General features: G+C 41.5%; 1 protein-coding gene, 1 long non-coding RNA gene and 1 other non-coding gene across 3 annotated transcripts; 1 reads left to right on the forward strand and 2 right to left on the reverse strand.

The window, feature by feature from the left end:
- Positions 1 to 87,723: 87,723 nt before the first annotated feature.
- Positions 87,724 to 230,438, forward strand: LOC124777402. The gene is made up of 6 exons (XM_047252797.1): positions 87,724 to 87,912; positions 103,536 to 103,700; positions 136,232 to 136,390; positions 159,530 to 159,695; positions 192,098 to 192,124; positions 230,313 to 230,438. Exons 1-6 carry the CDS (start codon positions 87,835 to 87,837, stop codon positions 230,333 to 230,335), a joined length of 618 nt encoding a protein of 205 aa, XP_047108753.1. The 5' UTR covers positions 87,724 to 87,834; the 3' UTR covers positions 230,336 to 230,438.
- Positions 230,439 to 241,368: 10,930 nt separating this feature from the next.
- LOC124777171 lies at positions 241,369 to 252,147 on the reverse strand. The gene is made up of 2 exons (XR_007015692.1): positions 251,935 to 252,147; positions 241,369 to 241,924 (listed from the first exon to the last, which is right to left on the reverse strand). It is a non-coding gene; the product is annotated as an uncharacterized LOC124777171 (long non-coding RNA).
- Trnag-gcc lies at positions 251,354 to 251,424 on the reverse strand. Its single transcript has one exon. It is a non-coding gene; the product is annotated as a tRNA-Gly (tRNA).
- Positions 252,148 to 276,607: the final 24,460 nt, after the last annotated feature.

A 276,607-nucleotide genomic window follows, 5' to 3' on the forward strand; every position in this document is an offset into this window, starting at 1 on the left:
CATCGATTTTTGAGAGTTGTAGGTCAGTTTCAGAGGGAAAGGTGGATTCGTTGCGAAGTCTGAACTATCCTGACAGCCCAGTAAGGAGCGGTGAGGGGTATTCGACCCAGACTCTGCACCAGGTGGCCGCCCCAGCATCACCATCAAATAAGATGGCATGATGAGATGTACCAAAATTCAGATTAGCATAAAGTAGAACGGGGTTAGAGGTAACTGGAGTTGGTAATGGGTAGGATATATCTAGAAAGAGTGAGGGTGCTTGAAGTACGAACGTGTGGGCTGTGCCAGCTTAGACCATTGGGATGCAGAGTAGTATTCGGAAACTAGCAGAATACTGACATACACTACAGCAAGACGACTTCACCACTAGAAAATGATTAGGATATGTCTTTAAATAAGCGATTAATTATCGATGTTTATTAAAATAAAAAAAAAATCTGTAAAGCATTACATTTTTTTTTGAAAAGAACCTTAGCAGTAACACTGTTTAGATAAAAGAAAACAGTAAGGCACTTTTCAATTTTTTTGCACTAATCATGTGAAGTTTCAACTACAAGCAATTCATATTTTGTTATAATTTTCTACGGATGTATTTTGTAAACACTCATTGTAAAAGCACGGGACTAAAATATGTGCTAACGATTGTGCAGTGGACTATGGCATTTGAAGTGGAGTGACCGACCAGCTGATGTGACATCACATAATGGGCACATCAATTGCTGTCAGCTACCGGTGACCCATCCCCCGTCTCCCTCCCCCAAGGCGGCAGTGCTGGAAGCCGGCTATGTGACTACAGTCCAGGGCTCACAGGCGATAGAGGTGTGCACAGAGTCCCACTCATCCCTTTCACTTGCGCCAGTGTTGAGGGAAAAGAATGCCAGACGTTATGGCGCATCAGCAGGAGTGCCTCACCTGCAGCCAGCAGGTAACGGAGGCTCGCCTCTGACATCACGTGACCACCTGGGGCCACCACTGTTTGACGTAAGGGTTTTGAGTGAACAGACCTGAAGGCATTGCCCTTGCTGACGAAAATAGGCGGGACTAGAGAGTACTGAACCAAGCGATTTATGTCTCTGAACACTGACCAGAACAGCTGCTGGAGGACTGTCTTCAACAAGGGCTACAGTTTGTCAACTATTGCCCCATCCCTTGACTGTCAGTTGCCCAGATGCCTACCTGTTGCTGCCATAGACAGGCGATAGGCCCTGCCACACACACCACTGCCATCACTGATGATGTTAAGCAAAGGGGTAACTCTTCTCTTAGCACCAAGTCTTGCCCTACAACTGCCACGTCCAACCTGTTACATACCTCATGAGTCTAGTGCTGTGTTTATTTGTGTGACTAATGTAAAGTTAATTTTTGGACTCCCTAAGCACCCTTCAGAAGGGAGCAATAGGAGACTTATATGTCTGTGTTTGTTTTAATTCTCATTATTGTGTGCCTTGCTGTATTCATTTTATTAGGTTACACGTAATTTTCACTTTTCTATTCTGCTATACTACTGGCCATTAAAACTGCCACACCACGAAGATGACGTGCTACATACGCGAAATTTAACCGACAGGAAGAAGATGCTGTGATATGTAAATAATTAGCTTTCAGAGCATTCACACAAGGTTGGTGCCGTTGGCGACACTTACAACGTCCTGACATGAGGAAAGTTTCCAACCGATTTCTCATACACAAACAGCAGTTGACCGGCGTTGCCTGGTGAAACGTTGTTGCGATGCCTCGTGTAAGGAGAAGAAATGCGTACCATCACGTTTCCGACTTTGATAAAGGTCGGATTGTAGCCTATCGCGATTGCGATTTATCGTATCGCGACATTGCTGCTCGCGTTGGTCGAGATCCAATGACTGTTTGCAGAATATGGAATCGGTGGGTTCAGGAGGGTAATACGGAACGCCGTGCTGGATCCCAACGGCCTCGCATCACTAGCAGTCGAGATGACAGGCATCTTATCCTCATGGCTGTAACGGATCGTGCAGCCACGTCTCGATCCCTGAGTCAACAGATGGGGACGTTTCCAAGACAACAACCATCTGCACGAACAGTTCGACGACGTTTGCAGCAGCATGGACTATCAGCTCGGAGACCATGGATGCGGTTACCCCTGACGCTGCATCACAGACGGGAGCGCCTGTGATGGTGTACTGAACGACGAACCTGGGTGCACGAATGGCACAACGTCATTTTTTCGGATGAATCCAGGTTCTGTTTACAGCATCATGATGGTAGCATCCGTGTTTGGCGACATCGCGGTGAACGCACATTGGAAGCGTATTCGTCATCGCCATACTGGCGTATCACCCGGCGTGATGGTATGGGGTGCCATTGGTTACACGTCTCGGTTACCTCTTGTTCGCAATGACGGCACTTTGAACCGTGGACGTTACATTTCAGATGTGTTACGACCCGTAGCTCTGCCCTTCATTCGATCCCTGTGAAACCCTACATTTCAGCAGGATAATGCATGACCGCATGTTGCAGGTCCTGTACGGGCCTTTCTGGATACAGAAAATGTTCGACTGCTGCCCTGGCCAGCACATTCTCCAGATCTCTCACCAATTGAAAACGCATGGTCAATGGCGGCCGAGCAATTGGCTCGTCACAATACGCCAGTCACTACTCTTGATGAACTGTGGTATCGTGTTGAAGCTGCATGGGCAGCTGTACCTGTACACACCATCCAAGCTCTGTTTGACTCAATGCCCAGGCGTATCAAGGCCGTTATTACAGCCAGAGGTGCTTGTTCTGGGTACTGATTTCTCAGGATCTATGCACCCAAATTGCGTGAAAATGTAATCACATGTCAGTTCTAGTATAATATATTTGTCCAATGAATACCCGTTTATCATTTACATTTGTTCTTGGTGTAGCAATTTTAATGGCCAGTAGTGTATGTTGGTCATGAGGGACAACACTATTTTCAGATGCGCACTGGGGTACAATGTCACTCTCATCTAAAATTTAAGATTGACGAAGGATCACAGACAACAAATACACTAATATTCAAACCACTTTCTGAAATTGACTCATGTTTTTATTTTGTCTTTGTCATTTGCGTAAAGTCACATCATGTTTCGCATGTCATTTCAATGTTGTTTGTGTTAACACCTTTTACACCTTTGTACTAAAAGAACAGAAAGACACCTCACTATGAAATAAGGTTAAGAGATGACACAAGTCGTAAGAAAACGGTGTTGGCTTGCCTAGAATTTCTGAATGTTTGGCTAGAACTTGTCACGTTATTTGTCTCTACAGGAGATTGAATCATTGCGAATGCTTGGCCAGGGGTAACAAAATCTCAGACACAGAAAATGCTCAATACTCAACGATATTGTATTGTGGTTAGGGAAACTAATTATCTCTGACCTCAGTTTCGGTGTGAATGGGTTAGTTAAATGTCTGCACGACTTTTTAACCATTCAGTCATTCTACTTAAGAGTCCAGGATGTACAACAAAGACCTGAGGGTCCACAGGAACAATTCTAACGCCGAGAAAATCACATAACTTTTGCAGGCATGCAGCAGTGTGTGTGTGTGTGATCCCTGTTGAATGGGGTCAAGACTGGTTTTTGGTTGGCAGAGCTGTCATGGTCTGGCAAGTCTTTCTTGAAGAAATAATTTCTTTTGCTCAATATCACACTGACATCTTTATTGAATTGTGACTCTTCCCATGCAGAAATTACTGCGTAACGAGGAGGGGTGAGAAGTGGCATGACACTCTGACTGTAACAACAGTGTCAGTCAGATTAACGTTCATATTTTAGGACATGATCACAGTGTTCCCCGGTACTATATTTGCTATGTGTGGTTAATGAATTTTCCTACACGGAGAAATTGTGGGTAGAAAGTTCTTGTAACTATATGTGTAACCTTGTATCCAGGAGGCTGTAACGGAGGCGATCGAGAATAGCTAACGAGATGAACTGGGGACCATAAAAGCTGGATGCAGCAACCTGGCCATGCCGGTGATTCTGTTTCTTTTTCTTTTTTTTTATTGTGGAGGTACATGAATAGCTTCACTCAGACATACATTTATGATTAAAGCGAGCGACGGCTTGCAATATAACAATATACTGTAAATGTGCTGTTTAAATAAACTGTTTTGTTTTCTTTCTCGTAGTTGGTTTTAACTATGACAGCAGGGCATTTAAACAATTAGACAAATGTTTCGTATGGTCAGGTGCATGTTGCCCTTTCACGAACTGGTAGTTCAGAAGACCAGTTCATACTCCTGCCACACAGTATCCAAAAGACGAAAGATGTTTAGCAGGGGTTCTGTAATTTTACTGTGTGCAAAAAATTTAAAGAGACGCTTCAAAACAATAAGAATCAAAACCAAAATTGTGATGCATTGCCGGGTTCGCTAGAACGGTATAAAATCGAAGCGTACACTCACAATTATCGGTATTGCGCTTAGATCTAGGACTCTCTACACAAGTCTGACGGCTACGGTTAAGCAAGCATATAAATTGGGGAAATGCTGTATTTTTCTGTCGTTTCCACCTACATTCGGGTAAGTCGGCCTTTCTATTACGAAACTTCCTGGCAGATTAAAACTGTGTGCCGGACCGAGACTCGAACTCCTGCAAGGTTCGCAGGAGAGCTTCTGTGAAGTTTGGAAAGTAGGAGACGAGGTACTGGCGGAAGTAAAGCTGTGAGGACCGGGCGTGAGCCGTGCCTGGGCAGCTCAGTTGATGCCGGCACGGTAGCTCAGCGTGTTCGGTCAGAGGGCTGGTTGGCCTCTGTAATAAAAAAAAAAAAAACTGAGTGGAAGGATCAACAACGAACTTGAACGGATGTTATGTGACGTCCGCAACGACCAAAAATAATGGTAGAACACTTGCCCGCGAAGGCAAAGGTGCCGAGTTCGAGTCTCGATCCGGCACACAGTTTTAATCTGCCAGGAAGTTTCATATCAGCGCACACTCCACTGCAGAGTGAAAATCTCATTCTGGGCCGTTCTGTTGTTTTCTCCTCAGTAGAGTATGTTGCCTCTCCTGTCTCACATCGGTGTGCGTAGAAGTGTGTGTGAAAAACATTAAGAATTGCATAGTGCTGCAGAACAACTAAAACCTAGACCAAAATTACCAATGTCCAAGGCACAAAAACATCAACGATATGCTAGCAGACGGCATTTCCCGATGTAATGGAGAAATCAAGCGAAAATCACCACCACTGATGATGCTTTACCTCAAATAAAGCGCCGCGCGGGATTAGCTTAGCGGTCTAAGGCGTTGCAGTCATGGACTGTGCGGCTGGTCCCGGCGGTGGTTCGAGTCCTTAGGATAATTTAGGTGAAGTAGTGTGTAAGCTAGGGACTGATGATCTTAGCAATTAAGTCCCATAAGATTTCACATTTTTTTCAAATAAAGCGAAACGCGTCTGATAAAGAAAATCACGTACTTTTGTGAAACTTTCTGGTAGATTAAAACGGTGTGCCGGACCGCGACTCGAACTTGGGACCTTTGCCTTTCGCGGGCAAGTGCTCTACCATCTGACACGACTGACGACCCGTCCTCACAGCTTCAATTCTGCCAGTACCTCGTCTCCTACCTTCCAAACTTCACAGAAGCTCTTCTGCAGAATTCTTCTTGCAGAACTGATGCTGTGAGGACGGGTCGCCAGTCGTGCTTGGGTAGAGCACTTGCCTGCGAATGGCAAAGGTCCTGAGTTCGAGTCTCGGTCCGGCTCGCAGTTTTAATCTGTCAGGAGGTTTCATATAAGTGCACACTCCGCTGCAGAGTGAAAGTCTCATTCTGGCGCGTGGTTTTGTAGTTGCAACGACAGAACAAAAATACCCTCAAGATTCAAAATTTCTTTATCACACCATCTGATGATGCCCCGAAAGAGCGAAACGCGTTCTTGACGTTAAGCATCTTTGCATCCAAGACTGTTTTTATTCTGAAATAATTCAAAAGTGCGATTGCTGTACCATCCAGCTGCAATGGAATGGAATAAAATAGCTCCGTATGGAATCGTTTATCATTTAATATCCGTTATGTGACAAACATCTCCACAGAGGTTGACAGATATCGGCCTGATGCATCATGACGTCACATTTTCCATTTACGTCAGTTTGAATTCAGGCGTCTTTTACACGAATAAACAAGCAGCACTGGCGATGAAAATTTGTGCCACGACCAGGATTCAAACTGCTGAATTCCGAGTCGAGTACACCCGCACAGGTATGCACATTACACCTCGGCTGTGGAGGGTTGTTGTGCAGCAGTAAGACTCCTTTGCTCCCCTTCGTTTTTGACGTTTTATTGATGGCAGAACGGGCCAAGTGGTACGTGGCTCGTGGCGTGACAGGCGGATGGCTGCTCCGGTTGCCTCGCGCAATTCCCGATAAGGCTTATCAGCGGCCCTGCGGATTCCGTTACCGCGACAGCTGCAGGTCTCGGCCCACTAAACGAAACACCTTCGGCTTCCGCTGTTGACGCCGCAATTCTCCATTAAAGAGAGACTCTCGGCCGTAAAACTGCAGCAGAAACTGGGGCGAAGCGTGGAATAGCTGCGCGTCTGGGAATGCGGTATAATCCCCGTCAGAGATAAGCTAAGTACCGCAGCGTGACAGAGACCTAGATTGCCTTAATAGGAACGTCGCGAAAATTCTGAGAGGACGACACTGTCGTATTGTTGGGCAGGAAGAGAGTGCACAGAGACTGACGACAGATAATTAATAGCAGATCGTGCACCTGTAAGGCTAGATTCCTCCCTTTGTACAACGTTTGTTCTGCTCTGAGTAAATCTCTCCTTATATGGCGTGGAAAAGCAATCGAGTACGAAGAACTATTCGAGTTTTGTGACTTCGCGGTCCATAGCATTTCGTAGTGTCAAAAACTGTTAAGTCATATTCTTGCTTCGTCGTGAGAAACTGTTGACGCCGCAATTCTCCATTAAAGAGAGACTCGCGGCTGTAAAATTGCAGTAGAAACTGGGGCGAAGTCGCACTCTACATCATCACCAGGACTTGGAGGCGCATATAGGTTTTAGTCTTGAAACTTCCCAGCAGATTAAAACTGTGTGCCGGAGCGAGACTCGAACTCGCGACCTTTGCCTTTCGCGGGCAAGTGCTCTACCAACTGAGCTACCCAAGCACGACACACTCCCCGTCCTCACAGCTTTACTTCCCGAGTTCTAGTCTCGGCCCGGCGCACAGTTTTAATCTGCCAGGAAGTTTCATATCAGCGCACACTCCTCTGCAGAGTGAAAATCTCATTCTGGAAATATCCCCCAGTCTGTGGCTAAGCCATGTCTCCGCAATATCCTTTCTTTCAGGAGTGCTAGTTCTGCAAGGTTCGCAGGAGAGCTTCTGTAAAGTTCGGAAGGTAGGAGACGAGGTACTGGCGGAAGTAAAACTGTGAGGACGGTGCGTGAGTCGTGCTTGGGTAGCCCAGGTGGTAGAGCACTTGCCTGCGAAAGGCAAAGGTCCCGAGTTCGAGTCTCCGTCCGGCACACAGTTTTAATCTGCCAGGAAGTTTCATATCAGCGCATACACCGCTGCAGAGTGAAAATCTCGTTCAGGTTTTAGTCTTTTTCACTTAAAGCCCACAACTGCCAAAGTTTATATTATAAATACGAGGTCTGTTCAAAAAATTCCGGAGCTTTGATCACAATTTTTTTCTGCGCTTACCTTTTACTTATTGTGTACAGTTTCGTTCAAAATACTCTCCTCCACAATTGATACGCCGCTCCCAACGCTGTTTCCACTTCAGGAAGCAGTCTTGGTACACTTCTTGCAGGATCGCACGAAGCGCCGTTTACGAATTTTCTTTAATCTCGACTATCGTTTCAAATCTTCGTCCTTTCAACGGGGTTTTCGAATATGGAAGTAAAAAAAGAAGTCCTCAGGGTCAGATCTGGAGAGTACGGGGGATGAGGAAGCACAGTGATTTCGTCTTTTGTCCAATGATCAGGCACCATCAGTGATGTATTTGCAGTTGCGTTATCGTGATGCAAGAGCCATGAATTGTCTCGCCACATTTCAAGCTGTTTCCTTCTCGCAGGACTTCACATGATTGAAATGAAATGTTACATTCTTCTGCAATCTCTCCGACAATCAGTCTTCCATTGGCACGCGTAATTTCGTTGACATTCCTGACCTGAACGTCGTCGGTAGACGGCGAAGGGCGTCCTGAACGAGGGTCATCTTTAACTTCCGTCCGGCCATTTTTAAACCGTGTGAACCATTCGCAACATGGAGTGCTGCGTAAGCCCCGTAGGCTTCCTGCGGCGTTTGGAGTGTCTCTGTAAAGGTTTTCTTGAATTTCACGCAAAATTGAATGCAGACGCGTCGCTCCATTAAATCTGCCAGCTCGGAATTCGCAAACTGTGCGACACAACGCTCTACTCAGTACAGCACTGAATAATAATTAACAGACGTAAAACAATGAAACTTACGGCAGTTACACATTAAACACAGGTGTGAGGAGGGATACCAATCGCATTTAGCTCCAACAAACCATTGGCGCCAAATTACTAATGTTCCGGAATTTTTTGAACAGACTTCGCGTAATATAATATAATATAAAATCCTATTAATATATGCTATTTCGGTTTTCCAGCACACAGGAGATTTTTCGAAAATGCCTCGTTATGGGCACGATTTGTTGTAATAAAATATTGCTGGCTAAAGCATTTGTTTATTTGGTTGCATTCGTACCGTAACTTGCGTGTTATGAAAGTACGCTGTTTCAAGGCAACGGCCCACTGAAGATTTATGCTATTATTGCCACGATTCGTTATAATTAAATGCCGTTAATAACATATCGATGATTAAAGAGACCATAGCATAGAAGATATTATCATGAAAATTCTACGTAGTGTAGTGGATAGAAGCTACTTAGTAAATTGTTGCTGATGCACGTCCTCTATATATATATATTGTTCGATTTTGTGAATGTGCCAAGGAACATGGACCAACGAAATACAAGATTGTTTTCTTCATCACTGCCTTATTCGATCGCAGTACAGTATTTATTCACTCGTATTTACTCATCCAAGTAAACGTTCTAGACTTTCGGGACACACACACACACACACACACACACACACACACACACATTATCTACAACAGAGCTTGTATAACTTCCAGTAGGATATTTTCAGTTTCTTGTTGTCTTGTTTCCATTTGTTGCTGATCAGAAGAAGTGATCTAGTAAGAATCACCTTACGGTTTTACTAAAAATTAAAATGATGAAATAATTTTTAACTTATGTCAAAGACTATTGTAAAGTTGTGTCGCACTATTTGTAATGGAACAGTTATAAGCTAATATCCTTATTGACTGGACATGGAACCTTCTTTTCTGCCTTGTAGCATTTTCATGGATACTGAAATTTTATTGATGAACACTACAGACAGTATATCGTGACCAGCATATGGACAAAGAAGGAAATGTATGTTTTACTAGAGCTAACGTAGGAATTTTATGCCGTTCCATTTCTAACAAACTGTGTAATTTGCGAGCCAGATACAGCCGACAACTGCCGCTTGTGCGCGCTGCAATCGCAAATCAGGATGAGGAGCACGTTCCGCCTGATGCAACAACTCGTTCCTAAGTGTCCACTAACCACGATGTTATGCACGTCTTGCGTGCTTTACGATCAGATAGATTTTCCACGTTAGGATGGCTTAAACACGCGCCAACACCGATGAAAACCACGTCTAGAATGCTTAGTAATAAGAAACACTTCCTGTGTGAGGATGATTTAAGGGCCCACTATTTGGATCCGTTGTTTCCAAAGCGTGTCAATGGAATAATCCTGTATTAAGCTATTTTGTCATCCTACTGAAAACTAATTGCATGTGCTTGCTACTAGCACACTTCAGTACTCAATTTCTGCTGTTTCGCATACAGAATGCGTAACTCAGTGAAATAATGTCTTTTCAATTCAATATGTGTGAGATTTATCTATGTATTTCGTGACATACTACATACTAAATAAATAATGAAGTCGATACACTAAAGTTTACCTTTACTACATTTATTCCAACACTGAAACAGTCAAAAAGATATGCATGTAGCTGAAACCACAAAAACTGTTCTAACATTAATTTCGTTCGCTCGTGGTTTCAGCTACCTCCTTAAATAATACCATAACAATACAATACGTAAAATTTATTACTGGAAACATAACTTTTATGACTTTCCAATTAGTGGTTTTTAACTTTATGATCATCAAGCAGATATAAACTAATAATTACTGTGATAATAATTACTAGTGCTAATAATTTTATCAGTTGTACATACATAACAAGTTGAATTATATGAAGTTACTTTTGCTAATAATGACTTGTGGTAGTTTTAGCAATGTGCCTAATTCGTAACAGGATGCTAACAGTAATTCATAGTATTCATATTCCATACTTTTAACGGAACAGATGCTTCTTACAGTGGAAAAATTATATGATTAAATATCAGTAATGTTTATGTTCTTATAAAAATCATGTTGCTCGTTTGCAGTTTACATAAACATGACTTATTACAAACATTAATGATAACACTGTAACAGAGATATATGTGAATAACATTGACCGTTGTCTGCTAGTAACGATTACAATGGAGTATCTTATTCTCTGGTTGACGCGGTAACTATGTGTTCGTAATATGTGTTCCCATTCTGCTACATTACGTACTATTCATCGATGATATTAATGCCTCTTCGTAAGGGATAATGTAGGAAGATTAGGTTCTAACATCCTGTCGATGACTTGGTCATTAAAGACAGAGCCCAAGCTCGACCTGGAGATGGAAAAGGAAGGAAATCGGCTTCTACTTTTAAAGCAACCATTCTGGTAATTTTGGGGAAATTATTCGAAACCTAAATCTACATTGCCGACGGGGTTTTAACTACCATCAGCCTCAATGCGAGTCCAGTGCACCAACTCTGCGCCATCTCTTTCAGTTACATCAGATAGATTACATGTTTCTATGATTCTATTTTTATTATTTTTTCTTACTTCGGGTAGGCTATCTGAGGACCAAGTTCCACTTTCAGTTTTTTTCTTTGTACTTCTCTTTTCTTCCAGTATTCATCTCTTCGCTATGTTTCTTCTTTCTGGCTTCAGACCATTTTGGACCTGTCGTTTTAGTTACCCTGCCTTGGATTCCTTCCATTTTTAATACTTCTTCCCGAAAGGCTTCTCTGTTGTTTATATCTTTTGTTTTTACATTGTTTCTTGTTAAATCTTTTTTTACTTCGTTGACCCAGCTTGCTGTGGACTTCTTACAATCTTATTAGTTAACCCACTGTCTTGAATTCGAAATAAATGTCCAAAAAAACTTGAGTCTACTTTTTCTCATTACGTTTGAAATATTTTCTATATTTTGGTATATTTCAGCATTACTTCATAATTTCCAACCTTCTACTGTGTTTTGTGATTCTAATATTTTCCTTATAATCCGCCTTTCTAGTACATCCAATTTATCTAAATTACAGTAAATGCCAGGCATTCTGGCTTTACTACTGTGCTGTAATGCTTTATTTTTGGGTTTTTGGATAGTCACTTTTTGTTGTAGAGGTCTTTGGCGATACCATATACTCTCCCTTTTTATGCAGCCTTTCCTCTATTGCAGATTTTTCCAAAGCATTTTCTTGGGTTATCTTACCTAGATATTTATATTTTTTTACCCTCTCTGTTTGGCCAAAATCTTTTCAGGAATTTTGGAGCATGGCTAACATTTGTTACAAATTTTGTTTTTTCTGCAGAAATTCTTAAGCCAGTTCTGCTGGGCTTTTCCTTAAAGGTGTTGTCGCAAATGTAACATTTTTGGAAAGTACAGAAAAAACATCTGCAAATGCAAGACAGTTGATTTCGATCTTTTTGCTTCCTCTTCCTAACCTTATAGGAGAGATGTTTAGTTCAGTAATTGTTTCGTTCCAAATTCTCACTGTTTTCTCTAACACACTATTAAAAACACTTGGGGTAGGCCGTCACCTTGTCGTATGCCTGTTGTTATTTTCAGAAGCTGTGAAATTTCTCCCATAAATTTTATTTTACGAGCTGTATCTCTAAAAATTTCATGGATTAGGTTTGCCAGTTTAGACTTTACGCCAGATTCTCGAATTATATTACATATAGTTTCTCGGTCAACAGAATCAAAAACCCTTTTTTTTGAAATCCACAAACGTAACTACAACGTCCTTCGAATTAAGTAATCTGTGGCGAATTACTGACTTGAGATTAAATAGTTATTCTGAGCATGACCTCCCCTTCCTAAAACCACATTGATATTCACCTAAATTGCTGTACTGTGTTATTCCCATTCTGCTTAATAAAATCTTGGGAAATACTTTATGCACTACTGGAAGTAAAGAGGTTCATCTGTAGTTTTATACATCCTGTTTACTACCTTGTTTGTGGAGTGGACATATCAAAGCAACTTTCCATTACTCTGGGATTTATTTTGTTTTCCAGATTTCTTCTGACAGTAAATTTAGCTCATTTGCTAATTTGGCAAGAACCATTTCAAAAGTTCAGTTGTAATACAATCTTCTGCACTAGCTTCATTGATTCTGAGGGTTTTAATTACTTCTTCAGTTTCTTCCATAGATGGTGGTACATCTTCTTCCAAATTTTCATTAATATCTGAGAAATACAATTTACGACTTGGTTCAGAACAGTTCAGAAGCTGATGAATATATTACTAGCGTTTCACAATTTTCAGTATTGCTTAACCCAATTTTGCTGTTTTCATTTTTGAATCAGACATTTGAAGTTTGAAATCCCTTTAATTTGTTCTTACAAGTTTGACCAAAGTTATGAGTATTCTTTTTTAGAAAGTTTTTGTCTATTTCCAAAAGTTTCTCCTTTTCAAAAGGTCATTTGGCATTTCTGATTAACCTGGCTGTTTCCTTTCTTTGTTGAAACTTCCTGGCAGTTTAAAACTGCGTGCTAGACCGAGATTCGAACGTCCCGAGTTTGAGTCTCGGTGTGGCACGCAGTTTTAATCTGCCAGGAAGTTTCATATCAGCGCACACTCCGCTGCAGAGTGAAAATATCGTTCTGGAAACATCCACAAGGCTGAGGCAAAGGCATGTCTCCACAATATCCTTTCTTCCAGGAGTGCTAGTTCTGCAAGTTTCGCAGGAGAGCTTCTGTGGAGTTTGGAAGGTAGGAGACGAGGTACTGACGGAAGTAAAACCGTGAGTGAGGTCGTCAGTCGTGTTTGGGCGGCTCATTTGGTTGAGAACTTGCCCATGAAAGGTAAAGATCCCGAGTTTGAATCTTGGTCTGGCACAGAGTTTTAATCTGCCAGGAAGTTTCATATCAGCACACACTCCGCTGCAAAGTGAATATCTCATTCTTTTCTTTGAGCATTTCCATTTTTCCCCATTTTTTAGCCTTCTGTGCAATGGCTTCTTCGCATATTTCATTCCACCAAATTTCCTATTTTTATTGATCCAAATGTTTTCTATGAAGCATAAGTAATTACTTTAGATATTTCTTGCCAATTTCCATGTTTAACCACTTTAATTTCGTGTTGAGAGTTTTTAATTGATTCTTTTGTTATAGTAAGTCTGTCTGTATTACATTTTATTAACCTATATGATTTTTTTGTTCTTTATTAAGGAAGAGTTGGACTTTAATTTAGAGAGGTAATGATTAGATTCAAATTCATCATTCCTTACTACTTTCACTGTGGTGTCACCACCAGACACCACACTTGCTAGGTGGTAGCCTTTAAATCGGCCTCGGTCCATTAGTATACGTCGGACCAGCGTGTCGCCATTGTCAGTGATTGCAGACCGAGCGCCACCACACTGCAGGTCTAGAGAGACTTATTAGCACTCGCCCCAGTTGTACAGCCGACTTTGCTAGCGACGCTACACTGACAAATTACGCTCTCATTTGCCGAGACGATAGTTAGCATAGCCTTCAGCTACGTCATTTGCTACGACCTAGCAAGGCGCCATTACCAGTGTATATTGAAATGGAAATTATGTACAGTCAAGAGAGATGTACACCGATTGTGGATTAAAGTTAAGTATTCTACCAGTACCTCCTGTTTTGCAAGTCTTATTTCTCTGACCTGTTCCAGACCTCACGCCAGTCTGCGTGTAACTAAACGCGTGCATTTCGACCGCCTCTAGCATCACGGTGTTGGCTCTTCTGCCTACGCTTCATTCACATTCATAATTTCCATTTTACTTTTTTGCGAAGTAGCCAGACGATCTAACTGAAATTCTTCTAATTGTGGGTTGGGAGATATCCACATTTTAGCTCTTCTTGGGAGTTGGGAGTATTATTATTATTATAATATCAAATGATACGAAACGATGTGTTGTTTGTAACACACCTCCATCCACAAACCACTTAGATGGTTGTGGACATACCAGCGCATCGTCTACAGGTCGAACAAAATCCCACGTCCCTACGTATTGGTAATACGTTTTGCCATCCACAGTCCGTCCTTGTGTGCTCGACTCTCAGCCTGTATGCTATTGTAGATGACAGAACTTATTACCAATATCTGAGGAGACGTGGGATTTTGTTCGACCTGTAGATGATGGGCTGGTATGTCCACAGCTTTTATAAGTGGTTTGTGACTGGAGGCGAGTGGGCTGTGTTAAGGGCTCGTAATTTCCCGTGTTGGCTGAGGTTTTCCGACACCTGTTGGAAAGAAGCTTCTGAAACTCCTAGTAGGAAGAAGGAGTTAACAGAAACTCCTGTCAGTGCCAGAAAGTAATGGCCAACAGGAATTCCTGAATTCCATCTTTGAGGCTGATTCGCTGAAAAGACTCAACGTTAAATAGGTTTTTGGAATGGTGGAGCTCATGACATCGAGGAGTTGACCGGTCGGCTCTGCGAAGTTAGATGGCCAACCTTGTGCCCTCTGGGGCAGAGATGATTATTTATTTATTTATTGCTTATTTAGAAAGACCAGATTAGGGTCTTAACGTGCTCCCTCACAGCTGCCTAGGAACAACACACACAAAAATATTACATAACAATTACAATAATAATAATTTGCATTATTAGTAATAATAATTGGCAATAATAACAATAATAATAATTACCAAAAATTTTTAGCAAACTTTTAAACATGTACTTAAAGGGTAACAAAGGCTAAGTATTTGTTTCAAAGATAAAAATTACAAAACAGGATTAAATGACAAAGAAAATGTTGAAACACTAGCAAAAAATTTTGATAAGCTATTAAACTGTCCACTTACAACAATTGAAATTTCCGGCTATGTCACAAAATCTCGAGGAAGATTTCCCGCCAACAGAGCGAGAAATTCATGAAGCCATCAAAGCACTCACAAATAACAAAGCAATTGGGGAAGACTCCTTTACAGCAGAATTGTTGAAATGGTCAGAACCAAATATTATAAATGATCTACGACTGCTTTTTGAGAACATCTGGAAAACTGAAAAGATTCCAGAAGAGCGGAAAATAGCGTTAATCCACCTGCTACATAAAAGGGAGACAAAAAAGCCAACAATTACAGAGGAGTCTTACTTCTATTAGTGGTATATAAAACATTACCAACAATTCTGCTGGACAGAGTTTTAGAAACTATTGACGAACAATTGGGAGAATATCAGGAAGGTTTTTGAAAGGGAAGATCCTGTACAGAACAGATTTTTAACTTAAAATTAATAATTCGCCACAGGATGTTAAGTAGTAAATGTTTAACTGTATAGTTCATTGATTTCAAGAAATAATTTGATTCGGTAGACAGAGAACAATAGATAAAATCATTACATAATATGCTGTTGAAGCAAATTTAGCGGACATAATTCGTTAAACTTTTACAAATACAATATCTAAAGTTAAATTTATGGAAGAAGTATCACAGACATTTGAAATAAAAATTTGTGTTAGAGAAGGGGATGGTTTATCACCTTTACTGTTTAACTGCATTGTAGAAAAAATTGTAAGGTTCCAGAATTTGGAGTTAAAGAATCACAAAATTGAACCAATAATGCTAGGAAGGAAAACAAATGGAATAAAGGTAAGCTGCCTGGCTTTTGCAGACGATTTTGCAATGATTTTAAAAAACCTGACAGGCACAGTTATTCAAATAAATCTTCTGGAAAAACAACAAATAGGATTAGTCTCGAAGTTTCATCCGAAATGCAAAATTCGTGACATACTTTAAAATGCACCAAAATTGATAGAACGTATAGGTAAAATAGAGCGAGTAAGTAAATTCAAATATCCTGGAGAGACTATGAAACAGAATGGACAAGAAAAATCTGCAGTAGCTATAAGAGTTAACAAAATGGAGAGAGCGTATTGTTTGACAAAGAATATTTACAACAAGAAATGCTTACCAGTATCTAGAAAAACATAACTAAAATACAATCCCATGGTGGTGCAGTCAGAATGTTTATATGGATGTGAATGCATAACAATGAATTATAAGCTGGATGGAATAGAAGTACATGAAAGAAGGGTAGTTAGAAAAACAACAGGTGCAATACAAACTACAGATGGCTGGAAAATGAGAAGTAATGAAGAGATCTACAAAACAGTTTTTGATATTGTTGAGCAACAGTCATACAATATTTTTGTAGGAACACACCGCCATTTGACTGTTTTATTGTTTATTTAAGTACAAACCCGGTTTTGGTCATTTTATGTCATTTTCAAGTATTTGGTTTTATGTCTTTAACATATATTGCAGGACATTTAACACGTTGTCAAGCTCAAAGTTGGCCATAAATTAAGAAAAATATTGGCTCCCCACGAAATACCAGATGTAAAATCATCATCTTGTACTAGATCAGTAAATAATTGTAAGAGCACATCATATTTAGTAAAAACAGGCTTTCGTTGGTAAATAAAAGATGAGCACAGTTCCTTAAAACGTGATGATAGTGAAATCAAAGAGTATAAAAAGAGATGTACAAAAGTAAGCAGAAAATATTAGAAGTAATGGCTAAAAGAAAATTAATCTTTTTTGGACACCTCTACCAAATGAATGAGAACAGGCTCACGAAACAAATATTCCTGTATCTGGAAGAAGAAATCAACAACAGCAATGATTACCGAAATAAGGAAATATCTAGAAAGAAACAATATCAAAGAATCGGAAGAGCTGGACAGAAATCTTTTTAGAAATAAAATATTAAATTTAGAAGGTTTTCAACACAGAAGAAATAAGAACTCGGGAACAACATGGACAGAAGAAAGGAAAAGACAGCATGGGGAGAAGATGAAGGAATACTGGAAAAATATAAAACAGCAAGGAAAGAAAAGAAACTGAGGTTGTTACATGATCCTAATTCGTGAATTCGAAAATAAAAAATAATAACGATAACACTAGTAATAACAATAAAATAAGGGACACATTAAAATAATGTTGATTAGTTAGTACATAACATTCTCAGTAATAATAACTTGCATTATTAATAAAACAGAAAAAATTGTCAAAGGTAATAATAATAATAATAATAATAATAATAATATGGCTAATAATAATAATAATAATAATAATAATAAAGTAATGGAGACATGATGAATGATATTGATTAGTTTAGCACATTTGAAGTCTTCTTTGATATTAGGAGTGGAAGGAATAATGAAAGAGCAGTGAAATGAAAGTGACAATGGCTGTTAGGAAAGAAGAGAATTTTAACAGAGATCTCTTCAGACAAGACAGAGGGAAAAATGTTAGGCGATGGAGGGTTGATGAGACTGAACTGCAAGCAAACATGTGGAAGAGATAACTATTGTGATAGAAAGTGGGTCACTGGCTGTCTTTTAAAGTTTGAAAGGATTTCGATTTCTCTAACATTCAAAGAAGATTGTGCTAAAGGCGAGTTCCTGATACAGAAAATGATGTAGTGAGCATGGCAGTGTTGTGTAGTGGTGCATATAGGCTTTTATTTTGTTGAACATGGGTATTTCTAGTATTTCTGTTGTGTCGTTCAAGTAGTAGTGTAAGGGATAAATAAGAGGCACTGCAATAATAAAGGAAACTGTGGAGCATATACAGGGCCTCTATGCTCATCGGCATTTAACCATGATAATTATTGTTCATAGGCAACAGTGATATGGTTGAAATAATATATATCACAAATGTATTGTTCGCTAGACTTTATCGCCATTTCCAGCTGGGGTGAGCTATCATACGAAAGTCCTTGGAGAATAGGCTCACCGTAATCAAGGATGGGGAGTGTTAGTTCCTCTGAGTTTCTTTTTAAGTATGAGACGAAATATTTTTTATATTTCTGCAGTGAATTAAGTGATGCTGATACCTTCTTAATGACTGAAGTTTTGTGTTCAATCGAGAATTATCCCCAAGTTCTTTGCAGAAGAAGAAAATATTATTTCTGTGCTGTTTAAGGTTAAGGGTGTAAGAGATTCTCTGAACTGAGGGATAGTAAGTCATTTGTGAGCGACTAAGATTGCTTGCATTTTGGATGGGTTACATTCCAAACCTATGGTCTCCATCCATTTTGATAAGGATAAAAAGAGCATCTACAAGCTGGATTGTTGTGCACAGGTTTGTTGGCCTTGAGTTTTCGCATAGGTATAACTAAAGGTCGTCAGCATGTAACTGATATTTTCAGTGAGAGATAATTATCTACACAGGACTAACACATAATGTGAAAAGTAATAGGCCCAATACTGAGCCTTGTGGGAACCCTGAAACTACATTACTCCATTGTGAGCTTTTTGTTCCAACGATTGTTCACTGTCAGCGCGCTGTAAGATATGAGTAGAACCATTGTACAGTTCTTGAGGAAAAGTTTTAACATTCGAGTTTTTCGAGTAGAATATCAAAGTCGACAGTTTTGAAAGCTTTACCGAAATCCAAAAAGCATATAATTGTCGCCTCTTGTTTTTCTGTAGCTAGTTTCAATTCAACTTAGTTTAATGGTGTTTAATACTGCCGTTCAGGAATTAGTCATAACCACACAGGCCATTATGGAGGCGACTTGAGGTCTCATTTTTCCAATTTTTTGGAGAGGCAAGGCGCTATTACTCCTGGTGGCTTGGTGTGAGGATCCAACAAGTATGACTTCACATCATGGCTGGTAATAATTGAACGAAGTCTTACGGCACAACGGTATGTCATGCACGTCCTGCATATTCATGTGTTAACACTCATGCGACAGTAACATGTTGCCGTTTTTCAATAGGACAATGCTCGTCCACACTTGTCATGTTGCTCCATTAACTGTCTGCCTGATTTCGTTGTATTCTCATAGCCAGCAAGATCCCTACTTTTGCCACCGGTAGAACAAGTGTGAGACTAACTCTCACGTCAATTCTGCCGCAGTGCCAGCCTGCAGGACACTGAAGACCAGCTGCATCAGCTGGGGTCGAGCTTGCCTCACGAGAGGATACAATAGATTTATGATGACACACTTCCCAACCAAATCAGTAGGGGGATCCAGGCCAGAGAGGATGCAATGTTGTATTGAGAGGTGGTCTCATACTGCCAAGTTCTTTGTAAATTTGACTCCTTAATCACTGAAACAACATAACGTACTCTCTCAAACAGTAAAGTTTCCTTTCCTCCTCCGTTTTTGTGTGCTTCACTTTTTGCCAGTATTGTATTTGAACGATTTCATAATATTCTCATTTTCCATTCAATGTAAAATCATACAAGGAGAACAGTGTAATGAAACTGGAGTCATCATTTGGACAGTCACTCTTGTTTGTAAAGAGAAACCGTTTATACTGGGTAAGGACTAAAGCTCTGGTATCGTCTGTTACGTCGTTTTTTTGCGAGTGGTGTAGAAGACAGTATTGAAATATACGCTTTTCAATAATAACCGTTTGTTATTAACTGCTTCTGAAGACGAACATGATTACAAGTGAAACGTCAGTCCTTGATGATGCCCAACAGGTGTTCACTGTGAAGATGTCCATGGACGTCATAGTGGTGAGGAGCAGGGTAGTTAAGTAACGACAGAGTCCCACGACGTTGGAAGCTCATGGGCAGTCACATCACATGCAGATCCTACGAAGGGGTGCCCTCGGGAGAGGCATCGTACAGGGCTCGTGGTGACGGTGATATGACAGTTTGGGGTGGGCAGCAGCAGCGGCAGGCACTGGGTCCATAATGGAGACTCGTGGTGACAAATGGTCGGTCTGCACCAAGGAACTTAAGCAGGTCTCGAAGATCTCACTGGCGACCAAAGTACCGTCCGTGGAAGACTGGTAGTTCAGTGTCACGTAGATATATGACAACTCTATTGGAGATAGGCGTCTGTGACTGCAGTGGTGTGTACCACGACCTGCATGCCATGCATCGGCACGGCTCTTGCCCCTAGTAGAGTGACCAGCTTTCCCACATTTCCCGGAATCTCCCGTATTACTGAAGATTTTTTTAATACTCCCGACTCCCTTATCGTCCGCCTGTTTCAACCGTATATATGATCACTTATCACTGTTACAATAAATTATAATCACGCTAAGTTCTGTCGACGGTTCAATTTCCCTGAGCGATACATCTCGAAAAGTTTTGGTATAATACATCGATCCTACTGTCGACAAGTTTCTTTCTGTATATGCTTCTACAGAAAGAGAGCGGATTTGCCAAGGGAATGCAAGTAGTGGAGATAGAATTTCACAGCCTAGTCGTCTAGAGGTGTCGTGAAACGTGGAATATTTTTTTGTTTCCTGGCCAGTAAAGTAATGACCACCCACAGGTGCGCTCGCCTTGTACCGAACAGCAGCTATGGTACAAGTAATGCATGGAAGTAGCAAGGACCCGCGCAAGCGGTTTATAGAGATGCTCATATCAAAACACACTCATTATGTTATTTATTTCCCATTTAATTCATACCACAGAACAACATTTCGTTGCTCTTCGAAAGAGCCAGTCAGTCAACACTAAATGTTTGTGAAATCTTCTTTCTGTAATCATAACCACAACACTGTTGAGCATATACATGTGCCTTCATGTATACAAGAAACAGCAGTGGACCCATGATGGAACCTTGAGGAACACCACATGTGACCATGTAATTAATTCCGAATCAGATGAAGACTGATTGCTGACTGCAATGACACTCTTGCTGTTAGATAAGACTCAAAAAATTTTGCAGCATTGTCAGTGACACCATAATAGTCTAATTTACATAAGAGAATGCTGTGTTTCACACAGTCAATGGCTTTTGACAGGTCACAGAAAACGCCAGTAGCCTCTAATTTATTATTTAATGAATTAAGTACATTCCCACTGTAAGTGTAAATAGATTTCTCTATATCAGAACCTTTAAGAAATCCAAACTGTGACTTGGGCAACATATATATTGCAATCAGATACTTAAGGAGATGCTTGAACACAATCTTCTGTAATGTTTTTGAGAAAGCCAGCAAAAGTGAAATTGGCCGATAGTTTGATGGTATCTCTTCATCGCCCTTCTTATAAATAGGCTTAACTTCAGCATATTTTAGCCAATTTGGAAATGTTTCGCTGATAAGAGATTAGTTACACAAATAACTCTCATGAGAATTCTTTGATTAACTTTGTTGATATGTTGTCATACCCAACGAAATACTTTGATTTTAAGGATTTCATGATGGATGCTACTTCCCTGGGAGACGTGAGTGTCATTTCCATTTTACTGAAGTTATTTTTACAGACTGTTCTCATTTACTCCATTGCACTGTACATCAAACCTGATAACCACAAGCTGTCTGTAACAGAAATGAAGTACTTGTTTAAGAGGTTTGCAACACTGCATGGACTTGTTACAGAAGTTTCATTTATTTTTAGAGCTATCTGTTCCTCTTCTTTTTTGGCCCCACTTGTCTTTGTCTTCACTGTATGCCATACAGTTTTTATTTTCTTGCCTGAGATAATTATCTTTTTCTTCTTCGATTTCTGGATTACTTGCTTCAATATTTCGCAGTATTATTTGTAATACATTACAATTTTAACATCAGAGCTATTCCTAGATATAAGATACGGTCTCCTTTTTGTGCTGTATGATATGTTTATTCCCTGTGAAAACCACAGTTTATTTTGTGACTTCTGTGTGATTTGAATTACCTTTAGGGGAAAACAATTTTCAAAAGTGGGGGTAACTTTTCTAATAAATGCTTTGTATTTTCCATTTGAGTCAGGAGTACCGTAAACATCTATCCAGTTCATGTCTTTGATCAGTTTCCTGAATTTCTCAATTTTTGACTGATTTATTATCCTCCTGTACTCAGATTTAATGGATTTTTTATCCTGACAAGTTACAACATTTAACACAAGATGCTGCATGTCATGATTAGATAGCCCATTTACTGTTGGTTTGGTGATATGGCTTTTTACCTATATTTGTCTACAAAGATATTATCAATAGCAGTCTCAGAGCATTTTTATATCCTAGTTGCAAAGTTCACAGTAGTAACTAAATTGAATGATAGTGCTGCTGACTGCAATAATCGTTCACTGACAGAGATTTATGAAGATGTTAATATTTCCTGAACGTGGTCTGTAGGTAGCTACTATTGTAAAGGACTTACTATGAAATACTGCTTCTGTGGCACAAGTGCTGCTCTGAACAAAATTTATTAATATCAATATTCTTGAAATCAAAACAGTTTTTGACAAATGTGGCAACTCCTCCTTTCTCCACATTTTCCCTAAAGAAGTAAAAAGCTAACTTGAATACTGTAACATTTAACAAAAAAATCAAATGGCTCTGAGCACTATGGGACTTAACTTCTAAGGTCATCAGTCCCCTAGAACTTAGAACTACTTAAACCTAACTAACCTAAGGACATCACACACATCCATGCCCGAGGCAGGATCCTAACCTGCGACCGTAGCGGTCGCGCGGTTCCAGACTGTAGCGCCGGCTAACATTTAACATATCTATACTAGTGGTCACATTATGTTCAGAGAGGCAGACAATATCAACTGGCTTGCTCAACTCTAATTCTTCAACACAAATAAGCAACTCATTAAGCTTACCACTTAGTCCTCGGATATTCTGATGCAATAAGGATAACTGATTTTGTGCACTGGCCCCTAAAAACGGCTGATCTGTCACTTGTAACCGCTGGTACTTTACCACTTGTGACAGTGCCCCTCCTTAAGTTATTTGCTATTAGTCTAGACAGTTTTCCATTCCCTTTTCTGTTGAGGTGACGGCCATGCCTAGTATAGCCCCATCTGCTCATAACGTTAATATGAACCACACTGATATGAGGACCCATATCTGATCCAAGCAGCCATTCCACCTCCAAACTAACTCTCCTAACAGAAGAGATTAAATGAGGTCGGTCATGGAGTCTCAGAACAGACACAAGCTCAACACCAGTAGGTCTCGTTGCTGAAGCTATCTTTTACTTTAAAAGGATGAGAGATGAATAATATTTAATTTGTGTGTGTGTGTGTGTCTTAGAATGAATGACGAAGGGTTTCATGGTGCATCGCAAGTGCTACTCACAATTAACTATCCACAGTGAGGATAGATGTTACAAAATATGCTCTTCATGCATTATTACTCCTCGCCATTGCACGACTTGTTTGACCTGCACGCTGCAACCCCATTAAAATCAACCAAGTTGAAATGTGTGCACTATACTTAATGTTCGTAAATCACTTGATTCCTGCACTTCTTACTTCTGAACTGGTAGAAATTGGAAGACTTCAGGGTGTTAATGCTTTGTGTTTGACCACATCCACTCGTAGTATTAGTGATAATAATAATGTTTATACTGTGCACTGCACTATAGTAGCCTTTACGGAGTTACCGCTGTGTCGTGCTGTCAATGAATTCATTTATCTGCCTCGAAACGAGTAATGAAACAATTTCTGGACTACTGCAGTTACTAGCTACCACTTAGAGAATAAATTTTCTTGAGATATTTACCATTTTTACGTATACGTCTCACTTTTATCATCAGCGACGTGCGGGACAAACCACGATATTTGTGTAATGGGTCGTGTATGCGAGGAACCTGTTACCTCCACTGCATTAATACTACTAACTGAGAAAAAGTAGTTTCAGATAACGTCTCTATTCAATAGCAGAGTCTTACAAAATTGTGATAATAGTAATGATCTTCGGTAAATAATTTAATGTCTTGAGTGAAACAGAATATCTTTCTTCCGTGGGGATCTACAGCCTCTGAGTGTTTGCTAAAAGAATACACTGTCGGTCGTAAGCTGCATTGTGCTTTATTAATATTGTGCCATTACCTAATTTCGGTCGTGAGTCATTATCAAGCACATTTGCTATGTCATTGTGTGATGAGCCCGATGTGTAATACATGACGTAACAAATGTGCTTGATAAAGCTTCACTGCCGAAATTAGCTAACACGACGATTTTAATAAAGCATAATACAACCTACAATGGACAATGTATTTTTCGTGAAAGAGAATCGAATCGTTTAGCTTTTACCCCTTGATAAATTTAATTTCCCCTCGGGGTGTAATTAGCACCAGGTTGGGAACCATCGCTTTAAACGCTGTGGAAGCTGCAGCAGGCTCTTCTATTGGGAGACAACCTCCAAGGTGAAGCAGAAGCCAAACTGGCCCGCGAAGCATATCCGAGTGTGTGGTGGCCGAACACGCAGGGACGCAGCTCTGCATGCACCACGTCGTCTGCTTTTTTAAAATTAGATGTAACCGTACGGAGCAACCTGAAGTGGAACAACAACATAACACTCGCTACATGAAAAGCAGGTGCCAGATTGAGATCCATATGGAGAACCATAAGGAACTGTAATTGGCCTTTGGTAGGGGCAGCTTACAAGACAATCGTTCAATTGATTCTTGTGTACCGCTATCACTGTAGGACCCTTGCCAGGCAAAAGTAACATGCCAAATAGAGGAGATTCAAAGAAGAGCAGCGCGTTTCGTCACAGGTTCATTTAATCTGCACTAGATCGTCGTGGAGGTGCTCGCTCAACTCCAGTGGCAGACACTACGAGAGAGGCGTTGTGCATGATGGAAAGGTTTACTGTTAAATTGCCATAACGGAACATTTCAAGAAGAGACGGCACTTCCTCACACACACGTCTCGCGGAATGACCACGTCGATAAAATCAGGGAAATTACAATTGAGACTTACTGGCAGTCGTCCTTGTCACACAGCATTCGGAATGAGACAGAAAAGGAAGGATAGCGTTGTACCATGTTTTCTCTCTGTTACATTTCGTCTGTTGGCTGGCGGAGCGTACATGTAGATGAAGAATATGTTTTGGGACGGATGGAGTTAATTGGTTTCACGAGTAGTTTGATGCAGCCCGCTTGGCCACGAGTCCATGTCCTTTGCCAACTCTTCATCTCAGTGTGACAGCGTCCTCAAATACACTATAAGATAAAGAAACGACGCACCATGAAGGAACTATCGAATGAAACCGTAATCAGCAGATATGATATAAATGTACAGACAAACAAATGACTACAGTTTCAGAAAAATTGGATGTTTTCTTCAAGAGAAAGAGCTTACACAGTGAGTAACGCATTGGTCCACCTCTGGTACTTTTTCAAGCACTTATTCGTCTTGGCGTTAGTTGTTAAATTTCCTCCTGAGGGATATCGTGCAAAATTATGTCCAATTGTCGCACTGCATCTTCAAAGTCCCGAGCTGTTTGGAGGGCCCTGGCAACAATGTTTCAAACGTTCGCGTTTGGGGGGAGATCCGACGATTTTGCTAGCCAAGGCAGGATTTGGCAAGGACTAAGACAACCAGCAGAAACCCTTACCATGTGGGGGCGGGCATTATCTTGCTGCAGTGTAAGCCCAGGATGGCATGCCATGAAGGCCAACAAAACGGGGATTAGAATATCGTCGTCGTGTCGCTGTGCTCTTGGGGTGCCGTGGATGACAACCAAATGGATCCTGATATAAAATGAAATGGGAGGCAGACCATCACTCTTGGTTGTCAGGCCGTACGGCAGCCGACAGGTTCGTATCCCATCACTGTCCGGCGCATCTCAAGACACGTCTTCGGCCTGGAATCCCATTGTTTAGAGTACAATTGTCTTCAGCGATGAGCCTCGCTTCAAACTGAGCCCCGATGACCAGTGAAGACGTGTCTGGAGACGCCCTGGACAGTGGTGAGACTGATCAGACTGTCATCCGCCGTACGGCTTGACAACCATGAATGATGGTCTGGGGTGCCGCTTCTTTTCGTAGAAGGACCCCTTGGTTGTCATGCACCCTAACAGCATAGCTGTACGTCGACGATATTCTATGCACCGTTTTATTGTCCTTCATGGTAAGACATCCTGGGCTTACATTTCAGCAAGGTAATGCCCGACCACACACGAGCTTTATGGACAACGAACTCCAACCAGCTTGGGATTTTGACGATCTAACACGCCAGTTGCCAGATTTTTGCACAGTATCCCTATCGATCAATACGAAGTCGAATAATTGCTTGCCAGAGGTGCAGTAATGCGTTTTTGACTTGATCAATTTGTGAAGCTTTTGCTCTTGAATAAATCATCCAATTTATCTGAAATTGGAATCATTTACCTGTCTGTAAATTTATGTAAATTGATATCCCCCACCATGAACCATGGACCTTGCCGTTGCTGGGGAGACTTGCGTGCCTGGCCGGCCGGTGTGGCCGTGCGGTTAAAGGCGCTTCAAATTGGAACCACGTGACCGCTACGGTCGCAGGTTCGAATCCTGCTTCGGGCATGGATGTGTGTGATGTCCTTAGGTTAGTTAGGTTTAAGTAGTTCTAAGTTCTAGGGGACTGATGACCACAGAAGTTAAGTCCCATAGTGCTCAGAGCCATTTGAACCATTTGAACTTGCGTGCCTCAGCGATACAGACAGCTGTATCGTAGGTGCAACCACAACGGAGGGGTATCTGTTGAGAGCCCAGGCAAACGTGTGTTTCCAGAAGAGAGGCAGCAGCCTTTTCAGTAGTTGCAGGGGCAACAGTCTGGATGATTGACAGAACTGGATTGTAACATCAACCAAAACAGCTTTGCTGTGCTGGTACTGTGAGCGGCTGAAAGCAAGGGAAAACTACAGCCGTAATTTTTCGCGAGGGCGTGCAGCTTTACTGCATGGTTAAATGATGATGGCGTCCTCTTGGGTGAAATATTCCAGAGGTAAAATATTCCCCCATTCGCATCTCCAGGCTGGGACTACTCAGGAGGACGTCGTTATCGGGAGAAAAACCTGGAATGTCAAATCCCCTAATCGGGCAAGTAGGTTAGAAAATTTAAAAAGGGAAAAGGATAGGTTAAAATTAGATATAGTACGATTTAGTGAAGTTCGGTGGCAGGAGGTACAAGACTTCAGGTCAGGTGAATACAGGGTTATAAATACAAAATCAGATATGGGTAATGCAGGAGTAGGTTTGACAATGAATAAAAAATAGGAACGTGGATAAGCTACTACGAACAGTATAGTGAAGGCATTATTGTAGCCAATGTAAACACGAAGCCCACGCCTACCACAAGGGAAAGGAATACAGTAGAAGAGGAATGGGTAGCATTGAGAGATGAAATAGTGAAGGTAGCAGAAGATCATCCAGGTAAAAAGACGAGGGTTAATAGAAAACATTGGGTAATAGAAAAGATACTGAATTTAACTGATGAAAGGAGAAAATACAAAAATGCAGTAAATGAAGCAGGCAAAAGGGAATACAAACGTCTCGAAATTGAGATCGACGAGAAGTGCAAAATGGATAATCAGGGATGGCTAGAGGACAAATGTAAGGATGTAGAGGCTTATATCACTAGGGGTAAGATAGATACTTCCTACAGGAAAATTAAAGAGACCTTTGCTGAAAAGAGAACCACTTGCATGAATATCAAGAGCTCAGTTGGAAACCCAGTTCTAAGCCAAGAAGGGAAAGCAGAAGGGTGGAAGGAGTATATGGAGGGTCTATACAAGGGCGAGTTTCTTGAGGACAATATTATGGAAATGGAAGAGGACGTAGATGAAGATGAAATGGGAGATATGATACTGCGTGAAGAGTTTGACAGAGCACTGATGGACCTAAGTCGTAGACAACATTCCATTAGAACTACTGATAGCCTTGGGAGAGCCAGCCATGACAAGACTCTTCTATCTTCTGAGCAAGATGTATGATGCAGGTGAAATACTCCCAGATTTCAAGAAGAACATAATAATCCCAATTCCAAGGAAAACAGGTGCTGACAGGCGTAAAAATTACCGAACTATCAGTTTAAGAATTCACGGCTGCAAGATATGATACTAACACGAATCCTTTACAGAAGAATGAAAAAACTGGTAGAAGCCTACCTCAGGGAAGATCAGTTTGGATTCTGGAGAAATGTAGGAACACGCGAAGGAGTACTGACACTATGACTTATCTTAGAAAGTAGGTTGAGGAAAGGCAAACCTACGTTTCTAGCATTTGTAGACTTAGAGAAAGCTTTTGACAATATTGATTGGAATACTCTCTTTCAAATTCTGAAGGTGGCATCGGTAAAATACAGGGAGCGAAAGGCTATTTACAATTTGTGCAGAAAGCAGATGACAGTTATTAGAGTCGAGAGGCACGAAAGGGAAAAGGGAATCAGTGGTTGAGAATGCAGTGAGACAGGGTTGTAGGCTATCAACAATGTTACTCAATATGTATACTGAGCAAGCAGTAAAGGAGAGAAAAGAAAAATTTGGAGTAGGAATTAAAATCCAGAGAGAAGTAATAAAAACCTCGAGGTTTGCCGACGACATTGTAATTCTGTCAGAGGCAGCAAAGGACATGGAAGAACAGTTGAACGGAATGGACAATGTCTTGAAAGGAGGATATAGGATGAACATCAAGAAAAGCAAAACGAGGATAATGGAATGTAGTCTAATTAAATCTGGTGATGCTGAGGGAATTAGATTAGGAAATGAGACACTTAAAGTAGTAATTGAGTTTCGGTATTTGGGCAAAATAGCTGAGAATGGTTGAAGTAGAGAGGATTTAAAATGTCGACTGGCGATGGCAAGGAAAGCGTTCCTGAAGAAGAGAAAGTTCTTAGCATCGACGACAGTTTTAAGTATTAAGAAGTATTTTCCGAAAGAATTTGTATGGAGTGTAACTATGTATGGAAGTGAAACATGGACGATCAATAGTTTAGACAGGAAGAGAATAGAAGCTTTCGAAACGTGGTGCTACAGAAGCTAAAGATTAGATTGGTAGATCACGCAACTAATGAGGAGGTGCTGTATACAGTTGGCGAGAAGAGGAATTTGTGGCACAATCTGACTTGAAGAAAGGATCGGTTGGTAGCACACATTCTGAGACATCAATGGTTCACCCATTTAGTAGAGGACGGAAGTGTGGAGGGTAAAAATCGTAGAGGCAGACCAAAAGATTAGTACCGTAAGCAGAATCAGAAGAACATAGGCTGCAGTAGCTACTCGAAGATGAAGAGGCTCGCACAGGATAGAGTAGCATGGAGAGCTGCATCAAACCAGTCTCTGCACTGAATATCACAACGAACAAATTTACGTCACATCTAACGACCTCTATCCCACTCGTATAATTTGTTCGTAGACATATTTTTGTCTTACAGTGAATTTATTGGTTACGTTTTAATCTCTGTCTATGTTTACAGTTTTTCTCTCATAGCTCTCCCTAGTTGCATGGAAGATAATTCTCTGACGTCTGAACTAGTCTTCGTCTAGTGATTCTTTTTCACAAGTTTGTTACCTCGCCGACTCTGTGAAGAACCTCCTTATTTTTTATCTTATTATTAATTTTCAGCATTTTTCTGTCACACTGCATCTCAGAAGCTAAGATTCACTTTTTTCCTGTTTTTACATATCTTATGATTCACATCCACACAATGCCGGGCTGCGGAAGTATATATCAGAGCGCTCCGAAAAGTAATGCGCCTGAATTTTTTATGTGAAAGCTCTTAAAGCTTATTAAATAAAACGTACGTTATAAGCATTCTACATCTTTATTCTTAATGTTTACATATTCATTTCTCAACATACGCACCCTGGCACACACATTTCTTCCAACGAGAGACCTGTTGGTTCATACCGTCACCATGGAATGTTTGACATTGTTGATGGAGCCACAGCCTCACCTGTGCTAGTGCCGCTTCATCACTATCAAAGAGAAGTTCTCGAAGGTGTTCTTTGAGTTCTGGAAACAGATGAAAATCGGATGGCGCCAAGTCGGGACTATATGGAGGATAATCGATGACAGTGAACTCAATGTGCCTGATTGTTGCAGATGTCGCAGCGCTCGTGTGTGGTCTGGCTCTGTTATGCTGAAACGGACGGTACTCCATGTCGGCACGAACTCGATTACAGCAGGCTGTTTCTCAAAGACCGACATAGCTACGTTACAGTCTGCCATGTTACACGCTTCAATTCGGAGCCCTCTAGCGGCAGAGGGCTCCAAATATGTAGACATGAAGAATAAAGATGTAAAATGTTAATAACGTTTGTTTATTTAAAAATATTTAAGAGTATTCACACAAAAAATTCGGGGGCATTACTGTTCAGCACGCCCTCATACATTCTCAGAAATGTCTTCCTCAAATTAAAACTTATGTCTGATTCTAGTGCATTTGTTTTGGCAAGGAATGTAGGCTTTGCTATGCTACTCTGCTCCTTTTTTTGTTTCGTCCATAATGCGTTATTTTAGTAGCAGAACTCTTTAACTCCATGTATTTTATGCTTCCCATTTCTGCTGTTAAGTATATCGCTAATCGAATTCCTGGTACACATAACCCCTTCCGTCCCTTTTCAGCTAATCCTCAGTCCATAATCTGACTCCCTTCCACTGAGGGAACCAATATCATCAGCGAATCTTATCACCGCTATCCTTTGACCCTGACATTAATCTCACTCCTTAACCTTCATTTTATTTTCATCGTTGTTTCTTGGATTTACAGGTCGAACAGTATGAGAAAAATATGACACTCATTTAAGTGTTAGTCTTCCTTTTTTGTTTTTTTTGTTTCCATGCTGTTCTTGTACATATTAACCTCTTTCCGTAGACCTTTACATGTTTTCTTTTTTAAATTTTGCTTTAAATTTTTTGTTTTAAAAATCTTGCACCTTACTACGTTGCCGAACGCCTTTTCTAAGTTTAAGGATCCTACGAATGTGTATGATTTTTCTGAAATCTTCCTTCCATTGTCAACCGGAAGGTCAGAAAGGTCAGAACCTCCTCTCTGGTGCCTCCATCTCTCCTATAACCAACTGATCGTCCTATAACAGATCCACAATTTTCTTTTCCAGTCTTCTCTCTTCCATTCTTGACGGCAACTTCGGTGCATGAGCTCTTAAGCTGACTGAGCTATAATTCTCGCTTTTATCTGTCTTTGGTAACTTCAGTATTGTATGGATGATATTTTTCCGAGAGTCTGGTGGTATGCATCTACTCTCATAGATTGTACACACTATCTTGAATAATAGTTTGGTTGCCACTGCCACTACCGATTTTAGGAGAACTCCGAAGGGATGCTATCTATCTCTTCTGCGCTATTTGATCACAAGCCTCACTAAGATAGGACCTAAGAGCACGTGTAAATACGAAGGGACGCATTTCAGTCGCATGTAAAGAGTACTAACAGTCCGCGGTTAGCACGCTCGTGAGCAGTCGCCTTTGGAATGCAGACACCTGTCTGTTGTGAGTTTGCTAATCAGCAGGCAAACCGTTGCGACAGCTAGTTTTCGCAGTATGAATGGAGCAATTGTACAGCAGCGTGACACGTTGTTGAGAAAGAGGTATTGAGCGAAGCTCCAGCAAAGGCTGTGAAGAGAAAGTGTGCACCTCTGTTTGCAGAGAAATGTGGCTCTGGAGTATTGGACCAGTCTATGGGACAACTTCGACTATTATGGGCTTCGCATAGGAGATGTCGTCCGAGAAAGAATTTAAAAACAGAAGAGATTCGTTCTACAGTTTCCAGTACATACATCTATAAAATTCAACAGAAATCATCCCATCCCAAAGCTATAATAATTAAAAAAGAAAATGTAATAACCATCGGAAGGACAAAACTAACCTAGATCAAGGAGCAAAATATTGTCAAAGACTGTCCGATATCGTTTATACCGTAAAACAGTTCTACCCATGTATCTTGTTATTGCGGTTCTCTGTTCCTGCCGCTTCGTAATTAACCTCCTCATTTCAACTAACAGCTGCATTCAACTTTTTTTTCGTTCCGTCCCTGAATATAAAAAAAGGGAGGAAGGTTTATCTGTTTAGCAAGAGTAATAGAAGGCAGATTTCAGACTACCTAACAGATCAAAACGAAAATTTCTGTTCCGACACTAACAATGTTGAGTGTTTATGGAAAAAGTTCAAGGCAATCGTAAAATGCGTTTTAGACAGGTACGTGCCGAGTAAAACTGTGAGGGACGGGAAAAACCCACCGTGGTACAACAACAATGTTAGGAAACTACTACGAAAGCAAAGAGAGCTCCACTCCTAGTTTAAACGCAGCCAAAACCTCTCAGACAAACAGAAGCTAAACGATGTCAAAGTTAGCGTAAGGAGGGCTATGCGTGAAGCGTTCATTGAATTCGAAAGTAAAATTCTATGTACCGACTTGACAGAGAATCCTAGGAAGTTCTGGTCTTACGTTAAATCAGTAAGTGGCTCGAAACAGCATATCCAGACACTACGGGATGATGATGGCATTGAAACAGAGGATGACACGCGTAAAGCTGAAATACTAAACACCTTTTTCCAAAGCTGTTTCACAGAGGAAGACCGCACTGCAGTTCCTTCTCTAAATCCTCGCACAAACGAAAAAATGGCTGACATCGAAATAAGTGTCCAAGGAATAGAAAAGCAACTGGAATCACTCAATAGAGGAAAGTCCACTGGCCTTGACGGGATACCAATTCGATTCTACACAGAGTACGCGAAAGAACTTGCCCCCCTTCTAACAGCCGTGTACCGCAAGTCTCTAGAGGAACGGAGAGTTCCAAATGATTGGAAAAGAGCACAGATAGTCCCAGTCTTCAAGAAGGGTCGTCGAGCAGATGCGCAAAACTATAGACCTATATCTCTTACGTCGATCTCTTGTAGAATTTTAGAACATGTTTTTTGCTCGCGTATCATGTCATTTCTGGAAACCCAGAATCTACTATGTAGGAATCAACATGGATTCCGGAAACAGCGAACGTGTGAGACCCAACTCGCCTTATTTGTTCATGATACCCAGAAAATATTAGATACAGGCTCCCAGGTAGATGCTATTTTTCTTGACTTCCGGAAGACGTTCGATACAGTTCCGCACTGTCGCCTGATAAACAAAGTAAGAGCCTACGGAATATCAGACCAGCTGTGTGGTTGGATTGAAGAGTTTTTAGCAAACAGAACACAGCATGTTGTTATCAATGGAGAGACGTCTACAGACGTTAAAGTAACCTCTGGCGTGCCACAGGGGAGTGTTATGGGACCATTGCTTTTCACAATATATATAAATGACTTAGTAGATAGTGTCGGAAGTTCCATGCGGCTTTTCGCGGATGATGCTGTAGTATACAGAGAAGTTGCAGCATTAGAAAATTGTAGCGAAATGCAGGAAGATCTGCAGCGGATAGGCACTTGGTGCAGGGAGTGGCAACTGACCCTTAACATAGACAAATGTAATGTATTGCGAATACATAGAAAGAAGGATCCTTTATTGTGTGATTATATGATAGCGGAACAAACACTGGTAGCAGTTACTTCTGTAAAATATCTGGGAGTATGCGTGCGGAACGATTTGAAGTGGAATGATCATATAAAATTAATTGTTGGTAAGGCGGGTACCAGGTTGAGATTCATTGGGAGAGTGCTTAGAAAATGTAGTCCATCAACAAAGGAGGTGGCTTACAAAACACTCGTTCGACCTATACTTGAGTATTGCTCATCAGTGTGGGATCCGTACCAGATCGGTCTGACGGAGGAGATAGAGAAGATCCAAAGAAGAGCGGCGCGTTTCGTCACAGGGTTATTTGGTAACCGTGATAGCGTTACGGAGATGTTTAATAAACTCAAGTGGCAGACTCTGCAAGAGAGGCGCTCTGCATCGCGGTGTAACTTGCTCGCCAGGTTTCGAGAGGGTGCGTTTCTGGATGAGGTATCGAATATATTGCTTCCCCCTACTTATACCCCCCGAGGAGATCACGAATGTAAAATTAGAGAGATTAGAGCGCGCACGGAGGCTTTCAGACAGTCGTTCTTCCCGCGAACCATACGCGACTGGAACAGGAAAGGGAGGTAATGACAGTGGCACGTAAAGTGCCCTCCGCCACACACCGTTGGGTGGCTTGCGGAGTATCAATGTAGATGTAGATAGGGATGGACGGGCCTCATAGATCGTTTAACTTTATTGGGCCTGAGGCCAATATATTTTCTTTTCCTTTAGCTGATCACAATTTATCAGTTATAATCAGATTATTATAATATTTCGTAGTAACTTTTATTTTCTAACAGTTGTAAACTTATATCAAATGCCTAACGTGATTAGAGCTATTTTTTTGACGTGAATACGTCTATTCGCTCGTCGGTTAGGCTTCTTTGTGTGACAAAATAGAGTCAGAATTTAATCGCTAATAACAACGAGACTAATAGCGCATAAACAGTGGTTGAGTCCACAGCTGATAAATCACGTCTATACGTGTTTGTCGCGCAGTTTGACTGTGACGTCTTCGTACCAGCGTATGCGCATGCGTGTGTTTGTTACGAATTACGAGAGGCGTTCGATAAGTGATGCAACACTTTTTTTTTTCTTTTTTGTGCCGGTTTCTGTTGGAAAAAGTACTGAATTTGTTGTGAGACATCGTGGAACATTCCTTCTTCGGACCCTCTAGTTTCATGATGTTCCGGTAGGTGGCTTCGCTATATGTAGCCCTCAAAATGACGTCTACAACGGAGGTGCTTTCCAAGGAGGGAAGCGTCACTGAGTTTCTTTTGGCGGTAAACGAGAGCATCGCAGGTATCCATAGAACGTCTACGGAGACCTGGCAGTGAACAAAAGAACGGTGAGCCGCTGGGCGAGGCGTCTGTCGTCATCGCAATAAGTTCCGTAAAACTGTTCTACCACTCATGTGCCGGCCAGCCACACACAGCTCTGACTCCTTCAATGTTGGAACGTGAGGACACTTTCATTCAAGGTGTTAGTCGCCACAAAAATGAAAAAGAACTTCCGGTTCTCCACGACAACGCAACGGCTTACACAAGTCTGCGTACCCGAGACGAGCTAACAAAACTTCACTGAACTGCTTTTCCTCATTTACCTGACAGCCCGGATCTCAAACCTCCCATCTCTTTGGCCCAGTGTCGGATGCACTCCGCGGGAAGCATAACGTGAATGGTGGGGAGATTGTTGATTGGGCAGCACCGAGAGAGGTGGTGCAGTTGTTAGCAGACAGGACTCGCATTCGGGAGGACGACGGTTCAAATCAGCGTCCGGCCATCCCTACTAGTTTTTCCGTTATTTCCCTAAATTGCTCCAGGCAGATGCTGGGATGGTTCCCTTGAAAGGATACAACTGATTTCCTTCCCCATCCTTGATACCATCCGAAGTTGTGCTCCGTCTCTAATGACCTCGATGTCGACGGGACGTTAAACCCAACATTCCTCCCTTTCCAGCGTTCATTGATGCAGCAAGACGTTGACTTCGACTTCGACCAGTAGAGTAGTACCATGCGGGCATACATGCCCTCCTAGCAATGTGGCGCGAGGCCGTCGCATTGAACGGAGATTATGTCGAAAAATAGGATTTTGTAGACAAAATAATGGGGAGTACTATGGTATATTGGAATGCTGAATAAAACCAACATGCTTCCAGAAAAAGATGTTGCGTTACTTACTGAACACCCCACGTAGTTTTGGGGAAATTTATGAACTGATATAGCGTGAAAACCCGTTTAGGTAGGACACTAGTTGTCGTGTCATTTTGAAGAGCTTCTGGAGCACCTCTAGGACATAAATATGTATAATGTAAATATTCGCCGGAATATAACTGAAAATCGGTATTAAAGTGAACGTTAAAAATAATGAAAGATGCGTTTCATATGACTCGTAAATATGCTCGTAATTATAGAAAACGCAAGTCAGAGGGAAGCTCACGTCATAAGGAATCCAAAAATCGTAAAATGCCCAGCGCCAAGAGAATCCGAGATCCATGGCATCGTCAAAAATGAAATGAGAAAATGGCCCGAAGGGATTATGTATATATCGAGCAGCGACAGTACAAACTTGTGATTTATCTATTCTGTAACCATTACTCTGTGCAACGTTCGCATTAAGAGATCGATAATTAAATTACATATTAACACGAAACACTTCTTGTGATTTGATCCTGATTTTTTACCAAAAAGTCTACGGTGCGGACCTGAACTCCACACACAAAAGTTTTTTATTTATTTTCTCTCTTTACAATTAAAATTTACTAATTTACTTATTCAAAATAATACATTGTTTCAGATTTTCATAGAATGATTTTTGAGTATACAAGAATGCAACACAGTTACAGAGAGCAGAGTTACTGCAATACATTGGTGCTACCTGGATAGTGGATTAATTAATATTTATTTCTATTGGTTTGGTATGCAGCTTTTGGGTAGTTAATTTTTATGGATAGTACGGTGTAGAGCTAGACTTCACAAGTTTTTACTTTTTTTAGTACTGCCTCTGTCATTGTTGGTCTACTTGTGGTTACTTGTAGTATCCACTAGTTGTGTTTAGTTACGCTACTTGTAGTTTTAGCCAAGTGCCAGTAGTTGTCTGAGTTACTTCCACTAAGTTCCTTAACTCTCCTGTCAGCTCATTTTCGTTGACTTCTTCGGCGAACTGTTTTTTCATCTTTTGTGTTTTCGTCCTTGATGGAAAAATATATTTCTGTTTGTCTTTCGTCGTTCTTTGGGAGGCAGTGGTCGAAAGTTGGTTAATGTCGGGTCTATCTTTAAGTAGACGTCTTTCCTAATGTGCCCTTAGTCTGGCTAATCTTCTCCAAAATGGGGTGACCTGCGCTGCTTCTGCTCCGGATGTGATGGAGAGAAGTTTGATTATGCTGCTATACAGTACAGTAATTCCGCTATAGCCTCCGTCCTACCTGGTAGGGGAGCTGCTGCCTAGTCCAGCAGGGGTCTGATGAACGACTCGTAGATAATTATCCCTGGCTCGTCACTGTGCCCGTATACACTGATCTGCTAGAACATCACGACCACCGACCTACTATCGATTCAAACCCATCCAGGCGATAGCAGCCTCAACTGGCAAGGAATGACTGCTAGGCAGACGCACGCACGGTCGATATAGTATCAGTGAGCGCGCTGTCCTGGTGTAGGACGGGGAAGGCGCGGTCTGTCTGACTTTGACCGAGAGCAGCGTGTGATAGCGCAGAGGCTCAGCACGAGCGTTTCGGAAACTGCACGACTTTTTTTTTTTTAAAAAAAAAAATCTTTATTGATACATATAATAATTATACAAATTGACCCACTACCTAAAACTCATTAGTGGGTCCTAAATAATATACATTTATATTGAATTGTGCAGCTTTTTCTTAATTTAATAGTGAGCTACAGTTACATTAACAACAATGGGCATTTAATATCTATATCTACTGTTTGTTCTAGTTCCTATAACTAATTGAATTTATGTATTTCCTGCAGCGTCACATGTGTGCCAGTAAGAATATAAACCTACTTAATATGCCTTGTTCTTCGAGCTAACCCCGAAGAACATGCCCCTGGCACTGGGCAGGCCACGACGTTATTAATCGCTGCAGTACCTAATCTAATTTCCTATAACTAATTCCTACAAACTAACTTATCCTACGTCATATTCGGTGTGTCATAGTCGGTGATTGGTCCCTGCTCCCCCTAGTCCTGTACATGGCGGATTCCAACTCGGGTGGTGTTGGCCAGTCCACGCACAGGCGGTATGGGACCAGGGCTCTAGGTCACAATCGGTAATAATTATTTCCTTGCTCTTACTGTATCTCTCTTAAATATTCGGTTAAGACTTTTCGAGATACCTCGTTTGCCAAGGTGTTTAGTGTCTGAAAGGTTTCCTCACGTCTAAGCAGTTGATACGTGTCATGGTTAGGAAGTCTGTCTCGTAGTGTATTTGCAACATCATTGAAGAGAGGGCATTCGTAAACAACATGTTCGGGTGTACCCTCCGGATCGCCACAGTCGCACGCTGGTGTCGCCCTTTTCCCAAATCGACATAAGTATTTCGGGTAGGGTCCATGGCCAGTGAGGAAGTGAATCAGACCTCGTGTAGGCTCGAAGTACTTCATACCCAAACGTTCCCTCACATCAGGTAGGAACTGGAAGGTTCGTCGTCCAGCCTCTTCTACAGCCCAGGTCTCCTGCCAAAGTTCTTCCCCTCTTATCCTTATATCTCTTTTGTCGCCCAATCTGATACCCATAATATCTACAATCTTTTCATAATTTTCCCTTTTGGCCCAGTACCAGGCCGCTTGTTCCCTTATTTTGATGTCCAGAGGGCAGAGCCCCATTATGACTAACAGGGCCCCCCCTGGAGATGTTCTGTAGGCACCCACAGCTCTTAGTAGCATGCTTCTCTGGACCCTTCTCACTGCCATGGCGGGCACCACCCTCGTGAGCCTGTGTGCCCAGACTCCCGAGCCGTAACCCACGACTGAAGTTAAGATGCTGTTGTGGGATAGTCTAATTAAGTGTGACGGAAGGTGGAATCTTTTATGACCTATTGAGATGAGATTGTTTAGTATCTGAAGGGCTCTCTGGGTGACGGTATCAATGTGCTTGCCGAAACTCCACCTCTCATCAATGATGACTCCTAAGTAGCGTGTCTCACGTCGTCTAAGAACTGGTGAACCGTCTATTCTGACTCGGATTTCTAATGAGATATCCTTTTAGCAGGAGGTAAGTAGATTTGCTGGGCGATATCGTCATTTTTGTCGCGTGGCACCACTGTTGGAGTTTGTCTAGTGCTGTCTCTATCTTTGGTTCTATGTCTTCGCGGCTGCGGCCGCCAACCAACAGGAGGAGGTCATCCGACTGCACGACTTGTCGGTATTCGAGAAGTGCTGTGGTGAGTGTCTTCAAGACGTGGCGAAACCAAGGTAAAACCACGTTCAGACGCCGTGGGGTTTGGCGGCTACCCCTCATTACAGATGTAGGACATCATAGGCTGGGCAGACTGCTAAAACAGGACGGCGGTGAACTGTGGCAGATTTTAATGTTGCGTAGAGTACAAATGTGTCTGAACATACGGTAAACTGAACACTCTTAACAATGGGCCTCCGCATCCGACGACCCATGCGTGTGCCAATGTTAATAACACGACATCGGCACATGACCATAGGCACTGGAGGTTGGTGCAGCGGCAGACCATTGCATGGTGTGATGAATCCTGATACCTTCTTCATTACGCAGGTGGGAGGACACGAACTCGTATTCTTCCAGGGAAACAGCTCTTTGACGCCTGTAGTGCAGGACCGAGATGAGCCGGCGGCGGCTCCATTATGCTCTGGGAAAAATTGACGCGGGCGTCCATGGGTCCAGTGGAGCTCGCGCAAGGCACCATGATGGCCAAGGAGTGTCCTACACTGGTTGAAGATTACGTACGCCATTTATGGCTACCACGTGTTCCGACGGCAGTGGCATTTTTTGACAAGATGATGCGACATGTCACAAGACCAGGAATGTGATGAAGTCGTTCGATGAACACAGTGGCGAATTCCAGTCGATGAACTGGCTCCTCAGCTCGCTAGATCTGTACCTGATCGGACACATCTGGGATGTAACTGAACGTGGCGTCAGAGTTCTTCGTCCCTCATCCCGGAATTTATGCGAATTAGGTAATTTGTATGTGCAGATGTGGTGCCAACTCCCTCCAGCGACCTACCAAGGTCTCACTGATTCCCTGTCACGACGCGTCACTGTTGTTATCCGTGCCAGAGGTGGACATACCGGCTATTAGGTAGGTGATCATAATGTTCTGGGTGATCGCTGTAAATGTCCTTTTAAGTGTCTCATTAGGTTCTGTCTTTTTCTTACTTTTTCAAGTGTCTGTCTTATGTGTATGTCGAAGCATACGTACTAGTCGAGGTGGGTGTCAAAGTATTTAGAATCGCCTGTGAGGACGAATGATTTATCTCACACACGTGGCCAAAGTAAAACTCCGCAGAAAAATATTTACAATAACGCTGACGCGGGTCTGATCCTTGTTAGTGAACATCACAGAAGTTTATGGAAATGGGCGACGTTGACATCAGTGCAGCGCGGTGGGCGATTTTTCAAAGTGTGGGGACGCACTTAGCAGCTCTTCCTCAGGTGTAGCAGTAATAGCGTTTGCGTTGTTCTGCTGTAGCTGTCCTAGAGTGGTAGGGTTATTTGACTACACTTGACCGTTCTATTTGATCCTTACGTAAAAATAGAGAGATCAGGCAGGCGATTGAAGAAGTCACGGTATTTCACTACCTCTGCCGATGGTCCTCTCCTCAACGAACAGCACAAACAAGCGTGACAAGGCTGTCAAAGTGGTGTGTGCTGCGCCCGTCTTTCTGCAAGCACCTGTACTGTCGTTCATGTTCTGTGAGATGGTTTCTGGGCACTTCATTTAGCATTCATAGTTCGGTGGGGGTATCGTTTTACGGCGCGGAGAAAAGGCACTGTGCACCGAACACCAATCTTAAGAACAGGAACACGAGTGAAGAAATGAAAAAACTGAGCATTCAAAAGACCTAATTCCATTTCCCTCAGAAATCACCGACAGAACTTAGCACGCTAAGGTTAGTTCTGATGTTTTACCTCATGTACAAGAGTAAATCAACTAAAAAAGCATGCCGAATTTAAACGAACGCAAAATCCCCAAGATTGGCGATCTTTTACAGAAGTTTGAAATTTAGCGCGGACTTCAATGTGAGATGCTTATAATAGTTTCCACAACGAAACTTTGTCTCGGAACTTGGCAGAAAATACAAAGAGTTTCTGGTCATATGTAAAGGATGCTAGCGGCAAGGCACAACCAATGCCTCCTCTGCGCGACAGCAATGGAAATACTATCGAAGACAGTGCGCCAAAGTTGAGTTACTAAACACAGTCTTCCGAAATTCCGTCACCAAAGAAGACGAAATAAATATTCCAGAATTCGAGTCAAGAACAGCTCCTAACATGAGAAACTTAGCAGATATCCTCGAATTAGTGAAGCAACTTAAATCACTTACCACAAGCAAGTCTTCCCGTCCAGGCTATATACCAGTAAGGTTCCTTTCAGAGTATGCTGATGCAATAGCCCCGTACTTAACAATCACATACAACCGCTCGCTCGACGGAAGATCCGTACCCAAATATCCGTACCCCCCCCCCCCCCCCCGTACCGTTGCACAGGTTACACCAGTATTCAAGAAAGGCAATAAGAGTAATCCACTAAATTACAGGCCCATATCATTAACGTTCATATGCAGCAGGATTTTGGAACATATATTGTGTTCGAACATTATGAATTACCTCGAAGAGAACGCTCTACTCACACACAGTCAACACGGATTAAGAAAACGTCGTTCGTGTGGAAAACAACCAGTTCTTTACTCACATGAAGTGTTGACTGCTATTGACAAGCGATTTCAGATTGATTACGTATTTCTGGATTTCCGGAAGGCTTTTGACACTGTATCTCACAGGTAGCTTGTAATCAAACTGTGTTCCTATGGAATACTGTCTCAGTTACGCTACTGGATTCCTGATTTCCTGTCAGGGATTTCACAGTAACTGGGAGAAGGGCGTCGAGTGAAACAGAAGTGCTTTCTGGTGTTCCACAAGTTAGTGTTATTGGCCCTGTGAGTAGTAGGGAGGTCGGGTCGTCACTCCACTTTTGATATCAAATTCATAAGCATATTAATTAAAGTGATCAATTAATCACCCATACCCACCCCCGTTCCCGACCACGCCTACCCCCACCCCGAGGTGACGTCACCCGTTTTCTTAGCTGCATGTGTGTTCCAACCGCTTCCACTACCACGCCTCTCCCAACCTACCCTATTGGCGGGAATTTCTTCCTCCCAGGGCTGTGCTGGCATCGCAACCCACCTCCCGCCTGGGAATTGACGGGAAGTTACAATTGACAGTACCCTTTCCGGGACTCCAGCCCTGGTCCTCCTGGGCAGAAAGCTCAAGTGTAACCCCACCCCCACACCTCCACCAACACAATTAAATCCCCAGAGGCGCTTGGAATGGGCGGGAAATTAAAAATGGCTGTGCCCTTTCCCGGACTCGTCCGGACTCGCACGCTGTTTCTACTGGATGGAAAGCCCAAGTGCACCCCCTAACACATGGAAACTGTCCAGATGGTCGGAAAACTGACACAAAGATCGATTCTAATTATCTAATTAATCACAAAGATTGGGCCTAATTACACAATGTGCATTTCGCTACACAAGGACAGCATAAAAGCGCAATACAGCTCAAAAACTGACGATACCATACAACTGGTGTTATCCTGCTGGGAAAACATTTCGCAGTACCACTCGAAACTAGCGACAGACACACTCAAAATGTACCCTACACCTACAAGCTGGCAGAAAAAAGGCAGGGATGTAAGATACTAACTTTATTCTTTTTGGTGGAAAATACAATCAACTGACGAGATGCTGGTGATGGACAGAGAGGAATTTAAAAAGTGTATTACCTGTAAGCGTACAGTATCTATCGCTATTTTACATCAGAGTTCGCTACAGATACCTGCTCAAAAACCGTCCTGCAGCCCAGGTAATCGAAGCCAATACACGCTACCACAACTGATGGAAAAAAATACATCACAGTTCTAATTAAACTTCGAAATTGTCTTGAAAAAACCAGCTCTCGTAAAGAACATGTCGTAATGCAGCACATGTACTGGGGGAAAATCATCATCCTAAAAGACTGCAAAGTGCAGAGGGAGTGGTAGTTAATGTGCGTTCTTCACGATGTACAATCACAAACTGCCGAAAACCAAAGCCTTCTCACTTCCCCTCATGCCTCCCCGTCCCCCACTTTACAGTGCTCCGCCGAGCATCTCGTGCCCCTGTTACCACCCTCTAAGGCCTCTCTACATTAACCAATTTCATCCACCTTGTTGAACAAGCTGGAAGAAATTGCTTAGTATAGATTTTGTTTTGGAGTTTAAATTCTCTACATTAAAACAATGGAATCCGGCACTTTCATGGTTCGTGGTCTGTAGTACCATACATTACTGTGTATATCCGAGGCTTCACAAAATTATGTGTAGGGGTGACTATTTGTTCTGATAAGTTATTGGAGAATCTGGAAAGCCTCATCTGTATCTTATAAACCAATGTCGGCTGTGTTCTGCACCTACATTAGTAAAACGTTAAGAGGCAATAAAAAGCAGACCAGTAAGCCAAACCAGAGTCTCATTTCCCTGTCATCACCATATCTACGTCCTTTACCCTGACATCCAAGCCTCTCTGTACTGTCTCCACCCATCGAGACCAGAAAAATTTCACCTTGAACCCGTCGCCGTTTCAGTCGTGTATACAGCCTAGCGTGTATCACGAAACGGATGATCGCAAAATCTTGCGTCACCTCTGATCTGAGAGTATGTCACGAGTCACGTCAGGTTACTACAGATATAACAGAACGATACTGACCGACTTTGAGAGGTGTCAAGAGTGCCTGGAGGAACAAATTGAGGATGGGAAGCCACATCCGGAAACTTCGCACACCGACGCGACAGAGGGTCGAAGAGACGCGGGAGAAAACTCCTGCCGCTAGGCCACACGTTCGTCAGGGATGGGCCGCGGGCCAGTGTACTCGCGATGCGCCAGGGAGCATTCAGGAAGTCAGACGGCGGCTACAGCCACATTTACACCAGCGCGAATGCAAGCGAACACAGACGAACGGGCATTCGCCAACAATTCGCCAGTGTTCGCTATATTTTGCCTCCACCTGAGAACAAGCGTTTACACTGCAGGGAGCGGAAGACAACGCGAGATACGAGTATAGCGGTGCAAACACATGAACTAACAATGGTCACACAGGTCTCACTCGAAAAACAACACAAATGATAGTCGCGACGCAAACTTCCCTATTCAAATTCGATAATTAAGCATTTCGAGCGCTCTATTTTGCTGAAGCAAGCATAATAGGGCAGTTAAAGAAGAAAGTAGGTGCTTGAATTTGTAGGTAAGTTGAAAGGAGTCTACTGGGGCACCGCTTGTATGTGGCACCTGAATATGATAATAATATTAATGTAAACTAAAATGAATCTATTATGTTATAAACGATCTCTGATAGGCTTTATAAAGCGGATCGCTGATTGTGCACGACCGCAGAGCCAAAGATACTGTTTCCGGTCTGAGACTGTAGTGTTGGAGTAAGAGACCGCGTGGCGCACAGCGGTGAGTAGCCGTCTGTGAGCGAAAGAGGATGTAGCAGGCAATTTTTGGGCCGTGCTCTGTGAAGCCACCAAGTCTTACATTAATATAGCAATTACAAGAACATGTAAGCAAAGTCTTCTCGCAAGCAAAGTAAAGATGTTAAATAGTTATGATTCTCGTGTTGCAGCACGTTAGTCTAGATGAGTTGGCTGATAATTTGTAAGTGTTTAGTAACTGGTTTGATGAAGAGAATAGTTAGATATTTCCCTCCTGTAATGTTTCTAAGATATGTTAACAAGGGTAGGCCTATATGTAATTTGATGATTTGTGTTAATGCCCTGTTAGTGAAGTTTGATAATACTTTCTGTATAAATCTCATTGTTTGTGGATCAGTTAGTAAATATGATGTAATTTTCCTGAGTAATTGTAACTGCAATTGTCAGATGTTTCAAAAGCGAAACTTAGCTTGGAATATAATTTCACTAAAAATTCAGTGTCAGTAATTCACCACAATCCGTACCGCCTCCCTGTACAGGTCTTATTTTTTTCAAAGACGTTAGATTCTTCTTAAATGTTTTCATTTATCATCCAAAAGAATTTCATGTGCATTTCATGTATTACGGCCAGCATTGCACACCGCTGAGCCTGTAGATAGCACTTTTTTTTCATGAGAGACCAGAATATATGTCTTTCCACCGTTGCTGCTTTAGAGGTAAGAAATTTCATTTATTTGCTATGTGAACAGGGACCAAAGTTATCAGTATTGAACAGGGTCAGAGGATTCAGTGCCTAAGGGGCTGAATGTATTTTGCAGTGACTGTATTTCTTTATTGGCATTGGGAGTCGCATTGCCCAAACAGTTCGTATAAAGTTCTTGCTAACAATAACACAGAGTAAGCACACCGCTTGCACTTACAACACGCCAATCCTCAGCCTGGCATTCATTCAACATAATCTTAAAGCTTACTTTTAAAGAACGTCACGAAGTGTGAAACGCGTGGAGTCAGTGCACACTTAGCACGGAAGTGCAGCTCCAACTTTCCTTAGCGTTATTCCTAAACTTATATGTAGTGTGGCATTGACCACTAGATGTACCGAGAGGCGGCGCTCCCCCCCCCCCCCCCCCCCCACTTCACCCCCACCCCCCCGGTAGGAAAGGAGGCGGGCAGTATTGTGTTGTCAGTAAAGAAACGGTAACAGCAGAATGGGTCGTTCAGGGCTAACCATCGGATGTCACCTGAGAAACAGATGCACATGGGACAATTCAACCCTTCTAAAGCTGTCCAAGTCGACTGTTGTTGATGTGGCTGTTAGGTGGAAATGGGAAGGAACAAAAGCAAATGGTTCAAATGGCTCTGAGCACTATGGGACTTAACATCTGTGGTCATCAGTCCCCTAGACTTAGAACTACTTGAACCTAACTAACCTAAGGACATCACACACATCCATGCCCGAGGCAGGATTCGAACCTGCGACCATAGCGGTCACGAGGTTCCAGACTGAAGCGCCTAGAACCGCTCGGCCACTCCGGCCGGCCAGGAAATCACAAATGCAGTCACATAACTGAGACGATATGCCATAAGCACGCAATTTCACTACAAGCCGCTTGTGTGGTACAGTGTCAAAAGCCTTCCGGAAATCCAGAAATACGGAATCGATCTGAAATCCCTTGTCAATAGCACTCAGCACTTCATGTGTTTCACATGAACGATGTTTTCTAGACACATGTTGACTGTGTGTCAATAGACCGTTTTCTTCTGCTACTTACTAGGCAGATGCGCTGACAACTGCACCACCGGGACACAGTGATCGTTGCAATTGCACGGACCACCCTAGCCCGCCTCCCGTGAGAAAATTCTCATCTTATTCGTACACTACTAATGTAGCGCCCCTTGCCCATCACTCTCATTGCGCGCGGCATTTCACCCTTTCCCGTAAGAGTTCAAGCCTGGTGTGCAATTCCACTGAAGACCTGTCGTTGGCTATCGTCGTGTGTGTGTGTGTGTGTGTGTGTGTGTGTGTGTGTGTGTGTGTGTGTAGTGTCGGTTTTGTTGCACATGCCAGTTATTAGTTAATACGCCTGATAAATTCGAACAACTGTGATTTAAAATAACACGGTGTACTTATGAAGCAAACGTTATGGGGGCCATGGGAGGGGAGGGGGAGGGGTTACCTTCGGCCAATTCCGAAGGTCCACAGCGATAGTGAATCACGAAATTCGACAAAAGAAGCTCCCTTCCAGACCGCTGCCTCGACGGACTTTTATCTGCTTTAGCTGTTGTAGGAGGTAGCCTTAGCATGATGAACGATTAGTTGGACGATCCGAATAAGGTGCAGTTGGATAAATGTGTACATAAGCCGAAGTTTTTGGCTTTTTCAGTGGGGAATCAGTTTCCAAGGAGATGGTCGAGCACGCAGCTTCAGTAGTCAGTGACGCATGCAGAAATACGTTCATTTATAAACTGAAATTTTCCCAGTAAAGCAGAGTATACACATCAAAAGTTTCTACACAGTTTCAGTCATCCTCAGTCAGATATCCAGAACTTTCATAATAATTGATACATTTGATTCTGAAATGTGCATCCTTTTTCTGAAAATGAAAAGGTCATTTACGCAATAATAATGACGTAATTAATACAAATTTATTGAACATGCTAATAAACAACAGATTGTAAAAGTTTCCGATGCATACTGTCTTTCAATTACCTAATTTATTAAAAATTCCTTAAGCTGCTATTGGTCGCTTGTTTCACTGCTATGTTACTTTTGTCTATTTCTAACAAATGCCAATGAACTCTCTTTACCCATAAATGAAAATTTTAGTTTTAGACAATATTTAAATAATTAATGAATTTTGTATTGCTCTTCAGAGCAAATAAATTGGATCTCTTCGGATGACTGACAGATTGATTTGGAATACATCTGTCGTTCACAAAACAAATAAATTTATTTTTAATAATTCCTTAGAACTGTGTTCCACAGCCTGTATGCAATTATTAGTGACGTAATGTTTCCTTAATAAGACTGTATTTCTTAGTCTGAATCAGCGGATTTGGGTATGCGTGGCTATCTAGTCATCAACACGTTTAGATAACTTACAAAACTGCGTATTAAGTACAAATTACATCAGTAACTGTAGAGAAAAGCATCAGCTGACAGCACATACTCTGACAATCTTTTGCTAGTAAACAGTGCAGTTCTGTACTCAGTAAATTAAACATACACATGTTGGTGAAACAACGTTTACTAGCAAATGAATTTCAGATAACTTGTGGAAAGTTGATATATGTCTCTACAGTTATAGGATATGGGTTTAGCCTTTTTGCAAGCAAACAGTTTTTTTCTTTTTACTCGAACATGTTTCAGCACCTCTGTGCTATCATCAGCGGGCTTTTGTTTATTGAAAACTTGGAAAAGTGAACATATTTCGCGTTGTAAGTGATCTAACAAAAAGAGGCATAACGAAAGTTTTCGTTCGTTTTGCTTCTTACCGTAATTTTACATTTATGGTTTTGTGGGACCAACTGTATGGATTCCTGCATTGACAGCTTGTCATCTTCAAACCAAACTATGTAAATGTGCATTTCATCGGCGAATTAACACATCCTTTGATTTGTAAAAAACGTGATTTTGGCGTGTCAAAATGTTTTGCGTGTATATTTATCACTACTCACGTTTTGCGTAAATGTGTATTGCTACTCACGCATCGCTTTCTGAGGACACTGCGCACACACATTAATGTACTTCGTGTACTTTCGTCCTTTATAAACGCCTCTTTACTTCGCAAAACGCGGTGAGCACTATGTTGTACACTACCTGAAAAAAAGTGAAGTACCGAGAAGACATGGTCGGACATCAACATAACTGCGCACTTTTATACACCATCGGCGCGTGTGTAGACGTTTTATGCTGCAATTCCATGTGACAGATAGAACAGTACCAGAGTGCATTGGTGTTGTTAATGTTTAGAGTCGCTGCCAGGCCTGGTAGGGTGTAGAAAGGGGGTGAACAGCATCATCTACATCTACATACATACTCCGCAATCCACCATACGGTGCGTGGCGGAGGGTACCTCGTATCACAACTAGCATCTTCTCTCCCTGTTCCACTCCCAAACAGAACGAGGGAAAAATGACTGCCTATATGCCTCTGTACTAGCCCTAATCTCTCTTATCTTATCTTTGTGGTCTTTTCGCGAAATTTAAGTTGGCGGCAGTAAAATTGTACTGCAGTCAGCCTCAAATGCTGGTTCTCTAAATTTCCTCAGTAGCGATTCACGAAAAGAACGCCTCCTTTCCTCTAGAGACTCCCACCCGAGTTCCTGAAGCATTTCCGCAACACTCGCGTGATGATCAAACCTACCAGTAACAAATCTAGCAGCCCACCTCTGAATTGCTTCTATGTCCTCCCTCAATCCGACCTGATAGGGATCCCAAACGCTCGAGCAGTACTTGTGAGTAGGTCGTATTAGTGTTTTATAAGCGGTCTCCTTTACAGATAAACCACATCTTCCCAAAATTCTACCAATGAACCGAAGACGACTATCCGCCTTCCCCACGACTGCCATTACATGCTTGTCCCACTTCATATCGCTCTGCAATGTTACGCCCAAATATTTAATTGACATGACTGTGTCAAGCGCTACACTACTAATGGAGTATTCAAACATTACGGGATTCTTTTTCCTATTCATTTGCATTCATTTACATTTATCTATATTTAGAGTTAGCTGCCATTCTTTATACCACTCACAAATCCTCTCCAAGTCATCTTGTATCCTCCTACAGTCACTCAACGACGACACCTTCCCGTACACCACAGCATCATCAGCAAACAGCCGCACATTGCTATCCTCTACCCAAAAGGTCATTTATGTAGATAGAAAACAACAGCGGACCTACCACACTTCCCTGGGGCACTCCAGATGATACCCTCACCTCCGATGAACACTCACCATCGAGGACAACGTACTGGGTTCTATTATTTAAGAAGTCTTCGAGCCACTCACATATTTGGGAACCAATCCCATATGCTCGGACCTTAGTTAGGAGTCTGCAGTGGGGCATCAGATGTTGAGTGATCAGTTTGAAGGACGCGGAGATGTTCTGAGAAATTTTGAAAGGAGCCTGATTCTGCGTCTCCATTTTGCCATCTTCTCGATTCGTGAAATATCTAGTTTTGAGGGGCGTTCGGATATGGGAATCGCTCTGTGTTGGACTCCACGGGAACCTGAGGACAGGCAAACTCGCCGTCAAGGTTTGAGTCGGTCGTGTCTGACAACGACAATGGAGGGTCGCCGTAATATGCACCACGCACGTCATAAGCCCTTCACATCTGCGCCTGCCATCCAACATCATTCCATCGCAACATTCTGCGTCATCTCACGTGATTTGTCGGAGGCTAGCAGCAGCCACACTAGGGCATTACCATGTGATGTTTAGGCTGCCATTAACGCCATGACACATATGGCTGCGACTGGAGTGGTGCGCTGACCGGAAAGCATGCACTGTTGTTGAACGGCGTCGCGTTGGTTCACCAGTGGACCGTGGTTCCGTACTACCCCGGTTGACCGTCGTCGGTGAGAATGTCAGCATCCTGCGGAGAGGTCTCATCTTCCATTGTTTTGGAAAGGTTATTCTGAACGACGGACCCATTTTCAAAAATTCATATGTTTTCAAGTACAAAGCCAAAATGAACAAGCTTTATACAAATGAATAGAGGAAGTTTCAAAGTTTTTGACGGGCGGTGGCGCGCAGGAGGTAATGGTTTCAGAAGCGGCCGGTAGAGTTCGCGCAGCAGTAGGACCGTCATTCCGTTTCACCACAGTCTAACACAACAGCCGCAACACTTCGCCTTGATTTTGTTGCCCACTGCGCCAACAGCGCGCCAAGCGGCCAGTAAGTAAATCTGTTGAGTTCGACACGATCGTGAAAGCGAAAGTGAATAGTAGTTCTCTATGTTGGTTTTTACAATGGTTTTTCCAAACAGGAGCGTCTGTAGCGCAATAAATCGCGGCAACAACAAGAATAAGATAGCACATCTGTCTTTTTTTAGGTTTCCTAAGGATCGTGAGAGGTATGTACCGTCATGTTACTAAAGCGTATCGTCAGGATTCGCTTGCGAACTACATGTGTATTAACGATTAATGTTTTGTTTAAGGAGCAGAAAATTTGTACCCCACTGTGGCTCGAACCCGGATTTCCCACTCATTTATACTCTGTGAGAAGAAATAGATGAGTGTGTGACATATGGACATTTGGGTCAGTCCGAGGAACATGCTCGTCTAGCCTAAGTGGTAAGGCGACTACTCGCGATTAACGAGAGATCCGGGTTCGAATCCCAGTCCGACATAAATTTTCATATGTAGCTTTAAGTAGTACATCTGCCCTCGTGTGTCCAACCTTTTACCTTATCTGGGCCACACTGGAAGAAGACGAGTATTTTTGGGTAGCATTAAAACTTAACGCTTGAAAATGCGGGCTCTTTGAGGTATATAACTAACACATTTAAGTAATTTAGAATTTATTACTTTATGAATCTTTATTTTCTAAAAATAAGCAAGTTGGAATTGTTTTACCGATCGTGTGATAGATGCTCATTTCTTGGGTGGGATTGATACTTGCTGTCTGCAGCTCGTGGTCGTGCGGTAGCGTTCTCGCTTCCCACGCCCGGGTTCCCGGGTTCCCGGGTTCGATTCCCGGCGGGGTCGGGATTTTCTCTGCCTCGTGATGACTGGGTGTTGTGTGATGTCCTTAGGTTAGTTAGGTTTAAATAGTTCTAAGTTCTAGGGGACTGATGACCATAGATGTTAAGTCCTATAGTGCTCAGAGCCATTCGAACCATTTGATACTTGCTCTGGGCCGTATGTGACCCGCAGTCAGCGGATTGGACACCCCTGATCTATACCTGTAACAGTTAAGTTGACTGAAGCTGCACCACCAATGGCCAGTGCCTTGTTTTTCTCTTCACACAGCAACATCGCGTCTTCTCGTCCGTTGTGCCAACGCCACCTTTTGTGGCATTGTACGTCATTATAACTTTGGCTTTCTTTACTTCTGAGGTAACACCGTTTGGTTGGTCACGAAGAGAGCTCAGGACGGGAACAACATCGTTCTTCTTAAGAACATAAGAGGTTATCGTCACATCTGGCCGGAAACCAAATAATGTACAGCATTCTTTAGGTGTAAGAAAAATCGGCAGGCAGTTCACTTTTTTTTTTTTTTTTTTTCGGGCAGCATCGACTAGTGACAGATGTTTTTGGCAACAAATAATGAGCTGAATCAAGAGATGTAAAAAGAATTATCACAGGTGGCTTCAAGTCAAGGCTTTTCAGGTTCAATCACCAGGGTTTTTACAACATTCTCTTCAAGTTGCACAGCTCTTGTTTCATCTTTCTTCCCCAAATACACTTCCATCCTCTAGCAGCAGCCTGTTGCACTGTCACAAACTGCACACAACTTAATTCCGTATCTACCGGGTTTTGATAGCATTTAGGCCTATTGTCGAAATAGACAGCGACCTCGAAATGTGACCAATTGTTCACCTACGGTCATGCACCACCCTGGGAGTCGGCATCTCTCAGGGTAGTTTCCCACATCTCAAAAACTTCTCTACTTCGTTCCATCTTCTCAATTGACCCACGTTCACACGGGGCTGTTGCATTGTCAGAGTGCAACGCCCTCAGAATATCATGGAGGCAGTTTCAAGACAAAATTTCACTGAACTATGATCGGCCACTCTCAGCGCTCCAAAGTTGACTGATGTATTGATTTTTGGCTTGTAAAACAATCAGGATCAGAACACCAATAAACTCTTTCATTTCATGCAAATCTGTATCCACTCAGTCCTTATAAACGATTCGACCTTTTTTGTTGGTGCATATATATACTTTCTCACTGAGGGGTACGCGAAAGAACAACATAAAAAAAGCTGTTCATTCCCATAGTCCCTAACCGAAATAGGTCCCTGGTCCTTCTTTCATACATTGTTTTTGCTCCGCCTACCAGACATTCCAGCCTCGGGGACTGTAGGTCGTATTTCATTCCCATTACGAGAAAACCATGGCACACTTAACAGCATTTGCACTAAATTATTGTTCTTATACGTTAAGGGATTCCATATGATCATCATTATCTTCGTGTTGTTCTGAGTTTTCAGCGAGGCCTACCATATTATCATCATAAATAGAAAATTCAAATTCACTCGGAAGACTGCTCCAGGAAATTCCTTTATCTCCTTGTCTGATAGTCTTCTCATGTGTAACATTTTCAGTTTGTAGAACAGACAAGTGTTATGAAATAACGCTCGGAAATAAACATGTGCTTATCACAAAAACAAACACTGAAAGAATAACAACGCTAGTTTACAATAGCAAATGACGTAACAGACGCTGCACAGACAGATATCTGGTTGTTTAAAAACTCCTTCTAACCAGACGGGCTTGTGAGGCCCCTACGGGAGGAAACGTGAACCAACACTTTAAAAGCTATAGGTAAATTTTTACAATTATTTTTCAAAATTATGACTAACAAGACCAATTAGGAAAATCCTGAAATTTCATTAAAATAAAATGTATAGTTACTAACAGAGAAATTAATAAAAGTCGCATATGGTAGTTAAATGGTTAATTATACTTATTTTATAAAGTGGTTTAAGTACTTAAATTCAGAATTAATACTGTTGAGCCTCGAGATTAATCTAATTTTCTCTCAGTGTTAAATGAAACATTTTTTTAAACTATTTGTAACCTGGGTTGTCATCAATAAATTGTGCAACTAGCATCATGTGTCTTAAATTATGTCTAACACTGCTAAACTAATTATGAAAATCTGCTCAGAAAAGTAAGGAATCAATACTTTTCGTAATATGAATTTTGATTACATAACATGATGGCTGTATACTGCAACAGCGGCGAAGATCATACGAAAAATAGGCCCATCTAGGTCTCATTTGTTGAATTTCATTTAGAAGTGAACCTATGGCCGCCTGATGAACAGTTTTAATTCAGTTGTTGGACTACTTAAGTTTTGCAAGACAGACTGTGGAAACATTTCTGTGAGTAATAGTAATTGTATTATTTCACGATAGGAAACTTAAAAATAAATGTAGGAAGGCGTACGAAATACACTTCTGTGTGAATTAATCATATTACGGCATATACATGAGTTCCTACAAGACAGACAAACGTAAAAGATTATCCGTTTATGGAAGACAATTAACAAGAAATAGTTGGAGTTTTCATGGTGTTCATTCAAACAGTTCCATTTCATTTATCTGTGGAAACCATTATTTGCTCGGTACATAAACCATCATTTTTGTTGCAAAATTGAAGTTCGACCATCATAGTTTTATTTACAAACAGTTTGTTCGCAGGATACGAACTATTCAGTAACAAAACGTATTATAAAGAGTTTTTATAAACACTGTTTCCTTTTGTTAGAAGATTTTTTGAGAAATAGCGATGAATGAAAACTCCTCGTCTTTTAGTTATAGTAAAATCAACAAAAAACGTATTTTGGCAGAAAGTTTGTCGTAAGAGTGCGTGAAACTTGGGGCGAAGATGCCGTGAAATTGGGTGAGATCCGTCAAAATTTGTGCTCAACAGAAAAGAAGAATTAATAGAGAACTTTTTGTTTTTTAGCCATAGTTGTTCAGCTATTTGGTAGTGTGATTTCTTTTGAGCTCATTGAACAATCTGCGTTGTCAGAATCTGGTACATCACATCTGGGTGGAAGACTTCCACAATATTTTTTTAAAAAAAATTTGAAGAAACTATATCCATATTTTATTGATACTCGAGTAATTAAAAAAGAAAAGACCTACAGATAGACGAAAATGTATTAGAATTTCAGTTACAGCTCAGAAAATATTTAAATCGACGTGATAACGTTTAGTAGCAGATGTGATGACTGATATAAAACAAGCTTAAAATATAACCACACTACCAGTCTTATCACAATGATATGCAAAGTGTTTGTAATAGCAGCCTATATAATTGCTGCTTGACTGGCGTCACAGTGTCTGACGCCTGTCGACTTTGAGCAATGACGTCACAAGCTACCACAGATGGATGCAGTGCAAAGACGATGGAGGTAAAAAAAGAAAGGAGGTGTCATTACGTCACAAACTTGAAGCCGATGTCCGCCATCTTAACTAGCCCAAAACATTAGGTTCACCGCGGTAATACTTTCCCGTGACGTCACTCTGACGTGACCGTGCCCACTTTCGACACTTTTGGGTGCTTTGATTGTATGGAGACGTAGTTTTTTCATCAAAAATGTCCGCTTGCGTTTTTTACAGGTGTACTGATCGATCCAATCGCAGTCTAAAGGTAAAGGAATCACATTTCATTCGTAAGTGGAGCCGTTCAAACATTTTTTTGTATACATTGATTATAATTACAGTGTTTACTTTTAATTTAGTGGTTTTATTTCTGTCAATTGACTTTAGACTTGCCTTTCTTTATTCAGTATCCGTTCTTTCTCTTCTTCCCTATGTTTTTCATGGCCTTGCAAATCGCAAACGCTCCGACATCCGAGCCACAATGTATCAACGGTCTCGTCAACGCACAAGACACGGCTACGTGATCGCGCTGATTGTTGGGGCAGCATCTCCTCCCACCAATAGTTATTCATTGTTCACATTTCTTCCTACTTTAAAAAAGATTCTGGCTAGAACAGCCTGAAATAGCAGTCATGTGTGTGTGAGTTTTGTCTGTATGATTGTATGAATGCGTGTGTGTGAGCTTTGTTTCGTATCTGAAAGAAAGCTTAGGTCGAAAACTTATGTGAGCACACTTTTCGTCGTGCCTGCCTGCTGCTCGGCGTGTGTGATGCAGTCTAACGCTTCACAGTATAATTGTTCCCTTGTGATGTATGTTGCAAATAATCTGCTGCATTTCAACAGTAACCAGAAGAAGAAAAATGGCATTCATCAAGCCACGTTAAGGTTGTCTGTAGCAGAAAATGGATTTACAATGCTGCAACCAAAAGTTCTGATCACTTACCCATTGACATAAAATGCTTGACACACAGCGAATCAAAATTTTAAACCAAACTGAAAACGTTTCTCTTTGATAACTCCACCTATTCTGCGGAGGATTATGTATTACTGTAATGTGTCAATGGCGATGGGTAGGGATTACTGACTATCATATGCCTGTCTTTACTTATAAAACGTAAAAACTAATAAATGATCAGCGTTGAGGAATATTTATAAAAAGAATTGATGTTAACATACAATGACTCGTTCCATGTCATTAATTTATCGTGCAAGTGGTACATGAAACAGGAAACTGAGTAACTAACTATTGGTATATCATGAAGCACGGTATTGACTTATAGACTTTGAAAATCTCAAAATGAAATACAAAAATAAAATCAAGCAGATGATCAAAGTAGATACACATTCCAATTCTGCTATGTTTTTTTATTCCTGAAAAACTGACAAGATTTACTGGTGGTAAATGGTCCGGGAAGAAAACAAATAGGCTACTCTTGTAAAGGTAGGCATACGTCTTACACAGGTTAGGCTCGGATTATTAAAAAGTTACACACATACATGTTAAAGTAAAATAGCCATTGTAAGGGGTCTTACGCGTTTGCGACTATTCCCTTAACTACATTCATAGCATTCCATAGTGCTGGAAGATATTTAAAAATTATATCGTTCTTTTACCCTTTAAGTTGCTACAACTGGCCATACACAGAATGAGGCATCTTAGGTATGTTTTCAAAATGAGAAGATGGGTACACTACAACGAGACTAACGCACTGACAGTCTAATAAAACATGAGCTCTGTTCTGCATGGAAGTATACCTCTATGCAGTTCTCTTTCTTTGACATTTCAATAATCATTCACTTTGTTGACATGCACAAGATACGACAGAGTGCCTTGATTCTTTCCTCATTTCGCACGTTTATGGGCTAGCAAAGAACACGTAGGTAAGTTTTTGGAAACGTGAACACTAAAAATGTTGTGCATACGAGTTGAAAGCTGAAAATGTAACGAACAAGAAGCAGTACCGACAGCAGTAAGCAAACAAGCATTGGTTTCGGAGTTCGAGTTTCATTTGCTATCGATACAAATACAGGAAAAGTGGAATTGAATGGATTACAAAAGCATTCTTTCATATCTCTTCCTTCTTTTTCTGGTTACCCGAAACATATCAGCAAAAAACAAGTTACGAGGCCAAATGTGTCGTATCCTATTGCTAGAGTAAGTATGCATTCAAAAACAGAAAAACGTTCCTTCCTGACACTATTCACGTAGGTTCTGTAATTTTTACTATCTAAAACAGTTGTTGCGCGCACACGACATAAATAATGCCGTGCCGGGGAGCTAGGCGGTCTCAGGCGTCTTGCCACGGTTCGCGCTGCTCGCCCGTCGGAGGTTCGAGTCCTCCCTCGGGCGTGGGTGTGTGTGTTGTCCTTAGCGTAAGTTGTGTTGAGTTAGATTTAGTAGTGCGTAAGCCTAGGGACCGATGACCTCAGCAGTTTGGTCCCATTGGAACTTGCCGGCCGCGGTGGTCTAGCGGTTCTAGGCGCTCAGTCCGGAACCGCGGGACAGCTACGGTCGCAGGTTCGAATCCTGCCTCGGGCATAGATGTGTGTGATGTCTTTAGGTTAGTTAGGTTTAATTAGTTCTAAGTTCTAGGCGACTGATGACCTCAGCTCAGAGCCATTTGAACCCATTGGAACTTACCATAAAATTTTCCAAATAATGAACAAGCAGCAATCGTAAACAGTAGTCTGCTAATGTTTTGGGCTACTTACAATGGTGACAGGCCCCGCCCATTCTGGCTTCAAAACAACATACATCGTAAGACTGTAGTGCCACCTCCTTTCTTTTTTTACCTGCATGGTATAGACAAATGTTGAGAAACCAACGATTGTAGTACACAGAAAGAAGGTCGTGCGCGTGTATCATGTACATACATATTTCGAACGTAGTGTTACGCATATCGCTTTTTTCCCAGTAGAAAACTGCAACATAAAGCAATATGTGCTCATCGGCATGGAGTGTCTAAGTTGACATATATACAAATTTTACGTATGTCGGTTTTTTCGCCTTCGCTAGTACTAGTACCAGCTGAAGAATAGGATACTAGTAGAGGAAAGTACCCAAAAGTGGCCCCCTAATTTGTTTTAATTTTTTAAAAATATATAATATCTTTAATTTACGCTTTATAAACATTCTATATGTACTTCATTTAGTTGTCAACTTGTTTAAGTGAAATTTTTAAGTTTGAAATAATTTTCTTACTCTAAAAAAATTACAAAAAAAGCTAAGATTTTTTCTTTTTGGAAAATTGGTGCCTAATTCGGACCCCCTCGTAAAATATTTTAAATAGCAATGAAATTGAGTCACAGAGATGTCATAGTGAAATAAAATACATTTAAGGTTGTAAGTATTGCTTTAATGAAACCAAGCACATATTTTGAAGTAAAAAAAGTTACAAAATGAAAAAAAATCGAACAATTTATGAATACATTGCCTTTAGCGGCAGATGTCACAAATGTAATTGTCCTTTTCAGCCCCAGCGCACACTGTACGTGCCCACAAGCTACACGTCATGCACATGACCCACAACTCTCCTTTTGTGTCCTCTGAAAACTTCACAGAACAGAAGATGCACTCAGTGTCGTCATCATCTTGGGAAGGCATAACTCCTGGAATGACTTCTAATTCAGACGTTCTGCTAGAGATGCTGGCACATTCATCTTCATTGCTGTATTACTCGTCTTCTTTCTTGAAATGAAGTCGCTTTCTTACTGGTGCTTTTCCTTTTACTGAAGACCTGACTGATACGGAACCGTGACCGTGAACACGTCTGCCCTTTTGTCCTTGACCACGTCTCTGTTGCTTTGTCGCTTCTTTTTCTTCTTTAGCTTTCTGCATTTCAACCAGTTGTGTTTTGTAGGGCGAGGAATTGATCACAGTAGAACTACAACCTTTTCTTCCCCTAGTAGAGATCCGCCTTTTGATATGCGGGACCGGAAATATGTCAAATGGACTTTTTTTGGTAGATGAGTTATATTATGGTGATGCACCAGATGCTGTTGGAGGTAAGCCCTGATCTTACAAAAATGTTGATATCTTGTATGAATTGAATGCCTCTGGCTGAGCTGCTGAAGATGTCGATGGCTTATTTAGATCGAATGGCTCTGCCTGGTTTGCCAAACAAGTTGATGGATCGTCTGATATCAATGGATGTCTCTTAGCAGTTTTATAAAAAGAGGTTGTTTGCTTCGTCAATGTTTTCCGCATCTGAGAAAAGCATTTTGTTCAAGGGGTATATCCCTGTAAGTTTAACCATTGATAGCAATTTGAGATGTTTGACATTTGACATAAGTTCTGCCAAATAGCTCCATGAATTCACAAGCACAAGGAGCCTGTTGATTTTGTCTCAGCAACTTCCTGACTTCTTCGCTGTAGTAAACTTTCAAAGGACTCATAAACGTCCTACCCAATGGCTGCAATTTATGCGAGCTATGAGAAGGCAATGAAACTATGGTAACATGGTTTTTTCTCGCCAGATCAGTTAAGTCAATGTTCTGTGCATGGCTGAAGTGCCCATCCAAGATCAATAGCACAGGCTTTTCCTTTGTAGGATTGGTATTTTCAATGAAATGTTGGAACGATTGACTGAATAGATTGGTTTGGATCCAACCAGAAGAATGCACTGCAAATATTGTGCCTGGAGTGCCCCTTTCTTCAATTGGTCACTCGTATTTTTGTGCAGAAAAATTACCAGAGGATGTTCAAATGAACCAGCAGCATTCATCCAGCAGACTGTAGTTATAAGAGCTCCTCTTTCTGATGATGTTAAAGCAGCTATTTGTTTTTTCCCCTTCAGGCCGATTACTTTCGCAACTTTGGATTGTATGACAGTGATTTCGCTTTTGTCCACATTATAGATTTTGTCTGGGGTGAACTTTCCTCTATTGTAGACTTCCTCTAGAAGTTTGTAGAACTTCTGTGTGTTTTATTTGGTGAAACCAAAGGCCCTGCTGTAAGATGTACCAGTAGGTTTCCTTTCTGATAATTTAGCATGATGACGTTTTAAAAAAAGTCTGACCCACTTTCTTCCAGCGATGTCATTACTGAAAGGATGTTCAAGGCCATTGTTTTCTGCCAACTGACAGCCATTCTCCACAGGTCACTACGAGTAAGCCCGAAAAACGAAGCTTCCATTGCAAGACAATAATTGACAAGCTCATCTTCAAGGGTACTGCCTAAAACTGTATGTCTGCCCCTTTTAACATCCGCTGCTTCCTCTGAAGTGCCGTATTTCATGTTAGATAATCTCATTAGCGTAGTTTTCGGGACATTACACTGCTTACTTGCTTTTTTCGACCCCATCTTTTTACTTCTAATAGCATCTATAGCCTCTTTCATTTTGGTTGGACTCCAGCCCTTCTGCTCCGTTTTCACCATTTTATTCCCTTGGATTCTGGAACAGAAATCCAAAAGAATACATTAAAAAATAAGGGGTCCTATTTGGGAACCACAAAGGGGTCCGATTTGAGGCACCCATACTATCAGATTTATAATTAAAATAACTTTTTAGATAAATGTCCAAATAACGTAACTTAGATATAAACATAATCCCCAATCCTTCCCATTAAAGAATGTGTATAGATATTATTACTCACCTTCCAGTCTCCTAACGAAAGTATCAATAAATAGCACTGTCTCAAAACTTTGATTTCATGAAAACAACGTGTTGTCATCTGAGCAAGCGGCAGCTTGAGCGGATGATGCGAGTGCTTCACTACATAGTGGCACAAGCCTAAACTAATGTTTAGAGGGATTTCCACTAGAGTTCAGCACAATGCAGAGTCTGGGGCCTTAGGGGTGCGCTTTGGGGCCGGGGTCCGGATTTAGATACTTTCTTCTACTAGCGAAGGCCAAAAAAGCGACAAACGTAAAATTTTTATCTTGCACTTCATCTGACCTATACAGGTCAACTGAAGAATAGGATACAACCTTCGTGGTTCAGCTTAGGTACTGGAAGCCAGTGTTACGTATGTCGCTTTTTTTTTCTTTCAGTTAACCTACATGGTACAAGATACGAGCCGCTTAAAGAGGAAACAGAAATTGGAATGACTCATTTTCAGACAAAGGTACAATTCAAAACATCTACGCAAATGGTTTGAAATTACCATCAACGTCAAAAAGCGTGCACAATATCTAACTCTTAATAACACATTCATTTGTTTGTATTTACGATTATGACGCTTCGCCACAAAAGATAACCGATTTGTTACCTATGACTGGAAAACAAAAAATTAATGTAATGTCTCTGACTAAAATACATTGGTCAAAGCCGATGGGTTGTAACTCATTCTTCAGTTGACTCTGCTACTGAGAGTTTCTTTGTGGAACATCCTAAAATCTAGTGATGGGCTAAACTGCGATTTTCCGTTATCAGTGATTTCTGTGAACGCTACTTTTCAGTATCTGTTATTCTTAACTGTGATTTGTCGCAGTTCATGGACCTAGGTCGTGTATCCTTCCGCCACTGCTATTTCTGCGATTTCTGCTACTTCCGCGATTTCTGCGACTTCTGCTACTTCTGCGGCTTCTGTGATTTCTGCTACTTCTGCGATTTCTGCGACTTCTGCTACTTCTGCGATTTCAGTGACTCCTGCGATTTCTGCGACTTGCCACCGTATGAAAAAGTTACATCTGTCCACACAGAAAATTGCATCTTAACAAACCTGTCATTGGTAAGTATGTTTTACGTTTGTTCTTCCGTTGGCTTTAATTTTGTATTGAAGAAACAACTGTGAGAATATTAATAGTGTAATTAATATGTAAGTAGCCATACAGTAGCGTAATAGTTCGTGTTTATAAAATGAATTCTAACATATTGTTATGTTCACAGGTACGCTAACTACATTTTAGTCACTCAGTAAAGTGATAACTCAAAATATCATTGTCAACAGATCTGGAGAAATTGCCACTGCGTCTTTAGTCCGTTTTCGTCAGACGAGAGGTTGGTTTCTAAGTGTTTCGATGGACTTATTTACTTCAGTGAGATCGTTCTTGCAAATGTGAAATATACCCCATTGAGTGGCTTTCATTAGAGCAAATTTTAGCAATCTACTCTGTCAGTTATATTACTTGTAATTAGTGACAGCAAAAATTGTTTAATAATCCTTGTGATTTTGCGGACACAGTTCTGACTCTGATTACTGGTTGCTGTACGTATCTATCCACATCAAGGCTGTTGAGAGAGACTCGTGAAGATTCAAGACAGCTCTTAGAAGATTTTGGAGTTTAAAAGTGACATAATTGTGAAATAAGTGTGCAGATGAGTGATTAAACTGTGTTTTATTGAAGTTGTTGCGCGATTGTAAAGGAATAATAAATGTTAAATACAGTGAGTAATGAAAATCTCATTTCTCACATGTTTAAGCCGTCCTATACCCGTAATTTTCCGCCGCTTATTTACTGGTAAACACTAGTTGGAGAGTGAAATGCCCCCCCCCCCCCCCCCCGTCTCCATAATCTTGGTGTGACACTGACCTGTAACATTAACATGTACCAAAGTCTACAATATGCATTTTGAGGCTGTTGATATGAAAATGGGAAGTACAGATCTTACATTTAAATCAGGAATAGCTTAAGTGCATTACTTGAAAGTAACACAGGAAAAGCTTACTTATGTAGGTGGTAGTAGTGTCGGCAAAAAGTTCTTGTGTGTGAAGTTGCCATGTAGAACACCAGGTGTAAAATTTTTTTCCCGAATCTTGAACTGTGTCGGAACAAAAGTGAAGCATTCGTATGACCCAATAATACTGTTTTCATTTTACTACACTTATACAGATGTCTGAGTTCCTCTGTGTTAACATTGCAAAGTCCTGTAGGCATGTGGAGTATTAAGCAAAACTGTCATATTGGAAGCAGAATCAAACACATTTGTTACGTTACTTGATATTTTCAGGAGAAAAAGGCAATGTTGCTTCTTATTAATATAATACTTTCAGAGTCACAGCTGTGTTTGACCAACCATAACTGATGCTGAATGTGCATGTCGTCATATAATGTGAAGGGCTTATTTCAATAGTGGTACAAGTCCATTACCTCCACTTTTCTGTCTATAATGCTTCTGAAATTAATGATCCAAACAAACATAAATAAAGGTTCATCTCTAGCAAGAAGCCATATGCTTGAATATTTCTGGCATCTCAACTGCAGATTTTTCAGCGCTCATTTAACTTTACGACTCTGTATCTCAAAATGAACAAAAATGGACTTGTACCACTAATGATATAAGTCCTTCATATGCACACACAGCACACCGATCTCGTGAGGCACAAGGCTCTCATAACGAAGTACGTACGTCGGTCAACAGATAGCACTAGTAAAAGAATGTTAACTGCGCTTTTTAGTTGCTACTTGCGACTCTTAGTTGCGATTTGTCACAGAAATCGCAGTTTCTCGGTAGCGAATAGCGCAGTATGAACTTTGCACAACAGATGGCACTGCTAACTGCGCTTTTTAGTTGCTACTTGCGACTCTTAGTTGCGACTTGTCACGGAAATCGCAGTCGGACTCGACTGCGAATCGCAGAGACGAGCGTAGTACAAACTTTGGCCAACAGATGCCACTGTTAACCGCGCTTTTTGGTTACTACTTGCGACTCTTAGTTGCGACTTACCACTGAAATCGCAGAAAGCAGTGCTAAATTCGACCAAAATATGGCTGACGTCTTTGAATGTGAAATACTGCTTGCGACTGCTAACTGTGACTGAAATCGCAGTTAGATTCTGTAAAGTTGTTATTGTGATACCTGCGACTTCTCAGTCACTGTGATTTCTAATAGATACGCGATTTCCTGCCCACCACTACTAAAATCACAATGGAGAGGTTGATTAGTTTATGCTTATTTTTTTTGTTCTCACAGGTGATGAAATAATGGCGAGACATACTCTTCATCCTTGGAAGGTTATCCATTCTTTTACTCTACGTGCTGTTGTTCGGCAAGAACCTATTACTGTGTTCTTTCTTTTCCAATCCAGTGAGACCAATTCTTTAATCGAGAGAACACAGTCGTCCGTCAACAGCTTGAATTTGCTAGAACGATGACAAATAATGCAGTCTTGTTGTCTCAATCAAAGGCGTCCATTGTTTTGTTAAATTGAAGGAAAAATACGCACTCCTTAGAAGCTATTGTCAACTTGCAAATGTTTTATTTTCAGTGTCACATCACATCACATCACGCATAGGACATCTGTTCTGATAAATACTTGGTTGGTCAACTCTTGACGAGTCTCATGCAAATAAATAAATAAATAAATAAATAAATAAATAAAATTCACATGGTACTGTAGAGAGCTTTTAGTCATTAATTTCCTTCTGTTGCCACAGCAAGTGCTGCTATCTCTTCTTTTTGTACTGTGTTCCGACGATTATATTCGCAGGTTTCTGCGAAGAGAAGCTGTGAGCAGATTCATGTATTAGAGGAAGGGTAGGAAATTAGAGATACGTTACGGCTGTTTTCAGAACTTTCGGTGCTCAAGAGAAAGTGAAAAATTATTTACTTGAAGATATAGAAGCAAATTTTGAGACTCACACAGCACTTTGTATTCTTCCTCTAAGTACACTACAAAATGCTACCGTATTTTACGGACTGTAAGACGCACTTTTTTCTTCGAAAAATTGCCTCCAAAATTCAGGTGCGTCTTATACTCGAAATTAATATAAAAGTATTCCGTGTTTGATTTAAAATTCCCGCCAGTCTTCAAAGTGGCCATATATTCGATGCAACGGGAAACCTATCTCCATCTGTCAGCATTGGATTCAACTGGCAGCAGAAGTGCACCGATGCGGCACACAAAAGTTGCGGAGATTCACAAGCTTGCTAACACTGTCTACCTCCCATCCCGCAATCGCAAACCCAGAACACTGTCTGGTCTATAAAGGGTCACTGCAGTCTACGGTGCCAATGAACTTTAACTTAAAGTGATTTGTGTAGTCGGTTACAGTATAATATTTTTGTTAGTATCTAGTTTCGTAATGGAAAAAATAAAAGTTTCGGTTGAAACAGAGCAGCTGAACGGCTTATTTAGCTCTCCACCAACTGAAAAGAACCATTCGCAATTGAAAATATCGTCGCGAAAAATGCCTTCTACTGTCACTCCATAAGACACTACGGATAACTGCTGACTGTGCTTAATGTGGAGCATACGGGGTCACCTGCGCTCCCCTTTGCGACCAGACACTGGGGATGTAATCGTCACGTCCGTCAATATTCGATACATCTACATGTCCACATTGCGACATTCAGCATCCTTGAGCGTCGAGACACGTATATTCGAGACAATGCGAACGAAAACATTCCTAAATGTGTTTTCCCATCAGGACATCTCGACTTACACATTTCTCTTATTTTTGCTGTTGTAAACACGCTTTAACCCTCTATAGCGTCCCCAGTGCCAAATTTTTATCATGTAGCCGTAAAATAATAATTTCTCTGTGTAGGTTTAGATTGCAAAGAAATAATTTATGACAGAATGATCTAAAGAGACGACAAGATACGCTCTTTTGTTAATTTTTTTCAGTCGACTTCACTTCTTCTTTTGTCTTGAATGTGTCTAGAGGGACATCTTGCGTGTGCTGACAAATGTAAGCATATTTGTATGAGTTAAGCATATAATATACCGATTTAATATTATTGTGCACTTTTAATTTGTAAGAGGTGATCCCGATTTCATGTCCGCCTTCCTTGAATTAACCTGCATTCAAGTAATTTACAGCTCAACAATCGCAGCGGCCGATGCAGCCAACGACGCCATTACGTGGCGATATTAACTTATGAAAATTTAGCGGAAGCTGAAAACTCGCCCGCTATTAGCATAATATTAATTTTTCTCCACAGCCGCACGAAGTTGCAGAAATACTCTCAGCTTTAAGATTCTTATTTTCAGTACCATAGCCGAGACCCAGAGCCAGGACTCCGACTACAATACAATGGTTAACGGAGGTAAGAAAAATACTCTCGCGCGTGTGTGGGCCGCAATTTTAATGAATAACTAAAGATTTCTTGCTTTAAAGTGAACTGACTAGCCGAGGAAATTCATATGAAAAGTTTATTACATTGTTCAACTTAAATATAATTTTTATTAAGGCCCACCACGTAAGTCGGCAACAATCAAAAAATAATAATAACAATAATAATGTATATATTAAATTACGACGGCCGACGGACGCGAGATTGGCGCCGCAACTTTGGGGCCCGATTAATATGATTCTATTGTACTGAATGTAATTATGTATGTGTCTAATTGTTGTAAAACATTAATGCTTGTATGAATTCTTTTACATGTACAACAACAAAACCACACCCTGAGGAGATCTGGAGAGGAAAAAGTGTAGAAAAAAAAAGGATTGCGAGAAAGAAAAATAAGTAAGGTAAGGCCTATTGTGCAAGCATCCTGTGTAGCTCTGTGCGGAATATCGAACCCATGTGCACATGAGATACCTTCGGTGTTTTGTGTATTTATGTGTTTATTTTTGGAGGGGATAATTATTCGTTTTGTTTATTTATATGTTTATTTTGGGGGGGGGGGTAATTATTCGTTTTGTGTATTTATATGTTTATTTTTGGAGGGGATAATTATTCGTGTGTGTATCAGTGTTAAAGATTTGTCAGTGGCTTAAAGTGAATTTAGTATGGGTAAGATAGGACAGCCTAAAGCATCCGTACCAGAAGAACAAAATTCTGTTAATATGGAAAGTGAGGATCATTTGCAATACGTAAACGAATCCCAAGCCACCGCCTCGGATAACATAATTTCCGGAGCGGGGGGCGAGGATCTGTGGACGGTGAATGACGCTCCACAGCAGAATGGGAATAGAGTAACAACTCCACTGCCTGGGCAGGGGGGCCAATCGAGTGCTAGATTAAGCGGGGTACCAGTATGCTCACCGATTGCAGACCCATTTGCAGAATTTCTGCGCCGGTTAGAAGAAAGAGATAGGGAAAGAGATCAGAAACTGGCTCAGATGCTCTATGAGCAAGAGCAACAAAGAGAACAGAAAGAAAGGGAAAAAGAAATAATGTCAGAAAAGAGGGAAAAAGAAAGAGACGAGAAACTGGCTCAGATGCTACGTGAGCAAGAGCAGCGCAATGAAGCGAAACTAGATAGTATCCAAAGTGAACTAGCCGAGATGCGGGACGCGTGCAAAGAAATACCCGATCTTGTGCAAAGCTTAGCCGGCGAAATGCAAAAATTACAGATATCGCAGGCTAGGCTTGAAGACAATGTCCAGACTTTAACCAACCGCGTAGATAATGTGGAGATAGATGCACGGAAAAGTATTGACGCATATTTGGAAGTGCAAGCTCAAAAAGTAGAAAAAGAATTAAATGAATGGCTAGAAGTAAAGGATCGCGAGATATCTGCAAAGATTGAAAGCGACGTAAAAACAGCTGTAGAACAAGCGACTGCGGCCGCGAGTGTAAATATTGACGCTAGTGCTGCCGCACTACATGCCGAATTAGCACAGATCAAGTCCCGTGTGACAGCGGAGTTGCCAAATTGGCAACAGGAGGTCGCGCGAAGACTGTCTGCGTTGGAAAGCAATGTAAACAGTGGCGGACAGATCATGAATCCAACTCCGCGTACTGATTACTGTAATAACGCTGAGGGTGCGAGTGCGCAACCGCAACCTAATGCGAATTATGAGCACGAACAACATGCGATACCGTGCAGCGCACATCACGAAGTAATGAATGTCCCAGAATGTAGCAATCAGATATGCAAAAAAGAGGACAATGTAATAAAACACAGGACATTCCAACCCTTCAATAGCGAAAAACGAAATGTCCACCCTGTTGTATTTATTAAGAGCTTTAGGAATGTGTTTCCCAGGACATCGACGGAAAGACAAAGAATACAGCTCGTGGTCTCCTTTATTCAAGGTGACGCGGCACTGTGGGCCACCGACGTGTCCGAAAAATGTCTAACGATGCAACAGTTTGAAGGTGCATTCTTGCAAAAATTCTGGTCCGATAGCGTCCAAGAAAGACTACGAAAGGAGTTGTACAGTCAAGAAATGTACAATCCTAAGATGGGAACGTTACGCAAATATTTCGAAAAGTATATAAACAAAACCAGGTACTGGGACGAGCCAATGTCCGATCGTGACATAATCAGATTGATAAAAATGAAGTTGCCCAGTGAAATTAAAAGATATTTCATCAATGTACCGGAATACGATATAGAACAATTCATGGAAATAGTGGATTCTGTTGACTTATTGCTCGAAGATATGAAAATCTAAAACAAGTGGAACCATGCAAGCTGTAATCAACAAAAAGCCGATTACAATAGCAGCCACAGTAACGGTAGTAACTTAGTACCAAACGGTAACGGGAATAGGCAAGAGCACCGGCAACAGAATCGAGGCACAAACAATGGCAATGGTTATAACGGCAACGGTTGTAATCGTTAAAAATCGAAAGAGACATCATGATGGACGCATGAGTAATGGATATAATGGTAACGGCATTCCGTAATGGCGGAACAACCGAAACCAGTGGCGTGGTCGTAACGAACCGACACCACAGTGGCAACAAAACACAGCGCCACAATGGAACGCCAACCCAGGTCCGTCACAGAACATGTCAGGGAGTTACAACCGACCACCGCAAAACCAGAGCCATACACAATATCAAAATACACCATCGGGGAGGCAGGGCGGCCAACCCAACAGTAGCAACGACAACAACCAGAACCACAATGTGAGGTTAGTGGAAGTGACAGACAACTGTCAACCCACTAATGCTCATCCGTTAAACTAAAGACAGCCACAATACGCTCTCCGTTGTTGGCTGCAGGATGGTGTAGTGAGGGCACATTCACGGATGACAGCCATAAACTTTGTATGCTGAGATACAATGAGCGAACAAAAATAGAAAAGAAACTTGTAGACATACCGCAGAAATGTAACCGAACCGACAAAAGTGTTGTGCAGGCTATATTGCAAGGAGATATGTATGGAGCACCAATACACATAATACTCGATACCGGTGCGTCAACCAATGTCATGAGCGCAAATTTTTACAAGTACTTGAGTCAAAATAATAGAATACCAGTATTGCCAGTGAAGAATTGTCGTGTTACAGGTGCAATAGGTGCACAATCTCATATCATAAAGCACCAGGTGCAAGTCGAGTTTACGGTAGGAAATGAAGCAATGAAAAGCTCGTTCCTAGTAGTTAAGGGATTAGGTGTTGCTTGTATCCTGGGGATGGAATTTTTACGCCAGAGGGACGCAAAAATCGACCTCTTGTGCGGGGAAGGAAGCCTTATGAATGAGGATAGACGTGTAATTTTGCCATTGTTGAGGACACGGGAAGTGCACGGTAAATATTGCCGGAACTTTCAATCGAGATTCGAAGGAATACAGGTAATGAATTTATATTCTGACTTAAGTACAAGACAAGCATGCTTTAAAGATTTTATTACTGAAGACAAAGAGGAAAAAAGGAAACTGATAGCCATGAAAGTTAGGGAGTCAGAACATTTGACTGAAGCACAACAAAACGAATTGACTCAGCTACTTACAGGTTATGAGAATGTGTTTTCGGAAAAACCTGGTGTTATCGAGGACTACACCTATAACATCGAAGTGGTACCTCACGTTACTTTCTGTCACGCAAACTACACCATCCCGTGGTCGAATAAGGAGGCAATTACGAAGGAAACAAGAAAAATACTTACAAAGACTTAAAGAAGTTCGCTCAGTAGAGCAACGTTTACATTTGTGTGTAGTAGGTTAAGTTTATAGTGTATTTGATTTTTGTGTGTAAATGTTAAGATTTTAGTGTAACATTTAAAGACAATGAGGCACACAAGATTAGTGCGATTCAATTTTGTAGATGTTAAGGAATAATAGTATTTTTAAGCAATTGCATTTTGAAGAAAAAAAATGAACGTAGGTTTAAGAATATGTTAAAAATTTCATGTTGAAAAATTCTTTAAAAAATATTTTTAAAAAAATTCAATAGCATGTAATGATGAAAGAATTTTTCATTAGTGTGTGATGGATATTTTTGAACTGTAGTAGTAATGCAACTTATGAAATTCAATATTATAGTGTATAAGTCGTTTCATGTATTCATGTCTATACCGATCTTGAAATATGCTCAATCATAATTTACTAAACAACATGAGTGCAGGGTGTACATCACCCAAGGTACCTCATGTGTTGTGGTCAAGGTACAAAGCGAATCAGTAAACGCGACTACCGCTAAGCACTGTTAAAATATATTGCCTTCTGCTAAGGCAGAGATTTGCACGAATTCGTAGTGTAAACAAAAGTCACAAATCTAACATTAATCTAGGAACTTGCACGCTAGGCCTAGATTATAAAATGTGTACAGTATTGCGAGAGGCAAAGTTTTGTAAAGTCGAGCCTGGCTCTGGAGGGCAAGTACGCAATGAGTAGGCAGACATGACATGGGGACTTACCTCAGATGAGACGGAAATACAATCGTATAGTCAAAAAATCTGAAGGCAAGTACGACTCTAAATGGAAAATGAGAAGAGACAATTAGTGCGAGAGACTGGTAAAATCCAGCACGAACCAAAATCTAGTTCAGACTGAATGAAATACATTAGTGTTTGTGAACTTATCGAAACAGTTACTTTAAACAGTGTGAAAAACTGTGAGGGTGAAACTGTGATACGGACAGTGAAGTGCTAGTATTGAACGTTCAACAGCGGTAAAGACGCCAAACGCCAATATTACGCACGAAAAACTGTGAATTTGCTTATACATGTGAACTGTTAACGTGAAGTGAACCCACAGTAAATATTTTTGCGACAGACTGTAATTTCAGTGAATACAACAATGCGAGATTGGAATGCGATGCGTGGACTGTTGCAAAACAGCGACCGCAGAAACGGCGAATGTTTGTGCTAAGCTCGTATTGGGACACTCACCAGTGCCTGCGAGTGCGGCGAAAACAAATAATTTTGTCAAGACAAAAACTGGCGTGTAATGGAAACAGTATTGCATCAAAACTGCATTCACGGGAGAAGGTCCATGTCATGTTTTCTGCAAGACAGTGCTAGCTTGACACTCGGAAACTGGCGAAAACTTAACAACAACTGCCGCACTAATAAATTCTTCTTTCCCACTAGCGTAACCATCTGCAGCGGGAAACAAATATTACGTTGGTTGTGTGTATGTTTCATGTGCTACGTCGGAGATGCGTAGCAGAGCTGACTCCTGCCAACAAGAGCGGGGGGCGAATATCATCCCACTCCGCCACGCCCGGGCGAGACAGAAGCGCATCGCCAACGGTGCAGCCGATCAGCTGATTCTGACGTTCCGCGACGGCGAGAGACACGCTGGCGTCGAGCGGGCGTTGACCTCTCCGCAGCCGCCGCGACCGCCGAGCACCGAACACACCAACGGACGCCGTCGCGAGCTAAACGTCGCGGCGTAGATCATCAACAACACCGCAATCAAGTGTTATAATGACCTTATTCCTTTGCATAGTGCAACAAAAATATTTGTATGCACATCCTGTACTCCAATGACATTCCAGAAACAATTAAGTGAAAGTGACCAAAGCAGTTAGTCTGTCGCTCCGCCGAGGTTTTCCCCAGGTTTCCCTACGGCCGCGCCAAATGGGGAGCGAACAGTTGACACCCCTGGGACTTCAAGTTTATGGACTAACTCGTGATTGTATTCCTTTGAACACTGCAAAAGTTGCAACCCTAAGAAGAAGCAGCCAAAATAAAACTAGTTGTATTCTATGTCCTTTTGTACATGACTGTATACGTAACCAATTGTATATTATATTGTTATGTAGATAACTTCATCTGTATTACACTTTGTGCGCAACGCACCTCAGTAATTACAACATACGATGTGACATATGTAAACTGTGAAAGAAAAATCTGCGTGTGGACACTGTGGACATGAAAGCGGAAATATTTATGTCAAAAAACACGAACATTTTTTATGACATAAACATTTCGGGGGGCAATATAGCGTCCCCAGTGCCAAATTTTTATCATGTAGCCGTAAAATAATAATTTCTCTGGGTAAGTTTAGACTGCAAAGAAATAATTTATGACAGAATGATCTAAAGAGACGACAAGATACGCTCTTTTGTTAATTATTTTTAGTCGACTTCACTTCTTCTTTTGTCTTGAATGTGTCTAGAGGGACATCATGCGTGTGCTGACAAATGTAAGCATATTTGTATGAGTTAAGCATATAATATACCGATTTAATATTATTGTGCACTTTTAATTTGTAAGAGGTGATCCCGATTTCATGTCCGCCTTCCTTGAATTAACCTGCATTCAAGTAATTTACAGCTCAACAATCGCAGCGGCCGATGCAGCCAACGACGCCATTACGTGGCGATATTAACTTATGAAAATTTAGCGGAAGCTGAAAACTCGCCCGCTATTAGCATAATATTAATTTTTCTCCACAGCCGCACGAAGTTGCAGAAATACTCAGCTTTAAGATTCTTATTTTCAGTACCATAGCCGAGACCCAGAGCCAGGACTCCGACTACAATACAATGGTTAACGGAGGTAAGAAAAATACTCTCGCGCGTGTGTGGGCCGCAATTTTAATGAATAACTAAAGATTTCTTGCTTTAAAGTGAACTGACTAGCCGAGGAAATTCATATGAAAAGTTTATTACATTGTTCAACTTAAATATCATTTTTATTAAGGCCCACCACGTAAGTCGGCAACAATCAAAAAATAATAATAACAATAATAATATATATATTAAATTACGACGGCCGACGGACGCGAGACCTCCTAGTACCAATGGGGTAAATATGACCCCATAATTACATTGGAAATATATATCTCCTTCGTTTTCAAAACTGTTCTGTCCAAAACGCATGACGTTCTCCCTTAGAATCAATTTTATCCATCGATATTTCATTCATTTTCATGCTTATACCACATTAAAATTTATTCATAGCTTTTTCATTCAGTATCACTGATGTCAGTATGAGCCCAAATTAAATTCTTTCTTTATGTGTTGAATATAACATTTATGTAAATAGAAAGATAAATGTTATGTTGAAAAGCTGTTGCACGAAACTCCTGAAACTATGAAACTATTACTTCCCGCTCATTTTTGTACCCATTATTAGGGTTCATCCACCAACTATTTTTGTACCCTTCCCAGGAGCACTGGGGTAAATATGATGCCATAAGAACAATGGCAAATCATTTGTCCCCAGCTTCCAAAGCTATTTTTTCTCAAAATATACGGCTTTCTCTCTCTGAGTCAATAGAATTTTGTTCAGTATAATATTTACAGTACATTAAAATCTGATCATGATGTTTTACGTTGAGTATCACTGGGAGGTACTGAATAAAATTAGGGAGAAGATGAATTTATGGTACAACTTGACTAGAAGAAGGGATCGGTTGGTAGGACATGTTCTGAGGCATTAAGGGATCATTAAGTTAGTATTGGAGCGCAGCGTGGAGGGTAACAGTCGTAGAGGGAGACCAAGAGATGAATACACTAAGCAGATTCAGAAGGATGTAGGGTGCAGTAGTTACTTGGAGATGAAGAAGCTTGCACAGGATAGAGTAGCATGGAGAGCTGCATCAAACCATTCTCTGGAATGAAGACCACAATAACAGCAACAACAACAAAAATCACTGAGATCAATATGACCCAAATAAAAATTTCTTCTAGTTTATTGAACGTAATATTTATGAAATAGAATCATTACTGCTACATTGAACAAGTGAAATGTATGGTCTCATGTTAGTTTGTTAAAACACTGGCAATGTATCCAGAGCAAATTACTTGGTGTCTATTGACCCAAATAGTACTGAGTGAGACAAAAATGCCCTCATAGAGTGAGGGCTAAGAGAAAATATGTTGACGGAAAAAATTCGCAGCACCAAATAATAACTAATGTAGAGTAATGAAATTTCGAAAATGTATGTATCTAGGTAACATCTTTAACTGATTAACACTGTGAGATCGCAGGTTAATGTAGGAGAGAAATAAGCCACTGTAAATGTAAGATGCTGGTACATGAATAACTGATGTAATCTCCAGAATGTTGAATGCAAGCACACAAACATGCATGCATAGTGTTGTACAGGTGCCGGATGTCAGTTTGTGGGATGGAGTTCCATGCCTGTTGCACTTGGTCAGCTAATGCAGGGACGGTTAATGCTGGTTGTGGATGATGCTGGAGTTGTCATCCAATGTTGTCCCTTAGGCGCTAGATTCGAGACACATCTGGAGATCGAGCAGGCCGAGGCAACATGTTGACACTTTGGAGAGCATGTTTGGTTAAACAGTGATATTTGGGTCAGTGTTATCCTGTTTGAAAACATCCCATGGAAAGCTGGTCATGAATACCAGCATATCTACATCTACATACATACTCCGCAATCCACCATACGGTGCGTGGCGGAGGCTACCTCGTATCACAACTAGCATCTTCTCTCCCTGTTCCACTCCCGAAAAGAACGAGGGAAAAATGACTGCCTATATGCCTGTGTACGAGCCCTAATCTCTCTTATCTTATCTTTGTGGTCTTTCCGCGAAATACAGGGCTATTACAAATGATTGAAGCTATTTCATAAATTCACTGTAACTCCATTCATTGACATATGGTCACGACACACTACAGATACGTAGAAAAACTCATAAAGTTTTGTTCGGCTGAAGCCGCACTTCAGGTTTCTGCCGCCAGAGCGCTCGAGAGCGCAGTGAGACAAAATGGCGACAGGAGCCGAGAAAGCGTATGTCGTGCTTGAAATGCACTCACATCAGTCAGTCATAACAGTGCAACGACACTTCAGGACGAAGTTCAACAAAGATCCACCAACTGCTAACTCCATTCGGCGATGGTATGCGCAGTTTAAAGCTTCTGGATGTCTCTGTAAGGGGAAATCAACGGGTCGGCCTGCAGTGAGCGAAGAAACGGTTGAACGCGTGCGGGCAAGTTTCACGCGTAGCCCGCGGAAGTCGACGAATAAAGCAAGCATGGAGCTAAACGTACCACAGCCGACGGTTTGGAAAATCTTACGGAAAAGGCTAAAGCAGAAGCCTTACCGTTTACAATTGCTACAAGCCCTGACACCCGATGACAAAGTCAAACGCTCTGAATTTTCGGCGCGGTTGCAACAGCTCATGGAAGAGGATGCGTTCAGTGCGAAACTTGTTTTCAGTGATGAAGCAACATTTTTTCTTAATGGTGAAGTAAACAGACACAATGTGCGAATCTGGGCGGTAGAGAATCCTCACGCATTCGTGCAGCAAATTCGCAATTCACCAAAAGTTAACGTGTTTTGTGCAATCTCACGGTTTAAAGTTTACAGCCCCTTTTTCTTCTGCGAAAAAAGCGTTACAGGACACGTGTATCTGGACATGCTGGAAAATTGGCTCATGCCACAACTGGAGACCGACAGCGCCGACTTCATCTTTCAACAGGATGGTGCTCCACCGCACTTCCATCATGATGTTCGGCATTTCTTAAACAGGAGATTGGAAAACCGATGGATCGGTCGTGGTGGAGATCATGATCAGCAATTCATGTCATGGCCTCCACGCTCTCCCGACTTAACCCTATGCGATTTCTTTCTGTGGGGTTATGTGAAAGATTCAGTGTTTAAACCTCCTCTACCAAGAAACGTGGCAGAACTGCAAGCTCGCATCAACGGTGCTTTCGAACTCATTGATGGGGACATGCTGCGCCGAGTGTGGGAGGAACTTGATTATCGGCTTGATGTCTGCCAAATCACTAAAGGGGCACATATCGAACATTTGTGAATGTCTAAAAAAACTTTTTGAGTTTTTGTATGTGTGTGCAAAGCATTGTGAAAATATCTCAAATAATAAAGTTATTGTAGAGCTGTGAAATCGCTTCAATCATTTGTAATAACCCTGTATAAGTTGGCAGCAGTAAAATTGTACTGCAGTCAGCCTCAAATGCTGGTTCTCTAAATTTCCTCAGTAGGGATTCACGCAAAGAACGCCTCCTTTCCTCCAGAGACTCCCACCCGAGTTCCTGCAGCATTTCCGTAACACTCTCGTGATGATGAAACCTACCAGTAACATATCTAGCAGCCCGCCTCTGAATTGCTTCTATGTCCTCCCTCAATACGACCTGATAGGGATCCCAAACGCTCGAGCAGTACTCAAGAATAGGTCGTATTAGTGTTTTATAAGCATAACAGATCGAATCACCAGACTGACGTACAGATTTGCTGTTAGGGTACGTGGGATAACTACGAGACTACACTTCAGGTGTAGGTGCGGTGTGGATAGTACACAGACAGGTTGGTTGCAGGCTTTCAATTGGCCTCCTTCTAACCAAACCGCGGCTATCACTTGCACCGAGGCAGAACCAGCTTTCATCAGAAAACACAACAGTCCTCCACATTGGCCTTCACTGAGCTCTCACTTGACACCAATGAAGTCGAAAATAGCGGTGGTTTTGGTAGCTGTAATGCACACTACAAGGTGTCTGGATCGGAGCTGTCCTTGAAGTAATCGATTTGTAACAATTCGCTGTGTCGCTGTGGTGACGACTTCTGCTCATGTTGCTGCTGTAGATGTAGATCTTCTGCAGTATCACAGCAGAAAGATCCAGCTTCTCCTAGCCCTTTTACGCGATCTTTTTTGCATTAAACCTAGAACGGTCAAGCTGGGTCTGTGAGGCGCACTAGCTTTTGTGTATTCTTATAGTTGCTGATTTCAGACGAGCGCTCTGCTAGCTTCCGGAAACATCCGAGAGAAAGCGTTCACGTGAATGAGGTTTTGCTTTGTTTATTCATTGTTTGGCAGTCTGCCAAAAAGCGTGAACGTCTATCAGACCCAGCCCGGCCATTAATGTTACTAATTTCTGCCAATGCGATCCCATTTTTATTTTGGTGTAGGCCTAACACTGAGCTACTTTGCCAACTATTTGCTTTGTCTTAAAACTGAATTATCATTGTCAGTAGTTTACAATATAAAATGGCGAGAGAAAATCTTTCATACAGCGAAATTTACAGAATTTTGTATGATGATGAGAGTGAAGAAGACAATTCTGATTATAAAGGAAGGAACAGAGCAACTAAATGGAGAAGAAGTTGTTTCCCACAAAGCGTTCGAACAAGTCATCACAACATAGTTACGGTGCGTTTGCTTGGAAGTATTTGAGCTGTGACGGATGCAAATTCACCATTAGAATCATGGCAGTCATTTTTTAACAATCCATTGATTGATTTAGTTCTTGAATCTGTGGTTATCACATAGGTTCGGTTGGAGATAACACATATTAAGTATCGAGTATGCATTCATTAATCACTGGTACATAACACAACATGGCAGTTGAACAAGTTACGCGCCGAAAACGAGCGCTAGAACAAAGCAGTCCAAAGAATCAAAGTCACAAATATAGGGCGCGTCAGCTGAAGGCAGGTTTTGGCAGAGTCGGGGGGCAGGTCGGTGTGTGACCACAGTTTCAGTCGATTAACAGACGCTGTCTGTGGCCATTCATGTAGGTGGATGACGAACGTGATCGTACCGCGACGTAGCTGCAGAGCTGGTCGCATAGTGTCGTCCTGCAGCATCACAAAGGCGCACGAAGCAAGGTCCTTGTGGACAAACACAGGCTGGGTGGTGTGGGAGTGCGGAGGTGTGCAATGTGTATACAAACCCGCTCGACCAGGGCGGGGAGATCCTCGGTTGTGGCTGAAGGTGAATCCTCAACGAACTCGGCGGGAAGAAGGAGGGGTTCGCCGTACAGAATCTCAGCGAGTGAGGCATTCAAATCTTCTCTATGGGCCGAGTGAATACCCAGCAGGACCCATGGGAGGGCCTCTGACCGTAGGCCACCGTGGCACATTAGTGCGGCCTTGAGTGTGCGGTGCCACTGCTTCACCAGCTCATTCGCCTGGTAAGCCATAGTGTGAAATTTGGCTACGCTGCAGAGTTCGTAGAGTTGTGCAAAGAGGGCGGACTCAAACTGGCGTCCCTGATCGGTGGTGAGAGACAGGGGACAGCCGAAGCGAGCAACCCACGCCAAGACGAAAGAATGGGCAATGGTCATAACCGTGATGCCAATATGTGGGACTGCCTCAGTCCATCGGGTCACAAGGTCGATGATCGATAAGATCTATCTATAACCCTCGGAAGGGAGCAGGGGACCAACGACGTCGATATGGACGTGCTGAAAACGCCCCTTTGGAATGTAAAACTTGCCCAACAGAGGCTGAGCGTGACTGCCGACCTTGCTGCGCTGGCACAGGACGCATGCACAGCTCCAAGTGCGGCAGTTGAGATTCACGCCAGGCCAGACGAAGTGCTCCATAACCAGCCACATCATGGCTTGCATTCAACGGTGGGCTAAGCCGTGCAAGGCAGTAAAGACCCTATGACGAAGGGCGGTAGGGAACAGGGGGCAGAGTGTGCCTGTAGAGGTGTCACAATGGACAGGGGTCGTCGACCCATGTAGTATGTGGGGCTGGACAGAGAGCGATGTTTCGCTGCCTGATATTATTCACTGTACGTCATCGTCGTCGGCTTGTAGTCAGGCGAGTTCCTCCAGATTCAGCGGTGCAGTTAGCACGCAGATGTGGGAAAGGTAGTCTGCCACAATGTTCTCCACACTGTGGATATAGCAGGTGTCTGAAGAGTGCTGACAGATGTAGTCCATATGGTGGAAACGCCTCAATGGAAGTAACTTAGCTGGATTACGAATAGCATTCATGAGTACCTTTTGATCTGTATAGATCGTGAAAGGTCGCCCCTCGAGGTCAGTACGGAAATGTTTAATAGCCTTGTACACAGTGAGGAGCTGACGGTCGAAAGCCGACCTCTTGCACTGGCTCTTAGTCAGTTTCTTGGAAAAGAAGCGGAGGGGTTGGGTGGAGTCAGATGCGTGCTGTTGTAAAACAGCGTCCACAGCTGAATTACTGGCATCAGTCGTGATCGAGACACTGGCGTCAGACTCAGAGTGGGCGAGTGTGATGGCTTTGGAGAGGGCAGTTTTAAGGTTGCCAAAAGCGTCAAGCATGGGTTTGGTCCACTCCAACTTCCGTTTCCTAGTGGTGTTTTTTCTGGAGAGAGCGTCGGTGAGGGTCACTTGGATGGAGGCAGCTTGAGAAATATGGCGGCGGTAAAAGTTTGCCATACCCAGAAAACGACAGAGTTGAGCATAAGCCTCAGGGAGGGGTAGATCATGTATGGTTTCGACACGAGAACTCGTCGGTCGGAGGCTATCAGCAGAGACAGTATGGCCTAGGAAGGTAACTGATGTGGAACGCAGTTGAGATTTATCATGGTTGATCACCACGCCACCGAGCGATGTGGCGCAGTGGTTAGACACTGGACTCGCATTCGGGAGGACGACGGTTCAATCCCGTGTCCGGCCATCCTGATTTAGGTTTTCCGTGATTTCCCTAAATCGCTCCAGGTAAATTCCGGGATGGTTCCTTTGAAAGGGCACGGCCGACTTCCTTCCCCGTCCTTCCCTAATCTGATGAGACCGATGACCTCGCTGTCTGGTCTCTTTCCTCAACCAACCAACCAAACTGATCACCACGCCGTTGGCAGCGAGGGCCAAACGGACTGCATCGAGGTGAACTTGATGCTCCTCAGCGGAGGAGGAAAAAATTAGTATATCATCTAAGTATGCATAAGCAAATGGCAGAGGAAGCAAAATGGAATCAATGAACCGCTGCCATTCCTGCGCAGCATTTTTCAATCCATAAGGTATGTAACAGTATTCAAATAGGCTGAAGGGTGTGATGATGGCCGTCTTCGGAATATCCGGTGGATGCATAGGAATCTGATGATATGCCTTGGAACAATCTAAAATGGAGAAAAAGTTAAAACCATGAAGTAATTGCGTGAAATCCTGGATATGTGGGATGGGGTAGTTATTGATAATGGTGCAAGCATTAAGGGACTGGTAGTCCCTGCTCATGCGTAAAGTGCCGTGCTTTTTGGGAACAACGTGAATAGGCGAAGACCAGTTGCTATCGGAGAGGCGAAGGACGCCCGAAGCCAAGAGATCCTGAACGATCTCCTTCGAGCACAGAAGTTTGGAAGCGTTAAGGTGCCTGGCCTTATAACGAACAGGTGGGCTATCGGTGGTGTTGATCCTATGACAAGTGCCATTACTGAAGGCTGATACTCACGTAGGAGGGTCGGCAATAGGGGTCAAGAAGCTATCTGCAGGCAAGGTCGGTTCACTGACCTTGGTGAACTGGGGCAGAGTAGGCGGGGCGTCGGCTAAAGTCGGCGATGGAAGACACGATGCAGGAGCGAAGCCTGCAGATGCGTCTTGTAGGTTCGTCTGCGGCAGTGAGAAAACAACGGCAGGTGGTGGAATGCTCGACACAGGAGCAGATTTATGAGAAGGCGCTGTAGAGGTGTGTGATGGACCGCCTCGTTGCGGGTCTGCAGATAGACGATGTATGATATGCTGCGCAAGTGACAATTCAGCGGAGGCAGAGGTGATGCGGGTGTATAAGGCATCATTCTGGGAGCGGAGCTCGTCGATTTGCATGCGCAAGTCCGACAGGTCAGAGGGACGTGTAGTAATGCACTCGACCAGGGATGCACATGTGGAGAGCATAGCGAAGGAGGCGGAGAGCGAAGTCGTACAGAATTCGTGTGAGCACAGTAATGTAGAACCAGACGGGTGGCAGAGCGCGTCGACCTGCAGGTCTGGTGAAAGTTTCAATCAAATTTACTTTTGTTTCCAGTTTACGTAAATTTAGTATTACAAAGAAATATATTTCAAAAAGTTGAAATAATATCACTATCGTATTTAGTACTGCCGGAACAAAAAATTCGTCATTTGATGTAAATATACTATCTGACACTTGAGTTGAAATAATATCAGTATCGCATTTAGTACTGCCGGAACAAAAAATTCGTCATTTGGTGTAAATATACTATCTGACACTTGTCATAAGCCGGTTATAGGCGCTACAGTCTGGAACCGAGCGACCGCTACGATCGCATGTACGAATCCTGCCTCGGGCATGGATGTGTGTGATGTCCTTATGTTAGTTAGGTTTAATTAGTTCTAAGTTCTAGGCGACTGATGACCTCAGAAGTTAAGTTGCATAGTGCTCAGAGCCATTTGAACCATTTGTCATAAGCGTTTTATTTACTGGGTCTCACTGACCCAGCCTGACCGTTCTTGACGCTATTTTTCGGCCGATCGTTATAGGGTTAAAGGCATTCTTGACTAACTTCAGCTCACCACTTTCAATCTCAAAGGCAGCTAGCGCTCACTACCGTTACAGCGTTTATTTGAAGGAAAGCTGATTTGCTTCCTTGTAGTGGTTCTTCCAGATATAGAAACACGCCTGCCATGTTTCGTTTATGTCGCACAACTCCTTCTTGGTGTTGAGATTTTTTTCCATCAGTGTATACACGACGAACCATGAAGACAAGCATGAGGGCGCAGGTTACTTGATGACTGATGGAAGAAACTTTGTGTTCTGCCTTAGGGGCAGGTTTTGTCATGGGGAGCCTCGTTAGAGAGGTCCATCGCATGATCGTCTTGGGAAGTGATTCCAGTGGTGGTTTCCCACTGCCTTCCACTGATGAGAATGAAAATGATAATGAGGACAACATAACAGCCAGTCCCTGAGCGGAGAAAATCTCCAACCCAGCCGGGAATCGAACCCGGGCCCCTTAGAGTGACAAGCCGCCACGCTGACCACTCAACTATCTTTTTTTTTGTCGTTGTGGACATCATATGACATCCGGTCAAGTTCGTTTGTTGATCCTTCTACTCAGTTTTTTATTACAGAGGCCAACCACCTCTCTGACCCGAACACGCTGAGCTACCGTGCCAGCAACTATCGGGGCAGACACTGATGGAAGAGCAGGGCTGGAGAACTTTCAAAAGAGGCTGCTACTCCGGAGACGGTAGACGTTGGTCGCTTCAGATGTAGTGAGGGTAGGAGCAGAGAACGACAGCAGTGATGTAGTTGGCTGTTGCTGACGCTACTGCGATGACTGTCGAGAGTTTCGTCAAGCATGTCGGGATCCCCACAGTTGCGGGAATGCGGTGGACACAGTTCGTGTGCTCTGGAACACTGCACGTACATTGTTCGCTCCTGAATTAGCGAAACAATTACAGTCACGTGTCTGCAGACAACGTTAATGGTTTATTGTGCACCGCGGAAGGTCGTGTGGCGGACTGAATTAACACGCGAACCCGATGTATGTCGCGTCAGTATGTGTTTGCGTTTCCGGGTACGCGTCCTGCACAATGTACGCATGCTTTGTAGCATGTAATGTAGATTACTTACTCCTGATTGACCGAAACAATAAAACCACGTGCGTAGATAAGGTTGGCGGGTTATTTAGCGGTCGCACTGAATTAACGAGCGAGGTCAGGGCTTGGGGTCAGAGCGACCTCACGCCCAACCTTGGAGCCGCCGCTTCCCACCATCACGAGGCTGAATGCTTACCGTTCCAGTTCATCGACCGAGGGAAAATAAAGGCGGACTTATTTCCGGCATTACCTCGTTTGGATTGCAATGAATTGCAAAAGTTTCAGACTATCATTTGTGTACCTGTGCGTAATAGCGATGTTTGTTTGGAACACACCTTCAGTTAAACCTGTTGTGGTGTGTACCGTGTCGTGGGGTGAAAATGTCTGTCTGTATGAATCGTGTTATTGTGTTAATGTATTGTAGAGACATGCACACGCTGTGAAATGTATCGTACTTATCTGATAAAGCTCGGTTGTGTATAATAAATTTTTGGATGTGGGCCTAGTTTAGTACTGTTTGCGTACTATATTACGTGAAACTTTCATAATATACACTCAAAACAATTTGCGAGGATCCTGAATGTATTAAAACTCAGGTAGCTAGCTTTACCTCTGAAATTTCCTTTAAACTGAAGCAGCATGCACATATGTAATAGCAGTTCTCTTTGGTAGTAAGGTCCTATTAATTGTTCATCTGCTTTATCAGAAAATACATCTCACCTACAAGCAAAAACTACAACCACACAGTATTAAACTGTCTCTTGCGGGTAGAGCTAAAAATTACGGCTGGTAAGCTCTCAGGGCTATCTTTTTATTAAATACCAACTGTAGTTCTTTAATAAAATATCCAGCTATCATAGTATGAACAACTGCAGGTACCATCTCGTAATATTTGAAACCTCTCTGGATAAATATCTGCTTTCTTTTTGATAAAACATCGTCTTTGCCACAGATTCTATCACACACACAAGCACGATGTTTTTACGTAAAATTCCTTCAAATTAAGCAAAATACCTATCCATTCTGAAGGAGTGTTATTAGTATTATTTTTTAAACAGTCCGAGTTAAATATTATTAATCATTTCAGAAGTATAGTGAAATAATGTGATCGGCCTTAAAAAGGCCGACAACAATATGAATAGCATCTGCCTCTCTTGCGCGTTATTTAAAATATTCACAAACACTTCTTAAAGGGTAGGCCGGTGGGTTTACCAAATACTACAATAAGAAAGTACAAAATTAAGTAAAATAAATTTTATCTATTGCTTGAAATTACAATACTACACTTACATCAACCACGTCCGGTCTCCAACACGCACAAGATACATCAGAAATCGAAGAAGAAGAAGTGAGAACAAAGAAAAAGTCATCAAAGCATTTGTTCTAAGAATGACAATGATCATAGATATTAGTTTCGCATATAACTGTTCTTTGTAAGTCATGGCACATTTAATTAGTATTCTTCCTAACATTTTTGTAAAGAAAGTTCGTCACTATCAGTTTTTGACACTTTATAACTAGAAACGAGCGCGCTGCTGCTGCGGTCGCAGGTTCGAATCCTGCCTCGGGCGTGGATGTGTGTGATCTCCTTAGGTTAGTTAGGTTTAATTAGTTCTAAGTCTAGGGGACTGATGACCTCAGATGTTAAGTCCCATAGTGCTTCGAGCCCTTTGAACCATTTGAACTCGCAACGAAGTTTTTCGTGACAAATAAAGTTCACTTTCACGAAAGTTTATTGCACAAGTGTCTGCTCCAGGAGGCAAGCACTGCATTGTCCCCACTGGGACACGTTTCTTGTCGAGAAGCAATCGATAAGTTGTGTCCCTCGTGCTGGTAGGGGGAAACCTATTATGACACCATTTGTGTGACCTGACGCTGAAAGCATAGCTGAAATAATCCGAGAATTTGGTATAAGGTCTGAATCACCAAATGTAACTCGTGAAACATTTACAGTTGCAGTAACAAAAGTTACATTTATGGGAGAAATACATACTAAGACAAAAAAAAGTACCGCGAAGGAATTATCCGAGTGGGACGGAAATCGGTAGAAAATTTTTAAATTTGTGGTAAGGTCTTATGGGACCAAACAGCTGAGGTCATCGGTCCCTAAGCTTACACACTATTTAATCTAACTTAAACTAATTTACGCTAAGGACGACACACAGACCAATGCCCGAGGAAGGACTCGAACCTCCGACGGGGGGAGCCGCGCGGACTTTGACAAGACGCCTTAGACCGAGCGGTGAAATCGGTAGATGTAATGTAGAAGTGCACACAAACAAATGACGACAATTTTTAAAAAATGGTTGATTTATCAAGCTTCAACCAATTGAGCAAGTCAATAACGCGTTGTTGCACAGCCCTTATGGAAGCAGTTATTCGGCTTGGCATTGATTAACAGAGTTGTTGGATGTCCTCCAGAGGGATATCGTTCCAAATTCTGTCCAATTAGACTATCAGATCGTCAAAATCCCGAGATCGTCGGAGGGCTTTGCCCATAATGTTCCAATCTTTCTCAATTGGGGAGAGAACCGGCGACCTTGGTAGCCAAGGTAAGATTTGGCAAGCACGAAGACAAGAAGTAGAAACTCTCTCCGTGTGTGGGCGGACATTATCTTGCTGAAATGTAAGGCTGGGATGGCTTGCCATGAAGGGCACCAAAACAGGGCTTAGAATATCGTAGACATACCGCTGTGCTGCAAGTGTTCCACGAATGACAGCCAAAGGGTCCTGCTATGATATGAAAAGGCACTACAGACCATCACTCCTGGTTCGCGGGCCATATGGTGGCCTACAGTCAAGTTGGTATCCCACTATTGTCCTGGGCGTCTCCAGACACGTTTTGGGCCTGGAATATCATTGACTGCTTCGAACTAAGCGCCCTGGGCAGCGGTGGGGTACCAGCCTGCCTGTCGTTCGCCATACCGTCTGACAACAACGGTTGGTTTGCCATTTCTTTTCATACCAGGACGCCTTTTTACCAGGTGTGGAAGTATGAAACAGGAATTTCCCTATAGATGATGCTAGTCGTCAATGTAGGACCCGTGAGACCGAGTCTGCAGCGCCATCTGCTTCCTGTAACGGCTGACGACCAATGTCAACAGACAGTAACCTAAGTTGCATACATCGGTATCTGTTTCAAACCCATAAACGTGTCGAGTTTTGTGCCTGCGAAATAAGATTTGAGGACAGCGTTGGTTTTCTGTTGTCATCTGAAGGAAACTGCTGCAGAATCGCATCGAATGCTTCTCGAAGCTTTCGACGAACATGCTGTTGGGAAAACACTGTGCTTCGAATGGTCCTAAAAATTCAAAAGTGGTGATTTTGACGTGAGAAACGACGAGGATGGGAAAAGACCTAAAGACTACAAAGACAACGAATTGCTGGTCTTATTGGGTGAAGATGATACTCAAACTCAACAGGAACTCGCGGAACAATTGAATGTGACGCCGAAAGCCGTTTCTTTTCGGCTGGAAGCTATGTGAAAGATACAGGAACTGGGAAAATGGGTTCTGCATGAACTGATTGAAATTTTGCAAAAACAGACATAATATATGATAGGATAGCCGCAATCAGAGATTTGACAATGTAACTTTTAATCCGTCTTGATTGCAAAATGTTTACTCGTATGACCGGTTTCGGTTCCTCTAGAACCACCTTCAGATCTGATATTTCGGTTACAGTAGTAACCCGTCCAAATACAGCAACTTTCACATGCTGCGTCACCGAAACCGGTCATATGAATAAACATTTTGCAATCAAGACGGATTAAAAGTTACATTGTAAACTGAATGAAAGACAGAAAGCAAATCGAAAGACCTCTTGTGAAATGCTGCACGCCAGATACAACAGAAAGTCGTTCCTCCATCGAATAGTGACAGGTGATGAGAAATGGATATATTTTGAGAATCCTATGCGTCGTAAATCATGGGCGAATCCAGGCAAACCATCGGCATTCACTGCAAGACCAAATCGCTTTGGAAAGAAAACAATGCTTTCTGTTCGGTGGGATCAGAAGGGTGTCATCTATAATGAGCTGCTAAAACCTGGTGAGACTGTTAACACTGACCGCTACCAACAGCAAATGATCGAGCGTTACGTGAAAACGACCGGAATATGGAAAAAGGCAACACACAGTCATATTGTACCATGATAACATTCCATCACACACAGCAAAACGGGCCTGGTAAACGATCAAGGCGTTCAGTTGTGAAATATTAGGGCATGCAGCTTATTCTCCAGACTTGCCTCCGTCCGATTATCATCTGTTTGCACCACTGGGACACGCTCTCGCTGAAACACCCTTCAGTTCGTATTGTAACGTCCTTCGGATCTTCGGTCTTGGTTAACACTCAGCGGTAGAGAAATGAGATTGTTCTTTCTTATGTATCGGTATCGACGTTACAAACAGAACATTGATGAACTGAACTCGCGAATTGTGCGAGATATTTACTTCACCAAATGTAATTAAATCTTTTATAATCGATGGTTTATCAGTTGCTATTTAAATGTTAATGATAAGTTCAAATTAGTTCCAGTGACACCAAATTCCCTATAGACCGGTTTAAATCTCAAATCTATAATCAGTCGTAACAGTGTTATTAATTCCTAACGACAAGGAGATTCTATATAAGCACCGAGCGCTTCAGTCAAATAATATCGCAGCACGTTATCTCTATAAATAATATTGTAAAACTTGAATAATAAATGCGTGAATTGACACGATATGCTGGTTTATTACACAATATTAGTCACTTCCTAACGGAACCGTGAGGAAGAAGCTTTCCCAGGTGTTGGGGGGAATTATAAATTACATGCTTCGTAACTATCGCCATAGTCCATTAGTTATTACGAATGAAATTGTCTATCTGTGTTCACTTCCTAAATAGTGTAAACTTCAGGTTATCTAATTAAAAGTCACTTCTGTCTAATACATGCAAGTCCTCTATCTGAATTCTAAATGACGTAATTTCTGAAGTGAAAGTATCATTTCACTGCGTCATAGTAGATCGCAATAATCAATTCTGAAAAAAACAATGTAATTGCGCCTACATATACGAGCATTGCAAAGTATGACCTGCTTCGGCTAACTCTCGTAACGTAGTGACAATGGATTGAATTATCCTTAGCCATTACCCACGAATCTCAGAGTGTACTCACAAGGAGTATTCTTTGGGAACGTTGGTTCTACTTTGCGAATTTTAATTATAATGATTATGCGATTTACTGTGATTTTGAATTTTGAGTTTGATTTTACTGGAATCCTATCTTTCTCTCGTATGTTAATAAATTACTAAGTATTAAATTCACGATTCAATTACTGGTTAATATCCTAATAATAGTGTTCGCTTGTTCATTTTTCATGGAATTTGGGACTTGTTTTGGGGAAATCCTTGGGAATTTTGGAGCTAATTTTTGATTTTCATTTCTCGTCCGATGAAGTGGCATTACAGTATGAAAGTGTACGAAAACAGCTCGCCGAGTGGTTCGCTTGAAAAAAATAACTGTGTTTTTGGCGTGACATTCATAGCCTGCCGGAGAAGTGGGAGAAACTTATAAATAGCGGTGGTGATTATTTTGAATAAAATATTGTTTATCAGTTTCAAACAACAGACGTATAATTATTGCAACCAAATTCCGGTTTCATACTTCTGCACCTGGAAAATTGGAATCCTAATCAGAAAAGGAAAAATTCTTCCTAAAGGAACAGTGCGATGCCGTAATTTCAGTTTGACAGGCTCGTGTGTCGATAGTAATGCTTTTGGAGTGCAAATTCCGCTTTCATACTTCTACAACTGGTAAATTGGAATCCTAACCAAAAAAAGGAAAAATTCTTCCTAGAGGAACAGTGCGATGCCGCAATTTCAGTTTGACAGGCTCGTGTGTCGGTAGTAAGGCTTTTGGAGTCCAAGTATTCATCTGATCTGCCAAGGTAGAGTAGTCGCCGAGCCCGACTTCCCAAATTAGAAAAATAAAGTAGAGAAGAGGGTCGGGAAATGAAATGGGGAACGCCACATCGCTAGCAAACGATGCTGACTTCGTACGGCGAATTATGCTCCTACAGCTGACAGGTGCTGCAAAACAGGAAGACCAGGAGGACCGGCTGGCACAGGTATGGTGGACGAGGGATGGGGGAGAGATGGTATCGGCGGTGAACAAGCGCGCAGTGGAGAGGGAGTGCTTTGTGACGTGTGGCGGCGCGTTTACAAAAGAGCAGGACAGCCGGGGACGACAGACGGCGCTGGGTCGCAGAACCGCGACCACGGCAGCGCAGGACAGAGCAGAGATCGGGGTGGTGGTAGGGGTAGAGAGGCGGAGCTAGAGAGGCGAGGTAGTGGGTGATCATCCAGTGGCGCCCAGCATGGGACCCGCAGCGCTGCTGAGGCTGCTGGTGGCGGCGGCGGTGGCGGCCATCACCAGCGCCAACATCGCCCTCGGCGTGAGTATCCGCACTGCCTCTTCTCTCCGTCAACCGCTGAACCTACTGCATGTTTCCCTGTGGAATTTTACGCGACCTCATCCTCCTATGGCTCATCAGCACAGTTCTACGTGATCGCCACTACCGGAGCTTATGCAAACACACATGATGGATGGGTGGGGGGAGGCGCAGGGGGCCCGCCCCTGCCCTTATACGGGCTACAACAGAATCTTTTTAGTACCAATGCCCGTTTATTCCGCGCACCGTTCGAGAGTGGAACGGTACAGAGAAAGCTTGAATGTGGTTCATTTAATACTCTACCAGGCACTTTATTGTGAATAGCAGAGTAATCACATAGATTTTGATAGATGTAGACGTTTTTAATATTATTCATTGTTGATGACGACTAGACCCGCCAGGTTAGCCGAAAGCGCTAACGCGCTGCTTCCTGGACTCGGGTAGGCGCGCCGGCCCCGGATCGAATCCGCCCGGCAGATTAACGACGAGGGCCGGTGTGCCAGCCAGCCTGGATGTGGTTTTTAGGCGGTTTTCCACATCCCGCTAGGTGAATACCAGGCTGGTCCCCAAGTTCCGCCGCAGTTACACGCGTCACAGACATTTGCAACACGTCTGCACTATTTCATGCTTTACACTAGATGCAGTACACTGATTCCGTCCTGGGGGGTACGAGGTGGCGGCAGGAAGGGCATCTGGCCATCCCTCAGCTAACATTGCCAAATCCATTGTAACCACGCCGACCCTGCGTTCGCTGCAGGACTATGGCGTAAGCGAAAGAAAGAATTGTTGATGACGACTAAATGTCAAGTGAGTTTTAGATGTAAAGAAGTTGATGAATAACAGCAGAGGGAGATTCACGAAACTATATGAGGCTTCAACTCTTGCAACGCAGAGTAAATGGTGAACAGATTCATAACATTACTAAATCTGTATTTGCGTAAGTATTTCTTTGTGGATGAAGTTAGATCAGCTGAGGACAGTTTTGAGCTAATTAGCTTCCTCTGTCTCGAGTCTCAGTGTCTTAGACATACAAGGAAAAATTTAGGTCCAACATGGCCGCGTCTGGGCTATTTCGGAACGGGAAAGAATAGACTCCAGGTTAGTACCTTTGTTCCAAAACTTGTATAAAGTAAATAGATGCCTTTCGCGTAGAAAAGAAATAGCGAATGATTTTAGCAGGAAGCGTCATGTGGAGTGAAATAGACCTACAAAAGAGAGAGCGGTCTTCAAGGCTCTGTTCAATCATATCAACTACATAAAAAAGTGAAGAATTTAGCTCGGAGTCACTTAATTAGGGATTTTTTTTATTGATCAACTAATAAGACAGTTTTCGATAAAGTTAGCTACTGAAAGTAAATTTTCAGTTTGTTCGGCGTAACGTGTGTGTGTTATCAATGAAGAAGGCAGATTTGCAATCCAGCACATTCAAGGCGTCAGATTGTTGCAGATGTCGCCGCCCTCGCGAGTGGTCTATCTTTGTCATTCTGAAGGAGAGGGTTCTTCACGTGTGGACTAACTCTTCGAATTTGAAACTCGATTATAGCACGCTGTTTCTCGCGCACTATCGTAGTTATGTTACACACAGCCATGTTACACGTTGCCATTTGAAGCCGTCTAGCGTCGGAGGTTTGCGACTTGCGTCCTCGAAGAGGCGAAGCCGACATAGTAAAGTGCATGACATGTAATACCACAACCGATACTGAGATAAGATTACAAAATTCGGAGGAAATACATTCAGCACGCTCTGGTAATTATTTATTGTGGGATTCTTTGATACAGTTTCCTCCAGCTGAAAGAAAGACAAATGTTCAGCCTCAACTAACATGACTTGGTCTCCTTAATCTCAGGATCCCTCCGCATTTTCGTCCAGACTATTCCGTCCATTATATCGGTGGGAGTCGCCAGAAGAACATCTGCGAATGTACAGTGAAACGAAGCATTATTCTGTGGCGATGGGCGCACGGACAGTCTTCTTGACTCTTCGGTTTTTGTTAGTATTCTTTGTATTGACTTAGATTTTTCAGTTGATTGGTGTTCGAGCTTAAGGAAAGAAAAGGTTATTGCCCGACTACTCCAGGAGCCGGATTTCTTGTTTCATTATGCAGCTGAAGTAGATGTTGGCTCGTCGAGCATCTGTCGAGGTAAGCAGTGCATTAAAGGCATCTGAGGACAAGGTTCTCTGCCCATGTTCGATGACAGACAGGGATTGACGCCACACGTAAAAAATTGTGAATCCGTGCCGTGTGCACAGACAGTTAAGCACAACACGTCCCATCACATCAGCTTTACACTCGGTCAACCAGTATCTTAGCACCCACGCCAGTTAGCTCCTGATCGTTTTGCCTCAGCGAAGGCAGTATTCGAAAAACTGTTGCGCTCGGGAGTCGTCCGTAGATCCGACAGCCCTTGGTTCAAATGGTTCAAATGGCTCTGAGCACTATGGGACTTAACATCTTAGGTCATCAGTCCCCTAGAACTTAGAACTACTTAAACCTAACTAACCTAAGGACATCACACACATCCATGCCTGAGGCAGGATTCGAACATACGACCGTAGCAGTCACGCGGTTCCGGACTGAAGCGCCTAGAACCACCGCTCGGCCACCGCGGCCGGCGACAGCCCTTGGTCATCACCACTTCACCTAGTAGAGAAGAAAGACGGGACCTGGACATCATGTGGAGACTACCAGGCACTCAATACCTATACTACTCCTATCGCTATCCGATACCACATATCAGAGATTTTACGCAAACGCTGGCAGGCGCGACCATTTCTAGTGTCATTGATTGCCAGGAAGCAGGTAGCGCCTGCTGATATACCGAAGACGGGCTGTCACGACACCATTCAGCTTATTCGAAACCTCCGTATTCCGTTTGGTTTGAAAACTGCGACACAAACTTGGCAACGGTTTGTCGACGAAGTACTGTTTATCGTACTGCTTAGCATATCTCGATGATATCCTGGTCTTTTAGGCGTCCGAGAAGTTGCACGAATTGCATCTGAAGACTGTTTACCAACGCATTGATGCATATGGTATTTCGGTCGATGAATGAAAGTGTTTGCTTCGACGACGTCAGGTGCCATTCTTGGGATACTCATTGTCAACAGCCGGCATCAGCCCACTGCAAGATAAAATTGCCATTATCGAAGAGATGGCTCGCCCAGTCGATTATCATCAACTACGCCGGTTCCTTAGAGCAGTTAATTTCTACAGACAACATCTGCATATTGCGGCGGCCATCCAGGCACCTTTGACGTCAGCACCAGCCGGGAAGGACCCAGCGGCAAACGACCTTTGCAGTGGACACCAGAGATGTTGATGACATTCGATAAGACCAACGTCAGGCAGTAACCTTCTATTTCCTAAAGCTCGAACACCTCCGGGAATGTAGGGTATTTCTATTTCTTCCGACTTCAAGCTCTCGTGTGTACTGCAGACGGTGCTTGAGCTTCTTCAGCCTCCAGTGCTGGCAGTGACGGTACTACTTCAGCTTGTGGTGCCGAGACGGTGTCGTCCGCGTCCATTAGTATGGAAGGTGGCACTTCGTGTTCAGCGAGTACATCCTCTTGCTCGTCAGCTTTGCCTCTGGTTTTGTTGGACCTTTGTATAGTATTAAAAAGCAGATTTAGGAGGATCCAATGCAGAATTGGTTTATGGTGAACCATTAAGACTGCTCGGAGAATTCTTCGCCGATCAAACTGGGGCACGACAGACCGAATTGCCTTATGTACTGCAAACGGTGCGGGAGACTTCGTCCATCCGCTGTCTCGAGACATGGGGCGGTAACTACGTTCGTACACAAAGATTTACTGTCGTGTACACACGTAATGCTAAGGACAGACGCTGTCAAGTTGCCGCTGCAGCCCCCATATTCTGGGCCCTACAGAGTTCTCTCTCGGTACGAACGTACCATGCATATAGACCAAAATGGGAAGTCCTAAGTGGTATCGCTGGAACGAGTCAGATCTGAACATTTGTTACCGACCCAAGAGGATGTATACGCTGAACACGAAGTGTCACCTTCCACACAACTGGACACGGACGCCACTGTCTCGGCACTACAAGAGGAAGTCGTACCGTCACTGCCAGCACTGGGGGCTGAAGAAGTTCAAGCACCGTCTTCAGTAGACATGAGAGCTGGACGTCCGGTGACATGTAAATACCCCTATATGTCCTGAGCCCTGCTTTCCCGCGGGTGGGTGGGGGTGGGGGGGGGGGTGGAAGTTGCCAGAAGAACCATTTTGCTTGAATTTCGTTTTACTTATAAACCCGTATTTCACTTACATTTTCATCTGCGTTATTTTGTCCGTAGTGCAATAGGTATTTAGGTTATGTTTTAAATGCTTGTATGACGATTAACACGCAAAAAAGGAAAAGAAATTGGACATCTGGTAACAGAAATACATTTTTCGCACCACTGCACAAATATAAATAGATTATTTGTTTTTTAACTACTAGATCGGAATTTTCAAATAATTGAATATTATAACAGATAAATAAAATTATACTCATATTCATAAAAATTCCAATTGAAAAAAGAGCGATATAAGGAAAAATGAAACAAATGAAGAAGTTCATACGGTGATTAAAATGAAGTGACAAAGGAATAGAAATAAAAAATAATTTTTAAACTAATTAACTGAATAAAAATAATGGTTAACGTAATTTCAATAAAGATTTAAAATATAAAAAAATTGTACATGTGACGAGAATCAAACCGACAACGTCCTGCACATGGAGCTGTTATTCTATGCGTTACACCACGCAATCACACCATACAACGTAAATTTTTTAAGGTTATTAAGTGTCACACAAAATTCCGATATTTTCTTTCGTCAGTTAGTATCAGACGAGGGCCCACCAGGGTGAATGGCTCCAGTGTGTGATACCTCGGATCTTAAACTACATCTTTGCGTAGATAGTTTCAACGAAATTGTTCGCACCACTGGGTGGTTCTCCTTGTTAGTATGAAATACTAGTTATTGTTAATTGTATTATGGTACATATTTTCGTGCCATTATTTCACTGTAATTCTCGAAAACTTAATTGATATCAGTTTCATTCGAAACATTTCTTTCAGCCGATAAAAGGTCAGACTGGTTAGTCGTTCTTGATTCAACGTAGAGCGGAGATAACTTTATATTAGATCCATTTTAGAAAAATTTCTCTCGCATGATGCGACTGAGACAAAAATAGTCATGTAGTACTGGTTCATTAGTGTTGTACTGGGTAACGAGTCACGGAAATCTCCAGTGCTACAGCCATAGCGTCATCGGAAGTTCCAAGAACAAATTTTGTTACCGAAAGTTTGGAAAATTTGCATGATTTCCTTCATTGCCGTCTGTCGTTGTTACGGTTTTTGTACTGTATAGATCGATCTGCGTATTCAAACACTGATCGACGAACTACTTAGTCTACTGTCCGATAATCTTACGCCATGGGCTAGTTCTCCCGGTATTGTTTTACTTGCCCTCCTTTCTCGATAGGTCAAAGTTAATGTCCATATCACTGCATTTTTAGCGCCAAAAGTAACAGCGTTGTGTATAATTGTAGTTCGTTCCGTGACTAAAATCTCAACTGGGACTATTAATTTAGCGAGTCCTTAATTGAAAGTCGTTTTTGGAGACTGTAGACATTGTTGGACTAAATTTAGTTCCTCCAGTAACGTGTGCCAAAAGTTGATGTAGGTGAACAAGGTAAAATCTCATAGAGTTGTAAGTATCATGCTTGCTGCATATCTAGTATCAAGGTTTGCCTTGCATTAATCTTGCATATCTTCCAGAATGCTTTCAAAGGTTTCGACGTTTTATTATTATGATTTAAACTGCATTGTGATCAGCATTCCAGCGATTATCAGTCATTTCAAACCTTATCCAATTATTTTTTATTTTTTTTTAATTTCTAAGTGATTCTCATGTATATGTTGTAGACGAGAAGAAATAACATAACTTTTCTACAGTTCCAAAACAGATCACATATGGATGCATGAACTGCACGAAGATTTAAGGAATGATTAGTGTACGGAGTGAACAGAGTTTTTGGACTAAGTTTTCGAATATTTGTTGTTGTGCTCTCGATGAATAGCCTTCATTTATGCGGCATTGTCATAACCTTGAGCGCTACACAACGCAATATCCAGCAGATCTTTTTCCATCTGCAGGTGAGTATCTTCTCATATATCTCTGCAGTGTTGCCCGACGTAAGAAAACCTACGATTACTGCTCAGCTGTGTACATGATATAGGTATGAAAAAACGTTTCATGCAGAATAACTGCGTCTGACAACGGGTTATCTACCAGGAAGCAGCGGTATAACAGCTGTAAATTGTCGTAGCTGTGTTGAGAAAGTACCAGAGTTCCAAGAGCTGATAGAAAGTACTGATGCTCAAATCGTTATAGGCACTGAAAACTGGCTAAAGCCGGAGATAAGTGAAGCCGAAATTTTTGGGAAGGACATAACGGTGTTCAGAAAGGATAGGCTGAACACAGTTGACGGTGGCGTGTTTGTTGCTGTTAGAAGTATTTATCTTGTAGAGTAACTGAAGTAGATAGTTTCTGTGAGTTAGTATTGGTAGAGGTCATTCTTGGCAACCGAAATAAGTTAATAATTAGATCCTTATATCGACTTTGCAACTCAGATGATTGAACTGCTGGAAGGTTCAAAGAAATCTTGAATCTAATTTCAAACACTTACCCGATTCATACAATTATAGTCGGTGGTGACTTTAATTTACCATCGCTGTGTTGACGAAAATACATGTTTAAATCCGGAGCTATGCATAAAATATCAATTGAAATTGCCTTGAACACATTCTCTGGAAATTATTTCGAGCGATTAGTTTGTAAGTCCATTCGAATAGTAAGCGGTTGTGGAAACACACTGACTTCTTAGCAACAAATAATCCTGAGCTAGTAAAGACCATCAAAGCAGATACAAGGATTAGTGAACAGAAGGTGGTCGTAGCGAGACTGAATACCGTACCTGCCATATCCTACAAAAATAAACTATAAATGTACATATTCAAAATAGCAGATAAAAATTCCGTTGACGGCTTCCTGAGAGACAACCTCCTCTCCCTCCAAGTAAACAACGTAAATGTAGACCAGATGTGCTTGCACTCAAAGAAATAGTATCGACAGCAATTGAGAGATTTATACCAAATAACAACAAATGACTTGGTACTCAAAATAGGTCACAACACTGTTGCAGAAACAACGAGAAAAGCGTGCCACATTTAAACGAACGCAAAATCCACAAGGTTGAGGATCTTTTACAGAAGTACGAAATTTAGCGAGGACTTCAATGCGAGATGTTTACAACAGTTTCCACAGTCAAACTTTGTCTCGAAACCTGGCAGAAAATCCAACGAAATTCTGTTCGCATGTTAAGTATGCTACCGCCAAGACACATAAATGCTTTCTCTGCGCGATAGCAACGGAAATGCTATCGATGACACTGCTGGTAAAGCAAAGTTACTAAATACAGCCTTCCGAAATTCCTTCACCAAAGAAGACGACGTAAATATTCCAGAATTCGAATCAAGAATAGCTGCTAACAAGAGTAACATAGAAATCGATATCCTCGGAGTTGTGAAGCAACTTAAATCACTTAATAAGAGCAAATCTTCCGGTCCAAACTAGTACCAGTTATGTTCCTTTCAGAGTATGCTGAAGCAATAGCTCCAATCTTAACAATAATATACAACCGCTCGCTTGACGTAAGATCCGCACTCAAAGACTGGATTGTTGCACAAGTCACGATAATATTCAAGAAAGATATTAGGAGTAATCCATATTACAGTCCCATATCATTAACGTCGATATACAGCACGATTTTGGAACATAATATTACCTTTGAACATGATGAATTACGTCACAGAGAACGGTCTATTGACGCACAGTCAACATGGATTTAGAAAACATCATTCTTGTGAAACACAACTAGATCTTTACTCACACGAGGTGCTTCCGTATTTCTAGATTTGCAGAAGTGTTTTAACAGTGTACCTCACAAGCTGCTTGTAATCAAATTGCGTGCTTATGGAGTATTGTTTCAGTTATGCGACTGAATTCGTGATTTCCTGTCAGAGAGCTCGGAGTTCGTAGTAATTGACGGAAAGTCATCGAGTAAACCAGAAGTGAATTCTGGCGTTCCCAAAGGTAGTGTTATAGGCCCTCTGCTTTTTCTTATCTATATAAGCGATTTAGGAGACAATCTGAGGAGCCCTTTTAGGTTGTTTGGAGATGATCCTGTCGTTTATCGTCTAGTTAAGTTATCATAAGACCAAAACGAATGGCAAAACGATTTAGAGAAGATATCTATATGGTGCGAAAATTGATGTTTGACCCTAAATAATGAAATGCATGAGGTCATCCACATGAGTGCTAAAAGGAATCCGTTAAAATTCGGTTACACCATAAATCAATCAAAACAAAAGGTCGTAAATTCAAATAAATACCCAGGAGTTAAAATTACGAATAACTTAAATTGGAAGGAACACATAGAAAATATTGGGTGGAAGATGAAGCAAAGGCTGCGATTTTTGGCAGTACACTTAGAAGATGCAACAGATCTACTAAAGAGACTGCCTACACTACGCTTGTCCGTCCTGTTTTGGAGTACTGATGCACGGTGTGGGATCCCTACCAGATACGATTAACAGAGTTCAAAGAAAGCAGCACGTTCTGTATTATTGAGAACCAGGGGAGAGAGAGTCACGGATACGATACAGATTTTGATGTGGACATCATTAAAACAATAGCGTTTCTCATTGCGGCTGGATCTTCTCACGAAATTTCAATCACCTACTTTCTACTCAGAATGCGAAAATATTTTGTTGACGCCGAGCTACATAGGGTTGGGGGGGGGGGGGGACGATCATCCGAATAAAAAAGGGAAATCAGAGCTCGCACGGAAAGATACAGGTATTCATTTTCTCCGCACCGTGTTAGAGTGTGGACGAATAGAGAATTATTGTGAAGGTCGTTCGATGAACTCTCTGCCAGGCACTCAAGTGTGATTTGCAGATTATCGATGTAGTTGTAGAAGTACCTATATCTATATAAGTACTCCGGAAGTCACCTTATTGTGTATGGCGGAGGCTACTTCCTCCCACTAGTAGTCGCTTCCTTTCCTGTTGGTCTCATAAATGAAGCGAGGGGAAGACGATTGTGTGTACTCTGTGCGGCTTATCACCCTGTTCCTTACACGAAATGTGGCGGCAGTAGAATACTTATGCTGTCAGCTTCAAATGCTTATCATTCGGTAGCTTCTAAGTTTCATGCAACGTTTCACAAAAAAATTAAAAATTCTAAATACTCGACTGACAAGCGCAATGGTCTGATAATGGAGCCTCTAACTCCAGACTGCACCTTATTTACAGAACACTTTTTGACATTGTTTGGGATTTTATTAGAAACTGTCCTGTCCTGGGGGCAACGTGGTGTACATGGGTCCAGAATTTTCTCTAATTCTCGGGGAGATCTTTCGCTTACGTCAGACGGCGGAAAATTTTGTACGCTTCGCGCTTCGATATTTTTAAGGATTCAAGAATGTCTTCTAAATTTCGCCTCTCGACATTTGCATGTCCTTTTCTGAACCGAGAGTGCAACAATCTCTGCTTTCTCAGTATTTTCCGAATTTTGTTATAGAACCACGATTGGGTTCGTATCCGTTCTTAATATATTTCTCGGCACATAATTATCCAGAGCGCGATTTACAATCACTTAAAATTTTGCAGTAGTTTGTCTGCTTCCATTATATTAGAAATAAATGATTTCCATTCACTGTCTAAGTAGGCAGCTAATAGCCGCTCATCTGCCGTTTCCAGCATACATACTCCCCTAGTCTTCTTTATGAACTTTAGTAATTATCAAATCTATGATGACATCATTATCACTAATCTCTATACTGCCACTGTCGTTCAGGTCAGGCCTGTCTGTAACTACAAGCTCTAAAATAATTCCATTACATGTGGGCTGCAGAACTAGCTGCTGAAGACCATTTTCGGAAAACTTGTTCAGAACTACACTGCGCAACGGAATTAAAGGATCACTCTTACGAAACCCCGCAACTGCCTCCGACTGCAACGCGCAAGTTTGAAATGTGGCTCAAAGGTGTCTATAGCCTTCCTTATAATGGAGCAAAAGCGTCGCACCCTGCTGCATCACTACATCTACATCTACATTTATACTCTGCAAGCCACCCAACGGTGTGTGGCGGAGGGCACTTTACGTGCCCCGGTCATTACCTCCCTTTTCTGTTCCAGTCGCGTTTGGTTCGCGGGAAGAACGACTGTCCAAAAGCCTCCATACGCGTTAGAATCTCTCTAATTTTACATGCGTGATCTCCTCGGGAGGTATAAGTAGGGGGAAGCAATATATTCGATACCTCATCCAGAAACGCACCCTCTCGAAACCTGGCGAGCAAGCTACACCGCTATGCAGAGCGCCTCTCTTGTAGAGTCTGCCACTTGAGTTTGCTAAACATATCCGTAACGCTATCACGGTTACCAAATAACCCTGTGACGAAACGCGCCGCTCTTCTTTGGATCTTCTCTATCTCCTCCGTCAACCCGATCTGGTACGGATCCCACACGGATGAGCAATACTCAAGTATAGGTCGAACGAGTGTTTTGTAAGCCACCTCCTTTGTTGATGGACTACATTTTCTAAGGACTCTCCCAATGAATCTCAACCTGGCACCCGCCTTACCAACAATTAATTTTATATGATCTTTCCACTTCAAATCGTTCCGCACGCATACTCCCAGATATTTTACAGAAGTAACTGCTATCATATAATCACACAATGAAGGATCCTTCTTTCTATGTATTCACAATACATTACATTTGTCTATGTTAAGGGTCAGTTGCCACTCCCTGCACCAAGTGCCTATCCGCTGCAGATTTTCCTGCATTTCGCTACAATTTTATAATGCTGCAACTTCTCTGTATACTACAGCATCATCCGCAAAAAGCCGCATGGAACTTCTGACACTATCTACTAGGTCATTTATATATATTGTGAAAAGCAATGGTCCCATGACACTCCCCTGTGGCACGCCAGAGGTTACTTTAGCGTCTGTAGACATCTCTCCATTGAGAACAACATGCTGTGTTCTGTTTGCTAAAAACTCTTCAATCCAGCCACGCAGCTGAACTGATATCCCGTAGGCTCTTATTTTGTTTATCAGGCGACAGTGCGGAACTGTATCGAACGCCTTCCAGAAGTCAAGAAAAATGGCATCTACCTGGGAGCCTGTATATAATATTTTCTGGGTATCATGAACAAATAAAGCGAGTTGGGTCGCACACGATCGCTGTTTCCAGAATCCATGTTGAGTCCTACAGAGTAGATTCTGGGTTTCCAGAAATGACATGATGCGCGAGCAAAAAACATGTACTAAAATTCTACAACAGATCGACGTCAGAGATATGGATCTATAGTTTTGCGAGTCTGCTCGACGACCCTTCTTGAAGACTGGGACTACCTGTGCTCTTTTCCAATCATTTGGAACCTTCCGTTCCTCTAGAGACTTGCGGTACACGGCTGTTAGAAGGGGCGCAAGTTCTTTCGCGTACTCTGTAGAATCGAATTGGTATCCCGTCAGGTCCAGCGGACTTTCCTGTGTTGAGTGATTCCAGTTGCTTTTCTATGCCTTGGACACTTATTTCGATGTCAACCATTTTTCGTTTGTGCGAGGATTTAGAGAAGGAACTGCAGTGCGGTCTTCCTCCGTGAAACAGCTTTGGAAAAAGGTGTTTAGTATTTCAGCTTTACGCGTGTCATCCTCTGTTTCAATGCCATCATCATCCCGGAGTGTCTGGATATGCTGTTTCGAGCCACTTACTGATTTAACGTAAGACCAGAACTTCCTAGGATTTTCTGTCAAGTCGGTACTCCCGGGGTCGACGACGTTTCAGACAGCAACCTGTCGACACAAGTGGAGAAAAAAGGGCCAGACCTCAGAACTTCATGTGACGTGTAAAGAATGTTAATGATCACACATTGACACAAGATTTCCCCATAATTCTGCCCAACGCCCCCGTGGAAGTGTCACACGATAGGAAGATCATTAGAGCCCCTGTTACCCATAGTTCACCCCCCATTTTGATGTCTCTCCGATGGAGGTCAGAACCGCGTCGCACAGCGTTAAAAATCGTGCGATTTTATTATGAGTGGCCGAGAAAAACGATTCAGACACAGAGCCGCTCAGAATCGAAACGAAAAGACCTCAGGATGTGGCATAAAAGGGCGTCAATGAAACCACCTCTTTCCTTGGGACGTTGATTCCCACGCATTTTGCGGTAGAAAACGACAGCTAGATAGTCTCGACAAACTTGGACACTGCTGCCACCCTCGGAAGTTTGAAACGTTTTGTACAGAAACAGTGGGGTTGCGTCGCCATAGAACTTGATCGCATCTCTTTGGACTACAGTGCCACCGCAGTTTTCGCCCTTGCGTATAGAATGGAGCCACTAGACACTGTTCAAAACCACTCGACGAAATTTGGACACGATCCGAAGAAGCAAAGGATCCTCACACTTTTTAAGTTCTACTGTTTTGTGTGCTCCTGTGGTATAACAATAGAGGAGTGCGACATTGACACACATGAGAATAAAATGGCAAAAGTGCCGAGAGCCACAATTTCGGAAAAACCCTCAAGGGCGCCAACCAACATTTATTGAATATTTAGAAATGTGTCTTTACAGAGAAAAGCCTGTGAAATACTCCCAGGGCCTACAGGCAGGCAACTGGACTTCGAGGCGCGTCACGTGATTGCCTGCCTGCAAGTGCCTCAGGCTACTTCACAGATTTTCTCTGATAAGGTATGAGGGTGGTTCAATAAGTAGTACTCCACATATTTTCCTCAGAACATATTTATTGTTAAGAGACAGAATTTGGTGACACTATACATCAACATGTCTTGTCCACATCCTATTTTTCTACGTAGTCTCCATCATATTCTATGGCCTTACGCCAACGTTGTGGAAGAGCATGTATTCCCTGCTAGTAAAAGCTCTTGTCCTGTAGGCATAGCCATGTTTTCAGTGCAAGACTGACACTCTCGTCATCTTCTAAGTGTGTTCCCCGTAGAGAATCTTTAAGCTCCAACAACTCAGATGAAACGACTTTTCTTTGAATCTTTGTTCCGCTGTGAGCATCCGTGAAAACCATCGTGAGCACCCGTTTGAATATCCGAGAGTCTCGATCATTGCAGACGGGCTTCCAATGCTGACCGACAACTGTAGAAATAATTGTCGAGTTTTGATGCGCCAGTCGGCACGAATAATGGCATCCACACGATTCAGCATGTCTGGAGCAGTTGCTCTGACAGGACGTCCCGAGCGTGGCTGATCATGGAGCTCTTTTCTGCATTTCCTGAGGCTGTAACTTTCTTTACCCATCAGCCAGCTGTACTCCTATCAACTGCAGCATCGCCGTACACTGCACACAAGCGCTCGTGGAAGTTCACTACTGTCTCTTTTTCTGCACACAAGAATTCAATAACAGCACGCTGGTTGTATTGTGAGTCGTATGTAGGTGCCATTTTGACGCTGTACTATGGCTCTGCCATCTGCCAGAACGATTAGAAACGTAACTGGCGCACGGAACAAACAGCAAATGTGAAGCACCAACAAGGACGTTTGTCTATTATATGAATGGCTTTTTAAAAAAATATGGGGCGTTACTAATTACGAACCTCGTACATTTTTAAAACTCCGAGTAAATGTGAGAAGGTGCCACCGACGGTTTTGCCACACTGGGGAAGGGGAGAGGGGAGGGGTCTTGGAGGGATCCATTGGCGTTTTATCCTCTCATGAGTCACTGTCTCACTCCTCTATTATCAGGCCACAGGAGGGTGCGAACAGTAGACCTGAAAAAGAAGAAGGATCCCTCGCTTCTTCGGGTCATGTCCAAATTTCGTCGAATGTGGCTCCACCCTGTACACAAGAGCGAAAAATGCGGTAGCGCTCCACTACAAAAGGATACGATCAGGTTCAATTGCTTTGCAGCCCACAACGTCCATAGAAGCGTTGAAACGTGTGAGGTGGTCAGCAGTGCCAAAGTTTGCCAAGAATATCTTCCTGTCGTTTCCAACCGCAAAATATATGGGGAAAAACGTCCAAAGGAAACGGGGTGGTTTCATTGACGCCCTGTATGCCACCCCCTCAGGTCTTTTCGTTTCGATTCTAAGCGGCGGTGTGTCTGAAATGTTTCCCTCGGCCGCTCACAAGAAAGCCACGTGATTTAAACGCTGGGCGACGCGATTGTGACCTCCATCGCAGAAACATAAAAATATGGGGTGAATTGTGGGTAAGAGGGGTTGTGACGACCTTCCTATCGTGTACCACGTCCACGGTGTGGTTGGGCAGAATCGTGGTGAAATTCGGTGCGAATGTGTCGTCATTAACCCACTTTGCACGTCACATGAACTTCTGAGGTCTGGCCTTTATTCAACAAGAGTCGACAGCTTGCTGTATGAAGAGTCTTCGAGCCCTAGGGTGATGTCGCTATTGCATCATTACAGAAAGAAGACTATAGGCAGCTTTGAGCCACATTTCAAACTTACGCGTTGGAATCGGAGATGGTAACGGGGTTCCGAAAAAGTAATCCTTCAATCATATAAATAAACGGGAAACAGTCTTGATCGCATAAATTTTTCAATGTGGTGACAGGTTTCGATCTTATTATAAGATCACCTTTAGACCATAAATGTCTGCCGGAGGCTGTGGCAGATGGCAACCCTCTTGCTTTTGGCTGGTGGTTTGCTGGCAATCTGCGAGGACCTTTTGGATCGCGCAAATCAGAACGAGATGTCCTTAAGAGATTCGTAACTGGTGATGAGACTTGGATTTACGGTGATGATGTTGAGACCAAGGTTCAATCTTCACAATGGGTTGGGGAAGATTCTCAAAGACCAAAGAAAGCTGGTGATGTCAAGTCAAACGTCAAAGCGATGCTAATAGGTTTCTTTGGCTCTGAAGGATTTGTTCACCATGAATTCGTGCCACAGGGCCAAACTGTTAATCATTGGTACTATCGGGACGTGTTGCGACGCATTCGAAGAAATGTGTGGAGGAAACGGCCTGAAATGCTGCGAGACAATTGATAATTCGTCCATCACGATAGCACACCCGCACATTCATCCCTGTTTGTGCGTGACAGTTGCATAAAAAAGGAAATAACTGTGCTGCCTCACCCTCCGTACTCTCCAGACCAGGCACCTGCGGACTTTTTTATTTCCAGAGTCGAAAACGCCGTTGAAAGGTCGAAGATTTGCAATGATAAACGAGATAAAAGAAAATTCACAGACGGCGCTTCACACAGTCCAGCAAAAGGCGTACCGAAACTGCTCCCGGAAGTGGAAATTGCATTGGGAGCGGTGTATCGATTATGAAGCAGAGTATTTCGAAGGAGACAATGGAGAGTAAGTAAAAGACAAGCATAGAAAGATTTTATGGACCAACTTTTATTGAACAAACTTCATTCATTAATGCAGATAAAGCATTAACGTTTTCTTTTGTTAACGCTGAGTTTCAGAACAACATCGGTTGTGTTGACACCATTCTCCTGGTCCTCTGGTGAAGACCTCTTGTGACGTATTGTTTGTGCTTTGCAGGGCCCATACGCTTTGAAGGTGGTGGACTTTGGCGCCTGCGACGACGGGGGGGAGTACCCGGGGATGCTGGTGAACATTTCGCTGATCTTCGACGAGGCGGCGAACGAGACGGCCTACTCCGGGGACTTCGTCTACAACTACGACTACTTGGCGGACGACTGCGTGGTGAGCACCGACGGCAGCTCGGCTCTCTGTCTTGTGTCGCTCAGCTCTCGACCACACGCGGTTTTCGATATACGGGGCGATTCGGCTAAGCTCCGGTGCTGTTGATTAAATATCGATACATCGATATCGATACGGGAATATCGACAGCCGATATTTTTATTTTATATCATATTTTTTCACAATTTTCCGGTAAATATTTGAAACTGTTCTTTTCGAATTATAGCAGAACGTAATTTTACTTTCTCTGTGTGAAGAAGTCTTACTGTTTTTTGAGCTTACATCACTGCCAGTCTTTCTCTTTGACTGTGTGAAGCATTATATGTGACACAAAAGAAGAACTCTGACTGCCTACTCCGGGGCGGCGGTGTGATTGAAATAACAGTATTTCCAATGTCAAAAATCAGCTCAGCATTTTGCATTAAAAAAACAATTTTTCAGACAACTAGTGTGCTATTTCTTCACATCGGCATTCTTAAGACAGTTGCTGAAAATGATGAACAAAAATCTATATGACAAGTGTGGTCGTCGCGGTGTCGGAGACGTGTGAGGGGAAATGTTGACGTAATCGACGCTCGGCGCTACCAGCAGAAACTGAAACGTTTAGCTTTACCACGCAGTTTTGACGCTACAATTGCTGGGTCAATGGCGTTTGCAGAAATGAGACAACAGCCAAGTCGACATGAAGTGTTCCGGACAAATCCGATACGTGACTAAAACGAATGATGGACTCATGAGACTCCTTTTATTGTGCCACTTACATGCAGTTACCAATATTAGCAAAGTCCTTATCGCCAAGCGTGAACGTGCATCATTCTTCTTTCAGTTCTTGCTATAAGGGGAATATTCAGCCTGCTACCTTGCTGATGTACAGAATATTTAATAATAAATCGATACTTAAATATACAGTTCTAAAACCGGCAGTATATTTACAACGTGCAGCCGGTATTTTTATAGGCAGGTACGTCGATACTTCTTCCGCCGGTATATCGGTACTTTCTTCGAGATATTGGGTGCGGATAATCACGCTCTTTTAGGTATCAGTATATCGGATTCGCGATATTTTTAAAAATATCAACACTCCCACTACACTCTGCACCTCAGATGTTTGCGGAGCCGTTTACAGTGTCCTAATATCGTTTTCAACGGGTGAATTGCGTGGAAGTACTCACTAAGCGGCGTATAATGTATTTTGGTAGCTAATTAATTAAAGAGAAATCGGTCTCGAGTTTGCTTTTTTTAAAAATGGGAACAGTAGTAATTTCTCAGAGTTCTATCGTAGTTCTAAATAAGACGAGTTCGGCAACATTGCTCACTTTATTTTCCCGATGCAATTTTTGGAGTAGTTACAATATTTATCTGGTTCCTCTCGAAGTCGTTTGCTGTCTTAATGCGGAACTCGTGATTTCTTATCCAGGTAAGAGATACGTCACGGGGGTAGGAGGGAACGGAGTTTATTAAAAGACATCTTCAGTACACCATGAGCTGCACTAGAAGTGTTTTATTTGTCAAAACTGGTTTTCGTATTTGTAGCACATCATCAGTGGCATTTGATACAGAGGAAGAAACAAGTGTATGTGCACCGATTTCTACAAAATTATAACTGTACATCTATAGCAATAATACAAGTCTACTTACATTATGGACTTTGTTGAATTGTGTGTTAGAAATTGTTAAACTGATTCATACTGTCATTTAAAATGGCTCTGAGCACTATGGGACTTAACTTCTGAAGTCATCAGTCCCCTAGAACTTAGAACTACTTAAACCTAACCATCTAAGGACGTCACACACATCCATGCCCGAGGCAGGATTCGAACCTGCGACCGTAGCGGTCGCGCGGTTCCAGACTGAAGCGCCTAGAACTGCGTGGCCACCACGGCCGGCTACTGTCATTTAAGAGTAGGTTATTTTCTACAAACCATGAACTTAAGACATGAACTGCACTACTTGAAACTGAGCGAATGTTGCACACAACATCCTTTACTACCAAGCTAGTGTCATCGGCAAACAGAAATATTTTAGAGTTAGTTGTAATACTAGAGCACATATCATTTATATAAGTAAGGAACAGGAGTGGCACCAACACTGATCCTTGGGACAACCCCCACTTGACTGTACCGCACTCAGACCATACAACACAGCCATTCTCAACACTGTTAATAATGGCCTTTTGTTGTCTGTTGTTAAAGTAAGAGATGAACCTGTTGTGTGTTACTCCCTGTATCCTATAACAGTTCAACTTCTGGAGCAATATTTTGTGATCAATACAATCAAATGCCTTAGTTAAATCAAAAAATTTGCCTAGCGCTCGAAACCTTTTGTTTAACCCATCCAATACCTCATAGAGAAAAGAGAATATAGCATTTTCAATTGTTAAACAACTTCTAAAGCCAAACTGTACATTTGATAGCAAATTATATGATATAAAGTGATAAATTATCCTTACACACACAGCATTTTCAATAACTTTAGCAAACACTGATGGCATAGAAATAGGTCTAAAATTATCTACATTATCCCTTTCTCCCTTTTTATAAAGCGGCTTTACTACTGAGTACTTTAATCGCTCAGGAAACTGACAATTCCTAGAGGAAAAATTACAATTATGGCTAAATACAGGGCTACCACGTGCAACACAGTACTTTAATATTCTGCTAAGTACTGCATCATTACCATGAGAGTCCTTAGTCTTCAGTAATTTAATTACTGACTCAGTCTCCCTCATGTCTGTATCACAGAGGAGTATTTCAGACATCAACCTCAGAAAGGCATTTACAAAGAGAGTTATATGATTCCCTGTGGAAACTAAATTTTTATTTAATTCACCAGCAATGCACAGAAAATTATTCTTAAATACTGTAGATATATCTGATTTATTAGTAACAGAAATATTTTTACTATGAACTGACATTATATCATCTACTTGTGTTGCTAACCAGACACTTCCTTCACAACTGACCATACAGTTTTAATTTTATCCTGTGAATTAACTATCCTATTTGCATAGCATATACTCTTTGCCTTCCCAATAAAATTTTTAAGCATGTTACAATACTGTTTGCAATGGGCGACTGTATCTTGATTGTGATTACTTCTAACATTTTGATATAATTCCTGCTTCGTTGTAAATGATGTGCTTATCCGTATAGTCAGCCACTCAGGCTGCCTTTTACTGTTAGTACCCGTTTAGAACGTTATAATGGAAAGTAATGCTCAAGGGCATGAGAAATGTGTTAAATAAAGCATTATACTTGTCATCTGTGTTATTTTCACTATAAACATCCTGCCACTCTTGTTAGCTGATGAGGTTTAAAAAACTCTCTGTTGCTGTTGGATTAACTTTCCTACATAGTTTGTAATTATATGTGACATTTGTTTGATTATGAAAGCCTTTTAGTGTTAAAATTTGTACATCATGGTCTGAAAGGCCATTCACCCTTTTACTAAGAGAATGCCCATCTAGCAATGAAGGATGAATAAAAGTATTGTCTATGGCTGTATTACTGTTCCCCTGCACCCTAGTTGGAAAAAAACACAGTCTGTATCAGATCATACGAATTTAGGAGATCTACCAACAACCTTTTTCTTGCATAATCATATACAATATTGAAGTCACCACATATTCCAAATTTCTAGTACTTCCTACAAAGTGAATTATGAACCCTCTCTAGCTTAAGAAGAAATTCTCCTAAGTCAGATTTATTAGACCTATAAACAACAATAGTTTCACTAAATTCAAGTGACCTTGTACAACACTTAATTAATTTTATTGCAATATTTCACTAGAAACAATAAGAAATGTCAGATGAAAACTAAAGCACGAAATTTACTAAACGACTTCAACAGACAGAAAACTCTAAAAAACACAGTGAGTGAACGTTTCCAAAAGTTCATTAAACCGTTATTTCGCTACAAATAGCACGGAACATCGCTGAAAACTATTAAACTTAATAAATGTATAACAGTGCATATACAACTTTGTCAGTAATTAGCTTTATAACCGCTACAGCTGCAACTGCACGCCACATAATATTAGCACACTACTGAGGCCTAAGACTCGGATGAACGACGTAAGCACACTCACTAACAGCGGACCACTCTAGTTAATAACACAGAAAGAAGTATTGAGATTAATGTAAATCCACTAATAAGTCACTTTTAAAGCAAATATTAACAAAAAAACTTTAAAATATGTAACTGAAGACTAAAACTTCAGAAAATATTGACAGGCAACAGTCCATGGGTGGTAGTCCCATTTCAGTACCCCGCTCCCCCCTACCCCAGGGACGTTTTACTAATCAAATGTTAGTGAAACGCTTTTCTACAATCCTGAAGGTGGAATGTAGAGAAATAGGAACAAGAATTACGATCCAGTACCCAGAGATGTACTATGAAATATAAGTGAAAATAACAAAAATAGTACAATACAGATGGTGTGAAGCACCAAAATTCATCAATTATGTAAGAGAAATCAAGGGTAATATGTGTAACACTCGAAACATATGCATTTATGAAGGTATAGCATTAATAGTGTGTAACACTTTACAAAAAAACAATTTGAAATATAAAAATTTACAATGGTATGAGGTATCAAGCCGGCTAGAGTGGCCGTGCGGTTCTAGCCGCTACAGTCTGGAGCCGAGCGACCGCTACGGTCGCAGGTTCGAATCCTACCTCGGGCATGGATGTGTGTGATGTCCTTAGGTTAGTTAGGTTTAATTAGTTCCAAGTTCGAGGCGACTGATGACCTCAGAAGTTAAGTCGCATAGTGCTCAGAGCCATTTGAACCATTTTTTTGAGATATCAATTACAGAAAAACATCCTAAAAGCATATATAAGACACTCCCAAGGTGTGAAAACTTAGCATTCCTGTATAAGTAATACAAGATTTATTTTACACATTCATTTCGAAATTTGATTTTCCTGTGTAGGTTATTTCTTATGGTGGGATCTCCAACGTCTACACTGTCTTCCCAGTACCTGAAACCACACACCATATGTTTCCATTCTAATCAATGATATCACACACAATAAATAAAAAAAATGGTTCAAATGGCTCTGAGCACTATGGGGCTTAACATCTATGGTCATCAGCCCTCTAGAACTTAGAACTACTTAAACCTAACTAACCTAAGGACAGCACACACAACACCCAGCCATCACGAGGCAGAGATAATCTCTGACCCCGCCGGAAATCGAACCCGGGAACCCGGGCTTGGGAAGCGAGAACGCTACAGCACGAGCACGAGATGCCGGCAATAAATAAAAGTTCGTGTCACTAATGTACATTTATGATTCCGATTTTGTATTTAACTCATTTTTCCCTACAGAATGTAGTTCTTGAAATGGGTCATTTGACCACAATACAAGACAAAACATGTAGCAGAAATAATATACATGTAACAGTATCAAGATCTTGACATAGATGAGCATAATCACCCTATAGTACATCACTTAATATCCTAAGACTGGATAGTTTTCCTCCTACTGTATATATAGAATTTCAAAGGCAACAGACAATTCTTGTATGAAAGCAAACAGGTAGACCAGCATCGACCTCACAGGGGTCCAAACAGGAAATTCCCATGAGGCAAAATGCTTGCTTAACCCTAAAACTACCTAAGATCTCACGTGTGACTCTAGGCCAACAATATTTGGAAGTGTAAGATCAAAAATCATATGCAATGACAGTATAAAGTATTTGGACCAGAATTATCATCTTTGTGTTATATGAGTACAGTCTCAACGTATGTATAGCCATCTTTAATCTGCATCACGTGATACAAAGCATCACAGCTCCTTGAAGTTTCTTGCAAAATACATATTTTTAGAAGAAAAGCAGTAAACTTAACTTTGAATTCCAAATTTCCCATGTAGTACTTCGAATCCAGTAAGTTCATATATATTATGGTACAAAACTGTGAGTTACTTAATCTAATCTTGGCCAAGTGTGTCATTCAATTAGCATGCAATTAATCAGTAGTTACGTAGTTGAGCAAGAAGAAAATCATCACAGTGGGTATTCACAAATAAATGAAACAAAGTGTTAGCACTTAGTCTAAATGGGTCAAGAAGAATCACATAAATATATACAACTGAAAGGAAATCAAGTTGTCGATTTGCTTACCAGACCATTCCTGAAATATCAGGTTGAATCCAACATATGACACAGATACTCAGCAGGGCTTCAGCGATAGAAACATATGCATATGGAAAAGAGGTAAACGGGTTGGGTGATCGTCACATGGATAATATTGTATAAAAGATAGAAGAAAACTTATGGCATGTTAGGAATGAAGGAAAACAGAAGACAGGGTCCCTTTATATTACCCCAAATACCACCCTCCACGTCAATGGAGGTGATACCCAGATGTTGGTGTTGCCATATAGCAACAAACAATAGCATAACAAAAACTAGTATAATAGGCTGTATAACATAACATAGATGGAAATGAGCATTTGGCGTCATTGGCCGGGAGGCCCCTTGCGGGGCAGGTCCGGCCGCCTTGGTGCAGGTCTTATTAGATTCGATGCCACATTGGGCGACCTACGCGCCAGATGGGGATGAAATGATGATGAAGACAACACAACACCCAGTGCCTGATCGGAGAAAATCTCCGACCCAGTCGGGAATCGAACCTGGGCACGTAGGACGGCAATCCACCATGCTGACCACTCAGCTATTGGGGCGGACACGTAGTATAGATGAGGTAATGTACATGAAAATTAAACAAACTAGTCCTAACATGCAACTGAAAATAGAAAAGAAACTTAAGCAGCCTTGTGTTTACTCAAGGAAAAGACCATGATCCAGTTTAAGATACTTTCACAATCATAATTCATAGCACAGGATACAAATCCGAAAGTCAAAATCACAAAACAAGATACCAGTACCAGGAGTCAAGTAGGACAAAAGCACATACATAAGTATACAGAACAATCGTTCCAGATGTCATCATCAGTTAATTTGAAGCATGTCACATCAAACATCAACTCAAAATCCCATCTCGCTAAATCACATTTCTGCTGCATGGAACAGGATTGGTGAACAAACACCCAAGGTCATCAGCCATACAAAACATGTTCGAAATTTCAAGAACTTCCCACAGTGAAGCCAGAAACAAGGAGAATTTAAGCAGGACAAGAGTATCATTAAATACAAGTAAATAGCGAAGAGCCAAGTATATATATGTATTGTACAATCCAGTAGCGTTAAACGTCATGTGTAATTGAGCAAGTTCGTGGAGTCATGAGTAAATATTAATAAAGAATGCCAGTAAAGAATACAATGTATTGCAATTAGGTATATTATCTGTTGTCAAACTAGAACAAAACAGAAATCTGAAAGGACAAGTCAGAGAATAATTAGGCAAATTTTCTGTTGTCATGCTAGGACACTGCAGAAGGCAATTAAGTAAATTGTCTGTTGTCACAGTAGGACAAAGCAGAAAGCTGAGAAGCATAAAGGTCAAGTCAGAGAACACACTACCAAACACACAGCAGAGTGATGGAGTCAATCATAGAAACAAAACCATTAAGTTCATATCTTCAACATAAGACTTCAATAGAATGACAGAAACCCATTAAATACTTTATAGAGTCAGACCACAAAGCGCAACTGCATCAAAATCTACAGAATAATAAATATGGTGCATCACCTACTTCTCAAAGCATCATCCAATAAATGTAAAGTGTAAGACATTCAATACAAAAGTGTATCATATGTGTAATGACTGTCAATTTATGCATCACAATAGTCATTCAAAAGTATCATAATCATTTATGTGAAAAGCTTGAAGGCATATTAGTGAAAAAGCATAATAAGCAAGTGTCAATCATGAGCATTATCAAAGCATGAGCATCATAAGTATCTCTCAGGAGCTTTATATTCATGTATATGGGTATATTCCCAACGACTGTGTAACAGGTGTAAGGTAATCTTAACTACCCAGTCCTCCATAGCTCTACTGACAGTCCATAGTATCAAGCATCATAACGAAATATTTGTGAATTTCGTGTAAAAGGAGTGTGCTATTGGTGTGTAAAACTGTAGAAGCAAATACCACATTTGCTGGGGACTTTGCGTTTCCCACACACATGATGTACAAATAAATAAGCAATCAACTCAGGCCGCGGTGGTCTCGCGGTTCTAGGCGCGCAGTCCGGAACCGTGCGACTGCTACGGTCGCAGGTTCGAATCCTGCCTCGGGCATGGATGTGTGTGATGTCCTTAGGTTAGTTAGGTTTAAGTAGTTCTAAGTTCTAGGGGACTGATGACCACAGCAGTTGAGTCCCATAGTGCTCAGAGCCATTTGAACCATTTGAGCCAATCAACTCAAATATCACTTCACTGTTCTTCAATTAACAAATTTCAATCTTTCAATGCCTATATCTCTCAAATTAGTAAGAAAAATGTGTAGATTTGTGTGTGAAGACTGTGGTATGATGTGTAAAACTGTAGAAGTAAGTACCATATTATCTAGGGACCTTGGATTTGCCACACATACGATGCACAAAGCGTGTATATCCCCCTGAGGGTGCAAGTTATGTAAGGTTTCAACTGAACAATATTTCTCAAACCAAATATTTTCCTTGATTTTGAGTAAATAAGAAGATAAGCATTAGGATGTGGTATCTCAGGAAGTTCAATAGATCCAATGCAAATGTCATAAAATTTCTTAATCTCATCAGAAGCTAACTGGCCATCAGTTGACCATTCCCATATTGTGTTTTGCTTTAAAAGATGATGTAAACTACGTGCATTTAAAGCTCGAGTCCTGATGCATTTGCGATAGAAATTGCATAGACCAATTCCTTCTTATTTCTAGGTTTAGGAAATTAAGCAGTAGCCTTAATTTTGTCTGAATCATATCATATTCCTTCTTCACAAATTGTATGTCCTAAAAAGTTTAAAGTTCTTACACCAAATTCACACTTAGCTAACTTAAGTGTGATGCCTCCCTACCTGAACTTATTAGCTACCTCTTCAATTGTGTTGACATGCTCGTTCCAGGTATTGCTCGTTACGTGTATGTCACCAACACAAATCACCAGTTTAGAACGCATTTCACTACCCAACACAAGATTAACAAATTGTTTTGAATCAAATAGTACTAACAGCATTTCGGTTTGCTCTCAAGTAGAGCTATTATTTTAGATGATCAAAATGAATAAACATCGTAGCTTTTCAGGAATAAGGGAGCGGTAAATTTTCAAGAAGATGTGGTGCAACATGACCACACAGTTCATTTCACGAAATTTCAAAGCTGGATTATTCACAAACGGCTTGTTCCCCTTAGTGGCTAATATAGACTGGGTAGTATATTAACGTGAAATTTAATCTGAGATAGTAAACTCATTTGTACTAATTTTTTAAATGGGACTAGGTATGGACATAACAGTATAAAGTCCAGAAAGTTAAAAATTCGAGCTAAAATGACCTCAGAAGATGTTGACATGAGGAAGGAATTTCAGATAGGGACGGGGGATAGTTGCATTTCGGAAAGAGTACATGGGAAAATAGAATATTAGCTTGGATACAGAAGATCGGTAGAGCCATCGAGGATGGTAAGGAAGATGAAAATAGCTAGCAATCCCGCACCCACAATATAACCTATATCAACTGGACAGTGTAAAAAACACTTTTCAGAATTTGCGTAAGAAAAAATGAGTAAGAAGTCCACAACAAATGCAGTACATAAGATAATATAGAACCTATACAAGAGGAAGAGTAAAAGAGATACAGAAAAAGGCAAGAAATGGAAAGACAAGAGGCCTGGGAGAAATTGTGATGGAATTGTGGAACTATTCCCCCCCTCCCAAATATAAATTGTTCAGTCACGTTGTGGAAGGAGAGGAAATACCAAGAGAGTGTAACTTCTGAAATTTTTCCGGCGTATTTCTTCTTCTAATGATTTTCAGGTGTGCAGCCGGGTCCCATCGACATTCTATCGCATTTCGGCCATCTTCAGGTGAGCAGACAACTACTGAAAAGCCCAGGTGCATTCACGATATTTATCTAGCGCTAGGACAATGTGTTGGCGTCTTTCGGGGCTTGCGTCAGGTGATGACACGCGCGGGACAGCCGGGTTGTGTGTGCTGCCCTCGGTGCTGGAAGTGAGAGATAATCTAATCATTGAGTATCGAATGACCCCATAGATTCTGCTGTGACAGGATAATTTTAATTATAGTATTCCAATTTTTATCCATCTGAAAGCCATTGTCACGCTTTTTAAGATTATCGGCAAGACATATTTCCATCGATTCTTTGATTACCGAATCTCAAAAACCAAAAGCTGGAGTTAAAATTTTAGTTCTGTTGTACTTCATCGAGTGTCACATGGAAATACAATGTTCTGCTACTGCTGAAGACGTGTGTATCTTTCGTGTTCTGTACAACGATTCTGGACAGGTCGTGTTGTCTGGCCTATATACACTGAAGCGACAAAGAAACTGGTATAGATATGCGTATCCAAATACAGAGATGTGTAACACCTATATAAGACAACAAACGTCTGGCACAGTTGTTAGACCGGTTACTACTGCTGTTACAAAGGCAGGTTATCAAGATTTAAGTGAGTTTGAACGTTTTGCTACATTCGGCGTACGTGCGATCGGACACAGCATCTCTGAGGTAGCGATGAAGTGGGGATTTTCCCGTACGACCACTTCACGAGTGTACCGTGAATCTCAGGAATCCGGCAAAACATCAAATCTCCGACATCGCTGTGGCCGGAAAAAGATCCTGCAAGAATGGGACCAACGACGACTGAAGAGAACCGTTCAACGTGACGGCAGTGAAATCCTTCCAAAAATTGCAACAGATTTCAATGTTGGGCCATGAACAAGTGTCAGCGTGCGAAACATTCATTGAAACATTATCGATATGAGCTTTCGGATACGAAAGCCCACGCGTGTACACTTGATGACCGCACGACACAAAGCATTAAGCCTCGCCTGGGACCATCAACACCGACATTGGACTGTTGATGACAGGAAAGATGTTGCCTGGTCGGACGAGCCTCGTTTCAAATTCTATCGAACGGATGAACGTGTACCGGTATGAAGACAACCTCATGAATCCATGGACACTGCATGTGGGCAGGGGACTCTTCAAGCTGGTGGAGGCTCTGTAATGATAACGGGCGTCTGCAGTTGGAGTGATATGGGACCCCTGATACGCCTAGATATGACTCTGACAGGTGATACGTACGTAAGCATCCTATCTGATCACCTGCATCCATTCGACGGACTTGGGCAATTCCAGCAAGATAATGCGACATCCCACACGTCCAGAATTGCTACAGAGTGGCTACAGGAACACTCTTTTGAGTATAAACGCTTCCACTTGCCACCAAACTCCCCAGACCTGCATTTGACAATTCAGAGGCTCCCTTCACCAGCAAACAGATTAGCTGGCTGTTCTTCAAGGAGTTCCTTGCGGGGTGGGTGAGTGGCCATGTACGTAAAAAACAGTATTCCATTTGAGTCCACAAACGTATCACGGTACTGCACTGAACAGATATTTGAATGTTGTACAAGGCCACTTGAATTTAGTGAAACTATTGTTGTTTATAGGTCCAATAAATCTGACTTACGAGCATTTCTTCTTAAGCTAGAGAGGGTTCATGATTCACTTTGCAGGAAGTACTAGAAATTTGTTACATGTAGTGACTTCAAAATTGTATATGATTATGCAAGGAAAAGGATGTTGGTAGATCTAAATTCGTATCATCTGATACAGACTGTGTTTTTTTTCAACTAGGGTGCAGGGGAACAGTAGTACAGCCATAGACAATACTTTTATTCATTCTTCATTGCTAGATGGGCATTGTCTTAGTAAAAGAGTGAATGGCCTTTCAGACCATGATGTACAAATTTTAACACTAAAAGGCTTTCGTAATCAAACAAATGTCACATATAATTACAAACTATGTAGGAAAGCCAATCCAACAGCAACAGAGAGTTTTTTAAACCTTGCAGGGAACAAGAGTGGCAGGCTGTTCATAGTGCCAATAACATAGATGAAAAATACAATGCTTTCCTTAATACATTTCTCGTGCTCTTTGAGAGTTGATTTCCATTAGAACGTTCTAAATGGGGTACTAGCACTAATAGGCAGCCCGGGTGACTGAGTAGTCAGATAAGGATATCATGTAGAACAAAGTAGGAATTATATCAAAATGTTAGAAGTAGTCACAATCAAGCTACAGTAGCCCATTACAAACAGTATTGTAAGATGCTTAAAAATGTGATTAGGAAAGCAAAGAGTATGTGGTATGCAAGTAGAATAGCTAATTCACAGGATAAAATTAAAACCATATGGTCAGTTGTGAAGGAAGTGTCTGGTCAGCAGCACAAGATCGACGATGTAAAGTCAGTTCGTAGTAAAAATATTTCTGTTACTGATAAAACGGATATATTTACAGTATTTAACAATCATTTTCCGAGCATTTCTGGTGAATTAAATAAAAATTTAGTGTCCACAGGGAATCATATAAATTTTTTTCTGAAAATAGTGTCTGAAATACTCCTCTGTGATACAGACAAGGGGGAGATTGAGTCAATAATTAAATCACTGAATACTAAGGACTCTCATGGTTACGAAGGAGTGCTTAGCAGAATATTAAAGTACTTGCTGCACATGTTAGTCCTGTATTTAGTCATATTATTAATTTTTCCTTTAGGAATGGTCAGTTTCCTTAACGATAAAAGTACTCGGTAGTAAAGCCACTTTATAAAAGGGAGAAAGGGATAATGCAGACAATTTTAGACCTATTTCTATGCCATCAGTGTTTGCTAAGGTTATTGAAAAGGCTGTGTGTTAAGGATAATTGATCATTTTATAACACACGATTTTCTGTCAAATGTACAATTTGGCTTTAGAAGTCGTTTAACAATTGAAAATGCTGTATTCTCTTTTCTCTGTGAGGTACTGAATGGGTTAAACAAAAGGTTTCGAACGCTAGGCATATTTTTTGATTTAACTAAGGCATTTGATTGTATTGATCACAAAATATTGCTCCAGAAGTAGGACTGTTATAGGATACAGGGAGTAGCGCACAACTGGTTCATTTCATACTTTAACGACAGACAGCAAAAGGTCATTATTCACAATGTTGAGAATGGCTGTGTTGTATGGTCTGAGTGGGGTACAGTCAAGTGGGGGTTGCCCCAGGGATCAGTGTTGGGGCCACTCCCTTATTTATATAAATGATATGTGCTCTAGTATTACAACTAACTCTAAAATATTTCTGTTTGCTGATGCCGCTAGCTTGGTAGTAAAGAATGTTGTGTGTAACACTGAAAATAAACTAATGCTAAATGACAGTATGACTCAGTTTTTACAGTCTATAATACACAATTCCAGAAAACCTGGCATTTTAATTTCACAGAATGGGCATATCTTTAATGAAACTGAAGTGTTCAAATTTCTAGGTGTTCAGATAGACAGTAAACTGTCGTGGAAAGCCTACATTCAGAATCTTGTTCAAAGACTTAATGCTGCTATTTTTACTATTCGAATGGTATCTGAAGTTAGTGGTCGTTCGACATGAAAATTAGTCTACTTTGCTTACTTTCATTCGCTTAAGTCGTTTGGTATTATACTTTGGGGTAACTCTTCCCATTCTATAAGCATATTTTTGGCTCACAAACGGGCGGTTCGGTCTATAAGTGGAGCAAGTTTACGAACCTCTTGGCGACCCCTATTCACGAGTCTGGGTATTTTGACATTGGCCTCTCAATATATATATTCCCAACTGTCATTTCTTGTTAACAATATTAGCTTATTCCCAAGAGTAAGCAGCTTTCACTCAGTTAATACTCGGCAGAAATGAAACCTGCACTTGGATTAGACTTCCTTAACTCTTGTGCAGAAAGGTGTGCAATATACTGCTGCATCCATTTTCAATAATCTACCTCAAGAATTCAAAATCTTAGTAGTAATCCATGCGCTTTCCAATCAAAACTGACGAGTTTCCTCATGGGTCACTCCTTCTGTTCTGTTGAGGAGTTCCTGAAAAAATTAAGCTTATTCTCGTTGTATTGTTGATTGCGTTTTCTTAAACTTACGGGCTGACTTTTTTCGGGTTCATAAACATTTTATTTTTATCTGTTATTATTTTTATGTTGTAATTTCATGTACTGACACGTTCCCTAACTTTGCAGATTTGCTCCTGAATTTGGTCCTACGGAACTTGACGTGTAAACAGAATAATTAAAAAAAAAATGATGACAACAGCTAGAGACAGCGTCTGCCATAAAACATCTAGGCATAACTACCCAGAGCGACCGTAAGTGGAATGACTATATAAAACATATTAGGAAAAACGGACACTGGACTCAGGTTTATCGGAAGAATCTTAAGTAAATGTTGCTCATCCACGAAAGAAGGGGCTTATAAAGCGTTTGTTCTCCCGATTCTTGAGTATTGTTCATCTATCTGGGATCCCTATCAGGTAGAACTGACAGAGCAGATAGAGACGATCCAAAGAAGAGCGGCACGTTTCGTCGTGGGATCGTTTAGCTGGCGAGGGAGCGTTACGGAGATACTAAATAAACTCCACTGGCAGACGTTACAAGAGAGGCGTTGTGCTTCATGGAGAGATTTACTATTGAAACTTCGGGGAAGTACTTTTCAGGAGGAGTCGGACAACATATTACTTCCCCACACATAATCTCGCGTATTGACCACGAAGAGAAAATTCGAGAAATTAGAGTCAATACAGAGGCTTACCGACAATCTTTCTTCCCACGCATTCTTCGCGAGTGGAACAATGTTGGAGGGATCGGATAGTGTTGCCGAAAGTACCCTCTGCCACGCACCATTAGGTGGCTTGTGGAGTATGATACAAATGTGGATGGTAGCCACAAGCAATCCTTGAATGGTCGCCTCCATGAAGGAAGAAGGCCAAGATTAACATGGAGAGCCGAGAGTAATTGGAGTGGTGAGGAAGAGAGGTCTGGCAGAGGAAGGCTACCGTGGTGGTAAGGCCAGGCGAATGAGAATACAGGGCAACTGCTGAAGAGTGGAGAGGCCTTTGAAAGTAAAGATGAAAAGTAAGTTAAACAATTCAGGAAATGTTTGAAATGACAAGATTAGCTCAGTTGCGCTGCATGCAGAACGAAAACCAGCCATGGAAATTGGAATTTCAGATCGGCAGTTCCCGTGTCACTCGGCTACCTTCTTCTTCTTCTTCTTCTTCTTCTTCTTCTTCCTTATTCAGCCTCCAAACCCTCCATCACAGTCCACCTTACAACCTCCAATTTTTCCGAATTTGGCGAGCTCCTTGGGTGTCATTTCAAAAAGGAAAGAAACTATCTTCTGACATCTTCGTCTGTTATTCTGTCGGAGACTAGCTAATAATGGCAGTTAGCCTAGTAAAGAAATATAACAACTCGTGTGACGACATAGTTCCTCTCGTATAACCTTCCCTCAACTTTGCAGTGTAAGTATATATATGAGGAGTACGTAGCGCACAACATATAAAAAGAAAAATTTACTTCTAAAATTAAAATTTAAGCTGCATATATTACAATAGAGCGTTTATTAAAAATGGTAACCGGTTTCCGCCAAATAGCGATCCACATTAGACCACATGCAACGCCATCATCTATCGTTATGGTGCATATGGCCTGAAAATTGTCGCTATTTGACCGAAAGTGGTTGCCCTTTTTAATGTACATTCTGTTGCGATTAAGATTGTTTTAATTTTAACATATTCCACTGAGATCACTATTTTATCTACCTAAAAAAGCTTTCAAGAATTTTCTGTGTGCTGAAGGTAGTTTTCATTTTCATGCCAACACACAACTTATATTTTTAAATTTTCAATTTTCTTAAAAAATTTCTTTGTTTCTTACTTATTACACTTTTCTATTCATTTACTCGATCAGAGGATGCTGATGAGGAAACAAAGAACGATTTCTTCCTTGAACTAGAGAATGTAGTAGACAGACTACCAAGACAGTCAATTCACTTGATAATGGAAGACTTCAACGCCCAAATGGGAAGAGAAGTACAGTATCGTCCAACGATTGGTCCTGACAGTATCCACGAAACGAGCAACACGAACGGTATAAAACTAATAAACTTCGCCTAGATAAGGAGAATGACCATTAGAAGCACATACTTTACCCGAAAAGTAGTACATAAAGTTACCTGGGTATCCCCAGATGGAAGTACGAAGAATCAGATCGACCATGTTTCTGTTGACCGAGGACACCATGGTAGTGACGAACATGTGCGATCCTTCCGCAGAGAAGATATGAATTCCGATCATTTCTTGGTGGTAGTGAAACTACGTTTGAAACTGTCTACCAAGTGGCGAAGAAATCCTGAAAAGATAGCCCGCTGTGACGAGGATAAGTTGGAAGATGTTGATCTGAGACAACGCTATCAAGATAAAATTGCAGAAAACTTCACAGTAGAAGAAGCAAAGTCATCACCCTCGTTTTTCCAGGCCTCAAGATTTGCCAGCGGTGTCTACCGACAACGTACATTTGTTATAACGAATGAGACGGGTGAAGTGGTACCGCATGAAGAGCGGGCAAACCTATTTAAAATACATTTTGAGAACCTATTGAGTCTGGACGTTCCATTGACGGTGACAACTTAGACGGGACCCCGTTTTGATAGAGTACAAGTCCCTGAACCAACAGAGGAAGAAATTAGTGTTGTCCTAAAACTACTCAAGAACAACAAAGCCCCAGGAAGTAGTGGAACCACAGCTGAGATGCTCCGCTTGGGAGGACAACCACTGATGGATGCATTTAAACGATTAATATCCATCATCTCGGCGGCAGAAATAATTCCTGAAGAATGGAAGGGAGCAGTTATATATCCCATCTTCAAGAAGGCTACCAACTATCACCACCTTTCACTATCCAACTATCGAGGAATTTCACTTCTTGAAATTGGATGCTAAGTCTGGTAAAACGAATTAAACCACTGGCTGAAGGAATTGTAGGCACATATCAATGTGGGTTCGTCCACGTACGGTCTACCATTGACCACACATTTACTTTGAGGTGTTGTTGTTGTCTTCAGTCCTGAGACTGGTTTGATGCAGCTCTCCATGCTACTCCATCCTGTGCAAGCTTCTTCATCTCCAGTACTTGCTGCAACCTACATCCTTCTGAATCTGCTTAGTGTATTCATCTCTTGGTCTCCCTCTACGATTCTTACCCTCCACGCTGCCCTCCAATGCTAAAGTTGTGATACCTTGATGCCTCAGAACATGTCCTACCTTCCGGTCCCTTCTTCTTGTCAAGTTGTGCCACAAACTCCTCTTCTCCCCAATTCTATTCAATACCTCCTCATTAGTTATGTGATCTACCCATCTAATCTTCAGCATTCTTCTGTAGCACCACATTTCGAAAGCTTCTTTTCTCTTCTTGTCCAAACTATTTATTGTCCACGTTTCACTTCCATACATGGCTACACTCCATACAAATACCTTCAGAAACGACTTCCTGACACTTAAATCTATACTCGATGTTAACAAATTTCTCTTCTTCAGAAACGCTTTCCTTGCCATTGCCAGTCTACATTTTATATCCTCTCTACTTCGACCATCATCAGTTATTTTGCTCCCCAAATAGCAAAACTATTTTACTACTTTAAGTGTCTCATTTCCTAATCTAATTCCCTCAGCATCACCCCCCTTTCAAGAACCTGTCCATTCCGTTCAACTACTCTTCCAAGTCCTTTGCTATCTCTGACAGAATTACAATGCCATCGACGAACCTCAACGTTTTTATTTCTTCTCCATGGACTTTAATACCTACTCCGAATTTTTCTTTTGTTTCCTTCACTGCTTGCTCAATATACAGATTGAATAACATCGGGGAGAGGCTACAACCCTGTCGCACTCCCTTCCCAACCGCTGCTTCCCTTTCATGCCCGTCGACTCTTATAACTGCCATCTGGTTTCTGTCCAAATTGTAAATAGCCTTTCGCTCCCTGTATTTTACCCCTGCCACCTTTAGAATTTGAAAGAGAGTATTCCAGTCAACATTGTCAAAAGCTTTCTCTAAGTCTACAAATGCTAGGAATGTAGGTTTGCCTCTCCTTAATCTAGCTTCTAAGATAAGTCGTAGAGTCAGTATTGCCTCACGTGTTCCAACATTTCTGCGGAATCCAAACTGATCTTCGCCGAGGTCGGCTTCTACCAGTTTTTCCATTCGTCTGTAAAGAATTCGCGTTAGTATTTTGCAGCTGTGACTTATTAAACTGATAGTTCGGTAATTTTCACATCTGTCAACACCTGCTTTCTTTGGGATTGGAATTATTATATTCTTCTTGAAGTCTGAGGGTATTTCGCCTGTCTCATACATCTTGCTCACCAGATGGTAGAGTTTTGTCAGGGCTGGCTCTCCCAAGGCCGTCAGTAGTTCCAATGGAATGTTGTCTACTCCCGGGGCCTTGTTTCGACTCAGGTCTTTCAGTGCTCTGTCAAACTCTTCACGCAGTATCTTATCTCCCATTTCATCTTCATCTACATCCTCCTCCATTTCCATAATATTGTCCTCAAGTACATCGCCCTTGTATAGACCCTCTATATACTCCTTCCACCTTTCTGCTTTCCCTTCTTTGCTTAGAACTGGCTTTCCATCTGAGCTCTTGATATTCATGCAAGTGGTTCTCTTTTCTCCAAAGGTCTCTTTAATTTCCCTGTAGGCAGTATCTATCTTACCCCTAGTGAGATAAGCCTCTACATCCTTACATTTGTCCTCTAGCCATCCCTGCTTAGCCATTTTGCACTTCCTGTCGACCACATTTTTGAGACTTTTGTATTCCCTTTTGTCTGCTTCATTTACTGCGTTTTTATATTTTTTCCTTTCATCAATTAAATTCAATATTTCTTCTGTTGCCCTCGTCCTTTTACCTGCTTGAGCGTCTGCTGCCTTCACTACTTCATCCCTCAGAGCTACCCATTCTTCTTCTACTGTATTTCTTTCCCCCATTCCTGTCAATTGTTCCCTTATGCTCTCCCTGAAACTCTGTACAACCTCTGGTTTAGTCAGTTTATCCAGCTCTCATCTCTTTAAATTCCCACCTTTTTGCAGTTTCTTCATTTTTAATCTACAGTTCATAACCAATAGATTGTGGTCAGAGTCTACATCTGCCTCTGAAAATGTATTACAATTTAAAACCTGGTTCCTAAATCTCTGTCTTACCATTATATAATCTATCTGATACCTTCTAGTATCTCCAGGATTCTTCCATGTACACAACCTTCTTTTATGATTCTTGAACCAAGTGCTAGCAATGATTAAGTTATGCTCTGTGCAAAATTCTACCAGGCGGCTTCCTCTTTCATTTCTCTCCCCCAATCCATATTCACCCACTATGTTTCCTTCTCTCCCTTTTCCTACTCTCGAATTCCAGTCACCCATAACTATTAAATTTTCGTCTCCCTTCACTACCTGAATAATGTCTTTTATCTCATCATACATTTCATCAATTTCTTCGTCATTCGCAGAGGTAGTTGGCATATAAAATTGTGCTACTGTAGTAAGCATGGGCTTCGTGTCTATCTTGGCCACAATAATGCGTTCACTATGCTGTTGGTAGTAGCTTACCCGTACTACTATTTTTTTATTCATTATTAACCCTACTCCTGCATTACCCCTATTTGATTTTGTATTTATAACCCTGTATTCACCTGACCAAAAGTCTTGTTCCTCCTGCCACCGAACTTCACTAATTCCCACTGTATCTAACTTTAACCTATCCATTTCCCTTTTTAAATTTTCTAACCTACCTGCCCGATTAAGGGATCTGACATTCCACGCTCCGATCCGTAGAACGCCAGTTTTATTTCTCCTGGTAACGACGTCCTCTTGAGTAGTCCTCGCCCGGATATCCGAATGGGGGACTATTTTACCTCCGGAATATTTTACCCAAGAGGACGCCATCATCAATTAACCATACAGTAAAGCTGTATGCCCTCGGGAAAAATTACGGCTGTAGTTTCCCCTTGCTTTCAGCCGTTCGCAGTACCAGCACAGCAAGGCCGTTTTGGTTATTGTTACAAGGCCAGATCAGTCAATCATCCAGACTGTTGCCCCTGCAACTACTGAAAAGGCTGCTGCCCCTCTTCAGGAACCACACGTTTGTCTGGCCTCTCAACAGATACCCCTCCGTTGTGGTTGCATCTACGGTACGGCCATTTGTATCGCTGAGGCACGTAAGCCTCCCCACCAACGGCAAGGTCCATGGTTTGAGGCAGCTGATAGAAAAATTCTGTGAGTTCAGTCGGGAAATACACCTCATCTTCAATGATTTTCGGCAAGCTTATGGCAGCATTGACCGCGTCACATTATGCGAAACGTTAGAGGAACTTGGCATCCAACGGAAATACATCCGTCTAATTGCAGCTTGCTACTCCCAGTCAACTTCTAACCAATAGTTGGCAACCAACTATCACAACCTTTCAGTATCCAAAACGGATTGAGAGAAGAAGATCCATTGGCGCCAATGTTATTCAAATTTGGCTTGGGAAAAGTAAGCCGTGACACTTGCCGAGCCAGAGAAGTGGAGATGGTGGGAGCGGACACAATTCTGGAATTTACTGACGATGTTGTGATCCTTGGTGTCACTCTGGAGCAAATGTGTGCTGATACTTGCCGATTCCGAGTACAAAACTAAATATCTTTGAGTATCACGTCTTCGAGTTCTCCCTCCTTCCATTGCTTCGAATGAGTTGAAGAGTTCAAGTACCTCGGCTCAATATTAACCAACAAAAGTGAAGTGACGAAAGAAGTACATCAACGCATAACAAGTGCTAATCTCGTTTTATTTAGTCTGAACAATCTTTTTAAATCTGGTCTGATATTTCAGAAGAACGAAGTCCATCTGCGCAAGAGAATGGTGAGGCTAGTTTTTTTATACGGCTGTGAAACTTGGGCGACATGAGCAACGACAGAAGATTCAATATGTGCGTTTGAAAGAAAGGTACTTCGGAAGATCTATGGACCCGTCTACAATAACATGGAAAGTAAATGGGAAAGAAGAAAGAAAGAAGACCTGTACCAGAGGTCTGGAAAGCCACACATTGGACGAATATTGGGACAGGGGTGACTTCAGTGGTTTGGCCACATCTTACACGCGGATGGATCCCTTTCTGAGAGAGTCCACCACTCTCAACTCACGGGAAAAGCCCGAGAGAGTCACAAGCAGTGACGACGATCCTTCAAGAAGTAGAACCGCCGGCCTTGGAGGATGGTGCTAGAGACCGTTCCTTTTATTTGGGTTGATGTGTTTGTAATGTTTTTTCCCTATTGTTCTTCTGCTGTAGGCCTCAAAGGCCCGTTAATGCAATAAATGATGATGATGATGATGATTTACTTCTTTCGGATAGTATTACTTATAGTGAAAAACGAAAGTGTTTTCCTTTACTATAAGTATTGAAAATAATCTCAATTCTTCATTTATGACGAAATAAACTGAAAGAAATAAAATTTTGAGTCATCCCTTCTTCTTAGATCGAATACGCAACATAAAAGTGTCCGTTCTCTAGTGCCACAGTATTGGAAGCTGATTTTTACTACGACACTGTCCTTGCAGTTCCTTCTACCTGAATAAACCAAATTCTGTCCTTCTCCGTCTTCCTCTCTTTTATCTTTTTTATTTTTCAATAAAATATAATCGTAATAGTCAACACAATATGGCTCTCAAATATAAGTAAGCGTGTTGCGAAAAAAAATCAGTCTCTAGTGGAGAGCGATATTAAGTCTGCGGTGTGTTTGCGAGATGATTTTACATCCACTCCTTATCTGTAGGTTTTCATGACAACTGAAAGTGTTCTGTCTCTAGAAATTGGATAAAATCTACCAGTTAAAAGTCTCCCTTTGATATCGGGTAATAAACCCATTGTCCCAGCATCCAAGTCACGCTATCAGTCTTCGGTTGGGATGCCAAATCAAGTCACCTTTGATATTATGATCGATGTTTACTTGCGATTCTGTGGTTCTGATTATGGTTGCCGCTTTCTTCCTTGTCCATTTCCAAGTTCGGTCTCATCTCTGTGTACTAAACCTGCTCGGTAGAGAACCAACGCATTCACATTGTAGACATAACGGGCTTGGAGTTAAACGGATTTTAATTTTTCCCTAATGGGAATGGTGGTTCGTGGTAAGTCGATTTCGTACTTCTTGCAAATAACCAAGTTCCAAGAAATATCGTCCCACATAATACAGTTTCGCTGATTGGGGCAGGCTGGCCGCTGGTTCTAACAATGTAAACAAGCATTTTTATGACACTGTAGTTTTTATGCAACATTTTACGACTTTCTTTTAGAAAAGGAGCTGTTACTCGTGGGATGACGTCTTTGATCTCTAAGCGACCTCCGATCCAGTTTAAAGTGGCCCTGTTAAAAGCAGTCTTGAAAATATTAGCTCACCAGACGTACCAACACGCTATACTGCGGATTTCCTAAGCAATTGTTGTTTGTTTTGGTAAGACAGCTGCTAGGTAATAATTGATATTCCTAACGACATACATGTTAACGAAATCCGTATCCCGCCCGGCTAGCCGCGTGGTTTAACGCGCTGCTTCCCGAGCGGGAACGCGTGCCGGTCCCCGGCACGAAACCGCCCGGCGGATTAGTGTCGAGATCCGGTGTGCCGGCCAGCCTGTGAATGGTTTTTAAGGCGGTTTTCCATCTGCCGCGGCGAATGCATGCTGGTTCCCCTTATTTCGCCTCAGTTACACTATCTTGGCGATTGCTGCGCAAACGCTGTCTCCGCGTACGCGTACACCATAACTACTCTACCACGCAAACATTTGGCGTTACACTCGCCCGGTATGTGACGTTCCCGGGGGGGGTGTCCACTGAGGGCCGAACCGCACAATAACCATGGGTTCGGTGTGGGGCGGCGGAGGGGCGGGTCACTGAGGGCTACTGCGGGACGAAGCCTCTCCGTCGTTTCTAGGTCCCCAGTTCAATACACACAATAACGAAATCCGTCATTCAAAAGCTGCCTAGCGTCCTCGCTTTATGTTCTTTAACTGTCGCTCGAAGTACGTAAAGCTTGTGTGTCCAGTTATCGGTGCTTACGTCTTTGATTTCGGCTGATATTTTCAATCCCTCGACCTAGTTCCAGTGGTCGTGATTTCTGGAAGTTGATATTTGCCCCTACAGCGTGACAACTGTCTTTGATAATGCATTTGGCCATCTGTATCTCGTGATTATCGTTCACAGTGAAACTAATGTCACCCGCATATGCGTGACATACCGTCTTGGTGTTAAAAATTTACACCCTTTTCAGTCTTAGGACGATACATGGCGCATACTGGGCTGATTTTGTGTAAAATAGGAGTGAAAAAGTGCTTGTGTCCCATCCGTAACGGCGAGAATCGGAATAACAGGAAGCAGAGTAGAGAGGCAGCTGCAGCATCCAGTTTGCTGTCGGTGTCTTAACTATACACTGACTGAAGACTTAAATATGTATTATACCTTCTGAAGATGGGTGAAAGCCCGAAATGCCTATTAGCTAAAATAAAAATACATAAAAAGTGGCTGGTTGCTACGTTTATTCAAATAATATAATCCACAGCCACGCAGTTCAACAGACAGGAAATTGGGTAGGTTTTTTTTTTTTTTGTGCGTGGATCGAATTTTCGTCTGTGACAGAGATCGAACTTTCCTGTATGTGTAACCTTGTCTAGCATAGTAATACACCTAAGAGGACGTGGAATGTACACTCCTGGAAATTGAAATAAGAACACCGTGAATTCATTGTCCCAGGAAGGGGAAACTTTATTGACACATTCCTGGGGTCAGATACATCACATGATCACACTGACAGAACCACAGGCACATAGACACAGGCAACAGAGCATGCACAATGTCGGCACTAGTACAGTGTATATCCACCTTTTGCAGCAATGCAGGCTGCTATTCTCCCATGGAGACGATCGTAGAGATGCTGGATGTAGTCCTGTGGAACGGCTTGCCATGCCATTTCCACCTGGCGCCTCAGTTGGACCAGCGTTCTTGCTGGACGTGCAGACCGCGTGAGACGACGCTTCATCCAGTCCCAAACATGCTCAATGAGGGACAGATCCGGAGATCTTGCTGGCCAGGGTAGTTGACTTACACCTTCTAGAGCACGTTGGGTGGCACGGGATACATGCGGACGTGCATTGTCCTGTTGGAACAGCAAGTTCCCTTGCCGGTCTAGGAATGGTAGAACGATGGGTTCGATGACGGTTTGGATGTACCGTGCACTATTCAGTGTACCCTCGACGATCACCAGTGGTGTACGGCCAGTGTAGGAGATCGCTCCCCACACCATGATGCCGGGTGTTGGCCCTGTGTGCCTCGGTCGTATGCAGTCCTGATTGTGGCGCTCACCTGCACGGCGCCAAACACGCATACGACCATCATTGGCACCAAGGCAGAAGCGACTCTCATCGCTGAAGACGACACGTCTCCATTCGTCCCTCCATTCACGCCTGTCGCGACACCACTGGAGGCGGGCTGCACGATGTTGGGGCGTGAGCGGAAGACGGCCTAACGGTGTGCGGGACCGTAGCCCAGCTTCATGGAGACGGTTGCGAATGGTCCTCGCCGATACCCCAGGAGCAACAGTGTCCCTAATTTGCTGGGAAGTGGCGGTGCGGTCCCCTACGGCACTGCGTAGGATCCTACGGTCTTGGCGTGCATCCGTGCGTCGCTGCGGTCCGGTCCCAGGTCGACGGGCACGTGCACCTTCCGCCGACCACTGGCGACAACATCGATGTACTGTGAAGACCTCACGCCCCACGTGTTGAGCAATTCGGCGGTACGTCCACCCGGCCTCCCGCATGCCCACTATACGCCCTCGCTCAAAGTCCGTCAACTGCACATACGGTTCACGTCCACGCTGTCGCGGCATGCTACCAGTGTTAAAGACTGCGATGGAGCTCCGTATGCCACGGCAAACTGGCTGACACTGACGGCGGCGGTGCACAAATGCTGCGCATCTAGCGCCATTCGACGGCCAACACCGCGGTTCCTGGTGTGTCCGCTGTGCCGTGCGTGTGATCATTGTTTGTACAGCCCTCTCGCAGTGTCCGGAGCAAGTATGGTGGGTCTGACACACCGGTGTCAATGTGTTCTTTTTTCCATTTCCAGGAGTGTATTTCAGAGAAGCAAATCGAGCAACTTCCATGTTGATTTCAAGTTTTATGAAGCTAACATGTCACATTTGGTGCTTCTCGTAGTTGTACTTCCGAATTACAAAAGTATGTAGTTTGCGTGTTGTGTTGCATTAGAGTTACCTCGAAATCGCATCATTTTAATATGGTTTGTTGTGACAGGATGCCGGAGATTGCAGCGTCTGTGGCTAGACATATACGTTGGTCTACATCTACATGGTTACTCTGCAATTCACACTTAAGTGCCTGGCAGAGGGTTCATCGAACCATTTTCATACTACTTCTCTACCATTCCACTCTCTAAAGGCGTGTGGGAATAAGCAACACCTCAATCTTTCCGCTCGAGCTCTGATTTGTCTTATCTTATTATGATGATCATTTCTTCCTACGTAGGTGGGTGACAACAAAATATTTTCGCATTCGGAAGAGAAAGTTGGTGATTGAAATTTCGTAAATATATCTCGCCGCAAAGAAAACAGCCTTTGTTTCAGTGACTGCCACCCCAACTCGCGTATCATATCAGTGACACTCTCGTCGCTATTGCGTGATAACACGAAACGAGCGGCCGTCCTTCGCACTTTTTCCATGTCCTCCGTCAATCCTACCTGGTAAGGATCCCATACCGCGCAGCAATATTCCAGCAGAGGACGGACAAGTGTAATGTAGGCTATCTCTGTAGTGGGTTTGTCGCATCTTCTAAGTGATCTGCCAACAAAGCGCAGTGTTTTAGATTAGATTAGATTAATTATTCATTTCATAGACCCACCCCTTCTGGGTGTGCAACATGTCAGATAAACACATTACAAAAATTTAATTAGAAAAACTTGAGTTTCATTAATTTTAATGATCCTCGGTCAATAAACAGTAAAATTATGTACATGAATTAAAATTAAACTTATAATATCTACGGGTTTAATACTTACATCTGCTTTCCATACATCCATCATTCACACAACCAAGTATTGTCAAAAATTAAAGAATAATAAATTTTCATTAAAATGGTCTACTGCACTTGTTGAGAAATTCATGGATGGAATAGAAGGAGTTGGCCATCAAAAATTCTTTTAAATTATGTTTGTTTCGCCTTCTCCACAATATTATCTATGTGGTCTTCCCAATTTAAGTTGCTCGTAATTTTAATTCCTAGGTATTTTGTCGAATTGACATCCCTTAGATTTGTGCGATTTATCGTATACCATAAATTTATCGGATTTCTTTTGGTACCTATGTGGATGACCTCGCACTTTTCTTTGTGTAGTGCCGATTGCCACTTTTCGCACCATGCAGAAATACTCTCTAGATAATTTTGTAATTGGAATTGATCATCTGATCATTTTACTAGACGGTAAATTACAGCGTCATCTGCAAACAATCTCAGGGGGCTGCTCAGATTATCACCTAGATCATTTATGTATATCAGGAACAGCAGAGGGCCTATGACACTACCGTGCGGAACGCCAGATATCACTTCTGTTCTACTCGATGATTTACCGTCATGACTACGAACTGTGACCTCTCTGAGAGGAAATCACGAATCCAGTCACACAACTAAGACGATACTCCATATGCACGCAATTTGATTAATAGTCGATTGTGAGGAATGGTATCAAAAGTCTTCTGGAAATCTAGGAATATGGAATCGATCTGAGATCCCTGGTATTATTTAGTTGTTTATGAAAAGCAAAGGAAACTTTTTCAGAGAGCGTTGGAACCATAATCTAATGTCGCCACAGCACTCCTCAAAGGTTCGTTTTTGTAGCACCAGCGGAGCACATCAAGCAGAGTCTTGGTCAAAACTAATAAAAAAGCTTTATTATCCAGTCAGCAACGTCAGTTATACAACGTCAGAAAAAAATTAGTACACCCTTTTGTAGTTTTTCAGTTATCTCAAGATTTATTGTTGCTTATGGAGTATGAAATGATTACATTTTTATTAGTGATCAATAGCACAAACGGTTCAGGGGCACCAAGTATCGGCCCATGCTGAAACCCCCCTACTAGAAAGTGATGTAGCTTCCACGGGCAGCAATGCAGGCACTGGTTCTGGCATCCAGTTGATCTTACAGATGGCGAATAATGTCCTGGGGGTACGTTATTCCACGCCTGATGGACCTGTTTACATAGTTTTGTGAAGTTGTTGGTTGACGAGACTCACGAGTTACTTCTCGTTCCGTCATATCCCACACGTGCTCGATTGGAGACAAGCGCGGAGATCGCGTTGGCCAGGGAAGGTGCTGCACGTCTTGCAGAGCACGTTGAGTTTCACAGGTTTGTGTGGGTGAGCATTATCCTGTTGGAACAACACATCGCCATTCTGTTGCAAGAACGGCAAAGGAACGGGTCTAACAACATTCTGCACGTACTGAGCGCTGGTTAGCGTTCCCTCCAGAAACACCAAAGGTGAACGAGAGTTGTAGCTTATTGCATCCCACACCGTAAGGTCTGGGGTGGGGTCAGTACGTCTCGTACGAATGAACTCTACGAGACAGTGCGCACCAGGTCTACAGCATACTTTCAGACGACCGTCACTTGCGTGCAGCCAGAATCTGCTTTCATCGCTAAAGACCACGGCGCATCATGCCATCTTCCAAACGGTATCAGTCGAGCCGTACACGCCGATACTGTGCCGTGAGTGGAAGACGGGCTAGAGTTGTGCGTGCTAATAATCGGTTCGCAACTGTATGTGTTGACACATCTGGCTACCTTGCTGCAAATGCTGATGAAACTGTTCGCTTTTTCTGGTAACGAAGCTGCGTTGGTCTTCTGAATGCTGACAAGATGGCGGGTCTGGGCTACATACTGATTAACTGTTTCGTTTTAATGACTGGTAAAGCCTGAGCTGTGATTGGTATTCCACAGTGTGTTTTTTTCGCCTTAGAAGCTCTCTGCTTAGCCTGTTTCCAAGAAAATGGAGTGACTTCAGCAGCTGTTGAAAAATGTGATTGGACGGTGTTATCTAGGCTAAGATCTGAAGTTCTAAATATCTACCTGTAGGAGCAGAAGCTCTCTGATGGGCCTGTTTTCAGGAAAGGGACTTGGCTATGGGGAGGGGAGATGCATGATGACGTCATCCTACGCAAGCCTCCGCAGCACTGCCGTCAGCTACACTCGCCACTGTCTGAGGAATGGCGGGTATGCATGTGTGCTGCGCTCCTGCTCACATGTGCCCACGCTTACTTACGTGTAGCTTGACACAAAGAAGTAGAAGTAGACTTCTACAAGAGGAATTGACGAAAACGAACTGAAAAATTCGAGAAATATTTTTAAAATAAGTGTTGGAAAGATGTTGTTGTTGTGGTCTTCAGTCCAGCGACTGGTTGATGCAGCTCTCCATGCTACTCTACCGTGTGCAAGCTTCTTCATCTCCGAGTAACTATTGCACCCTACATCCTTCTGAATCTGTTTAGTGTATTCATCTCTTGGTCTCCCTCTACGGTTTCTACCCTCCATTGTGCCCTCCAATACTAAATTGATGATCGCTTGATGCCTCAGAACATGTCCTACCAACCGATCCCTTCTTCTGGTCAAGTTGTGCCACAAATTCCTCTTCTCCCCAATTCTATTCAGTACCTCATTAGTTAGGTGATCTATCCATCTACTCTTAAGCATTCTTCTGTAGCACCATATTTCGAAAGCTTCTTTTTCTTCTTGTCTGAACATGACTACACTCCATACAAATACTTTTAGAAAATATTTCCCGACATTTAAATTTATACTCGATCTTAACAAATTTCTCTTCTTCATAAACGCTTTTCTTGCCATTGCCAGTCTACATTTTATATCCTCTCTACTTCGACCATCATCAGTTATTTTGCTCCCCAAATAGCAAAAGCTCTCTACTACTTTAAGTGTCTCATTTCCTAATCTCTCAGAATCACCTGATTTAATTAGACTGCATTCCATTATCCTCGTTTTGCTTTCGTTGTTGTTCATCGTATATCCTCTTTTCAAGACACTGTCCATTTCTGTCCATTCCGCTCAACTGCTCTTCCAGGTCCTTTGCCGTCTCTGGCAGACTTACGATGCCATCGGCAAACCTCTAAGTTTTTATTTCTTCTCCATAGATTTTAATTCCTACTCCAAATTTTTCTTTTGATCCTTTAATGCTTGCTCAATATACAGATTGAATAACATAGGGGAGAGGCTACAACCCTGTCTCACTCCACTTCCAACCACTGCTTCCCTTTCATGTCCCTCGACTCTTATCACTGCCATCTGGCTTCTGCGCAAATTGTAAAAAGCCTTTCGCTCCCTGTATTTTACCCCTGTTACCTTCAGAATTTGAAAGAGAGTATTCCAGTCAAAACTGTCAAATGCTTTCTCTAAGTCTGCTGATGCAAGAAACATAGGTTTACCTTTCCTTGATCTATCTCCTGAGATCAGTCACAGGGTAAGTATTGCCTCACCTGTTCCAACATTTCTACGGAATCCAAACTGATCTTCCCCAAGATCGACTTCTGCCAGTTTTTCCATTCGTCTGTAAAGAATTCGTGTCAGTATTTTGCAGCCGTGATTTATTAAGCTGATAGTTCGGTAATTTTCACACCTTTCGACTCCTGCTTTCTTTGGAATTGGTATTATTATATTCTTCCTGAAGTCTGAGGGTATTTCGCCTCATACATCTTGCTCACCAGATGGTAGAGTTTTGTCAGGGCTGGCTCTCTCAAGGATATCAGTAGATCTAATGGAATGTTGTCTACTCCCGGGGCCTTGTTTCGACTTAGGTCTTTCAGTGCTCTGTCTAATTCTTCACGCAGTATCGCATCTCCTATTTCATCTTCACCTATGTCATCTTCCATTTCCATAATATTGCCCTCAAGTGCATCGCTCTTGTGTAGACTCTCTGTATACTCCTTCCACCTTTCTGCTTTCCCTTCTTTGCTTAGAACTGGTTTCCCATCTGAGCTCTTGAAATTCATACAAGTGCTTCTCTTTTCTCCAAACGTCTCTTTAATTTTCCTGTAGGCAGTATCTATCTTACTCCTGGTCATATATACCTCTACATCTTAAATTTGTCCTCTAGCCATCCCTGCTTATCCATTTTGCACTTCCTGTCGATCCCATTTTTGAGACGTTTGTATTCCCTTTTGCCTGCTTCATTTACTGCATTTTTATATCTTCTCCTTTCATCAATTAAATTCAATATTTCTTCTGTTACCCAAGGATTTCCACTAGCCCTCGTCTTTTTACCTACTTGATCCTGTGCTGCCTTCACTATTTCATCTCTCAAAGCTACCCATTCTTCTTCTACTGTATTTCTTTCCCCTGTTCCTGTCAATCGTCCCTTACGCTCTCTCTGAAACACTCTACAACCCCTGGTTCTTTCAGTTTATCTATGTCCCATCTCCTTAAATTCCCACCTTTTTGCAGCCTCTTCAGTTTTAATCTACAGTTCATAACCAATAGTTGTGGTCAGAGTTCACATCTGCCCCTGGAAATGTCTTACAATTTAAAACCTGGTTCCTAAATCTCTGTCTTACCATTGTATAATCTATCTTAACCCTACTAGTGTCTCCAGGCCTCTTCCACGTATACAACCTCTTTCATAATTCTTAAACCAAGTGTTAGCTATGATTAAGTTATGGTGTGTGCAAAATTGTAGTAGGAGGTTTCCTCTTACATTCTTTATCCCCATTCCATATTCAACTATTACTTTTCCTTCTCTTCCTTTTCCTACTATCGAATTCCAGTCCCCCATGACTATTAAATTTTCGTCTCTTTTCATTATCTGAATAATTTCTTTTATCTCATCATACATTGGGAAGATATGCAGTATGTATCTATGTTAAATTGAAAATATAATGTATTTTGTTACACAGTCACAAGCTACATTTACAAAAGTGTACTTAAACGATTAATCTTCATCAACTGATAATATGCTTCCTAATCCTGGCAGCAAGTGGTAGAATAATATAACAAAAACGTTGACAATGTTGTACTTAACATCAGTCAACGCTAGTGGTTACAAAGTGATTTCACAATGCAACCTCTAGCCACTGAAGTGTACGCATTTCCAAGACGAGATTAAACTCCTCTAATAATGAAATCCTATGTATTTGCAAGAACCTAAAAATAAGATACAAAGAAAATGAGAAAAGACATTTAAAATTAAATGACAAATATTATTAATGGTACATGAATAACATACTGTATTTTAACGTAACTTAAAGATTTCGGTTGGAGAACACTTTCCGTCCCAAAGGAAAGTTTTTTCGAAGCGATTCTCAAAATTAGTATATTTATTGTTATAGCACAATATTGCCTAATTACAATAGTGCCTAACTTTAGTACAATATTGCCTATATTTAGTTTATCTATTGTATTTGACTTAAATAAAGGGCCTGTTTTAGCTTCTTTCTGTGTACCAGTTGTCTCATATCTTGGACCCAATTTGTGAGTCGTAATATAACTTGAAGAAGCAGACTGTTCTCCTATCTCGTTGGTATTTACCATGCTGACAAAAAATTGTTCAAATGTGTGTGAAAGTGTGAAATCTTATGGGATTTAACTGCTAACGTCATCAGTCCCTAAATTTACACACTAGTTAACCTAAATTATCCTAAGGACAAACACACACACACCCATGCCCGAGGGAAGACTCGAACATCCGCCGGGACCAACCGCACAATCCATGACTGCAGCGCCTGAGACCGCTCGGCTAATCCCGCGCGGCGTGCTGAAACAGACGACCAGTCATTTTCTAACGCCATACAATGTCAACAGATTTTTCTCTTCAGGCAGTTAACTACTGTTCAAGTCAGTTGACGAAAGGCTTCGAATTATTGAAAAGTATTCCTTTACAGAGTGAAATAAGTTTTCCTTCCAAATTATTTTAGATATCTGAGAATTATCGATCATATTTCTCTTTTCTGATGAATGTCTGCAGACAACTGAAGCCGCACAATAGGGGACACATTTCTGTGTCTTGGCTGAAGAAAGTATAGTCGAAATGGAAATCGTTTCTTTTCGCTTATTGATTGATACAACAGTATCTTTAAACCTACTATTTCCTTTTTCGCTGTACGTAATCCGGCGTTGTTTTGAAAGAGCTTAAAATTTTTGTGCTTGATCTCATTTCACTGGATTCGCATTCGGGCGACGACGGGTCAATCCTGTGTCCGGCCATCCTGATTTAGGTTTTCCGTGATTTCTCTAAATCGCTCCAGGCAAATACAGGGATGGTTCCTTTGAAAGGGCACGGCCGACTTCCTTCCTCGTCCTTCCTTAATCCGATGAGACCGATGACCACGCTGTCTGGTCTCCTCCTCCAAACAATCCCATCCAATCTCATTTAATTTTCTCCAAAATTGTCTGCTAGTGGTTTGCACCGAGAGAGTTTTCGTGAACAGTTCTCTGATTATTTTCTATGATATCGTTGCAGATGGAGATCATCGTTTACAAGTGGGGCAGTACTGGTGGATGGGGTAGATTTTACAACTTGACCTTCACCAGACCATTTGACTACTTGGTGACCAACTTCCCGGCCGTCATGGAGTCTATCTGGTTCCCGATGGGGATCACAAAGAAGCCTGTGGCTCCGGCAAGTATTCAATCAGTACCATGGGCGGAGTGTCTTTCCAGAAGCATGAATAAAAAATAGCATGCAAATTATTTTTTTAAAATTTTGCTTAGAAGTCTGCTACTGGTTCTGGGACATGTATAAACGCTGCACATTGTTTTATTTAACATGATGCTTTGTGAAACTGTACGATGACTTTAAAAGACGGCAATAAGAAAAAAAAAATCTTCGAAATGAATCACTTCGACGGGTTGTGAGGAGGATAACAGTCTTTCCGGCGTTAAACACCTCTTGTGAAAATTGATTTCAACTCCAATATGGCTCTTACGACACACATCCTAAGAGTGAAGATGGAGGCACTAGCTAATGTGTAAAAAAAATGTCAGTTTCAACTAGAGAAGAAATATCACCAGGAAAAAACCATTATCAATTACAACCTACTTGTACCAGCTGAAGTTTGTGTGTCCTTTCTTGAATGAAATAAGAGGTTAGTTTAATTACTTTCATGCTCTGTGCATTGTAATTTTGACTTGTCGCTGTGATGTGGATGGAGTCAGTTTTGTAATTGTAATGCATGTTCTCTGCGAGAAACTCGACAATGTGCTGACCGTTTACACGATTGTCAAATTGTGTTAATACACTTTTTTTGTATTCTCTATCTCCCTCAACTTAACTAACACAACACAGACATACAGACACACACGCGCGCGCGCGCGCGCGCGCACACACACACACACACACACACACACACACACACACAAGGATTTTTTTAACAAGTGAAGCAGATATGGTTTCAGACAAAGTTTGATGTTAATTCTATTTCCTATCAAATTCTTTACATTACTTGGTAGGAGCTCAAACACCTCATTCCTTTCCGTGGTACAATATGAGTAAATGATGGGTATTGTAAGTCATTTCTCCTTCTGCTACTCTATTTATGAAGGGTTCCGTTATTTCTGAGACGTGACTGTTTACGGTAAACAAACTTCAAAAGTTATAAATGTGCAGTTAGTCTCTTGTTGGTGTGCCCAAATCAACTGCAGAAAGAAATGCCTCCGAGATGGCCGCTTTTCCTGAGAGGACGAACCACGTATCTCTGGGTTATGTCTTTCTACAATGCCACTGGTCGTTTTATTCTCGAAGGTTGTGTACTTTGTGACAACAGTCTTGTGCAGCAAGACTGAGGCTTCTGTTATTTACCCTTAAGGAGATTTTAAGGACATTTTGCGTTGGAATGTGAACAGTTTGTTACCTGCAGATGTGACTATACTGTCATGCCAGTAGTCGTGACTAATAAACTACTCTGATGCAGCTGTTTTAATCCTTTGAAATGTATCATTCCAGCAACGGTTGTCCCTCACACCAAGTGATTTGTAGTGTATAGTACTGCCTACAGTAAACTGCTCTAATTAAATTGTCCACTTACAATGTGTGAATATTGGCAAACAAAATATTTAATTTAAAGTTATCTGACTTCCTGCTAAGAATAAATGAACACAGGAATGACTTACTTTGCACAACGGTTAATCAAAGTGCTCTATTGAATATTTAACTGCACTTTAACAAAACAGTTTCCTGTCACTGACTCCATCGTTTGACTTACAAAATGTATACCCATCTTGTAGACGAAGCATGTGTTACGGACATGCTTGGTTCGCGACTGCTTTCAGTACTTTCTCACACTAGGATTGAGAATGTTGAATAACAGAATGACGCTGAGTGGATACTCGTTTGTCGTAACCTGCTTCGAAAATCCCGATACAAACTTACCTCCTGCAACCTGAAAGATTCGTGCAAAGTACCTACTAGTAATCTTGTGCTCAATAAAGGAGTATCGACCGTGCAAGCAACTTTCAGTGCAACACTGCGTCTGCTGAAGGCAAAATAATCCGGGTAGAGTACCCACTTCTGTGTCATTCATGAAGTCCATGATCACACGGACTGTTGAATACATTCGTTAAATGAATGCTATCAGTTTAATAATGGCAAGGAGCATAAACAAATTAAGAGAAATCGTGTATAAATCACTGATTGTTTCAATTGAAAACACAGCTTGTACGAGGGCGTTCAGTAACTAATGGATCTTATTTTTTTTCCTCGGCCAATTTCGGTAGAAAAATTGCAGAATTTGTTGTGGGACATCATGGAATATTCTACCCTCAGCTCGTATGGTCTAGTGAAGTTTCGATAAGTGGCAGCGCTATACGTAACCTTCAAAATAGCGTCTGTAAATGAGGTGCGTTCCAAACATACAGGTGTCATTGAGTTTCTCTTGGCGGAAAACCAGAGCATCGCAGGTATTCATAGGCGCTAGGTCTATAGAGGGCTGGTGGTGAACAAAAGCACGGTGATACATGCGATTTCAGTCTTTCTCGGCGTATTCCACTGATACTGGGAAACGTTGCGTTAAGACGACGCCGCCACTCAGCTGATAACCCGAGAAGAATTCATCAAAAGCACGGTGAGTCGTTGGTCTAGGCGTCTCTAAAATGGCTCTGAGCACTATGGGACTCAACATCTTAGGTCATAAGTCCCCTAGAACTGAGAACTACTTAAACCTAACTAACCTAAGGACATCACACACACCCATGCCCGAGGCAGGATTCGAACCTGCGACCGTAGCAGTCCCGCGGTTCCGGACTGCAGCGCCAGAACCGCACGGCCACCGCGGCCGGCGCTAGGCGTCTCTCTTTACCGCAGTAAGATCATGCGAAACTTTCAGGACTCCGCGTGCCGGCCAGCCGCATACATTTGTGACTCCTGCAGGGTTTCCTGGCCACAAAAATTCAAACGGAGTTTTCCTTCTCTACGACAACGCAAGGTGTCACACTTGTCTACGTCTGCGAGGTTGGTGAGGAAGCAAGATGTTGGCTCCCACGTCTATCAGTAGAGACATGCAGGCGTACAGGCTCTCCCAGTAAGGCGGCGTAATGCCGCCGCATTAAACGGAGATTATGTTGAGAAATAGGATTTTGTTACCAAAAGAGTGGGTCATAATATTGTGTACTGGAATCTTGAATAGTATCAATCTACTTTCAGAAAAAAACGTGTTGCATTACTTACTGAACGACCCTCGTAGGATGGGATATGGCACGGGAACGTCCTTACTTTAAAAAATCAAAAAAGAAAAGTATTGGAGATGTTGGAATAATCCTCTTTTCTTTACATTTCTCTACATACTCTGAAGGTGGCCGGCGCGCTCTGCTCAATGCATTTAGAGAGTCTAAATCGAAGTTTCGGTCCACTTTGTCCAGCATGCCTCTGTGTTGGCAACATTGGCACGAATATTGTTCCGCAGCTCACCCAGGGTCCGTGGCCGATTGCTATACACCAAGGAATAACATAGCCTCATAAGGAAAAGTCGCAGCGGGCTAAATGTGGCGACGTTTCTGTTGTGTGATGTGCGGCGCCGTCTTGTTGGAATCTGTCATCCTTCACACCCATTTCTTCAAGTTATGGAAGAGAAACCTCCTGAATCATCTGATCATAACGCTCAAAATTGGTCGTAACTGCTGTATCACTCTCTTCCTGAAACCGTGATCCAATAATAATGCCTGTTTTTTATAATGCACACCAAATTGTCACAAGTTCTGTACGCATGGGCTGCTCATAAAGTTCTTGGGAGCTCGTTCCACTCCAGTATCGCATGTTCTTTCTATTCAAGCATCCAGCCAAATGAAAATGTGCCTCGTCGCTGGGGAAGACGAAGGTGTCATGAGGCAGGTTTTCGACCAAGGCTTCATAAGCATTTTTTTGCCAAACAAGATCGCGTTCATTAAGAGTGTGCATCATTCTCAGTTTGTATGCATGAATTTTCAAATCTCCATGAATATTTCGTCTCGCTGTGCGATCAGGAACAGCAAGAGCAGCTGCATGCGTCGCTTCAAGGAGTTCAGAATCGTCAGCCTCACATTCACGACACTTACTGGTGTCCTGGTAGTTGTTGAAGGTCCTGGTTTCTTTTCCTGTACACCACCAGGATCCACAAATATGTCCACCCACATTACAACCGATTTTCGATCAGGAACACGACCTATAGGCGCGATATGAAACAGCAAGGTTGTACCAGGAGACCTATCCCCGCTGACAACAGTGTTCGCAGCTTGTCTGAGACAGTTGTTTCAGGAAGCAGGAAATCGTAAAAGACGGACCCGAAGTGTTAGGACACCAGACTTCGAGAAAAATGTGATTAATACTGTGGAAGGCAACAGCTGTGTCCGTACCAGGCAGTTGCCCGTCAGTACAGGGTAAGTCAGACGACCGTGCGGAACATTCTTCCTGACAATTGTTACTACCCTAATCACTTACAGCGTGGGCAGGGCTTACTAGCGACAGACTTTCCACAGTGGGAACTGTTGCCACTGGTTTCTTCACCAGGCAACCATGATTCCGGGATCTGTGTCATCCATTCTACAGTATTCGCAGATGACGCCAACTTTACAAAAAGTGGTGTCTTCAACTCTCATAACAGTCATCTGTGGGATAGTATGCGGGACCCCTATGGTATAGCGACAGTGAATCATCAGCATCGGTGCAGCCAGAATGTGTGGGTCGAGAGAACTGGCGACCGTATTTTGGGACCAGACTTGCCTAATAGGCCGGCACTATCGATGTTTCTTGCGGGTGACTTTGTCTCCGCTGCTGGAAGAAGTGCCGTTGATGATTCGAAGGGTTATGTGGCTGCTACATGATGGTGCTCCAGCTCACTTCGCCGTTAACATCCGGACGCATCTCAGTCGTATCTTTCCTGGTCGATGGATGGGACGAGGGTGCCCAGTTGCACTGTCTGCTCGTTCACCGGATCTCAAACGGTGCGATTTCTGGTTATGGGGACATGTCAAAAGTTTCGTGTATGCAGAGCCCATTCCAAATCTGGAGGCAGTGGAGCAGCGTATTCATGCTACCTTTGACACTGTTCGGATGCAGCCTAGCCGATGTGAACGTGTGAGACAGAACACTGTACAACGCGTACACACATGCGTTGAGGCACTTGGAAACCGTTTCCAGCTCGTACTGTAACTGTGGCTGCATGGTTCAGCATGTGTAAACACCACAGTCTCTACAACAATGTTGTTGTTGTTGTGGTCTTCAGTCCTGAGACTGGTTTGATGCAGCTCTCCATGCTACTCTATCCTGCGCAAGCTTCTTCATCTCCCAGTACCTACTGCAGCCTACATCCTTCTGAATCTGCTTAGTGTATTCATCTGTTGGTCTCCCTCTACGATTTTTACCCTCCACGCTGCCCTCCAATGCTAAATTTGTGATCCCTCGATGCCTCAGAACATGTCCTACCAACCGATCCCTTCTTCCAGTCAAGTTGTGCCACAAATTTCTCTTCTCCCCAATTCTATTCAATACCTCCTCATTAGTTATGTGACCTACCCATCTAATCTTCAGCATTCTTCTGTAGCACCACATTTCGAAAGCTTCTTTTCTCTTCTTGTCTAAACTATTTATCGTCCACGTTTCACTTCCATACATGGCTACACTCCATACAAATACTTTCAGAAACGACTTCCTGACACTTAAATCTACACTCGATGTTAACAAATTTCTCTTCTTCAGAAACGCTTTCCTTGCCATTGCCAGTCTACATTTTATATCCTCTCTACTTCGACCATCATCAGTTATTTTGCTCCCCAAATGGCAAAACTCCTTTACTACTTTAAGTGTCTCATTTCCTAATCTAATTCCCTCAGCATCACCCGACTTAATTAGACTACATTCCGTTATCCTCATTTTGCTTTTGTTGATGTTCATCTTATATCCTCCTTTCAAGACACTGTCCATTCCGTTCAACTGCTCTTCCAAGTCCTTTGCTGTCTCTCACAGAATTACAATGTCATCGGCGAACCTCAAAGTTTTTATTTCTTCTCCATGGATTTTAATTCCTACTCGGAACTTTTCTTTTGTTTCCTTTATTGCTTGCTCAATATACAGATTGAATATCATCGGGGATAGGCTATAACCCTGTCTCACTCCCTTCCCAACCACTGCTTCCCTTTCATACAACAATGTGTGATTGAATAAATGGTCTCTGGCATGGAAACATTTCACTTACGGACGTAAGCTCATTAGACCTTTTTTGGTCCATATCCTCTCATCGATCAGTCGCTAGAGTTTGTAATCGGCGGAAAAAATTATCCTCTATATATAAAACGATAAATAAATTGGAATATTTCGTGATAGGAAACCCATATTGCCAATAAGTCTTATATCTACTACTTAAAAGATCCAAAAGAAAAGGTATAACACTACCAGCTACTATGACTATCGGGAATCGAACCAAGGTTCTAATAGTTATAAAGCAAAATGTAATTACATGGAGGAAAACGGTCGCTATACTAATTAGGCAGACTGGTATCAAGTGTTTTTATAATTCATTAAGAATTCAACCACTAGGTTAGGCTTTACTTCGCACTAAACCTAGTTTTACAAATGAGACACGAAACAGCAGCACAGTCTAGCAAGCGATGTGTCATCAGCAACACAGGTGTAAAACTAGATTGTTCTCAGAGCAAACAGTCTCTCCCTTAAAATATACTTTCTGTATTCAAAATCAGAAAGCATCCGGTGGTTCCTTGTTTCTGTGTTCATTTCTAAGTTTTGTTTTGATATTATTTCATCTTGCGGCGTGGTACGATATTTCGTCACACCTTCACTTATTGTCGTTGTCTCAACATATCTTACTTTCGAACTACCCTCAGAATCTGACCGCTCTGGCTCACTCTTCGGTTCTAACAGAAACGCTTTCCTTAGACAATTATTAATTTCTTCATCTGACCCATTGTCTGGTCCTAAACACTCTGTGTCTTGACGTTATTAGTTCTTTTTCTTTCACAGCTGACTCTTCGTCTGAACTGACATCTTAATCTGCTCCAATGAGGTCAATTTACACTTCGCACATTGTGTAACGACCTTGGACTTCGATAATTCGCTACCAATCGTCCGACTCAACCTCTCCTTGCCTACTGACAACAGTTCGACCAACAGGCGTTTCGGTAGGCAGGATTGCTTGATCTGCAAAGCTCATTATTTCTCCCTCCTCCACTCTTCTCCTGTTCGTAACCATACTTTTTCCCTAGTCTCAATCTCTATATTATTCGCTGTTTCGGCTACTTTTCGTAGCACTCTTTGTCTCAGTACCTGTCCCCTCTTTAATATTTGCTGCTCACGAACCCTGCATGGCGCTTTTTACTTCAACTCTCTTCCTACTGCCTGGGAAAACCATCTAGCCCTCCTCCGCTGCTCTTTAAGCTTCTGGTCACATAATTACTTGTGAAATCGATTCATGTCCATTGTGCATTCCGACGGACTTGGGTAATTCCAGCGAGGCAATGCGACACCACACACGTCCAGAGTTGCTACAGAGTGGCTCCAGGAACACTCTTCTGAGTCTAAAAACTTCCGATGGCCACCAAAACTCACCAGACATGAACTTTATTGAGAATATCTGGGATGCCTTGCAACGTGCATGCTCAGAAGAGATCCCCACCCCCTCGTACTCTTACGGACTTATGGACAGCCCTACAAGATTCATGTTGTCAATTCCCTCCAGCACTACTTCAGACATTAGTCTAATCCATGCCACGTCGTGTTGCGACATTTCTGCGTGCTCGCGGGGGCCCTACACGATGTTAGGCAGGTGTACCAGTTTCTTTGGCTCTTCAGTGTAGCTTGTTAGTACGTCTTTGGAACGAAGTACGTACATCACTGATTCTGTGAATCAGGGAACCGACAGTTTGTTGGTAGGTTTGTGGAGGTATGTGACATCAGATGTATACGCACAAGTCGCGTAATTCGCGTAAATAACACTACGCTGATTTATGTACGCGGTAATGGCGCCCGATAGCGAACCAGTTGCGTTCCATAGGATTTTCATCATGGGAATATAGTCGCTGAGACATCAACGTGAGTTCAGTATAATGCTCCTCAAACCACTGTAGCAATGTTTCTTGCTCTAAAACACAGACAATTATACTGCTGAAAGATGACATCGCCATTGATGAAGACATCAACCATGAAGGGATGCAGGTGGTTTATAGCTGTTGGCATGGCTCCGATTACCACCACAGGACCCATGCAAGCGTAGGATAATGTCTCCCATAGCACAATACAGCCCCCACCAGCCTGCGATCGTGGCGCGCTCCATGTTTCGAGCTGCCGTTCACCTCGATGACGGCGTTTGTTGAGACGACCATCAACTTAGTGTAGCGAAAATCAGATTCATCCGGCGAGCCAACACTGATCAACGATCGAATTCCGATCGTCCCGTGCCCACTGCAGTTGTATTTGACGACATATGAACACGTAGGGGTGATCTGTTGGGAAGCTCCATGTTCAACGCTGTACGACGAACGGTGTGCTCTGAAACACTTGTGTATGCACCAGCAATCTGCTCTTTCTTCAGAGATACCACAAGTCACCATCTACTTTCCTTACAGACCAGATAAGCCTCCGAACCCCAAGTCCTGTGAAGGGTCGTGGACGTTCAACTATTTAGCGCCTAGTGGTTGTTTCACTGTCCTTTTACCTCTTTCTGTAGACGCTCACGACAACAGCATGTGAATATTCGACCAGCTTCGCCGTTTCCGAGATACTCGTTCACAGGCTCTGCGTAATAATAGTCTGCCCTTTGTTAGAGTCGCTTGTCTCAGTCGATTTCCCCATTTGCAGCCCATATCGTGTGTAGGATGATCCCCCGTCTTTGTCTGCTCCATGTACATGGTTTTGTTAGCGCTTCACATGCCCACAACGCCAACAGATGGCATCAAACGTTGCGATGGGCAATGGTAATAATAATCAAAATATCCTCGGGTGTACTGCCGGTCTACAGTGTCCAACGGGCACAATATTTCGGCGATCATACATGTCGCCATCATCAGGTGAACTGATGGACTGAGCTCCTGTGAACGTGCCGGCACGGAGATCCGTACGCTATGGCTGCTCAGAGGGAACTGGGTTCGGTTGCGGCCACGGCCGATTTAAATACCCTCTGCCCGCGGCGCGCTCCCTCCGCTGTCCGCGCCCCGCGCCACAGTCGCGCGGTCGAACAGATTGCGACGGCGTCTGAGATGACGTCGGAGTGATGGCTCTGTCCGCGGTGGTCGCCACAACTATACGTTTGCTCGACTTACTCTTGATTAACCCAATCGCTGGTTCCCAAGCCTTGCTAAGATTATAGCCACAGTCACGGTTTATGAGGTCGTCATTGGTGCGAATTTCGATGGCCTCTCTAACAACGCTGTCCCAGTATCTCGACGTCTGTACCAGAATCCTCGTGCGTTCATACTCCATAGCGTGATTTTCCGACAAACAATGTTCAGCGACCGCCGACTTGCTCGGATACATCAGTCGGGTGTGCCTATGGTGTTCTCGGCATCGATCCTCGACGGTACGCATCGTCTGACCAATATACGACTTGCCACATTGACACGGAATCTGGTACACGCCGGCCTTCCTGAAACCGAGGTCACCTTTGGCGCTCCCCACCAGTGCACGAGTTTTATTCGGAGGACAAAACACAGTTCCGACCCGGTGTTTATTCAAAATGCGGGCGATTTTCCCCGAGAGTGCGCCTGTATATGGAATAAACGCAGTGTCTACCTCCTCCCTCGTGATTTCATCCATCTCCACAGGTTGTGCTGTAGTGGTTGGGCGGAGAGTACGTTGAATCTGCCACTCTGAGTACCCGTTTTTTCGAAATACAGTTCTCAGATGTTCCAATTCCTGGGGTAGACTCTCTGCGTCAGAGATAGTGGGCGCCCTATGTACTAGAGTTTTAAGTACCCCATTCCTCTGTGAAGGGTGGTGGCAGCTGTCTGCGTGCAAATACAGATCAGTGTGCGTTGTCTTCCGACACACCCCATGACCTAGGGTGCCGTCAGCTCTTCTCTTGACCAAGACGTCAAGGAAAGGTAATTTACCCTCCGTTTCAGTCTCCATAGTGAATTTGATGTTGGGGTGTATGGAGTTTAGATGTGTAAGGAAGTCAAGGAGTTAATCCATACCATGTGGCCAGATGACGAACGTGTCGTCCACGTAACGGAAAAAGCAAGCAGGTTTCCATTCGGATGACGACAGGGCTTCCTCCTCGAAGTTCTCTATGTACAAATTCGCTACCACCGGTGAGAGTGGGCTACCCATGGCGACTCCCTCCGTTTGTTCGTAGTATTCTCCATTAAAAAGAAAATACGTGGAAGTCAAGACATGCCTAAAAAGTTCAGTGGTCTTCTCGTCAAACTTCTGACTAATCAATTCTAGTGACTCTCGCAGGGATAGCCTCGCAAACAAGGAAACGACGTCAAAACTCACCATGATAACTGACTCATCCTCTTAGCAAGGCTTGGGAACCAGCGATTGGGTTAATCAAGAGTAAGTCGAGCAAACGTATAGTTGTGACGACCACGGCGGACAGAGCCATCACTCCGACGTCATCTCAGACGCCGTCGCAATCTGTTCCACCACGCGACCGTGGCGCGGGGCGCGGACAGCGGAGAGAGCGCGCCGCGGGCGGAGGGTATTTAAATCGGCCGCCGCCGCGACCGAACCCAGTTCTCTCTGAGCAGCCATAGCGTACGGATCTCTGTGCTAGCACGTTCACAGGAGCTCAGTCCGTCAGTTCACCTGACGATGGCGATATGTATGATTGCCGAAATATTGTGCCCGTTGGACACTGTAGACCAGCAGTACACCCGTGGATATTTTGATTATCAAATACGCCGGGAGAAACTCAAGAATCGGTGGTAATAATGTTTAGGCTTATTAGCGCATGTGCTGTGCCCGGAACTTATAACGTTGATTTCTGATGTTTTGCAGCGTTTGGGGCATGAGAAGCTGTCGTCGTTAGTTCGGCCCGCAAGATGGGCACTCTTTACTTTTTAGGGCCGTTGCTATCGTCGTAATGCCTCCACTTCAAGAGGCTGAATACTTTCACCTCTGTATCTTCCCCGTTGACCCATTTTAATGCGATATCTGTCGCCGTCATTCTTTTTATTGTCATTTTGGTTATTGTTGTTACTGTTATGACGACAATCACGATTTCTTCGGTAGTTATCTTCATCCTCAACTCTTTCCAGGAATGCAGAAAGGTTATTTATGATTGTGCCCACATATATCTTCGTATACTCCAGCAGCTTTTTACATAGCCTCTTAAATAATTTCGGATTCGGATCGCCTTCTCCTTATGTGAGTCTGCTTCTCAAGGATTCGCAGAAACCTTTCATGGAGATTCTGCCTCTTTGTCATACTCTCTTGTTATAATAAATCTCGCCCCAAACAATTCTGTTTTTACTCTGGCCAGTATTCTTCGGTAAATTTTAGTTTGGCATCAGTAAGTGTAATCTGATCTTTGTGCAAATTTAGACCCCATATTTTGCCATAGTTATGTTTTACAACACTCGCAGTTTTACGGAATATCTTCTTGGCTTAAGTATTTTGCAGATAAACACAGAAATATGTGTTTCAGTTCCAGTAGTCTGCCGCACTAATGCGCTAATTACCACATTTACATTTTCCTGGTCTTCAGGAAAAATTCTTTCGCAGTTTTTTAGGAAGTCCAGCGGATGCCAACCATTATTTTGGCAGGATCATAGCATTCCTCACCATCTAATACTTTACTGTAATACACTATATCAGACACCTCACTGGGGTTAACTCTAATTTTGCCCTGAATTTACGATCTTTTTGGATCACACTTTTGTTCGCAATTAGTTACCCTTTTACCTAAATATTTTTCAGAATCTGATACTGTTTTTCACAAATGTGATATTCCATTCCAACATTCGTCAACAATTTCAGACATAAAAACTTTTTCATCCACTTTCGTTATGACTAGAAGTTCCAGACTTTCTTGTATCTGTACGATTTCTGAATCGAATCTCTCATACATCATTAATCTCTCCCTGCATAGTGACAACACTGGCGTTTATGTTCACAATTTCTATTTTCAGGTTCTCCGTTTTATTATTAAAAAAGCCGACTTTTACGTCTACTTTTTCATTGTGTTTACTGACTTTACCTCTTTGTCTTAATGGCATCAGCTTGTGCCTTATGTTGATTAATGAGGTTACTTGCCTGTACTTTCATTTGATTGTCAAGACCACTCATGCAATTTTCCCATGTCTTGAGTTGCTTCTAAACTCTACTATTTTGAACCTCGATGTTACTACTGTGCCCCTTAATTTGTATAGATAAAAATTTTAACAGACCGTTCTTGCTAAAAGGTTTTTTACTGTCAAGCTATACCATATCCACATGGTCCGATTCTGCTCAAAATGTTTCTATTGGTTCTCTATTTGCGGCGAACTCAACATATCAACCGCTTGATTTAATCGTAACTTCGCATAGGCTTCCTCATTTGTTCCACCCCTTGCCTCCTGTTTTATTTGCGGACAGAACGCAAAAAAGCATCAAGCAGCAAGTTTTGGAGGAGCAGTGTCATGAGCAACACAGATATAAACATAAATTGTTCTGGCAAACTAACATATACTTTCTGTATTCAACACCAGAAACTTAAGGTTCATTACACAGTGAAAATACACAAGGGAAGAAGCGCAACTAATTTGTACATGAGAGGCTTCTACGATTTCATTACAAAAAACACAGACATAAGATAGATCTTTAAATGCTTATATTAACTGATCTGTTTACAATAAGTTTTCTTAGGAAGCATTAAGTAGATCGTAAATGAAACATGGCCTCACTGAATCTGTTATGGTCTGAACAGCTGCAGCTGGCTTTCCAATCATATAGCGTCCAAATGACGTGATCACGAGCCCAGGAGAGGCGCTGCAGGCAGTGTGTGGTTTTAGTAAAGGCACTCGCGTCGATCGTCTGCTGCCATAGCCCACAAACGCCAAATTTCGCCGCACCGTCCTATGGATACGTTCGTCGTATGTCCCGCATTGATTTCTGCAAGTGAAGTCTGTCGGCCACTGCATTGTCCTTGGTAATAGGTAAGGCCTGAAATTTCGTATTCTCGGCAGATTCTTGTCACTGTGGATCTCTGAAAACTGAATTCTCCAACGATTTCCGAAATGGAATGTCCCGTGCGTCTAGCTCCAACTACCATTCCGCGTTCAACTTCCTTTAATTCCCGTAGTGCAGCCATAATGACGTCATACACTTTTTCAGATGAATCATCTGAGAACAAATGACTGTTCCACCAATGCACTGCCTTTTTATGCTTTGTGTACGCGATAGTACCGCTATCTATACAAGGTGGAGAAAAGTTGTGTCATGAAATTTTAAACCTGGATAGCTGATGCCAGTAGGAACCGAATTTACTAATGTTGTGTACGGTCGCAGGTTCGAATCCTGCCTTGGGCATGGACGTGTGTGGTGTCCTTAGGTTAGTTAGGTTTAAGTAGTTCTACGTTCCAGGGGAGTGATGACCTCAGAAGTTAAGTCCCATAGTGCTTACAGCCATTTGAACCAATTTTTTGAAACTTGGTGCCACGCGCTCCGATTGGTAGCGGAATTGCCCTGTTGCCGGATGCTCTGGACAACGCATGACAGCGAATGCTTTGCCTGCCGGAGATCGCGACGTATCGAAGCCCACCAACCTTCCACTCCGGATCCGCCAGGGTCCCGACACGTCCATTGTAGTTTCATGATAAGACGTACCGGGAACAAACCCATCAACAGCTGTTAGTTCGTGTTTAGCAAGTCTTTTACAAATTGTGTCGGCACTGAAAAGGCCCTTCTTTGTAGCTAGGACATTGTTTACTTAAAACAGGTGCTCGAACTGGCGATCCTCTGATGCGACACAAGCATGGTAACCTCGAACGGCGTTTTCCCGAACTCTTTCAAAGATTCCTGGCATTGCCCTGATGTGATTGGCGGTATGCTGAATGCAATCCATTAATTCCTCTTCGTTTCTAGGTGGTTCGCGTCCGGACGGTTGAACTAGAACCTTGAAGAATCCTCGCAGGGAAACGTCCGGTGGCTTGAGGTCAGGTGATCGCGGAGGCCATGTCCTAGGAGCACCTCTGCCATTTATACGGCCGTCGAAGAGTTGATTTATATCCGCGCACAGCACGACTGTTATGTGCTGGCGCCCCATCATGCTGCAACATGTGTAGCCTTATGTCCAGGGGAACATCTTCCAGCAGGCCGGGTACAGTTTATTGCATTAAGTGAAGGTAATTTGCCCCGGTAAGTCGAGGAGGTAGACGGGCCGGCCCAATCAGATGGTCACCCACAATGCCTGCCCAAATGTTGAGCGAAAATCGTTTCTGGTGTCCGTGGACGTACATAACGTGAGGATTTCCCCTTGCCCGGTAATGAATGTTTCAAATGTTGTAAAGGCCATCCCGGTGGAAGGTGCACTTGTCGGTAAACAACACAATGGAGGGGAAGCCGGGATCTCGTACAACACGTCGCAGAAACCACAGGCTAAGCCCTAGCCTGTGTTCATAGTCCACCACAGAATTTAGGCTCAAAAATGTTTCAAATGGCTCTGAGTACTATGGGACTTAACATGTGAGGTCACCAGTCCCCTGGAACTTAGAACTACTTAAACCTACCTAACCTAAAGACATCACACACATCCATGCCCGAGGCAGGATTCGAACCTGCGACCGTAGCTGTCGCGCGGTTCCAGACTGAAGCGCCTAGAACTGCCGGCCACATCGCCCGGCTTCTAGTTTAGACCGCATCCGTCTCCCTCTTCGTTTGTCAGACGTCATATTGTTACCTCCCGAACTTGTTTGTTTCTGAATGAAATTTATCCCAAATTTACCTCTCACTCCAAAAGTCTAAGTATTACCAAAATAATGTCCCCAAATACTGTTATCCAACTTAAACTCGTGTGCTAACCTTTGACTAAACAGAACCTAATTTGAACTGAACTGTATCTGATCGCAGTGCAACTTGTTATACGAGGGTAATCCCAAAAGTACAGAATTCTGTTTGTGTGGCAGGTGGTCACACTGTTATGAAGAGTGCTTCACGCGCTGTGTGTAAACATGCGCACGCCGCGCTGAGGCGCTCAGTCTTGGCTTGGCAGCAGTTGAGAATGTAGCTCCCGTTGGATATTACCGCCAAGTGCGAATTGCGCGCAGTTATTCGGTTTTTGAACGCAAAGGGCACTGCGCCAATGGAAATCCATCGCCAACTGACGGAAGTGTAGGGTGAGTCGTGCACAGATGTCAAAAATGTTCGTAAGTGGTGTAGAGAGTTTGCAGCTGGTCGGACCGAAATTAACGACGAACAAAGGAGCGGGAGACCGTCAGTTTCTGAGGAGACAGTGTTGAAGGTTGAGCAAAGCATGCGTGATGATCGGCGGATCACCCTGGATGATCTCTGCACGTTGGTTCCTGAGTTTCCCGAAGCACCGCTCACAGAATTTTAACGGAAACATCGAACTACCGGAAGGTGTGCGCAAGATGGGTGCCACGCATCTGACTGATGACCACATGCGGCAACGAGTTGATGCTTCCCGCGCGTTTCTTCACCGCCTTGCAACCGAACAGGACAACTTTCTGGACTCAGTTGTCACGGGGGACGAAACCTGGGCATACCACTTTACACCTGAGACCAAGCAACAATCACGCCAGTGGTGGCATCCTTCTTCGCCAAAGCCGCGGAAATTCAAACAAGCACAGTCTGCCGGTTAAGTCATGACAAGCGTTTTTTGGAATCGGAAAGGGGTATCGTTGGTCGACTTTATGCCTTCTGGGACCACAATTAACGCTGACAGGTACTGTGATACTCTGAAAAAACTGAAACGTGGAATTCAGAACCAGAGAAGAGGAATGTTGAGCAAGGGCTTACACAATTTCATGACAACGCTCGCCGACACATCGCTCGGCAAACAGTTGCTCTCCTGCAACAGTTTCAGTGAAACATAATCACCCACCCACCCTATAGTCCTGACTTGGCGCCCAGTGGCCATCACCTGTTCCCTAAGTTGAAAGAACATTTGGCCCGAAAGCGAATCAGCTCCGGCGACTAGGTGAAAGAAGAGGTTCAGTCTATGTACTTATAAAAAAAAGGATACCTTGCTTTTGGGATTACCCTCGTATTAAATGCATCCTACCCCATGAACCACGGACCTTGCCGTTGGTGGGGAGGCTTGCGTGCCTCAGTGATACAGATAGCCGTACCGTAGGTGCAACCACAACGAAGGAGTATCTGTTGAGAGGCCAGACAAACGTGTGGTTCCTGGAGAGGGGCAGCAGCCTTTTCAGTAGTTGCAGGGGCAACAGGCTGGATGATTGACTGATCTGGCCTTGTAACACTAACCAAAACGGCCTTGCTGCACTGGTACTGCGAACGGCTGAAAGCAAGGGGAAACTACGACCGTAATTTTCCCCAAGGGCATGCAGCTTTACTGTATAGTTAAATGATGATGGCGTCCTCTTGGGTAAAATAGTCCCCCATTCGGACATCCGGGCGGGGACTACTCAAGAGGACGTCGTTATCAGGAGAAAGAAAACTGGCGTTCTACGGATCGGAGCGTGGAATGTCAGATCCCTCAATCGGGCAGGTAGGTTAGAAAATTTAAAAAGGGAAGTGGGTAGGTTAAAGTTAGATATAGTGGGAATTAGTGAAGTTCGGTGGCAGGAGCAACAAGACTTCTGGTCAGGTGACTACAGGGTTATAAACATCAATATCAAATAGGGGTAATGCAGGAGTAGGTTAAATAATGAATAGGAAAATAGGAATGCGGGTAAGCTGCTGCAAACAGCATAGTGAACGCATTATTGTGGCCAAGATAGATACGAAGCCCACGCGTACCACAGTAGTACAAGTTTATATGCCTACTAGCTCTGCAGATGACGAAGAAATTGAAGAAATGTATGATGAAATAAATGAAATTATTCAGATAGTAAAGGGAGACGAAAATTTAATAGTCATGGGTGACTGGAATTCGTCAGTAGGAAAAGGGAGAGAAGGAAACGTAGTAGGTGAATATGGATTGGGGGTAAGAAACGAAAGAGGAAGCCGCCTGGTAGAATTTTGCACAGAGCACAACCTAATCATAGCTAACACTTGGTTCAGGAATCATAAAAGAAGATTGTATACATAGAAGAAGCCTGGAGATACCGATAGGTTTCAGATAGATTATATAATGGTAAGAGAGAGATTTAGAAACCAGATTTTAAATTGTAAGACATTTCCAGGGGCAGATGTGGACTCTGACCACAATCTGTTGGTTATGAACTGTAGAATAAAACTAAAGAAACTGCAAAAAGGTGAGAATTTCAGGATATGAGACCTGGATAGACTGACTAAACCAGAGGTTGTACAGAGTTTCAGGGAGAGCACAAGGGAACAATTGACAAGAATGGGGGGACGAAATACAGTAGAAGAAGAATGGGTAACTTTGAGGGATGAAGTGGTGAAGGCAGCAGAGGATCAAGTAGGTAAAAAGACGAGGGCTAGTAGAAATCCTTGGGTAACAGAAGAAATATTGAATTTAATTGATGAAAGGAGAAAATATAAAAATGCAGTAAATGAAAGAGGCAAAAAGGAATAAAAACGTCTCAAAAATGAGATCAACAGGAAGTGCAAAATGGCTAAGCAGGGATGGCTAGAGGACAAATGTAAGGATGTAGAGGCTTATCTCACGAGGGGTAAGATAGATACTGCCTACAGGAAAATTAAAGAGACCTTTGGAGAAAAGAGAACCACTTGTATGAATATCAAGAGCTCAGATGGAAACCCAGTTCAAAGCAAAGAAGGGAAAGCAGAAAGGTGGAAGGAGTATATAGAGGGTCTATACAAGGGCGATGTACTTTAGGACAATATTATGGAAATGGGAGAGGATGTAGATGAAGATGAAATGGGAGATATGATACTGCGTGAAGAGTTTGACAGAGCACTGAAAGACCTGAGTCGAAACAAAGCTCCGGGAGTAGACAACATTCCATTAGAACTTTTGACAGCCTTGGGAGAGCCAGTCCTGATAAAACTCTACCATCTGGTGAGCAAGATGTATAAGACAGGCGAAATACCCTCAGACTTCAAGACGAATATAATAATTCCAATCCCAAAGAAAGCAGGAGTTGACAGATGTGAAAATTAGTAGAAGCCGACCTCGGGGAAGATCAGTTTGGATTCCGTAGAAATATCGGAACACGTGAGGCAATACTGACCCCGCCACTTACCTTAGAAGCTAGATTAAGGAAAGGCAAACCTACGTACCTAGGATTTGTAGACTTAGAGACAGCTTTTGAAAATGTTGGCTGGAATACTCTCTTGCAAATTCTGAAGTTGACAAGGGTAAAATACAGAGATCGTAAAGCTATTTACAATTTGTACAGAAACCAGATGGCAGTTATAAGAGTCGAGGGACATGAAAGGGAAGTAGTGGTTGGGAAGGGAGTGAGACAGGGTTGTAGCCTCTCCCCGATGATATTCAATCTGTATATTGAGCAAGCAGTAAAGGAAAGAAAAGAAAAAATCGGAGTAGGTATTAAAATCCATGGAGAAGAAATAAAAACTTTGAGGTTCGCCGATAACATTGTAATTCTGTCAGAGACAGCAAAGGGCTGGGAAGAGCAGTTGAACGGAATGAATAGTGTCTTGAAAGGAGGATATAAGATGAACATCAACAAAAGCAAAACGAGGATAATGGAATGTAGTCTAATTAAGTCGGGTGATGCTGAGGGAATTAGATTAGGAAATGAGACACTTAAAGTAGTAAAGGAGTTTTGCTATTTGGGGAACTAAATAACTGATGATGGTTGAAGTAGAGAGGATATAAAATGTAGACTGGCAATGGCAAGGAAAGCATTTCTGAAGAAGAAAAACTTGTTAACATCGAGTATAGGTTTAAGTGTCAGGAACTCGTTTCTGAAAGTATTTGTATGGAGTGTAGCCATGTATGGAAGTGAAACATGGACGATAAATGGTTTGGACAAGAAGAGAAAAGAAGCTTTCGGAATGTGATGCTACAGAATAATGCTGAAGATTAGATGGGAAGATCACATAACTAATGAGGAGGTATTGAATAGGATTGGGGAGAAGAGAAGTTTGTGGCAGAACTTGACTAGAAGAAGGGATTAGTTGGTAGGACATGTTCTGAGGCAGCAAGGGATCATAAATTTAGCATTGGAGGGCAGCGTGGAGGGTAAAAGTCGTAGAGGGAGACCAAGAGGTGAATACACTAAGCAGATTCAGAAGGATGTAGGCTGCAGTAGGTTCTGGGAGATGAAGAAGCTTGCACAGGATAGAGTAGCATTGAGAGCTGCTTCAAACCAGTCTCAGGACTGAAGACCACAACAACAACAACATTAAATGCATAACTGAAGTAAGACAATTATCTGGTCCTAATCAAAACTTCCACTTACCTCGCGTCTTGACAACATTGTCGCAAATTTCTCGAGAACACAAAAGCAAACAGCAAGCAGGCAGCGGCTAAGCTAGATTTCTGTTTCTAAATAAAATTTCCAAACTATATTCAAACTGTTAGATGTGATAATGCGTAATGATAAACAGTGGGATGGGAAGAGTAACTATTCCTATGAAATGATATTCCAAGACAATGATTTTAGAAAGAAGCATATAGTCAAAACGACGGAGTAAACTTTCGCGTGATGTTCACACGTAACACAGGTCTGAATAATACTATGCTTAACAAAGTGAGCAATGATTTAAAAAGGGTGAAATATTAAAAGAGAATTTCTATATAAACCGAACATCTTAATCAGTTAATATGTTAATGCATGACTCATGGAAGTGGGGTGGTCTTTCTCTCAGCTCTGAGCAAGTGAACAAAGTTAACTATTATTATTGTTATGTAGTATTCTGCCTAGTGGCAGGTCCATGTCTTCGTAGAGAGAATTTCTGATTCCAGTGTTCCCTGTCTTAAGTTCCTTCCTTCAGTCTGTTGTATCTCCTTCCATCTTTCATGTCGTCCAGATGTTGAATTCTTCTTCTTCCTCGTCCTGCGTTTCCTCTGAGTTTCCCTTCGATGACATCATGTATGAGTCCCTCGTGTCAAAGTACATGTCCAATCCAGTTGGCCTTTCTCTGAAGAATCGTACGCAGAATACTTCTTATCTCTCCTACTCTTCGCAGTACATCGTCATTTTTTATGCGATCTGTCCACCTGATCTTTTCCATTCTCCTCCAGCACCACATTTCAAAGCTCTCTAGGTATCTTTTCTCCTTTTTTCTCATGGCCCATGTCTCTGCTCCATACAGTGCAATGCTCCAAATGTAGCACTTTATCAGTTTTTTCCTCCATGCCAAACTCAACTTGCTGGTCAGCAGAGTCCTCTTCTTGTCGAAAGCAGCTTTGGCCATGGCGATTCTTGCTCGGATTTCGTTGGTGCAGTGGGCATCCTTTGTGATAAAACTTCCCAGGTACTTGAACTGATTCACATTTTCCAGTTCTCTATGGTCAACAGTTATCTTCAAGTGTTCCTCACGTTTGGTATGCGCATCACTTTTGATTTTTCGATTTTGATTTCCATGCCGTATTTTCTTCCCGTTCCCACCAAATTGTTCATCATGTGTTGCTGAGTACTGCAGTCTCACCTCAAGCTTCTCGTCATAAATAAATAAATTACATTATAAAAAATTTACATTCTCCTCGCTTTCTAATACATTCATTTATTCATCCTTGCTGTCCTTTACAACCAATCTTTTGCATCTAATAGATACAATTACAAGTCAGCACAGCATTATTGAATACGTCCGTCACCTACCACACTTCAACTAAGAATGTAATCAGACTGCGCAGAGTCAAGGAATGTGTGCACGACAAGACCAAGGATTGCGTAACAGCAACACAACTCTCTCTCTCTCTCTCTCTCTGACGTGCACATCGATAACATACGAAACTCAAAATGACATGCCCACTTTACGTTATACGAAATCGAGGATTAGGACCGTCGTGAAGTAGACAAAATCACAGATGCGTCTTTTATATAAACCGTATGAAACCACACTACAATCCTGAGGCGTATGTTGACGGTGGGACTTCTCGTTTGAAGGAAATTTAATACGTGCTTAACGACCTCGGAGCTTCGACAAGAGGGGCTGCCTTCGAAGCTCAGGATGAGAGGATACGCCGACACGACATTGACACCAAGGGCTGTGCGTGCTGCCATTTAGAGGACTGCTGACGGGGTCCAGACTCGGGGCTTTGCATTCGGCTCCAGTGGGAATTCCTGAGAGCCAGGTCACTGTTTCTAGAGGAGATGGAGCAGAGTCGCGGGCTGTGCTGCATGATTGATGTGCTGTTCAGTCTCGACGATCCGCAGTTATTTGCCATTTAGTGCTTATCATTTCTGGAAGGGTCTCGAAATTTGTTATGCATGTCTGTAATACATGTATCATCTTGAATATTCGGTGTTTGTGTAAATGGCAGCAGGACCCGTCCAGGATTTCATTTCTGTTCTGGCTGTACTTTGGTCTTCCTTGAATATACGGAACCGTGTTCACAGGACAGCATGCATTCGTTGCTGATGTGATGAAGACTCAGAAACCCTTTCACATGTCGCCCGTTAAGGGGGACGGACAGGGTGACGGTCGAAAAAAAACCTCGAAATTTTTTATTGCGGGATTCGAATATACATACATTGAAGAATTATTCCCCAAAGTATTATGCGCGAACTCCAAAAAGTACGATTCTGTGAGCGTTTGAAGCCGCGCCATCACCCCTGTTTTTACCAGTTTGAGTAAACTCGATTTGCTGGAGCGTTGTTTGGGCGATTTTACTGAAAAAGTGAACGAAAGCTTCAATAATCTCATTTGGAGATAAGCTCCAAAAACAACACCCGGCCGAAGCGAAATGGTCAACATTGCTTCAAATTAGGCCATATGTCTATTCAATGTAGGCCAGACTGCATTAATGCACCTGGCAAATGCCCTTCTAACCAAAATCGGCGATGAAATGCGACGGTTATGTGAAGATAGAGATACCAGCGGCGATGCGCACAGCGATGGAAAGGGCTTTGAGGACGAAAATGAGGCCTTATCAGTTCAAAGTAGCACAAAGCGGCCATCCACTAGCCGGGGCGAAAGTTATTATGGACCAGGCATCGATGATATTCCATAATTTTCAGGCTTTGTCCCTTTTTTTAATATGATAAATACTCGTCAACTTTAAATGCGTTTTTCTCGAAACCAGGTATGTCGGCATGGTTGTCGTCGCCCACGCTACAATTTTCATCCGTTTTGATGACTTTTGGTCTCCCTTGAAGCAAAATGAATTCTCTTCAGTTCATCGTAGCCGATTTTTTTATGTTTATATTTAGTATTCTTTTCGGCCAAACAAGAGAGGTCCAAAAATGGTCATTTTTTTCAAATATCTATAATTTCTCAAAAAAAAATTGTTCTGCGAATCCCTACGATGAACTAAAATTACATCTGTAAGAGTCAGGGTGATACGTTAATTTCATGTTTCAGATAACTACAACGGAGTTACTACGACAACCGTCGATCTACCTCCTTTCAGAGCTATTTGGGGAAAATCCCAATTAAATGGTGAAGATGTTAATATTTTTCAGTTACAAAAAATACCAATAAAACTTCCTCGTATGCTTTATTCTTTGCAGTAAACCCCAGTTGTCTACTACGTTGCACCACGGAAAAAAAATCTGAATTTGAGTAATATTTTCGTCCGTCACCCTGTCGTTTCGCCTTAAATCACTTAGTCTTAAACCCGCAGAAAATGTGGACTCTCTTTTTCGCCACATCGAGTTCTATATCAAGACTGGGAGCGTCGTGACGCAATAACAGTGTCGTATCTTTGTGGAAATTGCATCTATTTTTTTGCCACTGTGATTATATTTCTTAATTTCACACGTTTTAGGCGAAAGCCTTGAGATTTCGGGTTTCTTGTTTCCGCCTTTATCATTGCCACCGGTTGCTGTGTATCAGGATGTTCACCCACTGCTAAGCAAACTATTGGACGGTGAATTTCAACACCTTTCGTTATTTCCTTAATTTATGCGTGCCAACATATGATGGCAAAAACACAGTACGCGCGTTTAAGATGTGAGAGGAGCTGAAAAAACCGACAGAAAGAAAACGAGAGAGTGATAATCGTATACCTTCGATTAGTTCTTCTCTTCCTGGCTGAGACTTCTACATCTGATACCCAGTTAATACTCCGAAAAACAATAATGCTCTTCGGCGAAATTTTAGTTCAATCACAATATCTGTGTTGTGTAGTTACTTCGCTACGTCTGTTGACAGGGCACCTACTACATGAAGCGACTCTGGACACGACCGATCACCCTAAAAAAATTCCCTGCCTTACCTTACGGGAAATTCAAGTTGTACATGAAGGGTGTGAAGGACGGCAAAAGACAAGTTTGTGCCCAGATGATCGTCGATATCTACGAAGTCGGAGTTTTCCGAGGTGAGTATCTGAATTTTGAGTAACACTTGTTCAGTAATAATTGTTTCAGTACAGTTATTAAATTCCGCAACCAAAGGCTTCATGGTCGTTGCAGAGATGGAGATAGCAAGTAAGATTCCTGCAGGTAAAAGTTTTCATCATAGTCATTTAGGCGAGAAGTGAAAAGGAGCTGGCGGCGCACAATTCCCGCCCACCACTGCCTCGGACCGAATCTCAAGCTTGTCTCAGCGCCGTCTCACGGAGAAACAGTGCGCGACACGGCTGATGCCTCCCCCTCGAAATTGGGTGCAGTATCCCGCAGTCAACTGCAATTCCCGCCCACCACTGCCTCGGACCGAATCTCAAGCTTGTCTCGGCGTTGTCTCACGGACAAACAGTGCGCGACACGGTTGATGCTTCCTCCTCGAAGTTGGATGCAGTATCCCGCAGTCAACTGCATGTACATGAATGGTATATCTGATGATTTGAACAAATTTATGTTCGTACGTTCCAAGCACATAAAAGACGACAAAAAACTTCGCGTCATGGTAATTGCAACAGTGTGGCGTTCGCTGTGTTATTCAGTGGTTTGGTATTTAACTAATTTGTAAATGAAAATGATAATCTTATTTTATTACATTGAGTAATTACTAAATAATTTTTCTCCCGGCTGAAGATTTGGTCAAGTTGCTAAAGAACTCCAAGTTAACGTCGTGTTAAAGTGTTGTCGGTAAGTTGTGTAAGTGTCACTAAATCACAGTTCATACAACAGATTCTAGTTATCTTCAGCAAAATGATCATTAAAACCACCGAATATCAGCCGCTCACAACACTGACGTATGTTACCTGAAACAATATTCTTCGCAACTCGTGCGTAATTAATTTCGGCTCCATACATCAGCTAGAAAAGTTTCTTATAAGGATCGTGCTATGAGCACTGTTTTTAAAGAACCAATCTGATTCGAATCATTTTCATTAAAATGAGTTCGGGACCACCGGTGCACATTTATTTTTACACATTTGTATTACGTTCGGCATTTATATCTGCAGAGTTTCGTAATTTGAATTTGCAGCTGAGATAATTGTTAAGATGGCGGCAGACAATTGATACAGACTTTCTATTGTTAGACCAAATAAGTAAGTATTTGAAATACTTATTAAACTCTATAAACTCTACTTTCGTATTGTGCACTATTTAGACTTCATCAAGCAAACATTTGATTTGTTTCTAACGAAAACACAGACAAAAACGCGATACAAATCGCTATCATCAATGGCTGCGCTCGTTGCAGTGGAAATAAATAATTAACACAGATAATGCTTACTGAGAGAGGAATTAAAGCTACAAATAATTATTCACTCATATTTATAATAATAATGAACTCCATTCTCAAGTAATAATTAACAAATAATTACAATTTCTTACCAGACCTCAGTTTGATATGCGTCCGCAACCTACAAAAGCCAACCAACAAAAGGTAAAAACAAAGGAAGACAAACGCAGATCATAAAAGGAATTTACAATTATCATTGTCTTTGTATGATACACATCGATATGTCCAATTACATCATAGAATATTATATAAATAATTAATATTTATCATCGTTTTCACTGTTTTTTTCATATGTCGAATAGATAATGTTTATAACTGTTACAGGCATAATTTCCCCTCGTCCCTCTGTAGGTAAAATTTATCTCGTGGATGTTACAATGCCCCTTGGGCTGAGAAAAAAAATTAATTTATCTATTGTATATTTTTTATCAGTCCACGTAATCCACGTAGATTTGCTACTCTCAAGATGCAAATGTTTAGTTTCAATGTTGTTTCAGACATGATAAAATTATAGTTGAATCGAGTACTTTAAATGACTTCAGTGACTGTATTATCTCGGAAATTGCTGCGGATACTTCCCGGATTAACTACCCCCCCCCCCCCCCCCTCCCCCATTTGGGTTCACTGGACTCGGAAAACCGGGAATAAAACCGTCCAAGGGGCTTCAAGAAAATACAGACACCTACTTTTAACAGTTAGGCTTGACAAGATTGTCATAAAATATGCTGGAAAACGCAAATTTATGACTCTGTTGTAAGCATATGAGATAATGAATGTTTTCTCATGGTGGTATATCATAAAATTTCCAAAGTCACTCATTTATCGAATGTCATAAGAATTTGCCGCTGACGTCGTAAGACCGCCCCCGTGTCGAGCCGTTGGACCGCAGACAGGTAGTGGCTGCTGCTGGACCGCCCCCGTCCGAGTTGGTAGGGCGTCGGCTGCCGTCGGCTGCATCGTGGTTTGGATCTGCTGCTGGCTACTAGTCGCGCTGCAGCAGGTCCTATTTCTCCTTTCCCACGTCCCTCAGTTTAAGATGAGTACATGAAATGTCAAAATATAAGCATCAGTGACAAGATAATTACTATTCTCATTCTGTGGAAAAGTTTATTAGTGTCCATTTCACTCGCATTCACACGGATGGAATTAGACTGTTTTTGGAGTATGTTCTGTATTTTGACACTGTTCAACACAATGTAGTGATTCACATGTAAGTTTATCACAATATGCACATTTTGAACACTGCACCGTTAATCATACAAGTGTCCGTAGTGTGCTTCGTTTACTTAAGCGGAATGTAAATATTTTCGCGACGCGCTGCGTAGCCAAAGTTGCATTATTGTTTTGCCGCGTGGCTGGCTGTACTGTCTGTCACATTAAATTTGGCACGCGAAGACGCTTCGTATCAAACTACTAAAGGTCATCAGTTCAAGTTAATTATTAATACAGTCAACAGTACTCAACGTTCATAGCGTTGCAGCTAACTTTGACACTCCAAGAGCGTTCATAAGGTTACGTGATCACAGTTTTTATCACTGTTCATCATTATTCAGAATATAAATCACAGTTCTTCACGCGTCCACTAGTGCTGTCAGTAGTTTCCCACAGTACTTAACAGACAATCTATATGCAAATGACACTTTTCAAGTAATGAGGTCTGGTACACTAGCACATAAGTTCATATTACCATGACTGAATAACAAAATTTAAAATTTTACACTGTCACATAAACATGAGACAATATAAAACTTTCAGAATGTGCTACATTATCTTGACCATGAGATCATTACTGAACTGTCCAGATAACAGTACATTTCCATTTTTATTACAGATACATATATTTATATATTTCTAATTTTTTTATTGGGATTGTTATTTACCATGTTTTTAGGACAGATGTCCATGTTCGGTTTATCTAACCGGAATGTTGCTCACAAGAGCATTTTAAATGACTTCGTAATGAATCCGTGTACGTAAATCAGTACACATTCAGATTTCGCTTCACTAGTGGTGAAAGCAGTTTATTTTATTTTTTATTTATTTAGTTTTTTTTTCAGTCACACAGCTCACACACCACCAACATACGCTACGTGTGTGGGACTACATGACTGAATCTTATGAAAATATTTTTGTTATATCCATTCTACGAACAAATATATTATTTAAGCATTTTAATCATTTCTATGATACGTATAGAAAGGTAAAATTCCTCACATTTAATGCAATAACACTCAAGTCTTTATCAAGTTATTGATCCATTTTAGAGTAACAAATACATTTATTATGGGGATTCTCTACTCCTTGTTCAAATAATTCAAGAATATTACAGTGTAATACTTGACAGAAAACCTTATAAACTAATACATACATAATATTATCATATTATTACTGCTAATTATTTTACCATAAACATTATATTTACAGTTATAGGATAGTGCACTTGCACTTCTGATTGGTCCATTGTATCTTCACTTCGTTTTTCCTAGTCCAGGAGACAGAGTAAGATGCTCTGCAATAGGTCTTGTGCGGATATACTTTCATATTATACTGGTAATCTTTTATGATTCCAGGGCGTTCAGTGACTACTTCGAGGTATCCGGATAATAATTCTGTTAATTGTCTAGCCTCTGAAGCATTAGCCCTTTCAGACCTGATTTTTTATTTACTTATAAAATAATACCTGACATCATTTTTACATTGAGGTGAGTTTCCTGGCAACATTTTTCTAAAAAAAAAGTTCATATGATCTCTAATTTTCAAGATATTTAGAGTACACAATTGTGTTCATCAGGTCTTGAGCTTCCTTGTCATACATTAAGGTGGTTAACACTACAGATCAAGTATGCCCTATTTATTTCACTTTAAAACAGAAGAAACAATAAAAATATTTCCAAATTACAATTCTTATTTAAACAACAATGGTCAACACATTGATTTTAAGATTTAGTATGGAACTGCAAAAAACAATTTTTGTCCTTTTGGAGACAAATGTACTTTACATTTTCTGCACCGAATTCTAGAATGCCCTGTACATTTTGGAAATTTGCAGCGACCTGGAGCTTCTACATCATGCGAAGGCAAATGGTCAATGGAATCAAACTGTTTCTTTGTAGCTGGTCGTAATTCTCCTCTTTCTCTTGGTATGACTCTCCAGACCTGAAGTCAGTCCTTCATCACACGGATGCCGCCTCTTCTTTTCAGTCACTTTCTTCTGGCACAGTATCAATCCTGCTACCCTGATACGAAAGGAAAGAAGGTCCATTTGCTTCTTTTTTGGGATAGACAGGTTGTCTGCATCTCATCTGTATTCCAACCAACTCTGCACGGTGGCAAAGTCAACAGCACGAAAATTCATATGCAAAGGCCATTATTGAGATCTGATGAAAACTCTGTAGTAGCTTATCATTTGATCAAATAGATCCACACCACCGACTGCATGATTATATCTCCTCATTATTTCACGTATTTCTAATTTCACTTATTTACAGTGTTTTTTTGTCCCAACACTCAATTACACCCACTGAGCCTTTACCAACAAAGTTTGAACACAATACAACTGGTCTATTGTCTAGCCACTTACACATGGTAACGTCATCAGCACTAGTGAGAAAATCCTAAAACAGCAGGACCTAATCCAAATTTTTTGCACAATGCGGTATTTAGTTCAGTTGAAACACCTTGATACAAAAGGAAATCATGCACTATTCCGCTCTTTCCTCACTACATGAAGACTTTGATTCCCCTTGGACTTGGTTTCCCCTTGACATACTGCTTTGCACAAAAATCCCCAGTGAAAGGAATAATTCCTTCATCCACACAAACATTCTCTTCTATAGGAAGTTCACTGCAGAATTTTCGAATGGCTGTGTGAATTGGCCTGACTGTAAAATTTACCTTTATTTTCAGGTGTCTTCTCGAGATTGTTCACCAAATGTAAATTTGTCCCTGATTCTAAAAATCTGTCTCGTGACATGTTTTCCCAAAACACATTTACCTTCAGACTTGTATCCTAATACATTCATAATCTGGGAAATTTCAAGCGCCACTCAATATATGCAAGCCAAATAGCACCTCTAGTTCTTGAGGCGTTGTCTGCTTGAATGAGGATTTGCCTTGTTGTAATGCAGAAATATAAGTATGTGCTGCCAAGCTAGTGAACAGATCATCTGGTATATCTGTTTTGAAGTATTGTATTGGAGAACCCAAGACAGATTCTTCAAAATTTGGATCTTTGTATGTTTCTGCAATGGTACTTAGAGGTTTGCGTTTGCATTTTATGGATTCTTTAGGTGTGACAATTATGTTGCCGCACAGGTTATTCAATTCTGGGTTGTTTTCATTGCATAAAAGTTCATTGCATCATCCACCACCTCTCCATCATCTTCAGATATGGTGTCTCTACACACATCACTCACGCCCACTTTATCTGATCCAACACGTTTCACTATTTGTCAGCTTGCCTTTCAATAAGTGGTACACTGTAATCCTCATCTCCACTCAAACTAATGTCAGAAACGTTACCAATTTCAGTTATATCCATAAACAAGTCCCTATCTTTCTCCACAGAAAGGTATTCCTTATCCATATTTGTAAGTCAAAAGCTAGCAATATCAAATAAAATCATATGTACAGGTCAGTTATTCTCCTCCTTGCTGCTGGCACTGAAATTAATGAAAAATACCCCGCAGAACTACCATAGCCATGCAAATACAGCTGAGATACATTTTAGGTTTTGTTTCCTATTTTACACCATTAAGGATCCGCTGTTCACAACTGTGTACATTAAACTTACCTGATACATAACACAAATATGGACTGAATGAAATTGCTGAAAATTCCACTGAAAGTATGTCTAATGTTTCCAAAAGAAGGAAACCACACTAAACATTCATAAACAAAACCCACAATGTGACTATTATACCAATAAAATCACCGAGTAATGGCTTCCCACAGAGAGACAACACCAGAGAGTGTATTTTACTATGTGGTTCACAGACTGCTCACAAGAGAGCAGCAGCTGCTGGAGCATGGATAAAAGAAACATACACAAATGTGCACAGTGGGTTTGGATGCACCTGACATTTCTTGTCAGTGAAATATTAGTGAACAAACTTTATGTACACAAATGTGACCACCAGATCTGAAAGGGTTAATGCAAGTTGCCTCCTGTACTTTCTCTTCTATTGTTGTGACGATGTCACTCACGTTGCTGGGTGCATCGTTATTTCGAGTTTTGTGACACATCTGTGGGTGCTTATGATCCAACACTAACAACTTCTGTTTGCTGACAGAAAGATTCATTTTTCTCATCGGCAGAAGGTTCGCACCTAACTCCCGATTCAGCATTAATGTTATGGGTCGCTGTTGGTACTTAAGAGCACATGCCCCACGGGCGAGATCAATTACAGCTTCCCTTTCCCGAAGGAACTCAAGACCCAGAAGCACCGGTATGGACAAGTTATCCATTAGTAGGAACGTGCATAATAAGCGATCATTTCCCAAGGAAACTTCCACCTGTGTCTGGTATTTTATACTCTGTGCCTTTTTTTTCCAGTGCCCCTATAACCTTACAATTTGCAACCAGCAAAATCGGCAATCTTCTTATCTCCGATACCTTCTTGAAAAACTGCGTGTTCATAGCTGATACATTCGCACCTGTGTCAAGCAGAATAGTAGTTGTTACACCATTTACAGCTCCGGTGACACTTGCTTGGATATTTTCCCTTTGTGGCTTATCAGAGACAGCAGGTTCCTGATATAGCTCATCTTCGATCCTGTTGCCATCCTGATGCCGTATCATGTTTATTTTTTGTTCCGTCGACCTATTGCCTTCATTGTTGGCCTCGGTCACCTGGCGAAGGCCTACAGGGACCGAAATTAGTTTGTTGGCTTCTGAGTGTTTTGTTTTGCTTCCGAAGGTACCTCCACTATTCTAACATTTTGTGAGTTTTCAGTCGGAGGAGGCCTGCTTGGATCCCACCACGGTGGATATTGATTGCTTGGTATAGGTATAGTCTGTACATAATTTATTGGCTGACCTGAATTGATAGAATTTTGCTGCGGCTGCCAATGACTTGGCCCTGGCTGTCGCCAATATTCACTGTCACCTCGCATATTTTTAGGCTTGTCTTTATATGGACTGTCTGACCTGTTGTCATTTCGTCTCTTTCGGTTGCTATTGTTATTGTTTAGGTTTTCATTGTGGTACTGCCTCTGATTACCATTCGATTGTTGGTGTTCTTCGGCCTTTTGATAATTACTGTTATTATTATTAGGATAACCAAAATTTTGGTTGTATGGATTCCTACTACTATTATTATTATTGTATTTTCCGTTGCTATAAGCTTTATTTTTATTTTTCTTTGGACTACCTTCGCCGCTATTTCCATTATTTCCATTCCATGAATTTTTTCTATTAGGACTATTATCATTGCTGATCACGTCAGAATTTTTTCTGGCGTCTTCTTGCACTAGATCCAGAGAATCAATTACAGATAGAAATTCTTTCAGATCGGTGTCTGTTAACATTAAATAATTTTTCTCTAGAATATGTGTGGGTAATCTAGCTTTTAACACTCGCAATAAGTCTCTGGTGGTTACTGGCTCATCCCAGTACCGGGTCATGTTAATATATTTTTCAAAGTACTTTCTTAAGGAACCTGACTTCGGATTGTACATTTCAGCATTGTAAACAACTTTACGGAGTCGCTCTTGAGTAGACGCTGACCAGAATTGATTAAGGAACGCCTTCTCAAAGTCGTGGAAAGTCTTGCAAATTTCTGCTGCATTTAATGCCCAGAGCGACGCATCACCAGAAATATGTGAAACCACAAACTGTATTTTCTGTTCTTCCGACCATGATTTTGGAAGAACACTTTTGAAGTTTCGAATGAAAACTACTGGATGTATGTTTTTCTTGCTTTCCTCGTTAAATATTTGAAACTTTCTATGCTTAATCAGGCTTTCTTCATGCATCAAAGTAGTTAAGTGCATGGAATTGCTATCATTCGCAGGTGGTGTGGTTACTTTATTACAAGTACATTCTATTTCACTATTATTGTTCCTTGGTGTCACATATTGCTGTGGTAATATAGGTTGATTACCAAAATTTGGTCTTCCTTGTGCTGCATTAAAATTCGCCGTTAGATTATCTCCGATCTTTTGCCTGTCAGTACCGGTGTTGTCATTACTGCATACTGTCAGATTTTCAAAGTTTTGATTTTCAGAGCTCAGCACACTGGCTACTTCTGTTCGGACTTGCTTTTGGATTTCCGAGGGAATGTCTTCCTGCATTGTTTCCACAGCGGTAGCCAAGGCTTTGAATTAGTTCTCTGGTCTCTCTACTTCAGTTTGAAGACTACTGACCTGAACTGGAATGTTTGTCAAGGGTTCAATAGTGGTTTTACTGCATCGATCTCCTGCTTAAAATGGGTAGTAATAGCATTATCACGATCGACCAAAACTTGGTTTATCCTACGGACAATTTCTTTATCTCTTCCTAGAAAAATATTGTTTATATTTTCCATATTTCTTTTCCTTTTCTTGGTCCCTGAGCTCCTGTTACTGTTTTTCTATAAGCTTTTCCTGTCTACGTTTTTCCTTTTCCTGCTGATGTTGTCTTTCACGCTCCCGCTCTTTAATAGTAAACTTTTCAAAAAATGCTGTTAGCATATCCTGTATCGACATAGCTTGAGCATTGCTAACTTCTGCCCCTTTCCCAGAACAAATATTGTTATTAATTCCTAACTGGTTGAATGCAGGAGTGTCAGTTTGTTTTGGCAGCTCCTCAGTTTTACTATCACTCGGAACATCAGTTACTAAATTATCATTCATAATTAAATTTTCTAATAATCCGACAGAAATATGGGTAGATTGTTCTACCTCAGACTCTGATGTCATCTCTGCGTCAGTATGCTCATTCGCTTTATTTTGTTTCTTTTGTTTTACCATTCTAACGCCAATACAGCACAACAAATATATAAATCACTGACAAGCACCAATTGACACAAAATAATCTTATAACTAACACATATACACAAATAACACTTAAAAATATAATTCTCGCAGCCAGAATATTCAATTATTACTACTTATGGCTGGAGGTACTGATTGTGCGACCTTGGAAGAAAAAATCGATCTGTGTGGAAAGATTTTAATGTGACAGAAACAAATTCATGCTTTTCCAATCCGCAGTATGAAAATAAACGAATCTGGGTGTTTTCAGATGTTCCGCATTTGCTTAAATTAATGAGGAACCATTTTCTGGATGACGAGCTAAAGCTTCCAAGTGGGAAAATTGTTAATAAATCTGTTGTAGAAAGACTGCTCGCATTAGATAGGAGTGAAATAAAGTTGTGTCCTAAACTGTCGCAGCTTCATCTCAGTGTCAAGGGGAGAGAGCGTCAAAGGGTTTATTTGCCAATGCAACTTTTTTCGAGTATCACAGCTAAAGCCATGAAGTACCTAATGCCTGAAGAAGAGGAAGCAGCAAATTTTTTTCAGTTAGAAACGACGCATTTGACGTTCTGAATGCTCGGAGGTACAATAAGAATGCGTTATCATGTGGTTATGGGATACATAATGATGTTCAAGAAAGAATATTGAGAAAACTGCATATGTGTGCCGAAAAAATGCGCGTAGGAAATGCAAATCACTTGCTCCCATTCCAGAAAGACATTATGACAACTGTTCGGTCATTATTTGGACAGTTTTCAGGTCTTCAGCCACTACAAATAACATGTATTTTAACTGCAAGATTGAACCAGAATGCACTGGAAAAATTTTTCTCACAGATCAGAGGAATTGGTCATTTCCATTTGAACCTTTCTCCAACAGAAGTAAAATGTCGATTACGGCTGTTACTGCTGGGACACAATGCTCATGACATTCCTCTGTCAAGTGACACATCAGTAGAGGCACATGAGTGTGACGGATTTTTGACGTCACATCTGTTCACAGGAATTTTGCCTGACATGAGCGAAGCACTGCAAATGATAGATGGTGAAAAAGAGATACGAGACATTAACTTTCCTCTTCAACCTGCACCAGAAGAATCTGCTGTCAAAGAGGGATGTGACTGCTCTGCAGAAGGATTCCGTTACCTGGCTGGCTACATTGCATATCGTGCAAAGAACTGTGACAAGACACTGGGAACGCCGTCTGCTGATATTTTTGAGTCCTCCAACAAATGAAAATTATGGTTGGATTGAATTTCTATCTCGCGGTGGGCTTACAGTTCCAACAGATGAGTGGCTATGACAGGTGTCTCAGTTTGAACTAATTTTTAATGAATTTAGTGGATTGGATAGTATTTCCAAGGAAAAAATATATAGTGAAAATAATATGCACTGCTGTCCAAACTAAATATCCGAAATTTTTGTCACACGTTATAAAACTGTATGTCAGAACACGACTTTTCATTCGTATGCGGTTCATCAATACGAAGCATAAAATGCAGAAAGCAGCAGCAGCACAGAAGCAGAAATCGAGACAGTGGCACTCTTCTTCTACTGAAAACATCTAAACAGAGGAGGTAGCGGTAGGAGGAGGGGGTAGAGGAGGAGGAGGAGGAGGGGGCAGGGACAGGCGGGGAGACATCCATGGCATCATGGGTGGGGGAAGGAGGACGAGGCGGAGCCTTTTTGGAAGCAGAGGAAGCAGGGGTGCCACTGGGGCGCACAACATTCATTGGTATATGTTAAAAGTTCGCACATACTGACGCGAATACAGAAAAAAAAACTTTTACATGTTAAAAATCGCAGTGATAAAGGCTGTAATGCCACATGTCGCGCGAGAATACTTGAGCGCAGTGATAAAGGCTGTAATGCCACATGTCGTGCGAGAATACTTGAGCGGGTGTATCTCATTTTTGCAATGCTGGTATTGGTGCAGCCTGTTTCGCGCAGGGGTTCATAGAGCTGTCGTTCCTCACTATTTTTCAGACAGAGAGGAAGCGTAGCAGCCACTCTTTTTTGGGATAAAGAGATCTTTAAAATGGCTTCTCGGCTTGCGAGGAGACAGGAGGCGCCTTAGCTCCCTTGCTTGCGGCTGCCACCACGGAGGGGGGCAGCTAAGGCGGGACATATGCAACATGGATTACATCCATTAGTAATTATCATGAGACAGATGCAGATGATAACCGAGAGCATGAATAAACAGCTGCGGAACGGGAGGTCCTTGGTTCAAGTCTCCTCTCGAGTGAAAAGTCTAATTTTTTTATTTTCAGACAATTATTATCTGTCCGTCCGTCCGTCCGATGCGAGGTAACTACGCCGTAGTATGGGGACGCTACACCTAAACAAATATCGAAACACACGACGTCAGTCGACTACAGCGCACGGAAGAGAGAATATTCCTGCCATTAAGAAAGTAGACACAGAAGTACTCTTGTGTGATGGGAGTTACATATAGTGATACTAGAAGGGAGATATATATAGCGACGTCTTCGAAGAGGCCGACGAGGTAGGCCTCGCTGGCCTCCTGCAGGGCCATGACTGCGGAGCTCTGGAAGCGCAGGTCGGTCTTGAAGTCCTGGGCGATCTCGCGCACTAGGCGCTGGAATGGCAGCTTGCGGATGAGCAGCTCTGTGCTCTTCTGGTAGCGCCTGATTTTTCTGGTCATTTCCATTTGAACCCTTCTCCAACAGAAGTAAAATGTCGATTACGGCTGTTACTGCTGGGACACAATGCTCATAACATTCCTCTGTCAAGTGACACATCAGTAGAGGCACATGAGTGTGACGGATTTTTGACGTCACATCTGTTCACAGGAATTTTGCCTGACATGAGCGAAGCACTGCAAATGATAGATGGTGAAAAAGAGATACGAGACATTAACTTTCCTCTTCAACCTGCACCAGAAGAATCTGCTGTCAAAGAGGGATGTGACTGCTCTGCAGAAGGATTCCGTTACCTGGCTGGCTACATTGCATATCGTGCAAAGAACTGTGACAAGACACTGGGAACGCCGTCTGCTGATATTTTTGAGTCCTCCAACAAATGAAAATTATGATTGGATTGAATTTCTATCTCGCGGTGGGCTTACAGTTCCAACAGATGAGTGGCTATGACAGGTGTCTCAGTTTGAACTAATTTTTAATGAATTTAGTGGATTGGATAGTATTTCCAAGGAAAAAATATATAGTGAAAATAATATGCACTGCTGTCCAAACTAAATATCCGAAATTTTCGTCACACGTTATAAAACTGTATGTCAGAACACGACTTTTCATTCGTATGCGGTTCATCAATACGAAGCATAAAATGCAGAAAGCAGCAGCAGCACAGAAGCAGAAATCGAGACAGTGGCACTCTTCTTCTACTGAAAACATCTAAACAGGTAAATCAACTGTTTTAAATAATTTCCTGAGAACTTATTGCTGTTATAAGTAGTTGCTTGTCCTTAGTAAGAGTCGCTTGATGCGCTAGCCACTGCCTCGCTTTGCTCCTACAGTGACGTCACTGCGCCAACCAATCACAGCCGATTTAGCTTTGGGCCCAACCTCCCTTTTAAATAACCTTGGTTGTTTGTGTGCTGCTATGTAATTACTGAACATGAAAAACTGTTCCTACCTGTATTGATTGAGAGTGGTGGGCTGCACTGCTAACATGAAGTTACTGTCGCACCGGCGTAGATACAGATTCGTACAGCAGTTCGGAAGGAAGATGTCAATGCTCATGAAAAAAGTAAATAAACAATGATTAATAGTTTGTTTTGGTACTCCGTACATGTAATAGATCACAATTTCAATTATTAAAATGAATAAATGTGCATTGGTGGCCCCACGTTGGGCGCCAGTGTGGCGTTCGCTGTGTTATTCAGTGGTTTGGTATTTAACTAATTTGTAAATGAAAATGATAATCTTATTTTATTACATAGTGTAATTACTAAATAATTTTTCTCCCGGCTAAAGATTTGGTCAAGTTGCTAAAGAACTCCAAGTTAACGTCGTGTTAAAGTGTTGTCGGTAAGTTGTGTAAGTGTCACTAAATCACAGTTCATACTACAGATTCTATACAACTATTGATTATGATGGAAATAGTTATCTTCAGCAAAATGATTATTAAAACCACCGAATATCAGCCGCGCACAACACTGACGTATATTACCTGAAACAATATTCTTCGCAACTCGTGCGTAATTAATTTCGGCTCCATACATCAGCTGGAAAAGTTTCTTATAAGGATCGTGCTATGAGCATTGTTTTTAAAGAACCAATCTGATTCGAACCATTTTCATTAAAATGAGTTCGGGACCACCGGTGCACATTTATTTTTACACATTTGTATTACGTTCGGCATTTATATCTGCAGAGTTTCGTAATTTGAATTTGCAGCTGAGATAATTGTTAAGATGGCGGCAGACAATTGATACAGACTTTCTATTGGTAGACCAAATAAGTAAGTATTTGAAATGCTTATTAAACTCTAGAAACTCTACTTTCGTATTGTGCACTATTTAGACTTCATCAAGCAAACATTTGATTTGTTTCTAAGGAAAACACAGACAAACACGCGATACAAATCGCTATCATCAATGGTTGCACTCGTTGCGGCGCGGAAATAAATAATTAACACAGATAATGCTTACTGAGAGAGGAATTAAAGTTACAAATAATTATTCACTCATATTTATAATAATAATGAACTCTATTCTCAAGTAATAATTAACAAATAATTACAATTTCTTACCAGACCTCAGTTTGATATGCGTCCGCAACCTACAAAAGCCGACCAACAAAAGGTAAAAACAAAGGAAGACAAACGCAGATCATAAATGGAATATACAATTATCATTGTCTTTGTGTGATACACATCGATATGTCCAATTACATCACAGAATATTATATAAATAATTAATATTTATCATCGTTTTCACTGTTTTTTTCATATGTCGAATAGATAATGTTTATAACTGCTACAGGCATAATTTCCTCTCGTCGCACTGTAGCTAAAATTTATCTCGTTGATGTTACAACACATACAGTTCTTTTGTATCGTTGAGGGAGAAAAGCGTAAGGAGCAGGTGCAAATACACTAATTTGTTCTGAAGCGATAATGCAATTATTCTTCCGGTTAAACCATAGTTTCTAATGTTTTCCATGAACCACGTACCTTACCGTCGGTGAAGTGACTTACGTGCCTCAGATATACACCTAGCTGTACCATAGGTGCCACCACAAAGGACGGATATTTCTTGAGATCGTGTGGTTGCTACTCAGGAGGATGTCGTCACAGGAGAAACAAGACATGTTCTATGGATAGGAGCATGGAATGTTAGCTACCTTAATCGGGCAGGTAGCGTAGAAAATTTAAAAAGGGAAATGGATAGGTTGAAGTTAGACGTATTGGGGAATTAGCGAAGTTCGGTGTCAGGAGGTACAGGACGTCTGATCGGATGAATAAAGAGTTATAAACAGAAAGTCATTCAGGCGTAATGCAGGAGTGGGTTTAATAATGAATAATAAAATACGAATGCAGGTAAGCTACTTTGAACAGCATAGTGAATGCACTATCGTAGCCGAGATAGATATGGAGGCTACACTTACCACAGCAGTACAAGTTTATATGCTAACTAGCTTCGCAGATAATGGAGAGACTGAAGAAATATATGAGGAGATAAAAGAAATTATTCAAATAGTTAAGGGAGACAAAAGTTTAATTGTGATGGAGGACTGGAATTCGATAGTAGGAAAAGGAACAAAAGCAAAAGTAGTAGATTAATATCGACGGGGGAAAGGAAAGAAAGAGGAAATCATCTGGCAGAATTCTGCACAGAGCATACGTACTTTAATCATCGCTAACATTTTGTTCGAGAATCGTGAATGAAGATTGTGTTTCTGGAAGAGACCTGGAGACTCCGAAAGGTTTCAAATTGATGTGGACTCTGATCACATTTTATTGGTTATGAACAATAGATTAAAAATTAAGAAATTCCAAAAAGGTAGAAAATTAAGGAGATGGGACCTGCATAAACTGAAAGAACCAGAGGTTGTTGAGATTTTCAGAGGAAGTATTAGGCAATGGTTGACTAGAATAGGGGAAAGGACTACAGTAGAAGGCGAATGGGTAGCTTCAAGAGGTGAAATAGTGAAGGCAGCTGAGATGAAACAGATAAAGACAAGGCCTAGTGGAAATCTCTTGGATGATTGATGAAAGGGAAAAATATAAAAATGCATCAATGGCAGCAGGCGAAAGAGAATACAAATGTGTAAAAGATGAGATTGAAAGAAAGTGCAAAATGGCTAGAGGATAAATGTTAGGATTTAGAAGCGTATTTCACTAGTGGAAAAATGTGCCTCCTACGGAAATTTAAAGAGACTTTTGGAGAAAAGAGAAGCAACTGTATGAACATCAAGAGCTCAGCTGGAAAACCAGTGCTAAGCAAAGAAGGGAAAGCTGAAAGGTGGAAGGAGTATAGAGAGGTTCTGTACAAGGGAGATGAACTTGACGGAAATATCATAGAAATGGAATTTCTTAACTTCGTCTACTTCGCGGTCACCAGTTTTGATGTTAACTTTATTACTAATCTTATTTTGCTACTTCTCATTATTTTTGTCTTTTTCCACTTTATTCTCAGTCCTTATTCTGTACTCAGTAGACACCATTCCGTGCCATTCAGCAGATCTTGTAGATCTTCTTCACATTCACTGAGGAAAGCGATGTCATCCCTTACGCAGAAGAAATTGCATGGTTGTGCGTCCATTGATAATACTCACCTTGAGTACAATGAAGATCGCTGCACGTAGTCTGCCTGGATATTGCCAGCGTGTACTGAAAAAAAATTTATGGATGGTCATTCCTGATTTTCAAGATGGGTCGTAGAAAGATGCACACAATCGTACGCCTGTATCGTTGACGTCAATCTGTTGTAGAAATATGAAACATGAAATTCTTCTAGATAAGCTTAAGTATTGTGGTATGAGTGGGACAGTGCACAAATGGTTTAATTCATATTTAACTGGAAGAATGCAGAAGGTCGAACTTAACTGTAACGATAGTCTGCAAAAATCAGCAGAGTCCTAGTAATCATCAATGCTTAGTTCTTTTTGTGATGAGCGTTGAACGTCTTTGGCCCTACACTTTGTGTGTTGTGTCTCAGCTTCGAGACTGTACGTTTTTTCCCTCAGTCCTTTGAATTTGGTAATAATCTCCGATGATAACTGATCTTTCATTAAACCCACTTTCTTCTTACTTACGTGTGCGATGTTATAAATGCTACTATTATGGTAAACCAAAGTGTCATGCTAAATATGTACATCACATGTAATAAAATCGTGAGTAGTTGAGGTACTTAATATATATATATTGCGCTATCTGTGTCTCTGTAAATCTTTTTAACAATTGTAGCTAATATTTATTGAACATGTACCCATAATTGAAATTTACTGGCAGTGTCTTAGAAATATAGAAAATAGTCATTCATATAGCGACAGGTTCATCGAAAACAATGTTAAGTCTTCTTAATTCAAGAGCAACCAAATTTTCATTAAATATAGTACTGCACTTGAAATTCGGTTTTGCAGTCAGAGCAGCAACTTCACATCTGTCTTCACAAACTGTTACAATCTTCAAGTCACACATTTTTACCATATTGTGCATAGCTTTCTAAAAACCCTGTTATTCATAAATTCGAATAAATCGTCTTTGAAATCGTTTTTGCATTCATACGCTTCTCAACAATAATATCAACACATGGTTTCATCGTTGGAGCTTGACAGAATGACAATAATTGGTGGATTTTAGTAAAATAAATTTCTTTAGTGATGAAGATGATGTTTGGTTCGTAGGGCGCTCAACTGCGTGGTGATCAGTGCCCGTGTCCCATCTTTTTCACAGTCCAATTTTTTTTACAGTCCAATCTAGCCACTGTCACGAACGATGAGGACGATGGTGAAATGATGAGGACAACACAAACGCCCAGTCCCCGGGCAGAGAAAATCTCCAACCTGGCTGGGAATCGAATGCGGGACCCCGTGATCCAGAGGTAGCAACGCTATCCACACGACCACGAGCTGCGGACCAAATTTCTATAGTAAACCACATAATTTTTCTTGATTACAATGTGGAAATCATCTTCTTTGAAACTCCTGGCCTGTTGATGTTAGGTGGTGATATATTTTTCTCTGGACATAATTATAGATCAGAACGATGTTCCCATAAATTATCTAGATATTCAAGATCTTCTTATAAACAGTAACCTACATCTACATCTACGTGATTACTCTGCTATTCACAATAAAGCGCCTGGCAGAGGCTTCAAGTAACCACCTTCAAGCTGTCTCTCTACCGTTCTACTCTCGAACGGCGCGCGGGAAAAACGAGCACTTAAATTTTTCCGTGCGAGCCCTGATTTCTCTTATTTTATCGTGGTGATCATTTCTCCCTATGTAGGTGGGTGCCAACAGAATGTTTTCGCAATCGGAGGAGAAAACTGGTGATAGAAATTTCATGAGATGATCCCGTCGCAACGAAAAACACCTTTGTTTTAATGATTGCCACCCAAATTCACGTATCATATCTGTGACACTATCTCCCCTATTTCGCGATAATACAAAACGAGCTGCCCTTCTTTGTACTTTTTCAATGTCATCCGTGAGACCCACCTGATGCGGATCCCACACCGCACAGCAGTACTCCAGAATAGGGCGGACAAGCTTAGTGTAAGCAGTCTCTTTGGTAGACCTGTTGCACCTTCTAAGTGTTCTGCCAATGAATCGCAGTCTTTCGTTTGCTCTACCCACAATATTATCTATGTGATCGTTCCAATTTAGGTTATTTGTTATTGTAATCCCTAAGTATTTAGTTGAATTTACAGCCCTCAGATTTGTGTGACTTATCGCGCAATCAAAATTTAGGTGATTTCTTTTGGTACTCATGTGAATAACTTCACACTTTTCTTTGTTCAGGTTCAATTGCCACTTCTCGCAGCATACAGATATTTTATCTAAATCATTTTGAAATTCGTTTTGCTCATCTGATGACTTTACAAGACGGTAAATGACAGCATCATCTGCAAACAATCTAAGACGGCTACTCAGATTGTCTCCTATGTCGTTAATATAGATCAGGAACAAAAGAGGGCCTATAACACTTCCTTGGGGAACGCCGGATATTACTTCTGTTTTACTCGATGACTTTCCGTCTATTACTACGAACTGTGACCTTTCTGACAGGACATCACGGATCCAGTCGCACAACTGAGGCGATACTCCGTAGGCAAGCAGTTTGATTAGAAGACGCTTGTGAGGAACGCTATCGATAGCCTTCTGGAAATCTAAAAATATGGAATCAATTCGACATCCCCTATCGATAGCACTTATTACTTCATGAGTATAAAGAGCTAGTTGTGTTTCACAAGCACGATATTTTCTGAATCCGTGCTGACTATATGTCAATAAATCGTTTTCTTCGAGGTACTTCATAATGTTGGAATACAGTATATGCTCTAAAACCCTACTGCAAATCGAGGTTAGTGATATTGGCCTGTAATTCAGCGGCTTACTCCTACTTCCCTTTTTGGGTATTGTTGTGACTTGAGCAACTTTCCAGTCTTTGGGTACGTATCTTTCTGTGAGTGAGTAGTTGTATATAATTGCCAAATATGGAGCTATTTTATCAGCATACTCTGAGAGGAACCTGACTGGTATACAATCTGGACCGGAGGCCTTGCCTTTATTATGTGATTTAAGCTGCTTTGTTACACCGAGGATATCTACTTCTATGTTTCTCATCTAGGCAGTTATTCTTGATTGGAATTCAGGAATGTTTACATCGTCTTCTTTCGTGAAGGAGTTTCGGAAAACCGTGTTTAATAACTCTGCTTTAGTAGTACTGTCATCAGTGACTTTACCGTTGTCATCGCGCAGTGAAGGTATTGATTGCGTCTTGCCACTTGTGTGCTTTATGTATGACCAGAATCTCTTTGGGTTTTCTGCCAGATTCCGAAACAGAATTTCGTTGTGGAAGTTATTAAATGCATCTCGCATTGAAGTACCCGCCATATTTCGAACTTCTGTAAAACTTTGCCAATCTTGTGGATTTCGCGTTCCTTTAAATTTGGCATACTTTTTTCGTTGCTCCTCCAACAACGATCTGACCCGTTTTGTGTAACATGGGGGATCAGTGCCATCACTTATTAATTTATGTGGTATATATCTCTCAATTGCTCTTGATACTATCTCTTTGAAAACATTCCACAACTTTTCTACACTTACATGTTCAGATCGGAAGCAGTGAAGACTGTCTCTAAAAAACGCATTAAGAACATTTTTATCAGCTTTTTAAATCGATATACTTTGCGTTTCTTTTTGATGGTTGTAGGTGTTACGGTATTCAGCCTAGCAGCAACTGCCTTGTGGTCGCTAATCCCTGTATTCGTCAGAACACTCACTATTTATCCAGGATTATTTGCTGCTAAAAGGTCAAGTATGCTTTCACAACCATTTACGCTTCGAGTGGGCTCATGAACTAACTGTTCAAAATAATTTTCTGAGAAAGCATTCAGTACAATTTCGGATGATGTTTTATGCCTGCCGCCGGCTTTAAACGTATAATTTTTCCAGCATATCGAGGGTAGATTGAAGTTACCACTGACTATAATTGGATGAATGGGGTACTTATTTGAGATGAGACTCAAGTTTTCTTTGAACTGTTCAGCAACTATCTCTTCTGAGTCGGAGGGTCGGCAAACGATCCAATTAATAGCTTAGTCCGATTGTCAGGTATAACCTCTACCCATACTATTTCACATGAACTATCTACTTCAATTTCGCTACAAGGCAAACTGCCTCTGACAGCAATAAATACTCCACCACCAACTGTATTTAATCTATCCTTTCTGAACACTGTTAGATCGTTTGAAAAAAATTCGGCTGAACTTATTTCCGGATTTATCCAGCTCTCTGTACCTACAGCTATTTGAGCTTCAGTGCTTTCTATTAGGGCTTGGAGCTCTGGTTCCTTCCCAACACAGCTACGACAATTTACAACTACAATACCAATCTTTTGATTAAAGTTCAGTCTTGATCACATCATGTATGTTTTAATGATAGAGATAACCGAAACCGGTTACCTATATCATTAAAACATACATGATGTGATCAAGACTGAACTTTAATCAAAATATTACAATTAATTGATCACTGCTTTCCAAAAATGTTTACCAAAATTGTACAATACCAATCGTTTCTACAACTACCTTACTGTGTTTTACGTGCCCACTTTCTGACGGACGCACCTTCTGTGGTTCCCTGAGACCCTCTAACCTAAAAAACCGCCCAGTCCCCTCCACACAGCCCCCGCTACCCGTGTAGCCGCCTCCTGTGTGTAGTGGACTCCTGACGTATTAAGCGGAAACCGGAAACCCACCACCCGATGGCGCAAGTCTAGGAATCTGCAGCCTACACGGTCACAGAACTGCCTGAGCCTCTGATTCAGACCCTCCACTCGGCTCTGCACCAAAGGACCACAGTCGGTTCTACCGACGATGCTGGTGATGGTGAGCTCCGCCTTAATCTCGGAAGCAAGACTGGCAGTCTTTACCATTTCCGCTAGCCGCCCGAAACCAGACAGAATCTGCTCCGATCCAAAGCGAAACACGTCTTTGGTACCGACATGAGCCACCACCTGCAGTTGGCTGCACCCTGTACTCTTCATGGCATCCGGAAGCACCCTTTCCACATCCGGAATGACTCCCCCCGGAATGCACACGGAGTGCACACTAGCTTCCTTCCCCTGCTTGGCAGCCATGTTCCTAAGGGGCCCCATTACGCGCCTAACGCTGGAGCTTCCAACTACCAGCAAACTCATCATCTGTGAATGCCCAGACCTTGCGGGCCGAGAAGCTTCCTCTGGAACGGGGTGGACGACTGCATCCGGCTCAGAGACATCGTCAGCCACAGATAACGCCCGAAACCTGTTCGTCAAACGAACCGGGGAGGTCCTACGATCGGTCCCACGGAAAGTTTTTCGCTGCCTGCCAGACTTTGGAATGATCTCCCACTCGACCACGGGTGAGGGCACAACCTCAGTGCAGGCAGTACCCGGGGAGGTCACAGCTGTGGACCGATCGGAGGACACGTGGGACGTGCTCGACGTCCCTCGCATCCCCGCGTCCGATCCCCCACAGTGACGCCCCTTGGCAGCAGCCTCAAGCAGCCTCAGCAGTCTGAAGCTGTGAGTGAAGGGTCGCCAGCTCAGCTCGCATCTGTACACAACAATCACAGTTCCTATCTATTACCGCACTCCTCCTGTTTGAAGCTCGTAAAAATATGTAAAAATCGAGCAGTGCACTCGCCTTATTAGTAGCAGGAACTAGCGGTCCGCTCTCGCTGACGGTCTAACCGACTCTGAGCTGTTCTATCCAAACAAACAAAAGCCTGCACGATACGAGAGTCGATACAACGGTCGATAGCAACGGCGGTACTGTACACTACACTGTTATTGAAATAAAAGGTTGTGCCTAGTAAGCACTCGAGCACGCAAGAAACTACGAAAATTAACTAGTAACTACACAGATAATTGAAAATAAGTCGCTCCTGTTTGAAGCTCGTAAAAATATGTAAAAAGCCAACGGTATACTCGTCTTAGTAGTAGCAGGAACTAGCGATGCGCTCTCTCTGACGGTCTAACTGTCACCTATATCTGAATCATCTGGTATAGTCATTACATTAGGACCGTACACAGATATCTGTACAAAATATAAGTGTAATAGCTGTTACAGCGCAGCCCATCTGTGGAGACTATTAAGATTGAGCTGTATGATATATGACTCATTACCATCACTTTCATTACAATCAGCAGTGAACATATTTTTTGCAAACTGCATGTCCATGTGATGAGTAAACTATACCACCTCTGACACCATGCTCAGCCGATTGAAACTGTCTGTGTCCGAAATAAGTTATGGTTTTACATTAGTATTTTCCAGCAAAGTGTCCCATGCTAAGCCAGGTGAAATCATATAATGGGCTGGGTCCAGTTCGTATATTTTTAAGAAAGAGTGTGTGGAAATTTTTAAAAACAACAGCGAAAAGCAAGGCTTCGGTTTTCAAATACAAGTCGTATAATTTCCTAATTCTTTGCAATCTAATACGATCTTCACTGTGCATGCTGTTTCGTATTCTCGTTCTTTGGCTGTTGTTTCATCGCTCGCCAAACTTTTGAACGCTTTATTTGACGGTATCTGTTTCTCCAACACAGAGGATCTTCGGTTACATAATCGTATGAAAACACACTTTTCTTACTGGTCAAAACAAGCTACTTGCTGTTGGGAAATACTTTCCTGTTATCTTCAACTCGTCATGATTTAAACATGGGACACGTTTTTGTAGAGAGCACACCAGAGAGTTAAAGAAATCACGTCACTGTGATAGATTTAGTGGTGTTGTGTACTTTTACATGAATTCTTGTCGAGTTATCAGCCGAGTGGTGGCATCGTCTTGTCGCAACGTTTCAATGAGTTTCTTCTGGCGAAGATGATGTGTACGAAACATTTCGCCAGAAGATGATGGGTACGAAACTCATTGAAACGTTGCGACAAGACGACTCCACCACTCAGCTGATAACCCGAGAAGAATTCAACAGTGGAATACGCCGATAAAGACTGAAATCGCATATACTTTTACATGTTTGTCGCCTGGATTTATTATTGCCGTTTCATTATAGTCAGTTCCTTCCACTCAAGCACATAAGTTCATTACTGTAAAATGACCTTTGTAATTCGTCAGACTGTGAAACACAACGTGCACCGTAAATGTAGATCTGTAATTTAAATTACAGGTATCATCCGCGAAATGTGCAGTGATATTCATTTTTCACATCATTTTGTTTCAAGTGTTCCTTACAAATGTGACAAATTTATGTTGTCCAAATCGCTTCTTCCTCTTTGGACCTAGTTGACACCTGCTTGTTTTGCAACAAGTATTTTTAAGGACTCAGTTATCAGACATAACTGTTTGCTAAACTGTTCTGTACGGACAGAACCTCAGTGACAATGAAGCTCTGAATATTCTGTGCTGTAACTTCAGTGTACATAGAATGCAGTACGATGTGGTCTGTGTACATGAATTTCGTTACTAACACCCGGTTACACTAAGCATTCGATATCTGGCTGTTAACAAACGGTAGCTTTAATCGTTTTTCATACAATTCGACTTTTATTTACTCTTTTTCTGCTTTGTGCTTGGTACTGTTGACCCAGTTGTGATCAATAAAATAAATGTGCAGCCAACTGCTCTTGACACTGAAAATAGCACAAAAAGCGATCACTTACTACAGTTGAATGGCGATGAGCAGCAATGTCACTGGTTCCTAACCTCGAAGGGTGCTTATATAACAGAAACGGGTCATTATGCGTTTTTGGCAGGCAGCATTGACAGATTCTCATGTTTTTCATATTTGTGGTATTTCAACACATCCAGTGGAATCACTTTGAGATCGTTTCTTGTATTTTCGTCCACCCTTCCTACAACCATGCATTCGTGCTCATAATACCGAATGTTGTACACATTAACAGAAATATTTTCATCGTTTTTCTCTAACATTTCTACATGCTTCAATTCAGTACGGAATGAAATGTTTGCAAATTTGGATGTGAATAAGGAAGATAACTAGACGTCCAGTACACACTACCATTTGTTTTGTACAAATCGGCAATAACAGACCACTGAAAGCAGTAGTCATTGATCGTTGAAATAAGGTTTAAAAGAGGCAACTGAAACTGGGTAGGCAGACCATACGATTAACACATACAACCGTTTTCCTCTTAGCAGGACATGGAACCCTGTACTATTCGGCATCAAAAAATAACGCTTTTCGGCCGAGAGTTCTAAAACAGTCTCTGAGTGCGATATATCGTTGTCACTGGTGGTCTACTAAGAGCGGCGCCACTAGCACAGTATTTGAGGACTGGCGCCGTGTACGGTCCGCAGGCCTGTACAGGAAGACTACCAGTTTTCAGCGGGACTCAAAAGCAACAGCGTACTCCTGAAGATGGGGGACAGATGGATCACCGGAATATCGAGACACGTTGATTTTTAGGATCGAGCAGTGAACCCAAGGAAACTATCAATATTTATCGTGGCATATTTCGTTGCCATCTTCTTGGGTAATTTCGTGAGCATTCCTCTGTAAAATCCTTCATTTATATTCACTATAACGTTAAGCTTTAGAAGTCTTTAAACGCCCGACTGGAGTTGTGAGACTGGAAACTTTCCGGATTTTTGGCGATTTATTTTGGTTTGAATACATAACTAGCAGCTTTTTTATTTTTATGTGAAGATAGTAACTGTTCCCGAAAGAACAGATACCATTGATGACCGTGCAGCTTCTCTAGAATAAATGATAATTAATTGAAACCCTCAGCTGCCGACAGGTGTTGTTGATATACCTCGATGGGGACAGCTGAAAATGTGTGCCCCGGGCGGGACCCGAACCCGGATCTCCAGCTTACATGGTAGACGCTTTATCCATCTTTTTTTTTATTTAATTTTGTTCGATGTAGTTCGTTGCGTTTAGTCTGGGCGGACGTCACAAGACATCCGTTCAAGTTGATTCTTGATTCCTTGACTCAGTTTTTTTTATTCCAGAGAGCACGCAGCCCTCTGACCGAACACGCTGAGCTACCGTGCCGGCGATCCATCTGAGCCACCGAGGACACAGATGAATAGCGCGACTACACCTATCGGCAACTGAGGGTTTCAATTAATTATCATTTATTCTAGAGAAGCTGCACGGTCATCAATGTTATCTGTTCTTTCGGGAACAGTTACTATCTTCGATACATGCTACCCAGGTAGGGAACCATCACCTTAGTTGGCGCGAGTATTGATTGGATGGGCAGATATCTATTAGGAACATTACGTATGTAGATTGTGGACAGTTGGGAAGGTGGGTCTCACGGGAAGCGTGCAAGGGATAAGTCCCGGCAGTCGCGCTATTCATCCGTGTCCTCGGTGGCTCAAGCAGGCACGGTAGCTCAGCGTGTTCGGTCAGAGGGCTGCGTGCTCTCTGGAATAAAAAAAAACTGAGTCGAAGAATCAACGATCAACTTGAACGGATGTCTAGTGACGTCCGCCCAGACCAAACGCAACGAACAACATCGAACAAAATTAATTAAAAAAAAAGATGGATAAAGCGTCTGCCATGTAAGGAGATCCCGTGTTCGAGTCCCGGTCGGGACACACATTTTCAGCTGTCCCCATCGAGGTATATCAACAACACTTGTCGGCAGCTGAGGGTTTCAATTAATTACCTTTTTTATGCGATTTAGATGGGTAGATCATGTAACTAATGAGGAGGTGCTGAATAGACTTGGGGAGAAGAGGAATTTGTGGCACAACTTGTCTAGAAGAAAGGATTGGTTGGTAGGACATGTTCTGAGGCACCAAGGGACTACCAATTTAGTATTGGTGGGCAGCGTGGGGGGTAAAAATCGTAAGGGAGACCAAGAAATGAATACACTAAGCAGATTCAGAGGGATGTAGGGTGCAGTAGGTACCTGAATGAAGAAGCTTGTGCAGGATAGAGTAGCATGGAGAGCTGCATCAAACCAGTCTCTGGACTGAAGATCACAACGACAACAGCAACGATTTATTGGGCCATTAACCAGATTCTGGCCCACTGCTAGCTAATCATCAGATGCAGGTTTTACAAGAATATTATTTCGTTGACCAAGTGTGAGCAGACGCTGTGGTGATGGTACTGGCGAAACTGACGGAAATTTAGTTCGGTGACGGAACGTTTATAAAACGGAAAGTTTGTGATGTTTTGAGTACTTACAGCCCACTGCATCGTGATACCCATAATAAATTAGTACACATAATGTATACTATCAGCTAGTATACACAACTATACACAGCATTTAGCTGTTCTTGGTTTTACACTTATTCACAATAGGTAAACACTGGATGTAGTTGCAAAGGATATGAATATGACAAATAAAATCACTTTGCAACATTATGATCTTTGGCGTGATATGCATTGTGTTAAAGAACAAGTACTTACAAGTAGAGTTAATGCGCTTATGTGAATCTTGCTACCTGCAGACAAGTTCTTACATTGAAAATATACGTGCAAAATGAACTAAAAAGTTATACAAAAGATAAACAAATAGAGTGAAATATTCACTATGTAATTAAAGAGTGAATGACTTACAGAATTCTACAATTGTTACATGACTAAGAGAATGAATATTTCTTATAATTTGGCTCTGTGTTGTTATGATGCCATGATGTCTAGATATAGTGGCACCAAAATACCAGAAAAGACAAGTGAGACATTTATCTTAAGTGGCCATTTGAGGTAACGAACTACGTTGTTGAAAACAAAGAGGTAAGCACCAAGTGAGCATTAGATAAGCAGAGGAAAACAGGCGGAGGGAAACAGGGGACGTCCCACATGTGTTAATTTCCCTTTTCTTTGGGGTTCATACGCAAGACGTACGTTCCAGGCAGCAGCATCGTTCACCAGTCTATCGCAAATGTTGCTTCTCAATAGCATTTTGCTTCTTCTGCCCTCCAGGGATTCCCGTTACCGTAATACTCTTGTATAGGTCGTCGGTAGCGTTAACAAATCTAGCAGTACGATTTACAATTGCTCCCGAACAATCGTGGCCTAGTGACACATTCCTTGAATCCTCCGAGGCTCACGATTCGCCTTGCTCGCTTTAGAGCACTGCACCAAGTTATTTAATCGACAAGACCGTGTGAAGCAGTACACCACTAACACTGGAATATTTTTTCGTCTGAGCACACTGCTCAACGGATTGGAAGCTATAATTTCGTTACGTGACTTCATAGGTATTAACCGCTCTCCAATTGTCGATCAAAGTAACCGATTATACGTGGTGGCTGTCAGTAGCACTGTGTATATGTTGTGAATGTGCTGTAGAAATTAATGCATGCAACATGACATATATATATATTGCGATTCATGTGTTACTATTATACTTACGGTATCTTTCACGCTACACTGTGTGTAGCCATTTCTATATTTATAAAAACGTTGTGTGCGTGTCTAGATCATCACGTATTCAACTGCTCAGTGTCTGTAAAGGTGACACACAGAACTTTGTCAAGTACTCGACATATACTAGATAGTACATAGCTCGCCCAGATTACTTATACTTTCAAATACGACAAAACAAATATTGATTACTGATTTTTGATGCGGAAACAGTTGAACAGCAAATCTTTTTTCTCAGAAAACGTTAAAATACGGAACAAATCTACCAGCTGCTTGTGACACCTGGAAGTTTAACACATATTTGTTTATGTTTGTATCGCTCACAACAGCTGTATTGAAAACAGGAAATCCAGCGAAGAGGCAGGATGCAGACCTCTGCGTATATTGTGCCCCGGCCCTTGGACTCTGACAGGTTTCATAAAGTGAAACGCGTTAAGAGCAAACTTCAAAAATAGTTCGAACATTTAACACTTAGACTGAGAATTGAATGATGTTAAACACTCAACTTTTCTGTAAGCTACAAACGTTCTCACTGGAGATCTCCAAAAGTGGTGCTCTCGACATTGTGCAACTAACAACAGAAAAGTCGTTTGCAGAGCATATAATTGCTACGTTTATCAAACATTCGACAGCAAAAAAGTAAACGTAAAGTTCTATACGCAAATTCCGTTAGAATATGTTGAGAAACTCTGCTACAGTATTGATCAGTTTGCGCTACGAAACAGTGATGTTTTCATGATGAGGAATCATTTTTGAGAAGGCAGCTGAGGGCACAGTAGTTGTTTTTTGGAGTAAAATGCTGTCTTTGGGGATGAAAGTGAAACTGTAGAGTACATGTTGCTTTATCATAATACAATATAATTGTAACGGTAAAGTTGGACATGAAAATTGCTTGTGACACTTTTAGCGTCCGCAGGCATATTTTAGACACCAAGTGCATCTTAACCTGTAAATTACACTACTAATGTCAATATCTCTACGTACTTTTTATAAATGTTACAGACCATTTAGATGTGAGAATAACATTGTGAGGTATAATTTGAGAGATAAATTATGTTTGCACCAAGGGAACTAAACTATCAGATGTAGTCGTTGACAAGTGGGGTACTCATTGATTGACTGTTTCGCTTTAATGGTTGGGAAAATAATGGGCTACGCTTGGCTGATTCGTTTTAATGGCTGATGAAATATTGAGCTATTAGTGGAAAATTGATGTGAATGTGTGTGTGTGTTCATGTGTGTGTGTGTGTGCGTGTGTGTGTGTGTGTGTGTGTGTGTGTGTGTATGTGTGTGTGTCACATTTGTGCTATGACGCACCCTCTGTCATGCAACATTGGATAGATGCATCTGCAACCATGCAACATCAGTAATATGCAACACTGGTAAGAAGAATCCTCCAAGATTTATGACTTTGTATGTTGGCGCCTGCTGTGAGACTATGTTTGAGCATTTAGCTAACCCCTGACACATTGACAAGATCTGAACCCAGTGACCTATACAGTCAACAAATCATTCCACATAACATCTCGTGAAATGTTAAGGAAAAGTAGGACAGCAGAAATTATTGAACATCTGAATTTAAACAGCGGTGGCCCAATTAAACATGAAATACGGAAAGTATAGCTTAGATAGGTATAATGAGTAGGGGTTTCATCAAAACGTGGGATGAATATAAAGGTCACCATAAAATTCTGTTTATTACTATAAGCATTAACTTGATTTCAACCACTGAGCAGACAGTTTAGCTAATTATAAATTGCAAAAAGCTTCTAATGAACTGCTAAAAATATACGATAATATCCTGGCACAGGTGGATGGAGTGGAAACTGAAATGATACAGTTAGCCATGTCCACATCAATGGTTCCTGCATTATTTGATACATCAAAGAAAAGGCACAGAAAAATAGATATAAGCACCAGTTCCCTTGTCAAAGCGCATGCTGGGCTCAACTAGCTGACTTCTAGAATTAATTCAAAGTGACAAAACTCTAACTGAAAATGAACGACTTTGTGGTCACTTTTTCACGACGTACACCAATGTGGCTCATGCTTACCATCGTTCTTAAACTCAGGTGCAGTAGATGGCTGCAGTGGTAACTTTGAGTTATAAGTTCAGACTCGGCGTCTGCGCTCAGTTCTCGGACGAAGTCCTCCCTCTCTACAGCTCTAAAGCAAAGACATCACCCCCTCTGATGATTCAAGACGAAAGATTCTCCCTGCAGTTCTAAGAAAAAGTGTGTATCTACTCTTCTTCTCATAAACTTGCTGGTTCTGCCAGCACAAGATTCTCGTTCGCCAATCGTTGTAGATTTCCTGAGTTTCGACGGATAAAAAATAAAAAAAAATCAACAATCTCACTTCTCCTAAAGAATCTGCTGTAGTTAACCAGTCATACACATGTCTCACTAAGGGTGAGGCAGAACCCAGAAATTCTTTCTCACTATGAGGGTGATTGCACGTTGCAGCCAATGACAGTGGCTGGACATACGCTCCTGCAAGTTTTCATACCCGCTAGAAGAATAATTTTGTTGAAAGAACGATGGACCTACTTAAAAAAAGTTCAATATCAGTTACTGCTGGCCTTCCTTGGAAGCAATGGATACTTCTCTGACCACTTCAGTCCGGAACCGCGCTGCTGCTATGGTCGCAGGTTGGAATGGTGCCTCGGGCATGGATGTGTTGCTGTCCTTAGGTTAAATAGGTTTAAGTAGTTCTAAGTCTAGGGGACTGATGACCTCAGATGTTAAGTCCCATAGCGCTCAGAGCCATCTGAACCATTTGAACTTCTCTGACAGAAAACAATTTTGCGAACCACGAGCTATTCTCTCATTGTGGTTCTCGTATTCCCACAGCCAGCTAGCAGGCCCACCTTATAGAAAAACATTACACATATCTGTCACAGAATAAACCTGCAATAACGAAAATCTTATTAGATTCACAATCGCTGGAGTTTGTTTCAGTGTCATGCATACCTTCATTTGTCGCTAGAAATTTGAATTGATTTGGTAGTCTAATTTGATATATAGGTTATTAATTAGATTGTGGAGCAGTCACGGGAAAAACTGTTCCAAAAAACTTCCCCTACATGTATAGGCAACATTAATGTCATGTGAATATTTTGAACGTGTACAAAAAAGGGCAGCACACACACACATCTGGGCTTTCTGAATTTCTCACTATCACAAGCGAGATTCTTAAATTTCCCTCTGCTTTAAAATTTGGGGAAGTGAGCTTGTTCCATCATCTTGGATATTTCAGTATTTGCCCTGTCTTGGATTTTTCAATTTCCTGCACCGCTATCTTCGATTCAACCATCTGGAAAAGTGATGTCATATACAAAGAAGAGCTGCACACACTGTGACAGGTTTTGTCCCTGAGGGTCCATTGTGTTGCTACTTATGAAACTACCTCATTTTCAACACAATACATTACTTCATTTGCAGTTTGTGTACATTGTACCTCATTTATGCTTAAATCATCAAATTGTTAACATCTTGAATACTCTGCTCTGGAATAATTTAATTTTCTAAAATTATAATTAGGAAATATTTTCCTAATGTTCTTCTTAATATTATGTTTTAGATAAGGAACAATCTGTTGCCTTCTTAGAGCACTGGCAGGTGACAACTGAATCTCACAAACACAGATAAAATGATGTGTGACTTATATACATGTACTTAGAAGATAAAAACATTATTATGTTTAGAGTATTTACAGAGGAAATTATTACATTTTTATGTCATACATAACTGTTACATATCATTAAAAACAAAAAATTAACCTGTTTCTATGTATTTCTTACAGTTAGAATAGATGAAAAATAGAGTTCAGTTGATAATTGTAACCTAATCTTTATACAGCTGAAACTTAGTTTAACACAGGGGGAAAAAAGAAATTAAGTTTGACCATTTAAAACTAAGGTGTCATCCTGTGTCACTTATTTTTCTAAATCTCACAGGATTTGCAAATGATGTCTTGCAGTATTTATGGTTACTTTGGATGACCCTGAAAATCTAACATAAAAAGAAAATCAAGATATGCACTTTGTGAGTGTTGAACTCTAAAGAAGTAAAACTAAGACTCCCTTCACAGTAATATGCGACCAACTTCAATTGTACTGAATGTGAGTAACTCATTTTGACTGGACAAAACAGGGAAAGAAACTGGCCAGTGTTCTTTAGAAACCACCATTCTCAAGTTCACTTTAAGTGGTGTAGCCAAAAAACCACTTGAACAATTGGCTCATTGAAAACGTAATCCAGTAGATGTCACTTATTTGTGCCTTTATGTTAATAATGCAGATAATACTAAGAAATTCCTTCCACAATGATTCACTCCGATGAGGTTTGTAGCAGATCATAAAACTGTTTGTGTGTAACACTGTAAACATAATTAAATTTGATGTGTTATAAGTGGAAGCTAAATATTCATAACAGGTTTTCCTACATAGTCTCTGCTTTCTGTAAACTCACATCCCAGTAGTAGAATATCAGTTCCCAAGTAGAGGTTTTACACTCAACTGATTTTTGTAGAATAGATTTCTCAAGTACAATTTTCTATCATATGTGACCGACTCATTTAAGTTATGATGCCCTTATCCTGGTGGCTGGTTTGAATGCCACATTTCTATAATAGGTATTTCTGTTGGAATAGATTACCACAGTCTCCCTTTGAACTCTGAATTTGTAGTCTGATGCTAACACACTCAGATATACAGCCACATCAAACCTTATAGTTCATTATAAATATAATTTGTCTATATTTACGGAATATCTTTAAACTTGTTTTGATTGTGCACTCAGACACTATGATGAGTATTTGTTGTTAATGTTATCTAATTTCCATTTTAAGACTTTTTGTTTTAAGACTGATAAAGAAATTACATATTAAGAACATTGTTAATTGAAATCTGTCTGAAATTAAGTTTTTAAACTATCAGTAGAAAGTTTTCTTTTTTCTTTCACAAGTTAGCTATGTATTTATTGTACACATGCGATTGTTATTGCTGAAAAACCTTAGAACTATACTATTGTCATGCACTTATCTCATTTACTTTTGTACATTTACATTTACTAAATATAGAATTTGTTGACTTTATATATTTACATTACTTTTCTTTCTGCAGCTCTGGGATACATTCCAACTTTAGCAGGTATGTACCACCAATATAATCAAACTTTTTGTTATTGCTGACAATGCATTCTCAATTGTGCAACAGATTCTTCACAACATCATTTATTACGTAAGATGTAATAACAAAATCCAGTCTGAGTGACCATGCCATACAATCGACTGACATCAAAAGTTTTTGTGTATTTCTACCAAACCATTATTTCAGAAGCTCTTCATGCGTCATTTTGGCCTGCTTCCTGAGGTCTTATTCCAGTCACTGTATGCAGCATACACCCAGGAACACTGATGGCGAATATTATACAAGAACTATGCTGTAACAGTTGATGTAGTTGGGTGTAGGTTGAAGCAGAATATTAGCTTAAAAAAAAGACAGGTCAGGAACAAATCAGAATAGCAAAACATGAATTCTGCTTTTATGTAGCACTTATGGGATGGGTGTCGGCCAGCAGCTTCAGGAGAAATTAGGTGCAGGGTACCAGGTCACAAGTTTTGTAAAACCAAGTGCTAGCCTTAAACTGGTGACAGAAAACTTGGGTCAGCTATACAGGGACTTTGAGAGGGAAGATCAAATAATTACAGTTGGGGGAGCAGGAAACAGCCTTGCTATGAATTCAAGATATAATATTAGGAGTGACCTAGATAAAATAGGAGCAGAAACTGGTTACACAAATGTTGGGTTTTAGGAGGTCTTTCAGCGCCATGATTTGCCCTGTGTAAACAATACTGTAAGGCATGTTAACAATAGGCTGAACAGGATGCTTCAAACATTGGCAAAATCTCACATAAGTGTTGTTCCAGTTGATACACTACACATGGCCTGCACCTAAACAGGAAGGAAAAAGATTAGTTAGCTTCTCTATTAGCAGATACTGTAAAGGGGACCACAGTCACACAAGGCATGATCCCTGTAGTTAATGGAACCATGGAGACAGGTTTTTTAGGTTAAAGTCAAAGTTCACACAGACAACAATCAAGAAAAATAGAATAAAAGAAGCCTCATGTACCGTAAGTGGGGATAAAGCTAAGGATACTATCAATTTTCTTCATCAAAATATCAAGGGGAATAAAAAATAAAGCAGATGATCTGTTCATGTGTGTATACGATATCAAAAATAAGAATGAGACTGATGCACTTTATCCGTCTGAACACCATGTAATTGTGGGGATGGAAAGTGACAGTATAAATGGGTATAATTTAGTACCTCACACTTGCAGATCTAGCATGGATAAAGGAGGAGGTGCCATTTACAGAAAAGAAGGGCATAAACACAAAACTGTAGAAGTAAGCAAATTTTGTGTTGATCAGCACTTTGAAGTTCGTGCATGTGAACTACAGCTAGCTAATGTAGTGTTGATATTAGCAACAGTGTACAGGTCGTCTTTAGGAGACTGGGAGCGAGTTCGTTAGTTACTTACATGTTCCACACATCATTTTGCATGATAAATCGTCATGATGTGGAACGAGTCATTTTACATTGCAAATTAATTTGTACATCTATTTGTACTCTAAACAACACCAGGTAATTTGTTCCCCAAAAATGAAAACAAGATATATAGACTGAGTTAGCAATTCCTACCCACCACCTCTTAAACATTACAAACATAGATATTCTTCTACAGAATAGAAGGAGTTGTCAAGGAGAAGCTTTTTCAATTTATTTTCAAATTTTGCCTTGCTGTCTGTTGGACATTTTATTGCGGTGGGTAAGTGGTCAAAAACTTTCGTTGCCGCGGTGTGTACCCCTTTCGGCGGTAAAGACAACCTTAATGTTGAGTAATAAACGTCATTTTTTCTTCTCGTATGTACTTATGTACCTCATTGTTCCTTTTGAACTGTAGTGGATTATTTCCAACAAATTTCATGAGGGAATAAATATACTGTGAAGCAGTAGTCAGAATGCCTAATTCCTTAAACAGATGTCTACAAGATGATCATGGGTGAGCACCACATATTATTCTTACAGCATGTCTTTGGTCAATGAAGACCTTCTTTCGTAAAGATGAGTTACCCTAGAATATTATTCCACATGACATTTCTGAATGAAAATAAGAAAAATATGCCAACTTACTGATGTCTCTCTCCCCGAAATTTGCTATGATTCTATGGGCAAATGTGGTTAAACTTAGTTGTTTTAGGAGTTCCAGAATGTGTTTTTTTCAATTTAAATTCTCATCAGTATAGACACCTAAGAATTTTGAAGTTTCCACCAAGTATCATTTCATCACCATGTGTTATACTTATCAATGGTGCAGTATCCATAGAGATGCAGAACTGAATATGATGTGTCTTTCTGAAATTCAGGGTGAGACCATTCACAGAAAACCAGTCAATGATACTTCTGAGAACTCTGTTCACCATTTCTTCCATTTCTGTAAGTATACTGGGAGTGATTACAATACTGGTGTCATCTGCAAAAAGAACTAATTCTGTTTGTTCTACATTAGACAGTAGATTATTTGCATATATGAGAAACAGTAGTGGACCTAAGATTGAGCCTTGGGGAATCCCATACGTGATTTCTCCACAGTCAGAATTATATCCCTGGATTCTGTTGGTTGAATTACTACTAAGCACAACTTTCTGCATTCTTTTGATTAGATACGACGTGATCCATTTGTCGGCTACACCATCAATTCCATAAAACTCCGGTTTTTCTGGGAGTATACTATGATCCACACAATCAAATGCCTTGGATAGGTCATAGAAAATACCTACCGGTGCTATTTTGTTCTTTAATGCTTGTAGCATCTGGTGTGTGAACATGTAAATGACATTCTTAGTACAGCAACCCTTCTGAAAACCAAACTGTTATTTGCTGAAGATAATATTGTTGCTAAGGTAAGATACTATTTCAGCAGTGAAATAGATCAGTAGTTACTGATGTCTCTCTTATCGCCTTTCTTAAAGAGGGGTTTAACAATGGCATATTTTAGTCTCTCTTGAAAAATACCTTGAGTTAGTGATGCATTACATATTTCAGACAATACTGGACTTATTATATGAGAACAAATCTTTAGTACTCTACTGGAAACACCATCAAACCCAGAAGAGCTTTTATTCTTGAGAGAATGTATGATCCTCTTAATTTCTGAAGTAGAAGTTGGTGGTACATTCGTATGATGTAATTTTATGAGAGTTACTTCTTCATCATATCTCTGTGATCTTTCTCTTGAACTGTTAATCCCTATGCTTTCTACTATGTTTAAGAAATGATTATTAAATACATTTTCTACCTGTGACTTGTAATTTAAAACCCTTCCATTCAGTTCGGTAGTAATGTTATCCTCTTCTGTGGTTGGTTGTCCCGCCTCTTGCTTCACTGTCTACCACATTGCCTTAACTCTGTCGTCAGATGTCCTGATTTCTGACATTATGTGCATGTTTCTTGATTTTTTAATAACCTTTCTTGGTAATTCTGAGTAGTTTTTGTAGTGTGTAACTTCTGCAGGGTCTCTACTTTTTCTTGCCAAAAGATACACTTCCCTTTTCCTCTCACAAAATACTTTAATCCCCTTAGTGACCCATGGTTTTTCACATGGCTGTTTAATGTCCCTTCTGATTAGCTTATGCAGAAAGCTGACATGAATTTATCATGGAATAGATTAAGTTTTACATTGGCATTTGGTTCTTTATAAATATGATCCTAGTTTGTTTCTTGTAAACTATTCTTAAAAATATTTGCCCTATAGTCATTAATGATTCTAACTGACTTCCACTGAGGTATATCCACACTGTATGGCACTATGTCATTTATCGTGACTAGCTATGCATTATAATCAGAGAGAGCATTTGTTACTGGGTAAGCAGCTATTTTCTTGCTTTGTACCTCCTCAGAGAAAACAATATCAATTAGGGACCTGCTGTATTCATCCACCATGTTGGAAAGTTAACTACTGAGAGCTAATTGTAGGCTCCATTCCAGATCACTTTTCCTATCAGAATCCCTTAGAAAATCTACATTGTAGTCACCACAGACTATTAACTGCTTGCTGATGTCTGACAGACAGCACAGTAAGTAATCCTATTCATAAAAAAGTTTTACTCCCTATTATGCTGTCTGTCACACACAAAGGAGAAGTTATTATTCTGTGGCGATTTCAATGAAAACCTTGTGAGCAATTCTTCTAGGAAAAGTGAACTAGAAGTGTTATTAATGACATATAACTTAGAATCAGTGATTAATTTCGCTACACGTATAGCCCAAGACAGTAGCACTCTAATATATAATGTATTTGTACAGCAAGAGGATGTAAAATTAACACTTACCCTATGATAAATTGTTTATCAGATCATGATACACAATTGATTAACTTACATAATGTAGCAGGGGTTACATTTCAGAAACTATTAAATAAAAGTGTACGGTTGCTCAAATGGTACCTATAGAGCACTTCAGAGAAAGTTTAAGAAACGTTAATTTGGGAGATGTATATAATAAGACAAATGCAAATGATAAATGCAACATATTTTTTGATAAATTTATATCCCTTTTCGAACACTGTTGCCCAAAAAAATTGCTAGATGTAACACCAAACAAATTTCAAAGAAACCTTTGATTACTGTAGATACTAAAGTGTCTTTAGAAAGATAAAGAAAATTGTATGAGACAGCAAGAATGATTAAAGACCCAGAAGTAATTTTACACTATAAAAATTGTTGTAACATACTGAGAAAAGTAGTCAGAAAATTAAGAAATGTGTATATCAGAGATGAAATAAACAACTTGGGCAATAAAATCAAAGCAATATGGAATGTTGTTAGAAGGGAGACAGGAAAAGTAACCACTGGGGTAGATAGTACACAGAACAACAAAAATTTTGCAACATCTCAGTTCCGACAGTTCCAGAACCTCTACAGAAAACTGGAACAGAGATCAATATAAACATCATTTCCGCCCTTTTTATTGCTCATGAAAACCACACATTGCATGTTGTACAGCGAGACCTTCAGAGATGGTGGTCCAGATTGCTGTACACACCAATACCTCTAATACCCAGTAGCACATCCTCTTGCATTGATGCATGCCTTTATTCATTGTGGCATACTATCCACAAGTTCATCAATGCACTGTTGGTCCAGATTGTCCCAGTCCTCAAAGGCGATTAGACATAGATCCCTCAGAGTGGTTGGTAGGTCACGTCGTCCATAAACAGTCCTTTTCAATCTATCCCAGGTGTGTTCCATAGGGTTCATGTCTGGAGAACATGCTGGTGACTCTAGTCGAGAGATGTTATCCTGAAGGAAGTCATTCACAAGATGTGCACGATGGGGGCGCGAATGTCTCTCCAATATGCTGCCGATATAGTTGCACTATCGGTCGAAGGATGGCATTCACGTATCGTACAGCCATTATGGCGCCTTCCATGACCACCAGTGACGTACATAATGCCACCCCAAAACAGCAGGGAACCTCCAGTTTGCTGCACTCGCTGGACAGTGCGTCTAAAGCGTTCCACCTGGCCGGATTGCCTCCAAACACGTCTCTGACGATTGTCTGGTTGAAGGCAGGTGCGATCAGTGAAGAGAACGTGATTCCAATCCTGAGCGATGCATTTGGCATGACATTGGGCCCATCTGTACCTCGCAGCATGGTGTCCTGGTTGCAAAGATGCACCTCGCCATGGACGTCGGGAGTGAAGTTACGCATCATGCAGCCTATTGCGCACAGTTTGAGTCGTAACACGACGTCGTCTGGCTGCTCGAAAAGCATTATTCAACATGATGGCATTACTGTCAGGTTTCCTCCGAACCATAATCCGTAGGTAGCGGTCATTCACTGTAGGAGTAGCCCTTGGGAGACCTGAGTGAGGCTGTTATCGACTGTTCTTGTCTCTCTATATCTCCTCCGTGTCAGAACAACATCGCTTCGGTTTACTCCAAGGCACCTGGACACTCCCCTTGTTGAGAGCCCTTCCTGTCACAAAGTAACAATGCGGACGCGATAGAACCGCGGTATTGACCGTCTAGGGATGGTTGAACTACAGACAACATGAGCCGTGTACCTCCCTCCAGGTAGAGTGACTGGAACTGATCAGCTGTCGGACCCCCTCCGTCTAATAGGCGCTGCTCATGTATGGTTATTTATATCTTTGGACAGGTTTAGTGACATCTCTGAACAGTCAAAAGGACTGTGTCTGTGATTCAATATTCGCAGTCAATGTCTATCTTCAGGAGTTCTGGGTACTGGGATGATGCAAAACTTCTTTGATGTGTGTAATACTATTACAGAGAATGAGACCATCTTAACCAACAGTACACAAGTAGCTAATCTATTTAACAACCATTTCTTAAGTGCAGGTGAAAAAATTAGTGACAATAGTCAAGCAGTACACGGAAAAGTCAGTTTTGAGAAATCTTAGTCAGGTTAATTTTCATTTAAAAGCCTCTTGTGAAATAAGGAAAATCATTAAATTTTGAAAAATAAGTGTTCTTCTCGAGTAAATGACATCTCTAACAAGATATTGAAACAATGTGGAGCAGTTACACCTGTTATTTTTATTCAGATGTCATAATGCATCACTAACTCAAAGTATTTTCCCAGACAGGTTAAAATATGCCATTGTCAAGCCTCTCTATAGAACAGGGACACCACAGACGTCAATAATCACCATCCAGTATCCTTGCGTACAGCATTTTCAAAAATCGTCACGAAAGTAATGTACTCAAGAGTGGTTAGCAACCTCAACAGTAATTGGGTACTTAGTAAATCACAGTTCAGATTTCAAAAATGCTGTTCCTCTGACACAGCAATAAACAATTTCACTGCCCACATAATACAGTCTTTAAATAGTAAAATATCACCGAATGGAATTTTGTGTGACTTGTCCAAAGCATTTGATTGTGTGAACCATGACATTATGTTGCAGAAATTACAATTCTATGGTATAAATGGAACAGCATATAAATGGTTTAAGTTATATCTACAGAACAGGAAGCAAAAAGCTTATTTTATATGCATTAAGCGATTTAAGGAAGTTTCCCACTTCATTTAACTTGGGTGAAATTACATTAGGTGTTCCACAGGGTTCGATCATAGGTCCCCTTCTGTTCTTGGTACATGTGAATGACGTCCCTTCGTATCTGAAACAAGAAGCTAAACAGACTATGTTTGTTGATGATGCAAATATCATTATTAATAAAGTAAAAAAACTCCAATAGAAAATTATGCAAACAATGTCTTTGGAAAAGTTGTTAATTGGTTTTCTGTGAATGAGTTTGCTCTGAACTTTGAAAAAACGTAGTACATCCATTTCTTTCTGATGCAGGGAGTACAGTTCCTTCAATAAATATAACACATCAACAGAAGTCAGTAGCCAGGGTAGAGCGTACTAAGTTTCTGTGTGTACATATAGATGAAAATCTTAATAGGATCTTCTACAGTGACCAGGTTTAGCAATTTTTGCAATCAGAATAATTACCAATTTTGAGGATATAGAAATTAGTAAGCTAACATACTCTGCATACTTTCACTCTCTGATGTCATACAAAATAATATCTTAGAGTAACTCAACATGTAGGTAAAAAGTATTCACTGCTCAAAAGAAACGTGTGGGGGCTCATAGTTGCACATCTCGTAGGCATCTGTTTAAAAGATTAGGAATTCTTACAACATCCTCACAGTACATGTACTCACTAATGAAATTTGTTCTCAGCAACATGGGCCAGTTTAAAAACAACAGTGGAATTCATGATTATAATACCAGAGGAAAGAAAGACTTACACTATACTCTACTTAACCTATCTTTGGCACAGAAAGGGGTAACATATGCTGCTTTAAAACTTTTCGATAAATTACCAGATGAATTAAAATATCTGACAGACAACAGCAATAGTTTCAAAAATAAATTGAATCGTATCTCCATTACAACTCCGTCTATCCCTTAGATGAATTCTTGAATAGGAATAAATAAATCAATAGGTACAATTTATGCATTTTATGCCATTTAAGGGAATGGCGTAGGTAACAAAAATTTTAAGCTTAAAAAGTTTCTTGATTCATGTGTGGATTTCTTAAGCAATTGACATGTTTCACATCGTAATGGTTACCATGCGATTGATCAACGGAACACGTAACTAACTAACAGTACAGAAGAACTGTTAACATTATGACAACTGTTAGGAAAGCTTACATTCTTATAAAATTTTCCTTATAATATGGACAAAATTACTACAGACTCTGGAAGGAAGCAGGATTTTAGCAATTATTGCACTACATCTTTAATGCTGGCTCTGGTGTTTCATTTAGTAAATGGTCACAGATGAGATTGTTGGGGATAATGTTAGTTTGACACCTTCTAAAGGAAGATAAAAAGACACATTTTTCCCACCTGTAGATGAGCTGGTGGATTCCCTGGTAGAGTAACCCCCACCTCACTGTGTCCCAGCGTTGCTTACTATTGAGATTATTTTGCACATGAGGAAAGGTTAAGGAGTCACAGTGAACATTTTTAGGTTTTCTGTTACTGTTATTAGTATCAACTGAAATTTCAAGTTGCCAGTTAAGAGTCACAATCTGTTATAGTTCATTTCCACTGTGCATGTCAGTTATTTAAAACGTTCGTCATCTGGCGGTTTTAAGTCAGTTAATATGACATATATGTGTAGTGATTGTGGTGTCACCGCCAGACACCACACTTGCTAGGTGGTAGCTTTAAATCGGCCGCGGTCCATTAGTACATGTCGGACCCGCGTGTCGCCACTTTCAGTGATAGCAGACCGAGCGCCACCAAACGGCAGGTCTAGAGAGACGTACTAGCACTCGCCCCAGTTGTACGGACTACGTAACTAGCGATGCACACTGACGAAGCCTCGCTCATTTGCAGAGCAGATAGTTAGAATAGCCTTCAGCTAAGTCAATGGCTACGACCTAGCAAGGCGCCATTAGTAACATTGTGTGTATCTACAGAGTCTCACTTGTATCATCAAGAACGATGTACCACAAGGATGGATTAAAGTTAAGTATTCCAGCAGCTACGTACTTTTCTTTATAGCATTCATTACGTATCCTGTTACAGACCTATCTCTTGCCTGCGTGAGCTAAACGCGTGCCTTCCGGCTACTTCCGTGGCGTGGCTGTCTTGCTACGCCACAACAGTGATGACAGTGACAAACAATGTTGGGTGCATGACATTACCATCCCTAGTGCCCTTACAGCGATCTTGGGGAGATCAGTGTGGCTAAAAGGAAATTATAAAAATCCAACATTTGAATTAGGACACACACACACACACACACACACACACACACACACACACATACACATACACACACACACACACACACACACACACACACACACACACATACATACATATATGTATAGGCTACATGGAATGAAATCATGGTTTCTAAAGCAATCCCTACTGATATAGTAGCCTTGTTCCAACACTGTCTATCCTCAACTTATTTTCAGTATAATGGTGAATTTTATGAACAGATCGATGGGGTAGCCATGGGAAGTCCCCTAAGTCCCGCAATTGCGAATTTATTCATGGAATATTTTGAACTTCAAGCATTGCAGTCGGCCAAAAAAAAAAAGCCCCTCGAAGTGGTATCGGTATGTGGATGATACCTTTGTAATATGGAATCATGAGGAAGAAGACTTGAATGATTTTCTGGTACACTTAAATAGCATCAACCCAAAGATTAAATTTACTATGGAGAAGGAGAAGAATGGACAACTTAACGTCTTGGATGTATCAGTTATCAAACGGGCGGATGGGACCTTAGGCCATAAGGTCTACAGGAAAGGTACACATACCGATCGCTACCTCCATAAGAACTCAAACCACCACCCTAGGCAAAAGAGGGGGGTCATAAAAACACTAGTGGATAGGGCCAATAATATTTGTGAACCAGGCTACTTACAAGAAGAACTAAATCATTTACGAATGGCCTTTGCGAAAAATGGTTATACAAAAAACGAGATTAATCGAGCACTTCACCCAAATAGAAAAATGCCTAAAAATAGGAGACAGCAACAACCATCAGCTGGAAAAGTATTTCTTCCGTTCATCCATAATATCACGGATCACATTGAAAAAGTACTAGCCAAGTTTCAGGTAGAGACCATTTTTAGACCTACTAAGAAAATTAGTGAATGCCTAAGATCAACAAAAGATGCTCGTCACCCCCTAGCCACCCCAGGGGTATATAAAATTCCGTGTAGTTGCGGCAGGGTTTACATAGGAACTACCAAAAGAAGCATCAATACACAGTTGACGGAGCACAAAAGAAACTGTCGCTTGGGACATATCGACAAATCGGCAGTAGCGGAACATGTTTTTAAGGATGGAGATCACGACATAAAATTTGGTGAAACAAGCGTGCTAGCGAGGACGTCGCACTATTATACACGTATGTATAGAGAGGCAATTGAAATCCACAAACATCAATACAATTTTAATCGTAAAGAAGAAGGATTAAAATTGGATAAGATATGGCGGTCGACGTTGCATCAATCACGTGACAATCGATTGCCTGCAATCGAGAGAACAGACGATAGCCAGAGATAGCTGCACATCGACGCCATGTGACGTGTGGTGGCGCCCCCCTACGATCTCTATATAAGCGGCGGCCCCAGCTCCTAGCAGCCAGTCGTCGACTCACCTCGGAAGATGTTCTCCGTAGTTGAGAACGAAACGTCAGGGAGAAGAAGTTCTACAGATCGACCACGGCAACTTAGCCCGGAAGAGTTTACTGATACACAATGAAAGGTTTAAAATGGTGCAGCTGAAATTCTGTCTGACTGATCACTGGACTAATAGGGGATGAAACATCGCTCTGAAATACAGTAAGCATCCAACCTAACAGCTTAGGTTGGAGTCTGGACAGTTCACCAAATTTCACAAATGGGTGTAAACCCACTGTGGAGCAAACCCCGTGTACAAAGAGCTACATGTGATATGAGGACAAGTGAGCAGGCTTCCACTCTGGCCATTTGGCTGGCGGAGGGGCGCCACAGGTGGATACTTGACCCCTCAGGCCACAATTTGGTGTGCCTCCTCTTGGACCACTCTCCCGTCCATTCACACCTGATCTTCTGGCTCAACAGCGAGTTCATAGACATTAGGGGAATGGTGCTTTGTTCAGCTGTCACCCCTTACAGACTTTCATCAGCGCTATATCCGCTTGCTGGTTGCTCTTTATTCCCATGTGCCCAGGTACCTAGCAGGACACCACCATCTATCCAAAATGTTGCCACAAAAGAAGTGCATTTTGTTTATATTTGCGGAACCTTTTCACCCACATACATATTTTAAAGAGCATATAGATCACAAAGGGGATTAGATCAGATCGGAAACATGTTTCCTTTGTATCATCTCATCTGATCCAGGGCCATCTGAACAGTACATAGGTCAGCATGATGGACTGTGAATGCATCTGCTAGGCAGACTCTGAAGACACAAGTAGAGAAAACTACGGAGCAGCCAAGGGATTCTCCCTTTTTAGGTCCATCTCAATAAAAAAAATTAAAACAGCAGTGTTCATTTAAAAGATAGCAAACGTATCTCAAAGCTTACATCTGTAGCTTTACGTTTAAACATCAGCCAAATTTAAAATCAATAATAGTCCTGAACATGCTAGGGTGGTGAATTACTCCACCGTGGTGAAAATCTTTAATATTCGCCGCGCTCGTTTTTAAAATACAGCTCTTTATTCAAGTCCCATATGTTCTCGCAGCTCGTGGACGACTACCGAAAAGCCACTTAATGTCTGGGAGAGGATCAGTATGGTGCACCAGCATCTAGAGTATGAAATACATTTTGTACACTTGTTGCACTGTGACTAGCTTTCTGTTTTCTTTTTATTTACAGCATGCTCTATTACAATATCTATATTACTACATGTATAGCCGGCCGGTGTGGCCGAGCGGTTCTAGGCACTTCAGTCTGGAACGGCGCGACCGCTACGGTCGCAGGTTCGAATCCTGCCTCGGGCATGGATGTGTGTGATGTCCTTAGGTTAGTTACGTTTAAGTAGTTCTAAGTTCTAGGGGCTGATGACCTCAGAAGTTAAGTCCCATAGTGTTCAGACCCATTTGGACCATTTGAACTACATGTATGTATTGTGTGTAGTGTTGTGTGATGTTTGTGTTGTATGATGATGAGGATGAGGGAAGAGAGAGGCTGAAACCTGGTGCCAGCTCTAGCCTACTCTTTGCGAGTAGCACAAATAGGGCCGCCAAGCTTAACACCCCAATCCAACGGACAGCTCATCATCAAAAGTGTCACATGCCTGCATTGCATTAGACACTGTGATGAGATATGGTATTTAAATCAGGACATTGACGGAAATTCTGGTGTCAGGAACTTTATGCCATCACCTTTCCTCCTCTTGCTGGCAAAATACTGGCAGTGAAAATTTTTTCTACCACTGGGAATCGAACTGACGTACCCTTGGGTCAAGTGTCATCACCAAACGAGACTTTTCTTTTTTTGAGGAAGTAGAGCTGTCAGCCTCAAGTCAATACAGGCCGGGTGCAGTGGGATCACTACCTGAGGCCTGGCCTTCATGCCCCTTCCTGTCCCTGACCCACTCCCTCCCATCACCTTTCCTCCTCTTGCTGGCAAAATACTGGCAGTGAAAATTTTTTCTACCACTGGGAATCGAACTAACGTTCCCTTGGGTCAAGTGTCATCACCAAACGAGACTTTTCTTTTTTTGAGGAAGTAGAGCTGTCAGCCTCAAGCCAATACAGGCAGGGTGCGGTGGGATCACTACCTGAGGCCTGGCCTTCATGCCCCTTCCTCTCCCTGAACCACTCCCTTCCCTCCCAGGAAGGCAGATTAAACAAAACATCTTTATTCTTATAATAACGTCCTTCTGGGAGTAAAACAGTAATCAAACCACAGCAAAAAAATTTAAGCTTAAATAGAACGTGAAGGCCGCCCTTCCAGTGGAACCAATGTTAGACACTATACCTGTTGTCACCATCGATCAGCATATCAATGGAACCTTCTAATCCACCATTAGGACCAGGCATGTCTTCAGGAAGAAAGGGTTCATAAGGTTCTATCACTTTTTCCCGCTCGTTCCGTAAAATTAACATGCACATAAGGTTAACTTCTCATACCCGACACACCCCAACTGTCCAACTGTGGGTAGGGTCCAAGAAGACACTACCCAGATAATTAGCAAAGTATTAGGGGTAATGCAGGTGGTGTCATAGACGAGTGAATCGTTCTGATAGGGAGGTCCAAAAATTGAGAAAGTGTTTGTCATCATCTCGGTAAAGATACAATATGGTCAAACCTATGATCTATATGACTGCATTTATGTTAGTATACAGATAAAACGTCATACCCAAGATACCCACTGGACCACGTTCAAAGATCGCAGCAAGTTGCTACAGTGTTGTAGAAGGCAAGTATAGGTAAGGTGTGCCATCCGTCGACAGTCATGTGTAAAGATAACCTCCCAAACATTTGATCATACACCAGAGTGGGAATGTGGCAAAGCTCCCTTCAGGGAAGCCACTGCCAATGATCATTGCTCCATACTTCTCCAAGTTCAAGCAGCTTCCGGCTATGGCACACTAATGGGCACTTCAGTCCAGTGATGTTTGGACATCATCTAGGGTATGTACTAACAACACTGGATCATCCGTGTACATGTGGCAGACAAAGGTAGGGTCTCTCAACGTAAGTCTGTATGGCTGACATCATGGTCTATGTAACAGTGGCTCCACAGCAATGGCATACATATCCACCGACAGGGAGCAACCTTGCCTCACAGAACAGGTGATAGTGAACTTGCCTGCAATATGTCCATCGATCATAACCTGTGAAGTCGCATTACACAGAAGGCGCATGATGATGTGTATGAAAGACTGGGGAAAGGCCAGCTGCCGCAGCACCTTCTCAAGATAACTGTGGCATACCTTATTGAAAGCATGGTCAATCTCCACTGACGCTACAGCTCTGTGCATGTGACACGCCTCTGCCAGTGTGACGACACTGTGGTAATCACTGAGTGCTATCTGTATGTTGCTGTCATCTTGGAGACACTTAGTGCAGGACACTGAATGTGGGCAGCCAGAATTCTGCCAAATGTCTTGAAATTGCTGTTGAGCACCATAAGAGGCCGATAATGGTCAACTCCCCTTTCAGCAGACAGCTTGCGGATCGATATAAGGATGCCATCAACAAAGGCAGGTGGCATCTGCACTGCAGGGTTCATCAGTTCCTGGTGTATCATAACCCATGGGGGGCATCATAACATCATGGAATGTATCATAAAGCTCTGTTGGGAGACCGTCTGGGCCCAGAGATTTGTTGGTCGCTCCTTTGCTGGGGGCGTTGGTGGCGTACTCTGCCGTTATGGAGGGTCGAAGACAGCAAGTAGAAGACGTCATCTATCGCCATAACATCCTGATCTCCTGTGGCATAGAACTGCCGGTAATGATCTGACAAGGCGTTGGCGATATCCTAATGGCCCATCAGGAGCTGGCCATCCAGCATATTCAGAGTGGGGGTCAATACCCTTCGACATCTGTGACGTTCGCAGAATATGTGGTACATGGTCAGCAGTTCTCCCTCGATGTGGTCCTGACTACACACATGATCAAGTGTGCCATCGAGACAATGTCATGTAAACATTGTGATCTTTACTTGCAGGCGCCAGACCTCATCCCGACATCCTGGCGGCGGCAGTTAGTCGTATTTCTCCAGCAGTGGCGTAAAATGATATTCCATGGTGTCTGTTGCGAACACATAGCCTCTCAAACATAGTTCGTCATTACATGCCGCAGTGCAGGTTTTGTGCAATCAAGCCAGCACAGGATCATGGAAGGAAAGGTCAGATGCTGCCTCTCACAGTTCCTCCTGGTCTCCACTATCCTGTGGCGACGTTCTGGATCCCCAAGGAGCGCTACATTCATCTCCCATGTGCTCCTGCTCCGCCACAACCTCTGTCGTGGGAGGGAGGTGGTGCAGAGGTGCAGGTAGGTATCATGATCCATGTAGAATGCCAGCCATATGTCAGCATCAAGCGGCGCTGCTGTAACTCTCAGGAAAACATATACTTCTGTCTGTTGCTGTGGGAACTCTGCAAGGTGTTGACAAGGCAAAGGTCTTGCACCAGGCGTTGCAGTTTTCTGCATGTGCTACAGTGTGGTATTTGATCCTGTGACGACTGGACACAATTCAAGTTACCCCCAAGGATGATATGGACGTAGTGTCCCTCGAATGAGGGCGCAACCTCCTCTGCCTAAAATCTTGTATGGTCTCTCATCTGTACTAGAGAGAAAACGTAAATTCACAATCATGACGTTCTGATATGTGATAGCAAATCTTTGTGCTGACGGAAGGTAGGCCACACAATCAGTCATGACGACTCCCTTCACAAGAATGGTCACACCACTGCCATTATCAGTGCATCATGGCGCCTTAAAAACGTTGTATCCGTAAACGGACAGGAACTGGTCGAGGCACACTTCCTGGAGAAGTGCGTCATCGAGATCTGACACGCAGAACAAGTCACGAAACTTCTACATCTTGACCTCAGAACTGATGGTATTGAGTTTGATGGTGCCAATCCAGTAGGCCTGGCACAGGGAGGCTATATTGTTGGCGCCAGTTGGGAGAGGTGGAAGAACAGAAGAAGGCCCCACCATCAAGAATCGATCCCCTCCCATGTGCACTGCAGTTTAACTCTCGTGATGTGAAGCAATTGCAACTGCTTTAGTTGCTGCTGCAGACGTCATGTCCTCGATATTGTCGGCCCATGCAGTGAGGCTTGTGCAGTGATGACCCCTGGAATTAACAGGGCAGCTGAAGTTTGCAGTACATCCAAGATAGGGTCAGATACTGAAACCCTTTGCTGTCCATCATCGAGAAGCATGGCACTGTGAGAGGTCTCCTTCGAATCCGCTGCTGATCAAATCACGTTAGAGGATCCGACGATCACATCTTCCTGCTGGGCATGGTCGCCACCGTCGAGATCTTCGTCTTCAGTTGACATCCTCATGGAGGTATTGGATGGAGCCAGTCGACGTTTCTTCCTTCGCTTTGGAGCGACTGGGTGTCATTTCCATCAGGTACAAAAGCGTCGGTTCTCACCGACAAATCTGCGACGGCCATCTCTCCTGCGCTGGCTGTTCCCCTCCGCATTGCAAAACCAAAGACAGGGGTTGCCCTGGTAGTACAAAATGTCCGTTCGTAGTGCTCTGCCGCCGCTGCATCGGAGCCTGCTCAGTGTCGGCTGAAGGTGACTCTTCAGTCGACAGTCAATGATCAGTTGGTAGAGCCACCACATACGTCAACTGGAGCGCCGTTGCATTGGGCGACATCTTCTCATCTCCCGTCGGTTAAGTTGCATACAGCTTGATCTGAGATGTCCCTCTTGTTCGAATCTCGAACAGGTCTTTGGCTGGCCGTCGTAGCTTAAGATGTCACGGCATCTCTCATTGTACAAATGGGACAGGAAGTGTTTAGTAAGGTCTATGCGCACCTGGCATGCCCCATTCAGAACTTTGTAAGTAGTAAAGTGTGCCCATTTTTTCGCTGTATGGATTATCACAGTGCCATAGGGTCTCAATGCGGCAATTACCATTTCTGCTAGTACCTCAAATGGCAACTCCAACACTAGGACCGTCCTCTGGCACCTGATTATTCCGCTTTCACAGAGCCAGTGTGTCCATCCGAAAGTCTGAATTGAAGGTCGATCGTTTTTTAGAGAATGCTTTCACAAGCTGCGTCATCCACCGGTTGCACATGGAGAGGTGAATCCATATAACTTCGTGATGATCGATGTGAACGTCATCTCGTAAAAACTCTTCGATTTCCAACGCTTTTAGTCGCGCAAACTCGGCCTAAAACTGAACTTCAGCGTCGGCTTTCGTCCTGAATATGTCACGGTAGGTCGGTGGAAGTAAGCTGTGCGGTGATGGCTGTAGATCACAGCAACACCACGCGCGCCCTAACGCGGCAGGGACGTAAGCAGGACGTCCGAACCGCTGCCCTGCCAAAGGCAGACTCTCGATTTCGGCCACAGAGGCAATTTACCGTAAATAGTCACCGTCAGATTAGAAGTGGCGGCTCGCCACCTTCGTGCAGGAGGTCTAAATGCACCTGTAGCCAGTCTGATGCCCCCACAGTGGACCTAGTGGGTCTGAACGTCACACGTCCATAATGAAGCTAGAACCAAACGCCGGCCCGTGTGGCCAAGCGGTTCTAGGCGCTTCAGTCTGGAACCGCGCAACCGCTACGGTCGCAGGTTCGAATCCTGCCTCGGGCATGGATGTGTGGGCTGTCCTCAAGTTAGTTAGGTTTAAGTAGTTCTAAGTTCTTGGGGACTGATTACCTCAGATGTTAAGTCCCATGGTGCTCAAAGCCTTTTTAGAACCAAACAAACGCTCTATAACACTGGAACAGACATGCTTGAGCTCCTCCCCAAACTCTGTGTGGTACACGCTTTAAACTTTTAAGGGCTTTGATGGATCGAGAGGAAAAGTCCCTCAAGTGTGGCAAGTAAGTAAACGTCTGGTAGAAATTAGTGTCCACATACCTCACGACTCGTTAAAATTTAAAATGGTATCCCTCAGTTTGAGTTCTGGGATATGAAAAGGGGACAGGAACGGTTAACAAGCAAAACACACAGCTTATTTTCTGGCGATGACTTACGACCACTTCTTTGTGCCCATTTCTCCAGTCTCTCAGTAGTCATCTGCAGGTTACATCATAAATCACAGGTAACTAACGCTCACGACCGTTATGACGTGTACTTGAACTAAACCTGATTTTATCCTCGTAGTAACGCCACTTTTATGCTACTGACCCGAAATCTGTAGACATATGCCTACCAACTTTCGTTTATGTCGCACAACTCCTCCTTGGTCTTGCAATTTGTTTCTGTCAGTGTAGTAAATTAAAATAAAATGATTTAAAAACGGTCTTGATCGCAGACGATGTTAACTTATGACCGGTTTCACCGTTTTAATTAACAGCCATCATTAGAGTTTGAACTTTGTTTCTTTCATAATTTTGTGAGGGTTGTCAGCGACAATAGGTTTTGGAAAGATTTGAAATTATGTGTGAAGTTTCTTGGAAGTCAAAAATTGCCCTTATTCTGAAATACTGGGCGAACAAAGAATGGAATTCGAGCGTCGTAGGCTACATTCCTTTTTCATCCTTACTTCTTTGATAGATAGGTGTTCCTAAACCCTACAGTTATTATCTCTAGACAGTAAGTGATATGTGTGCCAAGTTTGGTTGAAATCGGTCTAGTGTTTTTGGAGGGTATGTGGAATGTACATAAATACGTACATCCATTTTTGTATTGTATGGATTCCTGTCTTTCCCTGAACTTTTTTATAGTTTTATTTTTCGTCAGTCAATCGACTTAGTTCTTCTGTTACCCAAGGTCCCATCTTAGTTACCTTCCTTGTGCCTATGTCTGACTGCAACATCTGTGATGCCCATTTTTAGAGATGTCCACTCCTCTTCAACTGAACTGCCTAGTGTACTGTTCCCCATCGCAGTACCCGCATCCTTAGCGAACTTCAAACGCCGTCTCATCACTCATGTGTACTTTAGTGTACCATTTCCTTCCACTCAGACTCTCCGTACGATTCTCCTAAACCTCAGTCGATTCTTCATCGTTACTAAATTATGATCTGAGTCTGTATCTGCTCCTCGATATGATTTACAATCCAATATCTGATTTGGGAATCTGTGTCCGACCATGAAGCAATTCAGCTGAAACTTCCAGCGTATCTGGGTCTTTTCCAAGTTTTCTTCCTCCTCTTGTGATTCTTGAACAAGGTATTCACTATTACCTTCAGAAATTTATTACAGAACTCAAAACGTCTTTCTCCTCCCTGATGCTCACTGCCTATCCTATATTCTCCCGTAACCTTTTCTTGTATTCCTTCCCCTACAACCGGATTTCAGTCCCCCACGATTATTAGATTTTAGTCTCCCTTTACATACTGACTTACCAGTTAAATATCCTCATAATTGCACTTCTTCCATATACTCATTTTCCGAAAGCGACGCCGGCATTTATATCTGAACTACCGTTGTCAACATTGGTTTGCTGTCGAAACTGATGAGAACAACCCTATCACTGAACAGCTTCATGCCCTACTTTCCTACTTATATCGCATCCTAATATCGTTACACTGTTTCCTGCTGCTGCTGGTATTACCCTATATTCGCCTGTCCAGAAATCCTAGCCCTTGGAGTACCCTCCCAGAGAGCCGAATGGGGGACTAGTCTGGAATCTTTCACCAATGGAGTGATCATCGTGACATTTTTGTAGTTACATCCCAGATGCCCTGCAGATATACATTATGTATCTTTAACTCAGTGGTTTCCAGTGCCTAGAATCTTCATATCGTTCATCATTGCTGACTGTTCCGCCTTTTGTGGGCATTTTCCCATCAAATGGGCAAGGAAGTGTCCTGAAACTCTGTCTGCTACTCCATCTTCCTTGACAAGGTCATCGGCTGAGCGAAGATGACTTCTTATGCCGGAAGTCTTCGGCCGACGTCGCTGATGATTCTTAATCGAAATTTAAGCAGCGACCGGGTTTGAACCCGGGATAGAGAACGTTTCGATTAGTAGTCAATGATGCTCCCCTAGGCCACAGGTGAAAGAGAAGACGTGTTTATGTTTTGCATATCGACTCCCATTACTTATGTCACGTCGTGAGACAAGTCCACTTCTGCACAGGAACCTCTATGTGCTCTTCCCACCTGTCCACTTGCTCCGCTGCGTTTCACCGTGTAATTCCTCCTGCAGTGCTGAGGCATTAGATTTTAGTTCCTTCTGCGTGTATTTTTGCCTTTCTACATGCTGAATCAGTTTTTCGACGCCAAATTCTTTCCATCTCTCTTGCATCTCCTTCTTCCTGGCATCCATGCACTTCGTGTTTACTTCATTGCTGTATTCGTGTCATTTGCTGCGCGTTTATGCTCTTCCGTTCTTTCGTCGATCTATTACAGTATTTCTTCAGTCACTCGCGGTTTCTTTGCATTATCTTCCTTGTACCTTTATCGGTCGATAACAGTTATGTGATTTCCACTTCTAGAGATGCCAATTCCTCTACAACTGAACAGCTTATTGTGGCATTTACTATCGAAATATCTGCAGCCTTAAGGTACAACAAACGTATCTCATCATTCCTCGCTTGTTCAGTATTCCGCTTCTTTCGTCATTGGATCTTCTGGATGATTCTCATAAACTCCAGTCTACTCTTTATCATTACTAAATTGTGTCGTAAAACTAAATCTGCTCCTGGGTACACCTTGAAGACCAACATCTAATACGGGAAAGCTGTCTCATCATGGAAATAATCCAGCTGAAATCTTCCATGAGTCTGAGTATTTTCCAAGAACATTCACCTGTGTTGTGGTTTCTGAACAGTGTGTTCGATATTAATATCTCGAATCCATCGTAGAACTTAATTACTCTTTAACGTCCTCGTTCCTACAACCGAGCCTACAGTCTCCTGCAAATCTCTGTTACATTCCTATGGCTCCTATTGCTTTCCAGTCACCCAGCTTCAATTCACGCCCCTACCCATCTTAATTTTCTCTTTCTTAAGTTGTCAGTATTGCTGATGCTCTCCGATATTGGAATAACACCACAGCTTTGTACATAACGAAGAAATCCTGTGCTTACCTCAGGCAAGAGACCGGGGTTCAAGTTCAAGTCTTCGAACAAATTTTAATTCGTTACTTCAGCTTCTGTCCTTATCGAAGATAAATTTTTAAACTCAGTATGTCTCCAGGAATGTGTAATTCCATCAGATGCTAGCACTGAGTAGTTTATAGCAACTCACTCTCTGCCTGTACTTTTTCCTCTTCTTTCGTTTCACACTCTCTGAGGTAGATTTGGTCAGTCAGTTTTTGTGTGTTGTTCCTTTCCCAGTGCTCAGTTCATTCATTCTTTCTGATCTCCTTTTCCTCTCTTCTTCTAGAATCATGTGTTTGGGTATTTGCGTAGATTCGTCTTGGAACCTAATATTTTCATCTTTAGTAACTAAATCAGGTATGTGATGGATTAGTTTTTTTTCTGAACTCCTTAGTTCTACTAGGTCTTTCTCGGTTTTTTTAAACCATCTGGGGTTGTTTTGCAGTTACGGAAAAAGCCAAGGATTTGTTTGCTTAATCTGTTTGGGTTTATTCTGAGAAGACGCATTATTGTGGCCAAGATAGACACAAAGCCCATGCCTACTACAGTAGTACAAGTTTATATGCCAAGTAGCTCTGCAGATGATGAAGAAATTGATGAAATGTATGACGAGGTAAAAGAAATTATTCGGGTAGTGAAGGGAGACGAAAATTTAATAGTCATGGGTGACTGGAATACGTCAGTAGGAAAAGGGAGAGAAGGAAATATAGTAGGTGAATATGGATTGGGGGGAAGAAATGATAGAGGAAGCCACCTTGTAGAATTCTACACAGAGCATAACTTAATCATAGCTAACACTTGGTTCAAGAATCATAAAAGAAGGTTGTATACCTGGAAGAATCCTGGAGATACTAAAAGGGATCACATAGATTATATAATGGTAAGACAGAGATTTAGGAACCAGGTTTTAAATTGTAAGACATTTCCAGGGGCAGATGTGGATTCTGGCCACAATCTATTGGTTATGAACTGCAGATTGAAACTGAAGAAACTGCAAAAAGGAGGGAATTTAAGGAGATGGGACCTGGATAAACTGAAAGAACCAGAGGTTGTAGGGAGTTTGAGGGAGAGCATAAGGAAACAATTGACAGGAATGGGGGAAAGAAATACAGTAGAAGAAGAATGGGTAGCTCTGAGGGATGAAGTAGTGAAGGCAGCAGACGATCAAGTAGGTAAAAAGACGAGGGCTAATAGAAATCCTTGGGTAACAGAAGAAATATTGAATTTAATTGATGAAAGGAGAAAATATAAAAATGCAGTGAATGAAGCAGGCAAAAAGGAATACAAACGTCTCAAAAATGAGATCGACATGAAGTGCAAAATGGCTAAGCTGGGATGGCTAGAAGACAAATGTAAGGATGTAGAGGCTTGTCTCACTAGGGGTAAGGTAGATGCTGCCTACAGGAAAATGAAAGAGACCTTTGGAGAGAAGAGAACCACTTGTATGAATATCAAGAGCTCAGATGGCAACCCAGTTCTAAGCAAAGAAGGGAAGGCAGAAAGGTGGAAGGAGTATATAGAGGGTTTATACAAGGGCGATGTACTTGAGGACAATAATATGGAAATGGAAGAGGATGTAGATGAAGACGAAATGGGAGATAAGATACTGCATGAAGAGTTTGACAGAGCACTGAAAGACCTGAGTCGAAACAAGGCCCCAGGAGTAGACAACATTCCATTAGAACTACTGATGGCCTTGGGAGAGCCAGTCATGACAAACTCTACCATCTGGCGAGCAAGATGTATGAGACAGGCGAAATACCCTCAGACTTCAAGAAGAATATAATAATTCCAATCTCAAAGAAAGCAGTTGTTGACAGATGTGAAAATTACCGAACTATCAGTTTAATAAGTCACAGCTGCAAAATACTAACGCGAATTCTTTACAGACGAATGGAAAAACTGGTAGAAGCGGACCTCGGGGAAGATGAGTTTGGATTCCGTAGAAATGTTGGAACACGTGAGGCAATACTAACCTTACGACTTATCTTAGAAGAAAGATTAAGAAAAGGCAAACCTACGTTCGCTTTCAAATTCTGAAGGAGGCAGGGGTAAAATACAGGGAGCGAAAGGCTATTTACAATTTGTACAGAAACCAGATGGCAGTTATAAGAGTCGAGGGGCATGAAAGGGAAGCAGTGGTTGGGAAGGGAGTGAGACAGGCTTGTAGCCTCTCCCCGATGTTATTCAATCTGTATATTGAGCAAGCAGTAAAGCAAACAAAAGAAAAAATCGGAGTAAGTATTAAAATTCATGGAGAAGAAGCAAAAACTTTGAGGTTCACCGATGACCTTGTAATTCTGTCAGAGACAGCAAAGGGCTTGGAAGAGCAATTGAACGGAATGAACAGTGTCTTGAAAGGAGGATATAAGATGAACATCAACAAAAGCTAAACAAGGATAATGGAATGTAGTCAAATTAAATCGGATGATGCTAAGGGAATTAGATTAGTAAATGAGACACTTAAAGTAGTAAAGGAGTTTTGCTATTTAGGGAGCAAAATAACTGATGATGGTTGAAGTAGAGAGGATATAAAATGTAGACTGGCAATGGCAAGGAAATCGTTTCTGAAGAAGAGAAATTTGTTAACATCGAGTATAGGTTTAAGTGTCAGGAAGTCGTTTCTGAAAGTATTTGTATGGAGTGTAGCCATGTATGGAAGTGAAACATGGACGATAAATAGTTTAGACAAGAAGAAAATAGAAGCTTTCGAAATGTGGTGCTACAGAAGAATGCTGAAGATAAGGTGGGTAGATCACATAACTAATGAGGTGGTATTGAATAGGATTGGGGAGAAGAGAAGTTTGTGGCACAACTTGACTAGAAGAAGGGATCGGTTGGTAGGACATGTTTTGAGGCATCAAGGGATCACAAATTTAGCATTGGAGGGTAGCGTGGAGGGTAAAAATCGTAGAGGGAGACCAAGAGATGAATACACTAAGCAGATTCAGAAGGATGTAGGTTGCATTAGGTACTGGGAGATTAAGAAGCTTGCACAGGATAGAGTTGCATGGAGAGCTGCATCAAACCAGTCTCAGGACTGAAGACCACAACAACAACAACAACATGCCCATAAAAAATTATCCTCCTTTCTCGCACTGCATGTGAAAGTGTTGTTCGATTTTCTGGTAGAGAGTTTAATTTTTGATGTAAACTATCTTATTATCTTGGAATTTTGGTCGTGTGATTTTCCTTAAAATTTTTCTTCTCTTTACCTCAAGTTTCTCCATTAGGCCTTTGAAGTTCATGTTTAGTGTTTCTGCTACATACAATGTTTCTAGCTTTATCACTGTCTTGCAATGTGTAATTTTGGACCCCCACGAAAGGGATTATTTGTTGCATGGATCTTTTGTTAGTTGGAAAGCCAGTTCAAGTTTATTTTTCTCGAGTCCATTACTTTGCCTTTCCCAGAATTCCAACTAATCCACTCTCAGAGACATTTAAATTCGTTCACTATTTAAATCTTTTGTTCTTGGAGCTTGAGGTGTTAACGTGAGTTCTCGATGTTTGTCATGACCTCAGTTTTTTTGAAGGAGATGTGGAGACCTATTTTAGCTGCTAGTTTCTTTAGTTCAAGGCCTGTGATTCTTCCATTGTTTCGGCAAACAGGGCCATATCATCTGCAAAAGCTATGCAATTTACCTTAAGGCTCCTCTTTTTGCTACCCAATCTTATACCACTCTTTATATTTGTTTTCCATTCTCTGATTACTTTATCAAGCGCACAACTGAACAGCAACGATGAGTGTCCATTCCGCTGTCGTACCCACGTTTTTATTTCGAAGAGTTCTGATAGTTCACCCATGAATTTAACTTTCGAAAATGTGTTTGTAAGGGTCGCTTTCTTGATATTAGTTGTTTTCTTATCCCAACCCATTTCTTCCAGTGCTGCTAATAGAGATTCTCTGTTAATCGAATCATATGCTTTTTTTTAAATCAATGAAGGAGATTAAATATGTCTTTGCCCTTGATTTTTGGTATGACATAATGTTTATAAGTTTAGTAATTGTGCTGAAACCTCCCAGGTACTGCATGATGTGTCGGTCAAGTTGCGGCTCTGCACTATTCAAAAGGACTTTAGAAATAATCTTGTACGGTATATCCAGGAGTGATATTCCTCTATAATTGTTATGGTCTATCCTTAAGCCTTTCTTGTGGTTAGGGTGGATGAGAGCTATCCTTCATTCTGCGGCTCTCTCTTCTTCTTTCCATATTTTATCGAAAATACATTGAATAGATGTAATTGCATTTTTGCCAGCTTCTTTCCATAGTTCGGTCATTATTTCGTTTTCTACAGACACTTTCTTGTTTTTCTGTTCTAAAGTTACCTTCTGTAGTTCTTCAGACGTTGGTGGTTCTGTATCTGGCTTCTCGCTGTTACTTGGGATGGATTTAAATTTTTCAGGGATGGTTTCACAGTTCAGGAGCTTCTCAAAAACAATGGTTCAAAGGGCTCTGAGCACTATGGGACTTATCATCTAAGGTCATCAGTCCCCTAGAACTTACAACTAATTAAACCTAACTAACCTAAGGACATCACACACATCCATGCCCGAGGCAGGATTCGAACCTGCGACCGTAGCGGTCGCGCGGTTCCAGACTGAAGCGCCCAGAACCGCTCGGCCACCCCGGCCGGTGCTTCTCAAAGTAGGCTAGTATCTTGCAATTTTCCGTTTTATTGTGAGCGATGGTGTAACCTCCCCCCTCACTTACCGACCTTAATGACAGTGAAAAATGAAACCGCGTGTACCTAATGGAAATTTGGGAAAAGCAATCGTCACCGAAGTTAATCTGTCGGTAAAGAGGGAGGAAAGGGTTACATCTAAATGAAAGGAAAAATGCAAATGAAACTGGTGGAAATTAATTTTGAAAAGGGGTAAAGTTAATAAAGAAAGTAAATGTGCGGCCGTTACGTTAACAATTAACTAGCGGTAATTAGATATTTGAGATTTGGGGGAAATCACGGTCGCCAGTCCTAAGGACAAATACTATAGTAACTGAAAAAGAAAGGTTATTACACATATAATTAACACTAGAAGCGTGGCAACTGAAGGTTGACACGTGTAGTGTGAAAACTGAAAGTTTGTCAGAAGTAATAAATTTCGCTACACTCTGACTTAATTTAGCAAAAGAATTAATAAAACCGGAAAATCGAAAGTTAATTTAGTGACTGAAGTTAATAGCGAGCTTTCTTTCTGAAGCACATCGAAATCCAGTAAAATACGGTTAGTCTTGGACTACCTCAACAATCATTTCAAAAGCAACTTGACTCTACGCAATTTAGAAACAAGAGATTTAACTTTGAACTTGAATTAAATGATTCTGAACTATTAACAATAGTAAAATTTAGTACGTACCAAGCTGAGCTGCAGTCACAGGTAAGCTAAAATATGCTAACAAAACTCGCACTCTAAATTTGTGCTCGTGTAACCTAAATACTGTAGCCAGCTACTGAACTTTGAAATTAAAGCAGTGAAATCTAATCATATTATTTTAATGCTGGCGTTTGAATTTCAACGACACTCGGGTTCATTTCGGAAAAGGAAGGGACCCTGCTTGGCAATGCAATTGGGACAATGAGCAACAAACGTTCATGCTAAGTTGCTGTAATTTTGCGAGGCAAATGGAACAATTTGAAAAGCTGAGGTCTGCCATACAGTTCTGAAACTTTACGTGCTTTTAGTCTTCCTTGTTGGTTGATTGAAGGTTTGAAGCCGTCGATCGAGGAGGTGGCGACAGTCACTCATTGTCGGCCGTCGCTGTTGCAGAAGCTGGATGTTGGCGCGCCTTCTTCTCGACACGGTCACCAGGCGAAACGGGCTCTTGATGTGCGCCAGCTAATGCTTCCCGTCCGCGACACCATGTCAGAAACTATCATCGCGAGTCGAGCGCAATTACATGCTGCCAAACCCCGAAAGCGCGGCAACTCGCGGGAGCGTCACACAACACACCTCTGCTCCACTCGCTACTCCAGCCAGACTCTCACTGCCCAGCCCGCGCTCCACGCGGCAGAGTTAACACTACCAAAGATCCTACACACTTTAATTCTGCACACGACCCATCGATGTAATCGTTCGATAGCAGTTTTCCCTAGGCAAGACCCAGCGTAAAAATACAAATAATATTTACGAAACAAACCAATTATAGATCGACATAAGTGCATAAATATATATATATCCAAACAGTAAAGCAATTACAATATATAAAGAGACAGAAATGTCATATCTTGCGGTAGCAAAACAAGGAAAAAAATAATAGTACAATAGATGGAAATAGGAGGATATGCATTTCCGGCGTTACACGTGCCCCACATTGTCTGAGGATGTTCGTGTAACGTAAACAGACTCAGAAAATGTCCCAAAAAAGAAACAGCGGAGATGCATATGCTCAAAACATCATCAAAAGTTTAGCATTCGTCTAATTAAGCATAAATCAATTTTTAGACCATAATAATTGAGTGGAGACACTCCTAATCGTATTCCACTCTGTCATCTTGATCAAAATAAAACAGGTTGACAACATATTAAAATTCATAGAAAACATAGAAAATGGTTTAGCTTTTCTAAAATTGTCAAAATTCCCAACAGTATCAAGAAATGGAATACTATTTACAAAATTAATCAGAGTACATGGTCATAAAAACAGGTAGATCAAAATACGCAAATTAATAATTAATTACATAGAATACACATTTTTACATAACCCTTTCATAATTAATATTCTCGTCATGGGAGTCCATTAAACGCTAAACAAGAAAATAACACACATCAGATCGAAAAAAACATAAATATTGACAGTAGAATTCTTTCAGCTGTCCAGGAAGAAAAACAATTCCGCCTTCCGTACTCGCAAGTACAAAGAATGCCGACAGCGGCCCAAGAGCCAACAGCGGCACAAGAGCCGACAGCGGCTCGCCTCGCCAGTATTGTTGCGCCCGCGTGTGCGGCACGCTTGATCTCACTCGCCCTTGTGACGGCGTTTCCAGAACGTCCGTTTCACTGAATTCTTTCGGAAAAACTCACTCCCGAGTAATCTCAAGGAGTCCATAAACACTATCACAGTGGATAACTCAACACTGTCCATCATCACACGCATGTACTAGCCTGAAACTTAAAACAGCGTCTAAGTACATCGGCAATGACTAGTAAATCACATATTTATGAAATCTTACAGCTATTTACAAAATCATATTTACATTCCTTAATCTACTGTGACTCAGCTGAAAACTTAAACTAGCAGCTTGGATTTTTCAGTTGATTAGATCATGATTAAATTGATTAAAATTAAATTGATTAATCAAAATTAATTACTTATTAATTACAACTTCTTTAATGTCCTCTTGGTCAGTCAAAAGCATGGCAATCTAGCAAACCTTAAATCTTACACTCTATATTTACATATTGTACAAATTACCCATTGTGTGGTATTAATCGATCCTAGGTTGGTACAATTTCAAATCTATTATATTTCGTATACCTAATAGCTTTCCAGAGCTTGGATACTCTAAGCAATAAGCATTTGTGTGAGGTATACCAATGACTTTATATGGTCCATTATAAACAAACTTAAATTTAGAGATTTCATTGTCTATCTCGCTCGATTTCTCATGAGCTTTTACAAGTACTAAGTCTCCGATCGCAAACTTAGCAAAACGCGCTTTAGCGACATGACGACGTATGCGAGCATCGGCTTTAAGCTTCATTACTTCTCGCAAACGATCTTTTTTCACACCAATACTAATGTCAATCCGTGGAGGGAATTTGATTATCTCTTCCACTAAACTTTTACTTCTGTCATCCAACAGGATTTCCTCTGGAGAAAATCCCGTCGATTCATGTCTCAAGGTGTTCATAATTCTCTCAAATACTGCTACATATTTGCCCCATGCCCTATGGTTGTGATGGCAATAGGTACGGCACAGTCGGCCTAGCTCGCGCATATACCTCTCAGCGGGATTCCCAGCCGGACAATAAGCTGAAATATGGATCACCTCGACCCCATTACTTTCCAAGCCTTCATTCCACAACTTAGAAGTAAATTGTGCCCCATTGTCTGATAGAATCGCCTTGGGCTTACCAATATGAACAAAATAATCGTTCACAAGCTTGCTATAGACTGCTTTGGCTGTAGCTTTCCTAATCGGGTATAGTTTGATGAACTTGGAAAAAGCTTCTAGCACTACTAAAATGTAAGCAAAGTTTCCTGATGACTTGGGCAAAGGTCCGTACAAGTCCACGCACAGTAACTCAAAGGTGTCGTTAGGCCTTATACTTTGCATAGGACCACGACTCGTACAGTTGGTAACCTTCACCTTCTGACATAAATCGCAAGTTTTCACTCTGTCAGTAACTCGTTTTAACATGTTGTTGAAATGCACTACTTCACTCAGCTTTTCCGTACATTTCTTTGGTCCACAGTGACCATACGCCAAATGGTAGTAGTCTATTATTTCCGTGACGTATTTGCTGGGCCAGCATACCCGCCAAATATTACTATCTTCACCCTTACGTATGTACAAGATATGATCGTATATCTTGTAATACTTCCTTAATTTCTCTCCTTCTGGACTCTTTTCATCATATCGGGTTTTCACCATATTTAAACAACCATCCTCGTTCTGATGACGACGTAGATTCTTACAAATGTTCATTATTAATTTACGTCCCTCAACTTCTTTAAAATAGTACAATTTGACCACTCCATCTGCCTCATCTTTCAATAGACCTTGATTAGACTCGGGCAACCGCGACAGCGCATCCGCTACGCAATTGTCGGTCCCTTTTACGTAACAGATGTCATAGTTAAATTGCTGTAAATACAGCGACCACCTAGTCAGTCTTTCGTGAAGTAGTTTACAATCCTTCAGATAAGTGAGCGCCTTATGGTCCGTATGAATAATCACCTTACGGTCCCATAGGTAACCCTTGAACTTCTTGAATCCCCACACGATAGCGAGACACTCTTTCTCAGAAATCGGGTAGTTTCGCTCACTTTTTGATAAAGTTCGACTCGCGAACGCTATCGTCCGGTGTTCCTTATCCTCTCCTTTACCAACTTCTTGGAACAGTTCTACCCCCACCCCGTAATTCGACGAATCCGTTCCCAGATGGAAGGGTAGCGATAAATCAGGATGAAATAGTATGTTAGATCTTAACAACTCGTCTTTTAATCTCTCGAAAGCGGTCTGACACCCGTCAGTCCACACAAACGGAACATTTTTGCGCAAGAGGTTATTCAAATTTTCATCATTAAACACTTGTCCTTTTACAAATTTACGGTAAAATCCTGTGAGCCCTAGAAAACTTTTTAACTGTTTCCTAGACTTGGGTGGAGGACAATTCTTTATTGCCTCTAGTTTCTCTGGGTCTTTCGTAATACCAGCAGTGGTAATTACATGCCCTAAAAATTTCAGTTCCTGCTTCACAAATTCGCATTTCTTTAGCTTTAGAGTCATTCCGCCACGGCGCAATGCTCTAAAAACTTCATCTAACAGGTCACAATGGTCATGCCAAGTGGCATTGGCCAGCAATAGGTCGTCAACATATACAGTTAATCTTGAACTCAAAGCCGGTCCTAGCACTTTATCTAGGGCCCTGATGAACACGGACACAGATATATTAAGTCCAAACGGCAGTACTCTATACTGATAACACCTGCCCGCAAACAAGAAGGCGGTGTATGGCCTAGATTCTTCTTCGAGTTCTATTTGCCAGTAGCTAGCTGTCAGATCGAGGCTAGTCATGAACTTAACGTCATGAAAACGTTGCAAAATCTCCTCCATACTCTCTGGTCTGTCTGTTTCACGTTGAACGACCCTATTCAACGTGCGTGCGTCAATCACAATACGCACACTACCATCCCGTTTTGCTACAATGACCAAACCGTTATTGTATGGACTTGTACTTCTTTCAATCACTCCCCATTCGATCATCTTATCTATCTCCCGTTGCACTGCTTCCTTTTTGGACAGCGGTATAGCATACGGTCTCACGAAGAATGGTTCGTGCGGAATTACATGCAACTTGCATTTATATCCTTCCACAAGACCCGGTTTGTCTGAAAACACACTCTTATTCCTCATTATTACTTCATACAGGCCTCGTCTTTGTTCGTGTGTTACGTTTGACACACCGTCTACAATACTTTCCAATTCACTTTCTACACTATTGTCAATGCCGAGATTCCTCACATTACAGTAGTTCAAATTCATACCTACGTCAATACCATTCGGCCAGTTAACAATGTGTATAGGCTGGTATTGCCTATGCACACCGTCTCCTGCCTCGTCAAAACTAACTACTATTGTTTTATCTTGGGACGTACATGTCAACGTTTTGCTTTCGCAGTTAATCACTGCACGGTACTTTAACAGCCAATCTAACCCGATAATTACTTCCGTAGTTAAGTCTGGCACGACGACAAACTCTTGTTCAAATCGTGCCCCACATATCTCAAAGTTGACAAAAATCTGTTTTGTGACCGGTTTACTGGCCTTCCCAGTAGCACCGATAATTTTCACTCCTGTTACTGGCATAACTACGATGCCAGGTCTGTCTTTCAGTAACTCAAATATTTTCCCAGATACAGCACTCAATTCTGCACCGGTGTCAATCAACACGTTTAGTTGTAGGTCGTGCATATTAACAGACACTACTATCTGTCTACACTTGTCCTCGACTGTTTCTTTATTTTCCCACAGTAAATCCTCGTCTATATCCAGGTCATTCCAGAAAAAACCATCCGGCTTTGATCCTAAATCCGGCTTATCTGGCGGCTTTTTCAGCCTCTGTTCACATACAGTTTTAATTTCAACACGTTTGTCCTGAGGCTTAGTCTCTAGCTTCGCCTCCAATACCGAAACCTTTTCCTGTAACTCGTCAACTAGTGAGTGTTGCTTTGCTATCAATTCACTAATTGTCACCTTCGTTGATTCCTCTTTAATCAGATTGATCTCATCTGCCAATCTACCTGGAGGAATGTGCCCAGTCGCATCTGAAATTACTTCCTCTGGATCTGCGCAACCCACACTGCTACCGTCTGACCGCATAACGTCAGCTCTAACCTCATACACGCTGAAATCTATGTGCTTTTCTACCAATTGTGTCCGGCTATCACTAAAATTTTCGTAATCTTTCCCCTTAATACTCTCGCAATGTTTAAACTGGAGGTTTGCGTCGGATGGGTCGGCTACTTCTACCACTATAACTTTCGGTAAAGTCTGCCGGTTAGGGCCAGAACTTTCCGTTACTCCTTCAACATCTAACTCCTGCGGGACGAAACACGACGAATCTTGCTCGTGCTCCCCATTAACATCAACTATTTCTGGTAAAGTCTGCCGGTTAGGGCCAGAACTTTCAATCACTTCACAAATACTATCTTCCTGTGGGACGAGACGCGGCAAATACTGCACGCGCTCCCCATAAACACTTCTCCCATGCAGACCCCTATAATCTCTTAGTTCGTCGTATAAGCGACCGAACTGCCTTAACCAGACCTCATCCCTCTCTGCATCCCCTCGCTCGATGACGGACGTTTTATCCGACATCTGATCTTCTCTCAACAATTGCGAATCATTCTTAAACTCAATCTCCAGTTCCGCTGTGGGTATTACAGCTGGCACCTTATAATCGATTTCCGAAACACTACTTAAATTGTTCTCACAGACAGTGAATGTACCTTCTACTGCCGTGTATACAGCTGATCTACTACTTGTGGGCGCACTCCTTTCTCTTAACACTGGCACACTCTCCCGCCGTTGATTATTCCATACGGAATTTTCATAACGACGACACCTGAGTTTTCTACTGTTATTGGGCCGCCAAAATTTCTCCACGCCCGGTCGGCCCCTCACCGGCGCGGCTAATGGTTTCCCTGTCTCGTCCCAGCAGATACGCTCCCCGGATGCTGCTGAGGCGGCTGATCACACCCTCTGGCGTTATTACTATTCTGTGAAGCCCGTATCACGTTAGTATGATACTGGTTTCCGTCATTCCTGTTATTATTTGCATTGTACCGATTGTTATTACGGTCCGAACCATTATTGTTATTGCTGCCATGGTTGCGGTATGCATTATTCCCGTGGTTATCGTTGTTGTGGTTGCTGTGGTACCCGTTGTTGTTACCACGGCCTCTGCCACTGTCGCGATTATTGCGCCAATTGTCCTCGTCCTCCACTCTTTCCAGGAAATCATTGATTGTCCTGTAATTGCTTCCTACGTATCGTTTTGTACCATCTGGAAGCTTCTTGTAGAGTTCCCAGACTATTTCGGATTCCGTGCGGCGATCACGCAAATATTCCAACTTGCGGATCCAGCCCTCACAAAACTCCCTCATCGAACCGCGCGAATTCGCATCGAAAGGCCTCGATACGACAAATTCGCGCCAGACACTTTGCTGTTTTTGCTCTGACCAGTATTCAGCCAGAAACAAATTTTTAAACTCGTCAAAAGTCAGGTTCGTAATGTCGAGGTTTAAGCCCCAACGCTTGGCATCACCAGCCAGCACATCAATAACCGCATTAATTTTTCTCTCATTAGTCCATGATCTGGGTAAAACTCTTTCACAATTTTTAATGAAATCCGTCGCGTGTATACCGACTTTTTTCAAGGGGTCGAACCGCTCCTCTTTCGTCAACAATTCCGAACTATGTGCACAGATTGGCACATAGCTCTGTTTTTCGTCAAGTTTCTTTTCTAATTCCGACACTCTCGTAATTACTTGGCAAGTGGTTGTCGCAAGCGTTTCCACTTCCCTCTTTTTCTCTTCGCAGGTATTAGCCTGCTCCCTCACTTTAGTGTCTACTTCGGACACTAAAGCCTTTAAAGTTTCCACCTTCTGTTGATCCTCTTTTTTCACTAATTGAATTTGTTCCGTCACCTTATTCTCGATGATCGGAGCAACTGCTTCTCCTACACTTTTCTCGATTCTGCTAATTTCGGAATCAAAACGAGTATTTATGCTCGCAATTTCCGCCTGAACGCCTATCATTTCCTGTTTAAGATTACCGATTTCGGTATTAATTACAACAATATCTTCTTTGATTTTATCAACTTTTGTATTAACAACTCCAACATTGTTGTTAACAACATTAATAGCTTTGTTCTGATTGTCTAGCTTTCGTTCAATCTTTTCAGACTGAGCTTCTTGCTTGGCAGACAGAGCTATAATTTCTGCCGATTGACTCTTGATTTCATTAATCAAAACATTCAATAAATCAGTTAAATTCCCGGAGACTACCGGTTTTACTTGCGTAGCTGGTTCCTCTATACATGTTCCCCCGTATTCATCATCAAGGGGTACAGATTTTATTTTCGCTTCCGATTCCGAAACATTTTCTAAAGTCTGGAATTCCATTTCTGCTCTTTGTTGCGTTTCGGCGGTCGCATCTTTCATGCTAGCCGCCTGCCCCGGAACAATGGGTACCGCTGTGCGCGTTTCCCACTGTTCGACCGATTGTTCCGTATCCAAGTCTACCAAATTTTGGTAATTGTTGCCTTCACTCATTTTAATAATTTTCAATATAAATGCAAAATCTCAACTCTAATTAGGATTCCTCACACGAATATTCTCGCTGACGTATCGACCATTTCGTAACCAGTACTTTGTTACGAGATTTGCACAATGCAAAATTCGTGTCCAGAACAACCTCAAATTTGAAGATCGTCCTGTCACCAGGTCGCCACGTGTAACCTCCCCCTCACTTACCGACCTTAATGACAGTGAAAATGAAACCGCGTGTACCTAATGGGAGTTTTGGAAAAGCAATCGTCACCGAAGTTAACCTGTCGGTAAAGAGGGAGGAAAGGGTTACATCTAAATGAAAGGAAATGTGCTAATGAAACTGGTGGAAATTAATTTTGAAAAGGGGTAAAGTTAATAAAGAAAGTAAATGTGCGGCCGTTACGTTAACAATTAACTAGCGGTAATTAGATATTTGAGATTTGGGGGAAATCACGGTCGCCAGTCCTAAGGACAAATACTATAGTAACTGAAAAAGAAAGGTTATTACACATATAATTAACACTAGAAGCGTGGCAACTGAAGGTTGACACGTGTAGTGTGAAAACTGAAAGTTTGTCAGAAGTAATAAATTTCGCTACACTCTGACTTAATTTAGCAAAAGAATTAATAAAACCGGAAAATCGAAAGTTAATTTAGTGACTGAAGTTAATAGCGAGCTTTCTTTCTGAAGCACATCGAAATCCAGTAAAATACGGTTAGTCTTGGACTACCTCAACAATCATTTCAAAAGCAACTTGACCCTACGCAATTTAGAAACAAGAGATTTAACTTTGAACTTGAATTAAATGATTCTGAACTATTAACAATAGTAAAATTTAGTACGTACCAAGCTGAGCTGCAGTCACAGGTAAGCTAAAATATGCTAACAAAACTCGCACTCTAAATTTGTGCTCGTGTAACCTAAATATTGTAGCCAGCTACTGAACTTTGAAATTAAAGCAGTGAAATCTAATCATATTATTTTAATGCTGGCGTTTGAATTTCAACGACACTCGGGTTCATTTCGGAAAAGGAAGGGACCCTGCTTGGCAATGCAATTGGGACAATGAGCAACAAACGTTCATGCTAAGTTGCTGTAATTTTGCGAGGCAAATGGAACAATTTGAAAAGCTGAGGTCTGCCATACAGTTCTGAAACTTTACGTGCTTTTAGTCTTCCTTGTTGGTTGATTGAAGGTTTGAAGCCGTCGATCGAGGAGGTGGCGACAGTCACTCATTGTCGGCCGTCGCTGTTGCAGAAGCTGGATGTTGGCGCGCCTTCTTCTCGACACGGTCACCAGGCGAAACGGGCTCTTGATGTGCGCCAGCTAATGCTTCCCGTCCGCGACACCATGTCAGAAACTATCATCGCGAGTCGAGCGCAATTACATGCTGCCAAACCCCGAAAGCGCGGCAACTCGCGGGAGCGTCACACAACACACCTCTGCTCCACTCGCTACTCCAGCCAGACTCTCACTGCCCAGCCCGCGCTCCACGCGGCAGAGTTAACACTACCAAAGATCCTACACACTTTGATTCTGCACACGACCCATCGATGTAATCGTTCGATAGCAGTTTTCCCTAGGCAAGACCCAGCGTAAAAATACAAATAATATTTACGAAACAAACCAATTATAGATCGACATAAGTGCATAAATATATATATATCCAAACAGTAAAGCAATTACAATATATAAAGAGACAGAAATGTCATATCTTGCGGTAGCAAAACAAGGAAAAAAATAATAGTACAATAGATGGAAATAGGAGGATATGCATTTCCGGCGTTACATCTCGAAATTGAAGGGTGGGCACTTCATATTTTGATAACCTTTATTTGAACGTTCTGTAAAAGCTTCTTGTGTTGTTTTTAGTAAATTCTTCATCAGTTTGGAGAAGAGTTTTGTTTTAATGAGTCTTTTTAATCCTTTTTATACTTTTATATAACAGATTTAACGCTAATGAAATTTAATCTGCGTTCTTCTGTTTTCTGTGATTGCCAATTTTGCCACGTCTGTTTACCTGTTTCAATGAGGGCATCACATTCAAACGACCACCTAGGGTGTTTTTTGCTTTTTACATTGGGTGCTATCCATTCGGCCATAGTACTGTTTCTCTTGATATCCACCCAACTTCGGGTCTGAATCGTTTCTGTTGCTTTTGTGAATTCATCTGATTTTAATATTTTTTCGGTGTTGTACTCTCGATCCTTGATTTGTTTTACGCATTCTTTCCTGCTTGGGATGACTTTGAACTTAATTTTAGAGAGGTAGTGCTCCGAATTCTAGGTACACCCATGACTACCCTAACGTTCACGATTTCTTTGCGCGAAAATTTCTTTCTTGCCACATGATCAATTTTTAAATTCTCCTAGGTTGGGATTTGGGAGTGTTCATGTCTTTTGCATTCGTGATAGTTTTTTAAAAGCTGTAGATTTAAGAATTAGGTGGTGTGCTTGGCGAAGTTCTATTAGCCTGGTGCAATTCTGGTTTGTTCTTTTGTGGGCAAGATAATCTCCAACAGTTTTCTTATATTTTTTCCTTTACCAATCTATGCAGTAAAGTCTCCAAGAAGAACGATGATGTTTTTTATCCTGAATTTTCTGAATCATATTATCTAGTTGATTCCAAAAGGCTTCTAGTTTTTGTTTTTATTATCTTCATTCATATGTGTTTGGGCATTGATGATTGTGTAGATTTTGTTTGTACTTGTGAATGTAAGACTTGAGTCTCTCCAATGGGGAATCAAAGTTAACTATTGAGTTCAAGATTTTTTGACGACTATAAAGGCTGTTCCAAGATGTGACACATTTTTCATCACTCTCAGTCCCACTTTCTCTTTGTATATCCTAAAAGCTTCAGAGTCGAAGGTATCTGTATCCGCGTATCGCGTTTCTGGAATGGCTGCTATGAGTATGTTGTGGTCCTTTAGCGCATCTGTCAGTTGTTTTAGTTTTCCAGTCTTCAACAGTGAGTTTACATTAAAAGTTGCTAAGTACGTTGGTTGTTTATATTGAAATTTAGCTGGGGTTCCAAGACTTGTCTTCGTGCAATGTTGCAGACTCCCCAAAATCCGAATGTCTGCTGACGTAATGACTTGTGGTGGATCGTCCACCTGGGGTAAAATGGTCTACATCACAGACTTCCGTAATTGATGAACGTTATTTTTGGAGTAGCCCGAGAGCCACAAGAAAATACAGCCAAGATTGGGAGTCTTGTAGGTAGTTCTTCCGCTCTCTCCGCCGTTGGGAATCTAAGTTTCCTCGACCGTCTTTGAGACCGTTGACCAGATTTTACCTAATAACCCTAGAAAGGGGCCCTTAGTGGGTGCTACCATCTGGAGCCAGATGGACCCAGGTTTATTTACGAGCTATTACTCCACCTCTTCCTCCTTCCTCATCACTTGCAAGATAGGGCCCCAAACTTGGGATCGGCACTGCTGGAGTTTCTGCATATACGATTGTACGCTGCTGTTAATATTACCCATCATTCATCTGACCAGAAGACCTCATTTTCTCTCCATCTCACTTCACTAACCCCCACTGCGTATGGACTGACCCATTGCATTTGTAGTTTTAGACTTTCCAGCTTCACTACCACATTCAGACTTCTGACATTCCACACCCGGACTCCTACACTTTTAACATTTCGTTGATTATTTAATCATGTTCTCAAGGTCACCTTCCCACTGCCAGTTCTTTCTAAATTGCAAAGTATAAGGTAGGAAATCGGATGTGTCCTGTAGGAAAGATTCTAGCAGTTATCTAAAGAGATTCAGAGAAATCGACGAAAAGCTGAATCTGGATGTCATGATGGGGATTCGAATGGCCGACATCACGAATATGAGCTCAGTGTCACACCATTGAGCCTTGTCGCTCAATTTTTCCAAATGGAGTCGTTTAATTCTGTGGTGCAGAACTTCATTGATGGCAACTATGTGCTCGAACTTTAAAGTGGTCGTAAGTATCAGTTCTGACGTTTAAAATCCATTCCAGTTTCTATTGTTTTATTAAGGTGAAAAGCTGCTACATATTAGTCATTGTAAACGCTAATGCTTAGGTTCTTTACAGGTCCAGCATGGGGCCGAGGCTGATCAACACGCACTTCAGCGACGTGTGTGCTTAGGTTGTGGCCTCGCGTAGCGTCTTATTTACAGCTGAAGTAAGGAACTGCAGTGTATTCACTTTATAATAAATAAAAGTTGATAGTCTTCATTGATTTCAGTGCTGCTCCAACCCCATAGCCCACGATATTTCAAGTGGAAGTCAGTGAAATATCGTATGGATTCCACACACCAGAAAGAACTGTAAAATTCAGTATAACTGATATGCACATAATGCAATTTGCAATGTATTTATGGAGGTTTATATACGTACTGAAAAAGATTGTGGCAGATTGTTAAGCTTTCTTTTTTCCCAAATATTGGACGATACATTTCACATATTTAGTTCGATTTATGTTTCGACGATTACTTTACTTTATTCTCTTATAAAAATTCTTATCAAATTGAAATCATTTCAAATGGAATTTCTCAACAGGAATGCCAAAACAGTTCACATATGCCTAAAATATTGATGTCACAATTGATATTCCTGAAGGCAAGCTCGCACAGTAAACTGAGACTGCGTCAGTCATCGAAATGAACAACGATCTACTGAGGAGATCAACGAAGAAAAAGAAGCCTGATAAGCGTTCGAGGGTACAATAAGGTACAAATTATCGAGAAATATGAGCATAATTCCTGAACTGGGCGTCGAACAGTTTATGAGGTAAAGCTTAACCGTCGGTCATTTAGAACACAATGGCGTCAAGGCATGTAATTAGTAAAGTTCTGAAACTGAAGATAAACATTACGCCAGAGCTACATGTTATTGGCTCTTGTAATTGTGATCTTGCACTGAAGAGCCAAAGGAACTGGTACACCTGCCTAATATCGTGTAGAACCTCTGTGAGCACGCAGAAGTGTCGTAACACGACGTGGCATGGACTCGACTAATGTCTGACGTAGTGCTGGAGGGAACTGACACCATAAATCTTGCAGTACTGTCCATAAATCCATGAAAGTACGAGGGGTTGGAGATCTCTTCTGAATAGCACATTTCACGGCATCCCAGATATGCTCAATAATGTTCATGTCTGGGGAAATTGGTGCCCAGCGGAAGTGCTTAAACTCAGGAAAGCGTTCCTGGAACCACTCTGTAGCAATGCTGGTCCTTTGGGGTGTCGCACTGTCCTGCTGTAATTGCCCAAGTCCATCGGAATGCGCAATGGACATGAATGGAAGCAGGCGATTAGGCAGGATGCTTACGTACGTGTCGCATGTCAGTAATATCTAGACGTATCAGGGGTCGCATATCACTCCAACTGCACACACCCCACACCAGTGAGAACATCCCCAGCTTGAACAGTCCCCTGCTGACATGCAGCGTCCATGAATTCACTCCATACCTGTACACGTCCATCCGCTCGATACAATTTGAAGTGAGACTCGTCAGACTAGGCAACATGTTTCCAGTCATCAACAATCCAATGTCGGTGTTGAAGGGCCCTGGCGAGGCGTTAAGCTTTGTATCGTGCAGTCATCAAGAATACACGAGTGGGCCTTGGCTGCGAAAGCCCATATCGATGAGACTTGGTGATGGCCCAGCACTGAAATCTGCAGCAATTTGCGGAAGGGCTGCACTTCTGTCACGTTGAACCATACTCTTCAGTCGTCGTTGGTCCCGTTCTTGCAGAATATTTTTCCGGCCTGAGCAATGTCGGAGATTTGATGTTTTATCGGATTCTTAATATTCACGGAACACTCGTCAAATTGTCGTACGGGAAAATCCCCACTTCATCGCTTCGTCGGAGATGGTATGTCCCATCGCTCGTGCGCCGACTATAACACCACGTTCAAACTCACTTAAATCATGATAACCTGTCATTGTAGTAGCAGTAACCGATCTAACAACTTCGCCGTATTCTGCCTTTTTAAACCTCTCTGTATTTGAATACGCATGCCTATGCCACTTTCTTTGGCTCTTCAGTGTATCAACAACTCCTGTTAGCTCACTAGAAAAAGGGTCCACAGAAGCACTGGGTGATTAATACATAAACAAGACAACTGATTTGTTGTTGATGTCAAGCGTCGTTAATTCAATAGTTAATTTTTCAAAGTGTTTCTGTTCCCTTACTGTACTTGATTTAACTGTGTTCCTTTTTTGATACAATGCACGTTCCTACAGCCTTTGAAGCGGATCTACTGGAAGACTGTCATTTCATAAAGTGATAATACTATATGTCATATTATGTATATCGGTCAAAATCTCAACAAAAAGAATGGAAATTACAGAGTGAAATTTCTGGAACCTAACAATACTACCTGTCTCACGTCAGCTATGACGTAACGTGCCCAGTACCCTAACACTATTACGTTCTTCACTTGCAACGTTACAAGATAAAGTAAAATATGCAGCAATAATGTTTTCTCCAGGAACAAAACCATCTGGCAGGCAGCAGAAATGCCTCTACCTTCAAACCGAAGCTAACCCTTCAGTGATTTCCATACGATAAATGCGTCATAACGATAATAAATGTCTGGGAGTTAAAGAACTTCAGATAATTCGTTCAATAAGCACTTGTAACAGCTACGGAAATAAAGTTTGATGTTATTCATTTTCTTTGTGAATGAAGTCAACGGAACGCACAAATAACTAATTCGCTGTTCATAATACAAACTGTGCCGATTTTTGCGAGACCATCGTTACTTCCATTAACACAGTCAATCACTGTTGGAAACTGGTAGTTTTTCAAGGCCACCAGACAAAAAGTTAGTGATACCAGATAGACTCGTAGCTAACACCATGTGGCATCGCCTCACTTCGTCGAGGGAGGGATTCCACGAGTTTCTTCAGGTACACCACATCCAGCTAGAGGCACTCATTGGTATTTAGGACCTACAAAGCTGTCAGATTGCAGGAATGTAAGATTTCACATTCTGTCTCAAACAGTTCCAGGCGTGTTTTATGGCACTGTTACCGGGTAATGTAGCGGGTGCGACACAGTGCATTCGTGCAACCAGGAACACACGTGTCCAGCCCTGTGAAAACAGGCGTTGCCATCTTGGAATATGTAAGCGTGCACCATACGCTAATCAAAAGATATAGGAGTAATTGCAAAACTTGATATCGATAATGTTGAAATAAAGATCACAGTTGGTGTTCGAGGTAATCAGACTGAATGGCAACAATCCACGGTACGAAAAACATCCATCACAGAACCAACCACCTCTGGCCTCAACTATACCATTCACACACTGCAGGTTAAAGGCCTCATAGAGCTGTCGGTCCAATCAGGGGCCTACATTATTTGAAAGAGGCCAAGTCGCAGCTCGTAGGAATATGCCGCACCTTCCAATCGTCTAATGTCCAGTTCTGTGGCCAATTGAAGACGTGCAGCTTCACGTTCCGCTATGTGGGCTGAACTTTCGCGAGGTCCTTTACTCCAGTTTTTCACTGTGTGGAGTTCCCTTCACAACGATGGTTCAAAAACTGACAGAGAAGGACAAGCATTCACTAACAGCTGACATTCCCGTCCAGCGTATACTGATAGTCACTGGAGAGGCGTGACACTGGTCTCCCAGTCCCCGTCAGGATGTTTTCTCGACCGCTGTTCCTGCGCCGTGTTGCATGTTAGTGGGATGGAAATTGTTCGTGGCAGACACGTTGGAGAGTCCGCGTTGATGCGCCAACAAATCAGGCAACTTCATTCACTGCGTGGCCATGGGCACGTCCACAGATGAGAGTTGCTTTCTGTCACGTCTTCTCGTCGACACATCTTCCGCGAGTGGCACTTATCATTTCTACAATCGACAATCGCGTCAGCACACTTTGTATCGCTTTTGTTTTGTGCGAAAATCAGCAGCAGCTGTCGCTATGATACGTGTATTCACAGGCATAAACAGTCACTAGCAAGAAGACTTCCCCAACAGTTGAGATGACTTTTTGAAACCATTTATACGGTGATGTAGGTTACGGTCCAACGTATTGTCACCTGCACCCATTCACCCTGGTGGGCCCTCGTTTACGAGTAATAAAAGAAAAAGCATTTCTGAATTTCGCATGATGCTCTAGTTTTGAAACAATAGTGCCAGACTACTGCCGTAGCGTAATGGCTATTTTGCGATCCTCACATGCTTAAGGTCGTAGGTTCGAATTCCGTTAGGTACTTCGAATCTTTTAAATTTCTATTCAAATGATTTTCATCGCTATTTTTATTCAATTAGCTAGTTTAAATGTAACTTTTTATTTTTCTGTTCCTTTGTTACTTCATTTTAATCAGCGTATTCACTCTTTCATTTGTTCAAATTTTTTCTTTCTATCATTCTCTTTCCACTTGGAATATTTGTGCATGTGAATTTAATTATTGTTATTTATTGGTTTCAATTTAATTTCTTCCCCTTTATCATCTTGTATTCTCGTCCATATTATTGTGTTCATTATTTTTTTTTTCTCATTTTGATGGAATTTCGTTTTACTTATAACCCCTTCCTTCGTTTAGATCTTCATCTGCCGTTATTTTGTGCATAGTACAATAAGAATTTATGTCTTAAATGTCTATGTGATAATTGTCATCAAAAAAAGATGTGTATCTTGTAACGAAAAATATGTTTTTGACCCCATAGCAGTTAACAAAAATAGATATTTTCGTCTTTTTTGACTGATAAAATGGCATTTTCAAATGTTTAAATACTATTACATATAAAAAAATAATGAAATTCACAAGCACAAAGATCTCAAGTTGGAAGAGAATGGTAAGAAAAAGAAATTAGAGCAGCTGAAACAGTTAATACCCTGATTAAAATGACTTGATAAAGGAATAAAAATTTTAAAAAGTTACGTTTATTCCAGTTAACAGAATAAAAATAAAGATTAAAATCATTTCGATGAAGATTTAAAAATAAAAAGTTTCCAAGCACCTGACCAGATTCGAACCATGAATCTTGTACAAGTGAAGATTGCACAATAACCGTTATACTATCACAACAGTTTAACAATACTATTTTAAAAAACTGGAGAGCCTAACGCGGAATTTCGAAATATTTTTTCGTCGATTACTGGCAAACGAGGGCCCAGTAGGATGAAGGGCTGCAGGGTGTGTTACCTTGGACCTTAACCCTCATAACTGTTGGGGAACTCTACGGGTCAGAATGTATGTTATGGCTAGTACCTTGCTCTTTGGGGCTACAGGGTGAAAGTAGGCGGGCAGTGGATGTATATGTATATGGCACCCATCAGCACTTTTTGGTCAGTGTCATATTACAACTGTGAGTGTCATATCGAAGGTTACTTGGCGACACGTGGCTAGGTCACCCCACTCCCCTCTCCTTCCTCTGCTAGCATCGCCTCCCCTCCACCAATTTCCTCTCATCCAATATGCTTTATATGATGTCTGGACACGACAGTGAACAGATCGTTATGAAGCGCCATCAGCTGAGATCGCCCAAAAAGCAGAAAAAGTTTCAAAGTAACTATTTATCCATCAATTAATAACAATATTTTATTAATAATACATAAATATATCCATTTATACTTATGTTTCGTTTTATTCCAGCAGCACAGTGCGCAGAAGTGCTGGATGAGGACACAACTGTTTAACATACGAACATCTGCACTACCACATCAGCATCCCTCAGATGAACTTCCAGATTTATCACACCTGCTGTCTTTCAGCTAATCTGTACATGATCAGAGCTTCCTCAACTTGTTGAGCCTCAGATAACTTCCACCAGAGTACTATTTATAGCCAACACATACAATGAGATGGCTAGTGGTTCAAAATGCATGAGTGTACTCCTAGCATCTGATAGTAACTTTGGAGTAATTATAGACAATGAAAACCTTCAATCTATTGGTGCTAAAGTGCAATATTCATGGTGTGAGTGGAATTATCTTTGCATCATGAGGGATTATATAGAGAAGAATATGATGGATAGCACCCCACCTCACAATCCTTCTGACATTCTTATGTTTGGTCATAAGGTTTCAATAGTTTACATGTACAGTGAAGCTATGCTTGAATTGACCTCAGAGAAACGGCCCATTTACATAAAATCTTGAGGTTTTCAGAATTTGTATAATCTGGTCTGTACACTAGCAATTGCAGTGGATAGAATGTGTATACACTGAAGAGGCAAAGAAATTGGTACACCTGCTTAATATCATGTAAGGCCCCTGCGAGCACGCAGAAGTGATGCAACACGGCGTGGCATGGACTTGACTAATGTCTGAAGTAGTGCTGGAGGGAACTGACACCATGAATCCTACAGGGCTGTCCATAAATCCGTAAGAGCACAAGGAGGTGGAGATACCTTCTGAACAGCACATTGCAAGGAATCCCAGATATGCCCAATAATGTTCATGTCTGGGGACTTTGGTGGCCAGCAGAAGAATGTTCCTGGAGCCACTATGTAGCAATTCTGGGCGTGTGGGGTGTCGCATTGTCCTGCTAGAACTGCCCAAGTCCGACAGAATGCGTAATGGACATGAATGGATGGAGGTGATCAGACAGGATGCTTACATAATATCGAGATGTATCAGGGGTCCCGTATCACTCCAACATCACACACCCTACATCATCACTGTGTGTGTGTGTGTGTGTGTGTGTGTGTGTGTGTGTGTGTGTGTGTGTGTGTGTGTGTTAGGATCGCATGGGCGCCCTATGGCGGGGTCATCAGCGCCCATACAATTATTAAAATAGACTAATTGGGAAATGAAGCAAAATTGCTGTGCATATTTGCACTCTAAATCACCACATAATCACTCTATCTCACATGCACTCTCACGTACACCAAAACCAGTTAGGATGGAATATAGCTAATCAAATCAATAAATTAAGACTCAGAGGAAACAAAACACGGAAGAACTAACAGAAAAGCACAGAGAAATGCGACTGGCTCACCACTTACAAAAAACTAGGGTGAGCCAGCCACCTTGTTGACATGCCATTAGTGAGCCTCCACCAGCTTGAACAGTCCCCTGCTGACATGCAGTATCCACAGGTCCTTGAGGTTGTCTCCATAACCGTACACATCTATCCCCTCGATAAAATTTGAAACGACACTCGTCCATGCAAGCAACATGTTTCCAGACATCAACATTCCAATGTCGGTGTTGACAGGCCCAGGTGAGGCATAAAGCTTTGTGTTGTGCAGTTAGAAAGGGCGCAGGAATGGGCCTTCGGCCGCAAAAGCCCCTATTGATGATGTTTCGTTGAACGATTTGCACGCTGACGCTTGTTGATGGCCCAGCACTGAAATCTGCAGAAATTTGTGGAAGGGCTGCAAATGCCGACCACAGCGACATATCGACATATTCTGTCTGTTTACATATCTCTGTATTTGAATATGCATGCCTATAACAGTGTCGTCGTCGACACTGTAGTGCCTTGTACTATGGGAAGCAAGGAAGAGGATGTTATTTGGTGGCTGGTACCCTTTCTCTACAACACAAATTGCACACATGTATTGACAGGGTTCTTTATTAACTAGAACAGAAACTTACTTGTCTTTAAGCTGGTCCATGTGTTGTGGTACAAGTGCTTCTGTAATAGTCCACATAGCCTCACTGCTGGTGAAGTACAAGCCCTGCTATAAACAGTACACTTTCGTAGCCAGTACTGTAAACTGACAGATGCCAACTAGAATAGTGTTGACTCTGTGACTGTGACTGACTAGGATTCTGAGCTATTGACAGACTGGATCCTCCAATTAGTAGCGGCGATCTAAATACTGGCGACGAGAGGGTGTTGGTGGCACATTGCTTGCGAGTCTGTCTTTGGCCTCTCTCGTGATAGGCGCACTTGATTCAGCGCCTATTATCGATCTTCTTGCAACCTCTTTGCCTACTGGTATGCTGGCGACCTCTTACGCCAGCAAATCTTCAGTCATCGTTGGTCCCATTCTTGCAGGATCATTTCCTGGCCGCAGCGATGACAGAGATCTAATGTTGGACTAGATTCTTGATATTCACAGTACACTCGTGAAATGTTCATATGGGAAAATCCCTGCTTCATCTCTACCTCGAAGAGGCTGTGTTCCATTTCTCATGCGCCGACTATAACATCACGTTCAAACTCAGTTCAATCTTGATTACCTACCATTGTAGCAGTAGCAACCAATCTAACAACTGCACCAGACACTTGTTGTCTTATATAAGCATTGCCGACCACAGCGACATATCGACATATTCTGTCTGTTTACATATCTCTGTATTTGAATATGCATGCCTATAACAGTTTTTGGCGCTTCAGTGAGTGTATATATATACTGAAGCCTCAGAGAGAGAGAGAGAGAGAGAGAGAGAGAGAGAGAGAGAGATGGAGTGTTCATTTTGACAGAAGACATTGAAATTTCTCGAGAACTAGACGTCAGTTGAAAGAAACTTATAATTCCGATTTGTTTGTCTCAGAGAGGGACATCCAACACAATACCACACTCGATCCACCATACAATCCCATGTGTGGGTGGTGAGGGGCAACTTCGAAATCTTGAATGGAAACCCCCATCTTTTATTGATTATTACGATTCTACTGCAAAATCTGCATATGTTTTGTCTGAAGCATTTTCTTTGTTTCGCCACTGATGGCACTGTAATCAGGGGAATAGAAATGGGTACGCAGTCTTAATTTATGACATGCTACTCAGTGGCACTTGAATATCCTACTTAATGGCTCTTGAATATCCAATGATACTTGGAACCCCACCTCCATGCTATGAGGATAGGACAGGCCAGTGTTTCATAATTTCTAATTGTAAACCTCATTCACAACATACTACTCCTCCAACATATCGAACAGAGGACTACTCGATACACCACCATCAATGGCCAACAATGTGTCATGTTAGTCAGTACACCACAACTAGAGCTCACATATTGTGCAGACATAGAACAGATAGTGGCTTTAAACATAAAATATTTGCGCAGTGTTTATTGCCTGCACACCTACCTATCATTTGGAGAACAGACGTGCATGTGGACGATGAACCACAGAAGAAAACATTGAAATGATCCTGACTTAAAGAGAATTCAGGAGAAATGTTGAGACTGCTATTGCCTTGTCTGCCAAGAGTTTTCCAGAGAAGGCTCCCTCTCGTTCGCTCTTTTACAAGGTTTTGAACGTCTTCATGTCTGATGGTAGTGTGTAGACCGGCAAAAGAAATCTATGCAAACGTGTTTCAGGAGAAGTTAATGAAACAGCTGTTCTCGTAGCAGCACACCACAACCCACAGATAAGTGCCCAGCAATTACACTGCAAGTCCGATATGTCCACAGGTAGCATTTTCACAATATTGCATCATCGTATCATCCATACCACTTGTCACTCCATCAGAACTTTGTAGTGCCGATTTCCATAAGCGGGTAGTGTCTTGTGAATGGGCACATCAACAGTTGCAAATTACCCCCCGCCCCTCCCCACGTTTTTTGCTGAAGTACTATTTTCAGATGAGTCTACATTCAGAAACCATGGCAGTGTTAACCAGCATAACATGCATTACTGGAGTGTAGACAATCCCCATTGGTTACGGAAGTTGATCATCAATGTCTTTGGTCAGTTAACATATGGTGTGGCGCCATGGGGAAAAAATTTATTGGTCCATAGTTTATCGACGGCACGTTGAATGGATGCAAATATCGAACGTTTTTGGAACAGGACCTACTGGTACTACCACAGGATGTTGCCCTGGACGTTCGACAATATGAATGGTTCCAGCATGCCGGTTGTCCAGCACATTATGCAGTTGAAGCACAGGAGGTACTAGACCATGGATCGGCAGAGGTGGCCCTATTAGTCGGCCCGCTAGATCGCCAGATTTGACGTCACCGGATTTCTTTCTGTGGAGATATTTAAAAGACAAGGTGTACCACCAAGTGTCAACAAGCTGTGAAGACACAATCGACCACATCAGAAACGCCTGTTCTAACATTCCTGCAGGTATGTATCTGTCCTGTGTATGGTCATTTGAAAAGCAGATCACTAAGTGTATTGAAGTTAGCGAAACTACATTCGAACACTTACTCTAATTGGAAAGGTAAAGCAGTCTTTGTCTTGAGCCAGGGCCACAGCGGCGCGTCGAATAATCCCCTGTTTGATATGTTGGAAGAATACAATGTTGCGAATGGGGTTTCCAATAAGAAATTATGAAATACGTACTGGCCTGTCCTGCCGTCACAGCATGGAGGTGGATTTCCACGTGCCAATGCATATTCAAGGGCCATGGAGTAATATCTCGTGAATTAAGATTGTGTACCTATTATATTCCTCGAATTACAGCGTCATCTGCAGCGAAATGAAGAAAAAGCTTCAGATAAGACGTTTGCTGCTTTTTGTTGTAGAATCGTCATCTGCAATAAGAAATGGGGGTTCCTATTGAAGGTTTCAAAATTGCCCCCAACCGCTCACGCATGGGGTGGGATGGAGGGTCGAGTGTGGCAGCATTGGATGGCCCCCTCTGAGACAAACAAATTGGAACTATAACTTTTTCGATCGAATGTGTAGTTTTCGAGATATTTCAATGCCGTCAGTTAAAATGAACATATGTTGTCCAGAAAGTAACGCATTGCATTTTTTTCTCAGCCGAAAGCAATGCTACGAATGCGAAACGTTATGTATGCATTATTTGAAGTCTCCTGAGTGAGCGCGCCCAATTTCCGTCAGTCTCGACAGATACAGTAGTGCAGGGCAGTCTCATAAAGGCTTCTATAGGTGATGTACATTACAACAGGGTTGGACAACGTTACTCCATCCACCCTACAGCCCGGACTTTCACTTGTTTGGGCATTAGAGGATTCCGCTCATGGAAGACATTTTGAGGACGATGAGGAGGTGATTCACACAGTGAAGCACTGGATCCGACACCTGGACAAGGATTGGTACCGACATGGCATACATGACCTTGTTTCGAGCTGGAGGAAGGCCAGAGAACAGGATGGAGATTACGTGAAAAAATAGGGTGTGTGGATAAAACACCATTCTTTCGTATGTGTAATTCTCATTATGTTCAGTAAAGAATTGTTGAAGAAAAAAATGTGGTACGTTACTTTCTGTGCAACCCTCGTATATTGGTTAAACGAAAGAAAAAGATGATTTATAGATCACAAGTGAAAAGGTTATTTATGTATATAGTATTGTAGAGATACATTTTTTCACACTAATACTACAATGGATTTTTTCCATGTGGCTTTCATATGTACAGCGGTGAAAAGATAATCTGTATATACAGTATTGCAGAGGTACAGATTCTATCCCCAAAAGCAGCAGCAAGTATGGAGTACTTCAGTGCAGCTGCACAATTTACCTGGTGTTCGTTAACATGGTGGGCCGTTCGACTGCTGCTTATGCTGCTAGACCCTGAACTTCATCATGATGATTGATTGCAATATGATGCTCCAGGTCCGAGTAATGGGACTGCACATTTAGTGTTGGTGATGGCACTGAAAATGGTGCCCATGAGTTTGACGGCGTGGGCTTGGCTGCTGAGGTCACAGACAAAGACCGCCGGTTTGGCGGTACAAGCTGAGCCGATGTGGTCACAGGCAGCAGTCACTCTTTGATGGTCTGGACTGTGGTGATGATGATAGGCACATAATATTCAGATAAAACCACAGTGTGGTAAGTCCCACGCTATAAGGTGCCAATACTCCTGAAAGAAAAAAGTAGTGGTAACAATCATATCTACACACACACACAAACACACACACACACACACACACACACACACACACACACACACTGTGAAAGGTTATGTGCCGGGGAGGGGGGAATTAATTGTTACATCCCACTCCTGACACTAGTTGTAAACGAGTACGTGGTTTGGGGATGGGGACAGAAACTTCTGACACCAATGTTAACGTATAAAATGGCAGGGAAATTCGACCCTTATCGAAAACACAGTGGATTATCCCGTGTGGACTTTATAAAGAACTGTGAAAGGTTACTTCCTGAAAACTTTACAAATCTGGAAAAAGTAAACATTGTGATTACTGGTTTAGCAGGAGATGCTAAACGATGGGGGATTAACCTAACCAATGACGCAAAGACCTTCGGTGAACTTAAACGAAAGTTTTTAGACAAATATTGGTCCGAGCAAATACAAAACCATCTTTGACGTGCATTTATAATAGAATGTTGGAAGGTAAAGGCCAAATGACTATGAAAGAATTTTGTGAGTCATGGTGAAGGAAGCTGGTGCACTTAAGGAACCATAGGAGTGATTCCAAAATTGTATGGGCACTCTGAAAAAAATTACCAGAAGATTTCAAAAGGTATCTGGGTAATAACGGCCGAACTTTCTCTTCAGTTTTAGAAAAAGTAGTTGGCGAAGACCACTGGCGAGAAATCACAATAGTAGGAACAGCAATGGCAAGCAGAATAACCGGTATCAGGTTACTACTGTTAAGACAAGCAGTGGTAGAGGAAGATTTTCGTCTAACAATCGCGGAAGAGATAATAGGTCGCGAAATTATTCCAGTAGAGAGGAGGAAAACTAATAACCGTGAACATTAGGGGTCGGATGGATGCGGGAACAAGATACAGTAGGCCCAAATGCAGGAAGAATTCTCCACACAGACAGAGAAGCTTTGATGCACTGCTATACTGTACGGTTGCATCGCTGGGCCGCAGTAGCACTGCTGCGTCAGGAGGTACAGAGCGTGAATCACATTCAGCTTGGACCAGGAGCAATTTGTGTGCTGAAAAGCAGCTGTGGCGAACAACCATAGGAAGAGTAACTTCTATAGCAGTGCACACTGAAAGTGACGTCACATAGCCAGTCACTGAAGTGGGACGGCAATCAGCTGAGGCAGAAAGTAAGCGAGTAGACTTAGCACCCAAGTAATTATAGGTATACATTGGCTGCAGAAGCAAAAAGTAATAATTAACTGTACAAATGAAATAATTAGCATTATGAATGAAGATGGTTATAGAACAATTAAAATCTTGTGATGTTTGTCAAAGAGCTAAAGTAACAAACAGTGCTAACCAAGGACTTATGCATAGCCTCAAACCCGAAGATAACTAAGAGTCACTGTCTGTAGAACTGCATGGGCATCTACCGAAAACTACTGAAAATTTCACATACAGACTAATAATTTTAGACGTTTTTTTGTAATTTATTAAACTTCAGCCTCTCAAAAAAGCTACAGCTAAGGAACTATTCAATAAAATATTAGAGTACTTTAATGAAAGAACAGTATCAAAAACAGTACTGTCTGACAATGGGCCACAGTTTATTGCTAAATTTTGGTTATAAGGTATGGAATAAAGGCGAGTACAAGTGACACACATTTCAGCCTACCACCTATCCAGTAATCCCATGGAATGCCATATGCGAGAGTTAGGAAGACTATGTAGGACTTATTGTCACCAAAACCATAGAACTTGGGGAAAATTTATTCCAAAATTTCAAATAAACATGAATTTATTACAAAATGAATCCACTGGCTTCGCTCCTGAAGAAATTATGCTAGGTTCAAAAAGTACAAGTTTAACAGGGGAAACATTAGAATAACCACCCAGCAAAGGGACAGATTTGGTTAGAATGAGCAATGAAAAATTAAAATTCACAAAATTTAATACTGGTGAATTAGACTACATGAAAGCTCACAAAAAATCCAGTGAGGTAAACCATGAAATATCCAAATTTAAATACTTTTATTATGGTCCTTTTGAAATTATAGGGATACCACCACCAATTATAGGAATATCACACCCAAATGCATATTTCCTGGTAAATTCTAAATCCAGAAAACAACTAGGTGTCAGAAACATAGTTGATATAAAGAAATACGTAGTAAGAAAATTGTAAGTGTAAAAACTCCAACAACTATTAATAATGGCAAATCTGTATGTTGTATGCAATATTGTTATACCTATGATAATACCTGTCAAGTTTCAGGTTCTGAGGTACTTGAGTATCAAATATTACAAGGTAGAAAGGCAGCCAACAAGCGAAGTTATACAGAGTGTAATTAAGTAAAGTGGAAAATGGACTGCTTATAATTTTATTAAGAGGCGGCCAAAAAGTGAAATATATGCAATATGGTTTAGAGGAACTGCCACAGTACCCATACTGGGGGCAGAAAGCTTTTTCAATAATACATAAAAATTTTGTATAATTTATGTAAAAGTGTTTCCTAAGTAATATGCGATATTATGATACATTTTGTAATGGAATTCCAGTGAATAATGTCTGCACAATTTGTTTAAGACTTAGAAAATATTTTCATGATGACAATGCTTGAAGATAGATGAACTGATGAACAGACCTTTTCTTGTATATTTCAATTATGCTTACCTGTTAGGACACACAATTAAAACAGGGACAAATATTACACTATTATTTAATCAGTCATCTAATTATAAAAAATTTTGCCTTTCAAATTTTCATAATTAACCGTGATAAGAAAGACTTATGCAAAGTGTGGTATATGTGACGTTACAGGACTTTGCTAATGTATGTTTGTAAATTATGTAAATAAATATGTGAAATGTATAATTTGCTAAGTAATATTTTGTTATGGATTAATGAAATGAAAATGTTAGTATACGTAATTTTATACATTTATGGAAGTTGTCATTTGTATAACATGGTGCATGCTTAGGGACAATGTGTGGGGTGTGTGTTATGTTAAAGATGGTGTGCTTTTGACTGTATGGAAGATATTTTGGGAAGTGTAAAAGGTCGCTTGGGTTTTTGATGCACTACCTGTAGAGTGAGTGGGAACGAGACGAGACAGTCAGTAGGCATCAGTGAAAGAGGCAACATTCAGACACAACAGGTAATGCCTTGCCTGTAAATTATGGCACAATAGCCTTGGATGACGACTGCTGAATTATTAGCACTTAAGTACAAATTGTTGGACTATGTTATGGAAGAATTAAGCAGTTCATGCTTCAAGAAACTTACACGAAATTGGCGATTTTAATATTCTACTCTCTTTGTGTTAATAAGTAAAGAGGAATTGTGTAAATAAGCTTTGTTAAAAAGATGAACTTGTCATGGATAAATACTGAGATTTTGCAAGTTTAGCTTTGAGTAAAGTGAAGATAAAGTTCTTTCAGTTATAAATGAAATTCAGTAAATTACAAAGAATTATAAAAGTAAAATTGCTAATGTGATACAGTAACACTGAAGTAATGTTGCATATAAAGCCTGAATGACAATACAGAGTGACCACACCCTACGTTTGGTTTCTGACAGATCATTTATTAAGAGATAGATATAAACAAAGTATCTTACTAAATTCAAATGTGTGTATTATACTATTAGGACTTTTAGGTATGTAAATTGTTGTTTATACAAAATGCAAGCATAGAAGTCTCCCTTGACCAAAATTTTTTTAGCACATAGCAATGATTAAAAATCAGCACTATATATGTATGTGGGTGTGGTGCCTAAAAGATACCTGTGTCTTTCTCACAACCAAATTCTGAAATATTATATCTATTTGTGAAATTATGTTAGGGAACAGTAGGAAAATAGGCCAAATTTACTACTGCTTTTCTGAAACTTAACCATTCCTTTGCCTAGACAGGCTGGCGACTGTAAATACATTAGACACTTAATTAACTTAATACAGAAAGATCCTAGATTCAGTATTATTCCATTTTACTGTGTTTTTTCTAAAGCTAGAAAACTTTTAGGAAAAGGAACTAATGGTCTGATTTCCATATCCACTAGTCATATATCACAGTCAAATTCTGTAAAACTTTATATGACAGTTGTGGAAAGTCAGCATGTTTATGACATGTATACTGTATGCAGAATTCCCTGTGAAACAGTGTTATATGTAGCTTTTCCTATAATAGGTCTATTTGTTCTGTTGGGGTATAGTTTTATAAGTGTGCTCCTTTTTCTATGGAGCAATGGATCAATGCTCATAGAAATCCATGGGGAAATGGAGCCCATGAGTGGGGAAAAAGTGTTGCTTTGAGAACTATGTAGTAGTGGTGTTGTGTGTTCCCAAAAGGCTATGAAAACTTACATGACAATGAGCATTTGAGCAGGCCACAGTCTTCTGGGATTGCTGTGGACCGCTCCTGCTGGATTTCATGCCACTAGGCGCAACCATCAATACTGACAGCTACTCTTATACTCTGTCTGTCCTACACTGTCACTACTGTGGGCTGCCTTCAGGTAGAAGTGTGGAGGTATTCTCGATGTGGACAATGTGGTTATCCCCCACGACAATGCAAGGCTGTGTGTGGCAGTCAGAATCACTGACAAGCCCTGGTCACTTTACTGCACAAGTCTGGGCAACCCACCATACAGTCCGGACCTCGCCCTTAGTGATTACCACTAATTTTGCATTTATAGAAGCTGCACATACCAGAAGTGCCAATTTGTTCAGTTGTATCTGCAAAATATGCTCCAGTATACAAAACTGTCAGGAGAATCAACATCATCTTGATGAAAATGCTGAACTACAAAAGGAAATATAGCATTAAGAACAGTTTAGATTAGTTTAACAAATTGATAGATGTTAAGGTTCCAACAAATGCAAAATTAGTCCCTTTTGATGTGCATAGCTTGTTCACATGTATTCCAGTGCAAGACTGTATAAATATTGCGGCACATTAATTGTATTCACACAACATAAAACTAGAAGAGCAGCTGAGCATTGTTAGTACAGTAGAATGTTGTTTAAATCAAAATTATTTCTGCTTTCAAGGGAGCTAGTATTAGCAAACAGATGGTCTGGCAATGGGCTCACCTTTATCCCCCTTACTAGCAGAAATGTTCATGGACAAGTGGGACATTGATTTTCAGAAGGGAGAACCACTGGCAAAACATGTTGTGTATTGGTATAGGTATGTAGATGATATTCTTTGTATGTGTAAAGGTTCCAACAGACAACTCCATAAATTTGTAGAAAATATGAACTAGTGGCACTCTACATAAAGGTCAGCATGGAGTTGTGGGGGCCCAACATAAATTTCCTGGATATTATCTTAAAGATAGGAAACAGTAAAGATAAATTTAAAATTTACCGAAAAGATTCCTGCACTCACACTTTCGTCCTGGCTTCCTCCCAACATCGTAAACCTATAAACTTGCAGCATTCCATCACATGATCCACTGTCTCCTTTCTATCCCTATGTCCTAAGAAGACTTTGACCAGGAACTTAACACAATAAAAACAATAGCCATAAATAATGAATTTGACCCCAACACCATCCATAAAATTTTAGGTAAAAAGATGAAGAAGCAACCCAGGTCCCTACTGTCCCCAATAAAAACACAAACAGGAAAAGAAATGGTGCAGATTACCTTTTATAGGGAAAACATCAAATAGCATAAGTAACATCTTGAAGGGAAATGGTTTCTCTGTGTTTTTCTGTGTACTTCAGACAACAGGTAGTTCCCTGTTCAATGCAAAAGACAAACAACCAGCTATCACAAAAATTGTGGTTTATAAAATCACATGCCGGAAGTGTCAGAGTTGCTACATTGGACAGACAGGGAGATCAATCTGTACCAGGGTTATGGAACACCACAGAAGCTGGAGATTGCAGAAGCCTGATTCACCCTTTGCAGAACATTGCTTGAACAATAATCACAAATACAAATAGACGTACAAGTCCTACAAAGAGAGCAAAAGGGGCACAAACTCGATCAATTAGAAATTAAAAAACAGATGTGTATATCCCCACACCTATTTCTAAATGAGCAAACCCATTTCAGTTATACACGTCTTTTTGATGAGATCACAGCCCCAGGATAAAAGCAAAACTTTGGACCCCAGTCCATCGTAGTTAAAAATATCTTAGCTGATGCACAACTTCAGTCTGGTCGTTATAGTATAAGTGGTGAATGTAATTTGTTGAAAAATGGTCATTGATGTAAGTGTACATTAAGTTATGAGTCGATAGATAAGAAATTGAGATTATCTTTGCCTTGTCATCATGTTTACCTATGAATTATCTTTGGGGACCAACCCCCCCCCCCCCCCCCATGAACTATGGGCCTTGCCATTGGTGGGGAGGCTTGTGTGCCTCAGCCATACCATAGGTACAACCACAACGGAGGTGTATCTGTTGAGAGGCCAGACAAACATATGGTTCCTGAAGGTGGACAGCAGCCTTTTCAGTAGTTGCAGGGGCAATAGTCTGGATGATTGACTGATCTGGCCTTGTAACACTAACCAAAACGGCCTTGTTGTGCTGGTACTGCAAACGGCTGAAAGCTAGGGGAAACTACAGCTGTAATTTTTCCTGAGGGCATGCAGCTTTACTGTATGGTTAAATGATGATGGCGTCCTCTTGGGTAAAATATTCCGGAGGTAAAATAGTACCCAAATCGGATCTCCACACGGGGACTACTCAGGAGGACAGCGTTATCAGGAGAAAGAAAAACTGGCTTCTACGGATCGAAATTTTAGAAGATACATTAAGGAAAGGCAATCCTACGTTTCTAGCATTTGTAGACTTAGAGAAAGCTTTTGACAATGTTGACTGGAATACTCTCTTTCGAATTCTGAAGGTGGCAGGGTTAAAATACAGGGAGCGAAAGACTACTCACAATTTGTACAGAAAGCAGATGGCAGTTATAGGAGTCGAGGGGCCAGAAAGGGAAGCAGTGGTTGGGAAGGGAGTGAGACAGGGTCGTAGCCTCTCCCCGATGTTCTTCAATCTGTATATTGAGCAAGCAGTGAAGGAAACAAAAGAAAAATTCGGGGTAGGTATTAAAATCCATGGAGAAGAAATAAAAACTTTGAGGTTCGTCGATGACATTGTAATTCTGTCAGAGACTGCAAAGGACTTGGAAGAGCAATTGAACGGAATGGATAGTGTCTTGAAAGGAGGATATAAGATGAACATCAACAGAAGCAAAACGAGGATGATGAAATGTAGTCGAATTAAGTCGGGTGATGCTGAGGGAATTAGATTACGAAATGAGACACTTAAAGTAGTAAAGGAGTTTTGCTATTTGGGGAGCAAAATAACTAATGATGGTTGAAGTAGAAAGGATATAAAATGTAGACTGGCGATAGCAAGGAAAGCGTTTCTGAAGAAGAAAAATTTGTTAACATCGAGTGTAGATTTAAGTGTCAGGAAGTTATTTCTGAAAGTATTTGTATGGAGTTTAGCCATGTATGGAAGTGAAACATGGACGATAAATAGTTTGGACAAGAAGAGAATAGAAGCTTTCGAAATGTGGTGCTACAGAAGAATGCTGAAGATAAGGTGGGTAGATCACGTAACTAATGAGGAAGTATTGAATAGGATTGAGGAGAAGAGAAGTTTGTGGCACAACTTGACTAGAAGAAGGGATCGGTTGGTAGGACAAGTTCTGAGGCATCAAGGGATCACCAGTTTAGTATTGGAGGGCAGCATGGTGGGTAAAAATTTTAGAGGAGACCAAGAGATGAATACACTAAGCAGATCAGAAGGATGTAGGTTGCAGCAGGTACTGGGAGATGAAGAAGCTTGCACAGGATAAAGTAGTATAGAGAACTGCATCAAACCAGTCTCTGGACTGAAGACCCTAACAACAAACAACATCATCTTTGGAACTCAGTAATGTATCTGAAAATGGGTGTATAACCTGGAATGTAGGTTGTGCAATAACATTAATAATAAATTGTGAAACAAGGGTAAAACAAGGCAGTGTTTGTTTAGTTATTGTATATTTTTAACAGTAGTCTGTCTGCGACATTTTCCAGAACATTTCTTGTCAGGACCTCTCTGTGTCACTTTTTCAAGCATAAGCTGATGAAAGCCTTAAAAAGAAATTGAAAAGTAAAATCAAAGTAGATAAGCCTACACCAAGCTTTGTGATAAATCAATAACAATACCAGGATGCATGCAACTACTGCTTTTATTTATTCGTTCACCTATCACACAGGAGATCTAATTTGGTACACTGTACTTGTCAAAATATAAGTGTGCATAATAAGAAATATGTCTATATGAAGGGTGCACAGGAATAACGTACAAAGCCCATAAAAATTTAATATTTAGTCCATAATACCATCTTATTGAGCGAAATGGAAGTACTTTAATGTGGTAAGGTTCTTTCTTCTAATGAAAAGACCAGAGTTTCGAAAACTGTGTTTTGATGTACCTGAGAAGAAACGATCAAGGTCCACCCGATGCAGAGGAGGAACGATCGAAATCCACTTTCTACTCAGAGTTTTTTTCTTTTTCTTTTCCTTTTATGTTTCATTTTATAATGTTGTAGCTTCATATTACTAACTAAGTCCGAAATGCTACATTGTCCAGTAATAACGCAGAAACCGATATAAAACGCTGTCACATTGTGCATCCATAGTAGGCTGGAAAAGGATTTACTTTTTTCCTCCGTAAGTTGAGCGCAAACACTCATGTGTTACAGTTATCGAGACAGTGCAGGAAGTTATTTCTTAAGAGAAATGAAGGCACCACATACAGTTTGTCGGAGAATAAAGATGAACGTTCCAGTCCCATGCAGAATATTAGTACTAGGAAAAGTTCTGTATGTATTTCTGATTCTTCAAAAAGGTTAGGGGCTATGAGTCACGTTACAGATGACGTTTGCAAGTGATTACGATTGAGATGTTTTCAGAATGTTCCATTTATTGGAAGGAATAGATTAATGAAGCAATTCAATCAAATGGCTTCCTATGATCCACAAAACTCACTTGACTGACTTACAAGTGTAAATCCTGTGGTGCGAAGAAGAGCAAAGAAAAGTCCAGATGAAGCTGTACGTCATGATTTTTCCGACCTCTATAAGGTGCGTAATAATGGAGAATTAGAGATGAACAAATACAGGATGTTCAGGTATGTCAACTTACCAGAATTCTTGACATTGCATGGCAAGACGTCGTATTAGTCTTTAAAAAGCAATTGGGTACTACAGGGAAAGCACATAACAGCACATTACTAAAGGTAATAAGTTGGTTTCGATTCTCCTCTGCTCAACAGCTCTCTTGATATTGTTTCCAGAACGGCTTTGCATTTTTGCTGTTTCTGTTTTACTGCATCAAAACTCAGTAGCAATATAATGTCATGTTTTCTCCTCACCAACTATAAGGAATAGGTGAAGGTCCCTAATGTGTTAGGTGACTGCGAACAAAAGCAAAATACTTGCATCGGCCGGGAATCGAACCCGGGCCGCCCGCGTGGCAGGCGAGCATTCTACCACTGAACCACCGATGCTCGAATTTCGTAGTCTGACGCATTGTATAAAACATACTCGCTGGCCGGAGAGATGCTTCGTCTCCACCTATCGTAATGTTGTATGTTAATAACGCTTTGGTCAAAGTCCAAGTGTCAAATCTTCTGTTAACACATATGAATTGTGAGAAAGTCCTATGGCATGTCTTCAAAGAAACAGCGCACTACACAAACCACTGACGTCGGACCAATACCAATAGGAATGCCGACCGATGTAGGTTTACATTACAGGACAGCACTGGACATCGGCGAAACGGGAGGGGAGAGGCACTTTTAGGGAGCTCTGAGCTTACCGAATTCGTTTGCTGAAACAAGAACTCGGAAATGAAAAAAAAGGCACGAGTTATATGGGTTTGGAGCAGCACGGACTAAAACCAAACTAAGTAATTAATGTTAATCGTGGCTAACATAGGAATAAAATTCAGCTTCGTAACGAAAGTCACTTTCTCTGTAAAGGTTCTACTGTTGCCAGAGTACAAATATAATACTCACCTTTAACACATGAAACTGCAGAATACCTTGGCACAATTCCTGCCGGTTTAGAAGGAACTCACGTGGCCTTAAGTTGAAATTTTATACAGGTAACGACAGAATTTTCGCATTGTTAATGTTTATTGCGACGAAATTATTTTCACTCTCCATTTTTCTTTAAACCAGTGATATAAAAGTGTGTGCAGACCAGAGGAGAACATAACACTGAACCAAACAAACTGAAGGATTGTTAAAAAACCATGCAACAGCCAAGATCGCATAAAATATGTTTTTTATTTAAGACAATCCATTTCAACAGACTGTGCAGTCATTTTCAGCTCTTAAAATCCTTATGTTGAAAAACATGTTAATTTTACATCATACAAGACGTCAAGTGGATAAAAATAGCACATTATAAAAGGTTTTTATCCACTTGACATCTTTGCATGATTTCAGCGAAAAATGAACATGTTTTACAACAAAAAGATTTTAAGACCTGGAGATGACAGCATAGTCTGTTGAAACAGACTGTCTTAAACTAAAAATGATATCTTGGCTGTTGAATGGTTTGTAACAATTAAACCGCTCGCCCTTCAGCTCTCATAGTGAAAAAACTTGTTTAAAGTACCGTACGTCAACTTAGTTTATACAGTCACCGAGAGGCTGCAAATCACATTATGGCAAACGGTTATATTTATCAGAACAACTTAATGTTCGAAAGTTACACCATCTATACTCACAGATACATCTTCCAAACCTAGTCTCAGACGACCGATATGAGCAATATCGACTGATTTTTGGGACTAACTACATACTACAACATAACTTTGGGTACCCCCAGAACTGGCATGTTCATTGTGTGACCAATTTAGCGTGAAACTGTTCCTCGTGCAGCTTTTTATCAACCTCCAGGAAGCGACCGGCCAAACACAGTGGCCACAATTCCCACAAAAACGCCCGCTCTTTTTGTTGCATCAATGGAATCACAAGAGTAGTTCGCTGCTTGTCTGTGAACACAGAGAAACGTTGTTGCCTTGCTGATTACACATTTTGTTTTCCGTGGCAGAGCTATTGTAGTCTGCTTCGTAGAACACAGCCGTACTATACTTTAAGTATGTATACCTATTCTTAATCTATCGGGCCGAGGCATTAGTCGAAAAGAGAAAATAACATTTTATGCAGGAGGAGAAAACAAAGAAGTTTGAAATTTCAAGGTCAAAAATATGCCCAAGCCAGGGATTTGGACCTACCAACTGTTCCAGATCACGAATTCTGCACTTTGGATGACATGGTTGTGCCAAAATGTGACAAACTGGAGACAGGAGGGCAGGCCAATCTGAGGGTGGTTTTGGGAGATAATCCACATTCATTGTCTGGGTGTATCCTGGCCCTGAGTTACGATTTATCCAATGAATGTAGCTTACAAAGCATATTTCCTTCACTTTAATTTATGGAGGACAGGAGCAGGGCAGCAGCCTTTTCAGTAGTTCCAGGCGCAACAGTCTGGATGACTGACTGATCTGGCCCTGTAACATCAACCAAAACAGCCTTGCTGTGCTGGTACTGCAAACGGTTGAAAGCAAGGGGTCAAGTACAGCCATAATTTTTCCTGAGGGCATGCAACTTTACTGTACGGTTAAATGATGATGGTGTCCTCTTGGGTAAAATAGTCCCCCATTCGGATCTCCGAGTGGGGACTACCCAGGAGGACAATGTTATCGGGAGAAACAAAACTGGCGTTCTACGGATCGGAGCGTGGAATGTCACATCCTTAATTGGGCGGGTAGGTTAGAAAATTTAAAAATGTAAATGGACAGGTTAAAGTTAGATACAGTGGGAATTAGTGAAGTTTGGTTGGTGGCAGGAGGAACAAAACTTTTGATCAGGTGAATATAGGTTTATAAATACAAAACCAAGTAAGGGTAATGCAGGAGTAGGTTTAATAATAAATACAAAAATAGCAACATAGATAAGCTACTTCGAACAGCATAGCAAACATTACTGCAGCCAAGATAGACACGAAACCCACACCTACCATAGTAGTACAAGTTCATTTCCCAACTAGCTTCGCATATGATGAAGAGATTGAAGAAATGTATGTTGTGATAAAAGAAATTATTCAGATAGTTAGGGGAGACGAAAATTTAATAATCATGGGGTGTCTATTGTAGGAAAAGGAAGAGAAGGAAAAGATGAATATGGACTGGGGGGGGGGGGGGGTGAAGAATGAGAGAGGAAGCTGCTTGGCAGTATTTTGCACAGAGCATAACTTAATCATAGCTAACTCTTGGTTTGAGACTCATGACAGAAGGTTGTATATGTGGAAGAGGCCTGGAGACACTAGAAGGTTTCAGATAGATTATATAATGGTACGACAGAGATTTAGGAACCATGTTTAGAATTGCAAGACTTTCCAGTCACAGATGTCGACTCTGACAACAATTTATTGGTTATTTACTGTCGATTACAACTGAAGAAACTGCAAAAAGGTTTAATATAACGAGATGGGACCTGGATAAACTGAAAGAATCAGAGGTTGCAGAGAGTTTGAGAGGGAGCATTATTGAACAGTTGACAAGAATGGTGGAAAGAAATACATTAGAAGAAGAATGGGTAGCTCTGAGAGATGAAATAGTGAAGGCAGCAGAGGATCAAGTAGGTAAAAAGACGAGGGCTAGTAGAAATCCTTGGGTAACAGAAGATATATTGAACTTAATTGATGAAAGGAGAAAATACAAAAATGCAGTAAATGAAGCAGACAAAAAGGAATACAAATGTCTCAAAAATGAGATCGACAGGAAGTGCAAAATGACTAAGCAGGGATGGCTACAGGACAAATGTACGGATGTAGAGGTAGGGGTAAGATAGATACTGCCTACAGTAAAATTAAAGAGACCTTTGGAGAATAGAGAACAACCTATATGAATATCAAGAGCTCTGATGGAAAACCAATCCTAAGCAAAAAGGGAAAGCAGAAAGGTGGAAGGAGTATATAGATATAGAGGGTCTGTACAAGGGTGATGTATTTGGGAGGAATATTATGGGAATGGAACAGGATGTAGATGAAGATGAATGGGAGATATGATACTGCGTGAAGAAGTTGACAGAGTGCTAGAAGACCTAAGTCTAACAAGGCCCTGGGAGTAGACAACATTCCATTAGCACTACTTGTAGCGTTGGGAGAGCCAGCCATGACGAAACTCTTCCATCTGGCGAGCAAGATGTAAGAGACAGGTGAAATACCTCCAGACTTCAAGAACAATATAATAATTTCAGTCCCAAAGGAAGCAGGTGTTGACATATGAAAACTACTGAACTATCAGTTTAATACGTCATGGTTGCAAAATAGTAACATGAATTCTTTGGAAACGAATGGAAAAACTGGTAGATCAATTTGGATTTCATAGAAATGTAGGAACAGGCAAAGCAATACTGACCCTACGACTTCTCCTAGAAGATAGGTTAAGGAAAGACAAATCTAAATTTCTATCATTTGTTGACTTAGAAAAAGCTTTTGAGAACGTTGACTGGAATGCTCTCTTTCAAATTCTGAAGGTGGCAGGAGTAAAATATAGGGAGCAAAAGCTATTTACAATTTGTACAGAAACCAGATGGCGGTTATAGGAGTCGAGGGGCATGAAACGGAAGCAGTGATTGAGAAGGGAGTGAGAAAGTTTTGTAACCTTTCACCGGTGTTATTCAGTCTGTATATTGATCAAGCAGTAAAGGTAACAAAAGAAAAATTCGGAGTAGGAATTAAAATCCATGGAGAGGAAATAAAAACTCTGAGGTTTGCTGACAACGTTGAAATTCTGTAAGAGAGAGTAAGGGACCTGGAAGAGCAGCTAAATGGAATGGACAGTGTATTGAAAGGAGTATATAAGATGAACGTCAACAAAAGCAAAATACGGATAATGGAATGTAGTCAAATTAAATCAGGTGATGCTGAGGGAATTAGATTAGGAAATGACACACTTAAAGCAGTAAGTGAATTTTGCTATTTGTGGAGTAAAATAACTGATGATCTTCGAAGTACAGATGATATAAAATGTAGACTGGTGACGGCAAGGAAATTCTTTCTGAAGAAGAGAAATTTGTTAACATCAAGTATAGATTTAAGTTTCAGGAAGTCTTTTCCAAAAGTATTTGTATGGAGTTGAGCCACGTTCAAACAAGAAGAGAATAGAAGCTTTCGAAATGTGGTGCTACAGAAGAATGCTGAAGATTAGATGGGTAGATCACATAACTAATGTGGAGGTACTGAATAGAACTGGAGAGAAGAGGAATCTGTGGCACAACTTGACTAGAAGAAGGGATCGATTAGTAGGACATATTCTGAGACATCAGGGGATCAGCAATTTAGTATTGGAGGGAACTGTGGAGACAAAGAGATGAATACATTAAGCAGATTCAGAAGAATGTAGGTTGCAGTAGTCATTCGGAGATGAAGAGGATTGCACGGCATAGAGTAGCATGGAGAACTGCATCAAACCAATCTATGGACTGAAGACGACAACGACGACGACAACACCACCACCACCACCACCACCACCACCACCACCAACAACAACAACAACAACATCATGCAAACTACATCCATTGCTAGATCATTTGAACAGGGAATTCAAAGACTGCTATAAACTGCTTCAGAATCTTGCTAGTGATGAACCAGTGGTTAAACTCAAAGGCAGATCATCTCTGAAACAGTAAGTGACAGGCAAACCTATAAAGAGAGAGTACAAAGTGTGGAAGTTATTTGATAAATCATCCTACAATTTGAAATTTGATATTTATACAGGAAAATGGTCATGCTTAGGCTCTGTAATAAAAAGAGTGGAAATGAGTTGAGGTTACAATATAATCAGGTTTAGATAGATAGTATTAATTAAGTCTCCTTTGTGAGCCTTGCTCTCCTCCACCTTTTGGGGTGGGGTCCCTGTTTTGGGAGGGGGGAGGGGGGGTGAACCGTCATGATTGATAGCTCACGTCACATCCAGTGGAAAGTGATTCAGAATTTAACCAGTAACCTAATGCAAAGAATCATTTTGTTTTTATGGACAATTATTTTACATCATATAATCTGATCAAGAACCTAAATTTCAATGGTCTGCACACTTATGGAACAATAAATCCCAAGAGGAAGAAAATTGCAAAATTCAAGGAGAAAAAGGAACTTGGGAGAGGAGAATATGATTACAGAATTAGCAACGTTGAAGTGGTTGAAGTAATTATTGATAGATTGAAGGATAACAGGGCAGTCAACATGATTTCTACATGTCATGCACCATCAGATGTGTATACTGTGAAGTGACAGGATAAAGACTTGCCCCCCTTGTGCTGAAAGATTACAGTTTCAGTATGAACTATGTGGACAATTTTGAGTGACTGAAGTCAGGCTATGCTGCAGGCAGAAAAAGCAAGAAATGGAGGATGATATTGTTCTTTCACTTTGTAGACTGTCTTGTAACAAATGCATTCATTATGCATGTGGAGACTGAAATGGAACAGTTCTCCATTAAATGTGCAGTTTGCAGTTCAAGAAAAACCCGTGTCCAAATTGTGTGGATGTGTTTAGTGTGCACGGTACCTTTGCACCTGAGAGCGGGCAAGAACTGTTTCGAGAGATACCACAAAAATTAAAAGAAAGTTATACCAACCACAAGCTATCAGACTTGATATATACTGTAATGGGGAGGTGGTTAGCTGTGGTGAACACATTTAATGTTAATATTTTATTGTTATTGATGGATACTTCTCACAGTAAATGTTCCACAGTAATAGTCTCCCAATTGGATCTCCGGGCGAGATGTTTTGTGAAGAATCCAACAAACAAAGAGGGTGCAAAAGAAGAAATGAAGTGCAAAATTAGAGTTGGAACTTTAAACATTGGGACATTGAAGGGAAAGATGAAGAAGATGTTGATCATTATTGGTTTGTGGGGCACTTAACTGCGCAGTTATCAGTGCCCGTACAAATTCCCAATCTTTACTCAGTAATCTTGCCACTTTCAGGAATGATGATGAAATGATGAGGACAACACAAACATCCAGTCATCACAAGGCACATGAAAATCCCTGTCCTGAAGGGAAAGAGTTGAGAGATTGTAGACATGGTGCAAAGAAGGAAGGTAAATATCCTGTGCTTACAAGAGACCAGGTGGAAGGGTGACAAAGCCAAACTATTGGCAGAAGGATACAAATTGTTCTATAGCAGTGCAGACAAAGAGTCCAGAAACAGATTAGGGATTATTGTGGATAAAGATCTAAAAGAGAAAGTCTATGGAGTGGACAGAATCAATGACAGAATCATGAGCATAGGTAGAAGAATTGGAGCTTTCCACGACAGCTTACTATCTATCTGAACACCTAGAAATTTGAACTGTTCGGTTTCAGTTAACATATGCCCGTTCTGTGAAATTAAAACATCTTGTTTTGTTGAATTGTGTGTTAGAAACTGTAAAAATTGAGTCTTACTGTGATTTAGCGTTTCTTTATTTTCTACAAGCCATGAAGTGAGGTCATGTACTGCACTATTTGAAACCAAGCCAATGTTGCACCCAACACCCTTTACTACCAAGCTAGTGTCATCAGCAAACATAAATATTTTAGAGTTACCCATAATAATAGAGGGCATATCATTTATATAAATAAGGAACGGGAGTTGGCCCCAACACTGATCCCTGGGGCAACCCCCACTTGACAGTACCCCACTCAGTCCCCACATCACAGCCATTATCAACATTGTGAATAATGACCTTTTGCTGCCTGTTGCTAAAGTAAGAGGTGAACCAATTGTGAGCTACTCCCCCTATTCCATAATGGTCCAACTTCTGGAGCAATATTTTCTAACCAACACAATCAAACGCCTTAGTTAAATAATAAAAATATGCCAAGCGTTCGAAACCTTTTGTTCAACTCATCCAGTACCTCACAGAGACAAGAGAATACAGCATTTTCAGTTTTTAAACGACTTCTAAAGCTGAACTGTGCATTTGATAGCAAATCGTGTGATATAAAATGATCAATTATCCTTACATACATAGCCTTTTCAATAACTTTTGCAAACACTGATGGCACAGAAATTGGTTAAAATTATCTACATTATCCCTTTCTCCCTTTTTATAAAGCGGCTTTACTACTGAGTACTTTAATCACTCAGGAAACTGACCATTCCTAAAGGAAAAATTACAAATATGGCTATATACAGGGCTAACATGTGCAGCACAGTACTTTAATATTCTACTAGACACTCCATCATAACCATGAGAGTCCTTAGTCTTCAGTGATTTAATTATTGACTCAATCTCCCTCTTGTCTGTATCACAGAGGAGTATTTTAGACATCGATCTCGGAAAGGCATTTGCCAAGAAAGTTATATGATTTCCTGTAGGAACTAAATTTTTATTTAATTCACCAGCAATGCTCACCCGGGCTGCCCATTACTGCTAGTATCTCGAAGAGAATGAGAAATGTTTTAAGGAAAGCATTGTATTTATCATCTATGTTATTGGCACTATAAACATCCTGTCACTCTTGTTCCTTGACAAGGTTTAAAAAACTCTCTATTGCTATTGGATTAATTTTCCTACATAGTTTGTAATTAACTATGACATTGCTTTGAGTACAAAAGCCTTTTAGTGTTGAAATTTGTGCATCATGGTCTGAAAGGTCATTCACGCTTTTACTAACAGAATGCCCATCTAGTAATGAAGAATGAATAAAAATATTGTCTATGACTGTGCTACTGTTCCCCTGCACCCTAGTTTGAAAAAACACAGTTTGCATCAGATCATATGAATTTAGGAGATTTACCAACATCATTTTTCTTGCACCATCATATACCAAATTTATATTGAAGTCACCACATATAACTAGTTTCTGGTAATTCCTACAAAGTGAATCAAAAACCCTCTCTAGCTCGAGCAGAAATGCTCTGAAGTTGACGTTAGGGAACATATTAACAACAACAATTAGAAGTTTAGTTCCACTAAATTCAACTAGCGCTGCACAACATTCAAATATCTGCTCAGTGCAGTGTCGTGATACGTCTGTGGACTCAAATGGAATATTGTTTTTTACGTACAGAGCCACTCCCCCACCCCACAAGGAACTCCTTGAGAAACAGCCAGCTAATCTGTAGCCTGGTAAAGGAAGCCTCCGAGTTGTCAAATTATTTAAGTGATGCTCTGATATACCAATAATTTCATAGTCAACATCTATAAGCAGTTCACTAACTTCATCTCTAATACCTCTTATACTTTGATGAAATACGCTAATTCCTTCTCTACTTGGAAACATTACATCCTCAGAAGGTGAGCCCTTAGTTACAGGAACTTCCTTTAAGCAGGTATACCTATCAGCTGACTTCAATCTAAAAAAGGTGCAGCTCTAACACCAACTACTACAGGAATTTTTCCATGGGTGACACCAACACCACCACCACCACCACCACCACCACCACCACCACCCCCCACTACACTGTCACCTATAAGCTTAGCCAGTTTGTACTGCGTACTGAGGTTATGCCATTCCGTCTCCCAAAGCCGCCAAACCTTGCGGCATAGTACTGAACGCAAGTCAGTTGCAGAGAAGCCGATCTCCATAAGCGGTTTCCACACAGCCTGTTTGGCCAGCCTTTCAGTAAGTTCATTGCCTGGGATTCTGACATGACCTGGGGTCCAGACAAACACCACTGAACAACTGGACCATTCCAGGGCCTAGATGGACTCCTGGATGGTTGCTAGCAAAGAATGACGAGGGTAGTATTGGTTGATGTCCTGTAGGCTGCTCAAGGAATCAGTACGTAGAAGAAACAACTCCTCAGGGCATGAACGGATGTGCTCAAGAGCACAAGATATTGCCACCAGTTCGGCAGTGAAAACACTGCACCCATCGGGCAAGGAATGCTGTTCAATGTGTCCTCCGTGGACGTACACGAAGCCGACATGATCATCAGCCATCAAGCCATCAGTATAAACCACTTCATGGCCTCAGTACATGTCAAGAATCGAGAGGAAGTGGCAGCAGAGATCCGTGGAGTTAACTGAGTCCTTAGGGCCATGTGAAAGGTCCAGGCAAAGCTGTGGCCTAGGTGCACACCATGGACATGTATGTGAATGGACCTCAAATATAGGTGGTAAAAGATAGGACTTTGGTAGCCCTGACCTGGGCCACCAATGCGGGAGATAAACCGCCATGGGTTGGAAAAGGAGACGGTAATTAAGATGTGCAGGAGAACTACGAACGTGTGCAACATAACTAGACAGGAGATGTGCACGCCTAACCTGCACTGGAGAGACTCCAGCCTCCACCAGGATGTTGGTCACCAGTCTCGTTCTAAAGCCTCCTGTTGCTAAGCGAATGCCACAGTGGTGCACTGGGTCAAGTAAACGCAATGCTGAGGGCGCCACCGAACAATAAACCAAACTCCCATAGTCAAGGCGGGATTGAACAAGGGGTCTGTAGAGTTGCAGCAGCGTAGGGCGATCTGCACCCCAGTTGGCAGTGGAGGGTATTGAGGTGCTGCCAGCACTTCTGCTTAAGCTGATGAAGGTGAGGAAGCCAAGTCAATCGGGCATCGAAAACCAGTGCTAAGAATTGATATGTCTCCACTACAGTGAGTGGATCGTCAGTAAGGTAAAGTTCTGGTTCTGGATGAACGGGATGATGCTGACAGAAGTGCATAACACACAATTTTGCGGCCAAAAACTTGAAACCGTGGGCTAGAGCCCATGACTGCACGTTGTGGATGGCATCATATAGCTTCTTCAACATTGCTCACGAAACTCATCAGAGGTACTGACTTGGTGTAGGTACAAAATTGAGTCCTTTAACAAAAACAGACAGTGTCGCATTGTCCAAATTCTACTGACAGCACTGCCATGGGCAGCCCCTTGTCTCCCATACTGGCTAACTTTTATTTATGGGGGAAAGAGCACTGGAATCAGTAGTTTCTAAACCAACTGTTTTTTGGAGTTATGTGGATGATACTTCCATAATGTGGCCCCACTGAGATGATAAGTTAACGGAGTTTTTACATAATCTTAACTTTTTGTCTCCCATTCCTGGATTTTTTGATCAGACAGGAGAGTGATGGCTCTGTGGGACATTCTGTTTACCATATGCCCATTCACACTGAGTTGTATTTTCATTCCTCAAATTGCCATCACCCATCCCAAATCATGTGTGTGCTTAAAACCCTTGTAAATAGGGCCTATAGTGTGTCAGATGCAGGTAGTTTAACTACAGAGCTAGGAACATTTAAGGACAGTGTTCACAGACAAGGGATATTTGACCCAGCAAATTAACAGGGCATTCTCAGCTAAAACCAAGAACCAGGAAGTGGGAAAAGAGGAGAACGCGTCAGCAAAGTCCCTAGCTTTTCTTCCCTCCGTTGGAAATATTTCTTTCAAATTAGCAAGAATCCTTAATCGCTCTGAGGTGAAAGTGATTTTCCGCCCACCATCCAAAACTTCGGACCTGCTTGGATCAGTGAAGGATAATTTATTATTGCGGAAGGCGGGAACTTACAAAATACCTTGCCAATATGGTATGGCCTACATTGGACAAACAGCATGCATGGTGGAAGAATGTTGCACAGAACATAAACACTGCGCTTGCCTTCTGCAACCCAGCAAGTCTGCAATTGCAGAACATTGTATCTCCAATGGGCATTCAGTGGAGTATAAGAAAACATTAATCTTGGCCACAGCAACATCTTATTGGGACTCCTTTATAAAATAATTTGTTGAAATACGCATCGCGGAAAATCTAATGAAATGTCACGGCAGCTACTACCTGGATAGTGCTTGGAATCCCATCAGCTTCAAGATTTGCTCCAGACGAAGACACCAGAGTACTCTGATAACTGTGACAAGTGGCAATGCCCAAGACAGCTGATCCTTGCCGTTCCAACAGCAAGAGCATTGCTGCTGGGTGGTGTGGTTCTTCTGTCACTGTGACTGATGCCTGTGCGGCAATACTATCAGCACGGTACATAAGGTGGAGCAGAGGAAGTCTTAGTCAAAGGCGGAGCAGAGGAAGTCTTAGTCATTCTTCAATGGCTCAACTGAAGATGACTGTCAGCGGTCCAGCTGAAATACCGTGTAATGAAGTTTATGATGACTGGCTGAAATCCTGAATTCTCTTCAAATATAGATTTGTTTTGACATGCAGCAAAACCAGCCTATAGTGAGGTTTTCGATGCTAGACAAATATGGTTACACAATCTGTGCATCATGATCCATACTAAAGAGCAAAGAAGGGAAAGCATAATTTTCTACACCTGGGTGGAGACAGGATCTTCAAGAGGATGCAGTCAAGTTGTTTCAGCTTTGCTGGACTTACTTTCTGACATAGATTATGAATTACCTCCAAGAGAATGGTCTATTGACACACAGTCAATACAGATTTAGAAAATGCCATTGTGAAACACGACTAACTCTTTATTCGCATGAAGTGTCAAGTGTTACTGACAAGGGATTTCAAATTGATTCCATATTTCTGGATGGCTTTTGACACTGTACCACACAAGCGGCTTGTAGTAAAATTGCATGCTTATGGAATATCGTCTCAGTTATATGGCTAGATTTGTGATTTCCTGTCAGAGGGGTCACAGTTCTTAGTAACTGATGGAAAGTCATTGAGTAAAACAGAAGCAATTCTGGCATTCCCCAAGGTATTGTCACATGCTCTCTGCTGTTCCTTATCTATATAAACGATTTAGGAGACAATTTGAGCAGCCCTCTTAGGTTGTTTGCAGATGATGCTGTAGTTTATCATCTCATAAAGTTATAATAAGATCCAAAACAATTTATGGAAGATGTCTGTATGGTGCAAAAATTGGCAATTGACCATAAATAATGAAAAGTGTGAGGTGATCCACATAAATGCTAAAAGGAATCCATTAAACTTTGGTTACATGATAAATCACTAGTCCAAGGGCTGTAAATTCATCTAAATACCTCGGAATTATAATTACGAACCGCTTAAATTGGAAGGAACATGTAGAAAATGTTGTGGGGAAGGCTAACAAAACACTGCGTTTTATTGGCAGCACACTTGGAAAATGTAACATATCTACCAGAGAGACTGCATGCGCTACACTTGTCTGCCCTCTTTTAGAATATTGCTGTGTGGTCTGGGATCCTTACCATATAGGATTGACACAGTACTTTCAGAAAGTTTAAAGAAGGGCATCACATTTTGTATTATTGCGAAATAGGGAAGAGAGAGTCACTGAAATGAAATAGGATTTGGAGTGGACTTTGTTAAAACAAATGCGATTTTCATTGCGGCAGAATCTTTTCATGAAATTTCAATCACCAACTTCCTCCTGCGAATGCAAAAATATTTTGTTGATGCCAGACACTTAAATGTGATTTGCAGAGTATCCATGTAGATGCTAAGAAAAAAAAAAAAGACGACACCAATACTATACATCCATTCTCAGATTCTTCCAGCACCCAAAATAAAAACAGCTGTATGGTGGTGATGCTTATAGTGTTCTTGGAAAAGAACAGCACGAAATTCAATATTATTTGTCACTTCTTCCCTGATCAGACCGAGTGTTTGATAAAATTGAGAAGTCTTACAGAAAAAAAAGGTATCTTGTCTACTAAAGAATATTATGATCTTTTAGAAGGTAATGGTACTCTGAAAGTTCTAAACACAGAGTGGACTGTTAAAAATCTAAGAGACAGTGCTCAGAAAGCACTAAAATCCAAACTAGCATCCACAATAAACAGCCAGAGTATCACCTCATACATGGAAGAAAAGAAAATTGTTAATGTATCTGTAAATGATACATACTCTAAGAGACCCAGTACAAGTTGACATCCTGAGACAAAAGAAACTATGCCATCCAACACCCATCCTTTTACCAAAACAAAATATTGTAAGCAAAGAAAAGAAGAAAGATGTGTCTGCCTTACTAAAGTATTTTGAAATTCCAGACGATACAGGAGTTTTATACAGATGGCTCGGACGAATAATGTATAGATGTAAGAGGGAAAACTTAACAGCAATAAAATGATTGTAGCATGCAGTACTTTTTGTGTTCTTCATTTCATACTTCGTGTACTGATAACAATGATATTAACTAAACGATTATGTTAAAATAATTATCATTGCTATTATTGTATTATACCACTGTATTTCTATTATTATTGTTTGTGTTCTCAATAAAGTAAAAAACTATAATTAAAAATACTATCTATAATAACCATAGACCTTGCCGTTGGTGGGGAGGCTTGCGTGCCTCAGCGATACAGATGGCTGTGCCGTAGGTGCAACCACAACGGAGGGGTATCTGTTGAGAGGCCAGACAAACGTATGGTTCCTCAAGAGGGGCAGTAGCCTTTTCAGTAGTTGCAGGGGCAACAGTCTGGATGATTGACTGATCTGGCCTTGTAACACTAACCAACATGGCCTTGCTGTGCTGGTACTGTGAACGGCTGAAAGCAAGGGAAACTACAGCCATAATTTTTCCCGAGGGCATGCAGCTTTACTGTATGGTTAAATGATGATGGTGTCCTCTTGGGTAAAATATTCCGGAGGTAGAATAGTCCCCCATTCGGATCTCCAGGCGGGGACTACTCAAGAGGATGTCGTTACCAGGAGAAAGAAAACTGGCGTTCTACGGATCGGAGTGTGGAATGTCAGATCCCTTAATCGGGCAGGTAGATTAGAAAATTTAAAAGGGAAATGGATAGGTTAAAGTTAGATATAGTGGGAATTAGTGAAGTTTGGTGGCAGGAAGAAGAAGACTTTTGGTCAGGTGAATACAGGGTTGTTGTTGTTGTTGTGGTCTTCAGTCCTGAGACTGGTTTGATGCAGCTCTCCATGCTACTCTATCCTGTGCAAGCTTTTTCATCTCCCAATACCTACTGCAACCTACATCCTTCTGAATCTGCTTAGTGTATTCATCTCTTGGTCTCCCTCTACGATTTTTACCCTCCACGCTGCCCTCCAATACTAAATTGGTGATCCCTTGATGCCTCAGAACATGTCCTACCAACCGATCCCTTCTTCTGGTCAAGTTGTGCCACAAACTTCTCTTCTCCCCAATCCTATTCAATACTTCCTCATTAGTTATGTGATCTACCCATCTAATCTTCAGCATTCTTCTGTAGCACCACATTTCGAAAGCTTCTATTCTCTTCTTGTCCAAACTATTTATCGTCCATGTTTCACTTCCATACATGGCTACACTCCATACGAATACTTTCAGAAATGACTTCCTGACACTTAAATCAATACTGGATGTTAACAAATTTCTCTTCTTCAGAAACGCTTTCCTTGCCATTGCCAGCCTACATTTTATATCCTCTCTACTTCGACCATCATCAGTTATTTTGCTCCCCAAATAGCAAAACTCCTTTACTACTTTAAGTGCCTCATTTCCTAATCTAATTCCCTCAGCATCACCCGACTTAATTAGACTACATTCCATTATCCTTGTTTTGCTTTTGTTGATGTTCATCTTATATCCTCCTTTCAAGACACTGTCCATTCCATTCAACTGCTCTTCCAAGTCCTTTGCTGTCTCTGACAGAATTACAATGTCATCGGCGAACCTCAAAGTTTTTATTTCTTCTCCATGAATTTTAATACCTACTCCGAATTTTTCTTTTGTTTCCTTTACTGCTTGCTCAATATACAGATTGAACAACATCGGGGACAGGCTACAACCCTGTCTTACTCCCTTCCCAACCACTGCTTCCCTTTCATGTCCCTCGACTCTTATAACTGCCATCTGGTTTCTGTACAAATTGTAAATAGCCTTTCGCTCCCTGTATTTTACCCCTGCCACCTTTAGAATTTGAAAGGGAGTATTCCAGTCAACATTGTCAAAAGCTTTCTCTAAGTCTACAAATGCTAGAAACGTAGGTTTGCCTTTCCTTAATCTTTCTTCTAAGATAAGTCGTAAGGTCAGTATTGCCTCACGTGTTCCAGTGTTTCTACGGAATCCAAACTGATCTTCCCCGAGGTTGGCTTCTACTAGTTTTTCCATTCGTCTGTAAAGAATTCGTGTTAGTATTTTGCAGCTGTGACTTATTAAGCTGATAGTTCGGTAATTTTCACATCTGTCAACACCTGCTTTCTTTGGGATTGGAATTATTATATTCTTCTTGAAGTCTGAGGGTATTTCGCCTGTTTCATACATCTTGCTCACCAGATGGTAGAGTTTTGTCAGGACTGGCTCTCCCACGGTCGTCAGTAGTTCCAATGGAATATTGTCTACTCCGGAGGCCTTGTTTCGACTCAGGTCTTTCAGTGCTCTGTCAAACTCTTCACGCAGTATCGTATCTCCAATTTCATCTTCATCTACATCCTTTTCCATTGCCATAATATTGTCCTCAAGTACATTGCCCTTGTATAGACCCTCTATATATTCCTTCCACCTTTCTGCTTTCCCTTCTTTGCTTAGAACTGGGTTTCCATCTGAACTCTTGATATTCATACAAGTCGTTCTCTTATCTCCAAAGGTCTCTTTAATTTTCCTGTAGGCGGTATCTATCTTACCCCTAGTGAGATAGGCCTCTACATCCTTACATTTGTCCTCTAGCCATTCCTGCTTAGCCATTTTGCACTTCCTGTCGATCTCATTTTTGAGACGTTTGTATTCCTTTTTGCCTGTTTCACTTACTGCATTTTTATATTTTCTCCTTTCATCAATTAAATTCAATATTTCTTCTGTTACCCAAGGATTTCTACTAGCCCTCATCTTTATACCTACTTGATCCTCTGCTGCCTTCACTACTTCATCCCTCAAAGCTACCCATTCTTCTTCTACTGTATTTATTTCCCCCATTCCTGTCAATTGCTCCCTTATGCTCTCCCTGAATCTCTGTACAACCTCTGGTTCTTTTAGTTTATCCAGGTCCCATCTCCTTAAATTCCCACCTTTTTGCAGTTTCTTCAGTTTTAATCTACAGGTCATAACCAATAGATTGTGGTCAGAGTCCATATCTGCCCCTGGAAATGTCTTACAATTTAAAACCTGGTTCCTAAATCTCTGTCTTACCATTATATAATCTATCTGATACCTTTTAGTATCTCCAGGGTTCTTCCATGTATACAACCTTCTTTCATGATTCTTAAACCAAGTGTTAGTTATGATTATGTTGTGCTCTGTGCAAAATTCTACCAGGCGGCTTCCTCTTTCATTTCTGTCCCCCAATCCATATTCACCTACTATGTTTCCTTCTCTCCCTTTTCCTACACTCGAATTCCAGTCACCCATGACTATTAAATTTTCGTCTCCCTTCACAATCTGAATAATTTCTTTTATTTCATCATACATTTCTTCAATTTCTTCGTCATCTGCAGAGCTAGTTGGCATATAAACTTGTACTACTGTAGTAGGTGTGGGCTTCGTATCTATCTTGGCCACAATAATGCGTTCACTATGCTGTTTGTAGTAGCTTACCCGCATTCCTATTTTCCTATTCATTATTAAACCTACTCCTGCATTACCCCTATTTGATTTTGTGTTTATAACCCTGTAGTCACCTGACCAGAAGTCTTGTTCCTCCTGCCACCGAACTTCACTAATTCCCACTATATCTAACTTCAACCTATCCATTTCCCTTTTTAAATTTTCTAACCTACCTGCCCGATTAAGGGATCTGACATTCCACGCTCCGATCCGTAGAATGCCAGTTTTCTTTCTCCTGATAACAACATCCTCCTGAGTAGTCCCCGCCCGGAGATCCGAATGGGGGACTATTTTACCTCCGGAATATTTTACCCAAGAGGACGCCATCATCATGTAATCATACAGTAAAGCTGCATGCCCTCGGGAAAAATTACAGCTGTAGTTTCCCCTTGCTTTCAGCCGTTCGCAGTACCAGCACAGCAAGGCCGTTTTGGTTATTGTTACAAGGCCAGATCAGTCAATCATCCAGACTGTTGCCCTTGCAACTACTGAAAAGGCTGCTGCCCCTCTTCAGGAACCACACGTTTGTCTGGCCTCTCAACAGATACCCCTCCGTTGCGGTTGCACCTACGGTACGGCTATCTGTATCGCTGAGGCACGCAAGCCTCCCCACCAACGGCAAGGTCCATGGTTCATGGGGGGGGTTATAAATACAAAATCAAATAGGGGTAATGCAGGAGTAGGTTTAATAATGTATAAAAAATAGGAATTCAGGTAAGCTACTACAAACAACATAGTGAACGCTTTATTGTGGCCAAGAAGAAGGTTGTATACATGGAAGAAGCCTGGAGATACTGATAGGTTTCAGATAGATTATATAATGGTAAGAGATTTAAGAACCAGGTTTTAAATTGTAAGACATTTCCAGGGGCAGATGTGGACTCTGACCACAATGTATTGGATAAGAACTGTAGATTAAAACTTAAGAAACTGCAAAAATGTGGGAATTTAAGGAGATGGGACCTGGATAAACTGGCTAAACCAGAGGTTGTACAGAGTTTCAGGGAGAGCATAAGGGAACAATTGACAGGAACGGGGGAAAGAAATACAGTAGAAGAAGAATGTGTAGCTTTGAGGGATGAGGTAGTGAAGGCAGCAGAGGATCAAGTAGGTAAAAAGACGAGGGCTAGTAGAAATCCTTGGGTGACAGAAGATATACTGAATTTAATTGATGAAAGGACAAAATACAAAAATGTAGTACATGAAGCAGGAGAAAAGGAATACAAATGTCTCAAAAAAGAGATCGACAGGAAGTGCAAAACGGCTAAGCAGGGATGGCTAGAGGACAAATGTAAGGATGTAGAGGCATACCTCACTAGGGGTAAGATAGATACTGCCTACACGAAAATTAAAGAGGTGCCCGGAGAAAAGAGAGCCACTTGTATGAATATCGAGAGCTCAGATGGAAGCCCAGTTCTAAGCAAAGAAGGGAAAGCAGAAAGGTGGAAGGAGTATATAGAGGGTCTACAGAAGGGCGATGTACTTGAGGACAATATTATGGAAATGGAAGAGGGATGTAGATGAAATGGGAGATATGATACTGCGTGAAGAGTTTGACAGAGCACTGAAAGACCTAAGTCGAAACAAGGCCCCAGGAGTAGACAACATTCCATTAGAACTACTGACAGCCTTGGGAGAGCCAGTCCTGACAAACTCTACCATCTTGTGAGCAAAATGAATGAGACAGGCAAAATACCCTCAAAATTCAAGAAGAATATAATAATTCCAATCCCAAAGAAAGCAGATGTTGACAGATGTGAAAATTACCGAACTATCAGTTTAATAAGTCACAAATGCAAAATACTAACGTGAATTCTTTACAATGAATGGAAAAACTGGTAGAAGCTGACCTCGGGGAAGATCAGTTTGGATTCCGTAGAAATGTTGGAACACGTGAGGCAATACTGACCCTACGACTTATCTTAGAAAATAGATTAAGAAAAGGCAAACCTACGTTTGTAGCATTTGTAGACTTGGAGAAAGCTTTTGACAATGTTGATTGGAATACTCTCTTTCGAATTCTGAAGGTGGCAGGGGTAAAATATAGGGAGCGAAAGGCTATTTACAATTTGTACAGAAACCAGATGGCAGTTATAAGAGTCGAGGGACATGAAAGGGAAGCAGTGGTTGGGAAGTGAGTGAGACAGGGTTGTAGTCTCTCCCCGATGTTATTCAATCTGTATATTGAGCAAGCAGTAAAGGAAACAAAAGAAAAATTCGCAGTAGGTATTAAAATCCACGGAGAAGAAATAAAAACTTTAAGGTTCGCCGATGACATTGTAATTCTGTCAGAGACAGCAAAGGACTTGGAAGAGCAGTTGAACGGAATGGACAGTGTCTTGAAGGGAGGATCTAAGATGATGTTGTTGTTGTTGTTGTGGTCTTCAGTCCTGAGACTGGTTTGATGCAGATCTCGATCTAAGATGAACATCAACAAAAGCAAAACGAGGATAATGGAATGTAGTCAAATTAAGTCGGGTGATGCTGAGGGAATTAGATTACGAAATGAGACACTTAAAGTAGTATAGGAGTTTTGCTATTTGGGGAGCAAAATAACTGATGATGGTCGAAGTAGAGAGGATATAAAATGTAGACTGGCAATGGCAAGGAAAGCGTTTCTGAAGAAGAGAAATTTGTTAACATCGAGTATAGATTTAAGTGTCAGGAAGTTGTTTCTGAAAGTATATGTAGGGAGTGTAGCCATGTATGGAAGTGAAACATGGACAATAAATAGTTTGGACAAGAAGAGAATAGAAGCTTTCGAAATGTGATGCTACAGAAGAATGCTGAAGATTAGATGGGTAGATCACGTAACTAATGAGGAAGTATTGAATAGGATTGAGGAGAAGAGAAGTTTGTGGCACAACTTGACTAGAAGAAGGGATCGGTTGGTAGGACACGTCCTGATGCATCAAGGGATCACTAATATAGTATTGGAGGGCAGCGTGGAGGGGAACAATCGTAGAGTGGGACCAAGAGATGAATACACTAAGCAGATTCAGAAGGATGTAGGCTGCAGTACGTACTGGGAGATGAAGAAGCTTGCACAGGATTGAGTAGCATGGAGAGCTGCATCAAACCAGTCTCAGGACTGAAGACGAAGACAACAACAACAACAACAACAACAACATAATAATAATATATGCATTTTACAACAATGGAGGCATATAATAAACCCTACAGGACATAAAAAAATTATTTGCGCAAAAAATACACGGATTTAAAGGAGGCAACATAACTGATACCGGCAACTATGGGCATTTATCGACTTTTGGCGGAAAAAAAAACACCTTAATATGGTGTTAAAAGAATTATATTTTAACGTATTTTATTACAATGCTTTATTAATGTCCATGAGATATAGCAGTCATCTACATGTTCAAACGCTCAAACATACATTGGTGTCCAAAATTAAAGCAACAAACTGCTATTTCCCCTTCCTGTGCGTAATTCACGATATAACCATACAAACTGTGAACAGATGTCGTTACGATCGTGTTCTGTGTACATGATGGCATTCTGATCAATGAACAACCATGACAGCAATGATGGCAGGGCACCGATGAAGCAGGCCAGGAATTTGCAGGGCAGTCCCACATCCATAATCACCGTGTACACATTCACAGATAGTGCAGTATGGCACAGAGAAGATGCCTACAGATGCTCTGCTGTGGAGGGCAATAGAAAGAATGGAAACAGGGGAGTTGCAAACTGATGTGGTTCAGTGGCTTAATGTGAACTGTTCTGTTTCTCAGATGAGGCAACAGTTTATCTAGACCAAAACTGTTAACCTGGAGATCAGGACATGGCCAACTGTACGTGATATCAGAAAGAGTGGACCGTTATTTGGCTGTAAGGGTATGATGGTACTGCCGTAGTACTGCAAAGTGGCCTTATTGTTGGAGACCTGCTGTCTGTTTACCTCTGACGTACTCTTCACAGAAGGGAATGTCTGGAGTGGAGCCGTCAACATGCCACTTGGACGGTCGAATGATTGAATTTTCACAGATGAGTCCCGATTTGGTCTGGAGAGTGATTCTCAATGGATTCACATCAGGACCCAACCATTGTGGAAAGATACTGATATTGAGGATGATCCCTTTGGTGTGAGCAGGGATTATGTTGACCACTTGAAAACCTCTAGGGTCAATCAGCAAGATTTAACTGCTGTCAGGTACTGTGAGGAAATCTTGGGATCTCATGTTTGCTTGTTGCGTGGCGCTGTGATCCAGACTGTACTGATGGACGATAATGCTTGACTTCATATAGCACAGACGGTTGAAGCGTTTTTGGAAATGGAGAACATTTATGCATGGCATGGCCTGCTCGCTCTCTCGATTTAAATCCAATAGAGCATGTCCGGGATGCACTAGGTACACAGGTTGCATCACGTCAGCATCCACGAACCACTCTCCATATGACATCATTCACCTGTATTGGTGCCAGAGGTGGTCACACCCCATACTGAGCGCATTAATCAGTTGTCAGAATGTGTGGAAGTCCGTCAAGTTGGGCAAAAAATGAAGACCATTACTGTCTACCGTTACACATGTTGCAGCTGATTATGTTCTGTATTCTTTATATTGTTTCTACTTTACAATCACCTAGTTATACTGCTTTGTGGCAAAATAAATGCAACCTTGCATTTCCGTTTAATTTTGGACACCAGTGTATATATCTAGGTGAAAACAGGGAAACTATCTGTTGCATTTATCAAGTCCTGAAAAAATAATAATAAAGCTTCTCAGTTGTGATAATGGCTTCTTGCAACACACAGTAGTGGACTGCAACCACCAAAAAGTGAAGCACACAAGTTCATATACAGATTGTGTGTTAACTTTGAAAGGGGCAATGCCAGTCATTTGATAAGAGTTAATGAGCTAACTAACAGTGGTAAATGTATGAATCGCTAAAGCATCAGGCAAGATAGTGACAATTGAGAAGATAGATTCATCTGTAAGCTCTGTAGCTAAAAAATACAGAAAGGCGAAGAGTAGATCAATCCATGTGGCAAATAACTGTTTGGATGAAAATACAATTAGACAGCATGTAAGCACAGAATTGTATGGTTGACTATCTATAGTCGACTCTCTGCCATCTCTGCGTCGTCGCCGCATGTTTCCACAGAGCCGTCAAAAAACATCACAATAGTATGCGGAACTCACTGTTTGGTTGGGTGGGACGAATTCTTTGTGCACAATTCCCTCGGTATCAAAGAAAACAGTGATCATGCTCTTCACTTTGTTCTTCACCTGTCTCGCTTTTTTGGGTCTTGGAGAGCCCAGGCTCTTCCACTGGGACAAATGTTGCTTTGTCTCTGGGTCATAACCATAAATCCAGCTCTCGTTGCCGGTGACCTGTGACAAGAAGGTTGCATCATCAGATGCGGTGTGACAAAGGTCCATGCACACTTCAACACACTGTGCCTTCTGATGGCAGTCAAGATCCTTGGCACAAATTTTGCGGCAACATGATGCATGCCCAATTCATCAGTCAACATTTGTTAACGTGTCCCATAACCAATACCCACCTCATCCACAAGGTCTTGAATGGTTTGACGTCGATCCGCACAAAGCAATTGTTGAAGTTTGGCAACAATGTCTGGTGTTGTGTGGCTAATGGGCCTTCCAGTGTGAGCATCATCTTCGAGATCTGTACGGCTGGTCCTGAACTGAGCATGCCACTCAAACACACGCGTACGGTTCATGCTCTGTCCCCCAAACACTTGCTGAATCACTGCAAGGGTCTCCGTATCACTTTTCCAGAGATTCGCACAGAATTTGATACACATGTGCTGTTCTGTTCGCAGATCCATCATAAAATCGCCACACACCAAACACAGAGTATTACGGAAATCACTGTGGACATGCAACACGACCTCCCAGCTGAATGCCACTCTGCACACTGACTCATCAGATATGCAGCTCTTGCCACCTAGCGGTGCAAATTTCTACTACTCCTTCTTTCCAGATGGCAGCACCAGTCCCGAAAATTTTGGATTCCACTTAGTATGTGTTTGTATTGCAACATAAAAGAGTACCTGACATTTGAATTGTTGATTATGTTATTTCCAGAAAGCAAAATGTCCTCAGACAGTGTGACAGGCCTTTCCATTATTTTAAGGAAAATTAGCTTCAGATGAAAAAGATTCTCAGGAAGACAGTTATTAACTGAAACTTGGCAGGGAGATGTTATTTTCTTTTTGAGATGCTGGCGGTATGAATGGTTTGGTGTAGAGCGTTTTGTTGATTTGTTCGATAAAAAACCTACCACTAAGAGATGAATGCAGATATATTTATAGATTGCTTTGTTACTCAGTTGCAGCCAAATTTCTGTCTGTGTATTGCTCTCATCGTGGACAATGAGCCACAGCATCCCATTCAGTTAAATAAGGCTACTACTTCCACAAGGAAGGACAAAATTTTGGACTCACTGAAGGAAAATAATATAGGCTTTAAAGAGAAAGTCATTAACTCCAAAAGTTCTTCATCAAATACAAACCACAGAAACAATTTACAGAGTGCGTCAAAAAAATGTATACACACTTTGAACTGTCATAGACAATTTATTTCCCGTTCTACAAGGTTAAATATCTGTGAGACAGTAATGTTCTGTTTCTTCAACAGGTGGCAGCAGCGGCAAGGAAGTAACTGCAACAAGGCGGACATGCGTTTGAGCTTTGAAGTGTGGAAGCAGATAATTAAGTGGTACTGGAAGTTTGAGAATGTAGCTGTGGTTCGAAGACAGTGGAGAAATGAGTATGGTACAGAACCACATTCAAGGTTAACAATTACGCGTCTACGAGACAAATTCGAAATTCATGGAACAGTGTGCGATGTGCATAAAGGTCGATTAGGGTGACCTCGTACAGCTACAAGTGATGATTCCACAACTGTTCGCCTCAAAAATCTTCACGGCAAGCGGAACGTGAGAGTAATGTAAATGCTAGTAGTGTGCTACGATTCTGAAGAAAGGCAAGTTTCGTGTGTACATTCCAAGGCTGGTGCAACAGCTAAGTGACGATCCAGATCGAAGGTTAGAATTTTGAGAATGGGTTCAGGAGATGGGGTGAGACATGAACTGGCATTTATGGGTAGCATAATTTGGTCGGATGAAGCCCAATTCAAACTCAATGGAACTGTCAATAGGCACAATTTTGTGTATTGGGCTGAAGATAATCCTCACATTACAGTCGAAAAGGCTGTGAATTTGCCTGGTGTAAATGTGTGGTATGGTTTGTCTGCAAGGGTACTCACTGGGCCTTTCCGCTTTGAAGGTACTGTTACTGGAATGGTAGGTTATGTCATGGCTTGAAGGAGCTCATCTAGTTAGAATGGGTTGTGTTCAGTGGGGACTCTGAAGACAGCTACAACAGTATAGCTGAGATGGCCATTTTTGTCTACTTGGGGGTACATGGGTCAGGAATTCTACGGAAGCAATTGAGGCTCCTTGTGAGAGGCCTAGAGTTTCAAGAGCTGTTCACAGTTCAATCTGGATGGAAGGAATGGTGTCATTAGGAACAGTGTTTTATATTGAGTTGTCTGTGGGCTTGATGCCTCTTACTACTCACAGTCAAGTTGTCACTATACCTGTGACTCATTATTAGCAAACAAAAATGAGACCCTCCACATTTATTTCTACACGTTTCAACTGTCCAACAGTAACATTTCATTGCAAACAAACTGCTCTCTCCCAGTATTCCAATAAATACTGCAACTTGCTGTACAAACATCTGACCTCATATGACCATTACAATTCCTAATCCCCCATTATGTTAGTGCTACTTACGCATTTGAAAGGACATAATCCACATGAGGCTTCAACAGATGTATGTTTACACTTGCACACAGCTAGACTAAAGCAGCTAATGAATTACTGCCTTATACAAGGAAACTGTACATAGAGATTACAGAAAATTCAATCTCTCTCATGGAATTAATTGGATACAAAAAAATCTCCTCACAAAGTGGCAGCAAAACACACACATAAAAGACTGTTGTGATTGGCAAGCTTTCGCTGCCAGTGGCTCTTTCTTCAGGCAGAAGGGTTGAAGGGGAAGGAGAAAGGGTAAAGGAAAAGGACTGGAGAGGTCTCAGAAAAGGTGCAGATTATGAGGAAATCACCCAGAACCACAGGTGAAGGGAGACTTTCCCAAAATCTAACCCTTTTCCTAGACCTCTCCAGTCCTTTTCCTTCACTCTTCTTCCTTCCCCTTTAACCCTTATGCCTGAAAGAGCCACCACTGGCTCCGAAA

Source organism: Schistocerca piceifrons, chromosome 2, assembly GCF_021461385.2.
Source record: "Schistocerca piceifrons isolate TAMUIC-IGC-003096 chromosome 2, iqSchPice1.1, whole genome shotgun sequence".
Taxonomy (NCBI): Eukaryota; Metazoa; Arthropoda; class Insecta; order Orthoptera; family Acrididae; genus Schistocerca; species Schistocerca piceifrons.

Excerpts from the sequence above, each read along its gene's own strand:
- LOC124777402 (XM_047252797.1), top strand. The coding sequence starts at position 87,835 with ATGGGACCCGCAGCGCTGCTGAGGCTGCTGGTGGCGGCGGCGGTGGCG. Across the intron at positions 103,701-136,231 it reads ACTTGGCGGACGACTGCGTG|ATGGAGATCATCGTTTACAA; the intron begins GTGAGCACCGAC and ends ATATCGTTGCAG. Across the intron at positions 136,391-159,529 it reads CAAAGAAGCCTGTGGCTCCG|GGCACCTACTACATGAAGCG; the intron begins GCAAGTATTCAA and ends GTCTGTTGACAG.